The following is a 286,138-nucleotide window of genomic DNA, read 5'->3' as shown; positions in this document are numbered from 1 at the left end:
ATCCAAAACGGGGCACGTGGGGACTCCTGGGAGGGGTGGGTGGGGCAGGGTGGGGCCAGCCAGGAGTGAGATTTGAGGGTTCTCCAAACTGCACCGAATCTTAGCTAGAGGTTCTCCCAAACCCCTGCAAACCCCCAGCAGCCCACCCTGCCTAAATCTCTTCTTAAAATCTCCAGTGATGGAGCACCCACAACTTCTGAAGGGAAGCTGACCAGTGGTAATTGTTCTGTTAGGAAATTTCTCCTTAGTTCTAGGTAGTTTCTCTCCTTGGTTACTTTCCATCCATTGCTTCTTGTCTTGTCCCCAAGTATTTGGAAAATGGGCTGTCCCACTCTTCTTTGTGGCAACCTCTGAAATATTGGAAGACTGCTATTATGTTACACCTAGTTCTTCTTTGCTTTAGATTACGCATACCCAATCCTGCAACCATTCTTCATGTTTCACCTTCCAGCCCCCTGATTATCTTTGTTGCTCTTTTCTGCACTGTTTTCCAGAGTCTCAACATCTTTTTCTGTGTCGTGGTGACCAGAACTGGATACAGTATTCCAAGTGTGGTTCTTATCAAGGCAGTAGATCAGCGCATATTAAATACGTACTATGTGCATATATCCAACTAGAAATTATCCACTGTAATTTTCCAATAGGAGATAAATTATTGTTGAGGAAGGGAAGAGAATGATGTTAAGCTTTTTTTTATTTTCGGTAGCTGCATTACAAGGTCATCGTTGGATTTTGTTCCCAGCCTAGACTGTCTGTTTGCAAAGAGAAACCACAAATTCTTTACATTCAGCACAAACAGAAAGTCTCTCAGGGCTGGGGGTGGGTTGTGTTTTTTGGGGGTGGGGGCGGGGTTCTCTCTTCCCATCTAATCGCTCCTGTGATGGATGTGGGATGCAGGGCAAGATTGGGAAAGGGCAAAAGCAAAGCAGATGTTCTCCAAAGAGTTGAATGTCCTCGCTTTGATTTATAAATCAATCCTGGCTTCCTTTAAATAATCATCTGCCTGCCAGCGTATTGGGAGGGGGCTTTTCTCAGAAGGGCCCCTGATGAAATTCTTTTGCTATGAGTGGCTGATGAGGCTGCTGCTGCTGCTGCTGGTGGGAAGGCCTTGAAGCTCACTGATAAACCTTGGCCTGGCCTCTGATCCGGAACATGGCTGGAAGTCTCTTTAGGCCTCCGGAGGCCACATTTTTGATAAGACGGATTCCAAGATCTGTCTGTGACTTCTCCAACTTGACGGCCGTAGGGCATTTTTCTAGGGAAACAACCTTTTATGGAATATGTTTTATTCTGAGAAGAGTGTGTGCGTGCGTGAGTGTGTGTGTGTCCACGCGCGCCCATGACTATGTGTGTCTGTGTCTCACCTAAATATTTCCTCCCTCAACCTGATGTTCTCGAGGTGCATTGGACCAGTCATTTTGATTTAGAATTTTAGAATTTCTAGTCTTAACTAGATTTTTAGACAGTAGCTATGATCACTCACCTTGCTGAACCAAATTACTTGGAGTCCTGCAGCTATATGTACACACCCTTCTGAAACCACCTAGTTTTAGGCTTGGTTAATGTTCTGTAGTGTATTGTGTTGAAAAAAATCAAGCCCCTGTGATGAGTTCATGATTCATTGAATTATGTTTTAGTATATTGTATTTTCACTCTGAAAATGGGCTAGTTCCTCCTGGATTCACAGTTGTCTCTGGAAGATCATGTGACAACCGTGACCACGGGGGCATTTGCCCAGGTTCGCCTTGTGCGCCAGTTGCGCCCTTACTTGGACCAAGATGCCCTACGCACCGTTACTCATGCGCTGGTCACCTTCCGTCTTGACTACTGCAACGCTCTCTACCTAGGGCTGCCCTTGAAAACCACTCGAAGGCTTCAGCTGGTGCAGAATGTGGCCGCGCGGGTTGTGATGGGAGCGTCCCAACACTCCCATGTTACACCCCTCCTGCGCAACTTGCATTGGTTACTGGTTGCCCTTCGGGTGAGGTTCAAGGTGCTGGTTATCACCTACAAAGCCCTTCATGGCCTAGGGCCGGGATATTTGTCGGACCCCCTGCAGCCAGCGACAATTCCCAATCGCCCGGTGCGTTCCCACAGACAGGGCCTCCTCAGGGTGCCGTCGGCCAGACAGTGTCGGCTGTCGACTCCCAGGGGGAGAGCTTTCTCTGTGGGCGCGCCCACCCTCTGGAACCAGCTCCCTTTGGAGCTCCGGATGGCCCCTGACCTTCACTCGTTCCGCCGCGATTTGAAGACCTGGTTGTTCCATAGCCTGGACTGATGGGGGGTTTCTTAATGAATTTTAAATTGTTTTAAATTGGAATTTTAATTTTATATTGGCTTTTATGAGGAACTATGCATTTTACCATTGTGAGCCGTCCTGAGTCCTTGGAGATAGGGCGGCATATAAATTGCATTAAAAATAAATAAATAAATAAATAAATAAATAAATAAATAAATAAATAAATAAATAAATAAAGGCAATGGTGGGCTGCTGCTGGTTCAGACCGGTTTGGGAGAACCAGTAGTTCCGACCAGCATCTGGCCCTGTCCACCCACCCTGGCGCTATCACATCCTATATAATGCACGCACTCACATTTCCGGTTCCGGGCAAACTGGTTATTACAACCGGCAGCAGCTCACCATTGCCTAAAGGTAATACATTTTGTGCAAACACAGTTTACCACTGAAACACCATTCTTGATCTATTCCAACCTGATTCTAACCTCAGTAAGATAAAGGGCTTTAAAATATAGTACCCAGCCTCTTTTGATCAAAGCTTGCAAATCTGAATCATGGACTGTGGCGGGTGGCCTCAGCAGAAAGGAAGTATTGTCGAGGCAGTCACAAGTGAGTGTATCCAGAATAAACTTTTCAAATTTACATGCTTCCACCCAGTGGTGAATTGTAAAATTTGTTACCACCAGTTCTGTGGGCGTGGCTTGGTGGGTGGTGGTGGTAATGTGACTGGATGGGCGTGGCCAACTTTTTTTTTTTTTTTACTTTTAAAAGTATTTTTTCTACAACCTCTATGGCCGAAGAGGTTGTAAAAAAATGCTTTTAAAAGGCTCTGACGATCCCAGCTGAGCCGCGCGATCATCAGAGGCTTTTTTCTTTACTTTTAAAAGCATTTTTTCAGCCGAAGAGGTTGTAAGCTCTTAACGCATTGTAAGCCGCCCTGAGTCTCCGGAGAAGGGCGGCATATAAATCGAACCAATAAATAAATAAATAAATGATCACGCGGCTCAGGTGGGCATGTGGCAGAAAACAGAGTTTGCCAGTTCATGTTTGTGCTGCATTTAGGGAGATGGAGAAAAAGGTCCAGAGTTTTTTCAATGGCCAATATCACAATTATGGAAGAAGCGATGATTTGAAATGCTGGCCCTTTGTGGGGTGGTTCTTAACTAGCTATTTAGCAGCAGAAGGGGAAAAAATGCACAAGCTGTTCCCTTGTGAAGCTGGCAGCCATGTCCTAGATGGATATTGTTCCATTAATATTTGTGGGCTATTTTTAAGTTCGTGGGAAGATTTACGGCATCTGTGCCAAGTCACCCAATGGACTGTATGTGAATCATTATAATCACAAAATTAGAGAACTTCCAGTATCGTTTACGTCAGGGTGGGCAGCTGGAAAGCCCCAGACCATATGTAGCTCCCTTGTCCCATTTCTGTCATTCTTGATGCCTTCCCCAAATCACACTGCTGAGGATGAATTACAGCCACCCAAATTTCCACTGAAAAGAAGGAAAAATATTATCAAATCATTCATCTTTATAGCGATTCATCACTCCAAAGATTTGAAAATTTGGGTGACAATTGTGTTTCTGCTCCCTTAGATATTAACATTAACCCAACTTGGCCTTCCTCAGGAGAAAATATAGACAGTACATAAAATAATAGAGTTGGAAGGGACCTTGAAGCAGTGGTGGAATTCAATTTTTTTTACTACCGGTTCTGTGGGCGTGGCTTGGTGGACGTGGTGTGGCTTGGTGGGCGTGGCTTGGTGGGCATGGCAGGGAAAGGATACTGCAAAATCCCCATTCCCTCCCCACTCCTGGGGAAAGGATATTGCAAAATCTCCATTCCCACCCCACACTGGGATCAGCCAGAGGTGATATTTGCCGGTTCTCTGAACTACTCAAAATTTCCACTACTGGTTCTCCAGAACCTGTCAGAACCTGCTAAATAGCACCCCTGCCTTGAAGGGTCTTTTAGACTAACATCCCTCCTCCCACATGCTCAAGCAGGAGATCCTATATTCTGTGAGTTGTAGTCCACCTATTTTAAAGTTGCCAAGTTTGAAAAACCCTGCCTTAGAGCATAACATAAAAGAGGTCCATTGCTGTAAATCATCTTAAATTCAACATACATCAAGCAGGGGGGGAATGCTCCTAAAATGCCAATTTTAGGATAAATTAAAAATCCAGATTCTAAAGCTGACTCAGCAGGATGGTGGTTTTTTTTTACCAATTTTGCAATAAGTATGCCTCCTTCCATAACATTTGCCAATAAGTTTGCCTCATTCATATAACCTTTATAGGGTATTCATGATCCAGATGGATTGCCTGCCAATTGTAAACCTCTTGAAGTTTATGTTGCTCTTTTTCTGTGCTTATTGTCACCACCAAATAGAAGGACATAAAGAATTAATAGTATCAGGAGCTGTCCATCTGGACCTATGGAAACCCATATATATCTAGTACTGTATAGCAATTTTTGCAGAATTCTGTGCTTTTTTGCCTTCTTTCAAAGATTAACATCAGTCTCTAAGATATATATAAGATATGTAGTTGCAGATGTAGATGTAGATATAGATATAGATTGTGATGGTTCTTCGGCTTTGAAACGGAGATGAGCACTGCCCCTTAGAGTCAGGAACGACTACCACATACGTGCAAGGGGAACCTTTACATTTATACATTCACTAAAATACAGTAAAATGCACATTCATTAAAATCAGCTGTAAAGATAGCTGTAAAAGCATCACTCAGAGAAATTAGAACTTCTTAAGCAACATAGTGAGATGGGAAGGATCAAGGGCACTTCAGAATGGAAGATAAAAGCTTCCCCTGTGAAGCTTATGAAGTGAACCCATTTGGAAGAGAGTGCATACATTCACGATAAACTAAGAAAATTCCTCCTAGATAATATCATCCGTCCAGCATACTGAGTCACACTGTGGCCAAATATATGTATTTAGGAAGCTCACCAGCCTGAATTAGAAGACAAGACCTCCTTTGACTTTCATTTCCCAGGAACCGGAACATAAGCATGAGAGGTCAACAACTTTAACTTTTGCCAGCCTGACCCTCAATTCCAGAGAATGAGGTAGAACTAAACAGAAATTTCCTGACAGTGAGAACAATTAATCAGTGGAATGGCTTATCTCCAGAAGTTGTGGATGTTCCATCACTGGAGATTTTTCAGATGAAATTGGACAGCCATTTGTCCGAAATTGCCATATGGCCTCCTGATTGAACAGCAGGCTGGATTAGAAGACCTCCAAGGTCCCTTCCAAACCTGTTATTCTGTTGTAACTTCAAATAGTCACTAAATGAACTGTTGTAAGTCGACTACCTGTGCAAAGTGCAGCCAGCTGCAAAGGTTTCTTTTCATCATCGGATAACCAATTGTTTTTTCAGATCCAACTTTTCTTGATATGATGATGCTCTTCAGATGTGTAAAATAACAGCATATCTCCCAGCCCATCCTGAGTACTGTACAATGACTGTGGTTCGTGGCAAATGTAGTCCCAATCTGTTTGGTGCAGTGGTGGGTTGCTACTGGTTCTCCCCGGTTCTTGCGAACCGGTAGTGGATATTTTGAGTAGTTCAGAGAACCGGTAAATACCACCTCTGCCTGGCCTTGCCCCCAATCCATTCGCTGCTTCCCAAGTCCCAGCTGATCGGCTAGAAGGAAAAAATCAGGGCTCACTTGACAAAGAAGAGAAAAAAAAAACCAAGACATCTTAGCTTTAAATTGAGAAGCCAAAAAGCCTCCCAACTGATCGGCTAGAACCGATCTGCTCCTTATAAACCGCTCGGTGGTGGTAGATTGGCAATTGAGGCCAAGCTGCCTGAAAGCGGTTTCCGATGCTCTCGGTGGTGGCAAGAGTGGCAAAAAATTGTTTTTTTTTTTAAATTGAAAAGTTTTATAAGAAATACAAACATTTTCACCCCCCCACCCCTCCTTCCCCCCCACCCCCCTCCTTAGACTTCCCAGAACGAGCACAGGGTATAGCATTCACAAATCAAAAACTAAAATATGCTAACAGATTATTACATTTCATATTCTCCCTAGGTCCTTAACTCCATATAACTCAAAAAAAACCCAGATATAAAGTACTTAAAATTATTTCATTCATAAGCTATATGAATCTTCTTATTCGGATATTTCTTCTGTATATAATCAATCCATCTTCTCCATTCCGATATATATCTCTCATTTGAATGGTCTTTAAGATATGATGAAATTTTTGCCATTTCTGCCAAATGCACAACTTTTAATGTCCATTCCTCAATGGTGGGTGTTTAAACTCTTACCGCGGCGCTTCAAAGGACCACCCTACAGCTGATCAACGGTAAAAGACAGTGTGGTGGTAGACCAGTGCACTCCAAAAACAAATGGGTAGACCGGCTCTGCAAGCAGTTAAAAGCCTGGTAGACCAGTACCTCTGCTAAATCCTAAAGAATTGTTTATCACATGACCATCAAACCATGCTCACAAAATAAGCCACACCCACAGAACCGGTAGTAAAAAAAATTTAGAACCCACCCCTGGTTTGGTGGGATCCATGCTTGCTAAGGCTGAACTAGCCAGTTTTTTTTTTTTTAAAGAACTGTTTACAATCTTGGCTTTTAAATCTGCAGAAAGAAGCATGGTATGAATTCGTTTAGCCCATTTAGTTGCCCAACCATGATTAATCTTAAGAGTTTTGACATGTCTGCTGCTAATTTGTCCTCTGGCTTCTCATTGGTGATTCCTCCTTCCCTTACAATATTTCTAGCCCACAGCCTGCAAATAATTGCGTTGGTATATGTATGTTTGTGTAACTTGTTTGGTGAATCCTTTCCATTCCTTGGTATTTGTAACCTTTCCCATCTGAGAAACATCTGTGGCATTTCAGAAGCTAAAAGGGCAATGTGCTGTTTTCAAGATTTCAAGAACGGAGGGATCTTCAAATCCAAACAACAGCCTTGGTTGAATGGGATAATCCGTTTTCTTAGCTGCAAATCCGTTCTTTCAACACAACTCTTACCCTTTGCATCTGTCTAAAGTCATCCTGACCAAATGTAGAAATCATTATCCCACTCTGGAAATAGCAAAATTTAAAAGTTTGCAACAAGATGAATGCAGTCATGGTTACAACCATTTGTTTGGAGTTATAAGGGCACTGAAAAAGCAACTTATTTTCACACTTTTTTTTCACACTTACAATGGTTGCAGCATCCCTGTGGTCACATGATCAAAATTCAGATGCTTGGCAACTGGCATGTATTTATGAAAGTTGCAGTATCCTGGGGTCATGTGATCACCTTTTGGGACCTTCTTGCGAGCAGTGTCAACGAGGAAGCCAGATTCACTTAACAACTGTGGCAAGTGATGTTGTAACATGGGGGAAAACTCACTTAACAACTGTCTTGCTTAGCAATGGAAATTTTGGGCTCAATTGTGGTCGTAAATCTACTACTTACTTGTAAGAACTTGCAGGGAGAATTGTCTTTAATGTACTCAATTTTAAATGAGAATTGAAAATTGCATTTGCTGTTTCCAAGAGTTTTACTTTCCACCTGGGGCATCTAACTATCACAGGTCTCCCCCCAGCCCCCATTTCCAGAGACGTTGTTAAATATACATTTCTTTTTTTTCTTTTTTTTTTTATTGCAAAAGTTTTACAATTACATTTTCACCCCTTTTTTCGCCCCCCCACCTTCCTCCCCAAACTTCCCGTCCTCCCTAACCCTCCCTAACCCTCCCCCCCCAGACTTCCCTATTATGTACTCATAACTAATAACACTGATATATATACCTGAACCCATCCCTCCCCCTATATAATTTTCCCTCTTTGTCTCTTTACATTAAGATATTTCTAATACATTGTTTTCAAATAAAAGCTATTTGATACTTTCTAGTTTGGTATTTGTTCTGAACATATTCTATCCACCTTTTCCATTCCCATTCATAAGTCTCTTGTGAACAATCTTTTAAATATGCTGAAATCTTCGCCATCTCTGCAAAACTGGCCATCTTCAAAGTCCATTCCTCGATAGTAGGCAAAGCTTCATTCTTCCAATATTTACCTATCAACAATCTTGCTGCTGTTATCATATACAATATTAATTTTATTTCACCCCGTGTAGAACCCTTAACTATACCCAATAAAAACAATTGTGGAGAAAATTGAATTTTTTTCTTCAAAACATTCTGCATGACCCACCATATTTTTATCCAAAAAGCCTTAACTTTCCTACAGGTCCACCAAACATGATAATACGTAGCATCCAAACATTCGCATATACATTTCTGAACAACTGAAACCTTGTCAGATCTCTATTTTAGTGGAGAATCTCCTGATCAGGTGGCAGCACCTTGCCGACTTTGGTTAAACTTGAAAAAGCTAAGAGGAATGAAATGGGGTTTGTTTTTAGATGGGAGACCAAGAGGCTGAAGGCCAGATGAGAAAATTACAAAAGTATTCTAGGTGAAAACTATGGCACACAACTTTCATATTGCCAATAAAACAACATGAATTTGGTGATTGAGTGGAGGCTTGCTTTTTGTTCTTTAGAAATGCAGGTGTTTGTTCCCTGCCTTTCGTGGTTAAGTACATAAGGACTTTTCTTCTGGCACAGGTGTAAAGCTACCATCTATCTTCTATAGTGTTTGATCAAATGCCTTCAACAAGTCAGAAGCCTTGGTAGTACAGTGGTCTAAAGCACCCTGTTATTAAGACCAGCTGCCTGCAATTACTGCAGGTTCGAATCTCGCCAGGCTCAAGGTTGACTCAGCCTTCCATCCTTTCTAAGGTAGGTAAATTGAGGACCCAGTTTGTGGGGGCAATAAGCTGACTTTGTATAAATATACAAAAAGGATGAAGGCTATTGCTTAGCGCATTGTAAGCCGCCCTGAGTCTCCGGAGAAGGGCGGCATATAAATCAAATTTTAAAAAAAGAAGAAGAAGAAGAAGAAGCAGAGCAGGACAGTTACTATAGACTCCCTCAGAATATGGAGGTTCCATTAAGCTGTCAAGATTAATAGCTATCAAAAAAAATCTTTCCTCCTCTGCAATTTTTGACTATTGCTAAGTGCAATAATCAATTAGCCTGACTAGGTGGCTCAGTGGCTAAGACACTGAGCTTGTCGATCAGAAAGGTCGGCAGTGCAGTGTTTCGAATCCCTAGAACAAGTCTCCTGCGTGAGGAGGGGGTTGGACTAGATGACCTCCAAGGTCCATTCCAACTCTGTTACTTTTATTTTGCCTCCCTTTCCCCTTTCAAAGTCATCTCAGTTGGAGGTCCTCAAATATTTATTTTTATTTCATTTTGATTCGTTTTACAGCACTCCAATCCTAAAGGATGCTGGGTGGCATGAAACAGCAGAACAAAAACAAAACAACCTACTGATAAATAATGAAAACAGAGAAACATTAGGAACAATTATTAACCACAGATAAAGATAAAACTACAAGAAAAAGGCAAGAGCCCTCTTGCTGTCTCTGTTGGCACTGAAAGGAAATGCAAATTCAGGGTCCCTGTAGGATGAGCTCAATAAAAAATCAAGATCAGTTTTGATGTGTTTTTGTTTGCTTGTTTTTGTTGTGTGTTATGGTTTTCTTTTTTTTTTTTCTATTTTTTGTACTGTGTATTTTAATGTTTGAAAATTATATATATATATATATATATTTAAATCAAGATCACGGCCAGGGTGATACAATAGAACCTCTCTGTCTGTTTCTTATGAGCATATAAATAAAGTTCTGTCTAGTGATTAAGACACCAGGCTGGAAGCTAGGAGATTATTAGTTCTACTTCTGCCTTAGGTGTGAAAACCACCTGGATGACTTTGAGCCAATCACCAGGAGACTGAGAGTTCTAGTCCCACCCTAACCAATGAAAGCCAGCTGGTGAATGGGCTGGGCCCTCTCTCTCAGACCAACCCACCTTACAAAGTTGTTGTTATGGGGAAAATAGGAGGAAGAAGGAATATTGTGTATGTTTCCTGCCTTGAGCTATTTATAAAAATAATAAAGGTGGAATATCAATTGCAGGAAGTTAGCACCCACTCCTCTCCTAGAAGAATGAAATATTCTAGGAAATATTAAAAAGGCAGAATATTATACCTCCCTGGATGAAAAAAGGAGAAACATGCTCTTGGAAAGCAGCTCCCCCCTTGTTAATACCCTGTTTCCCCTAAAATAAGACATCCCCTGATAATAAGCCCGATTGAGCTTTTGAGCACATGCGTTAAAATAAGCCCTCCCAAAAATAAGCCCTCCCCGAAAATATTTAAACGCATGCGCAGCTAGTCCCCGCCATTTCTTTAGTTAGGATTAGGGAGACAGAGCTGGAAATCAGGTAAGATGGCAAGAGGAGCCCCGTCTTACTCCATGTGCCCCAAAATAATAAGGCCAAGCACTTATTTCAGGGTTCAAAAAAATATAAGACAGGGTCTTATTTTCGGGGAAACACGGTAGCCCCAGAAAGACTGGTGCCAACCTATCTACAAGACAAAAGGCTGGGCCAACCTATCTACAAGACAAAAGACCTTCACCCTCAGGACATGATAGGATTAGCTCAACTCAACTCAGGATCCAAACCAGGACAAAGCCATTAAGCCATAATAGGAATTGCCCAAAGCCCCTTCATTACATCACCCAGCAAGATTCAACCAAGCCTGGGACTCAAGTCAACCTACAAAGTTACCCCTGCATGGCCCCATGGGAATCTGACAACCAATCAGAATACATTTCTTTCACAGGAACAGAAAGCAAGTTCAAAGCCCAAGAGAGGGTATAAATCTCTCTCTCTCACCCATGGGCTCAATTGCCCAGGACCTCAAACCATGTGGTCCTGTCCACCATTAAACCATCTTTCCAATCAGCCTCCATGTTTCCAGTGTCTTTCTCCCCACTTGGAACTGAACCCAGATGGACATTTCTTCCAACACAATAAATACATGTGCAAGTAAAAAGCAGAGCTTTGTTTGCACTGTCACGGCTGCCATTTTGTCTTTTTTGACCACATCCTAGAGGATCCTGAAGAAAAAGCTTTAATTTGTTTCCAGAATACAACTGGGGGTTCCTACAGCCATCTCCAGGGTGGTGGTGAGAAGGGAGCTATGAGGAGAGAGGCCCGCTATCATACCCTTGCAGCCACATCTCACACAAAAGGGAGGAATATTCATCAAACTTTCTTTGGATGACCATATTTTTCTTCTACAAGCAAATCCCCCAAGCATATTCAGCACTGTTCATGAGAAACTTTTGAAAAATATGTTGAGAATCTTTTGTCTTCTATAGATGACCTCAGCTGGAGTTCTTAAGAAAAAGGGAGGCCTTCGGTGTTCTACACAAACTTGCATTCATTTTAACGTGTCGTAAGACATGTTGTTGATCCAGGAAAGAAGTGTTGTTTGAAAGAGTGTGTTGCATTCCCATAAGAGTTGTTTGTGGGCGAGTCCAGCTGCATTCCCAGGGGGAGGATATGGGGGTGGGTGGGTGGGGGAGAGCTGACAAAAGAAGGCTGCGGGGTTGCAGTGCAACTGGGTTGCAAAACTGTTGGGATGATTCTGTGCAACAACAGCCTGTGGATGCCGCTGGATGAGCATGGCCATGAGAATATCTGCCCTTAATTCTGGAGCTCCTTGTGTGATTTGCGCCAGCCTCTTTTTTTCTCAGCCCAGCTTAACTCACAGGTTTGTGAACAGAATAACAGAGTTGGAAAAGACCTTAGAGGTCTTCTAGTCCAACCTCCTGCTCAAGCAGAAAAAAACTATTGGTTGGTTGGTTGGTTGGTTTGCTTCTTTTCAAGACTGCAAACCTTCCAAATGGTCGAAGGCTTTTTCTGGTCTCTCTGGATTGTAGTGTGTTTAAGATGAAAAAGCAATTTATGGGGACAGTGGTAAAGCAGGTTGTAAAAGAGTTTGGTCTTCAAATTAAAAAGCAGGAGGCCGTGAGTTCAAATCCTATCTTAGCCATGAACGTGACTTTGAACAGTTACTTTCTCTCAGCCCTATCTACCTCACAGGGTTGTTGTAGAGAAAATAGGGGGAGGAAGGAGTACTGTATGTGTTTGCTGCCTTGGGTTATTTGTAAAAATAATAAAGATGGGAAATAAATAAAATAAAATAAAATAAAAAACGGGGCCAGAACCAAAAGGGGAAATGCTCATGTCTTAAAAAAAATATATTCTGGCAGTCTCTCTTCTTCATAGTAGTTGGCTAGGGAAGGAGCAAGTTACTCTTTCTTGTATACCATAATTATTTTTCCAAAAGATTTTTAAATGTGTTGTGTGTGTATATGCCAGAAAAGCAGCAGAATGCCCAAACCCATATCGTACGGGGATGTATATTATATTTGGGGGCACTGATAGCAAGAGGGATTTTAAAAATGTATTTATAGGCCTTGAAGGTGTAGATGGTCAGCTACAGCCCCTATTAAGTAAGAGACACAACTGGATTGATAACAATTTTTAAATAGCTGGGTTTGCATAACGCTCCAGTTTAAGATTAAATGGATCTGGGAGGTCTGCGGTAATGAGAAGCCATTCCTTGTCTGAGCATATTGTGTGAACCAGGTTATTGTATTAAATTTGTGCATACCCAGCGCATACTATGGACATTTTGCTTAAATCCAGATTTAAGAATAAGTGCATCGTATAAAATTATCCAACACAGAATTAGCCTAGATGGTCACTAAAAGTTGACACTGATTTTGATGGCACAGAATCAAACAATGAAGTAAAAAAAAAAAAGAATGGGACAATCTGTTCCACTTGAAAAATGAGGCCTAGCAGTTTAATAAAAATTCAAGGAAGTTGCCCTTGAGGAAAGTACAATTTGGACTAGAAGGAACTAAAAAGGAGGTGGGAAAAACATCTGCAGTACTACCCATGTTTTTCCTGTTTCCGTAGGAATTCAGTGTCCTCCACACTCATCTTAGTTCTCCTTTTTGCTCATGGACTTAATTAGTACCCCTAATTAGATGATTAACAAATCCCCTCTGCAGCCCCACAGCTTTTGGGCACTGGCATCATGTCATAAGACTCTATTGCCAGTGCGGTTGCAATTATGACCAGCTTGGATGTTTGGGGAATAAACTTGGCTTCTTTAGAAGAGCTGGACTGTAAGAGAGGACATTAGTTGGGAAATGTCATTTCATTAAACCTTCCAAATCAATTAGATGCCTACATGGTTTGATGTAGCCTTCAACTCCAGATGTTTCCATTTCTCTCAGTCTTTTTGAATGGTGCTTTATCGATGCTCAGAATCAGTGGTACAAATCAATTAAATAGAGAACAAACCAGAACTTTTCCAGACCATCTGCCTTATGATCCCATCAAGACTGTTTTTATTGTCATTTTATTCATACTCAAGGGCATGTTGGATGCAATTTAAGTGAAAATGGTAGCCATTATGTATACAGCAGTGATGGAACCCATCAAACTGAAGAATTCCAGTGATTTGATTTGATTTGATTTGATTTGATTTGATTTGATTTGAATTCTATAGCCGTCCATCTCAGCCAAGTGACTCTGGGCAGTTTACAATTCTCAAACAATAAAAAACTAACAAAGCAATAAAAACACCCGAAGAATAAATATATACAGTAGCTGAGATAGTTAACTAACTAACTAACAGTAAAGCCAAGATACAAAGCCTTTAACACATTCCAGCTTTAGGCCTGGGTACACAGCCAAATTTTTAAAGCCTTACAAAAACCAATAGGGTTGGGACCACCCTAATTGCCAAGGGAAGACTATTCCACAAAGCAAACAAGTCCCATTTTCTAGTCCAGGGGTCCCCAACCTTTCGGACTTCAGGGACCACTAAATTCATAATTTTAAATCTTGTGGACACTAATATGATCTGCCTAATGACTGGTTGGGTGGGCGTGGCTAGGTGGTCATGTGACTGGGTGGGTGTGGCCAACTCAATGTCACTCACATTGAGGGGCACTTTGCCAGCCTCTACTTGTCCCTCCCCTCCCAGCCACTCCTTGCCTCCCCGCCTGGGCTCCTTCGGCCCCCTGCAGGAAGCAGTTGTTAGAGTTAAGCAGCCACCATAAGAAAGAGTTGGCAAAACAGTTGGCTCAGTTCAGATTGAATCTGGCCAAGAAGAAGGCTCAGCAGAAGCACCTCACTGAGGAGTTCGAGCATAGGCTTTCCAAGCAGAGAGAAGACCTGTGGGAGTGCAAGGCCAGGTGCCAGCGCCTGGAGGCTCAGCGGGCTGAGATGGTCAGCCAGTTCCAAGCCATGATGCAATCCCACTGGAACAAGGCCCTCTGGTTCTTTGCCACCAGCGGCGCTTCCCTCCAGCCTTTGCCCAAAGAGCCACACCAGGAGGCCGAAGCAGACCCCGTCAGAATTTCTGCCCCCCTTATCTGACCTACACAAAAAGACCCCAAAGGGGGAGACTCTCTGCAGCAACACAAGCATACAGTCCCAGGGGCTGTAGTTTGAGGATCCCTGATTTAGTGCAATATAAAAAATGCAAATAATTTTTCTGTGGACCACCAAAATTTTCTCGTGGATCACCAGTGGTCCATGGACCACCAGCTGGTGACCGCTGTTCTAGTCCAATGCCAGCCAAAACTCTTTGGCTGATGGGATCTGCAGCACGCCAAATCTGCTGGATTGAATTGGGCAGGTAGAGACTCTTGGAAAAAGAAAGTCCCTCAGGTAACTGGTCCCAAGCCATGAAGAACTTTAAAAGTGACAATCACACTGTAAATTGCACAGGGAAACACACTGTTACCCACTGCATGTAGTAGTGGTGCTACATGTGCCATGTATCCAGCACCTGCCTAGCCATATTCTGCACCAGTTGAAGTTTCTAGATGCTCTTTAAGGGCAATCCTATGTAGAGCGCATTGCAGTGCAGTGCACTGAGGGGTTGCCGCAATGAAGAGGCGATCAACCTCTTTTCCAAAGCACCAGGAGACAAAACAAGAAACAATGGCTGTTTAATAACCAAGGAGAGAACCAACCTAGAACTAAGGAGAAATTTCCTGACAGTGAGAACAATAAATCAGTGGAACGGCTTGCCTTCAAGAGTCGTGAGTGCTCCATCACTGAAGATTTTCTTTCTTTTTAAAAAAATTTTTTTTTATTGAAAATTATTAAAAAATACAGAAAAAAAAGTATAACAATATAGATAGAATTGCAGAGAGTAATATAATGTATAGAGAGTTTTAAAGTATCAGTTTTCACCTAGAGAAAGTACAAACCTCCATTAAGCCAACTCATCAAAAGAAAGAAAAGTTTATCCGGGAGAAAAAATTCTCAACTGTCATGCAATGCTCCTATAAATATTTACCCACGTTCACATTAAGGTTAATATTTTCATTCTTCTTAAGATTTCTTTTTTTGCAGCCAAGCATACCATCTGTCCCAGCTCCTATATAACCCCGATTCTTGTCTATCTCGCAAAAGTCCAGTAAGCTTGTCTGCTTCTGCACAGTCCATGATCTTTGCAATTAATGTAGCCTCGGATGGGATATTTTTGGATTTCCATTCTTGCGCGAACGAGATCCTGGCTGCAATGATGTTGTGGAGAGCGATATACCAATTAGATTTGTTTAAGTTCTCTCATTTCATGCCTAGTAAAAACGTTTCCGGGTTCAAATCTATTCTACATCCTATGATTTCTAAAATCCATTTTTGAATTCTAGCCCAATATTCTTTTGCTCGGGGACAGGTCCACCAACTATGAAAGTAAGTTCCCATAGCGGCGTTGCATTTCCAACAAACCGGAGAGGTTCCCGGGAACATCTTCGATAATCTAGCCGGGGGCAGGTGCCATCTATACAGCATTTTATATATATTTTCCTTATAGGAAACCGACATTGTTAATTTTAAGGTTTTCCCCCAAATTTCTTCCCATTTTTCAAGTTCAATCGAGTATCCCAAATTTCTCCCCCAGGCAATCATTGAGTCCTTGATGACCTCCTCTCCAATCCAATCCATTAAGAGGAATTGACTGAAGATTTTCAAGAAGAGACTAGACAGCCACTTGTCTGGAATGGGTGTGCTGCTTGAGTGGGGGGTTGGGCTAGAAGACCTCCAAGGTCCCTTTCAGCTCTGTTATTCTGTTCTGCAGTAATCTAACCGAGACGTTACAAGAGCATGGGTGACAGGACATCCGTATGGTCAAACTTTGCTACTTTTAGCTGACATTTAAATTTCCAGCATCGTTTTATCTGCAGTTGTTTCAGTTGTATTAAATCAATAACCTTTTGCTACTTGTTTAGATTCCCAACTCTGATTTCCTTCCAGTTGCAAGTTCCCAGACTGGATCTTGCAGCTTCTGTTTCTTTCTCCCAATCTATTCTTGACTCCCATATTATGCCTGTGAGAGATTTATGTCTCTAAGGGTCACATTGATTTAATCCTAAAGAGGATTATTTCTCTAAGGGTGGTTTTTGACTTAGTTCCTGTGCCCTGTTGCATCAATTACTAGAAAGATGGGAATTCTTTCTTTCTTATGAGATGGATCTATATTTCAAGGCAAACAGGATGCAGCTGTTTGTTGAATCTTTTGGGGCAGAGAACCAATTCTCTTAAAATTCATCTTCGTGAAGCTTGACATTTTCTAGACTTTCTAGAACTAAAGCAGGCAAAGGCTTGTATCTTGCAAATGTTTGGGTCAGAATCTGATCCTGGAATGGATAGGCAGTAAAAATCAATTTAGGCATAGCAATTTTTTCAGAATTAATTTTCCTCTAATTTAGATAATCTGCAGTAAATGGCCCAACTCTGGCCCGGTATCCTCAGTTTTTTGTGGGACCCAGAGCCTCCTGAAATAGCACTGCGGGAATATAGTGGCAAAATGGCAATTGGGGGCAGTACAACTTTTCTTTTCTTTTCTTGTAATTTAAACAAAACTGTAAACCAGGAAAGACTGTGAATTCTACGGGTAGTTCTGCTTTAGGCATGAAAGACAGCTGGGCAACTTTAGGCTAGTCGCTCTCTCTCTCAGCCCAATCCTCCACACAGAGTTGTTGTTGTGTGGAAAATAAGGGGAGGAAGGAGTATTGTGTATGTCCACTGCCTTGTGTTATTTGTAAAAGGCAAGATATAAAGAAAAGAAAAAGAAAAACTAGAATTCAAGAGTCCCAAAGGTTCTTTTTCAGGAGGCAACTGGACTTTCTGATTTTCTTTGAAGACGTTTCGCTTCTCATCCAAGAAGTTTCTTCAGCTCTCAAGAAGCTTCTTGGATGAGAAGCGAAACGTCTTCAAAGAAAAACCAGAAAGTCCAGCTGCCTCTTGAAAAAGCACCTTTGGGACAACCATGACTTGGATGACTGAGAATCTCCATAGACATTTAGAATTCAAGAGAAAAAACAGCTCAGCATATTTATTTATTTATTTATTTATTTATTTATTTATTTATTTATTTATTTATTTATTTATTATATTTCTATACCGCCTTTCTCCCGTAGGACTCAAGGCGGTGTACAGTCAAGAAAAAATATAGACACACAAACATCATAAAATTGCTAATTAAAATTGTTACTTAGTTTGGTCAATTAAATAAAACCCAGAATTAGATAACATTTAAAAAATCATTCGTATGTTTGTATGTTTAGCCCTGCCTGTTGGAACATCAGGGTCTTGAGGGCCCGGCGGAAAGCACGGAGATCAGGGATATTCCGTATCTCCGGGGGCAGTTCATTCCAAAGGGTTGGAGCCCCCACAGAGAAGGCCCTCCCCCTGGGAGTTGCCAGTCGACATAATTTGACTGATGGTACCCTGAGTAGTCGCTCCCTGTGAGAACGAACTGGTCGGTGGGAGGCTATTGGTGGCAAAAGACGGTCTCGTAGGTACCCAGGTCCTAAGCCATGGAGCACTTTAAAGGTGATAACTAACACCTTGAATCGCACCCGGAAGACCACCGGGAGCCAGTGCAGCTCGCGTAGGAGAGGTGTTACATGGGCGTAACGAGCTGCGCCCATAATCACCCGCGCGGCTATGTTCTGGACCAGTTGGAGCCTCCGGGTGCTTTTCAAGGGGAGCCCCATGTAGAGAGCATTACAGTAGTCCATACGGGAGGTAACTAGGGCATGAGTGACCGTGCGCAAGGCGTCCCGATCCAGAAAGGGACGCAACTGGGGGATCAGGCGAACCTGATAAAAGGCACCTCTGGCCACGGCCGTCAAATGATCTTCTAAAGATAACCGTGAATCCAGGAGGACACCCAAGTTGCGGGCCCTCTCTGTGGGGAGCAAGATCTCATCCCCTATTGTCAGTGATGGTACCAGCTGACTATACCGGGACGCTGGAAGCCACAGCCACTCGGTCTTGGAGGGGTTGAGTCTGAGCTTGTTTCTCCCCATCCAGATCCGCACGGCCTCCAGGCAACGGGACATCACAGCAAGGGCATCATTGGGGTGGTCTGGGGTGGAGATGTATAGCTGTGTGTCATCAGCATACTGTGTCATCAGCATATGTGAAACTGTTAGCACTATTCAAGCAAGTGATAGTAAAGTGTCTGAGGTTTGGTGTTGAAAATTAACTATTATTAATTTTGAACACGGAAACTCCTGGAAGAAGGCAAGGCAGCTTTTTGTAGCAAAGAAAAGAAAATAAGTTGAAAACGTTCCCATGAATTGACAGCAGCTCAAAGGCAATCATATCCTTTTACCAGTGTCATGATAAAGCACACACACAAATTGAATCTTGATTACTTGGGTGAGCATGTCCATTAAGCATTGTTAATGGAGGAACTGGGAAAAAACCCAAGGAACTTGAGGTTGTAACTAGTCATTTGTGGGACTATACATATAGGATTCAGAATTTTTAAAATAATTCAATAGAAATTTCAAGTACATTGATACTACAGGTAGCCTTCAGATTATCTACAACCACAATTTAGTCCAAAATTTCTGTTGAGGAAGAGCAAACCTAGAGTAGCAAGGGTGTGCACATGAAAGCGACTGAGAGCAGTTGCAAATAATCACAGCCAACACACAGATACACTGAGTTGTGTTTACTTTTAGGAAATAGTAATAAGGCACAGTCCAATAAACAGTCCAGGTCATTCACAGATAAAGCAGTAGATAGTTAAACAATAGTCCAGGGATATTCCAATAACAAAGTCTTCTTACCAGTCGTCGTAGTCATACACAATAAACAGTTGCAAACAGTAGCAAACACAGCAAAGAGCAATAATGATCAGCAAAGAGCAATAATGGTCAGCAAAGAGCAATAATGGTCAGCAAAGAGCAGTAATGGTCAGCAAAGAAAAATAAACCATGTTTCAAACTCCCTCTTAAGGACATTGGCTACAGAGCTAACCAATCAGTACACAGTATGATGCAATACAGCAATGCAGTCTTAAAGCTATATTGAGGTTTATATATTGCCAACCCAACAAGTTAGGTAATTATCATTTCCTAACAATTTCCATTGGTAAGTAAAACACATTTTTGAGTGAATTTTGCCCCATTTTATGACTTTTTTTGGTCACAATTGTTAAATGAATCACTGCAGTTGATTCACTTAACAGCAGTTAGTTGTTAAATGAATTTATTTATTTATTTATTTATTATCAAATTTATAGACCGCTCTTCTCCCAAAGGACTCAGGGCGGTGTACAGCCAAAGTAAAAAACATAGATACAAACATTAAAAACAATTTAAAAAGATATATATAAATTTGGCCCCAAAGTTAAAAAACAGTAACAAAACATATTAAAAACATTAAAAAAAGCATTAAGCCAGCCCGGCTTGCTGAAAAAGGAAAGTCTTCAGGGCATGGCGGAAGGCACCGAGGTCTTGAATTCTTCGTATCTCTGGGGGCAGTTGTGCCCCCACAGAGAAGGCCCTCCCCCTGGGGGCCACCAGTCTACATTGCTTGTCCGATGGCACCCTGAGGAGGCCCTCTCTGTGGGAGCGCACAGGTCGGTGGGAGGTCGGTGGTGGCAGCAGACGGTCTCGAAGGTATCCAGGTCCTATGCCATGGAGCACTTTAAAGGTGATAACCAACACCTTGAAGCGCACCCGGAAGACCACTGGAAGCCAGTGCAGCTCACGCAGGAAAGGTGTTATGTGGGAGCGCCATGCAGTTCCCGTCACTACCCGCGCAGCCGCATTCTGGACCAGTTGAAGTCTCCAGGTGCTCTTCAAGGGGAGCCCCATGTAGAGAGTGTTGCCGTAGTCCAGGCGAGAGTTGATGAGGGCATGAGTGACTGTGCACAAGGAATCCTGAATCTGGCTTCCTCATTGACTTTGCCTGTGAGAAGGGTGCAAAAGGTGATTATAGGACGCCAGGACACTGCAACCATCATAAATACATGCCAGTTGCCAAACATCCAAATTTTGTTCACATTGGCACAAGGATGATGCAACCAGAGCCCTGGTGGCGCAGCAGACTATAGCACTGTTATACATCAGCTGCCTGCAATTATTGCAAGTTCAAATCTCACCAGGCTCAAGGTTGACTCAGCCTTCCATCCTTTCTAAGGTAGGTAAAATGAGGACCCAGATTGTGGGGGCAATAAGCTGACTTTGTATAAAATATACAAAAGTATGAAGGCTATTGCTTAACGCATTGTAAGCCGCCCTGAGTCTCTGGAGAAGGGCGGCATATAAATCAATTTTTAAAAAAAAATGTATTGTTGAAAGAAAAATCAGGTCCGGTTCCAAGCCGTGAATAAAATGGAGGCTGCTTTAAGAAAGAAGGTTTATTGATGAGCAGAACCAACAGCAGCATGTCGTTCTGGAACAGCTGACAAAATGGCTGACTGAGTGGATGGATCTTTATAGGTTTCTGAGATTTTGTGTTTTAGGGGGGTTGTGCAATGTAGTGAGCTTTTTGTCTTTTACTATTTCAATGGTGGTGGCTAAGTCCTATTATGTCATAAAGGACATGTCCTGTCATTCTTAATCCTATCAACTGGAGCTGAAGGTGTTTTGTTTATGAATAGATAGGCCCAATCTTTCTTAATAGGCACAAAATATCTATCTCTAAAGACTTCAGGCATCTGCTGGAGGCCATTAAGAAAGACTGGGGTTGCTGTCTGCCTTTAAGAACATGTTTTCTCTATTTCTCCTTTGGGCAAATATTCTATCTGATATCTTTTAATATTAAGAATAAAGAATATTTTAATCTGGGAAGGAGGGCTTCTTACAGTATGAAAAAATGGTCATAAGTCAGGGTTCCAAGTGACAGACCCCTTTTTTCATTGCCATTGTAACTTTGAATGGTCACTAAACGAATGGTCGTAAGTCAAGGATTACCTGAATTTCAAGAAGGAGACAATGCAAAGCTTCACGTCCAGAAAAAATTCTATCTGGGGAATTCTGGAACCATCATTCTCTGAAAAAAATTGGGAAAAGTATATTTATTTATTTATTTATTACATTTCTATACCGCCCTTCTCCCGAAGGACTCAGGGCGGTGTATAGCCATGGTAAAATAATACCAACACAAAAATTAAAAACAATTTAAAATAATTTAAAGCATTGGCCGTATTTAAAACCCCTAGCTAAAACCCCTTTAAAACCATTAAAACCCACTTAAGTTAATTCATTCGGTCAGGCCGGTTTGCTGAAACAATAAAGTCTTCAGCGCACGACGGAAGATGCAGAGGTCAGGGATCCTCCTTATGTCCGGGGGCAGCTCATTCCATAGGGCAGGAGCCCCCACAGAGAAGGCTCTCCCCCTGGGGGTCACCAGCCAACATTGTTTGGCCGACGGCACCCTGAGGAGGCACTCTCTGTGGGAGCGTATCGGGCGGTGGGAGGCATGTGGTGTCAGAAGGCGGTCCTGTAAATATCCCGGTCCTAAACCATGGAGCGCTTTGAAGATGGTGACTAGTATTTTAAAAAATAGAGAAAATCCTTCACTTATTCTATTCTTGGCAGTTGCTTTTTTCTGTTACGTGATTTATCTTGTATTCCTTAGCTAAAATACCACGGAAAACGTCTCATGTGCCCAAGTCCTCTTAATTGATTCATTTGTACCATCAAATTGGTGTTAACTCTTAGCGAACTCACAGATGGATCTTCTCCAGAACAATCTATCTCTAACTTGGCCCTTTACCTCACTTTCTTCTTCTGCATCAGAAATTGAAGCATAAATTTAGATAACTGTCATATTAAAGGAATGCCCACTAAGTCTAATTTATATTATTTAGTCATTGACCCCAAGTTCTATCTTGACTATATCCCTTCAGTGCCATTTCTTTTTGTGTGTGTAGGTTTTCAATAGCAAATAGCATGATCTAACTGAAAGTATCTGCAGATAGTCCTTGACTTTCAACCAGGGGTGAAATCCAGCAGGTTCTGACAGGTTCTGGAGAACCAGTAGCAGAAATTTTGAATAGTTCAGAGAACCGGCAAATACCACCTTTGGCTGGCCCCAGAGTGGGGTGAGAATGGAGATTTTGTAGTTTCCTTCTCTGGAGTGGGGTGGGAATGGAGATTTTGCAGTATCCTTCCCCTGGAGAGGGGTGGGAATGGAGATTTTGCAGTATCCTTCCCCTGCCACACCCACCAAGCCACCGCCCACAGAACTGGTAGTAAAAAAATTTGGATTTCACCACTGCTTTCAACCAACCAGTTAGCGACCTTCTGAAGTTACAATGGACCCCTCCCCAAAAGCTAATTACAACCTGATTTTGAAATTCCAATGTTGCCCACCCAGGCGGTCATGTGACTATATTTTGGCTGCTTGGCAACCAGCCAGCATACGTAGCCATTTGCAGCATCCCACGGTTTAATAACCGTGAATTATGACAGTTTTGCCAGAAACCAGAAACTGTTTATACAACCATGGAGTTTGCTTAAAGACTGTCATATAAAGGTCATAAAATAAGGTCCAGTCCACAGGGTGATTCGCTTTATGGCCAGCACAATTGTATCAATAATTGCCAGGCTAAATAACACAAGGACTTCCTGCAGCTCCAAATCATTTCAATTTGCTGATGCCAAGGGTAACTTCTCAGTATATAGTTTATCTACCTTTCAGAATAATAACAGAATAACAGACTTGGAAGGGACTTTGGAGGTCTTCTAGTCCAACTCCCTGCTTAGGCAGGAAACCCTATAACCATTTCACAGTTATCCAATCTCTTCCTTAAAATTTCCAGCGTTGGAGCACCCACAACTTCTGGAGGCAAGCTGTTGCACAGATTAATTGTTCTAAAACTGTCAGATAATTTCTTCTTAGTTCTAGGTTAGTTTTCTCCTTGGTTAGTTTCCATCCATTGCTTCTTGTTTTGCCTTCAGGTGCTTTGGAGAATAGGTTGACTCCCTCTTCTTAGATATCGGAGCATTGCTATCATGTCACCCCTAGTTCTTCTTTTCATTAAAGTAGACATACTCAATTCCTGCAGAAGTTATGCTAAGTTTCTTATGTTCCATGTTCATATTATAATTTTATCTTTGCGTCTTTAGATTTTTTTCCCCTACATGGCAAGCTCAGGAACTAGATATCCCAAGGGCTTTGATCTAGTTGCATCAAAAAAACCATTAGTACAGCTAGTCCTCGACTTACGACCACAACAGAGACCAAAATTCTCATTGCTAAGCAAGACAGTTGTTTTAAGTGAGTTCTGCCTCGTTTTACAACTTTTCTTGCCACAGTTGTTAAGTGGATCGCTGCAGTTGTTAAGTTAGCGACACTGTTGTTAAGTGAATCTGGCTCCCCCATTAACTTTGCTTGTCTAAAGGTCACAAACGGGGAGCACATGACCCAGGAACACTGCAACTGTCATAAATATGAATCAGTTGCCAAGCAACTGAATTTTGATCACGTGATCATGGAGATGCTGCAATGGTTATTAAGTGTGAAAAATGATCATGAGTCCAGTGCCATTGTAACTTTGAAATGCCACTAAATGATTTTTTTTTTTAAATTTGATTTATATGCCGCCCTTCTCCGGAGACTCAGGAGAAGAAGACTCAGAATGGGTGTAAGCTGAGGACTATTTATACTACAAAAGATCTCATACTTGGGATGATGGGCCTCGTGGAATCTAGTCCACGAGGCCCATCATCCAGCATTATACTGTCAGTCCAGGGGTGAAATGCTCCCAGTTCGGATCGGATCGCCCGATCCGGTAGCGATAAAGGCAGGTGGTTCAGAGAACCGGTAGCAACCCCCCCCCCAAATTGCCCAGCTGAGCCACACAATCATCAGAGGCTTTTTTTTTTAACTTTTAAAAGCATTTTTTCTACAACCTCTTCTGACGAAAAAATGCTTTTAAAAGTAAAAAAAAAAAAGCCTCTGATGATTGCGTGGCTCAGCTGGGATCGTCAGAGGCTTTTCAAAGCATTTTTTTCTGCAACCTCTTGTTTGGAGAGGTGGTAAAAATAATGCTTTGAAAAGTCTCTGACGATCCCAGCTGAGTTGCCTGATCGGCAGAGGCTTTTCAAAGCATTAGAAAAAATGCTTTGAAAAGTTTTTTTAAAAAAAAGTTGGCCACGCCCACCCAGTCACATTACACCCCCACCAAGCCATGCCCACAGAACTGGTAGTAACAAATTTTACATTTCACCCCTGCATTGGTGATTCTGCTGGGAATACAGGTAGTCTTAGCTTAATGACCAATCACTTTACAAGTGGCTTAAATTATGATAGCCACCAAATGGGTGCTTTATGGTTTGTAAAGCATCCCTGGCTGTTGTAATTGGCTGTGCACAGACACACACATACACCGCCAGTCATGTGACCAATTTTGGGCAGGTCAGCTTTGCTACTGGTTGCAGCATTCTGCAAAAAGCAAACGGGTTCATTTAATGACAGTGGTGTTTGCTTATTAATCATGGTGGTTGTTTAAAGGAAAGGAGTCCCTGCGGATTTTACTCTGCTAGTCATTGTCCCAAAGGTGCTTTTTTCAAGAGGTAACGGGGGCTTTAAGGTTTTTCTTTGAAGATATTTTCGCTTCTCATCCAAGAAGCTTCTTCAGTTCTGGGCACCTTTGGGATAACCATGATCTGGATGACTGAGAATCTCCACAGACTGCTAGTCATTGCTGGCTATGGGGGTGTGTGCTCATCTTCATTTCAAGGTGGTGAGTCAGTGCCGTGTGAAGACATTTCTGCAGTCATGTGGCCATCATGACCTTGTGGAGTGCTGCTTCCTCCCCACTGAAGTGGTACCTATTTACCTATTTGCATTTGCATGCTTTTGAACTGCTAGGTGGGCAGGAGCTAGGTGAAGACGGGTGCTCACTCCATCATGCGATGAATGGATCTCAAACCTGGGCTTTCGGCTTTTCAGCCAACACATCCAGCTTCTTAACTGTTGAGTCATCAGGCCACCCAATGATGTTTGCTGAATGACTACCATGAAAAAAAAGTGGAAAATTACTTCCGGTCACATGGGTGCCTAGACTTATGATTGCAACAATTTATGACCATAGTTCTGAGCTCAATTGCTCTTGGTGGACATTTTCAATGTTCTTTGCTGATCCCTTCACCCCTGGCAGGATGACTCAGCACAGCGGGACTTGAGAGGGCCAAGCCTTCTTGAATCGTAAGAGAGAAAAAGAATAGGATAGAGAAGAGTTTAAATAAATCAAACCACCCATCTCAATCTGTGTGGGATGATTGATGAGAGAAGCTGGAAAGAATTACCTTTTTAAAAGATCTTTAAACAAAGAACAGAAGGAGGATTATTGTCCTGGCCAAATTTTCTCCTAATGTTTGACTGATGTAGCCCAGCTGAAGTCAAGGATGCTGAATATCACTCTTGCGTAAATATTGGGTTTTTTTCTCCCCAAGCAATGCAGCATTATAGATGTCTCTACCAATGTTGTTAATGGAGGGATGCTATAGAAATTCTATATGTATAGATTATCCAAGCATATAGGACATGAAGTAGTAGAGACCAATGGAAGCATCCAATGAAGCTGACTGGTGGAACATTCCCAAGCAGTGTTTCTCAACCTTGGCAACTTTAAGTTGTGTGGACTTCGACTCCCAGAATCCCCTAGCCCTGTGATGGCGAACCTATGGCACGCGTGCCACAGGTGGCATACAGAGCCCTCTCTGCGGACAATGTGAGCCATCACCCCAGCTCAGCTCTACCGCGCATGCGTGTGCGCCTCCCGCCAGCCAGCTTATTTTTGGCTCCCTGCTGCAAATGCGTGGGGGGCGGGGCGCATGCGGAAGATGTGTGCACATGCACAGGGGGAGGGGGGAGTGCAGGGGGTTGCGTGCACATGTGTGGATGTACAGTGGGTGGGGCGCACGGGGGGGTCACCCTCACATTGCATTATGGGTTATAAGTGCATGGAGGCCTACTACGCCCAAAATTTATTTATTTATTATTTATTTATTTATTAATCAAATTTCTATACCGCCCTACTCCCGAAGGACTCAGGGCGGTGAACAGCCAAGATAAAATACAGATAATACAAATATTAAAAAATCCCTTAAAATTATTAAATATTTTGGCCGAAACACAGATTAAAACACCCAATTTGTAAAATCACGAATTAAAAAATTTAAAAATTTAAAAGATGGGAGTTAGGCCAGGCCAGCTTGCTGAAATAGAAAAGTTTTGAGAGCACGGCGAAACGTGCGCAGGTCCGGGATCTGGGGTGGGGTGCTGTGGGGGACGTATGCTGCGCCCCCCCGCCTGTGGCCCATTTTTGCTCCCAGGAGGCTGCAGGGAGGCCTACTAGGCCCAAAATGGGGCACTGGGGGGTGTTTGTGATAAGGCTGGTTTGTCATAAGGCCAAAGGACTGTTTATGAAGGATTTGTTTTGGACTTAATTTGGACTAAGCTGAGAATGAAGTAATTCTCAGCTGTTCTAATAAAATATGTTTGTTTAGGACTGATTGTATCTGGTAATAACTACTTGGGCCTAGGTCACAACATGCTGTAGATAGCATAATTAGAATAAATGGTGCAAAATATTTCAGAATGCGTGCTTTGTGTCATCATTTACAAAGATCAAAAATGTCAAGTCTTTTGCATCTCAGGGTTTGGGTGTGTGGCATTGGGGAATCTTGTTTGGATTTTTTAAGCATGAAATGCTGACTGATCCTCCTCTTTTTCCTTATCTTCCTCTCAAGTGAACACAGCAGGTTCCTTGCTATCCACAAAATGGAAGGGAGAAAACTTTGGTGGGGCACTGTCACACCTTCAGGAGAAGACCTGTCTTGGTGCAACATCGTGGGACTGTGCTGAATGTAGTCGTTGTTGTTCCCTATTGGAAAAATGACAGCGGTGATCTCCCACTTCCCAACTATGGAGTCGGAAAACTCCAGCGCTGCTAGACATCTTGGATCCTGCTTCAGGGGAGTGAATGTCAGCGAGGAATACAAGGAACACCTCGCATCTCCTTGGTTCGCCACAACATTTGGCCTGATCGGCCTCTTCTCTAACCTCTTTGCCTTGTGCGCTCTGGTTAATTCCTCCAGGAAGATGCAGAGCCCATCTGGTTCCTCCTTCTTAGTCTTCCTCTGTGGCTTGGTGGTGACGGACTTCATGGGCCTTCTGCTCACTTTTGTCATCGTGATTCCCTACCACTTCCTCCGCTTTGACTGGACGGATGTAGATCCTGGTTGCCACCTCTGCAACTTCATGGGCTTCGTCATGGTCTTTTTCGGGCAATGTCCTCTCTTGTTAGGTGCCACCATGGCTGGAGAGCGTTTTGTGGGTATCAACCGACCCTTTTCCCGGTCTGCTGGTATTTCCAAACGGAGGGCCTGGACCTTGGTGGGTGTGGTGTGGGCCTTGGGTTTCTTTTTTGGTCTCTTACCCTTCTTTGGCCTGGGGCACTATAGCCTGCAGTACCCCAACTCCTGGTGTTTTCTCACTTTGGTCCACGATGCCCGAAATGTTGTTTTCTGCTTCCTGTTTGCCCTGTTGGGCCTCCTCTCTGTGGGTCTTTCCTTCCTCTTCAATACAGTCAGCGTTGTGACCCTTTGCCGAGTCTATCATGACTCTGAGTCCGTGCAACGCCGGAGAGACAGCGAGGTGGAGATGATGGTCCAGCTTTTGATGATCATGGTTATCGCAAGTGTCTGTTGGCTTCCCTTGTTGGTGAGTCCTCAAGTGTTAGGCTTTTTCCCAGAGAAAGCCTCTCTTTTATGGGTAGTCCTCAACTTACAACCATTTGAGCTGTGGTGGTGCAGTGGTTAAAATGCAGTCCTGCAGGTTAACTCTGCCCACTGCCAGGAGTTCGATTTTCACCAGCTCAAGGTTGACTCAGCCTTCCATCCTTCCGAGGTCGGTAAAATGAGGTCCAGATTGTTGGGGGCAATATGCTGACTCTGTAAACTGCTTAAAAAGGGCTGTAAAGCACTATGAAGTGGTATATAAGTCTAAATGCTATTGATATTTGTTTAGAAACTATTCAAAGTTACAATGGTATTGAGAATAATGAATTATGACTGGTCTTTGCATTTATGACTGTCACAGCATCCCCAAAGTCATGTGATAAAAATTTGGGCCCTTGGCAACCAACCAGTGGTGGGTTCCTCCCGGTTTGGCCCGGTTCTCCCGAGCCGGTAGTGGTGACGATATGATGTCACCAGTTCAAAGGGCCGCCCTACATCTGATCAGTGTTAAAAGGCAGTGGTGGTAGACCGGTGCCTCCAAAAACAAATGAGTAGACCGGTACGGCTCTGCAAGCAGTTAAAAGGAGATGTAGACCAGTACCTCTGCTAAATGCTAAAGAATTGTCACATGGCCATCAAGTCACGTCCACAAAATAAGCCACGCCCACAGAACCGGTAGTAAAAAAATTAGAACCGACCCCTGCTTTGATGTAATAATAGTTGTCCTTAAGATAGAACTCGTGAGGGTTTTGTCCATCACTTTCCCTCTCAGTCTCTCAGTTGCTGCCTTTTGATGAACTGATGGGCATGTTTGCCTGCAGCACCCTCTCATTTTTATTTTCTAAATAAAATAGACATTAAATCTTTTGTGGAAAAAAATAATGCCAGAAACTTTATCATAAAAAAGTAGTTATATTGAAGGCTGACTCTTTGTGTTAGACTGTCCAAGCTTCCAAATTATTTTGATTAAAGCAACTGTCATTCCTTAATTAGGGTGGAATAATTAAAATTTAAAAAAATAGTTTATTCTGTAAAATATTTTTTTAAATAAAGACTTTCTAAGAAAACTTTGCAAACATTTCAAATCTGAAACACCTGTTTCCGTTTGCCAACATCTGATAAACAGATCGATTACAACTCCCTTTCTCCCCTGATCCAGGCAGGGGTCTCCAACCTTGGCAACTTTAAGCCTGGAGGACTTCAACTCCCAGAATTCCCCAGCCAGACCCCTGCCCTAATCCACACACACCCAATTATGGAAGCTGATGGGTTTGTAGTCTAAAATCTCTCAGTGATGTTGAGTAGGAGACAGCTTTATTTATTTCTAGAGACATTGGAAGGAAAACTGACCCTGACTAAACACTCATAATGTCAATGCAATACTTGCCAAAATTTTATTAAATCTTCTCCAAAAAAGGCCAAGTGGAGGACAGAATCAGACTGTGATTTATCTGGAGCAGGGAGTGGAATTTGGGAGTTATCGCCTGTTAATAGAGAGAGTTGGAACACAATGGGTTTCAAGTATATATATTTATAAATAAGGATGTGGACAAGCAGCAGAGATGGATCCTACTAGTCAGTCTTGTAGAAAGTTAGCACCCACCCCTCTCCTAGAAGAATGAAATATTTTGAGAAATATTAAAAAAGGCAGAATATTATATTTCCCTGGATGAGAAATGGAGAAACTTGCTCTTGGAAAGCAGCCCCCACCTTCTAGCCCACAGCAAATGTCAGCACTTAAGAGATAAAGAGATAGATATCTCTGTTCATAAGCAAATACCCTCACCCAAGATCCAACAAAGGTAGGATTAGCCCTCAGCCACACTAGGAATTAGCCAACGCCCCTTCATTGCATCACCCGCAGAAACTTCAACCAAACATAGCTCAGACAAACTGCTAGGATTTGTACATGGCCCCATGGGAGTCTGACAACAGCCAATAGAATACATGTTCTTGCACAGGAACAGGAAGTTCAAGTGCAAAGCCCAAGAGAAGGTATAAATACCCCCCACTCTCAACTCCATGTGGTCAGCTGCACCAGAACCATGTGCTTGGTGGGTCTGCTTCATCATTAAACCATCTTTCCAATCAGCCTCCATGTTTCTAGGGTCTTTCTCCCGGTTTGGAACTGAACCAGAAGGATATTTCTTTCAACAGTCTCAAAAATACTGGCCTGCCTAGATTTGGAACATGAAACCATCATTGGATCTTTTGTTGAATCAAGGATTGCAGTTCCTATGCTTGTAAAACATTTGAGTGGCATTGAGTGGGATGAAGATAGACAGAGTGGCTTCACTCTTACCTTAGCAACAGGTAGGCAATGAGGCTCCTTTGTCAGGATATGACACTGAGAAATGGTATGTAGTTGGGCCCCAAGCAAGGGTGAAATGCTCCCGGTTTGGACCGGATCACCTGATCCAGTAGCGATGGCAGCGGTTGGTTCGGAGAACCGGTAGCAAAAATCCCTGCCCTCTCCCCATGCCCAGCTGAGCCGTGCAATCATCAGAGACTTTTTTTTTTATTTTTAAAAGCATTTTTTCTACAACCTCTTCAGCCGAAAAAATGCTTTTAAAAGTAAAAAAAAAAAAAAAGCCTCTGATGATCGCACAGTTCAGCTGGGATCATCAGAGGCTTTTAAAAGCATTTTTTTTACAACCTCTTCGGCCACGCCCATCCAGTCACATTACCCCCTCCCCCACCAAACCACGCCCATAGAACCAGTAGTAACAAATTTTACATTTCACCACTGGCCCCAAGTATTCTTTTTTTAATACCAAACACATTTCTCAAATGCAAAAGGGCAACAGCAGCAGTAGACATCAAATTCCCCTCTACCCAATTTTATACAACACCCATTACCCTGTTTCCCCTAAAATAAGACATCCCCTGATAATAAGACCAATCGGGCTTTTGAGCGCATATGCTAAAATAAGCCCTCCCCGAAAATAAGCCCTCCTCTAAAATATTTAAACGCATGCACAGCCGGTTCCCGCCATTTCCTCTGGTGAAGGTTAGAGAGACAGAGCTGGAAATCAGGTAAGACAGCAAGAGGAGCCCAGTCTTGCTCCATGCGCTCCAAAATAATAAGACATCCCAGAAAATAAGGCCAAGTGCTTATTTCGGGGTCAAAAATATATAAGACAGGGTCTTATTTTCGGGGACACATGGTAGTAGTTAAGCCTGCTAATCAGTTAAACCTGTGTTTTTCAAATTTAGCCAGTTTTAGATCTGTGGACTTCAAGTCCCAGAAGTCTGTCTGGCTAGGGAATTCTGGTAATTGAAGTCTGTACATCTTAAAATTTCCAAGTTTGAAAAAGACACTTCAACTAATTCATTAGTGAATGGCTAGGTTCACTAATGCTCCAATTTGCCAATTCAGTTACAGTTTTACATTTTCCTGCATTTTGTGCCAAACCTTCTGTAAGAGTGCAAATGGGCCTAAATTTAATTGGTGAATTTATATATTAATTGATTTGCTTCTAAGCTGCTTATTAAACAATCTCTTTTTTTTTTTATGCCAGCATGCCTCCAAGCTTGGATGTTAGGAAGAAATTACTAATGGTAAAAGCAGTTTGACCGTGGAATTATAGCTCTGAGAACTTGCCACCTTTGCTTCACTGGATATCTTTAATAAAGGCTGAAAGCAGCTGTTTGTGTCAGAAACTAGGACAATGCCAAGATAACAACAACAGGCAATTACGATGTATAAATGTCGTAATTATATATTAGTTTTCAGACTCCTTCAGTCTTGATTGGAAGCAAGGAATAAGAATCCGATCTTTATTTGAAGGAAGATAAAAATGATTAACATAAGTTCTCTAAATAAACATTATTTTCAAATGAAAAACAATTTAGAACAACAAAACTCCGTTTCCCCTGGACCTTCCCTACAGCAGATTGACTGGCTCCATCTTTTGAGAAGGAAGGGCATCTTCTATTACTCCATCAATTTAACAGTTGCTAGCTGTTTTAGCAGCATGAAAAATAACCCTCCCACTTGTGTCATGATATCTGATATAAGCAAATATATTGCAACATTGGTGCAGTGACACTATAGGTAGTCCTCAACTTACGGCCACAATTGGGAGCAGAATTTCCGTTGTTAAACAAATGAGTCATGTCTGTTTTTATAACTTTTTGCCGTGGTTGTCAAGTGAATCACTGCAGTTCAATGAATCATGCGGTCATTAAGCAAATCCACCTTCCCCCATTGATTTTACTTGTTGGGTGTCAGCTGGGGAGGTTGCTAATGGCAATTGTATGAGCTTCGGACACTGCAACCCTCATAAATATATGCCAATTGCCAAGCACCAAAATCACTGGTGATATTCAGCCGGTTCGGGTAAACCGGTAGTGCTGACTTGCGGGTCCGCCCACCCGTCTCAGCGCTATGCCATCCTATTTAGCCACGTTCTCTAAGCCGCGCGCAGGCATGCAAGCCACGCGCGTGAGCAAAGCGCATGTGTGGAAGGGCGTGCACATGTGTGGAAGGCGCGCACGCACATTTTCAGTGCGCGGCGAACCGGTGGTAAAATTATGTGAAACCCACCTCTGACCAAAATGTTAATCACACGACTGTGGGGATACCGTGATGTATGATTACCAATTATAAACCATTTTTTTCAGTGTGTTGTAACAACAGTTGCTAAATAAATGGTTGTAAGTCGAGGGCTACCTGTATTACACATGCATTTTGATTTGGGTCCCTGTACTCAGCATGGTTGATTCTAAGGTGGTACAGTGTGTGTACCAGAAAGAGAGAGAGAGGGAGAGGGGGAGAGAGAGGGAGAGGGGGAGAGAGAGAGGGAGAGGGGGAGAGAGAGAGAGAGAGGGAGAAGGGGAGAGAGAGAGAGAGGGGGAGAGGGGGAGAGAGGGAGAGGGGGAGAGAGAGAGGGAGAGGGGGAGAGAGAGAGAGAGAGAGGGAGAAGGGGAGAGAGAGAGAGAGGGAGAGGGGGAGAGAGAGAGAGAGAGAGGGAGAGGGGGAGAGAGAGAGAGAGAGAGGGAGAAGGGAAGAGAGGGAGAGGGGGAGAGAGGGGGGGGAGGGACCTTTCTGACTCTACCCCTTCCCACATCTCTCTTCTCATCGACATATAATTTTTATTGAAATTTTTTTGCACAAATAAAAGTAACATGAAAACATCTAAAGCAGAATGTTAATAAGAAAGATGAAAGAAAAAAATGCAGAAAAGAAAAAACGATATTACCCAAAAGAAGCACCATCCAGTTTTCTTTGCAGCACTTACAAGCAAGCTTATTTTCTCCCTCTCCCTTTAAAGTTTCTATGCATATTTCCCCTCTCCTCATATTCAACCTTTTTTTTTTTAATTAACAAAAATCACCCAGGTCATTTTTAAACCGTTTCAGCAAAAAAAAAAAAAATAATAATAAAAAAAAACCATCAAGGGTTTTCAATCTTTTATGAAAGCACTTATTATTTCACACATGGTTAAACAAATTTATTTTATATTCTTTCCTCCTAGGCAATCTTCCAATACCAAGTTTCCCAACCTTGGCAACTTTAAAACATGTGGACTTCAACTCCCAGAATTCCCCAGCCAGCCATTCCACATGCTGGTTGGGGAATTCTGGGAGTTGACATCTACATGTCTTAAAGTTGCTAAGTTTGGGAAACCCAATTCTAATAAATCAGGGGTGTCAAACTCGCGGCCTGTGGGCCAGATGCGTCACATGCTGGCCACACCCACCCCTGGTTTAGCAAAGGGGGGGAGTCACGATGTGTCACATGATGACAAAGTGACGCCACGAGTTTGACACCCCTGTGATAGATGTTTCTTTGGGCAAAGTTAACTTGGTGTTGCATAGTAGTGGGTTTCACTTACCTTCACTACCGGTTGGAACTGTGAGCATGCGTGCGTGCTTGCTTCGCTCACGCGTGACGCTTCTGCACATGCGCAGTGCGTTCATGATTACGTCCGGATGGAGCCTCCCGCCGCCGCAGCTACCGGTTCGCCCGAACTGGGGTGAACCGGTAGAAACCCACCACTGGTATTGAAATATTGTTGTATCTCTTGTTATCCCATCTTTCTCTTCTCCAGATACTCATTCTCCAGACAGCCCTTCAAGAGCCCCCTTCTAACCTGCCTTCCAATCAGATCCCAGAGGACACCGAGAAGTTGCTGCTCATCTACCTCCGGGTGGCCACTTGGAACCAGATTCTCGATCCCTGGGTCTACATCCTCTTCCGCCGAGCGGTACTGAGACGCATCTACCCCAGCTTCAAGAGCAGGCCTTCTATTGTCTCTCTCTACCCGGTGCTCAATCCATCCCTACGGAGGAAATTTACTCAGGAATCGGTGTTCCAGTAGCAAGATCTTGTGTTGAGCCCGAGGAAGGTCCAGCTCATAGGATTCCCTCTTTAACAGGGCAAGAGAGCTCTTGAGTGCTATGCTTTACCGGTAGTCCTCAACTTACGACCAACAATTAGGCCCGAAATTTCCATTGCTATGCAAGACAGTTGTTAAGTGAGTTTTTTGCCCCATTTTATGATGCTTCTTGCCACAGTTGTTAAGCGAATCACCGTAATTGTTCAATTAGCAACACAGTTGTTAAGTGAACCTGGCTTCCCCACTGAATTTGCTTGTCAGAAAGTCGTAAAAGAAGTCATATGATCCCGGGACACTACAACCGACATAAATACATGCCGGTTGCCAAGTAACCAAATTTTGATCACGTGACCATGGGGATGCTGCAGGGGTCGAATAAGTGTGAAAAATTATCATAAATCACTTTTTTCAGTGCCACTGTAACTTTGAACAGTCACTAAATAAATGGTTGTAAGTCGAGGACTACCTGATCTATACTGCTTGATAGTCTGCATTGGGGTAAAGACCCTGGGAGTGTACTATGATTTATCTCTAAGCTACAGTATAAGTATAAGGGCCGTGGTTAGAATGCAGTACTGCAGGCTACTTCTGCTGACTGCTGACTGCCGGCTGCCTGCAATTTGGCAGTTCAAATCTCACCAGGCTCACCAGATTCACTCAGCCTTCCATCCTTCTGAGGTCGGTAAAATGAGGAGTCAAATTCTTGGGATAAGTATGCTGACTCTGTAAACCGCTTAAAGAGGGCTGTAAAGCACTGTAAAGTGGTATATAAGTCTAAGTGCTATTGCTATTGCTATTGTCGACGTTCCGAGTAATGAACCCAACCAACCCAGCAACTCTTGAGACTTTCAGCTTTCTCAAAGAACTGCTTTATTGAGTACATCATATCAGCACTTTTGAAATGCGAAAACCAGCTCTGGTTATTTCCCGCGCTTTCAGTATAGTTCAAGAATAGACACACACCCTCCCTCCTTGTCACTGGTCATATTGTCCAAATACATGTTCTGGCGTCTGTTTGGTAACCTCTTCCAGTCTCTGGCCGGCACCTGTTGGGATGACCTTTGTTCCAGTGAAATGTAAAATATCTTACTACCGGTTCTGTGGGCATGGCTTGGTCGGGGGTAATGTGATTGGGTGGGCGTGACCAACTTTTTTTTTTTTTTTTTACTTTTAAAAGCATTTTTTCTACAACTTCTTCGGCTGAACAGGTTGTAGAAAAAATGCTTTTAAAAGGCTCTGACCATCCCAGCTGAGCCGCACGATCATCAGAGGCTTTTTTTTGTTACTTTTAAAAGCATTTTTTCAGGCAAAGAGGTTGTAGAAAAAATGCTTTTAAAAGTAACAAAAAAAAAAGCCTCTGATGATTGCGCGGCTCAGCTGGGCATGGGGTGGGGGTGGGGGCAGGGATTTTTGCTACTGGTTCTCCGAACCACCCGCCGCCATCACTACCAGATCAGAGCATTTCACCCCTGCTTGATTCCACGAGATAGTAAGGTGTTGATGTCTGGTCTGACATTCCAGAGCGCCTTCCTCCTCCCCACCCCTGCCCAAAGTCTATCAAGCAGAGAAACGGTGAAAATGGCTGCGACAGGCCCAATCCGTTTCAAAGTTGAGAGCTATTCCATTGGATGTGGCCTTTCAGCTCCAGAAGCTCCCGCCATGGTACAACCCATAGCCCCAAATATAGCATGTAGCTTCACATTGGAATCTTTCCAAGAGTAGGAAGGACAGTTCTTCAGAATAGGAAGATACAAGTAGTCCTCAAATTACGACTGGTAGTTTAGTGACCGCTTGAAGTTCCAGCCCCCACAGCCACCCCAAAAGCTGCTTACAATCCAATTCCAAAGTTCTGCAAATTGCCATAAGGGCGGCCCCCACCTCTTGCAGTCACTTGACTGCATTTGGGACGCAACTGGGCCGCCCTTATGGCAGTTTGCAGTACCCCGCAGTCACTTAGCCGTGATTTGCGATGGTTTTGCCAGATTTCCAGCAAAACTTAGCCCATAGCAAAACAATGGATTCACTTAAAAACCACCATGGAAAAAAGTCCTAAAACTTGGTCTGGTTACCTAGTGACCCGCTTTATGTCCATCATGACTTACAACTGTACGGGTAGTCCTCAACCTACGACCACAATTGAGCCACAATTAATTGAGTTATTAAGTGAGAAATTTGTGAAGTGAATTTTGCCCCATTTTACAACTTCTCTTGCCACATTTGTTAAGTGAATCCCTGCCGTTGTTAAATTAGTAACCCGGTTGTTAAGTGAATCTGGCTTCTCCGTTGACTTTGCTTGTCAGAAGGTTGCAAATGGTGATTATGTGACTCCGGGACACTGCAACCGTCATAAATGTGAGTCAGTTGTCAAGCATCCAAATGTAAATCACATGACCATGGAGATGCTGCAACGGTCACCAGTGTGAAAAATGGTCGTAAGTCACTTTTTTCAGCGCTGTTGTAACTTCGGTCACTAAGCAGAATGTTGTAAGTCAAGGACTGCCTGTAATTTCCAGGCTCAATTATGGTCGTAATTCCAGGATTACCTGTAGTTTGGCAACCTGACGCAGGTGAAGAGAAGGAGCCAGTTTTTAAGCAGAAAGTTGGTCTTACATTCTGTAAACCACCTTGAGTCACCATGGGCGAATAGGTGGCAATATAAATTCAATAAATAAATAAATAAAGTTAATGGGGAAATTGATCCCTAGAGGGATTTCAGAGGAGACGACTAAATGCAGGATGACCAGGGCAATTCAAAATGCATGGATTTATTCAAAAGAAACGATTGTTGCAGTAATAAATCCTGTGGCAGTATACAATATACTTGTGATCGTCGTTTTTGGGATCCTTTCACTATCCTGGCAAGCTGGATTTCGAAGCATTGGAAAATTACTGTGGATATTCCCAGTTTAGTCTGCCCCAAGCAATCCCTATATCCAGACTGAAGCAAAGGAGCACATCACTCAGTTCAGCCAGCAAAAATTTAAAAAGCTTGATGTTTATTTATTTAATAAGCATCAGCTAAATTTAAAAAAAAATTTTTTTAAAGCCTCAGCTAGCTGGCCAAATCTGGATAAAAGGCAACTCAATGCAGTTATTCTCTTCTAAGGACATGACTAATACGTTTATGGAGATTCTCAGTCATTCAGATCATGGTTGTCCCAAAGGTGCTTTTTCAAGAGGCAGTTGGACTTTCTGGTTTTTCTTTGGAGACATTTTACTTCTCATCCAAGAAGCTTCTTCAGCTCTGAGCAATAGGCAAGAATTTACCTGATCTACATAAAAAGGTAAAGGTTCCCCTCACACATATGTGCTAGTTGTTCCTGACTCTAGGGGGCAGCGCTCATCTCCGTTTCAAAGCCGAAGAACCAGCGCTGTCCGGAAATGTCTCTGTGGTCATGTGGCTGGCATGACTAAATGCCAAAGGCGAACGGAACGCTGTTACCTTCCCACCAAAGGTGGTCCCTATTTTTCTACTTGCATTTTTTACATGCTTTCAAACTGGTAGGTTGGCAGAAGCTGGGACAAGTAACAGGAGCTCACCCCGTTACGCGGCACTAGGGATTCGAACCGCTGAACTGCTTACCTTTCGATCGACAGGCTCAACGTCTTAGCCACTGAGCCACCGAGTCCCTTCTGATCTACACACATATCTATATATATTCACATGCATAGAAGTTTCCAAAGGCACTAGATGTAATACTGTAAATCAAGGGTGTCTAACCTTGGCAACTTTAAGACTTGTGGATTTCAACTCCCAGAATTCCCCAGCCAGCCATGTAGGGAGTAAACTTTGGTTACTCCAGTCCTAATCCCTTTATGAACATAATAGAGCAAAACAGAGATGGAAAGGAGGAGAAGAGGCGATCCCTCCTGTATTCTGTACCTTGAAGGAAACATTTTGGTAGATATACTCCAGAAAAAGAAAAACTTTAGAAGCTTCAAGGTAGAGCTGTTTTAGGTGGAGTGTTTCACTTTCATGGAGTGAAGTTTGGGGACAGGAAAGAATAGCTGTCAAAGAAGAGTTGGGAAGTATTGAGAGAGTTATAAATGGCAGATATATTTTGGAATCTGTCATAAATTCCATCCATGATGCAGAGGAACTTAAAAGTGTCCTGAAGTGTCCATAACAAATTGTATATAAAGAGCCAACTGTACAGTGTTCAAACAGTAAATATAAGTGTTAGGTTCTTGTTACTGTGATTTAATTCAAGGTGTTGGTTATTACCTTTAAAGCCCTACATGGCTCAGGGCCAGGTTATCTTCGAGACCGTCTTCTGCCGCATGGCTCCCAGCGACCGGTAAGATCCCACAGAATTGGTCTCCTCCGGGTCCCGTCAGCTAAACAATGTCGGCTGGCGGGCCCGCAGGGGAGGGCCTTCTCTGTGGCTGCCCAGCTCTCTGGAACCAGTTACCTCCTGAGGTCCGGACCATCTCCACCCTATTGGCCTTCCGAAAAGCGGTGAAGACCTGGCTTTTCTGGCAGGCCTGGGGCCGTTGATCTCGCTCTTGTGATCTGGCAAGATCCAGCCATGAATGGTGTGAATGAGTTTTTAATGTTTTTAATTTTTCAATGTCTTTTTATAATGATTTTTTAAATGTATTGTGAGTCGCCCTGAGTCTTCGGAGAGGGGCGGCATATAAATTTAATTAATTAATTAAATTTAAAAACCTAGTTTTCAAAGACTTAATCATCCACATGTCCTATGAACCATGACATGGATGTTACCCAATACCCTGTTTCCCCTAAAATCAGACATCCCCTGATAATAAGACCAATCGGGCTTTTGAGCCCATGCGCTAAAAATAAGCCCCCCAGAAAATAAGCCCTCCCTGAAAATAAGCCCTCCCCGAAAATATTTAAATGCATGCACAGCCGGTCCCCACCATTTCCTCTGGTTAGGGTTAGGGAGAAAGAGCTGGAAATCAGGTAAGATGGCAAGAGGAGCCCCATCTTGCTCAACACGCCCCAAAGTAATAAGACATCCCCAAAAATAAGGCCAAGCACTTATTTCGGGGTTCAAAAAAATATAAGACAGGCTCTTATTTTCGGGGAAACACAGTACTTCCTTTTATCTGCTGTGACTTCATGCTGTTTGCTTAGCTAGCAGATAGCCACAGCTGAGCAATTAACCTTAGTGGCTTCAGTTTTAAAGTAGCGTTTGTCCTTTTCTCCCAATACTGTCAGGTCTTACACAGGCCCCTTATATCCATGGGTTTAATGCTATTATGAAAAAGTGCTAGACTTTATAAACACAATAAAGTAGATTGTGGAGTCCCTTGGTGTTCCCTAAATGTGGTCGTTTGCTTGTAGATGTCTCATTAGGGCACTGATGGTGTTACCTAGTTAGGTAATCAGACGTCTGCAAGCAGAGGAAAATGAAGTGAGGCTCATTCCATGACATATATTAATGAAATACTGCAAAAGAAGCGGTTTTTAAAAATATTTTTAATTATTTCTTTTTTTTATAATTTTTATTTTTGATTGTCTTTAATTAAGCAAAAGCCAAAAGAAGAAACAAGAAAACAATACAAAAAAAAAAAAAGATAGGGCCAACAATAGAAAAAAGATCTATATACATATATCTAGGGATTATATGTTTCCAACCCTGGAGACCAAGACACAGAATCCATTTTTGCTGTCCACCAAATTCAATTATCAGGTATGCTCTTCTACTTGCATCCTAGGGAGTAAGTCAAGGAAGAGAGAGAGAGAATTTCATTTCTCAAAATGGTAAAAGGCCATCGTTTCTCTGTACAAGATACGGGGAGAAATGGTGCACAAGTTTCTCAATGCTCTGGTCACTCAGGAGCACCACAAGTGTCTCAGAGATGAACAACGGATTAAAAAAGTGAGTGTATGCCAAGACAAGGCCAAGGATTAGACAGCAGCCAAACAGCAACATCATCAGCATTTTGGCTGCCACCCATAACCAACGCAGAAACTTCCTTTCCTTTGACCCATCCTGGGCCACTCCCACCAGCCTGGCTTCCACAAGTTCATGCATCAGGATGCCCGTTGGCACCTGGTTCTCCTGGTCCAGCCGCATAAACGTGGCCTGCTGCACGCAGAGATCTTGTTGGTTCTGCAGGTCTTTGATGCGGTTCCTCAGGTGTTCTCTGGCTCTCTGAATAGCCGTGACTTTCTCCTTCAGTTGGCCGGATTGGGTTTTCTCCACGCAGTAGTTGTGCTCCATCTCAGACAGTTTATCCTCCAGGTTACGCAGGTACTTGTGAACCTCCGACGGAAGGTTCTGCATCTCCTTGAGGTCATTCTCGTGGGTAGGTTTGTCATGTTTGTAGACGGCCACTTGGCTGGTGACCTCGTGCATTTCCTGGTTGAGGTCGTTGTTGGCTGTCACCAAAGACTTGTTCTGCAGCGCTAATTCGTGGATCGCCATGTTGACGTGATCCAAACTTTCTCTGATGTCCTCCACAGTTTTCTGCAGGTGTTCCATGGAGGACTTAAGGTGATTCACTGTCTCCCGAAGACACTTATGCTGCTCTTTGATGTATTCCTTGTCTCGGAGAAACTCCTGGTTCTCGGAGTCCAAGCTGGCTATGTTCTCTCTCAGCTCCTCTACCTGGAGACGGAGATTCCTATTGCTTGCCGAGAGATCCTCCAATGACATTGTCTGCTTTTTCTGATCTTGCCCCCTTTTTTAAATAAATACTAAATAAAATAATTTTGGAGTCGCTTTTCTTCCGATCCAGGTATTTTGAACTGGGTCTTGCGGTGCTGCTGTCCAAAAGAATCAACAGTGCTAGAAATGTTGACATTTGCCATGGCAACCTCCAGCCAATGAGGTTAAGAGAAGCCCATGATGTCATTAAGAATGGCTGCTTTGGCTTCGACGTGGAGTTTGGAAAAAAACAACAACAGTCATGCTACACATCAGGGCCTGGCCCTTTAATTCATTAGTAAATTATTAAACAGGTTTTTGCAAGTGAGACATGCATTAACTTCAACCAAATCTAGTCCATCTGAATTGCTTTGTGTAGGCTTTGTTACAAGCCAGCTCTATCATGCTAACTGAGGGATTCTGGGAATTGGAGTCCACAGGTTGTAAAGGGGCCATAGTTGCCCACCTCCGACCCAGACAACCCCCAAAGATGGCCGGCTCAGGAATAGTCCTACACATCCAATACCAACCATCTTTAGGGGTTTCTGCAGATCAGGGGTAAGCAACCATGGTCCCTTTATGACCTGTGGACTTCAACTTCCAGCATTCCTAGACCAGCATGGCAGTTGAATTCAATTCTGGGAGTTGAAGTCCACAGGCTGCAAAGGGGCCACAGCTGCCCACCTCCGACCCAGAAAAACCCCCAAAGATGGCTGGCTCAGGAATAGTCCTACACATCCAATACCAACCATCCTTAGGGGCATATTAACATTAATATTTAATTAAAAATATTTTTAATTATTTCAAAAACAAACTGACAGACATAAACAAAATTGCATATAAAACACAAACACATAATTATCATGTCAGAGTGGGTGAGAGGATTATATATATTGTGCTTAGACATGGAGTATGAAATAGCTTAGAAAAAAAAATAACAGAAGATAAGAAAAAGGAAAGGAAACACAGTGAAAACTTGTTTACACCAATAATTTAATTTACTTTATCAAATTTCTATGCCGCCCAACTCCCAAGGGACTCCTCCATGCCTTCCTATCGTCACAAATCATCTTTGTTCCCAATATCCATAGAGCACTTCATACACCACCATTTTTTCTTTAAATTTTTCTACTCTCTCTTTTTGAGGCTCTCAGCAAGATCAGCCCGCCACCCAAACTCCTTTCTCGGATCCTTCATTTTGATTCATTCTTCCATCTTCATTTCTTCGCCTTCCATAACTAAACCACTTCAATGTAATTCTTCTATTCTGACCACTCCCTTTGGTGTGGTCCCCAGTCATCCTGATCCGGTAGTGATGGCGGCGGGTGGTTCGGAGAACCGGTAGCAAAAATCCCTGCGCCCTCCCCGCCACCATGCCCAGCTGAGCTGCACAATAATCAGAGGCTTTTTAAAAAACTTTTAAATGCATTTTTTCTACAACCTCTTCCGATGAAAAAATGCTTTTGAAAGTAAAAAAAAAAGCCTCTGATGATCGCGTGGCTCAGCTGGGATCGTCAGAGGCTTTTCAAAGCATTTTTTTCTGCAACCTCTTGGCCAAAGAGGTGGTAAAAAAATGCTTTGAAAAGTCTCTGATGATCCCAGCTGAGTTGCCTGATCAGCAGAGGCTTTTCAAAGCATTAGAAAAAATGCTTTGAAAAGTTAAAAAAAGAAAAAAAAAGTTGGCCACGCCCACCCAGTCACATTACCCCACCACCACCACCAAGCCACACCCACACAACGGGTAGTAACAAATTTTACATTTCACCCCTGCGTTGTAACTTTGAACTACATGAATTGTTGTAAGTTGAGGACTGCCTGTAAAATGTTTTGCCTAGTAACAAATTTTTGGCTCAGTTGTGGTCATAAATCAGGGACTACCCATACTCCTTTCAACTTTAGGTGTCTTCTACCACACCCTTCTCACATATAATCAAGTGGAATACGGGTAGCTACAAATATTCTCTTCCATTAATACTAACAATGAATCCTCGGATGATCTCCCTTTTCTTGCATATATTCAGGCAGAAATTAATTAATTATGAGTTGGAACTTGGGCATCTCTGCATAGTGAAAGGAAGTTATCCATTCCAACTCTATGAATGAGTCTATAAAATGATTGGACTTAATAGCCCAGTTATTCTCTTTGAGGCCTCCTGAAACTAATTAGGAACAAATGAAATTGTCTATGCAGGGTGAAGATTGCGTTTGCTCCAAATGGGTCTTCAAAATGACTATACGTTATATGTTGGGCAATTCATTGAAGGGTAGGTGAGGAGCCTTGCTTTCCTCAAGAGCAGAGGTGTCAAATTGGCAGCTGCGTCAGTGGGCCAGATGCGTCACGCACTAGCCACAAGGGTGAAATGCTCCGAAGTCTGCTACTGATTCGCTTTGCTACCGGTTTGCTTTGCGCACGCATGCGCTGTGCGCAGTAAAGCAGGATTTCCTGCTTTCTAGCGAATATAAATCGCACGGCACAGCTGATCATTGGCATTTTTTACTACTGGTTTGGACGAACCAGTCCAAACCTGTAGCATTTCAACCCAGTGGTGAAATCCATTTTTTTTTACTACCGGTTCTGTGGGCATGGCTTGGTGGGCATGGCAGGGGAAGGATACTGCAAAATCTCTATTCTCACCTCACTCTGGGACTAGCCAGAGATGGTATTTGCTGGTTCTCCGAACTGCTCAAAATTTCCGCTACCGGTTCTCCAGAACCTGTCAGAACCTGCTGGATTTCACCCCTGATTTCACCCCTGGTTAGACATGCCCACCCCAGCTCTGCGAAGGGAAAAACTGTTGCATTACATCATATGATGGCAATGTGATGCCATGAGTTTGACACCCGTGCTCAAGAGACTGGTCTTTGGAAGAGATTTTTCTTTTTAAAAACCAACCACCAACTAAAAAAAAAAAATTACGTAAGAAATCAAGGGTATCCTCAGGGAATAGTTAAAAAAAATCAAGAGAGTAGTTGCAACTACGAGATTGAAATTCCAATTTTTAATGGGTGTTGCATGTGTCATATTATCGTGGCTGTCCTCTTGACTTACTTCACTATGCCCTGCAGAAACCACTGTGAAGAATGATGGTTCAAATCCTTTCCGGTTACAGAACTGGACTAAAAATACCCACCTTTAAGAGAAGCTTGAAATTGCAGTGCGGTGGGTTGCCAAGAAGCTGAGAATGTTTCTCCTAGCATTCTCCTATCTATTCTGCAATTATGAGAAGCGTAACTTAAACATCTTAACCAGAGAAGATGCCATCCTGACCTGTTAACGTAGATCTACAGGCAGGGGTGGGCTTCAAAATTTTTAGCAAGGGGTTCTCTGCCCGGTTGCTGGGTGGGCATGGCCATGGTGGGCGTGGCCTAGTCGGCCTCCTATACCACGGCGGGGGGGGAAGTGTTTTTGCCCTCCCCGGGCTCCGGAGGCTTTCCTCGAGTCTCCAGGAGGGTTCCCAGGCTCTGGAGACTGGAAACGGACTTCCTGAACTTCCAGTAGGCCTGTTTTTCGCCCTCTCCAAACCTCCATGTGTGCCCTGCATTTACCTGCATCCAAAACAGGTCACATGGGGACTCCTGGGAGGGGAGGGGTGGGAGGGGCCAGCCAGGAGTGGGATTTGGGAGTTCTTCGAACTGCACAGAATCTTAGCTAGAGGTTCTCCCGAACCCCTGCGAACCCCCAGCAGCCCACCCCTGCCTACAGGATAGCAATTGTATTTTGGAATACTACTGGAAGAAGATCCCATATAGATGCTAACTAGAAGTAACCACCCAAATGGTAGTATCTCTCTGTTCCCTCCATACAGGTAAGTTCCTTCCACCCCGGTAGGAGAGCATGTGGTCATTGGTGCTACTGTCACTTCTGGAAATTTTGCAAAGGTGTCATCCTTGAGCCATGGGTGATAATTCTGGATGGAAATCCCAGATGTGGATGCCAGTGCATGCAAGATATGGAGAATTGCAGAGTGGAGAAAAGAAGAAAAGGGTGAGTGGGGTGGCAAAGAAAAGAAACAGCTTTCATTGCCCAACTCATCTCCTGAAACTACTCAGGGATTTCCCTGCTCTTGCAAACTGCAGTCCAGACCTCTGAGACAAAATCTTCCGGGAAGGCAAATTCACCCAGGAGCGAATCCAGTCCGCGAGCAAAGTCTTCAGGGCTCTGGCATTCTTTGGTGATCTCTACCATGCTTGATGCTGTGGAAAATGGGCCAGAGGTTAGGATTCAGCACAGGGATAAAACATCATTTGGAGCAAAAACATATTTGGATGTATTCTGAGTGCATTCATAAAAAGGCTGCTAGGGAGGGCTTGGCTTGTAGTGGGACACCCAGCTGAAGACAAAGCGTACTCTAGGATGCTGTTCAACATCTCAATGAGAGCCCACGGAGCCTACAGGCACTCCTGCAAATAAATATGAAGGTTTTGGCATGCTCGCTACCCAGTTAATTCAATAATTAGCCAGGATCCTTGTTTGATTATTAATTTAATCAAGAAGCCTTAATGGATACCAATCTGGTGGATGATCCACCAGTTCCATCTCCTTAAATTCAATGGAGGAGATGGGAAGCACACGGATATCCAAGGGTGCCACGTTGTCTACTTCTGGTATCGTTTTTAGACAAAATTAAGAGAAGGTTCATCAAAACCTAAAGATCCCTGTCTAGGACAGTTCTCTTTATCTCTCTTTAATTATTAGCTTCATTTCACACAAAAACATGTACGGATTGTCTTGCTGTAGCAAACTGAAAATCCATCTTCCTCAATAGCCATCCAGATTCAGCACCCTTCTCTACAGCCATGTTTTTCAACCTTGGCAACTTTAAGTTGTGGCAGACTTCAACTCCCAGAATTCCCTAGCCAGCTGGCTAGGGAATTCTGGGAGTTGAAGTCTGCACATCTTAAATTGTCAAGGTTGAGAAACACTATTCTACAATATAATTCCCCAAATTCAGAATCTGAAGGTAGGCTGTCTCCTAATCTGGAGGTCCCACCCAGGCAGTAGTGAGGGCAAGGTGAAAGGAATCACATTTTTTTTCAACCATATCATGCGTCATTCCCTACTCACCCAATTCGAGGTCACGAATGCCCATGTAGCTTTCCAATAACTCATCCATTTTTTCAGCAGCTTCCTCCTCAAACTCACTTGGCTGTGAACAGAAGGAAGGAAGGAAGGAGATCAAATGGAACTGAAATGCCAGTGTTGACAAGAACTTCAACGAGTTGCACTGGTTACCGGTGGTCCTTCGGATCCGCTTCAAGGTGCTGGTACTTACCTATAAAGCCCTGCATGGTATGGGCCTGGGGTACCTGCAAGACCACCTTCTGCCTGCCTCCCACCGCCCTGTGCGCTCACATAGGACAGCCCTCCTCCGGGTGCCATCGGCCAGACATTGTCGGCTGGTGGCACCCAGGATGAGAGTGTTCTCTGTGGGTGCACCGACCCTCAGGAATGGGTTACCCACGGGGCTCCGGATGGCCCCCAACCTCTGCTCTTTCCGCCGTGACCTGAAGACATGGCTTTTCCAACAAATTTGCCGATCTGATGGGTGATTTTTAATTGGGAGATTTTAATTGATTATTTTAGTAGCTATTTTTATTGTTTTCATCGTTTTAATTTCTGTGAACCGCCCCGAGTCCTTTGGGAGAAGGGCGGCATATAAGAAAAATAAATAAAATAAATAAATAAATAAACTTCTTGTAGTGTTTCTCAACCTTGGCGACTTTTAGATGTGTGGACTTCAACTCCCAGAATTCCCCAGATGGTTGAGGAATTTTGGGAGTTGAAGTCCACACATCTTCAAACCGCCAAGGATGAAAAACACTGGGCTGCACAGAAGCTTCAGAAGCAATGAAAATTTGGTGCCTTCTCATGACCCTTCAGAAATCCCTCCTGTTACAATTGTATCTAACAGGCATTTTCCTGAGGTGACCCCTGAGGCAATCAACTCATTTCCAACTAGCCACCAAGTTTCTTATATACAGTACTATGAGAATATGGGCACCTGGTTAATCCAATCCCTGTCCCAGAGCATACTCACTGCCTGCTCTATGGTGGCAGTGCCCGTTGCACGCAGCCGTAGTGTCTCCCTTCCGCTGCCTATTTTCTCCTCACTTGAGCTCTTGCTGCTTCGTGTCCTCTGGCTGATCATATCTACAGAGGGGAGGAGAAAAGAAGATCAAGGACTCAACATCTGGTTCAAAGACAATGGACATAACAGAATATGTCTGAGCACAACAAAACTCTTCAGCAGAATGAAAATGTTACAGAATTCACTTTTTATTTTTGCTAGAATCCCTTGAAGTTCTTGGGGGTGGAATAAAAAAATGGCTTGAAGACTAGAGGCAGTTGATTATTACACCTAGTAAAGCATCTACTAGGAAAGGAATGGCATTCCTTTGGGCCACTGGCCATATTTGGAATTTGGGGAGCATGTTATGGACACACCCACAAAAAGCCAGCTATGGAATGCAGCCATCCACACGTTATTTGCTAAGAAGACTTCTGAGATCAGTGAGGTGATGCTATCATACACATATGTTTTAGGCTAACACTTTCGTAACATGGCTAAAGGTAAAGGTAAAGGTTCGCCTCAGACATATGTGCTAGTCGTTCCCGACTCTAGGGGGCGGTGCTCATCTCCATTTCAAAGCCGAAGAGCCAGCGCTGTCCGAAGACGTTTCTGTGGTCATGTGGCCGGCATGACTAAACACCAAAGGCGCATGGAACACTGTTACCTTCCCACCAAAGGTGGTCATGTGTTAGTTAAAAAAATCTGGCTTCCTTCATTGACTTTGCTTGTTGGAAGCCAATTGGGAAGCTTATAAATGGTGATCACGTGATCCCAGGAGAGTGCAACTGTCATAAATACATGCCAGTTGCCAAATGCTTTTGATCACATGATTACGAGGATGCTGCAATAGTTGTAAGTGTGAAAACCAGTCATAAGTCACTTTACTCAGTGTTGCTGTAACTTCAGTCACTAAAAAAGTCAAGGATTTTCTGTACCAAGGGTGAAATCCAGCAGGTTCTAACAGGTTGTGGAGAGCCGGTAGCAGAAATTTTGAATAGTTCGGAGAACACCTCTGGCTGGCCCCAGAGTGGGGTGGGAATGGAGTTTTTGCAATATCCTTCCCCCGGGAGGGGGGAGGGAATGGGGATTTTGCAGTATCCTTCCCCTGGAGTGGAGTGGGAATGGAGATTTTGTAGTATCCTTCCCCTGCCACGCCCACCAAGCCACACCCACCAAGCCACACCACGCCCAAGCCACGCCTACAGAACCGGTAGTAAAAAAATTGGATTTCACCACTGGTCTGTACACATTTCCCTCACAGAAATGGAGAACTTCTAACCATACAACTCTGAGCATCCTACACTATGGACGATGTTGGCTATGACTCCTGGAAGCGGTTATCTGCCCACATTTGGGAAGCCCAGATTCCCATGCCAACCTCTTTTCATTTTAGCAACCTAAATTAGAAATGAAAACAAGAGGGTTGGTTTTTTTTCTTGCCTTTGTTACAACAGGGAATCAACTTCAATTTTGAATCAGTCTGAGATCCTAAGCCATATTTTTAACCAAAACTGAATTAAATGAAATGCATGGCTGTAAGAATCCTTGTTAAAATTCCCCGGTATGCAGTCTGGGAATTGTTCTCATCTGTGACATTCTTTCAAAATGGCCGATCAAACCATTCTGCTTATTATTATTTCGTAAGGTTACAATATACATCAGCTGCTCCTTAGGAAAGATCAAGCTCCTTGGGGAGGTGATAATATTTAAAATTTCCATCAGACAGCAGCCTGCTTTTCAAACTGCAAGGAGGATGATTTTCTGCCCTTGATCTGACTTCCTCATGTGCTAGATACAAATAAAAGGAAGAGAAAGGAAGAGATGAAGAGATGAAAACCAGGAAAAACAAAGAGGGAAACCAGGAGAGGCTTTAACCGAAACTGGATTTTTATAACATAATTGTTTTTTAAAAAATTTAAAATTTTTAAATTTTAAATTTGTCTTATGAATTTGGGGTGTTTTAAATTTTGTTTTCCGGGCCAATTATTTAATTGTATTTTAATGGTTTTTTAACATTTGTATCATATGTATTTTATTTGGCTGTTCACCGCCCTGAGTCCTTCGGGAGTAGTGCGGTATACAAATTCAATAAATCATCATCATCATCATCATCATCATCATCATTATCATCATCATCATCATCATCTAGAGCAGTTAAACAAGTTTAAGGAAATCCAAAGCTTGAAAGAACACATGAATAAAGAAGAAAATAATCCTGAACAACAAAAATCAAAGCAGCAAATAAAATGAAGACTAAAGCAAAAAATAATAATAAAGTATTTCCTGCCTCAAATAATTAAATAATGCAAGCGTCAACACTTTGGGGTAGCTTTTCATAATCATGGTGCCACTATAGACAAGACCTTGTCCCTTGTTTTCACCAATTTATCCACTGTTGAGGATGGGCTATAGCCGTGATGGCGAACCTATGTGGCACGCGGAGCCATATTGGTGGGCACGCGAGCATTGTCCTAGCTCATCTTCAGCATGCATGTGCACGCAGGCCAGCTGATTTTCTGGGCCGACCGGAAGTCGGGAAACAGGCTGTTTCCGGCCTCCAGAGGGCCTCCGGGGAATCGGGAAGGCCACGTTCACCCTCCCCAGGCTCCTAGGAAGCCTCTGGAGCCTGAGGAGGGCGAAAAACGGGCCTACCGTGCCCACCATGCCATCACGTGCTAAAAGCGGGGGGAGCATAGGGGGTTGCGCATGCATGCGCGGGGGAGCAGGGCGCATTGAATTATGAGTGTGGGCACATGCGGGCACGACTTCCCCCGCCGCTTCCCCCACTTTTGGCACATGACAGCAAAAAAGGTTAGCCATCACTGGGCTCTAGCAAAGGCCCTCTAAAAAAGATCTTAAATTACAGCAAGATTAACATGGGTTCAGGGGATTATTCAGATACTTAAAACAGTTGGGATTCTACAAATAAGAACTAGCATTATGAACTGAGACCAAAAGCAAAATGGCAACCATTACAACTGACATCTTGTTTAAATTTGAGACAGAATTGCTGATGAAGCAAGTAAGATGAGTACAGGTAGTCCTCGATTTACAATCATTCACTTAGTGACTGTTCAAAGTTACAACAGCACTGAAAAAAGTGACTTATGACCATTTTTCACACTTACGGCCATTGCAACATCCCCATGGTCATGTGATCAAAATTCAGATCCTTGGCAACTGGCATGTATTTGTGACAGTTGCCATGTCCTGAGTCACATGATCTCCTTTTGCAACCATCTGACAAGCAAAGTCACTAATTTAACAACTGCAGTGATTCACTTAACAACTGTGGCCAGCAAGGTCATAAAATGGGGCAAATGGCTCACTTAGCAACATAAATGTTGGACTCAATTGTGGGTGTGCGTGAATGACTACCTGCACAACCGGTAGTCTCTCTATCTATAGAGACTGTGGATTCTCCATCTTTGAAGGTTTTTAAGAAAACCTTTCATAGGGGATTTGATTGGTCTTCCTGCATGTTGCAGAGGATTGAACTAGATCAGGGGTGTCAAACTGGGGGCCTGCAGGCCGGATGCATCATGCGCAGGCCACGCCCACCCCAGCTCCGCAAAGGGGGGGAGGTAAATGTTGTGATGCATCACGTGACAGCAATGTGACGCCGTGAGTTTGACACCCATGAATCTGATGATCTTTGTGGTCCTTTCCAAATCTACAGTTTTATTATTCCATAATTCATTCTGTATAACTCTTTCAAACCTGTCAGCCTAGCTAATCAGCAAGAGTGCAAGAACCCCTGATCATGATTATAATCCTTTCTTTATGGCTTGTGACATCCATTGGCCTCTTCCTGAACACGGGCCTAGTGCTCTTTTGAAAGAGTGTTTAACAGGGGTGAAATGCTCCCCCCGTTCTGACCGGATCGCCTGATCCGGTAGCGATGGCGGTGGGTAGTTTGGAGAACCAGTAGCAAAAATCCCTGCCTCCCCCATGCTCAGCTGAGCCGTGCGATCATGAGAGGCTTTTTTTTTTAATTTTAAAAGCATTTTTTCTAAAACCTCTTCAGCCGAAGAGATTATTTAAAAAATGCTTTTAAAAGGCTCTGACGATCCCAGCTAAGTTGCCTGATCGTCAGAGCCTTTTAAAAGCATTTTTTTCTACAACCTCTTGGGCCGAAGAGGTTGTAAAAAAATGCTTTTAAAAGGCTCTGACGATCCCAGCTTAGCCGCACAATCATCAAAGGCTTTTTTTTTCTTTTAAAAGCAAAAAAAAATGCTTTTAAAAGAAAAAAAGCCTCTAATGATCAGGCAACTTAGCTGGGATCGTCAGAGCTTTTAAAAGCATTTTTTTACAACCTCTTTGGCTGAATAGGTTGTAAAAAAAGTGCTTTTAAAAGTAAAAAAAAAAAGTTGGCCACGCCCACCCAGTCACATTAACCCACCACCACCAAGCCACGCCCACAGAACCGGTAGTAACAAATTTTACATTTCACCACTGGTTCTTAACCCGTGTCCAAAAGAACCTGGAGAAAGACTGCAGATATGGAGAAGGGTCTAAGAAGAAGCTGAACATCTCTCTCTGTACCTCACATCTATTGGACAATGTTACAAGTGACTAAACTTGCTGTTCAACGAACCCATCAACATTGGGATCAACCATGCATTACGGAGGATTAGTCATTGTTTTTCTTGCTGGCGGAAATGCTCAGCAGGAAGGAAAAAGCAACCAAGAGAATCCGCAAATCGTTTACTTAGCTTCTTCCATACGAAAATTATAAGAACAATACCACTTGCTCTCTGGTCTCATCAATGAAACAGAAAAGACCTTGACCATCAGGGGAGAAAAACAATATTTTATACATTTATTTTTGCTGGCTCAAAAACTATTGGAGGGCATTTAAAGTGACCGACTGACTGTTCCTCAGTGATGCTGGGCTGTGATGCTATGCCTATGGTGGGACTCTGCGGTCCAGCCCTCTCTTCAGTGCTCAAATATCCACTTACCAAAAGCTCGTTTAGGCTGCACCAAGCGCAAAGTAAATGGCTGTGCCTGGGGCATCTCGCGCAACATCTTGGCAACTTCGTAGTGGCGGCATCCGACAATGGTTTGGTCATTAATGGCTTCAATGCTGTCCCCAACAGAGACCGTTGGAATGCGGTTCATTATACTACCTTCCTTAATACGCTATAAAATGGGGAAGTAGAAAAAAAGGAAGGTTTAGAAAGAGAATAATCCTGTTTATGGCCTAATGACCTTGACTGACCTTGAAAAGTGAGGCAGGAGTAGCAATTTTTCTCAGCTTTAGCAACTTGAAGATGTTTTGACTTCTATTCCCAGAATTCCCCAATGAGCATGCTAGCTGATGAATTCTTGGAGTTGAAGTCCAGATATCTTCAAGTTGCTAAGGTTGAGTAACACTGGTGACAGGGTATGGTAAAAACGTCAAAATTTTTGCAGCAGCACAAACAAAGTTCCACATATTTTTTTAAACCGGCAAAACTTTGATTGCACCATTGTGGCTGCCATTTTGATTTTTTTGACCATGCTTTGTAGACACCTCTGTAAGAAGGGTTGGACCTGCATAGTATTTGAATGAGAAACTATTAAGAAATAATGAGGAAAAGGTACAATTTTCTTTGTTGCTCTTCTCTGCACTCTTTCTAGAGTCTCCACATCTTTTTTACATCATGGCGACCAAAACTGGATCCAGTATTCCATTGCTGCACACTGCTGGCTCATATTTAAATGGTTGTCCACTAGGACTCCAAGATCCCTCTCACAGTTACTACTGTTGAGCAAGGTATCACATATGCTGTACCACATTCTACTGGAGGTAGAAACATGGCTATTGCAAATCAGCATGTCAGTCTTTTACCTTATTCCCAAAGGCCTACCTTGATGAAAGCATAACCAGCCCCATTATCTGTGATGGTGAGTCCCAGAGCATCCTCTGTTTTGGTGACCTCCACCTCCTTGGTATCACCGCGGACATGAGCGAAAATGAAGTCCTCCAAACCAATCTGGCCGCCCAGCAGTTTCTGCATATCTACTTTGTGGGTGTTCAAAGTGCAGAACAGAATCTGGAAGGAGGTGCAAATGCATTTATATTTTATATAGGGGAAAGGTCTCTGTGGAAGAAGTCAAAAGGTCAGGAAATCTGAGGGCAAAGCCCTCTTTTTGCCTGTTGCTTTTAGAAGCAGAAGTGGTACGATTAAAATGGGGAAGAAAATATGGAGTTTATACAGGCATCTTCACACTGGACTGGAAAAGACTCCCCCCACCCCCCGCATAAATGAATCTATATTTAAGATTATTCTTCCCTAGTAATGCTTATTTTTGTCCTTCCTATCACCCATCTTCTCCTGCCATAGACTGTAAACTTTGTGGGAACTGAGCTTTGCAGTTCAAATTACTCCTTAACTCCTTACTCTTCTTTAACCTGCAGGTTATTTACGGGACCGCCTACTACCACAAGCAGCCTTCCACCGGCCGGTACGCTCTCATAGAGAGGGGCTCCTCTGGGTGCCGTCAGCTAAACAATGTCGACTGGCGGCCCCCAGGGGGAGGGCCTTCTCTGTGGGGGCACCCACTATCTGGAACGAGCTCCCCCCGGAGATACGGAGGATCCCGGATCTACGCACTTTCCGCCGTGCTCTTAAGATTCTTCTATTCCAGCAAGCCAGCCTGGCCTAATTTTCTTCCCTGTTTTAAAATTCTTTTACATCGAAATTTTAATTTGTTTTAAATTACTGGGATTTTTTAATTTTAATTTTTTAATTTAATTAAATTATTTAATCTGGTTTTAATTATATCTTTTAACTTTTGTATTTATGTATTTTATTTTGTGCCTGTTCACCGCCCTGAGTCCTTCGGGAGTAGGGCGGTATATAAATCTAATAAAAGACAAAAGACAAAGACAAAGCTGAAGTTTTCATAGGCCTAAACATTGCTGACCCAGCTTTTAGTCTGCTTCCAGACACAGTGAAAGCTCTTCAGTTGCCCCTTCGTGCCTTCTCATTCCCAATCCCTCTTTGGTCCTGGAACCTGATAATTAATCATTTGTATTTTTCTCTGTTCTGTTATCCTGAGCTATTTCATGGTCTTTTTCCCTGGACTCCTTTGTTGTTTCTTATGTGTAATACTTGAAGTATTTTTCAGAATATCTATACAAAAATACCTCTCTTCTGGCAAGATGCTGAGCATTTCATCTTGTTACCATATATTCTTAATGGGATGCTTGCTGCATCAGCACACTGTACCTTCCTTCCTCTCCTCTTTCTTTCCTCCCTTCTGCCCTTCCTTCCTTCCTTCCTTCCTTCCTTCCCTCCTTCCTCCTCCCCTTCCTTCTTTCCTTCCTTCCTCCCCTTCCTTATCTCCTTCCTTCCTCTTCCCATTTTCCTTGCTTCCTTTCTTCCTTCCTTCTTCCCTCCCTCCCAGTAACACAGTAATATACAGAGCCTTGGTAGTACAGTGGTCTAAGGCACCCTGTTATTAAACTGGTTATTAAGACCAGATGCCTGCAATTACTGCAGGTTCGAATCTCGCCAAGGCTCAAGGTTGACTCAGCCTTCCATCCTTTCTAAGGTAGGTAAATTGAGGACCCAGTTTGTGGGGGCAATAAGCTGACTTTGTATAAATATACAAAAGGATGAAAGCTATTGCTTAACGCATTGTAAGCAGCCCTGAGTCTCCAGAGAAGGGCAGCATATAAATCAAATTTTTTTAAAAAAAGAAAAAAAATATAGACTACAGTACAGCCACGCTGAACATCTAACTACCCATCATGGGCATTGGAGCCTGGTCTCCTTGCCTAATGCTTTGGTGAATCTTTTCCAGTGCCAAGGACCAGGCCACCCACTTGGCTGAAAGGCTGAGAGCCAAGCCCTTTCCTTCAATGCTTCCAGCACACTAAGCGGCCCCCTTCCTTACCTCTGTTGAGGAGATGTCAAAGACCTCTGCAATTTTGGCATAGAGCTCCTTAACACTGGTGAACCCTTCAATCTTGGCAGTGGGGCTTCCGTGAGCCAGCTGGGTGTGGAAGATGAGCCGAGGCCGCACCCGGGGTGGCGGCTGGGGTGGTCTTGGAACTGCGCCATTCTGGCCCCGAGCACCTCTTCCCCCTTCTGCAGCAGGCTGAGAGCCTCCAGACTCCTGGGCCACACCGTTTTCCATGGGGGACCCCTTCTGCTGCTTTCTGTTGTCTTTCTTGCACTGCTTTCCAGACTTCCGCAGCATTGAGATGCCAGGTGTTTGAACAAAGGGGACGATGGCCTCGATTAAATTATTGATGTTGCAGGTGGAACAGAAAAGCTGTAAGGTGATCCCCGCTTTGGTTCTGCTACTTGGAAACCCAATCTCCCACCTTCCAGTAGACAGTTCAGTTTGGTGAGCTGCACCTGTTCCACTGCCCAGTCACAGGAGACACACATGCAGGAAACTGCAGGAGAAAAAATGCCCAGTCCTGACGCACACGAGCTTGCAAACTATTTCTGTCTCTGGGCATTTGCAGATGCTATCAGTTTCTCTAGGGAATACAGATGTTTTGCTGGTATACCTGGAGCACATGAGGCCCAGTTGCTCACTTCTTTTATTTATGGAAAAACAATTTGTGCCCGATTTTCTCAGATTCACTGTTGAGATTGTTAAATGTCTGTTGTTTTCCCATTACACGTAGTCCTTGAATTACAACCTATTGCTTAGCGACTATTTAAAATTAGACAGATACCTGCCCCTTATGACCCAGTTCCGAAGTTCTGATGGCCAAACCCCCTCCATATGGTCATGTGATTAATTTTGAGCATTTGATAACTGGCCCTCATTCTCAGCCACCCAGATTAGATGAGAAGAGTTGCCATACAAATCAAATCAATAAGAACAGCAGCAGCCCAGGCATGTAGTATGTTGTGCAAGTACAGGAACTGTGTTTTTGCTAGCCCCAAATTTGAAAATATTCTGAGGGAATCAACAAAGCACACATATTTTCTTGAATTGGTGAGCTGGTTACTGGGCAGAAATCTAAGTAGATATCTCAAATTCACTCCATAGCAGGGATGAAATCCAGCAGGTTCTGACAGGTTCTGGAGAACCGGTAGCGGAAATTTTGAGTAGTTCAGAGAACCGGCAAATGCCACCTCTGGCTCGCCCAAGAGTGGGGTGGGAATGGAGATTTTGCAGTATCCTTTCCCCAGGAGTGGGATGGGAATGGAGATTTTGCAGTATCCTTACCCTGCTACACCCACCAAGCCATGCCACAGAACCGGTAGTAAAAAAAATTTGGATTTCACCACTGCTCCATAGAATTGAGGAAAGTTTCTCCTGGGCATGAGGGCATAAAGTGTTGTTGTTTTTAAATAGAGGACCCAAGGGAAGCTTCTCCTGTTGAATTTCTGCCTGTTTTGTGGGTACTGATTTACTGATTTCTTTGACAATGGCTACAACCTCTGGCCACTATGACCAAAAGCAGTGGTGGGTTTCAAAATATTTTACTACCAGTTCTGTGGGAGTGGCTTGGTGGGTGTGGCATGGCTTGGTGGGCGTGGCAAGGGAAGGATACTGTAAAATCTCCATTCCCTCCAATCCAGGGGAAGGTTACTGCAAAATCCCCATTTCCCCCAATCAAGTGGGACTTGGGAGGCAGAGAATAGATGGGGGCAGGTCCAGTCAGAATTTTTACTACCGGTTCTCCGAACTACTCAAAAATTCCGCTACCGGTTCTCCAGAACTGGTCAGAACGTGCTGAAACCCACCTCTAACCAAAAGAAACCGGTCCAGGACTTTAAAACTTTCGGAAGTCGGGTCCCAGTTCCTTTCTACAGTTGTTGCGGTGGCCAAACAACTTTGTTCTTTGGGAACTAATAGTCCAATGTCGTGCGATTTTATCTCCTTATTTAAAATTCGAAGCATGAGTGGATACACTTAACAAAAGCAACTCATTGATAAATATGGGAAGGGGCGACGAAATACCTCCAAAGGATTTCATTATAAGTCGCCAGTCCATGATGAACACTTGCTGTTTTGAAGAGCCTTTGAAGAGCTCTCATTGGCTCCGGCCTCAATTCCAACCAACCCATGCTCTTGGAAGCCATGACGTATTCCATTACAGGCGCGCGGGGCGGGGTGAAAATAAAGAAGCTGGCCTATCCCGAGAGAGAGGGGAAGCCGCTCTTCTCCAATCAGCGCCTCGAGAGCGAAGCTGGTTTAGCATAATGGTACAGCTGGGCGGGGGAAGGGGAGGAGGCGGAGGCGGCGCTTTCTGCTGGTGAAAGGGACGAGAAAGAGAAAAAAAGAGCAGGAGGACCAGGAAAGTTTTGGGAGTCAATAATTGTAATGGTTGCAATAAGAGGGAGCGGGGAGATCTCAGCCATAGCAAAGAGGGGGGAAGTGGGTGGGATGTGGGGCTGCGCAAGGTGGGAGATCCAGGAAGGATCCATGAACTTATTTTGGGGAGATCCTGGGAGGGAAAGAGGGGGGGGGGCGGTCTAGCTTCCTCTTTTCCATCCTCTTCGCTCTCCATTTATCCGAGAGCATTGATGGTATAATTTAATGGTATCTTCTTCCCCCACATATTGCGATTTTCCCAGGTTCTTTGTCCCTAGCCTAGCTTAGAGCAGCCTCACCTGGCACGCTTTTTCAAACGTCCCGGATTGCAAAACCCATAAAGCTCCAACCAGCATGGCCGTTGGGAGCTCTTCTAACAATTTCGAAGAGTTCAATGGTTTCAGGAAGCCCCCCCCCTTTCCCCAATCCCCCCAAGGGCAACAACTCTCCTATTAACGATGGTGCAATGCCTTTTAAAATGGAGATTCTCTTTTACCCCTCCCACCTAATGGATTTGGTGCGGGCTTTCTCCCTTACTCCTCTCCCCCAAAAAATTAGTTATAATGTTGTTTCTAAAGTTGTGTATTTCAGTAGTCAGCCTTGCCTATTGAACAACTTCTGTATAGTGAGTGTTTTAAGTGAAGTGGGGTTGAGGGGGGAGGCATCTGCTCCATCTTATTTGGTTCTGTAGGGTTTTCTAATAATATAGAATTTCAACAATATGAATGGGAGCGCCAATTAACATTTTTGTTCAAGGTGGAGATTGATTCTCCATATGCCACAATGGCCATGTTTGCGTAATACAGACTGGCCCACACGAATGTGATAGGTAAATTTAAGCCATGTGGTTAATGGTACAGCATGTCATATAAATTCAGAAAACTGCGTTGAGAAAACCGTATTTCTGTTTATTGTAAGCGTATTGTATGAACAAAGCAGAGGTGTTTATTTATCCATCTTGACATAAAATGCATCTTGGTGTATCTTCCAAATTGGAATGACCTTTCCCAGGTCACTAATTATCTCTACAGACAGAGATTGGATACCTGTAACTCTCCAGATGTCATGTAGCAATCTGTACTAGCCACAGGATCAACTTGCATATGGAGGATCATAAATTCCCTATCATTAGTCTAAGATTATGAAGGGACGGTGGCTTCTTACTCCAAAAATATTGAGCTACAGTGTTTCTCAGCCTTGGCAATTTTAAGATGTGTGACTTCAACTCTCATAATTGCCCAGTCAGCAAGCTGACAGAAGAATTCTGGGAGTTGAAGTCCACAGGTCTTAAAGTTCCCAAGGTTGAAACACACTTAAATTACTGTACATAGACTAATCCCAATTCAGTATTTGGCAGCTAATTTACTATATAACTACATTTCCCCTAATTCCCATTGACCATGCTGGCTGGGGATGATGGAAGTAGCAATCCAGCATAGCTGAAGAGCTTCCATCGAGAAAGATGGCCATTATTATATTCCAGAGGAGAATTTCTCTTGTGGTTGCCCCTTCCTGTTCTATTGAAATTTTCAGGTTAGAAACTTTTGGGCATAACATAAATTGATCCTGCCAGGCCTTTATCGCTTAATCCAGGGGTCTCCAACCTTAGCAACTTTAAGCCTGGACGACTTCAACTCCCAGAATTCCCCAGCCAGCTTTGCTTTCTAGGAGTTGAAGTCCACCATGCTTAAAGTTGCCAAGGTTGGAGACCCCTGTCTTAATCTATGCAAATGGAGCTTCTCTTACAGGGTCAGCTTACTTAGGAAAGTAAGCTATTTTGTTTTCTTTGCAAGCCCTGAGGGCTTTTGTTCAGCCATTCTAAGGGTTTAGATGATGCATGATTCATCATTTAGGCATTCAGAAAAAGTGTTCAGAGCCATTTTAACCCCCTGTGTAAATTATTTCCTGTCCAAGCTAATTGTAATTTACAAACTAATAATTTTCACATGTCGTTTTTTTAGGTTCCTTAGTTTAAGTGGACATTTATGGTTTTTTTGAATTCAAGAAAAAGGAATGTCACAGAGCTCCAAGCAGCAATCTACGGGACTCCTGTAAGTGATGAACACTTTTTTATTTTGGAGCAAGGGGATTTTGGATTGTGTGAGAGACAGACAGACAGACTCTATGGTTTGTCTACCTGGGATCTTTCTCAAAAACCTAACTCCGTGATGGCGAACCTATGGTACGGGTGCCACTGGTGGCACACGGAGCCATATCAGTGGGTACGCGAGCATTGCCGTAGCTCAGCTCCAGCACACATGTGTGCGCCAGCCAGCTGATTTTTGGGCCTTTCGGTCCTACCGGAAGTTGGGAAATGGGCTGTTTCCAGCCTCCGGAGGGCCTCCGGGGGAGTGGGGAAGGCCGTTTTCGCCCTCCCCAGGCTCCTAGAAAGCCTCTGGAGTCTGGGGAGGGTGAAAAACGGGCCTACTGGGCCCACTGTGCCATCATGTGCTAAAAGCTGGGGGGCGCACATGCGCAGGGGTGGGGTGCATTGAATTATGGGTGTGGGCACACACATGGGCAACCTCCCGTGCTCCCCCAGCTTTTGGCACGCAACGGCAAAGAGGTTAGTGATCACTGACCTAACTCATATCTAAAACTTTCCCTAAACCTATTTTGAATAGTTACAAATACTGTTAAATGTTTAAATACTCAAATCGTGAAATCCTGCATCTTGAATACATGCAAAATCTCTTTTTCCTGGCCGGCTTCTAAAATCCCTCTTTCATTTTTGAAATTTACCAGCCCTGACTACGTTTTCATGGCACTGTCCCACACATAGGTTTGTTTATCTACATATTTATATTCTATTTCTATTTTCTACAACTCAAGGGGATGTACATCTTTTTCTTACCTTCTTTTTCCCTCTCACAACTATCCTGTGAGGTGACTTAGACAGAGAGAGGAGGACTGGCCTAAAGTGACTCAGCCAGTTTTCATGTTTAAGGGAGAACTAGAAATCGGAGTCTCTTGGTTTTTACACCTGCACTTTACCAATTACACCAAACTGGCTTAATAACCAATCACGTGAGCAAGCTACATCTTAGAGGATGCTTCCTGTTGGTTCTTCTTCTAAGCAAATTAGACATGTAACTTACACTAATGACTGAACCCAAACTTGTATTTTTTGTGTGTGCCCAAATAAGGTAGGATCATTTCTTTATTAAACAAATTTATATAGCGGCCCAACTCACACATAGATGACTCGGGTACCAATTTAAACTTGCATGTGGGTTGCTTATTATCTCAGCTGTTGGTTGAATAAAACATTTTGCATCCTGTCTCTTCACATTCTGAGTGAATGAGTAGAGCAAATGAGCTGTGTGTATTTGCATACTTGTTTCTATAGTGGTTTAATATTCCTGTTACAATTCTTAACTGAAAACAAATTGGACATGCCCAGTGAGTCATTGTATTGAAACAGTCTTTTCAACTAGGAGGATTTGTTTTTCATTTAATGCTTTATGTATTTAAGTTTAAATACAGTGTTTTTTTTAAGATTTCAAAACTAATCAAAAGTCTGATTGTGTTTCATTGGGTTTTTTTTTTAAAACAAATAATCCTACATTTTATTTTTCTCTTCTGTTCTTATTGATTCCTTTAACTCTTTAGCTATGTCCCTAAATCTGTTTTAGTTTTAATGGTAGATTTGGAATGTTTTGAAGTTCTCCATTGCTATTGTGGAAATCTTTGCTTGTAATTTTGGATTATAGGAACGCTGCAAGTAAAGCTCAACATGGGAACTTCCTAGTGGCTATTAAACAGGAGAAAGGCGAGGCCCCTCGGTTAATTGGGGAAAAGCCCCATGGCGAAGAGGAGGTGAGCCCCCTGGTGCGTCCATATAAACATACTTGTCAATTTTGATTTTTTTTTTTTATTTCTATACCGCCCTTCTCCCGAAGGACTCTGATTTATTTTTAAAACCTAGATAACCTGAGAAGGGAAATGTCCTTAGTAAATCAGGATGTAATATCATCTTAGCATTTTCCCCGATTCCCACTGCAAAATTTTGATTAGCTGTCATAGGAAGTGTTACAAAAAAAAAGAGCAGTCAGCAGGAAATCTAGTGATTGGGGCCTATGAGTGATATAATTGGAGTGTATTTATAGCATTTAGAATAGAATAGAATTCTTTATTGGCCAAGTGTGATTGGACACACAAGGACCACCAAGTGGTTTCTGGCGTCCCAATATAGCCAGCTGGTACCATCGCTGGCTATTGGGGGCGAGTCGTTGGCCCCCACGGAGAGGGCTCGCAACTTGGGTGTCCTCCTGGATACATGGCTGTCCTTAGAAGAACATCTGACGGCTGTGGCCAGGGGGACTTTCTATCAGGTTCGCCTGATTCGCCAGTTGCGTTCCTTTCTGGATCGGGACTCCTTATGCACCGTCACCCGTGCATAAGGAGTTTAATTTTAATTCGGATCTGTTCTTAAAAATAGGGGTGTTTTAATTAGTGGGCCAAATCTATTTAATATGTCTTTTAACTTGTTTTTAAATTTTATATTATATTTGTTTTATTTATGGCTGTTCACTGCCCTGAGTCCTTCAGGAGTAGGGCGGTATATAAATTTAAATAAACTGAAACTGAAACTGAAACTGAATTTGTCTTTGGTGCATATGCTCTCAGTGTACATAAAAGAAAAGATACATTTGTCAATAATCATAAGGTACAACACTTAATGATAGTCATAAGATACAAATAAGCAATCAAATCATATTAGGAAACAATCAATATAAATCGTAAGGATACAAGCAACAAGGTTACAGTCATACAGGCATAAGTGGGAAGAGATGGGTGATAGAAATGATGAGAAGATTAATAGCAATGCAGACTTAGTGAATAGTTTGACAGTGTTGAGGGAATTTTTTGTTTAGCAGAGTGAAGGCGTTCGGAATTTTGAAAGTGTCAAAATAACAATGGACAGACTTTGCTTTAAAAAGTTTTAATTGTTGAATTTGGTGATGCATAGATTAGATCACTCAGCCCAGTGACAACGTCAGCCAAAGCTCTATTTGTACTTCATAATACTAAGCATACCTAGTTGTATTTGAATGAGAAGTCATCAAAAACATTGTAGCAGAATTATTGGCTGGACTGGGAGTTTTAAACATTCAGAAAAAAATAGCAAACAGCTTCTACATTGTTGCAAAGAAAGCTACATGGATGAAATTACTAGGAGTCTAGCTCAACTTGCATAAGACTTTAACTTTTTGATAGATTAATTATGCTTTCTTGAGCGGCATGGTAGCCTAGTGATGAAGATGCTTGCCTCCCACTCGGAAGGTTGAGAGTTCAATCCTAGGCATGGCAGATGTTTCATAGGGTGCAAAGAAAAAAAAAAACTGCTGAGAACTCCATATAGGCGTTAGGATGGGCATCCAGCCAGTAAACTCTCAGCTCCATCCAATTGCCCCAGTTCTACTGTGCTCCATCCTTTCAAGGATGTCTCTAGATTTCTGAGGACTAGAAACTTTCAGTTTAGAGTATAGTCGGAGATTCCACGTATATTGATTTCCACAACCAGGATTGCAGTTCAGGATTTTTCCTTTTGCTTGTGTGGGATTGCCACAAATATGTGGTGGCAGCCCTGAACACAGGCTTCCAGAAATGGCAGGAGTGACCAGAGCAAAGTGACCCAAACTTTTTTGTTTCCACTGTGGGCAGCCAGTGAAAAAGCGGGGCTGGCCGAAAGGCAAGAAGAGGAAGAAAATCCTTCCAAATGGACCGAAGGCCCCCGTGACAGGCTACGTCCGCTTTCTGAATGAACGACGGGAGCAAATTCGCATGCAGCGCCCAGATTTGCCCTTCCCTGAGATCACAAAAATGTTGGGAGCAGAGTGGAGTAAACTACAGCCCACAGAAAAGCAGGTGAGAGAACATGGAAATACGTAAGATTTTCTGAAGCCAGCAGAAATACCAAATATGATTGTTAGGCACAAATAAGTGTCAAATCTTATTTCTGGGTTCCCTCAGCTTATAATCGATCCCTTAGCAACCATTCAAATTTACAACAGACCCCCCCACCAAAGGTACAACCTGAATTCAAACTTCTTATGCCCCCCCTCCACTCCAGATCACATGATTGCAATTTTTTAGGTAACCAGCCTGCATTTATGAGCATTTGCAGCGTCCCGTGACTGCAATTTATGTCAGGTTTTTTGCTAGAAACCAGTTTACTTCCAATTTCCAGTAAAAAAACAACAACAATACACTCACTGTGAACAGTAGGTTTGCTTTACAACTGGAATGTTAGCATGATGACTGCCTCAAAATAAAGGTTATAAAATTGGATAGGGTCACATGATAACCTGCTTAACGACCAGCATAACCTTCGCCCTTAATTATATGTTCCATTATGGTCGTAAGTGGAGGACTACCTGCATTTTGTCCTTATCTAATGTTAATCTAGAACAGGGGTGTCAAACTCAAGGCCCGCAGGCCAGATCCAGCCCACGGGGTGGTTAGGTCTGGCCCGCAGGGTTGCCCTGGAAACAGCAAAGGACTGGCCCACGGTGCCTCTGCCAGCAAAAACGGATTTTGGGAGGCCCACACATGGCCCTCCTGAGCTCCATTTTTGCTGGCAGAGGGTTGCAGGAGGCCATCATGGCCGAAAACGGAGCTTGGGAGCCCATTTTTGCTGGTAGAGTGTTTGGGCCACCACAGGCGCCCCTGACACGAGTGACATTGAGCTGGCCATGCCCACCCTGGCAACCCCCCCCCCCAGGTCAAACACAACCCTGATGCATCCCTCAATGAAATCGAGTTTGACATCCCTGATCTAGAAGTTACTATTACAGTTTTGCTTCTACAATTTTGAATTCTGCTGTTATTGAATTCTGTTTTTATTGTAATCAGGTGTCTGATTAGGTGCTATCAGATTGGTTCCTAGTGACCACACAGTTGGATTTTCTTCTGGGTAATTGTCCACAACCTGACCCTTCAGGACTCCCATCAGTGACCCATCATTGCTATAATTGAATTAACCCACTATGCTGCTGGTCGTCTTCTTTATTCACATAATCTATCTGAAATAAAATAATTTGGGCCTGACCATTTGTGCCTTGATTGAGAAGTCTGGGTATTCAGTGATCCATTTGTTTGTTTTCTTGGCTATCTGTGGTATTCATAGAAGTCTTTTCCAACACCAAAGTTCAATAACATCAATCCCTTTTTCTATTCTATTCCTTCAAAATCCGAAGCCAGTTGCCAGTTACAGGCAGGGGTGGGATTCTACCGGTTCAGACCGGTTCAGGCGAACCGGTAGTTCCGACGATCAGCTGGGAGCAAACCCATTCGCTCCAACGATCAGGTTGGCCCGCCCGCCTCTGCGCTTTACTTACCTTTATCTTCTCAGCTGTTTGGCGCGGCAGAGGGGATTGCTGTGCCTCAGCTGTGTTACTTCCAAGTGGTAACACAGAAGGATAGGATAGGATAGGATAGGATAGGATAGGATAGGATAGGATAGGATAGGATAGGACAGAATTCTTTATTGGCCAAGTGTGATTGGACACACAAGGAATTTGTCTTTGGTGCATATGCTCTCAGTGTACATAAAAGAAAAGATAGATTCATCAAGAATCATAAGATACAACATTTAATGATAGTCATAGGGTACAAATAAGCAATCAAATCGTATTAGGAAACAGTCAATATAAATCATAAGAATAGCAGCAACAAGGTTACAGTCATAAGTGGGAGGAGATGGGTGATAGGAACGATGACAAGATTAATAGTAGTGCAGATTTAGTAAAGTCAGTCTTATTGTTTTTAAAATTGTGCCCGCACTCACAGTGTGCGTTAGGCGCATGCTCACAAAGCACACAATCACCGAACCAGTTGTTAAACCGGCAGCATCCCACCACTGGTTACAGGTAGTCCTCGAATTATGCCACAGTTGAGCTCAATATTTCCGTTGCTAAGCAGGACAGTTAAGTGAAGTTTTCCCCATTTTTATGCCCCTTCTTACCATAGTTGTTGAGTGAATTACTGCAATTAGTAACACGGTTGTTAAGTGAATGTGGCTTCCCCATTGACTTTGGTTGTCAGAAGGTAACAAAAGGTGATCACATTCACCCAGGACACTGCCACTGTCATAAATAGAGGCCGGCTGTCAAGCATCTGAATTTTTAATCATGGGACTACTGCAGCGGTGGGTTTCAAAAATTTTTACTAACGGTTCTGTGGGTGTGGCTTGGTGGGCGTGGCATGGCTTGGTGGGCGTGGCATGGGAAGGTTACTGCAAAATCCCCATTTCCTCCTGATCAGCTAGGACTGATCAGTTGGGAGGTAGAGAATAGATGTGGGTGGGGCCAGTCAGAATTTTTACTACCGGTTCTCCGAACTACTCAAAATTTCCGCTACCGGTTCTCCAGAACTGGTCAGAACCTGCTGAAACCCACCTCTGGACTACTGGGATATTGCAGCGGTTGTAAGTGCGAAAAATGTCATAAGTCGCTTTTCTCAGTGCTGTTGTAATTTCAGTCAACTAACAAACAATTGTAAGTCGAGGACTACCCATATTGGCATATTATGAGTTTCTAAGATTATAAGCATGTTTCAATAAGCACGGGATAAAGAGTCTGTAGAGATTCTCAGTCATCTAGGTCATGGTTGTTGCAAATGTGTTTTTTCAGGAGGCAACTAAACTTTCTTGTTTTTTCTTTGACCACGACCTGGATGACAGAGAATTTCTACAGACTTTAACTATAGAATTTGAGATGAACAACCTTTGAATGGTGTGGGAGTAGGAGTGGGGGGGAAATGGCAGACTAAAGGAACCAGGAGCAATACTCAGGTGACCCTGAAGACACAGATAAACCTCCAAGGGCTTCAATGACCCTCTAAAAGGATGCAAATGACCAGCTGTCTGCAAGGAATATAAATCCTTCCATTCCCAACTATCCTGTCACAGAGATGAAGAAGCTTCTCGGATGAGAAGAGAAACATCTTCAAAGAAAAAACAAGGAAGTCCAGTTGTCTCCTGAAAAAAGCCCCTTTGAGACACAGGTTAAAGAGAGAGATGGAGTTTATGGATTGGGTCAGTCATAACTTTTCCTGTGTTTTCAGCGCTATCTGGATGAGGCTGAACGGGAGAAGCAGCAATACATGAAGGAGCTGCGGGAATACCAGCAATCAGAAGCTTACAAGCTGTGTGCGGAGAAGATGCAAGAGAAGAAAATTAAAAAAGGTCAGTTTTGCAGTTGCATTTGATACTTGAAAATCCATCATACAGGAATTGTACAAGTTGTCTCTTAGGGATTCACCATTATTATCTTTCTTCCTCATATTGTTGCTCTCAAGGGACACATTTAGCTTTTCATTCAGTAATGTATGCATGCAACGAAGTAATTAATGGACTCCAAGAAAGGCTTCTTAACTTTGTAATACCATTTCTGTCTACATATTTTTATGTATTTAAATACATTTCTTTGCTGAAAAGAGGTGTGTAGGCTTTACCAGCCTCAATGTCTACGGCAGGGGTACCCAAGTCCCAATCCATGGACTGGCACCGGGCTGCAGCATGTCAGAAACCGGGCTGCGCAAACAAGCGAAGCCCCATCCATGGGATGCAGGCAGGATGCAAAACCATGCTGTTGTGGCCTGCCAGCGGCCAGCGGATCTGGCAGCAGATATGGACAGTGAGGAGGTTGGGGAGGAACATGAGCCAGTCCTGGGGTCTGGGGAAGGCTCTGATGAGGGCTCTGCATCGGAGGCAGAGAGGGGGCCAAGGCCGTATGCCAGTTATTAGCTGCCTTTGGAGTCAGACATCAATGAGGCAGACGAGCAGCTGGAGCCTGTTCCCAGTGTGCACATATGCAGAGCTGCCAGATGAAGAGAACAGCTGGAGAACAAGGGTCGACTTGGGAGTAAGGCCACAGATGGACAATGAATGGCCCCTCCCAGAGGGAATAAAAGAGGAGTGAAAGGGGAGTGGAGTTTGCAGGGGACAATTAGTTCATTACTGCATTCTTGTCTAGGGTGGATTTGATTTAAATCGAGTTGATTTAAATCACAATTTAAATCATGATTTAAATCCCTAGTAAAAAGGCTTGATTTAAATCAACTCGATTTAAATCATAATTTTTAAAGAGCAACTGTCATCTCTGCTACTCCTTTGACCCACTGTTGACTCACCGATAGTCCCAGTGTTGCAGAATATACAGCCTCGTGCTACATAACTAAGCTCCATTTCATGCTGAATAAACTAAATTATTTATGTATCTTAAATAGAAAACTATCTTACAATAGATTTTTACCCCAAAAGTTTTTTATTAAAATAAATTTGATAAAAATAAAAAAAAATCCGATTTAAATCAAAAAAATCCGATTTAAATAAAAAAAATCTGATTTTCTTTATTTTTTTAAAAAAATCATTGATTTTTATCCACCCTGTTCTTGCCAAGTACTGCGGCATCTGAAAGATAATTGGCCTGGCCACTCTCCAAGCCTGATAAAGGTCTGAACTATCTTGAAAGATTGGGAGAAGAAAGACTTTGCTGGAGAGGAATTCACTGTAAATTAAATAAAAGGGGGTTTTGTTGGGACAAGGAGTCTGCTTCATGGTTTGGGGAAGCCTAGGTCAGAACACATGCCCCCTCCAGGCCACAGAAAAACCTCTCTCCACAGAACCGGTCCCTGATGCCCAAAAGGTTGGGGGCCACTGGTCTATGGCACAAAAAAGATTAAGAACCCCCGACTTACAGATTTCCCACTTCCTAGAGGACGCTGGTGCTGTCCCACTTCCCCACCAGCTAATTTCTCAGCCTTCTTTGTAATTGCTCTTTTAAAAAGAACCCACCCGGGAAAATCCCTTGACCTGGTCTGATGACGGGGTTTTAAGGGTTTTAATGGGTTAATTTTAAATTTTTTAGATTTTAGTCTTTATTTTTATTGTGGCTTGTGTTTTATTGTTGTGAGCTGCCCTGAGTCTGTTGTGAGATAGGGCGGCATATAAGCCGAATAAAATAAATAAATAAATAAATAAAATGGAGCAGTGGAAATTTGTCTACAAGAATACCGCCTATTTATGTTTTGATGTAGGATGATGGTTACATAACAGTTAGCCAGCCATTCCTTTGATGTATACATCATACTGAATCCTACTTTCAAATGAGCTTACCTAAGACAAAGTTGCAAGCAATATTGTATGTAGGAATGAGAATTTTCTGCTTTACTTGCAGACTAAGTCGTTTTAGATAAGATCCCATAAAGACTGGCAGAGGTTTCCTTGCAATTTTGATTTGATGCCTCATTGGTGGGGAAAAAGGAGGCTCCAGTAACAATAACCATAATAGCAACAGTAATGCAATATCTTGGAAGTGATCTAGTTGAGTGATTCCCAATCTTTGCAGCTTGGCAGCCTGGCTGGGGTAAAGGAAGAGGAGAACCAGAGCAGTGGGCCAGTGTGCATGTGTGTACTGCTCCACTCGTGTGAATGGTGGCTCTGCGCATGTGTATACCAGCCCACTGCTCGTACAAGTGGAGCTGCGTGCATGTGTGCCAGCCCACTTCTTGTGTGGCCTGGTTCCCAATAGGCCACAGCCCGGTACTGGGCTGGCACCCGCTGATCGGGGACCCTTGATCTGGTCCAACTCCCTGCTCTTACAGGAGACCTATACTATATCTGATAAATGGGTGTCCAGTCTCTTCTTAAAAGCCTCCAGTGATGGGGCACCCACAACTTCCGAAGACAATTTGTTCCTCCTTGGATTTTTTTTTTCCTGATCTCCAAAGGGGTAAACAAATTTTGCCCACAATCAGATACTCCTGATTAGTTAAATTTCCAGCTGTAAAGTCTTATTTATCAGTCTCTTATTTTCCTTGCATATTCCCTTTCCTCCCCTCTGCTTGAAGTTATAAGCCTTAGGAGGGATTCAATTCAGATCATGGCTACATTATCAGCTCCTTGATAGCTGCTTTGATTAACTAATTTTTTTATTTTAAAAAATATTATTTTAGAGGACGCTGGTGCTGGAACTGTGAACACATTGCTGAATGGATACAAGGTAATTTGTCAGGGTGTAAGGCAGGGGTGTGACACTCAAGGCCCATGGGGTGGATCTGGCCCTTGGGGTGCTTAAATCTGTCCTGTGGGGCCGGCCTGGAATTATCAAAGGACCAGCCCGCGGTGACTCTGCCGGACAAAATGGGCCGCATGCGGTCCCCTGCAGCCCATTTTCAATCTGCCCAGCCTCCAGCTAGCCAAAAATGGGCTGCATGGAGGCCTCGTGAGTGTTGCTGGAAGCTGGGGAGGCCGAAAGCGGGACATGCGAACGCCCCATGAGGCCTCGAGGCAGCCCATTTTTGGCTGGCAGAGTGCTGCAGGAGTCCATCGAGGGTGAAATTGAGGTGCAGAGAGGGCGTGTGTGCCCCCCCGCCCCATTGTGGCCAGCAGGGTGCTGCAGGAGGCGTCTGTCCGGTCTCCCTTCCCCGCTCCCTGCCCCCTCCTCTCCCACTGGCCCACGGAGGAGAACTTCAGTGCTGATCCGGCCCTCAAAGAAATCCAGTTTGACACCCTTCAGATTTTGCTTTTAGAAATTTCAAACCTGAAAATGAGAAATTGTGATTATGTTGATTTTCTAGTTACTAGTCATTTAGGTAAGATATTTCACCATCCATTTGCTTTGCCTTTTATCTAGCATATTGAATGTGAAGAGTACACTTTCTCTAGGTACACACATACATACACATACCCGGCAGTAGTTAGTGCAACCGAGCTGCAATTTCAAAACATTTCTATCTGGGGAAAAAAAAAAATGAAAAATCTGAGCCTAAAAACTCCAGATAAACTCCAGGAAAGCAGTTATGTCGATGTAGTTTTTGATCTAGACATTAGATTTAGAATTTGCATGAAAGCGTTCCGTTTGTAGTCTTAACATCCTACTGATTTGAAAATTAGGGGAACAATTAACGATATGTTCACTTCTAAGAAAAAATCCATTTGGCATCGCCTAGATAATACCATTTTAGTTTCTTGAGCATTAAATTAATGGTGGCTGTGTTCTTTTTATTAACTGCTGTGACGTCTCAACTATAAGAAGAATCATAGATATAAGCTTTGTTTTAATCCCTGTTAGCTTTGTCCTGAAGCGTTGATGCCAGACTTATAGCACATTAATGTATAGTGTAGTAGCTCCATTGCAATACCCAACCTTTCATTGCTAATTCTGAAAAAGAAAGGATATTATCTTCTAAGGCTCTGTGGAAACATAGTTCCCACATTTTCAGTGTTTCCATGCCAAGCTGGGAAAAATATATAACCTTTAAGTTATTAATGCTTTTTGGCTAGCTTTCTTACCTATCTTTTCTTGCAGATTGGAGAAGGGGGCAGTGATGGCTTCTCAACATTTGATGTCCCTATTTTTACAGAGGAATTCTTAGACCAGAACAAAGGTACAAAAGAAACTGTTGAAATCTAGTCAGTGTTAAGATAGGGTGGTTTCCCTTATGGAAACTGTGGCATACCAAATAACATTTCTTCCCACTGTGCCACCTTCCAAAAGCCACAAGCAATGGCTGCAACCTGAATCTCAGATCTGATAGGAATGAATTGTTGGACTGAGTGAGTGTATCAGTGGTGACATTCAATTTTTTTTCCTACCGGTTCTGTGGGTGTGGCTTGGGGGTGGGGGTGGGGGTCCTGTGACTGAGTGGGTGTGGCCAACTCAATGTCACTCATGCCCACTCAGTCACATGATCCCACCATCACCAAGCCACGCCCACAGAACCCGGTAGGAAAAAATGTGTGTATGAGCACGAGAAGGGCTCATAGTGAATGCTGTGGCAGAGAGAAGCCAAACTTTTCTCCCTCCATTCACAGCAGAGCTTCTGCTCCCTTTATGGTCCCCACCCTGGCCCTCTCCCTCCCGGGGACTACCTTAAAGGGACAGGCTGCGGCAGCTCCACTGTGAATGGAAGGAGAAAAGTTCGGATTCTCTCTGCTGCATTTAACGTTGAATTCTGTGGAATATCGGCCAGAAGGGCCGAGCAAGTGGCCGGAAGAGGTGAGTAGCGAGCGAGCGACCAGGCGGGTGTGGGCGGGGCCAACCAGGGGTGATTTTTATGGGTTCAGCGAACTGATTCAAATTGTCCCTACTGGTTCATCCGAGCCAGTCTGATCCGGTCGAATTTCACCCCTGGAGTGTATATAAGGGGGATGCTGCCTTTCCTATTTCTTTATATACAACAGAGATATTTTACAATGAAGTTTTGACACACAGTGAAGATAGATTTGAAATTAAAGATGCCCAAATTTTCTAGGAAAGTTGAGGCGCTATTAAAACGTGAATTGACTTGAGGAAGGAGGACCAGCTTGACTTAAAATGGTTAGAAAATCTGGAATTGAGCTTTTTTGCCTTCAGTTGCAATGGAAAAGAGATTGCCGCATTAATCACTGAAAGAGTGGAAATCTTTAATGCTAGAGATGGATATTGGCACAAAAGGCACGTTCTAAGAACTATTCTAAGGTCCTTTTTCAAGAGGCAACAAGACTTCCTGATTTTTCTTGTAAATCCTTCGATTCCTCACCATCCAGTCAGATCTGAAGAAGCTTCTTGGATGAGAAGCAAAACATCTTCAAAGAAAAGAAAAGAAAAGAAAAACCAGAAAGTCCGGTTGCCTCTTGAAACAGCACCTTTGGGACAACCATGACCTGGATGACTGAGAATCTCCAGAGACATTTATTCTAAAGCAAATGCCTAGATTAACAGTCTTTATTCTTCTGTTAATAACCGTTTATTAAATTACAGTTGGTCCAGTTCACAAATTGAGCTAAAACATAAAAGGAACAGTATCTTTATTCCTAGTGCATGCTAAGTCCAAAAATAAACCCCCTTGACTTTATGATGTGTTTGCTTTGTGCAATGTCTGAACCAGCTCACTTTTTGCTTTGACTTTCTTCATAAAACACTTAGGAGATCTTTCCTTGTTGTTCCAGTTGTGATTTCTCCTTAGATACTAAATCTTCCAGAATCATTTATCTAGGGATTATAGGAGAAGACAAACAGTGCACGGTTCAAATTACATAGATAAACCCACCTGGCTACATTCATTCAAGGCCATTAGAGTTGAGTCTACTTTTTGCTAGGACGTTATGGAAGACAAATAGACTGTCCAGAAATCTAACTTCTCTCTGGTGCCCCTAAAAATTCCCAACCAACACAGTCAAAGTCAGGGAATTCTGAGCGCTATAACTAACACATCTGAAAGGTGTCAAATTGGAGAAGGTTATAGCAAGCAGTTGCCTATTTTTATCATGGACTGGAAACAGAGGTTGAAAAAGCAGGATTGTGATCTTTGTTTTTTCCCCTCTTTTTTTAATTCTGGTCCTCCTGTTTTCCCTTTCTCTTTGCTGGAGCAGCCCGGGAAGCAGAGCTGCGGAGACTGCGTAAGATGAACACGGAGTTTGAGGAGCAGAATGCCATCCTGCAGAAGCACACAGAGAGCATGAGCTGCGCCAAGGAGCGCCTAGAGCAGGAGCTTGCACTGGAGGAGAGGCAGACAATGGCATTGCAGCAACAGCTCCAGACGGTGCGCCAAGCTCTGACAGCCAGTTTTGCCAGCCTTCCCATTCCAGGTACTGGAGAGTTTTAGTTTGACAATGCTTCCCCTGCCAATTTAGGAGACACTACACACAAGTGTTGCATGCTTTGCAACACTTGTGTATAGCAGTCAGGTATTGGATATATCTATTTTAATGAAAAGAAGGACTAGGGGTGTCATGATAGCAGTGTTCCAATATCTCAGGGGCTGCCACAAAGAAGAGGGAGTCAAGCAATTCTCCAAAGCACCAAAGAAGGCAGGACAAGAAGCAATGGATGGAAACTAATCAAAGAGAGAAGCAACCTAGAACTAAGGAGAAATTTCCTGACAGAACAATTAATCAGTGGAACAACTTGCCTCCAGAAGTTGCGGATGCTCCAACACTGGAAGTTTTAAAGAAGAGATTGGATAACCATTTGTCTGAAGAGTTTCCTGCCTAAGCAGGGGGTTGGACTAGAAGACCTCCAAGGTCCCTTCCAACTCTGTTATTCTATAAATCTTTTAGCAGTGCATCGATCATGGCAGTGCCACAAGCAAAACACTGTCCCATTCTACAATATCAAGTTTTACTTTCTTACAAATGCAAGAGTGTTGAGGTGGTGATATTTACCAGAAGATTTGGACAAACTCTTCAGGGTCCTTTCAGGAAGTCTGTCTCTGCATAGAAAAACATTTCCATCATAGAACTGTTAAGAGTTGGGAAAGATCTTTGATTTCATCTAGTCCAACCCCTTCTTCATTAGAGGAATTGACAAATGACCATCCAGTCTCCATTTGGAGACTTGCACCAAGATTATTGCTGAAAGAAAAAACACTTTGGATTTAGACAGGCCTGTTATTTATACAGTGGTACCCTGGTACTCAACTGCTTTGAAACTCATTGAGTTTGGTACTTGACGCATTTTGACATGAAAATTTTGTCCTGGGACTCATTGTTTGTTTGGCACAAGCTAGAACATGTTCATGTTGGCTACCTTGTGACTCATACCCTGTTTCCCTGAAAATAAGACCTCCCCGGATAATAAACCCAATCAGGCTTTTGAGCGCATGGGCTAAAATAAGCCCTTCCCTCAAAATAAGCCCTCCCCGAAAATATTTAAACACATACGCAGCCGGTCCCTGCCATTTCCTCTGCTTGCCGCGCAAACAACATGAGGTGAGGAGGCGAGGCCGGAGGGGGAGAAGGGAGGGGGGAACATGCCCCATGCACCCCACACACCCTTACCTAACAGCCGCTCCCACAACCCTAGCCACCGCCCCCCTTCTGTCACGCTAATGGCCGCCGCAAAAGCCATTAGCGATGAACAGAGAGGTGACAGCGGCGACGGGACATCCGGTCGTAGTGGCATGGCCAGGCCGACGGCATGGTGCAGAGTCCTGGGAACCATGGCTGGAAGCATGTGCACGGCCTCAGGGGCGAACAGCCGACAAGCGGCTGTGTCAGCAGCAGACATGAGGTGACCACGCAGGTCACCTCCTGCACCTCAAAAATAATAAGACCTCCCTGAAAATAAGGCCAAGTGCTTATTTCGGGGGGGGTCACAAGAAAATAACTCCCTGTCTTATTTTCAGGGAAACACGGTACATTATTCCTCATGGGAAAAATGTGCTTGGTACTCATCATTTTTTTGTATTCATTGCACCTCCCAGAACCAATTAACGGTGAGTACTGAGGTACCGCTGTACTTAGGTTGTAGACCAAGATAAATGAATGCAGTTGTGCTGTGGATGGAGAAAAAGCAGGAGTGACTTACTAGAGCAGTGGCTCCCAAGGGGGCACCAGGGATTGGTTCTGTGGAGAGAGGTTTTTTCACAGATTGGAGGGAGGCATGGTTTCTTATACTGCCTGCATCCCGCGGATGGGGCTTCATTTGTTGGCGTGGCCCAGTTGCTGGCATGCCAAGGACCAGTGTTGGTTCACAGACCAGGGGTTGGGGACCCCTAGACTAGAGCAACTTGCAACCTTCCCTACTGGCTTCCCAGTCGTGGTTGCTTGTGGGAAGCCGTCAGAGAAAAGTGAAAATCATAATAATGTGACTGATTATGTAACCTCCCTGTGAGGTTATAATTGCAAGCCAGGCACCTAAATGCCCAGATAACAATCATATGGCTGTAGGGTTGCTGTGACAGCTGAAACGTTAATGACCAGTCAGTCATATGTCTGCTTTTTCAGTGCTGCTGAACTTTTAGCAATCATTGAATAAATGGATGAAAGCTGAAGGCTACTGAAAAAAAGGCAATAGGAAATTGGGGAGGGGTTAGGGTTAGGGTGAGGGAAAATAGATGCCAGCAGCAGAAGCAAATCAGATTTCTACGGGTGCTACAAGCATTTCTGGGATATAAGCTTGACTGGAAAACTTCTTGATTTCTTCCAATTAGATACTTGCTAGATTCCAGCTTTACATTTTAGAGCTAAAATGGAAAATGGAGGGGAAGCAAATTTATGCATTGTCATCACTCTGAATCAGGTCAACGTGTTCTGTAACCATACAGTAGGAAAACAAAATACGTCATTGAGAAACCATTCTGAACAGCATGTTTTACTTTGTTAAAAATGCAAGTGTTTAACTCTTGGTTGTTGTAAAGTTATGTCCAGATAAGATTTCCAGATTTGTTTTCTGCTATCTTCAGAGTAGCCTACACAATGTTAATTAAGCAAGGTTACTAATTGGTGCTCAAGCAGTTAATGGGATTCTTTCCAACAGGCACAGGTGAGACCCCCACAATGAACACGCTTGATTTCTACATGGCAAAGCTTCACAGCACCATTGAGAGCAATCCTATACAACATGAAAGGCTGGTGGTCCGAGTCAAGGAGATTTTGTCCCGTGTTGCCAAGTAAGCATGAACATGTACTTCTGTAATAGAGGGACTCCTTGACTTATGTCCTTAATGGAACCTGCCCATTAACGGTCATAATCACGTGACTGATCCAATTTTACCTTTTTGAGAGGGTTGGTGGTAGTTAAACAAGTCAGCATTGTCATTAAGTGAATCTGCAGTCATTAAGCGAACACCATGGTTGTTAACTGAATTTATTGTTCGCTATGGTACATATTTGCCCAAAACTGCAAGTAAACACGAGTTTTCTGCAAAAATGTAAACTGCGGTCACATGACCCCAGGATGTTGCAAACGGCCATTAATGCAGGCCAGTTGCTGAGTACCTGAAATACAGTCACATGACTGCGGGGGGTGGGGTATCCATCAGAACTTTGGAACTGGTTTGTAAGTACCTTTTGGGTAGTCCATCGGAATCTCAAAAGGTCACCATCGATCAGTTATAAGTCAACTGTTAACTACCTGTAAGCAGGGATGGTATAGAACAGGGGTGTCAAACTTAAGGCCCGCAGGCCGGATCCAGCCTGCGGGGTGCTTAAATCTGGCCCGCACGGCTGGCTTGGAAATAGCAAAGGTTTCAGCATTCCAGAAAAAAACCCAACTCCAAGTAAAAACTCTGAAGCAAGCATTTTTCAAAGTTCTATTTACTAGAATAGGTAAACTGGCACATCTGGGAAAACCCAAATCTGAGAGGTCCAGGTTTTCCCTCAGTAAATCAAAACCCCCAAAACCATCCCCTCACTCCTCAGTCGGTCACATGCTCCAATCACCATCCGTCCAGAGGTGGGTTTCAGCAGGTTCTGACCAGTTCTGGAGAACCGGTAGCGGAAATTTTGAGTAGTTCGGAGAACCGGTAAATACCACCTCTGGCTGGCCCTGCCCCCATCTATTCTCTGCCTCCCGAGTCCCAGCTGATCGGGAGCAAATGGAGATTTTGCAATAACCTGCAAAGAGCCTTAGTGGCACAGCAGACTAAAGTGCTGTTAAGTAGCACCAGCTGCCTGCAATTACTGCAAGTTCAAATCTCACCAGGCTCAAGGTTGACTCAGCCTTCCGTCCTTTCGAGGTAGGTAAAATGAGGACCCGAATTGTGGGGGCAATAAGCTGACTTTGTATAAAAAAGAACACCGCTTGGGGGGGCCAAAAGCCCTACTAAGCAGGTATATACAAAGGTATGAAGGCTATTGCTTAACGCATTGTAAGCTGCCCTAAGTCTCCGGAAAAGGGCAGCATATAAATCGAACCAATAAATAAACAAATAAACCTTCCCCTGGATTGGGGAGGGAATGGAGATTTTACAGTATCCTTCCCCTGGAGTAGGATGGGAATGGAGATTTTACAGTATCCTGCCACGCCTGCCAAGCCATGCCCACCAAGCCATGCCACGCCCACAGAACCGGTAGTAAAAAATTTGAACCCCACCACTGCATCCGTCCCATCTCAAGACAGCACTACGACCACTTCTTTTCCAGATGCAGGATTGGCCTGACCTTGACCGGCAGGAAGAATGCTATTATGTGTACAGACAACCCCTCTACTAAATCCCCCCTCCTACTTTCCCATATGTGAGAAGGTGGCAGCATGGAAGCTTCTGGCCTAATATGGCTTCCAAAGCTGACAAAAGGACCAGCCCGCAGTGCCTCTGGCAGCCAAAACAGGGCATATGGGGACAAGTGTGGACACCCCCCCCCCCATTTTGGCCAGCAAAGTGCTGCAGAAGGCCATCCAGGCTGAAAAGGGAGCACAGGTAGAGCACACGTGCCCCCGTGCCCCGTTTTGGCTGGGTGGGTACTGCAGGAGGCATCTGTCCTGTCTCCATCCCATCTGATGCCCAGAGAGGTTTGCCAGGAAGGCCTGCCCACTTCAGATCCAAACACTACACATCTCTGCCTTGAATTATCTGCTTGTCCAGGATTTGGAAAGCACTAGGTCTTTCCCATCATTTCCTCCTGTCTCTTTCTTAAAGGAGCCTGAGATATTTTGCCCACAAAGCAGGTGGGTTATGCTGCAGGTTTCTCTTCAGCCATGCGCTCTTTTATAAGAGAAAGATATGAATCCAGAATGTGGCGTGTTCCTTTGCACACATACTCAAAAGCAGTGTTTCTCAACCTTGGCAACTTGAGGATGGGTGGACTTCAACTCTCAGCATAGCTGACTGGGAAATTCCGGGAGCTGAAGTCCATCCATCATCAGGTTGCCAAGTTTTTGTGTTTTTTTAAATTTGATTTATATGCCGCCCTTCTACGGAGACTCAGGCCGGCTTACAATGCGTTAAGCAATTGCCTTCATACTTTTGTATATTTTATATAAAGTCAGCATATTGCCCCCACAATCTGGGTCCTCATTTTACCTACCTTAGAAAGGATGGAAGGCTGAGTCAACCTTGAACCTGGTGAGATTTGAACTTGCAGTAATTGCAGGCAGCTGGTGTTAATAACACTGTTAATAACAGTGCTTTAGTCTGCTGCGCTACCAGAGCTCTGTTTGTGAAGTTTGAGAAACACTGCTCTAAAAAGCATGGATCTTTTGGCTTGCCTAGGCTGCATTGAGTGAAGAGGAATTGTCTTGGGTTGCATATAAAATATATACTATAGTTAATGTATATAAATAACATTTTAAAAATATTTTTATACGATCCTACGGAGCCGCATTACTAGCTGTCCAGGGCCACATGCGGTCCGCGGGCCATAGGTTAGACATGGCAGCTCTAATGCAAATTTAATTTTAGTCACCGAAGTTCATTTGCTAATTTAGTGTGCAAACTGAAAACAAACTAGCTGCCTATTGAAACTAAAATGAGGGTTGCATTGGATTTAAGAGTTGTTTATTGTTGTCATTTCCAAGGCATCAAATGTCTTGTCGTAAACAATTGAGCATGTTGTGGGTAACTTTTGTTTCTCTCCTCAGCGAGCATTTGTAAGCAACTGGGACACCACTTGAAAATATCTCAACTACAGTCTGCCAGGTTGATGGATTACACTGCTGTACGCTGCTCCTGACGCAGCTGCCTTTATGTAGCAGATCTTCTCCAGTGCCTCTTCTCTTCAAAGAGCCTTAAGTTGCCTTTTCTGCTCCTGAAATGCGTAGGATTTTCCTCTTTTCTTTCTGAGCTTTGTCCTCTCTTGGCTCTTTCAGAAGTTGCTGGCAGGACAGTAGATGGTAGAATGATAGAAAACCAGTGAGACTTGTCCATGATCACTGGGATATATGGCTGACTATTGTGGCTACTAACAGGTCACTATTGTGTCTACTATTAGGTCACACAGGAATATCAAAAGCAGGGAGACCAAGATTTATAGGCAGATATTGGAATGGTTAGAAGATGATCAATAAGGATTTTTGAGTCCCAGTTAATTAACAATAGCAGCTATATGATGCCTCCTCAAACTCTAAATTATACTACTGAGGTTATGAAAGATGGGATTGTGTGAGAGGCCTTTAAACTCAAATGCTGATCCTTGATCCTTCTTTAATTTTCAGCATATACCTGACTTCAATTGGTGGATAGAGAAAAAGCAGAATAGATCCATGTCCAAAAACTGCCCTTCCCTCTGATAAAGAGATACAAATAAGCAGATCATTGAATTCATTCCACTTGTGTTTTTAAAATCAGAGCAAAACATGCTATTTCTTTTTTTTTTTTTTTTAATTTGATTTATATGCCGCCCTTCTCCGAAGACTCAGGGCGGCTTACAATGTGCTCAGCAATAGCCTTCATCCTTTTGTATATTTATACAAAGTCAGCTTATTGCTCCCACAACTGGGTCCTCAATTTACCTATCTTAGAAAGGATGGAAGGCTGAGTCAACCTTGAGCCTTGGCGAGATTCGAACCCTGCAGTAATTGCAGGCAGCTGGTCTTAATAACCAGCTTAATAACAGGGTGCCTTAAACCCCTGTACTACCAAGGATCTTGGTAAACTCTTATAGTTTACATCATCGTTTTAATTATCCTATTGGAGCTTTTTATTGACATGTTTTGGAATGCTTTTTGGAATTGAGAAATGCATTGCAAAATTTGAACAAGTGCAAATCCAAGAGATAGTTATATTTTGATCCAGATGTCCATTAGCAGAACATTTATCTGATTAATTCTCGTCAGAATGTGATTAATCATCTCAAATAGTTGTTTAGCATATATGACTGAATTCATATAAGCTAAACCATGGCTTGCTTAACCATGGTTTGCTGAATAGCTGGGCTCACACAATTGTACATTAAAAAAAATTAAATCCTCCTGGTGACTCAAAAGATGCTTTTTAAAAAGGGACCTGGACTGTTTTTTTTCCTTGAGAAGAAGAAAATGTTTCGCTTTTCATCCCAAAACATTTTCTTCTTCTTCCTCAGGGGGAAAAAAATAATCCATTTGCCTTTGTAAAAGCACCTTTGAGACAACTATGATCTGGATGACCAAGAATCTCTAGACATTTTCCTGGTGAGTTAGAGGGATGTGAGAATATTGACAAAATATTGTGGTTGCATTGCAGATTTACCCATAATTACCCAACCAGTTTATTGAATTTGCCCAAAGTTCTGCATTTGCATGACCTACTTAAACCTACACTAACTGTACAGACTGGATTCACACAACACACTAGGCTGAAACCTGGCTGGCTGCTTTGGGAGTCTGGACAAACAGTCCATGTGTCATTTCAAAGACCTATCTGTCTCAAGAATGGGCAACTTATGGCCTGCAGATCACAAGCATGTTGTGATTTAAATCCCTTTTCATCTTCTAGGGCAGTTTAAGGTGAAGATAGGAATGAATTCCTTTTGGGAGTCTTGAATTTCCACCCCGTGGCCAAAAAAAAAAAAAAATGGGTTTCAGCTCAGGAGACTGATTCTCAAATATCGCCATAAAGTTGACCTAGCTTAAAGCTGGTGCCATTTCTCCGAGCTAGATGGTCATTGCACATATTATTTTAAATCATGCTGAGTAATCTATTTTATACTGGAGATGCCAGGAAAGTTTTATTAGTCTACAGTTAAGTTTCAAGAAGTGGAACTTTTCTTGGACTTGCTGCCTCAATATTTAAATACATATAATGTGACGTAAGATGCAACTAATATTTTTACAGGGTGAATGCCCCCCCCCCCCAACCTCAGTGTGCATTTGTTGACATTTGCACTTTACATAGTGAAAAGTCTTGCAGATGAGACACAGAAGTCATTCCTTCAGGAATGTGGCATGAAGTTTTTGGGCTTTTTTTTTAAAAAAAAGAAAAAAGGTTACAGATCTTGTGTCTTAAATCGAAGATACATATATAGGGCTGGTAGAATCTCTGAAATCAAACTAGGAGCCTGAAGACAAATACCCACCTTGTATGCAAGGAATTTTCAAAGCCATTGTTGCTTCTCCTTGAAAATAATGGGTACAAGATTCTATGAAGAAAACTGCATATGTAGATTAAGTCTGCTTCATCTAAAATAATTATAGTTGCTAGAAGCAATTTAACAATGCAAAACTTAAGTTGCCTTGGCATAAAATAATGGCTTTATTTATTACATAGCATTGCACCCTTCCTCATGACATAAATCCATGCTGATTATTATTGTGAATGAATTCTGACTTAGTTTTGTATTTTCTTAATGCATTAGGATAGGATTTTTTAACATATTTGCATTTAAAATTATATTTTTAACATTTTCCTCCCCCCCCCTTTGCAAAAAAAAAACACACAATAGCAGTATGGAAATAGTTATGCTGCTCTGGTGAGAGCAAGTGTTCTTTGTAAAAAATAAATAAAATACATAAATGTACAAACTTACTTGACTAATCTTTTTATTGCAAATATTATTTGGGATGAAAATGAAGCAAATGCATGTGAATTATCTCTGAGAAAAAAATCTGAGTCATGAATGTGAAATGGGCAGCTATATAAATAACAATCAGTTTTACTGTGCTAATTGTTTGGCAAAAACATATGTATTCAGTGCTATTCAAAAGATAAATTATATCTAGAATGCAGGAGATTGAGAAAGGGTTTCTTAAAGTACAATATTATATAGTTAGAATGGGATATAATTTTATTATGTGAGCGGTAGATATTAAGATGAGATTGTTACATAAAATTAATCCTTATTAATCTAAGGGCTGTCAAACTCCCAGCCCAGGGGCCGGATGCATCATGCGCTAGCTACTCCCGGTTTAGTGAAGGGAAAGTTCTAATGTCACGTGACGCTGCCGTGACGACGTGAGTTTAACACCCCTGATCTAAGTGAATCAAATTTTGAATTAGATTAATTATAAGAACAAGCTATCCATTATAATTTAATGTATTCAGACAGATACTTATACTTGCCAATTCACAGTAAAATTCAAATCCAAAATTAAAACCAAGCTCGCATAAAATTGTCCCTTTACAAATCTCATCAGAAAATATTTCTTGCAATAAACATAACTTGATTCCTCTAGTTCCTTACTTCTCCACATATACATATGGTTGATATTCATTCTACCTGCTCTGTGAGTTAACCATTTAAACATAAGCTATGAGTAAGTGGAATATAAGGAGGAAATACTCTGGTTTGTTGGATGTTGGCCAAGTATGGTGAATTGCAAGGTAGTCTCTAAATTAGAGATCCTAGTTTGCATCAAATAGCATACATATGCTTGAAGCAAAATAGAGCTTTAATTGTGCATACAGTATGCTATACTGATAAAAACATGATAAAAATGACTGGTAGCTCCTTGTCGTTAGCAGTAAATGCTGTAAGTGGCATATGAGCAAGACTTTTAGTAAAGTGTTAGTATTTATAATTTTTTCCTTATAAGAATGTTCTTCACAAATCTTTTTCTTTAGAGGCATTTTAGACTCGAGATTGGATTGCCCTTTTTTCCTCCAATTTTAACACGCTTTTTTTGCAATGTGTAGTGCCCAGTGTTGTCTAAGCGTTGTCTATAGAGCTTCTAGACCTTCGCTACAAAAATCCAGCAAGATGGCAGCAAAAAGAGAAACTCCTTTTTTATGCTGCCATCTTACAATCATCTAGATTTCTGCAGCCCACATAAGACAGGCCCTGTGTGTGCAGGATTCCAAGTATGATGGTTGTTGTCTATAAAGGCATAATGTGTAATGGTAGAGGAGAATGACTTTGGGAGACAGGAAGGAAAGCCGCACACAGGACAACCAGTAGATGTCCCAGCCCACAGAAAGTGTGGGAAATGTTTAAGAAGGGATTTTTCCTAAATTCCTACCTCCTATTCTCCCCACAACAATTATGCTGTAAGATAGGTTGCGCTGAGAGAATGACTGGTGCAAAGTCACTCAGCTAGTTTTTGTGCCTAAAGCAGGACTAGAATTCCTGGTTTGTAGGCCAGCACCTTAACCACTACACAAAACTGGTTCGCTTTATGTTGCTTAGAATGGTCGCTATTTCCCACTTTTAAAACTTTTATTTTCAACAAAGGAAATGACATTTGGAGGGTTTTTTGCATTCCAAATCGCTTATAAATAAGTTGAAAGCACTGATTCCATGGAATGCCACTGTTCATAGCTCTACTAAATTGTCAAAATACTTCCTATTGTCATCTGTTATCCCATGATTACAAAAGTTTCCGCTGGATCCTAGATCGGCTTTTGCTTCTACGTCTTATCAAATCACTTTTGGCCATTCTTGAAAGAATACTGGAAATAAGTGCAACTGGCCTTACATTTCCTGAAACTGAATTCTGTTCAAACCAGACTTGCTCTTCTACATATTTCCTGTGATAACTTGCATATAGATGACAAGAAAACTGGATGTAGAAAAGAGGCGAAAAACGAATTAGTGATTTTATTATTTCTATTTCTAGCCACTGACCTCTACCAACTACTCTGGGCAAAGAATGGTTGATAGGGAAGAATAATCTTAATTCAGATGGTGGATTCACACAGTGTCATAGCCCAGTGCCTGCTGAAACAGTTATGAACCTGGGTGAGGGGGGATTCAAGTTCAAGTTCAAAGCCTTTATTGTCATTGTACATCATGTATACAACAAAATTGGTTTAGCCTCTACTGGTGCAGTCCATACAAGAATACAAGACAGCATGAATAATATAAAGAATAATCCTTATATAAGTAGTTAGGGAAAAAACTAATCATATGTTTCCATATGTACGTCGTATTCTGTGCAACATCTATGTTACTCTGGTGTATGATCTTATATCATGGTATATACATATTACACACTACACTGGCACCAGTGAAATTCATCATATTAATCTGTTTGTGGTGCTATATTGTGTTTAGGAGTCTGACAGCCCATGGGTAGAAGCTATTTTTAAACCTGTTTGTCCAGCTGGCTATATCTCTGTGTTCTACCAGATGGTAAAAGTGAAAAGAGACACTGGCCAGGGTTTGAATCATCCCTAAGTATCTTCCTTACTCTGCTGAAACAGCGATACCTGGCGATGTCATCCAGTGGTGTTAGGGGACAACCAGTTGTTTTTTGTGCCGAATTAATCATTCTGTTCCAAAGCACAGGAATAATGATAGAAAAGGCATGTCTCCTAAGTTCATTAAGACGAATTACCTGAATTGCACCTGGAAGACCATTAGTATAGAACTCACATAGCAGAAGTATTTCAGGGGCATATCAAGGCCATTTACTTTAACAATAGTTAACTGATCCCAGAACAATTATTAATCTAACCAATTTATAATTTATCTAGATAACCTCAATTTCTACTCTCCCCCTCTCCCCTCCCCATCTTTCTCTTCTCGTCTCCTGGCATTATGTGGGTCACTTTCCAGTTCAAACTGAAACAACTAAGATGAAAAATATGCGACCAACTTCAACAAGAATAGTTTTGCCTGTGCCTTCTAGTGGATTTATTCAGAAATAAATATTTTAGTGTTCAGTGGGATTTATTCCCAGATTAATGTTGCAATAGCTTGCAAAATAGTACAATGTACACCAAGAGAGTACACTAAAAAGAAGTATGTAATAAGCAAATATGCCTACTTATACACGATTCAAATAAACATTCTTCTGTTGTTTACTCTGTCTCAACTCTTCCCTTCACTGTTATCTCCTTATTGATTACTTTTGTACAATCAAGTACAGAACGTTTTCAACTCCTAGTGACATCAATAGATTTCCTTCATGATGGGCAGTCCCTAACCCACTCTTTTAGGCCTCCCAACAGTGCTCCCACCACCATTGTAACTAAGCCATTCCCCATGTTGCTGGTCATCCTCTTCACTTTTCTTTCCACTTTTCTCTGCAGCCTTTTCCAGAGAGTGGGATCTGTCCAAAGTAGAATATTTGAGCCTGGCCATTTCTGCCTGAAAATGAGATCTCTAGATTGATTTATTCAATGATCCATCAGATTGTTTCTTGGTTGTACACATTCAGAGTCTCCTGCAACATTAATGATCAAAAGCATCAATATTTTTTATATCCGGCATTTTAAAGTCCAACTTTCCCTTCTATAAAGCGTCACAGGGAATTATAGTTTGCACAATTCTGATTTTTTATAGATATACACACATCCAGCATTTTGTTACCTGGAATTTTAAGCTGATTATCCTTTTCAAGACTTTCATGGCTGTTCTACCCAGTGTTAGCCTGTTTCCTTATGGCAGAATATTATACTGTATTACCATAGATGTTATGTTCTTTATAGCTGGGGTGAAATCCAGCAGGTTCTGACAGGTTCTGGAGAACCGGTAACGGAAATTTTGAGCAGTTCAGAGAACCGGTAGCAGAAATTTTGAGTAGTTTGGAGAACCGGCAAATACCACCTCTGGCTGGCCCCAGAGTGGGGTGGGAATGGAGATTTTGCAATATCCTTCCCCCAGGAGTGGGGAGGGAATGGGGATTTTGCAGTATCCTTCCCCTGCCACGCCCACCATGCCACGCCCACAGAATCGGTAGTAAAACAATTTGAATTTCACCACTGCTTTATAGTAGTTATTGTTTTTAATCTTATCCTTTCTGTAGTGAACTACACGTTTGTAAATCCCATCCATTATACAGGTCATGCCTTATTAATAAACTTGTCAATGGCTGAGCCTGCATCTATCCAGAGGCTGAAAGGTCAACATTAAAAATCTTTTCGCACCTGTACCTCAAAAAGTGTTATTATAAACCCCCGTCATCCTCCCCCAATTTCCTCTTCTCAATTTTCTCCTCCCAGTCTTTGCGGTAAAATTAGACTGAGAAACAGGCAAACACCCAGAGGTTTTACAAAAGGACATTTAAAGCCCTGATATTTACTGCAACATCAGATTCTCTCCAATTTCGTTCTATTTTTATTTGATGATTTTTTTCAGTGCAACATACAAATGAACAAACTGTTCGGTAATCGGACACTTTTTCACAGCCTCTTGTCCCTCCCCATTTCCTTTAAAAACCATCCCAATGTTAGAAACCCCCCTCCTTTCTCCCCTCCATTTTTTTTTTTTTTTTTGGTTATTCCTCGGCTTTCTATATGGAGGAAGAAGGGCAAAAGCCAGTTCCGTGATCCAATTTGCTACTCCCCCCGCCCGTCTTTCCTCCCGTACTTCTGTGCTTCGGTTACCTCACGCAAAGCATGCTCGCTGGGTCTCAGCTAGGCCTCGGGACCGTTGCTAGGGCTACGCTCCCCTCTGCGTTGTATTGATTCGAACGGGACGAATCAGCAAGCGAGGCCGAGAAGGAGGCGGTGGATTGGAGGGTTAGGGGGGGGGGAGAGAGAGGGCTTCTCTTCCCGTGATGCCTTGCGCGCCTGTGATGAGGGAAGAGTGGGCGGGGAAAAGGGGAGGGCAAGAGAGTCGGATCGGCGCCATATTGGATGGCTCTCGCTGAGGGCAGGTGAGAGGGAGGAGGGTTTATATTTTCCTTACCTGAGGGTCCACTTCTTTTCTCTTTTTGCGCCCAGGTGAAAGTGGGCGCGGGGCTTCTGGAGACAGGCTCTGTTGCATCCCCCGTGTGATGTTGGGACGGGGCTGCCTGGGCTTGGATGCGGTGGGAGGACTGTCTTGTTACGGGAGCGTTCAGGCTGACAGGCATTTAAGGCGGAGGGTGAATATGGAGGAGAGGGAGGCAGCTCGGGGGACACTCCCCCCCCCCCACCTTACAGGCCTCTTCTGCAGCCTCTCTTGTTCTCTAATAAAAGCGATTTGCAGCGCGGAGGGTTCCTCATGGGAGGCTGGAGGTGAATTCCCAAATGCTGGTTATCTCCATCCTTAGTCCACTGATAGAGGCTAAGCGCAGCTCCTCCCCCCCAACCTATGTATAGCAGAGACTAGTCAATTATATATATATATATATGTATGTATGTATGTATGTATGTATGTGTATGTGTATATGTATATGTATATGTGTGTATGTCTTTGGTTATTCGGATTTTCTCCCGTGTAAAATTGGAAGTGTCTTGGCGACGTTTCGACGAAGTCTCATTCATCATCTTCAGGCTGGTGTTTTCGGCTTCATGCTTCTAGGAGCAATGTGTGATCGCAGCTGTTTCTTCCTATTCCTATAGACTAGACTATAATAGTCTAGTCTAGACAAAGTCTAGTCTAGACTAGACTATAGTCTAGACTAGTCTAGATATATATATCTAGACTAGACTAGACTAGACTAGACTAGACTAAAGGAAACCTGGGAGAGGAAATTATATTTACCTGTATTTGTTTAAACACTGCCCACTTGTGCATTGCTTTTTGTTTATTTGTTTTTTTAAAAAAAGCATTTTGTGTTAAGATGTGGAAATGTCTTAATTTCATCGGAAATGGGTTTGAACCCGATCAGCTGGCTAAGGGGATGGGGAGGCATTGGGGTCCACTGAAGAAGTTGGGAATCAGGGTGCTGTAAAGGAAGCTTGAGGGCTTTAAGCAAGGGTGCACTTGTTGGATGATAATTAGGGTTGTGATTTTTTATTTATTTATGTATTTATTTATTTATTGGGAGTTTTTGAAGCCGTAGGAGAAAAATACCCATTTTTCCCCTTTTCTTTTTTCATGAGGAAAAATTATAGAGAAGATGCCCAGCGTGCATTTTTTTTTTCGGGGGGTCAGTTCACTGCTGTGGTAATGTAAAATATACTGCTCAAAAAAATAAAGGGAACACAAGCAGAAGACATCCGAGATCTGAATGAATGAAATAGCCTTATTAAATACTTTGTTCTTTACATACAGTAGTTTGTACACTGCTCAAACACCTAAAGGGAACACAAAACTACTGTATGTAAGGAACAAAGTATTTAATAAGGCTATTTAAAATCTAATCTAATAAAATCTAATCTAATAAAAATCTAAAATGTCAGGTAATAGAATAATAATTATTACAGTGCTTGTTGGCAGCACTTACAAAATCTCTGCATTGACAACATTTCCATCTTTCAATCATTTCCATCTTTCAATCACAAAAGGGCACTTTTTTTGGAACTGCACATACACTTTGATAATACATTACATCCTGGGTTCTATTTTGGGAGGAACTGTGTATGAAGGCCAACACCAACTAAAGAACTAGCAACTATGATTTCACACTGTTATGTATATAATATTTTTATCCCACTTTTTAGTCAATTCAGGGTGACAAACATACTTGATACTCCTGCGTCCTATTTTCCCCATAACAAATCTGTGTGGTGGGTTGGTTTGAGAGACAGTGACCCAAAGTCACCCAGGTGGCTTTCATGCCTAAGAAAGGCCCAGAATTGGCACATTTGTGGAATTTAGAGAAAGTCTTGAATAAATTTTCTCAGAAGCCACTTGCTGTTTGATGGAGCTAATAGATAACTTCAAGCTGTGTGTCAGATAAACCAGACAGGAGAGACAGATTGAAATGAAAATTTCATAAAAGTTTATCAGCGTACAAATGATCATAGCTCATTCAGAGGGGCAAGGAAGACCTTGCATTGCAACTCTCTGAGGTGCAGAAATATATTTTAAGGAGTACATATTTTGAATGGAAAATAAAAAGTAAGAGTATTTTCTATGACTTTCACAAATGTTTAGTATTTTAGGTAAGGAAAGAAGAGAATATGACTTTTCACATTTCTACACATAAATGAGATTTATGCTTCATTTTCTTATGCCATAAGTATTGGATTAATGTTTTTGCAAACAAAATGTTGGTTATGCGTTCCTCAGAGTCAAAACTGACTTCGGGTAATGTAAGGTTTCATTGATAGGTATGCACAGGCATTGAAGGATCTTGAGTGTATCTGCCACTGCTTTGTAGAGAAACATTGCAGAATTTGGTAAAAATTTTGTAAACTTTAGTTTTCAAGGTTTTTTAAGAACCAGCTTTCAAATTTAAATAGCAGTAAGGAAATTTTGAATTGTTTGTGTTTCTGTAGTACTGTCACTACCCATAATGCTTTATCACATGTAAACAGGTGAGCACTGAGGAGTTTACTGTCTACAATAGATCATGAGAATGGAGATCTCACAGAAGAAATGTATGATTGTTTAAATTACAAGTTGATAAGTTTAATTGTATGGTGAACAATGAATTCTTAGTCCCAGCCAATCCCCTCAGTTAATAAAAGAATGATGTCAATCATTCTGATTTTAACACATAAGACTTTGTCTACACAACTTTTTTGCTTGTAGGCTGGAGAAAACATTTCTAATTTCTACATAGGATGATCCGGGCTTGATCATATCTATAAATGAGCAATTTGCCCAGTGTGTAAATCCATTGTAATTAAGTGAAAATAGGTGTCATCTAATACTAAAAGAGGAATTAGAACTCACAATTATAACATTTGATGGTTTTAACATTTCAACTGCTTGGAGTTTGATGGTCCTGCCTTTTTCTTTGCAGCCTATTGGTCACTCCCTGGTCTCCATGCACAAAAAAATTGTGTGAGACTATTATAAGACACCTTGGCTCTTTCCCTCCACTGTCCTGCACCTGTCCATCATGGATCAAGACTATGAAAGGCGCCTTCTCCGTCAGATCAACATCCAGAATGAAAACATGATGCCTTCTGTAAATATTATTAAGCATTTAAAATTTTCCTGCATATGGTACAAAAAATAAAATCCTTCTATTGTGGCATACATCTCTAAAAACGATTCATGTTGTGCAAGAGATATTGAGCAAACAGATGCTGGGTTGTTTACATGATTAAGTTACAAATGATTACCTAGTTTTGCATTGTTGTATTTGTAATCATAAAGTGTATCTTAGAGAGGAAGGTACTTCAAAAAGGGAATGGTAGAAAAATGCATTTAATTTAAACTTAATTAAAATTGAAACGACCTTTCAATTTTAATTTAACCCTAACTGTAAAGTAGTAAGTTGGTCACAACTTCTTAAGAGTTAGGAAACTTCAGGATCTCTCAGGGTTGCATCCCTGTTTTGAGAGACTATGTATGGTGCCTAAGGAAAGTGATGAAAGAGGCAACAGAAGCAATTTGAACTCATATTAGAAGAAACTTGTGAATTTTCAAATGTTCAATTTGTCAGATTCAGAACGTTCCTATTGCTTTGGAGAAATATAAAAGATCTCATTAAAATTATATAATGCATATTTATATGTAATGTTAGTAGCCGAATATTGTAATTGCCCATTGATATTCGCAACAGAAGAGTGAAAATGAAATGAATGGGGAAGCATTCCAATTCATATATTTTTAGTGGTTTTTTTCAGTAATTCAGTATTATTATTATTATTATTATTATTATTATTATTATTTTGTTTTAAAAAATTGACTGATAACAGGCAATTGAAATTTAGTGCTCATTTTTTATCTTTCTGCAATATGATGAAAATATAAAAATATAGATACATGCTAAATATAACAAGACAATTTTGCAAGATTATGTATTGTTAGTGTGGTCATAAGTAAACTTGCATTAAACTCTGCACCGAATGCCCTGTCCCAAATAAACTGTTCCAAGCCATTCAGAATACTCTGTAAGTGGTTCTAAATGTCCAGAAAGGATTCAGCCATGATTTACAAAACTCTCAGAATGACAGTTCTGGAAGTGACAGGTTAAATCCTATCTGGAGTATTCAGAGTGGGCCTTCCTAAATTGGAATGGGTGATTATTTAAAGACAGAACATTCTGTACTCCCCTGCTTAATACACTGACTGTACTTATTCATTAATAGATTTTGGCTCTGAAAATTTAAAAAAGCAAAACAGCCCAAACAGATAAAAATAAGGTTTTTGTGCCATTGAAATAGCTTTTAAATGTGAAGATTTTGTTGTCCTTTCCTGCAATTCTGTGGGTAGATTGCATTAGCCTAGCAAATGCTACAAATGAGGTACCCTTATTTCACTCTTATAATGTTAGAATGCTAGAAATGTTAAATGGTTTCTAATGGAAAAAGTAGTATTATATTAAATAGTGATTGGTAGGCACTGAATGATACACAACTAAAATATATATATCAGCAATATTCATACAGTAAAAAATGTTGATAAACACAGGTTAATTAATGGACACAATCAGTATGTCTAGAAATCATATTTAGACTTTTGGTTTGACATGTTGGAGAGTTACTGTTTTATCTCTTCTAATGATGTTCAGATTATAATATATTACTCAAATGTTGCTCAGTTGTACTTGCTGAAATATAATTCCCTCTTGGGTTTGTTTGTTTGTTTATTGATCGATGGTCTTTACTTCTAATTAGGTATATGTAAGGTTATTTCTTTGCCCAGAAAGACTTTGTGTTGGTAGTGGTCCTAAATTAACTTAGTTTGGAATCAAATGTTAAAAAAATATAAACATAACAGTGCAAAATGAGGTAAGCTATACAAAGGTGCCAAGCTCATATAATATACAGGTAGTCCTTGACGTATGACCACAATTGAGCCCAAAATTTCTATTAAATAAGATAAGTGTTGGGTGAATTTTGCCCCATTTTACGACTTTTCTTGCCACAGATGTTAGTGAATCTGGTTTTCCCATTGACTTTGCTTGTAAGAAGTTCGCAAAAGGTGATCACATGACCCCGGGATACTTCAACTGTCATAAATATGAATCAACTGCCAGGCATCCAAATTTTGATCACCTGATCATGGAGATGCTGCAACATTCGTAAATGTAGAAAACGGTCATAAATCACTTTTTTCAGTGTCATCATAACTTTGAACGATCACTAAATGAACTGTTGTAAGTCAAGGACAACCTGCATAAAAATTCTGAAATCTTGTTTTTCTGTAATAGCTGAATTTCATTTTTAATGCAGTTGTATTCTGTTTTGTCACTGGTCTTTGTTGTGGATTTCCAATGGCTGCTTTCCTGACCTTTCCTTCCCTCCCATTCTCGTTCTTTCAAAATTCCAGGTAACAGATATGAGGAGGACCTTGACACCTTCTAATTCACCCGTTTCCTCCCCTAGTAAACATGGTGACCGATTCATTCCTTCCCGAGCTGGAGCAAATTGGAGCATCAGCTTTCATAGAATAAATGTGAGCTTTGCAGAAAGGCCATTTAGTTGGTTGACTGGTTGTGGGTGACCGGATGTTCCCAAATACTTGACATGATGTTTTCTTTCTTCCTGTTGGTCATTCCATTTGTGTGTTTTGTTTTGTTTTGTTTTAAATATATATTTTACAGTCATGGTTTCCCTTAAACATTTGATGGTATCCAAAAGAAAATAACATGTTCAGTGATGGAAATTGTGATCTTAAACCATATGGAGGGTACCATATGTCTTAGGACTATCATGACCAAGATTGTCAGGAATCAGGTCATCCAGCCTACCATGTATAGTTAGGCTAGCAATCCTCTCCAAGTATTTAGAAAGAAATCTGATAATCTGAGCTACTTACCTGGAGTTGGAGGTTTTGGTCAAATTTGGGGATTTTTTTATGTGTGAAGCAGGAGTTTGTCCAGATGTTCTGAGTGTCAGAAGTTGTGATGCAAGACTTTTCGGTCTTAAAAATGCTGAGGAACTTCAAGCGACTGCTTGAAGATGGGTTTAGTTATTTAAAAATATCCAGTTTACACAAGTAAGATTTTTTTTCTTAATAATTGGTTATAAATATATACCAGCAAGACAAACTCTAAAATCAATGGAAAACAATAGATGCAAAGATTGTTTGATAGGTATGGAAAGACTAAATTTAAAAAAAAAACTGGTTTGAATGAAAAAGGGATGGGGGCCAGTTGATCACAGCTTTTAAAATAACTGAATAGTCTCCTCCCTGATGCAGTCTATTTAATCTTTGAAAGCAGAGAGGGGGCTGCTGAAGTGGAGCTGCAAAGCAAATTGTAAAACTCCCAAGCTGAGTGAATGGATAGCAATGTTTATTGAAGAGGTATTTTGAAAACCTTTAGCATTTTAAAAAATATCAGAATTTCTGAGTGAAAAGATCAGCTGTAATAGATAATGTTCCTTGAACTCCATATTCCTCTAAAATGTCTTAAGCACTGAAGAGGAGAAGATAAGATTCTGGAACAGTTTTTAAATTTAGGGAAATAAGGGAGTATAAATAGTGCCAAATTTGGCAAGCAGTCAAAATAGAGCCTCTGATATGTGACTCAGAATCTTCTGCAGTGAGGCTGCTTAGAAAGCTTTACAACAATTATATTGCCTTTTGAAAGCAAAAAAAAAAAAAGATCCACTATGACGTTTGGAAATTCTCAAAATGGGTGCATGCTAATTGTTTTATCTGCATTTTTAGGAAAATGAAAAGTCTCCAAGTCAAAATAGAAAAGCAAAAGATGCCACTTCAGACAATGGCAAAGGTAGAGACCAAATCTTGCCTATTGCTTGCATGCCTTAGGCCCTCTGAAGAGATTGGGGTAGGCTGGTTTGTGCTAGACTGCAGTACCCTGGTTTGCTGTTTGTCTTTGCCATCTTGACCTGGATGACTGAGAGTCCCCATAGACATTGGGGGAGAACAGTACATAATAGCCATGTGGAAGATATTTAGCAGTCTCGTAAGCTTTTGCCAAAATGAATGTAAGTTTTAAGGAAGAATAAGGGATCCTTAACTAATATTAGTAAGATCTCAGCATTACTTATACTCATCTTTCATGTTTGTAATTAAGTATATTAGTGCTTTGTAATAAGCAGATTTAACTAATTTTGAAATGTAATCTCCAACCACCTGGTTACTAATATCTTTTGGAAATAATATTTTTTTAAAATTCTATGTCCTTTTTTCTGTTAGTTAATTAAATATAATAATAGCTATTTGTTAATTTTAGTACATTACCAATAAGACAATTTGGCTGACTTTGAAATTCAGTCTCCAACTTTCTGATTGCTAATTAATATCTTTGGTAACATGTCTCTTATTTTTCAAAAAAATGTTTTGAAAAAATATTTTTTGTATTTTTTTCTTGTAAGTTGCTACATGCTTCCAGTTAACCTATTTTTTAAGAAATGGCCAATCAGTTTGACAAGGTTTTTGTTTGTGCAGATGGCCTTGCCTACTCCGCCTTGCTAAAAAATGAACTCCTTGGAGCCGGGATTGAGAAAGTCCAAGATCCACAGACTGAGGACAGGAGGCTGCAGCCCTCCACGCCTGAGAAGAAGAGCCTTTTCACGGTATTCTTCTCTGAAAATGATATTGCCTTTTTGTAAAATAGTCAGGTGGTGACCTACAATAAAAAGGAGGTAGTATTATTCATTTAGGAGTTAGGAATTAAATTATTCATTTAGGAATCAGTATTCATTTAAACTCAGGGTGTGAATCTATTTAGCTGAGCATCCTGTTTTCTAAAGTGGTCAATTTAATAGCTGAAATTTAGACTGTTTCTGGATTTGGAAGTCCCAGTTAAGACATTGTGGGTAAAAAACCCTTGATCTGTTGTATTTCATTAACTATTTAAAAACAAAGAACTTACAATTGTTAGATCACATGGTGGCATGGTACAGCTATTAATTTAAATGCAAATTCATTAAAAAACCAAAGTTTTGTGTATCAGGCGAAAGTGGAATCTAATTCAGCTTCCTGTTCTCAAATTAATCTGATGGTTATTGGAATACCAATAGTGCAGTAATATTCTCCCACATTTTTAGAAATGCATATTCAGATATCGTGTCTTAAGTATGCAAAACATTTGAAAAGGATACCTCACGAAGCAACAGCCAGAGCAAAACAGCTGTCCTTGAACAGAGTCGTGATACATTCCCCAACATGTTTATAAAGTAGTTATTTTGAATTCTTTGCATATTCTAATATCTGGCCCTTGTTAAAGTTGCTGAGTCGCCTCCCACTAAAATTAAAAAAGAATTTTAAAGTACAACAAAAGAAGCATTGGGATAATGGTAAAAAATATTGAAACAAATTGAAAAGAATTACATCATAAAATAATGTGAAGTTATTTATTGTCTTTCTAATATGTTGCTTGTCTGAAAGCAAGCAAAGATAAGCCATTCTGGGGAGTCTATTTCAGGTTTATTTTTTTTAATTACAGCTGAAAAGGATGTGGTTGGAGCAGACTCTTGAGACACTCTCTGTTTCTTATCTTGTTGGCTGTTGAAGGAAAGCTGTAGACAAAGAAAACTAAACAGGCTGTTTGTAAGCATTTGGCAGATAGGAAGGAAAGGCTGACTTTATACATACATTGCACTAAGCTAGGTTCTTGTTGAATAGTCACAATGACTGGGGTTCAGAGAGCATGTTAAGCCAAAATTAAACAAATATAGCTTAGTGCAATATGTGAAGTCTGAATGGATTGTGAAATCAAGTGCTTGTTCTTTGGCAGAAAACTCAAGTTTGCTAATTTGGGGGTAATTGTTTTTTCCTTGTTAAATGTAGTATTCCCTCACCACAAAACGTTCCAGTCCTGATGATGGCAACGAGGTTTCTCCATACTCCCTCTCCCCTGTCAGCAACAAAAGGTTGGCTACCATTTGAAATGGGATGGTGGTTATCCATGCACAATAATAATCCTGGAACTAATGCCACCTTGTGATTTGGGAACTAGAAGTTGCATTGAAATTCGTTGTGGTTTCTATTATTAAGAGCCATAGTGGCGCAGTGGTCAGAATGAAGTACTGCAGGCTAACTCACTGCTTACTCCAGGAGTTCGATTTTGAGCAGCTCAAGGTTGACTCAGCCTTCCATCCTTCTGAGGTTGGTAAAATGAGGACCCAGATTGTTGGGGGCAGTAGGCTGACTCTGTAAAACCACTTAGAGAGGGCTGTAAAGCACTATGAAGCGGTATTATGTCTTATTGCTATTATGGGTGGAATACAGTGGGGGGGGGAGGGTGTTAGGATAAAGCTCCCTTAAAATAAGCTGCAAATCCCCTTTCCTCATGGTTCAGCTTTTCTCTTGCACTGATTTTAGAAACGGGAAGGGGAAATTCTCTTGAATTGTGTTGGATTTGGGGTGGGTAGGAGTTTCCATATGTCTTGAAATGACACTGAAATGGTATAGGGTTTCCTGCCTGAGCAGGGGCTTGGACTAGAAGACCTCCAAGGTCCCTTCCAACTCTTGTTCTGTTCTGTTCTATTTGATTTGATTCGATTCAATTCTATAGGCATCTGAATCACATAAACTGTGTGTGGTGCATTTGATAGAATAGCTTAATCTGATCTAGCCTTCTCTTCTTTTTAATGTTGCTTCCTGGACCATTAATCAATGAATATATTATTTCTAGGAATTTTACAGGGCAACCCTCTACAGCAGTGTTTCTCAACCATATCAACATAAAAATGTGTGGACTTTAACTCCCAGAATTCCCCAGCCAGCCAGCCATGTAACAATGTCAGTGTGTGAATAAACAAGGAGGAAATGTGGTGTGGAATTTAGAACATTCGGTCTCTGCCATTGCTCAAAACACAACTCTCAGTGAAAGCATCCCCAGCACTTGAATAACCAGCCCCTGCTTGATCCCTAGCTGTTTATAATATAGAGAAAGAATATAAAGAAATATATTTTTCAGAACACAAGAAGAGCAGTGCTGGATTAAACAAAAGTTAATTTGTCTAGCACTCATTTCTCAAAATGTGAAAAGCCTTAAATAGGTGAAGAAGGGCAATGCCATCACCCAACTTGCATGCTGTTTCCAGTTCTGCCAGAAGAATGTAACTCTAATAGCTGCTGATGGTTATTTATATGGCTGTCCAGCTCCCATACAGGTGACCCCAGGCATTAAAAAGTCTACAACATAAAAACCCATACCTTCTCCCCATGATAGCAGCAACATAATCAAATCAACCATTCTCCATTCATGGTCCCCAGGCACACTGACAAAACCACGTCTTCAGGGCCTTTCAGGAAAGCAACACAGTGGAGGGTTAATCATACCTTGGGGGGGAATGACGTTCCAGGTCCCACCACCACTCCCTTTTCATGGTTCCACCAAATATACATCCCTAGCAGACGGGATTTGCAACGTGCCCTGCCTTCCCATCCTGGTAGGCTGGGTGGATGTAATAGGAGAGAGGTTGTCCTTTAAATGGTCTGGAATTCCTGAAATGACTTCATGAAATAATAGAACAGCCAGATTCTTTTGACATTTTAAAAATATTTTATTTTTTGTGTGTATTTGTAGGAGGTAGGTCACCAAACTAGGGTGAATCTGGGGAGAATGGCTATTCCTTCTCTTTGGTACTTTCCGCAACTTTTTTTTTTCTTCCTCCTTCCAATAGTCAAAAATTACTTCGATCACCTCGAAAACCCACAAGGAAGATATCCAAGATTCCATTCAAGGTTTTGGATGCTCCAGAACTTCAGGATGACTTCTACTTGAACCTAGTTGATTGGTCATCCCTCAACGTCCTTAGTGTTGGTCTTGGGACGTGTGTCTACCTTTGGAGTGCTTGCACTAGCCAGGTAAAGCCTGTTGTTTGGGACAAGAGTTTACATCCTGCCCTTGGACATCTCCCCCAATAGAGAGTCAGAATATTATTTGCCCCTTGAAGAAGTCTGTAGAGATTTTCAGTCATCCAGGTCATGGTTGTCCCAAAGGTGCTTTTTCAGGAGACAAGTGGACTTTCTTGTTTTTTTCTTTTGAAGACGTTTTGCTTCTCATCCAAGAAGCTTCTTCAGCTCTGACAGGATGGTGAGGAATGGAAGGATTTATATTCCTTGCAGACAGCTGGTAATCTGCATCCTTTTAGTGGGTTGTTGAAGCACTTAGAGGTTTATCTGTGTCCTCAAGGTCACCTGAGTAGTGCTCCTGGTTCTTGTAGTCTGCAATTTTTTTTCTCTGGAAATCCATTCTTACTCCCACACCATTCAAAGGGTGTTCAATCCAAATTGTATAGCTAAAAGTCTGTAGAGATTCTCAGTCATCCAGGTCATGGTTGTCCCAAAGGTGCTTTTTTATCTAGTTTCCTCCTGAAAAAGCACCTTTGGCGCCCCTTGAAGAAGTGTCTCTTTTGACTAAGTTTGTGGTTTTCTGCTCTGGTAGCCTGCTCTGAACATGCACCACATTTAAATTTGAAAAACAGTATCTTTCAGATGCTGCGAGTTTGAAAATCCCTGGCTTGAAATTTTTGTTGAGGACAGGATTTTCCTACTGCTTGGATTTCTGAAGCCAAAAGTACGAGAGAGGTTTCTGAAACCCAAGTTTATGAATTCCCTTTTTCCCCCATTGCCTTTACAGAGATTTCTGATTCTTGACTTTTTCCCCCTCAAGGTGACGCGGCTGTGTGATCTATCTGTGGAAGGCGATTCTGTTACCTCTGTAGGATGGTCAGAACGGGTCAGTATGTGGTCACTGCAGGTCTGAGACAAAGATTGAGAGCCAGTTTGCTATAGTGGCTAAGGTGCTGGCCTAGAAATCAGAGTGTGGGTTCTAGGCCTCCATTGGGCCTGAAAGCTGGCCGGGTGACTTTGGGTCAGTCACTTTCTCTCAGTCAATCCACCTCAAAGGGTTGTTGTAAGAAAAATAGGAGGAGGCACAAGTATTAAATGTGTTCACCAACTTGAGTTAGTTATATATAAAAAAGGTGGGATAAAATAAAGAGGAGGAGACCAGAAAAATGGATAATGCAGTGAAAGCTTTAGAATTAAAATTCCTTAAACTGAAACTGTATAAAAGGGCTAAAGGGCTAAAAACCAAGACAGGTGCGCTACTGTTTAAACCTTTATACTATGTTGCCACCAGCCGTAGCTCAGCAGTGCTTTGTAAACAGAAGATTCTTGATTATATCTCTGAAATAGCCTGTTAAAGGATGTTAATTGATGGAGAAATTTTGCAGAGATGCCCCTACCATAGAGCATACTGGGCAATTCCAGATCAGGTGATCCAGTAATTGCCTATACTGATACAAAATCATGACTTTCATCTACTTATACATATTACATGTTTGCACAACCACATGTTATCCTACACAACTTTATTTTGCAAAACCAAACAAAGCCCCTTTACCATAAAAAGTGCAATTCAGCGTCCTGCAGAAATGTTGTGCGAGTGAATCTGCATACATATGCCTGCGAAATAAATAACAGCAGATGTTTAGGTGTTCAGTTGCTAACGAGAGAGAGAAAGAATACATTCTTCAACATTGCTCTAAAACTGGGACCGTATTTGGAGCAGGGTTTTCCCTGGAGAGTGATAGTTCCTGCAGCCGTATGTTTGATGTCTTTTTTTTTCCTGCTTAGGGCAATTTGGTGGCAGTTGGGACCCACAAAGGTTTTGTACAGATCTGGGATGCTGCAGCAGGGAAGAAACTCTCAATGTTGGAAGGTCACACGGCCAGAGTGGGTAAGGAAAGCTGACTGATGTTGCCTATAGGGACATCCCATCCCTTCTTGAATGTTAATTTTTCCTTGCTCAGTAATGAATTCGCGTTATACTTAGCATTGTAGACAACTCTTGGTTAATGTGAGAACATTCCAGTGGATGATATAGCCCCATTCTTCCATAATCCTAGGTTAAATTATCTGGGACTTGAATCAGGGGTGGGTTCTACTTACCTTTACTACCGGTTCGCAACAGGATCGTGCGCACGCACTCGCTTCGCTCTCACACGCGCCTTGCTACTGCGCATGTGCAGATCGCTGATGGCGACATCCGGGGTGGTGGGTGGGGTCTCCCACCGGTTTTACTACTGGTTCCTTGCGAACCGGTCCGAACGGGGGGCAACCCACCAGTGACTTGAATGCTTCACAAACCATCTTCTACCTGTCTGTGAACCTATCCATGTGCTGAGATCCTCTTTGATAACCCTACTTCATTTTCTGTTGAAAAGCTAGAATATTGTAACTGACAAGGGACATCGCTGGTTGCTGCAAGTTTTTGGATGTATTTGCCATGTGTTCTCCCTTAATTTTCAAATGCTAAATGAAAATGGTTTTGTTCCAAAGAGGTTAGGATTTGAAAGTCCTTTATATTTAGCTGCTTTCTGTGGAGAGACTCATGCTTTGACTGTGGCTGTTTTTATTGTTAAGATGCTTTTTAATTTGATAAACAGGGTAGATGCTCTTTACTTTTTAGGAGAAATGTTAAAATTTCAAGGACTTAGATAATTTTTAATCTGGATGTTGAGCATGCAGAAGATTGTTTATAATTTTGTGTTATTTTGGTTAGCCATAATTCCTTTTTACAAAAGAGAAATAATATATCGTACTGCATAGCGATCTGGTTTTATTCTCTATGAGCAATTACCTAATGTTGTATCTAATCCAGTGGCTAGAAACACACCTAGTAACTAAATGGAAAAGGGCTCCTCATGCAGCAATTGGGGGAAAAAAACCTTCCTGAGACCTGTAGAGTTGCTGTTGCTAATCAAAACAAGTATTGGAATAGGTGAGCAATAGCTTTCTAGATAACTAGTTATCTAGAAAGCACTAGTTATTGGAAGATGCTTCAGAAGAGGTGACATATACAAAATTTAATCACTTCTTAGCTTTAAACTACAGGGATATTCAGTTTTCTTTCAAGACTGTAATTCCTTCATCATTTCAGGGCAGTTCTGTTTTTTAGCTTTCTTTCATTATTAAAGATGAAATTATGAAATCTGGCATCCTATGCTGGATGTTGCACTGGAAGAGAATTGCTTTAGAAAACCCAAACGTAGTTCTTATCTTAAAAATAGTATTAATTCCAACCATTTCTGACATTATTTTCCTCTGGCAACTGGCTGGTTTTTTCAGTGATTAGAATGGCTCTGAGCATGACATTTCACAGGCGCTCCCCCAACAGGGGCAGGAGTGCTCTAGAAGTGATACACAGAATTTCTTTTCATAAAGGATTTTTTCCCAACTACACCGTTTTTCGTGGTTTTCACAACACTCCTCTGTTCTAGGTGCTCTGGCATGGAATGCAGACCAGCTATCTTCTGGCAGTCGGGACCGGATGATCCTCCAGAGAGACATCCGGACGCCTCCCTTGCAGTCCGAACGGCGCCTTCAAGGCCATAGGCAGGAAGTGTGTGGGCTGAAATGGTCCACAGATCACCAGCTCCTAGCATCTGGTGGGAATGACAACAAGGTGAGGTGACCAGCTTGGTCTTAACCTCTGCTGATCCAGGGTGGCCGAGGTTACACAATCTGTGATTGCTGCAGTTCTGTGATACTCTGTAACAGAGCAGATGATGGACCTTGAATTAAGAAAATGCTAGAAGCACACGAGAGAAGTTGACCTTGACACAGAATATGTCAACTGTTTTTTATTTTGAATTTAAATAGGCCTGAACAGTATGTTCATAATACGGTATCTGAGATGACAAAGAGATTGTCGAGCCCGAATTTGACATATGTCTAGCCATTTTATCTAGCTCTCTATTATACTCATTTATTTCTTTTCTTTCTCTTTACTATGTAAGGTGGGTTTTTGGGCTCTCCACATTCTTAAGGTGGGGGGAAGGAGTGAATAGATAGTGAGGATTGTTTTGGCTAGGTGACTTTCTTTCCCGTGGGAACAGAGGTTGCTCCTGGTGAGAATGGAAGATGGAGTTTGAAGACACCGGGAAAAGGGGATTGAGTGTTTATTGGAGAATGTGACTTTTGAGGGATGTTTCTAACTTACAATATTATGTGGTGTAATTCCGGTTTGTGTCAGATCCGGAATTACAACAGACTTTGCCAATTTGATGCCTACGTAAATAAAAGAAATTTGTTTTGGAAGATAGACTTTGCCTATTTCTTTTTGAATGGGTTTCATCATTTGGAAACCTGACATTATTCCAGATCTAACACAATTCCCTAAAACACCACATAAGATTTTAAATTTCATCTGTTCTCTTACTGAGACTGGGGAGACATTTTAGCCCTCAGCCTCTCACTGGCTGGTACATTAGTAGGAAGATCCATCTGGTTCCATTTTAACTTGATAAAGGTGTGCTTTTCTATATAGGTTGGCATTGATTCTAATTTTATCTTTTCCCATTCCTTTCTGAAAATAATGTGCAGTTTTTAATGTTTATTTCTAGTTTATCTTTATTATTGGATATTGCTTTGATGACCCTTTTGAGGGATGCAATATAACATACACTTAAGCTTAGCTGCCGTTTGAAGTTCTGAGGGACCTTCCCAGAGCCATTTACAACCCATTTTTAAGGTTCTGATGGACACACACCACTTACATGATGGCATTTTGGGTGCTTTGCAAGCGGCTCATACTTACAACTGTTTGTAGTGCCCCATGATCACATGTCCATGATTTTCAGCTTATTTTTGCCAGCTTCTGACAAAAACCTCCCATTGGTGAAAATGGGTTTTCTTAACGACTGCTGTAAAAAAGCTTGTAAAATCAGGCAGAGTGAAGAGGTGACACAATCAAGAGGCAATTAACGACTGTCACGCCCATAATTCCAGGCTCAATTACAATCATAAGACGAGGACTACCTGTACATGGTTTAATTTTTAAAAAATAAAAATAAACAGCTATGGAAAATGTAAAAAACGTGGAAAGGCAAGAATAGAAATGTTCAAATTCAAAACAAAGTCTATAGAAATAGCAAATTTCTCTTAAGCCTGAGGCCTAATTCCAAATATGTCACTGTATTCTAATAGCGAGTAGAACAGTTCAATCCACAAACCAGTTAAATCTGTTTGATTATTGATGGTATTGATTTTTCCATTTAAAAATACAGTCTAGAACTCAGTGGACTGCTATAATCAAAACTGGGCAATGAAAGAAAGTTCTTTTTTCCAGTTGCTATTCCTCCTCCCTCCCATTGTGCAAAACATAGTCTTGGAGGCAAGAATACAAGTGGTAACTCCTTTGAGCCTCTGCCTCAAGTGTTAGCAGAGTCCCTGTGCTCTGAAAGCACGATACTCATGAACTTCTTTCCTTCCTTTCCAGCTCCTTGTCTGGAACCATTCCAGCCTCAGCCCCGTCCAGCAGTATACAGAGCACCTCGCGGCAGTCAAAGCTATTGCTTGGTCCCCTCATCAGCATGGGCTCCTCGCTTCAGGAGGTGGGACTGCTGACCGCTGTATACGTTTCTGGAATACCTTAACTGGACAGCCTTTGCAGTGCATTGACACAGGGTCACAAGTGTGCAACCTGGCTTGGTCCAAGCATGCCAACGAACTGGTAAGGACCACGGGATGGTATGGGAATGGCAAAGTGGCATCCCTTCCTTGGTTGAGGCATAGGAGAAGGATTCCCAGTTTGGCTACTGGTTTTATTTTAACAGAATTCAATGTGACACAGGGAACATCATGTTGAACTTGGAAGCTTTGAGAAATAATTCCCTTCAGGTGGGCTTTATGTCTACTGTGTTTCCCCAAAAATAAGATCCAACTTGAAAATAAGACCTAGCATGATTTTTCAGGATGCTCATAATATAAGCCCTACCCCAAAAATAAGCCCCAGTTAAGATTGTCAGCAAGATGGACGAATTTATTTATTTATTTATTTATTTATTTATTTATTTATTTATTTATTTATTTATTTATTTACTAAATTTTTATACCGCCCTTCTCCTGAAGGACTCAGGGCGGTGTACAGCCATATTAAAACAACATATACCCATTTAGTACCGTACTTCGTACCGTATTTCTCTGAAAATAAGATATAGCCCATGGGTGTCAAACTTGCCATGTCACATTGGCGTCACATGAAGTATCACGATGTTTTTTTGTGGAGCTGGGGTGGGTGTGGCCTGCGCGTGACCCATCTAGCCCGTAGGCCGCCAGTTTGACCCTCTTGATCTAACCAGAAAATAAGCCCTAATGTGTCTTTTGGAGCAAAAATTGGGGGGGAAACACGGTATGAATATTTAACCATGTAGTATGAATGTAGTATCACTATATCCTTATTATTATCTTCTTTACTACCCCCTTTTATTGGGGTGATGATGATGATTCTGTTGCTTTGCACATACACTAAGAGCTTCTACATTGAAGACAAATTCCTTGTGTGTCTAATCACACTTGGCCAAATAACGTATTCCATGTTTTTCTTTAGCTGTCACCAGTGCAGAAGATACTGGATGCTAGAATAGCAATCATTCTGCTAGAGTAGGGCTGTTCCTCTCTTCAAAAGCAGTCAGGGGCCCTTAGCTGCTGTTAGTGGGCTTAGGGCAGAGTGTACGTATTTTAATAAAAGCCTGCCTATGTTCTGCTATGTCCCTTAATAATTTGAACACTGTCCTCTCATTCCAAGCTACCTTGCAGGGCTATTGTGAATAATGCCTCAGTTTATGGGAGAAGTGACATAGTTAGAGGGAATCTGAACTAAAAAAGGAACTGAATGAAAACATCGTTTTTTGCTTTTATTTTGGGTCTTCAAAGTTCCCACTTGTATAAACTTTTCCTTCAGCAGCTTATGAGGAATGTTTTCTATCTCTTGATCTCTTTCCCATCATGAAACAGACCAAATAATTCCTTGGCCTGAAACAATTGAAGGCAAAAGGAGGAGGAGATAGCATAGAATGGAGATAGTTAGATAGGGTCATTGGCATGTTGAACATGGGTTTGGGGAGACAGTGAAGGACGGGGGGTCCATATGGTCACAGAGAGTCGAGCATGACTTGGCAACCGAAGAACAACGAGTCAATTCATACTTCTTAACCACCTTAACTGAAAAGGATTTCTATGGAAAACCTATTTAGAGGCTACCATCAACACCCTCAAAAGTCCGATTATAATTGGGATCCCTTCCTCGGCCTTTGTGCTTGTTTTTTGTTTGTAGCTAAGACCTGAAGATTGTGTTCTTTCTGTAGGTGAGCACCCATGGATACTCACAGAACCAGATCCTAGTTTGGAAATACCCGTCCTTGACTCAGGTTGCAAAGCTAACTGGGCATTCCTACAGAGTCCTTTACTTGGTGAGTATGGGGGTAGTGCAGACATCCTTGCTCTTCCTGACCTTTTGATTGCCTTCAGTATCATCAACCATGATATCTTCTGCTCTGGTTCCAGAAGTTGATGTTGACAGTGTCTTGTGCTGGTACCCCTGGAGGACCACACTGTCTTGTGTTGGTTCTTCTCCTTTCTCTGGGATCAGTTCCAGTCTATGTTGATAAGGAGCATGTGATCCCCCCCACCTCCTCAGTCCCTGCTTTGTGAAGTTCTGAAGGATTTGATATTCTCCCCACTCTCATTTAATATCTACACAAAACTGCTGCATGAGGTCATCTACTGGAGATATCATCACTGTGTTTATGATTCCCAGTGGAGATACCCAGATATCTCTCCACCCTTGGCAAATTAAGTGATGTTGTTGGAGTCCTTTTCTGTTCTCTGAAATCTGGAACAATAAGTCTGAATGGGAACAATAGGCTTTGGCTCCACTAGCAAGACTGAACGGCACTGGATTTTGGGGTCCGCTGGTTCCAAGAACCTACGACCTTTGGGTCTGGATGGGGTTGACCCTGCTCCAAACAGACCTACTGTGCAATCTGAGGCTTCTCCTGGACTCATGGTCCTGCTTGAAGAGCAGGTGATAGCTGTGGCCAACTCCTTGTTATTTGCCAGTTGTGCCCATTCCTGGACCAGGAGGCTCTGCTCACAGTTACTCATGCCCTGGTCATCTCTCGACTGGATTACTATCATGTGCTCTACATGGGGCTGCCCTTGAAGAACATCCAGAAACTGGTACAGAACGTAGCAGCATGTGCAATTAGGTGCACCTCAATCAGCACATCATTATACTCTGCTCCATTGGTTCAGCTGCACTGGTTCCCCATGTGCTTCTGAGTTCAGTTCAGAGTGCTTGTTGTGACATACAAAGTCCTATATAGCATAGGACCAGGTTATTTGAACACCTCTCTCCAGTTACATCTACCCATTCCATCATGAGAGGCATGTTACGGGTCCCGTCTGCAAAAGAATTTCATCTGGTGAGACCCAGAAAGAGAGCCTTTATTTCCATGGCAGCCACCCCATGGAAGATCATCCCCTCTGACTTAGATTGGCCCTCATCTTTCTGCCTTTTAGGAAGGCCCTGAAAACATGGCACTGCCACCATGCCTATGGGTCAGTAATGGTGCTGAGCTCTTACAGTGACAGCATTGAACTGATGTAGGATGAATTCTGCTGCTGATCATGATTTTCTGGGGTTTTTTTTAATTGATTATGGATACTTTTTATATGTGCATCTATTGTTTTTAACCTGTTTTTATTGAATTATTGTTGTGAGCTGCCTGAAGTCACATAAATGAGATGGGTTGCCATATAAATGGAATAAACAGTAACAATCATTTTCCTCAACTCTCTTTTTATAGGCAATGTCACCAGATGGAGAAGCCATTGTGACAGGAGCCGGGGATGAGACACTGAGGTTTTGGAATGTTTTCAGCAAAACTCGCTCTACCAAGGTAAAATCTTTTTCATGTACTTGAGCAATCATCTTGGAAGCTAATGCTGAGTTCCAGTGGTAGATAATGAGATGAGGCTTACAAGCAATGTGCCATCTTAATGAATGAAGACAAAGCCTCAACCTGAGCCTTCAGCCTCAAACTGAGTTGCTGTCTGTCTTTAAAAAATCTTCTATCTTCTGCCATGTAAGTGGCTAGATATGTATCTCTGGGGATTTATGAATTCCATTCCAATGTAGTGTCAGTTCAGAAGTTCGAATAAGTGACTCATCCTCACTGTTGTATTCTGCACATAATTGAAGGCTGTCTTAGAAGAACTCACACATTTTGAAAAGTAGACTGTGAAGAAATCATGCTTCTCTTCCAAGAAGAACAGTGAGTGGATTGTACTGGAGAATTTCCTCCTTAATGTCTGATGCCTCTGTCAGAAGGGTGCTAGAGACTTCTCATAGGCGTATAGCTAGTTCTCAAGGGCAGGTGGGAACCATAGAGTGAGATGTCCCCTATGACCCAGTACAGCTATTTTTCTGTTTTGATTTTAACTGGCAGCCTCTGTGGAGTTAAGACATGAAAGGCAGAGCTGAGCAGTCAGTAACTTGTTCATTTGTTTTAAAGGTTATGTAACTGCCCATCTTATGCAGCATAACCTCGGGTGGCTCACAAGTGACAGTAAAAACAATGATTTTTTTAAAAAAAAACATAAAATCCTACACAGAAATTACCAGTGCCCTGAAACATTCCCACACATCCATAAAGAACTTTATTAGGCTCAAGCCTTTGTTGTTGTTGTTAGTTGCGAAGTCGTGTCTGACCCATCGCAACCCCGTGGACAATGTTCCTCCAGGCCTTCCTGTCCTCTACCATCTTCTGGAGTCCATTTAAGCTCACGCCGACTGCTTCAGTGACTCCATCCAGCCACCTCATTCTCTGTCCTCCCCTTCTTCTTTTGCCCTCAATCTTTCCCAGCATTCGGCTCTTCTCCAGTGAGTCCGTCCTTCTCATTTGGTGGCCAAAGTATTTGAGTTTCATCTTCAGGATTTGGACTTCTAAAGAGCAGTCAGGGTTGATCTCTTCTAGGACTGACCCAATGCTTGTGGGAAAAGCCAGCCCTTCAAGGCCATTCAGAAGGCTATGGGAATAGAGCCCTGGAAGGATATTCCAAAGGGCAGGGGACCACCACTGAGAAGGCATGCTGCCTATCTCCCACTCTATGGCAACATTTAGGGAAGGGACCTGGAGCATGCCCATCCTTTCAGATCTAATGGCACAGTCAGATACCCTGAGAAAGAGGATACTATTACTATTAGTCCTGATGGCTAGGTAGAGGCTTCAGGTTCAAATTCAGGATACCTCTGGATACTAAAATTTGGGACTGGTAGTAGACAAGGGCTGATTTTCCCATCGTTTGCTGTCTGGCTTCTTGGAGACTTCCAGACACCAATGTTAGAAATTCAGTGCTGGATTGTTCTGGATTAGAAGAGAGATTGTTGTTGTGTTACAGCTCTTTGTGCCTGCATGAATCAGCTGATGGGAATACAGGTAGCCCTTGCTTGATGTTGCTAATTGGGACTAGAGACTTGTCATTAAGCGAGGTGGTCGTAAGTTGAAAAACCGCATGAAGTGTGCTGCTGAACGGTAGCAGTTTCAACAGTTCTGGTTGCCATAATTAAGGGGGAACTGTGCAAGTCATTAAGCAAGGACCTCACGTGACTGCGACTTCCTGCCAGCTTCCGCTTTGACTTTGCTTGTGGGAAGCTGGTAAGGAAGGTCACAAATGACTAATGACTGCAGGATGGTTGTGATATCCCATATTCTTTATTTCATTTTATTTTACTGCTTTTCTCAGTGTTAGAATATGTTTACATTTCTAGGTGATATTACATCCCATTTGGAGATCTTCTGTTAAAACACTTCTAAGTAATGCAATGCTAATGGTTCCTTCTCTTTCTCTTCAATCCTAGGAGTCTGTTTCAGTTCTTAACCTCTTCACCAGGATACGGTAAAATCAACCCACGGACTATATTTTGGGGTCAAGACCACTAACCGGCGTGCATGGAGCCAGAAGCCTGGATTTGGGGAGAGGGGGTGGGTGGGAACCGGGGGGCAAGGTGTCAATCTGTTTAGAGGGGACTCAGAGATACTTATTAAATACCTGAGTATGAATGCTATTGAGCATTATTTAGGGGGGAGGGATGGGTGGGAAGGGAAGGGAAGCTGGCAAAAAAAAGAAGAAGAAATATTTTCTTGTCCTCCAGGACAGGGGACAAGTGGGAGAAGGGCTTCAGAGAGAGGAGGATCTTGAAGTGTGTGTCTGTGTGTAGTGTATGTGAGTGAGAGAAAAAGAGAGCAAGTGCCCAAGTGTGCCTGCCTGTTGGATGAATTTAAAAAAAAAAGGAAAAGGAGCAGGGGTCATTTTAGGTCCTGGCCATGAAGATGAATAAAAGAAAACAAATTTTGTGTATCTGTAGAAAGTAAGACAGCTCTGATGGAAGTCTCGCCAATGTGGTAAGTGGCAAAAGAGGAAAGACAAGTTTGCAGAATTTATTTTCCAAGGCGTACAGAGTTTGGCGATGTCCATTCAGTGGCATTTGGATGGACCCCTGAGTGCATGGTGGCTTGGTTTGTGGGAGCGGTACTGAAAAGGGGAAGAGAAGAGTACTTTTATTTAAGCCTTAATCCTTCTGTCCTCTAGTTGTGCTGAGCGCAAACAAGTTGTCAGTCTCAGCACGGCTGGGATAGGGCCTGAAAAACAGGAGGCCAAACTGGCTGCTCAGACAGCAGGGATGAGTGTTATTCTTTGGGTGTATTCAACTTAGGGAAGGCAGTATTTTTGCAGGCCACATACGGCCCCCTGCATCCTTTTTTATTGCCCTCAGAACACCTCTGCAGTGGGCAAAGCCAAATTTTTAGCCCATTATTTGTGCTTTTTTTTTTTTTTAAACAGTTGGAGGAACAATCGTTGAATATACTTAAGGAACAAAATGGAGGTGGGGGAAATTTTGCCATCTTGTTTTCTAAAGCTGGGGTCTCCAACCTTGGCAACTTTACAACATGTGGACTTCAACTCCCAGAATTCCTCAGCCAGCGCATGGGAGTTGACGTCCACAAGTCGTAAAGTTGCCAAGGTTGGAGACCCGTGTCCTAAAGGGCTGCTTTTCCCCTTCTGCTGATGGGAAAACAAGGCTTATAAGAGCCATCCAATGCCTCAACTCCTCCTCCCCTTTCCCGGACAGAAAAAAGGGGCTAAACGTGTTGAGTTCACCTTCTTAGCGATGGCATTTCACCAGCCATAACCCCACAGTCCCTGGACCAAACATCTCTTTTAGAAGAAAGAACAGTCGTTGGCTGAAAAAAAAAATTACTCATCCCTTCCTTAGGTACACCAAAATAAAGCGACTTGTCCCCAAAAAGCACAGCAATGTTTTTATGTTGAACATTTCATAGGCTCAGAATGAAGAGTTGATTTTGAAGAGTTTCCAATGAGCAAATAAGCACAAGTTGCCCGGCGAGAGCCGAGAGAACAGAAGTGTTGGCTTTTAAGCTTGACTTGGGAGCAAATGTAAAGAGATTCCAGAGATTTGAAAGCTGAGGCTCGGCAGCTTCTGTTTTGGTGTGTTGGGGGGGAAAAAACGTTACTTTTCAAAAGGAGAAAAACATACAAGTTGAGTTCATCCTGTACTTAAAAAAGACAATTTGTAATTTCGGCTCTTAGGATTGAATGTTAGACCGATGCACTCCCTTCTTTGTCTCCCAATATTAAAAATCGGATAACTTATGGCTCGTCCAGAATGAAAAATAAGAGACCAAATTGAGAATGCAAGGAGGGAATCAAGAGTTTATATCTAATAAGTCATGATTCACCCTGAAGGAGCCATAGGTTTGATGGATTTATGTTTAGTGTTAGGAAGAAGTAAATAAATGGAACGATTTTGGTTATATGAAGTCCTGTAATTCAGTCCAAAGTGAATTTTTAATTTTAATTTTTAAATTTGGTTGAGTAGGACAGAATGATGTTGTTTATTTGAAGCCCAGTCAGAAATGCCATGAAGGTCTGAGATATGAAGACTACAGCACTTGAGTTCTACGTGTTGCTTTTAAAATCAGTGTATTTTGTATTTTAGCAGCCCTTACTCCTCTTTGTGAAGAACTACCCCAGCTGTACAAACTGTTGCTTGTTTGAGGTGTCTTTGCACTTAATAGAATATTTGCAGAAGTCCAGTTCTCTTTGTGAGCATGTAGGAATCAACCTGTGGCCCTTCATGCATCGTGTGTATGTTCTGGTCTTCCTCCAGCTTTGTGTTCTGTTGATGTGGGAACTCCAGTTGCTATCATCCTTGAGCCCTTTTGACCAAGAGGGTTTAGGATTACACTGATTGTAGTCACATAGCACCAGACTGGGGGAAATACTGGAGTTGAGGCAAAATGTTCTGCTTCTTAGACTATGCAAGAAGTGCTATGTACAAATATCACATAACCAACTGGAGTATTCTTGAAAGGAAGTACTGAATAGAGCTCTCCTGTTTCCACACAGAAGGCAGAGCGTTCTCCTGGGTGGCTAAGAATGCGAATCTTGGAAAGATTCTTTCGGTTCCATCCGAGTCCCTGCCACCTTTTTGATGCCCACCTGCTCTATACGGTGGCACCCCTTTTGTTTTGGTGTTTGAACAACCGGCTTTGCCTCTGTGTAGTATCTAACATGACAAACCCAGCAGTTTTTTTTTTTTCCGAAAAAAAAATGCCCATGGACTGCCAGCATCTGAAGGAGGGTCCCTCTTGTTTACTTCCATTCACAACGTGCCATCTTGAAATCATGTTCCTAGAGAAGAGAATGATTTGAATCTCCCAACTCTTGCTTTCCATCTGGAGCAGATGCTGCAAATGGGGAGTTTGTGGTGGGTTTAGCTGCCTCCAAATAAGTATTTTGTGTGTGTGTGTGTGTTGTCTCAGTTCTCATATGGGTTGCAAGAGTTGATTATACTGATGCATGTTGACTAGTCATGTGTAAGAAAAACAAAAATCCACGCAAGAGGATTAAAAAAAATACAAGTTCCACAATTTGTATTTCTCTATGTATTATTTTTTGGCCAGAAGTATCTGAAAATTCTTTTTGGAATGGGGTGTTTCTGTTTTCTGTTTTGTATGAATGTCTGGCATTCTTATGTATGCAGTGCGTCACATAAGGGGCCATAGGATGTGTGGGGTATGGTACAAAAAAAAAAAAGCGTATAGCTTCATATGTAAAGTTAATGTATCTGGCATTAAAGACTTATGAATGGAACAATTTACTTTGTCAAGTGTCTGGTATTTTTCAAAACCGGGTTACATTTTAAAATGCACTGTCCTTCATTGGGTCGTACATTTATATTAATAATAAGCAAAATGGCATAAAAGTGGGGAAGTTTTTAAATTCTCCAGAATTGATCTGTTATCAGACCTGGAAGCCATCTTTTACATTTGGGCCTTCAGGCTTGCCACATTTTCTACTGTGGGAAAATGGGAGGGGGGATTGCATAGAGTATGGGTGATATATAGTCAAAATAACATTCTTTTCTCAGAAAGTCAAGGCCACCTTGCCCTGCAGCTGTGATGAGGTGACTGGGAGGCATCTCCAGTGTTGGATGGTGCCTGATTAGATCATGTGATGGACATGTGGGTGCTGGGCAGGGACATGAACTTCCTTTTGGGTGGGGAAAACCTGGCAACTTTCAGGTTTTTCCGGATGTGCTAATATGACATGCTAATAAATATGATGTGCTAATAAAATGGAACTTTGAGGAAACTCAAGCCTCAGAGTCTTCCTTTGTTGAGGGTTTTGTTGGAACCCTGATATCTGGCAGATGATACCAAAAATCAGGCATGCTAAAATCCAAGGGCAACTGATACAGGAGTCTCTTCCAGTAGGAAGGAACCATGACAAATGCTGAAAATTTTGAAAAAGCACTTTTGGGACAACCATGACCTACCTGGACGATGACAATAGACACTTGTAAATGGAAGAGTTGCTATACAATAAAAAGAAACAAGGTAGAAAGAAGAAGGCTGGTATTTCATTCCATTCATATCCTGAGATTTGCATGCTTGTCGTTACTTAGAGAAGAGTCACTTTTCTGCCTTTATCATGATGGGTAGTGTTCAACTAGTGTAGTGTTTCTCAACCTTGCCCCTTGGGAAGATCACAAATGGCAATCACATAACCCCCAGGATACTGTAACCATCATAAATATATATGCCAATTGTCAAGTACCTGAATTTTGATCATGTGACTGTGGGGATGCTGCGATGGTTGTAGCTGCAGGGACCCATCATCAGTCACTTTTTTCGGTGCTATTGTAACTTCGAATGGTCACTAAATGAAAGGTAAGTCAAGGGCTGCCTGTATTACAATTTCATTTTCAATTTCACTTCACTGTTTAGATTTCTCGCTGAGTGATATGATTCACAACTGCTGGGACATTTCTAGGGTTTAGCCTTAAGCTGATTAATGAATCGAATACCCCCCCACCCCATTTCTTATTAGGGAACTGGAGACTAAAACACATGCAGAACAGTTTCAGGAATTGGGTATGTCTAGTTTAATGAAGAGAAGGACTAGGGGTGACATGATAGCAGTCTTCCAATATCTCAGGGGCTGCCACAAAGAAGAAAGGATCAACCTATTCTCCAAAGCACCTGAAGGCAGGACAAGAAGCAAAGGATGGAAACTAATCAAGTAGAGACCCAACCTAGAACTAAGGAGAAATTTCCTGATAGTAAGAGCAATTAATCAGTGGAAGGACTTGACTCTAGAAGTTGTGGGTGCTCCATCACGGAAGGTTTCTAAGAAGAGATCTAACAACCATTTGTCTGGAATTGTGTAGGGTTTCCTGCTTGAACAGGGTTGGACTAGAAGGCCTCTAAGGACCTTCCAACAAAATAGTAACATTCTTTTATTCTGTCCTTGGTGCCGAGGAGCATAATCCCAAAGAATTTCCTTTTTTTAAAGATACTGTACAGTTTTAGATTTAGGCCAGGCTTTCTGATCTTTAGTTATGGTGCCTCTGTTCACACAAAACATGTTTAAGCCCAAGCCAAACTCATACAATATATCCTCATACAATATCTGTGCCTTTGAACAGTAGCTTACAATCCATAGTTTAAGGCTTACTGTATTGTGAGTATTCAGCCATTGAGATTTAGCAAATTATAGTTTTAAAAAATAATTTAAAATTGACAAAAACACGGTTGAAAATAATTGATGGAATAATAATTACAGATGATTCTATTAAACTTAATGTGGAAAATGAAAAATTCTTCATCTGTTGTAATCATCTCAAAATGTTAAAGGTACAGCAGATCGCTTTTAGTTGCTATAGGAACCATTTCCAGCTTCCATTAATAGAAGCAAGCAATCTGTCATTGAATCTTTGGCTAGCCTGAGACACTGATTTCACACGTTGCATTCATACCATAATATCATCTGTTTGCTGCTGGTTTTTCATGCTGTATTTGACTTTAGCATTGTTGTTTAATCATAGTTAACTCATTTAGCTCAATGTGTTAACCAGGCTGGATATCAAAACATCCACAAATGCTTAAACCATAAGTTGTTGAACAAACTTTAAAATATCTGGGTTTCTCCTACAATAAATCATAAACCATAGCATGCATGCAGCTATGACCAGGCTTATAACGTATTATGCAAAACTTGTAGATGTATTGCTAATTATCATCAATTGTTGGTTTTCAGCCACCACATAAGATAGATTTCCTCCAGAAACATGTGTCCCCAACCAATGCTTCAATCTTCCAATGATGTATATCCATTGCCACTTAACTATCCCAAAATTAAAACTCTTATTAGAATTTAGGATGATCTGTGTACTAACTTCAAGTATGCATCTCAGTGTTACTTCATGCTCAAACTTCTTTCACCAAGCAATTTTGGTTGTCTGCAGCAAAAGTGCTTAAATCTTTCTTGGTTTGTTTTTGATGCCTTTGAGTCCTGGGAACTTTGAGTTCCTGGGAACTAATCTCTGCAGTTTTCTTGATAGGAACATAGGATTGTATGTTAATTTAAAAACAAGGATTGTTTTTAAATTGTGGAAAATTGCAAAATTTGCAGTATTGCTAAAATAACAAATGGAGTCACAAGGGGAGGATATGCTGTTAATTGCTTACCTGTGGCTTACTGCATAAGCCACAATTATCTATACTCACACAACACAGCAAGCTAGATGCCATGGTTTATAAACTGCATGCTTGGATTCAGAGATCTGTCAAGCCCCAAGGATCTGAGCAACATCAAAGAAGCAAGAACAATACAGATTGCAGTAAGTACTTTTAATGTTTGGGGTAAATGCAAAATCTTGAAAAATGTAAGGCAACTTCAAGCTTTTGGGCAATTTTTTTTAGATGTTTTGTGGACTTGAATCCCGTGCTAAAGAATTCCCTTCTTTAAAAAGTTGGAAAGCTTCAGAATCCACTGGGATTAGATGGCCAATAAATTTAAATAATTTAATGAGGGGTCCTTGGTGCTCTCTGAGCTTGCTTGCTTTCTTGAAGACATTTCGTTACCCTAACTAGGTAACATCATCAGTGCTAGTAAAGAGTGCTGTTTGCTGTCAGTTTATATTCTAGTGTCTTGCCTGTTTGTGTGTGGATGGGAGCGGTCTTAGGCAGGGGTGAACTCTACTTACCTTCCCTACAGGTTCGGAAGTGCGCACGCCGTGCCATCTTCATGTCTGATTTTGGACCCTCTGCGCATGCGCAAAGCCTTCTGGTTAAAACCAGAGAAGTGACGTCTGGGCAGATGGGTGGAGCCTTGTGCTGCCACCGCTACCAGTTCGCCCAAACCGGAGCGAACCGGTAGCATTTCACCCCTGGTCTTAGGGATTCTTTGGTTGGGCTGTTTACTAATGGCTCTTTGGCAGTTTTTTGATTGGGGTGTTGCTTACTTGATTCTTGGTCTGAAGTTGACCTTGGAGTTAATCTATGCTGATCTGAGAGCTGATTACTGGTGGAGGGATGCTGGAGTCTTTAATTTAATTTGATAATTTAATCTTGAGCAACATTTGTTTCATTGGCAGGGAATGGGATTGGAAAGGGATCCTCCCTCCATCTGAACCCCTTGACCAGTGTTTCTCAATCTTGGCAACCTTTTTAAGATATGTAGACCAACTTCCAGAATTGCCCAGCCAGCCTTCTGGCTGGGGAATTCTGGGAGATGAATTCCTTGTGTCTTAAAGTGCCAAAGTTAAAAAAAAACAAACACCGATGTAAGAGGAATTTCCGTCCCATATTGATGGGTGGTTAATTGAGCAGAGTCTCTTAGAATGATTCCATGTTTCTTGGTACCTGTGCTCTCTACCCTTCCTTTCCCAGTTTCCACCATTTCTCAAAATATCACTCCAAGACCCCAAAAGATGTATGAATACAGCCAACCAATTGCAAGTAATGCCAGGAGGGAGAAAGGGAGGGGGGGAAGGACACTGTCCCTTCTTCTCTTCTGTAAAAATTGGGGATTTTTCCTGATCAGGACCTTCTTTTACTCCCCCTTCCGCTCCTTTGGACCTAACACACTCCATCGTTCATTGTCTCCCTGTTGCTGCATTGGTTGCTAAGGGGATGGTTGCCAGGAGGTGTGTAAGTCAAACAATGACTGACTCATCTTGCTCTTCCCCTCCCCAGCCAAAGGAAAACTCTCTTAAGCTGGCCTGGGCTGCAGGAGGGAACATCACAGGCTTGCAATGGATTTCCGTGACCTGTCGTACCGGGATTTGGTACTAAATCGTCCATATGTCCCTCTTAACACCTTAGAAACTAACTTCCCCACTCCGCTCTACAGGTGAGTGCCTTCAAAAGAGTGCAAGCTACTATCACATCCTGGGCTTTATTTGACAGGAAGAAGTGGCTTCCTTACTGTACATGGTTTATGGCAATGTTTTCCAACTTTGGCAACTTGAAGATATGTAGACGTCAATTCCCAGAATCCTTCCTTCCTTCCTTCCTTCCTTCCTTCCTTCCTTCCTTCCTTCCTTCCTTCCTTCCTTCCTTCCTTCCTTCCTTCCTTCCTTCCTTCCTTCCTTCCTTCCTGTCAAAATGGTGGCGGCAAAAGCGATCAAAACTCCACCTCTTTATTATGTGCATCTAGCAAAGATTCGATCCAACTGGGGCAGCCATCATTTCTGACCACACCCTTTAGAGTGACGCTCCTGATTCCTACAGTTTGGTCTTTGGATCTTGCAAATTTTACAAACAATCTACCGTGCCTTTGCCCTCTGCCCAATGCTTTCCCTCCTACTTTCAAAAAGGTGGTTTCGACTTTGGGGTGCAGCTTCCTACAGACATATTCCCCTCCTCCAGAGGTATCTTGGAGTCCTAGTGGACAACCATTTAAATATTAGCCAGCAGTGGGCAGTAGCTGCCAAAAAAGCTAACACAGCTCTAGGCTGCATAAACAGAGGGATAGAATCAAGATCATGTGAAGTGTTAATACCACTTTATAATGCCTTGGTAAGGCCACACTTGGAATACTGCATCCAGTTTTTGGTCGCCACAATGTAAAAAAGATGTGGAGACTCTAGAAAGAGTGCAGAGAACTAAGATGATTAGGGGACTGGAGGCTAAAAGATATGAAGAACTGTTTCAGGAACTGGGTATGAAAAGAAGGACTAGGGGAGACATGATAGCAGTGTTCCAATATCTCAGGGGCTGCCACAAAGAAGAGGGAGTCAAGCTATTCTCCAAAGCACCTGAGGGCAGGACAAGAAGCAATGGGTGAAAACTAATCAAGGAGAGAAGCAACTTAGAACTAAGGAGAAATTTCCTGACAGTTAGAACAATTAATTAGTGGAACAACTTGCCTCCAGAAGTTGTGAATGTTCCAACACTGGAAGTTTTTAAGAAAACATTGGATAACCATTTGTCTGAAGTGGTGTAGGGTTTCCTGCCTAAGCTGGGGGTTGGACTAGAAGACCTCCAAGGTCCCTTCCAACTCTGTTATTCTATTTTAGGGCAGGGGTGTCAAACTCAAAGGCGGGGTCAACTCAAGAGTGTCAAACTCAAGGCGGGGTCAACTCAAGAGTGTCAAACTCAAGGCGGGGTGCTTAGATCTGGCCCATGGGGCTGCCCAGGAAACAGCAAAGGACCAGCCCACGGTGCCTCTGCCAGTGAAAATAGATCTCAGGAGCCCATTTTCGCTGGCAGAGTGCTTGGGCCAACACAGGCACCCCCAACACGAGTGATGTCAAGATGGTCATGCCTCCTGGCCACATCCACCCCGGCCCCTGAGGTCAAACACACCCCTGATGCAGTCCTCAATGAAATCAATGAGACAGCCCTGTTTTAGGGGCTCAGATAGTGTGTCAGATCAGTAAAGTCATGTGCAAATCTCTTACCAGATGCAGAACAACATTTTAATTCCAGATAGTAGATTAAATGAGCTCATTTCCCCTTCCAAAGTCCCATCCTTTGAAATAAGCGGGCCTGGAGACGTGTAGGAGATGAATGGGGATCTATAAATTTATTTCATTTTTGTCACAATTATTGCTCAGAACTGTTGATTTGGCTATTCAGATTTGAAAAGGCCAGATTAATCATTATTTTCAAAGAATAAATAACAGGTGGAACAAAAAGGAAAAAAAGTTGGTTCATTCACTTTTCAGCACAATTTTTTTCTCTTTTATGCAACTCTTTAGAGAATTCTGGATTATAAACCATTCACTCCAGGGGTGAAATCAAGCAGGTTCTGACAGGTTCTGGAGAACCGGTAGTGGAAATTTTGAGTAGTTCGGAGAACCGGCAAATACCATCTCTGGCTGGCCCCAGAATGAGGTGGGAATGGGGATTTTGCAGTATCCTTCCTCTGCCATGCCCACCAAGCCACACCCACCAAGCCACATCATACCCACCAAGCCACGCCCACATAACCGGTAGTAAAAAAATTTGAATTTCACCACTGATTCACTCGTGCTCATGACGGAAGCACCTATCATGCTTTTGGGTTGAAAGTCTTAGCTGGTGACATCCCCATCGCCCTGGGAACATCTGGTTGGGGGCTCCTTTCATGTCCCTGTTAATGTACCCACCAAAGTGGTAACTATTTATCTACTTGTGATCGCTCATTTGTACTACTATGTTAGCAGGAGCTGGAGCAAATGACGGGAACTCACTCTTCCACATAGCAGCACTCGGGTCTCAAACGCCGGCTTGCTAATCATCAACCCAGCGTCCTAAACTTGTGAGCTCACCATGGTCCCATTATAAACCATTAAATTACTCCCACAACAAGCTTGAGGAGAGAAGCTAAGAGAAGCCCTTCTGAGTCAGAGTAGCCCTTTTGGTGCTTGGTGTCCCACAGTGGCCAATTAGATGCCTTTGGGATGCTCACAGGAGATGGAAACCTCTCCCGCTCCTAACATTGTTTTCCTTCAGAGACTGCTGTCCTGCAACCCAGAAGGAAGACTAGCTAACTACTCAAATGCTCTCTACCTAGGGCTGCCTTTGAGAGCCTTGGTAGTACAGTAGTCTAAAGCACCCTGTTATTAAGACCAGCTGCCTGCAATTACTGCAGGTTAGAATCTCGCCAGGCTCAAGGTTGACTCAGCCTTCCATCCTTTCTAAGGTAGGTAAATTGAGGACCCAGTTGTGGGGGCAATAAGCTGACTTTGTATAAATATACAAAAGGATGAAGGCTATTGCTTAGCGCATTGTAAGCCACCCTGAGTCTCCGGAGAAGGGCGGCATATAAATCAAATTTAAAAAACAAACAAACAAACAACCACTCGAAGGCTTCAGCTGGTGCAGAATGCGGCTGCGTGGTTTGTGATGGGAGCGTCCCGACACTCCCATGTTACACCCCTCCTGCGCGACTTGCATTGGTTACCGGTTGCCCTTCGGGTGAGGTTCAAGGTGCTGGTTATCACCTATAAAGCCCTTCATGGCCTAGGCCTGGGATATTTGTCGGACCCCCTGCAGCCAGCGACAATCCCCAATCGCCTGGTGCGTTCCCACGGACAGGGCCTTCTCAGGGTGCCGTCGGCCAGACAGTATCAGCTGGTGACCCCCAGGGAGAGAGCTTTCTCTGTGGGTGCTCCCACTCTCTGGAACCAACTTCTTTGGAGCTCCGAATGGCCCCTGACCTTCTTTCGTTCCACCGCAATTTGAAGACCTGGTTGTTCCGCAGCCTGGACTGATGGGATGGGGGGGGGGTGTTTAATGAATTTTAAATTTTAAATTGTTTTAAATCGGAACTTTAATTTTATATCGCTTTTAATGAGGAATTATGCATTTTTACTGTTGTGAGCTGCCCTGAGTCCTTGGAGATAGGGCAGCATATAAATTGCATTAAATAAATAAATAAATAAATAAATAAATAAATAAATAATTCTCAATAGACCTGTTATTTGTGGATTCATAAATCACTTTAGCTTTTGCCCATCTCAGCATCTTTTGGTGTTGAATTTCATAGATTTCATCGTGGGAAAGGTTTTATTTTGTCTGTTTTACCTCTTGCTGTCACATTCAGGAACTGACCCCTGGTTTTAAAAGAATGAGGAAAACTTCCTATTCAGGGGATCGGGGAAGTCAAAAAAGGCAAGATGGCAACCCCAACCAACTTGTGACCAAAGTCATAAAAAGGGGTGGGTCTTCAATTGCATGGTCGTGGCATCCACCTTGATTTTTGGGGACCTGTTTCCTATGGATAATTCTGTTCCAACCCCCTTTCTTTATGCCATAAATGATTGTGTATGTCTCAATTATGAACCTTTTTTTTAGTTTAAAGCACGTTCAGTGAAAGGAAGCCACTGAAGTGCCCTGATCTTCTTAATTCATGTTAATTTAATTGATTATGCACTTACGCACTTTTCCAATTTAATTTATTTAATTTAATTTAATTTAATTTATTTATTTATTTATATCACACTTGTATGCTGCCCATCTCACTGAAAGTGACTGTAGGCGGCTTTTCTAAATGTTTGTCTAAATTTTTCTAAATGTTTTGATCAGAACAGTTTGCAGTATTCCTGATATCAACATAGTATAGTATAGATTTGTCTAGGTGAGCAGTGTGTTGGCCCAGAGGTGGAGCTCTCACATCACTATCAGGAGGATGTGAGTTCAGTCCTGGGTAGGGCAGATATTTCTCTCTCTGGGCATAATGAGCAATTGTCTGCTGTGAACTTTGTATAGGTGTCAGGAAGGGCATCCAGCCAGTAAACTTTAGCTCTGTTCAGTCACCCTGATTCTATCTCCATGTAAGGGATTATTACCAGGTTGTTAAAAGAAAAAAAAATTATCTAGGTGATGATGATGGTGAACCTATGGCATAAGTTTCAGAGGTGGCACCCAGAGCCCTCTCTGCTGGCACGCGCGTCGTCGCCCCAGGTCAGATCTCTGTGGTGTTTCTTTCATGAGCTTCTGTTTCCCTGCAAACGACGAAACAGAAGCTCATGAAAGAAAAAGATCTTACCTCTTGCTGTGTTGCCGGTGTTGGGATGCCCCGCCTTCCACCGGCCAGCTGGTCTTCGGGTCTCTGCTGCGCATGTGAGCATGTCCACGCATGTGCGTGCACATGTTGCCGCATGCATGCATTCGCACGCATACACATCTTTCTGTTTGGGCATGCGCGCGCCCACAGTTTAGGCACTTGGTGTCTAAAAGGTTCGCCATCACTGTTCTAGCCTTTTCCAATTCAACAAATCCACTCCTTTCTCCACTCTATCTGAATATTTCCTATCTAATTATGTATTGATAGCTCTGACCCCATCAACATGTATGGAAAGTCAAGATCTCTTTATATTTACTTCATCTGAATCACAGTTTGGTTCAACCACTGCTCCAATTTGATTGGCAATTTGATTACAGTGATAATAATTTAATAGAGATCCTTTCTTCTGAGAGCGCATTTAATGTAAGTTTAAACTAAACTGAACTTGATATCTCAGTTTACTCCTGGGCATGCTGGTCACTCCAAATTCATATCCCTCTCTGTGTTTTCTTGGCCAGCCATGATGGCATTTGGGTAATAGAGTTTTTTCCCTTCCCCCTTTGACAGTGATCAATACCTTTCTCTGAGAGGACCCCGGAATGCCCCCGTTATAAAAGAGAGCGTCCGCTGGAAATTCACCCCTATGGGGTGGGATGCCATCCCTCAAACCTGGTATACCGGTCTGACAAACAGCCACAATCGCGATGCCTGGTACACCATCACTGAGCCCCTGGGCCGAGAGACCTACCACCGCTGGCAGAAGTCCAGTGCCAAACAGGAGAAGGCTCTACCGCCTGGTAAGTGTTTGAGGCAGGAGTGGGCAACTATGGCAATTTTAGGAGCTGTTGGACTTCAACTCCCATAAATTCCTGAGTCAGCATGGCCGGCTCTGGAATTCTGGGAATTGAAATCCACAGGTCGTAAAGTTGCCATAGTTACTCACTCCTGCCCCCCCCCCCCCAATCTTTTACTTCACTCTGACCAAATTGTATTATTTTTTTTATTTTATTTTTTTTTTTAAATTTGATTTATATGCCGCCCTTCTCCGGAGACTCAGGGCAGCTTACAATGCGTTAAACAATAGCCTTCATACTTTTGTATATTTATACAAAGTCAGCTTATTGCCCCCACAATCTGGATCCTCATTTCACCTACCTTAGAAAGATGGAAGGCTGAGTCAACCTTGAGCCTGGCGAGATTCGAACTTACAGTAATTGCAGACAGTTGGTATTAATCACAATGCTTTTTTAGTCTGCTGAGCCACCAGGCCCATATTGTTAGAATTGTTATATATTATTTTTATTTTACTACATCTGCAAATAACTCAAGGCGGCAAACATACCCAACATACCTTCCTCCTCCTTTTTTCCCCCACAACAACAACAAGGTGGGTTGTGAGGTGTGTTGAGCTAAGAGAGAGTGATTGGCCCAAAGGCTCCCAGCTGTATTTCATGGCTGAAATGGGACTTGAACTCACGCTCTACTGCTTTCTAACTTTAGCCGTAGCCTTAAGCACTAGACCAAACCGGCTATTACTTAATTAATAATAGTAATTAGTTAAATATTAATTAATATTTTCTGATCATCATAAATTATTATTTAATTAATAGTTGCTTACAGTATATTTAGCAGGAGCCCTGGTGGCACAGTGGTTAGAATGCAATATTCTAAGCAAACTCTGCCCGCAGCTGGGAGTTCGATTCTGACCAGCTCAAAGTTGACTCAGCCTTCCATCCTTCCGAGGACCCAGATTGTTGGGGGCAATATGCTGACTCTGTAAACCACTTAGAGGGGGCTATAAAGCAGAGTTCCCCAACCTTTCTGGGTTGTCGGCCCCGGGGTGGTGGTGGAGGAGCAGGCGCCTTTATGCACAAACGGGACCACACACATGCCATAAATGGGTCCATGAGTGCCCGTGTGACTCGCGCAGTAAAGCCAGCACCCGCGTGATGCTCAAGGTGACACTAGCGCTCATGCGATGCTTGTGCACACGCACACACGCATTCGCACTGGCCAGCCACTCACGCAGCCCGGTGGCCAAAGGCCACAGTCCAGTAGTGGCCCATGGGTTGGGGACCCCTGGTGTAGCTTGAGCAGGGAGTTGGACTAGAACAAAGTTGCCAACATTTCTGGGTTGGTGGCCCGGATGGGGGGGAAGTATGCCTTTACACGCGCATGTGCACATATGAATGGGCCTGTGTGCATGTGCCCCACACAAATGAGGCCACACGCACAAATCGGGCTGTGAGTGCCCGTGCGACACTCGTGGTGATACTAGCAACCGTGTGACGCTCGTGGTGATAGTAGCGCGAGTGGGGGTGCACAGACGCACACATGCACTGGCCAGCCACTCATGCGGCCCGGTGGCCAAGAGGCCACAGCCCAGTAGTGGACCCCAGCCGACAGGTTGGGGACCCATGCTGTAAAGGGCTATGAAGTGGTATATAAGTCTAAGTGCTATTATATCGCTATTTAAGAGTAGAGCAATATCTATTTTTGCCCATAATAACCCCTGGGGACAATTCGCCCAAAAGCTCCCAGGCAGCTTCCTTAGCTGAAGGATTAGAACCAGGGTCTCTCTATCCAGAGAACTCCTGTGGTCAATGACCAGAAGTTGCACCCTCTTCTCCTCCTTCTCCTCCTCCTCCAGCACCTTCACCCTTACACCAAAGGGTCTTTCATCCAGACCATACAAGTTGACCCCACAGTTATTTTGTGCTGCCTGCTAACCAGGGGTGAAATGCTCCCAGTTTGGACCGGATCCCCCGATCCGGTAGCGATGGAGCCGGGTGGTTAGGAGATCCGGTAGCAAAAATTCCTGCCCCCTCCCCTCACATGCCAAGCTGAGCCGCACAATCATCAGAGGCTTTTTTTTTACTTTTAAAAGCATTTTTTCTACAACCTCTTCGGCTGAAAAAATGCTTTTAAAAGTAAAAAAAAAAGCCTCTGATGATCACGCAGCTCAGCTGGGATCATCAAAGGCTTTTAAAAGAAAAAAAACCCTTTTTTCGTTTTAAATGCCTCTGACGATCCAAGCTGAGTTGTCTGACTGGCAGAGACTTTTTTTCTTTTAAATGCCTCTGACGATCAGGCAACTCAGCTTGAATCGTCAGAGGCATTTAAAAGAAAAAAACCCTTTTTTTCTTTTAAATGCCTCTGACAATCCAAGCTGAGTTTTGTAAAAAGCCTCTGCCGATCAGGCAACTCAGCTGGGATCGTCAGAGCCTTTTGAAAGCATTTTTTTACAACCTCTTCGCCAAAGAGATTGTAGAAAAAATGGTTTTAAAAGTTAAAAAAAAAAAAAAAAAGCCACGCCCACCTAGTCACATTACCCACCACCACCACCAAGCCACACCCACAAAACCAGTAGTAACAAATTTTAGATTTCACCACTAAGCTAAACAAACTGACATAACCAATTAAAGTAGGGGTGGGGAACCATGGCCCTTTTTTGAGTTGTGGACTTCAACTCCCAGAATTCCTGAGTCAGCCATGCTATGAGTTTAAGTCCACAAGTCATAAAAGGGCCATGGTTCCCCACCAATGGTGGGATTCAGCTGGTTCAGGCCGGTTCGGGCGAACCAGTAGTTAAATTGCAAGCTGGCTCTGCCCCTTCCCACCCCGCCCCTTCCAGGCGTGCTGGGAGGCCTCCTAGGCCCAAAATGGGGTGCAGGGGGGTGTAGTACGCCCCCCTCCACGGCCTGTTTTCGCTCCCAGGAGGCTTCAGGGAGGCCTCCTAGGCCCAAAATGGGCCACAGGGGGGGGTGGCGCCTTCCCCCCCCACAGCCCGTTTTTGCTCCCAGGGGTGTGTAGGAGGCCAAGTGCTGCCTGTCACACCCCTTGGCCACGCCCACCATGGCCACGCCCACCCAGCCGGTCATTAGGGCAGAGAACCGGTTGTTAAAATTATTTGAATCCCACCACTGTTCCCCACCTCTGAAATAAAATATTTTCAGCTGTAGCAACACAATGCGAGCTCACGTCTGTCCTTCTGCACTCTTTTATCCTCAGGTTACGCCCAGCGTTTGCGAGAGAGCAGCTGGTACGATCCAATCATCCCTCCTCAGTATTCGGATCCTAACACACGATGGGGTGCTTTTCTATGGAAGGATAAGAGTATTCCTGGCAAAGAATATGGTAAGAAGCAGGATGGGGACGAAGGAGTGTGGGGAAAAACTCAGGCAGGTATGGTTTCATCAGAGAACGTGTAATCTAGGTTTTTTTTTGAATTTTTTTTTTATTTCTTATACACATATTGTAAATGTACATTCTCTTATCCATAATTGATCATTCATATATATATATATTTCTAACAAAAGCATAAAAATAAGACATTTTAATCACATTTGGGGTTGCTCTTCTACCCTCTCTTTTCCCTTTTTTCACAACAAACCACTTTCTCCTTCTTACTTTCCCCTCCCTCCCTCCTCTCCTCTTCTACTTTCTTCCTCCTCCTCTCCTCCCCTACTTCTCCTTCCTCTCCCCCACTCCTCCCCTCTTTTCCCCCTTCCTCACCTTCTCTCCTGCTCTTCTCCTCTATCCTTTCTTCCTCTCCTTCCCCTTTCTTCCATTCCTCTCTCTCCCTCTCCTCCTCTATCCCACTAATCCTCTCTCCTTTCTTTCTCCTTTATCATGCAATATTTCCCTTATCTGGTATCCGAGCAACTCCAATTTTCTAATAATATATACTTTCTTTTCAATTTCTTTCCCATTTTACCCAATCTATCATTTCATAATTGTACATTTATATTTATAATCTTTTTTCCCCCGCTCCCCCATCCCCCTTTTCCATTTACTCTGGTGTCATCTGAGTTTCTATTTCTTTTCTATTTTCTTTTCTATTTCTAGTGTAATCTAGTTCTTGTGTGTACAAGGGGAGATCTCAATCGCCCCATCCTACATACCTTTTTCCCAATTCTAGAAAAATGGATCATCCAGTGAAATTGATCTGGATTAAAAAAAAAAATTATCACACTACAGATAGGCCTTGATGTACGACCACAATGGAGTCCAAAACTTCTGTAAGTCGAGGACGACCTAATACCTTCACAGGTTAAGAATGGCCCCTTTTCCTATCACCTGCCATCTTGATGGTTTTTCTTTGAATTGCTGTTCTTGAACCTTGCGTGCAATAGGTGGGCGCCTTCCAGTGGTGAAATCCTCAGCGGAAAACCGTTTGCTGCCTGCACATGCGTGCCAAATGCGCGCTGTGTGTGAACATGTGCAATGCACACCAAAAGCACACTGCGAACACATGTGAAGTACCCATCAAATGCGCGCTTTGTGCCAAAAAAGGACGCTTGGAAAGAACAGCGAGGGAGGGAACAGCTGTGCTGCGCAATTTAACTTTGTTATAAAGCAGGATTTCCTGCTTTCTAGTGAATATAAACTGTGCGCAGGGGTGGGTTCTACTTACCTTTACTACCGGTTCGCAGTGGGGCTGCACATGCGCAGAAGCGTTTTGATGACGTCGGGGTCGGTGGGTGGAGCCTCCTGCTGGTTTTACTACCAGTTCTATAGAACCGGTGCGAACCGGGGGCAACCCACCACTGACCGTGCGGCACAACTGATCATCAGAAGTATGAACCAGTAGCTTTTTTTAACTACCAGTTCACCCGAACCAGTAGCTTTCTTTTCCTATTGGTTCACCCAAACCAGTAGCTTTTTTTTACTACTGGTTCGCCCGAACTGGTAGTTTTTATCACTACCAGTTCACGCGAAGCAGTGTGAATCATAGCATTTCACCCCTGGTGCTTTCTTTGACTCCCCCAAGAGACACTTCCAGGTGTCTCTTGGATGCTTTGAGATAACAGCTCCAATTCACAGGCCTTGAAGAGGTGTATGCAGAATATAGAATAACAGAGTTGGAAGGGACTGTTGGAGGTCTTCTAGCCCAACCCCCTGCTCAAGCAGGAGACCATATACCAGTGAGGCTAACCTTTTTTGGTTGGAGTGCCCAATGTGCGTGCCCAAACCCCCAAAATGCAATGTGGACATCCACCCGCATATGTACCTGGCCCCCCGCGCATGCACGTGCGACCCCTGCATGTGCCCCGAGCCTGCACACACGACCCCCATGCGCCCCACCCCCCTGCACAAGCACGTGGAACACCCCCCATATCCTCCCCGCAAGTGCCCCCCACATGCATGCAGGACCCCACATATATGCCCCGTGCATGCACATACGACCCCCTGCACAATTCCCACCCCGTGCATGCACGCATGGCCCCCCGCACATGCCCTACCCCCATGCATGCGCACGCACCCTGCCTCCCCGTGCATGCGTGTGTAACCCCCACCCCGTATCCTGCGCATGTGTGGCAGAGACCTAAAGACCAGCTGGTCAGCGGGAGGCGCGCACGCATGTGTGGCGGAGCTGAACTGGGGTGACGTCTCACATGCCATCAGAGAGGGCACTGCATGCCACCTCTGGCACGCGTGCCATAGGTTCGCCATCACGGCCATATACCATTCCAGACAAATGGCTGTCCAACTTCTTAAAAACCTCCAGTGATGCACATGAAAACAAGGAAATCCACCTTAATTTTTCCCGGGCTTCTTTTTAATCACAACCTCCCTTATTCTTTTTTTCCCAGTCATCAACCGCAATCGCTGTGCTGAGGAGCTGAAGGGAAAACCAGGCTACGTACCCCGCCTTTCTCTCCACACGCCGGTCTTCACAGCAAAGGACTATCGCACCTGGAGGATGTTCGGCCACCAGCCTTCGACCAACAACCAGTAAAGCTTCTTCAGATGCTTGACGCGATGTGATAATCCTCCTTCGTGGTGCAAGGTGGGGATAGCATCTCCCCTTTGTGCTCAGGGCCCATATGTCCTAGGCCCAGAGCCTTGGAGTGATGTGGCATGGCAGCGTAACCCCGCAGCCTGGAACACGTGGACGTGGCCAATTTGTTGCGACAGTGCTGTAAAAGGAGGGAGCCGAGAATGCTTCGCCCTTTTACCTATGTGTTTTGTTTTCTAATGAAATTGTTGGGCAGACAATTCTTCATGTACTTCTTTATACAGTGCAGAAATAACCGGTGGGACTCCCTGCCATGGAATAGCAATAGCAGTAGCGTTTAGATTTAATATACAGCTTCGCGGTGCTTTACAGCCATCTCTAAAAACAGTTTACAGAGTCAGCTTATTGCCCCCAACAACCTGGGTTCTCATTTTACTGACCTTGGAAGGATGGAAGGCTGAATCAACCTTGAAACGGTGAGAGTCGAACTGCTGGCAGTCAGCAGAATTAGCCTACAATACTGCATTCTAACCACTGTGCCACCATGGCCCTTTAGGATAACCCCCTACTTCAATGTTTTTTTTAAAAAAAGAAAGAACTAAGGAAAGATAGAAGAAATGAAGGCAAATGACACCTGATCATTGTGGTCGAAAAATGCCAAATAGAAGGCCTTTACAACTCCCTTTTGAGAAAATCATGGGAAGTAAGCCTGTGCATAAAATGAATGCAGGTTGGGATAATTAAGACATTTTCAATAACTCACCTTAACTGGTAGTGTTCTTAATGACAGCCTGGGAGCCATCTGTTGGGGAAGCGTTAATTAATATTCTTGTGCGGAGCGTGGGCTGGCAGTTGGACTTTCTAGGACATCAACTCTATGATTCAGTGACTCTTGGCTACATTCCCTTACCTTTTAGAGAAGAGCTCAACATACTGTACAATGCCAAGAGAGATAATTATGCACCTTCCCCCACACTAATAGACATATAAAATAGCTAAAATCTCAGTCAACGCTCATAATGTTTGCATTGGGATCCCCAGAGAATGCCGAACTCTGTGTCCGGTGAAAGCTTAAAATCTAGTAATAGTTTGGTATTAGTAATTGGTATGAAAATAATGCAAAGTTGGTGACCCATTTTAAGGCTGGTTTGGTGTTTTGAATGGATTGAGATGGGTTTTACCAACCTTTCCATCCCATTGTGGTTCTTTTAAGCATCTTAATCTACCCATTTTACCAATCCTAATATTCCCAATGGAACTGATTTTTTTCCACTTTTGGCAGTTTTTAGGAGGAAAATAGTTCGACACCATTTATATTTTTTTGGTTGTTTAAGGGTTCTTTAAAACTTAAGCAAGAATGAGGGCTGAAAATCACTAGCAAGAATCATGGTATTTACAGTTTGCAGTAGATTCGTAAAGGAAGCCGTGGTCTGCTCTAAACCTTTTAATGCTCGCTAATTAATATTACACCTTTCACACATCTGACTCGACTTTCTTCAGCAAGTTTTTTTCAGATCAAGGATTGCAATCCTGATTAAAACTGTACGAAGAGCTATTCTTTGTTAAGTGGATGGAGCCAGATAAAGAAGGACAAAATAAGAAATGGATAATGATCAACACTAAAATGATCACTCCTCTTTTGTCGTGGTCCTTACTACAAGGTTATATGCACACTTCCACTTGATCTATAACAGGGTTTTTCAAATTTGGTAACTTAAGATGTGTGGACTTCAACTCCCAGAATTCTCCAGCCAAGCTGGGGAATTCTGGGAGTTGGAAGTCCACACACCTTAAAGTTACAAAAGTTTTAAAAATACCGATCCATTCGTATTTCATATTTATTATTTTATATGTTAAAATGATTGGCACTTTATCTCTCTGCCTGAAAATGTATGTGTCTTAAGAGTAATTCTAAGCCACATTGAGATTTAAAGGGGGAAAAAAAAAAAGAAATATACCAGTATTGACTTCGGCTGCACAATATAGACATTGATGTAAAATGAAAGAAATAACATGCATTAAGGGTGTCGATCTAGTTTGTTTAACATAATGCTATTCACACAATGTATTCCAGCAAGTTTAATAAAAGAGAAATGCTACTTTGCATTATAAATAACTGGATTTAATTTATGCCCAAACGGCTGATATTTTAAAAATAAGATATATGTCATGAGTCAAAGTCCAATTTGTCCCTGAAAATGCTGGTTCTGGGTGTAGGGGAAGGGCAGACAGAGAAGGGGAGAGGGGATAATCCTTGATATTTTAAAACAATCTTTAACAGATTTTCAACTGAACGTAGAACTCAAGAGGGCCACATCAGGAACACAGCCATTCTTCTCCATCTGAAATGCCAGCGGGTTACCTCAAGCAGGATTTGAAGGGCCAGCCCTTTTCCCGGCTCAGCTCTTAACAGTTTCTACTTTGTGGTAGATCATGTTTGAACATAGAGACTCCACAGTTGCTTTCTTTAAACATTAATAACACCCCAACATTCTGAACTTTGGAGGTAGAGTCAACAGTAAAGGTGTCGGTGAAAGCATAAGCCTCTTAAACCACCCACTTATGCTAGTTACAAAAATATTACGTGGGTGCAAGATGATAAAACATACCTTCCCTGGCCTTTAAAAAAGAGAGGAAGGGGGAAAGGTAGAGTTTTTTTCCACACAGGAAGGTAGAGTTTTTTTCCACTAAAAGAGACGTGCTTCACTTTCCCCATCGTCTTTTACATGGAAATGTTAGGAATAAAAAAGTTACTAAATTTTGGCTTCTCAAGGCACACGATAGATCCATGGCGGGTCAGTCTCCAAATCTTGCATGGTGCACAGAAACCCTTTAAAAGTTATCTTTCTATATTCTCTACTTCTTGGGGGGAACCTCCCCCCTCTATTTCCAGAGAAGCTGGGGGGAAAAATAACCTTGAACAAATTCGACGTTGTAAGATCTTGCGTGGTTGAGCTTGACGATTGAGGACTGAGGAAAATTCTGTTTCTCCTTTAAGTTGTGATCAGCAAAAAAACAACCATCACAGAAATGTCAGTTTCAGCATCACCTAGCATAAATGCCTGGAACAGGATTATTCCTCAGCTTCGCTTATATCTAAATGGAAGAAAAAAATAAAAATATAAAAAAAACAGATACTAAAGGCCAGCTCAAGAGGTGTGATGAGATCTTTTAGACCAAGGGTAACATATTGCGTCAAGTGATAAGACTTTTTAAAAATTCTTATTTTCGTAGGACAGACATCCAGGATAGGACGGCGATATCAAATATTATGCATGGAAAAATATTACATAGGTGGAAGCAGTGATGGGATTCAGCCAGTTCGCACCACTTCGGGAGAACCGGTTGTTAACTTTCTGAGCAGTTTGGTGAACTGGTTGTTGGAAGAAATCATTAGGGCAGAGAACCGGTTGTTAAATTATTTGAATCCCACCACTGGGTGGAAGGTGATAAAAAGAAGTCCCTGGCCTTTAAAAAGAAGTCAAAGGAAGGAGAAAAGCTAGGTGTCCTCCCCACCACAATCTCCTTTCGCTTTTATCCTCTTCTTTTACAGGGAAATGTTGGGAGTAAAAATGCATGGAAAAAAAGAAAAAGCTCATTTTTGGCATACATTTTTAAAAAATGGTTTAAAACATTTCAGACTTAGCATCTTTTTGTCTGGCTGTATATCAGGATGGGATTCAAGCAACGGGAACAGGCAGCTACTCTACAGCCTGCCTGTGTGTGTTTGTGTGTACAGATAATCCTCAATTTACAACAGTTCATTTAATGACCTTTCAAAGTTTCAACGGCACTGAAAAATGTGACTTATGATCGTTTTTCACAGTTACGACCTTTGCAGCGTTCCCATGATCATTTGATCATAATTCAGATGGTTGGCAACTGGTTCATACTTATGACCGTTGCAATGTCCCGGGGTCAAGTGATCCCCTTTTGCAACCTTCGGACAAGCAAAAGTCAACAGGGAAGCCAGATTCACTTAACAACCGGGTTACTGACTTAGTGATTCACTTAACTGTGGCAAGAAAAATTGTAAAATGGGGCAAAACTCACTTAACAAATGTTTCACTGAACAACAGAAATTTTGGGCTCAATTATTGTTGTAAGTTGAGGACCACCTGTATATCTGAAATTTTTGTTTGCTGAGCTCAAATAGTTTAGTCCCAGATATTTGGGTCTAAATGAAGTTATCTCAGACAAGTTGCCAAGGTTAATTAACTGGGTTAGGAGATTTGCGCAATACAATAATCACATTTGACTCATTTAAATATATTGTGTAAATAAATTCAGGTCAGTTCTAACACAGGTGAGCACAGAACGAAATGAACTCTCAGTCATTAAATGCACAATGCAAGCCATTTTTCCCACTGTCCAAAACCAGATTGAAGTTACGCTTTTAGCCCTCCATCGCAAACCATCATCAACGGCACTAAATGAATCTTCACACTTGGTTGTTGTTGTTTTTTATTTTGGGGGTATGTGATTAAGGGAGGAAAAGAAGTAGCCGTATCCTTTGAATATTGCAATTATTGCCCCAAGGAACCAGGAGAGCGTGTCTAGACACACTCGGGCATCGGGCATTAAGGAAAGAAACACAGCTACTGAGTCACTGAGAGATTGAGCCAACAGTTGGCACTGTTCAACTTGAAGCAAGAGCAACAGCATTCAAACAACCAGAAGCAACATGGAGTTTGTAAGCTCTTTGTTTACCAACCCTAATATATATAAATAAATATTTCCCCCCCCCTTCTAAGCCACTATGTGAAATCGACTTCCCCAAGAAGCAGCAAGACATTTCTACATGGAAAGGTTCTTCCTTGTGGTGCCACTCAAAAGTCACCGTTGGATGTATTTGCTACATCTGCTTCGTGAAAGTGCCCATAGATTATTCCATTGGTCCTTTTTCTCACCTCTCTGAAGATTTCATCAACTCCATCCAACCACAAGTTACTCGATGTTCTCCTTTGTCCCTACCCACATTCCTTTTCTTCATGTAATTGGTTTGCAACCTAATTATCATTCATTATCTCTAGATGACCTAACCCTCTCAACATATTTCTTTAATGCTGGTCATTCCCTTTGGTATGTAGTCTATATTAATTGAGCAGCCGCTTATTCTTATCTCGTTTTCATCTCATATGTACTTAACCTCTTTATTTCCACAGCATTCAACTTCCTCCCTGCACCCAAACATAAACAGTACTCAAAAAGTGAATTATGGAGTCCTTAAATGTCTATGGAGATTCTCAGTCATCCAGGTCATGGTTGTCCCAAAGGTGCTTTTTTCAGAAGGCAACTGGACTTTCTGGTTTTTCTTTGAAGACGTTTCACTTCTCATCCAAGAAGCTTCTTCAGCTCTGACTGGATGGTGGGGAATGGAAGGATTTATACTCCTTGCAGACAGCTCTAACGACATGTAACCACTCGCTAAAAGAATACAAATGTCCAGCTGTCTGCAAGGAGTATAAATCCTTCCATTCCCCACCATCCAGTCAGAGTTTAACTAGGTAACTTGATCAATGCCCTGCAAGCAAAACAACCAAGCTCCGAGAGCACCAAGAACTCCACGGTTCAACCTTGAGCTACAAATATTCTCTGCTAAAATGAACTTCAGGTAGTCCTCGACTTACAACCATTGGTTTAGTGACTATTCGAAGTTACAATGCACTGAAAAAAGTCACTCATGACTGCTTTTCACACTTATATCCATTGCAACATCCCCATGGTCACGTGATCAAAATTTGGGCCCTTGACAACTGCATGTATTTATTATGGTGACAGTATCTTGGGGTCACTTGATCACTTTTTGCAACCTTCTGACAAGTAAAGTCAATGGGGGAAACCAGATTCACTTAACAACTGTGTTAGTAACTTAACAACTGCAGTGATACACTTAACAACTGTGGAAAGAAAGTGGGTATGATCAGTGGTGGGATTCAGCCAGTTCGCACCTATTCGGGGGAACCGGTTGTTAACTTTCGAAGCAGTTCGGAGAACTGGTTGTTGGAAGAAATCTTATTTTGTTTTTTTCCACTTTACAGGGCTAATCCTGTAGGGAAGGCAGGAAGGAAACATTCTGGTGGTGTTTCTATCCTAATCTTTATTGCCCTGCTTACAGAAACTGCCTCTCTGGTTTATTTATTTATTTATTGGTTCAATTTATATGCTGCCCTTCTCCGGAGACTCAGGGCGGCTTACAATGCGTTAAGCAATAGCCTTCATACTTTTGTATATACCTGCTTAGTAGGGCTTTCGCCCCACCCACCCCCAAGCGGTGTTCTTTTTTATACAAAGTCAGCTTATTGCCCCCACAAACCGGGTCCTCATTTTACCTACCTCGAAAGGATGGAAGGCTGAGTCAACCTTGAGCCCGGTGAGATTTAAACTTGCAGTAATTGCAGGCAGCTGGTGTTACTTAACAGCACTTTAGTCTGCTGCGCCACCAAGGCTCTTTTGGTTAACCCTTATTACATTGTAACAGCTAAGGCGAAGCACCCATCGACTTGAGTGATGTTGAGTTGGCCACGCCCACACGGTCACATGACCACCGAGCTACACCCACCCAGCTGGTCTTTAGGGCAAAGACCCGGTTGTTAAATTATTTGAATCCCACCAGTGGTATGACCCATACAAATGGGTCAAAACTCACTTAACAACTGTCTTGCTAAACAATGAAAATTGGGGGTTTAATTATGGTCGTAAGCCAAGGACTACCTGTATATAACTGTTCTCCCTCCTCAATCTCAGTACCCATCCCACCCTGCCCCTAGCCCAGTGTTTTGTTATTTCTGCAAGAAAGACTGCGGTAGAAAAGGGAGGCTCTGCTACATTCAGGAGAGAAACCTCTACATTACCAGGTAAGCTCACTTCCCAAGAAGGGTGGATTGGCTGCAGGTTTTGCCAAACATCTTTGGTGCACTCTATTATCTTTTAATCTTTCCACCATCTACCTGTTAATGCTTGTAAAACTGTAGACACTGCCTGAAGGCACCTGACCTACACACAGGCACTCAAGAGTCTTACATGGATTTTGAACTTTCCTATTTAAGTCAAGCCCAACAGCGGGGATTTAAAGAACTGAGATGCTTTAGCAAGCTAGGTGAAGTAGAATAAAACTTGGGCTCATTTCCTGAAACAGCCAAACTCTTGCAGGTTGGATGTTCTTCCCAGATAACTAGTGCGGCTGCCGACTGGGAGAAGGTGGCATGAGTTCAAGCAAAACCAGCAAGTGGTACGGGCGCATTCTTTCTCTCTGATGCAATTCTGCCTTCAGGTAGTTGGTGAAGATGGTATCCTAAGCCTTTGATGTTCCAGATTTTCTCAGATTTTCTATTTTTGCCGTGCAGGTTGAGGAAAGCACCTTTTCAAACCTACCCGTATTGCTGAAAAAAGCCGCAATACAGTGATGGCTGTTGGTATTTGTATTCTGATATTGTAGAGCGGTATTTCTCAGCTTTAATAATTTTAAGATAGGGGTGTCAAACTCAAGGCTAAGGGGCCGGATCTGGCCCGCGGGGCCACCCTGGAAACAGTGAAGGCAAGAGCAGCTAAAGCAAAACAGACGACTCGGGAGTAAGGCCAGGACATGATTGGCCCCTCCCATAAGGCTTAAAAGAGAAACAAAGGCACTTGGGCCTTTTGCAGGAAAGCAAAGTTGCTAACTCTGTTTCCAGTCGGCATCTCTTGTCTGTTTCTGAACTTCATGGGGCTTTACCAAGTAAGGCCTTTGGCAAGGTGTCAAAGAAGAGAAAGGTTGGTGATTATCCCGAAGGACTTCTTCCGAAGGACTTGTTTTGCAACTAACTGGGACTCAGCTGGGAATGAATGTAATTCTCAGCTGTTACAATAAAATAGGTTTTTGGGGGGGACTAATTGTGTATTGTAATGACTCAGTAAGCCAAAGTCACAACAGTAAGGAGGATGACCAGACAGAGATATGCAGGCTCTGTTGCCTAGACAAAAGGGCCCAAAAGAGTCCTGTTGTTATGTTCAGAAGTGGCTCAGATAAACAACACCCAATTCACTGAACTATAAGAGGAACAGATACGGCATCATCAGACTTTCGAGATGCTATTATTATAGCGCTACTCAATAAAAGTAGGCTTATCCATCCTGTGGAGTTGACTTCATGGTCTGGTTTATCTAGTGAGGCCAACAGATAAATATTCTCCTAAACATTTACATGTTAGCTGTCATTTGGGTATAAACTCTTTAAATCACTTGCAAAAACTCCAGCCACATAATCCTGCCACACGCACACATCCGAATTGCTCCCAAGGTTTTAGGCTGATTTAAAGCACAGAAAAGTCCATGGGATAATCCATGGGATCTAATTAACCATTCACTAATTAATGTGACTTCATTTAAGAAACATTTAAATGTACGTAACGTTTTTTGTTAGTCTGGTCCTTGATCACAAAACAGTTGTATACTTCTCGGGCATCCAAGAGAGAGGAGGCTGAAAAAAATTTGAGATAGCGACCGCAACTACACAATCAAAGGCCTCCTCCTTTTTGCATGTATCATACAAAAGCATTAGTCAGGCAGTCACAGCTGCCATCTTAACTTTTTTGAACCCCACCTACTCCCTTATGGATACATCTGATGCCCTTTTTTGACAGAATTAATGTTGTAATAGCATTGCTAAGTATTGGAGTGCAGACCCATTTCTGATGCGGCCAGAGGTGGGTTCTACTTACCTTTACTACCGGTTTGCAACGGGATAGCGCACGTGCCTTGCTTCTGTGCATGCGCAGATTGCTGATGACAACATTCGGGGCAGTGGGTGGGTCCTCCCACCGGTTTTACTACCGGTTCTTGCGAACCCGTCCGAACCGGGGGCAACCCACCAGTGGATGCGGCCCTCTAGATGTTGTTAAAAACCACTTTCCAAGAACTTAAACTGGCATCTTTAGTGCTGAGGAATGTTAAGAGTTGAAGTTTAGAATTACGCCTACATTCAGTACTGGGAAAAAGTTGAGGGCTTCAATGGGACTTACTTCTGTGTATACAAGGTAGTCCTCGACTTACAACTGGAATGGGATAACTTGCCACAGGACAAGTTGCTGTGGCCAACTTGCTATGGGACAATTCAATGAATACAAAAATTAAGTTATCGTATTTTTCGGCGTATAAGACGCACCGGACTATAAGACGCACTTATCTTTTTTGGTGAGGAAAACAAAAGAAATCTGCCTCTGCCTCCCAGCAATTTTGCCTCGTTGCAGCAAAAGCAAACAGCCTGCTTTACTTTCATTTTCGTTTTCAGCATAGCTTGATTAAAAAAAAAACTGCTCCAGCAGTTTACCTCTTTGCAGCAAGCAGCAGAGCCCTGCACAAAACAGCTGAGAGCAAAACAGCTGAGTCGGGAGGCTGATCCAATCAACTTGGGCTAATTAGGCTGTGCTGAAGCTGAAAGGAGCTGTTTCTTCTTGCTGTTTGCTGCAAGGAGGTAATTGCTGGGAGGCAGAGGCCAAAGGGTGAGGGCCAGTGGGTGGGCGGGGATACACTCAGTGTATAAGACACACCTAAATTTTCACCCCCTTTTAGGGGGGAAAAGGTGCGTCTTATACGCCGAAAAATACAGTAATTTTGATGGAACCATAACCATCAATAAAATAAAAACGTCAATCCGGAAATACCAGTTACAATAATTTTGATGAAAACGTGGTCACCAATAATAAAAGTAATTGAATTGTCCCATGGTGAGTTGGCTTGCGGCAACGTGGCCATAATAAATTGGCCATGGCCAGTTGGGTATGGCCAGTTGTCTTAGGCCCCTTACAACCACAATTGAGATCAGAGTTTCCACTGCTAAGCCAGGAGGTTGTTAAGTGAGTCATACCTGATTTTACAACCTTTTTTGTTCATTGTTGTTAATTGAATAACTGCAACTGCTAAGTGAATCTGGCTATTGATAAATCTGGATTCCCCCATTGACTTTACTTGTCAGAAGCCAGCTGGGAGGGTCACAAATGGCGATCAGATGACCCGAGGGATGCTGCCAGCTGTGGTAAATACAGGCTGGGTGCCAAGTGTCTGAAATTTAATCACACGATCCTGGGGATGCTGCCATGGTCGTTAAGTGCAAGGACCGGTCGTAACTATTTTTTTTTTATGTGTAAAAAAAGTTGTAACTTTGAACGGTTGCTAAACAAATGATTTCAAATTTAGGGTTGCCTGTAATTGCTTCAGATTTGAATTTTTGAAGTTTTTTTATTTTTATATTTAAACAAACAATACATCTTAATTGCCTCAGATTTGAAGAAGGAATTGGAGTAGGAACCCAGTGGAGAAGAAACTTTAACAAGATGGATGACTTAAGGATAAAGATTGTTCTTATGTGGCAGATGGAGGTTGTTAGAGAGAGGCATATTTCAAAATGAGAGAGGATAGTTTTGCTCTCCTGTGCCAAGTTTATGAAATACGGAGACTGTCTTCATGCCAGGCTATCTTAATCTCTCGTCACATAAACCAGAGGAGAAAACGCCTCTCTGTCAATAGTTATATAACAAGACAGAGCGAGCTGAAGGTGACAGAAACTAAGTTGAAGGTGGCTAAGAGAAGGTATTACCACCCACACCACTCATGGGGATCCGATTTCTTTAAAGGAAGAATTAAGACAGTGAATTCTTCCTTCAAGGAAATAAGAAAATTTTCCTTGAGGTAACCATTCAACAATTAGAAGAATGGATAGCAAGCAGTAGCAGCGTCTTTCTGTTAACACAAAAGAGCAATTTCAGAACGGCTTCTGGGATCGTAGACAATACAGGTAGTCCTCGACTTACAACCATTGGTTTAGTGACTGTTTGAAATTACAAGTTTTACAAAGTGACTTATGATTGTTTTTTTTTTTTTTTACACTTAGAACTCTTGCAGCATCTCCTGCGGTCATGTGATTAAAATTCAAATGCTCGGCAACTGGCATTTTTTTTATGAAGGCTTCAGTGTCACTGGTCATGTGATCACCTTTTGCGACCTTCTGACAAGCGAAGTCAATGGGGAAGGCAGATTCACCTAACAACCATGCTGCTAACTTAACAACTGCAGGGCTTCACTGAACAACTGTGGCGAGAATGGCTGTAAAATGAGGCAAAACTCACTTAACAACCGTCTCGCTTAGCAACAGGGATGTTGGGCTCAATAGTGACTGTAAGTCAAGGACTACCTGCACACACAAATTCAGACACTCAGAATCATTGAGTATATTGTTCTGTCCCCAACCCCACGCACACACACTAACAGACGTTCAGGAGTTAAAGACCAAACCAGCCGGCAAAATCCTTTTCCTTATGATAACGGAACTTGGCATCAACCTAGTGGCTGCCTGCCAAGAGTTTATTATTTACAAAGAGGAGAGATAACTTCTCCCCACTTCTGATACATCAAAGGAAAGCAGCTCAATAATTACGGAATTAATCAAGTCCAGAGATACTCCAGCAAAGTCTTAAAGCAAAAGTCCGGCAATGCAGAATGGCGTGGACGCTTTCAGCTTTGTTCGTCACAAGGTTTGACTGGCCACCACGCTCCCTTTTATATCCTGTGGGGTGTGATCCAGTGACTCAACCTAATCTTGGGCACGCCCTTTCTTCTGTTGCGCGCGCTTATCTCTGCGACGCTGGCGTGGGTCCAGCCAAGACTCATTACCCTCATCACTGTCCATCTGTGGCTGCATGGACGTGCTTGGCCCTGGCCCTATCTCTTGCCCTTCGGCGGACACCGAAGGCATTGCCAGAGAGGAGGGTCCTGGAGAGGGAGGCCTTGCCAACTCCTCCCCTTCACTCTCGGAGTCCTCTCCTGACGATGACACAGGCTCCGGTAATGGAGCCACAACATATATAAACAAACATTATCTAGGCGGGTCTTGAAGGATCTGTGTGATGACCCAGGGCAAGGCATGAAAGCCACACAGCCAAGTAAGAGTTCAAACTCCCCTTTAATGCTCCAACTTTTCCCAAATGCTCCCACGTTCATGGCAAGTCCCAGAGCAAAACGCTCACACCTACACACAGCAGCCTCTGGCTGCGAGCAGCCCAGCAAAGCAAAGGAACAGGGAAATGAATCCATGAAGCAAGGAACAAGGCACTGAGTCCACGAAGCAGAGAAGAAGCAATGAATCCACGAAGCAAGGAAGAAGGCAAGCAGTCCTGCAAACACCAGACGTCTGCAACGGCACACAAAACTCCACTAATTGAGCGTTGTTCCTGACAAATATCCCTCCCTACAGCGTCTCCTTAAATCTCGGTCCACAGTTGTGCCTTGTGAAGAGGGGCGGGGCGCTCTCCACTCAAGTCCTCAGGTCGGCCTGCGCTGTTCCCGCCTTCTCTCCACTCTCCGTGCTCGGGAAACAGGAGGGAGCGGTCCTTGCTCATCGCAAGGAGCTCCGTAGCTCCTCATTTCCACTGCTTGCCTTCTCTCAGTCATCCTGCCCCCATTTCCTCCCTGCTAACAAGCCATCCCAATTCTGAGGGGCCCTTAGCTGCCTTGTCCTGCTCCTCCCCACATTCCTCCGAAGCCAAGGATGGGAGCATGACAATCTGTTGAAGGTAATCACTGATCTGGCAGCTGTAAATTTACCAGAGGAGCACAAATGTTATTCCTGGCTTGAAACTAGAGACAATCTGGCAAATTATAAACCAGTAGATTGGACATCTACACTAGATGACGTGACATCTAGACACTAGATGTCTACACAGATAAATATCTGTGAACATTTGTAAAGGATGTTCAGCAATTAACAAGGGCCAGCATGGGTTTGTCACAAACAAGTTATGCCAGACTAAATTTATCTCCCTTTTTGAAATAGTATTAGCTTAATAGGGAGAATGCTTGATTTCAGCAAAGCATTTAACAAAGTGTCTCATGATGCTTTGATGAATAAAATGGTAAAATATAGGCTAGAGGCTCCTACTGATTCATAACTGGTTAATGACCACACCCAGAGAGTCGGTACAAATGCTTCCATATCAGATTGGAAACCAGTTAAGAAAGATGCCACAGGACTCTGTCTTAGCTTCCAACATATTTGCTAATGATCTGAATAATGGGATTAAGAGGATGATTATTTAGAGATGACACAAAACTAGGAGTGGCTGCCATTTTAGAAGGCCCAGAAAGATCTAGACGGGATTGAACCGTGGGACAAAATGAACAGGATGAAATTTAATTGGGAGAAATGTTGGAAAGTTATATTTTACGATTTATGATGAATATATTTATGAATATGATCATGATTTGTAATTTGTTGCTTGTATGTACAGTGAGAATTTATGCACCGGAGACAAATCTCTGGTGTGTCCAATCACATTTGATCAATAAAGAATTCTATTCTATTCTAAAAAGTAAAGGTCATGTAAAAGGTCAAGTAAACTAATCAAGGAGAGAAGCAACCGAGCTCTAAGGTGAAATTATCTAATCAAGGAGAGAAGCAACCTAGATGTCAACCCTGGAACCATCTTTGAGCGTCTTCGGGTTGCCACAGTGAGGCTGGATGGAGTTGTGGGAAAGGGAGGGGGGAATAGAGATAGCTGGGGGAATATGTAGCCAAAATAACATTCTTTCTTCTAGGAACCAAGGACACTCTCGCCAGCACCTGGAGGGGCATTGATGGAGGTATCCGGGATGGAGAGAAAGGCCTGATCAGGGTATATGATAGTTGTGTGTGATGGGAGGAAGAATTCTGGATTTTGAACTGGATGGGGAAAACCCGGGGAACTTCAGATTTGGGTTTTCACCAGCTGTGCCAATATGACATGAGGAACCCTGCCTTGGAGTTTTGATTTCATATGGGCTTGATTTCATATTACTTGGAACCCTGACGCTAGATTTAAGGAGATCTAAGGAGAACAGTGAGAACTATTAACCAATGGGACAACTTGCCTCCAGAAGTTGTGGGAGCTCAATCGCTGGAGTTTTTAAAGAGATAGGACAGCCATATGTCTGAAATGGTATAGAACCTATGCCACGTGTGCCACAGGTGGCACTGGAGCCGTATCGGTGGGCACGCAAACTCAACTGATTTTGGGGCCTTTTGGGCCCACTGGAAGTAGGGAAACAGGCTGTTTCCTGCCTCCGTAGGGCCTGGAAGGCCCGTTTTTTTGCTCTCCCCAGGCTCCAGAGCCTCTCTAGGAGCCTGGGGAGGGCAAAAACAGCCTTCCCCAACCCCCTGGAGGCCCTCCGGAGGTCGGAAATGGCCCGTTTGCCGACTTCCAGTCCCTTCTGGAGCCTGGGGAGAGCAAAATACGGGTCTACTGGGCCCAGCGTGCCAAAAGCAGAGGGGGGGGGGTTATGCACTCATGCGCGGGGGCGGGGCGCATAGAACGTGCACGTGCTCCCCCCGCTTTTGGCACGCAATGGCAAAAAGGTTAGCCATCACTGGTATAGGGTCTCCTGCTTGAACAGGAGGCTGGTCTAGAAGACCTCCAAGATTCCTTCCAGCTCTATTCTGATTCTGTCGCCATCATCTCTACTGACGGTCCGTAGACCAGGAAGATTGGGGAGCTGCTGCTGTATACAACATTGTCTAACCCTGTTCAAATTAAGAAACAAAAGACTCACTGATGCTGAAGGTCCAGTTCAGGCCAAGCCCCCATGGAAATCAACTGTTCTTCCAGCTGGATGATACGCAGACCAATGTAGCCCGAAGAACAAAGTAGGAGAACGACCCTACAGGAGATGCAGATAAAGCTTGTTTAAAAGTCAGCATTGAGAAAAGAAGTAACATCTGAGACAATTCCTAGTTTAGCCGTGAAAGCTGTAGTACTTTAAAGAGGTATAAGATCCAGACTTTAAAATAGGTTGAGTAACAGTGACTAAAGCAAATTGGTTTTAGCCTTTTATTTAATTATCTTCATTTTAATCACATATTCCTTTTTTAAGCTTTTTTATTATATTGTTAGCTGTCCACAGTGAGCCACAGTGATGCAGTGGTTAGAGTGCAGTACTGCGGGCTACATCTGCTGACTGCCGGCTGCCTGCAACTTGGCAGTTCAAATCTCACCAGGCTCAAGGTTGACTCAGCCTTCCATCCTTTCAAGGTGGGTAAAATGAAGACCCAAATTGTTGGGGGCAATAGGCTGACTCTGTAAACCGCTTAGAGAGGGCTGTAATGCACTGTGGTATATAAGTAAGTGCTATTGCTATTATCCAGAGTCACTGCAACAGTGAAAAGGGTGGCATAAAACAAATTTTAAAAAACTGAACCATTTTCCTTCATTCCTTTACCCCCAATTCTGATTTAAAAAAATAAAAATCGGATTGTCAGGGAATCTGTTCCTACCGTGTTTCCCCGGAAATAAGACCCTGTCTTATATTTTTTTGAACCCTGAAATAAGCACTTGGCTTTATTGCCATGCGCTCAAAAGCCCGATTGGGCTTATTATCAGGGGATGTCTTATTTTGGGGGAAACAGGGTACTGCATTCCAGAGACCAGTTGTAAACAGCAGAGAAACAGATTCCATCTAAATGTTACAAAGTGCTTCCTAGTTGTATTTATTTATTTATTTATTAAATTTAACAGTATAACAGTTCAACAGTTGAACCAATTAAGCCATAAGGCAGAGAGGAGCCTTTCTTTGCTGGATGTTCAGAAAGAGGTTAGGTAGTTTTCTATCTGAAAATTTGGATTTCTCCACCAAGAAGATGGTTGGACTAGATGGCCCCGATAGTCTTTTCAAACAGCAGGGTTTTAAGGTTGACTCACAAAAAGAGGTAGATGGTTATAACTGTGTTGAAACGGCACAGTGAAGTCCTCCGGTTGGCGACTGACTTCGTTGTCTGCCCTGCCTCTGCCAAAGGAAAGTTCATCACAGTTCATTACAAGATGGTGACAAAGATAACCAGATCCTTGTTTGCTACACAATAGGAGGATTGGGAAATTTTACTTAGTTTTGGAAGACAACAACACCCAGCAAATGGGTTGCAAAGAGCATCTCAAGGAACAGAGCTAAATACCACAAGATGAATTAATTTACCAAAGCACTTAAGTGTCAGCGTGCCAGAAAAAAACCCAACTCTAAGTAAAAACTCTGAAGCAAGCATTTTTTCAAAGTTCTGTTTACTAGAATAGGTAAACTGGCACATCTGGGAAAACCCGAATCTCCGGGTTTTCCCTCAGTAAATCAAACCCCCCAAAACCATCCCCTCACTCCTCAGTCGATCACATGCTCCAATCACCATCCGTCCCATCTCGAGACAGCACTCCGACTACTCCTTCTCCAGATGCAGGATCGGCCTGACCTTGACCAGCAGGAAGAATGCTATTATGTCTAAAGACAATCCCTCTACTAAATCCCCCCTCCTACTTTCCCACACGTGAGAAGGTGGCAGCATGGAAGCTTCCGGCCTAATATGGCTTCCAAAGCTGACAATAGGCAGTCCTCAACTAATAATCATTTGTTTAGCCGCCATTTGAAGTTACAACAGCTCTGAAAAAAGTGACTTATTTATTTATTTATGTATTCAATTTATATGCCGCCCCTCTCCAAAGACCCAGGGCGGCTCACAACACACTCAAAAAAATCACTACAAAAACACTTAAAAATTAAAAACAATTAAAACCCATTCACACCATTCATGGCCGGATAACATCAGATCGCAAAGCGAGATCAACGGCCCCAGGCCTGCCAGAAAATCCAGGTCTTCACCGCTTTTCGGAAGGCCAATAGGGTAGGGATGGTCCGGACCTCAGGAGGTAACTGGTTCCAGAGAGCTGGGGCAGCCACAGAGAAGGCCCTCCCCCGCGGGCCCGCCAGCCGGCATTGTTTAGCTGACGGGACCAAGAGGAGACCAACTCTGTGGGATCTTACCGGTTGCTGGGAGCTATGCGGTAGAAGACGGTCTCGAAGATAACCTGGCCCTGAGCCATGTAGGGCTTTATGACCAGTCCTTGCACTTACAACCATGGTTGTGTTCCCATGGTCATGCGGACAAAATTTGTGTGCTTGGCAACCAGCATGTGTTTTACAATGGTTGCAGCCTCCTGGGCCATGTGATCTTTACTTGCGACTTCCCAGCCAGTTCTGACAAAGTCAACGAGAGAAGCCAGATTCACTTAGTGACCTCATGATTCCCTTAACAATTGCACTGATTCGCGTAACTGTAACAAAAAGGTTGTAAAATCAAGCGTGGCTCCTTTAACAACCACCTTGCTTAGCAACGGAAATTCTGGTCCCAATTCTGGTCATAAGTCAAGGACTACCTGTATCTACAGAATTACTCCAGTTTGCAGATCTTCTGCTATTACTACGGTGATCTAAAGGCAGTCAGTATTTTTCCTCCATTGTTGTTATTGTTCAATTGGGGAGAAACTTGTTCACTTGATGGCAGCTGAGATCCATTTTTTACACCGCTGCATCTGCCAAGATCTGTGTCTGAAATTCTACCTTGTTTCCCCGAAAATAAGACATCCCCTGATAATAAGCCCAATCGGGCTTTTGAGCGGATGCACTAAAATAAGCCTCCCCCGAAAATGACCCCCCCAAAAAAATATTTAAACACAGAGCTCGAAATCAGGTAAGATGGCAAGAGGAACCCCATCTTCCTCCATGTGCCCCAAAATAATAAGACCTCCCCGAAAATAAGGCCAAGTGCTAATTTTGGGGGTTCAAAAAAATATAAGACAGGGTCTTATTTTTGGGGAAACATGGTATAGCAAACCACTGATTTTCAGTGGGCCAATGTTTTTGTTTTAAAATACAATCTAAAATTTGCATCTCCCATCTTTATTAGTTCCATGCAACCTGATTTACTAGAATTTCTTGTAGTAAATTTCTTTTGCCTTTGCCCCCAATTTAGCCCACCCCTATCATTTAGCCATGACTATACCCTGTGCAGCTCTTGAAGGCAGCTTTTTTTTAAAAGGAACATTCTCCCTACTTCCCAAATATTGTCCACTGTACTGAGAAATCCAGACCCGTTTTGCCCACCCACAATTCTCAAAACTGAAAGGATCGGTTACTTACTTTGCTGTTTTGTCACCTGCTGTTGCTGCTCGCAAGACGCTTCATAAGGTATCTGGATCCTGTCTTCCACGTCTGTTAAGTAAGAAACAAACCCAAGTCCCAGTCAGCACACAGCCTGACAATTGGCAATGAAAGTGGTGGGCAATTTGCGTTTTTTTAGAATCACTGATCAGCAGTAAAGGAACCAACTCTCAAGAAATTTGCCGCAGACTAGATTTGGTAGGGTAGCCATGAAAGGCTTGGAAAAGATCAATCAGATGCTATGATATGTCTACAAAGATCGCAATTATGCAGTTTTCCCTGTGATAGTCTATGGAAGCAAAAGTTGGACGCTGAAGAAGCAGAATAGAGAGTGCATTGATGCATTTGAACTTTAGTGTCTATGGCGATTCTCAGTCATCCAGGTCATGGTTATCCCAAAGGTGTTTTTTCAAAAGGCAACTGGACTTTGATTTTCCTTGAAGATGTTTCGCTTCTCATCCAAGAAGCTTCTTCAGTTCTGCCTGAATGGTGAAGGATGAAAGGATTTATATTCCTTGCAGCCATCTGGTCGTTAGCGCTCTTTCTGAGAATCATTGAGGCCACTTTGAGGTTTATCCGGGACCTCAATGTCACCTGAGTAGTGCAAATGGGGGTTCTGACCTATGTGTTCCCAACATTGGTGAAATGTAAAATTTGTTACTACCGGTTCTGTGGGTGTGACTTGTTGGAGGGGGGGTGGAGAATGTGACTGGGTGGGCGTGGCCAACTTTTTTTTTTTTTTACTTTTAAAACCATTTTTTTCTACAACCTCTTCGGCAGCTGAGTTGCCTGATCGTCAGAGGGTTTTTTTCTTTTAAAAGCCTCTGACGATCACAGCTGAGCCGCGTGATCATCAGAGGCTTTTTTTTACTTTTAAAAGCATTTTTTCAGCCGAAGAGGTTGTACAAAAGATGCTTTTAAATTTTTTTTAAAAAAGACTGTGATGATTGCGCAGTTCAGCTGGGCATGGGGGGGGCAGGGATTTTTGCTACTGGTTCTCTGAACCACCCACCGCCATAGCTACCGGATCAGGTGATCCGGTTCGGACCATTTCACCCCAGTTCCCAAACCACGAAACAGACTCCTTATCCCGACCAAAAATCCCTTTTTATTAAGTTACTGTGAATTTCTCTCATTCACACTCAGCAAAGTCTTTCAAGGGAGAATTGAAATTGAGACCTTATCATGCTTGGAGAGCTGCCAGACTGATATCTTCAAAACTTGGCAAGGAGTCTCGGAGAGTCACAAACCAATAAGGCGAACTAATTGCCTCCTGCAAACTCCACTCCCCTTTAGCTCCTCTTTTATCCCCTCTGGGAGGGGCCATTCATCATCCACCTGTGGCCTTATTCCCAAATCGACCCTTGTTCTTTAGCTGTTCCCTTCATCTGGCAACTCTGCGCATGTGCACACTGAGAACAGGCTCCATCTGTTCATCTTCCTCACTGATGTCTGACTTTGAAGGTAGCTGACAACTGTTAGATGGCCCTGGCCCCCTCTCTGCCTCTGGCACAGAGCTCTCAGCAGAGCCTTCCCCAGACTCCAGGACTGGCCTATATTCCTCCCCAACCTCCTCACTGTCCAAATTTGGTGCCAGCTCCTCTGGCCGCTGGCGGGCCACAACAATGGGTATGGAACCTTCTTGGAACTGCTGAAAGCACTGAACTTTAGTGTTGGAGAAGGCTCCTGAACATACTGTGATAACCGGGGAGGGTGGGGTGTGTGTGGAGAAACGAATGGAGCACAGAGAAAATCAATCCAGAGTTCTTGTCCAAGCGACATATGACCAAATTCAAATATCATATTTTGGGCACATTATCCTAAGACCTACTGTAAATATTTTAGCATAATATGAACTCCCAGGAGGCGATAATGCTGGGAAAGGTGGAAAGAAAAAGAAATAGAGGACAACCAGTACTAAAGTGGACGGACTTAGTTGCAGCAGAGATGGGAGCACTGTTGGGTGACCTGAAGATCAGGTTAACCAAAGATCATCACAGAGAAAATCTATATGTGTTGATGACAATTTGATGGCACAGTCAACCAATTGGATGGAGGCAGTCTTGGGTTTTGGCATGTCCAACAAAGCTACTCAGATGAGCTTTGAAAGGTGACCTGGCCTTTAGATGGAAGTACTTTGCCATTCCTTCCCATATATTTATTTATTTTGAAAACCTGGCAAAAAATAAATAAATAAAAAACTCCAAACTCACCTGTTTTCTCTGGAACGTTGTAATTTGCATCTGATTCCTTAGAGTTCTACAAAGAAAGAAGAATGAAGATTGGTTGGGGGAAGACTTTTTAGATCGTTCAGAATAATCCAGCAGCTTTTCGCTTAAAGATTGGACTGTACTAGGAATATCTAATCCTCAATTTACGATGGGTCACTTAGCAACCATTCAAAGTTACAATGAATTTCCTTGGGGATACCCCAAAGGTGCTTTTTCAAGAGGCAACTGGACTTTCTGGTTTTTCTTTGAAGACGTTTTGCTCCTCATCCAAGAAGCTTCTTCAGCTCTTTAGGGGTATTTATAACCTGATAGAGTTAGCGGAGATGGCCAAATTGACTGCTCTGATTAAAGAAAAGAACACAACTAATTTTGTTTCTACTTGGAAACCACTTTTGGACTTTGTGCTTGTGGTAGAAAAAAAATGAAACTTTGACTTTGGGTTCTGTTGATTAGATAGGTTTAATGTTATAGAAATGGCTAGTTTATATTATTATATAAAAGTAAAAAATTGAGATCTTGTTGCTACCATATTCTTTATCTTATTTAAGCATTTACCATATTTTTCGGAGTATAAGACGCTCCGGACTATAAGATGTACCTACCTTTTTTAGTGAGGAAAACAAGAAAAAGAAATCTGCCTCCCAGCAATTTTTCCTCATTGCAGCAAACAGCAAATAGCCTGCTTTACTTTCATTTTCGTTTTCAGCATAGCTTGATTAGCATAAGAAAAAAAAAATGCTCCCAACAATTTACCTCTTTGCAGCATGCAGCAGAGGCCAGCACAGCAATAGGCAATGGCAATCCCTGCAGCCTGAAACAGCTGAGAGTTGGGAGGCCTATCCAATGGACAATCAATTTGTGCTAATTAGACTGTGCTGAAGCTGAAATGGGCTGTTTCTTCTTGCTGCTTGCCGCAAGAAGGTAAGTTGCTGGGAGGCAGAGGCCAAAGGGTGAGGGCCAGTTGGTGGGCAGGGCTATATTCAATGTATAAGATGCACCTAAATTTTCACCCCCTTTTAGGGGAGAAAAAAGGTGCGTCTTATACTCCAAAAAATATGGTACTTAACAACTGCCACAAACAAGGTCATAAAATCAAGTCAGTCACATTTTGTGACCATCACGACTTAAAACCTTGATGGGCAGGCTCCATTACAGTGGTAGGTTGAGGACTACCTGTACTATAATTGAGCCAGTTTGATTGCGGGGTTATATCAAATATGAGCTGCAAGAACTGAGACAACTAGAGGGAAGCAAAGGTGTAGAAAAAAAAATCTCTGAACACTTTGCTGCCACCCCATGGCCACCTAGATTTTTGCAGCCCAGGCAAGCTTTTCAAGATAATTTGGAAGCAATGTGGCGTTTGAAAGAACGATGATTCCCCATCCCTGATTTACACAAAGTATAATGAGTCTAACCATTTATTCCCTAATAATATAAATGTGTGAAAGGGGATGTTTATATTATTTGTGACTTGAACATACATACCAAGGGTACCTTCAGGAGATGGTCTGAGTTGATGGGAGGTGCAGTTGGACTGTTATTCTGACTGCTGTCCTGGAAGCAACACAAAGAGAAAGAGGATTATTTCCTGACAGTTAGAACAATTAACCAGTGGAACAACTTGCCTCCAGAAGTTGTGAATGCTCCAACACTGGAAGTTTTTAAGAAAAGATTGGACAGCCACTTGTCTGAAGTGGCATAGGGTTTCCTGCCTAAGAAGGGGGTTGGACTAGAAGACCTCCAAGGACCCTTCCAACTCGATCCTAACGTTGTTTGTATCTTTATGATTTATATTGTTTTATTTAGTTTCCTAGTATGATTTGATTGCTTATTGAGTATCCTATGAATGTTGTATCTTATGATTCCTGAGGAATGCATTTTTTATGTACACTGAGACAGGGGTGAAATCCAGCAGGTTCGGTAGCGGACATTTTGAGCAGTGGCAGAGAACTGGCAAATAACACCTCTGGCTGGCTCCAGAGTGGGGTGGGAATGGAGATTTTGCAATATCCTTCCCCTGGAGTGGGGTGGGAATGGAGATTTTGCACTATCCTTCTCCTGCCATGCCCACCAAACCACGCCCACCAAGCCACACCACACTCACCAAGCCACACCCACAGAACCGGTAGTAAAAAAAAAATTGCACTCAGAGCTTATGCACCGAAGACAAATTCCTTGTGTGTCCAATCACACTTGGCCAATAAAGAATTCAATTCAATTCAATTCCAGTCTACTTCTGATTTTGATTCTAACATCTTGTGATGTGCAGGAAGTCAATTAAGCCACACTTGACAGCCTTGAGCCTATTGAGATTAGATGGGTGGGGATGGATGGATGGGGGAGGATTGCAAAAATAATCTGGGACAGCTATGCAGCAACATTTCCAGTCTGGAGCTTTAATTACCTCGAGATGTTTACAAACGGAGCGCAGGAGCTGGTAGGCACTTTCCCGTGACCGGATGGAGCTAAACAGAAACTGCAATAGAGAGTAGAGGACAAACAGGACGTTGCAGCACAAAGCAAATTCAGCCAGAGAGAACACACTTTGCTTCCTGAAGGGGAGGGAGGGACTATCTATTTTATGCAGCAGGCCCTGATGGAAATAGTTAGGAGAAAGAGTCCGAACTGGGATAAAACCATTTCTGGGGTCTCAGCAACTTTTAGTCCAAGACTAGACAACATTGAATTTTCTCTTCCAAAGAAGGCCTGGCCCACAACCATTGCTTAGTTTGTCTGGTCTTTAGCTTTACCATTCAGATCAGGGGTCGGTTCCATTTACCTTCGCTACCAGTTCGCAACGGGAGTACGCGTGTTGTGCTTGTTTCGCTCGCGGCGCTTCTGCACATGCACAGAGCGTCCGTGATGACATCCGGGGCGGGTGGACGGAGCTTCCCGCCGCCGTTACTACCGGTTCGCAAGATCCAGACCGAACCAATAGCAACCGACTACTGATTCAGACAAGGTAATCTTGCGACGAAGGGTCTCCTACCTTCTCTCCTTCAGTCGTACGGATGCAAATGGCATTGGGTACCAACAGGGCTGTGTTGGCTTTCTTTAGGACACTGATATTCGGCACCGGAATGATAACCTGCCGGGAGAAAATGGTGGGAAAGAGAGAGTCAGAGGCACAGATCGACTTTTCATTGTTCCTGATGAGACATTGGGGGAAATGACTATGATTGGGTTTACAGATAAACTTATTCAACTCCTCAACTTACCAGGGCAACCATTCATTTAGTGACTGTTCAACATTATAATGGCACTGAAAAAAGTGGCTTATGATCATTTTTCACACTTACGACTTCTTTGCAACATCCCCGTATGGTCATGTGATCAAAATTCAGATGCTTGGCAACTGGTTCGTATTTATGACGGTTGCAGTGTCCCTGCGTCATTTGATCCCCTTTTGCAACCTTCTGACAAGCAAAGTCAACAGGGAAGGTGATTCACTTAACAACCGGGTTACTAATTTAATAACTGTAGTGATTCACTCAACAGCTGTGGCAAGAAAAGTCATAAAACAGGGGAAATCCCATTTAACAACGGTCTTGCTTAACAACAAAAATTTGGGGCTCAGTTATACCCTTTATACGCTGCAGAAAGCCATCGTGACTAAGCAGAGAGCCTGCATAGTGGTGAAATCTAAAATTTGTTACTATTGGTTCTGTGGGTGTGGCTTGGTAGGGGGGTAATGTGGGTGTGGCCATTTTTTTTTAAAAAAATTAAAACCATTTTGTCTACAACCTCTTTGGCGAAGAGGTTGTAAAAAAATGCTTTCAAAAGGCTCTGATGATCCCAGCTGAGTTGCCTGATCAGCAGAGGCTCTTTTTCTTTTAAAAGCCTCTGCCGATCAGGCAACTCAGCTGGGATCGTCAGAGGCTTTTAAAAGTATTTTTTCTACAACCTCTGAAGAGGTTGTAGAAAAAATGTTTTTTAAAGCCTTTGATGATTCCAGCTGAGCCGTGCGATCATCAGAGGCTTTTTTTTTTACTTTTAAAAGCATTTTTTCAGCCGAAGAGGTTGTAGAAAAAATGCTTTTAAAATTTTTTAAAAAAGCCTCTGATGATTGCACACCTCAGCTGGGCATGGGGGGGGGGCAGGGATTTTTGCTACCGGTTCTCCGAACCACCCGCCTCCATCGCTACTGGATCGGGCGATCCAGTCTGAACTGGGAGCATTTCACCCCTGGCCTGCATAGTACAGAAGTGAAAGGGTTGGAGTGGTTGCTAGGATCAAATCTCTCCCTCAAGCCTGTCTGAGGCTGGATAAATCTTTAACAAGATAACTTCGCTTGCCAATAATTGGCTGGGAAGGTTGCAAATGGTAATTGTATGACCTCAGGATGCTGGAACAGTCATAAAGACAGGTAGTCCTCAACTTATGACCCTAATTGAGCCACAAATTTCTGTTGTTATAACGTAAGACGTTTATTTTGCCCCATTTTACGATTTTTCTTGCCACAGTTGTTAACTGAATCACTAAGTCAGTAACCCGGTTGTTAAGTGAATCTGGCTTCCCCGCTGACTTTTGTTAAGTGAGACATTTATTTTGCCCCATTTTACGATCTTTTTTGCCACTGCAGCAAGAATCAATGTGGTCATTAATTTAGTCACACAGTTGTTAAGTGAATCTGGCTTCCCCATTGATTTTGCTTGCCCGAAAGTTTGCAAAAGGGGATCACATGACCTCAGGACACTGCAACCATCATAAATACATGCCAGTTGCCAAGCATCCAGATTTTGATCACTTGCAAACATGGAAATGCTGCAATGGTTGTAAATCACTTTTTTCAGTGCCGTCGTAACTTTGAATGGTCACTAAATGAACTGTTGTAAGTCGAGGATTACTTGTACATGCGGGTTGCCCAGAGCCTGAATTTGGATAATAACGTGGTCAGGAGGATGCTTCGATGGTTGTAAGGGTGAGGTCTGGTTGCAAGTCACTTTTTTCAGTGCCATTGTAAATTCGAATCAAGGACTACTTAAAATTTTGAAGCAGTGCTACTATTGTTACCTTAACTTCCCGTCGAAGCACGCTGCAGTAGAAGCAGATATGATTGTTAGTGACGTAAAGGCGGCCATAATAAGGCATCTCTCGTTGCCAGGAACACGAAAATGCTGTGAAACAAGATGAGGAATTCGGGATTAATGAGGATCGCAGGCGATTCAGGAATTTAAGAAGCTGTTCTGAGCTGAGGAGGGATCTAATAGGACATTATATTCCATCAGTGTGATGACTGCTCCACTCATAAAATCCATGACACAGGCTCCATCCTGTACTCCTAACTCAAATTTCCATTCTCTTCCCTAGCTGCTTTCTTAAAAATAATTGTGTCTTCCCATGTGCTGTAATGTACAACATGTTTTACTTTTGGGACACAAACAATGAGCCAACAGAAGGAAAGGTACCATTTCCTTCAATGGGCTGGTAGCTAGGATTAAAAAAAAGATTGATTTCAAAAATCCCACATCTGGAGCGAAAGAGCAATGAGACACCTTCCATCGTTCTGACGTGAGAAGCCTATGAGAACTATTACGAGAGAATTGGCAGTGTGGTACACCTGCCACATCACTAAATTCAGGAGTGGGCTCCAAAAATTTTAGCAAGGGATTCTCTGCTCAGTTGCTGGGTGGGCGTGGCCATGGTGGGCGTGGCCTAGACGGCCTCCTGCACCACGGTGTGTGGGCAGCGTTTTTGATCTCCCTGGCCTCCGGAGATTTTCCTCGAGCCTCTGGGAGGGCGAAAACAGCCTCCCCAGGCACTGGAGGCCCTCTGGAGGCCGGAACTTCTGGTAGGCCTGTTTCTGGCCTTCCCGAACTTCCGGTAGGCCCGTTTTTCGCCCTCCCCGAGCACTCTGCACTTACCTGCATCCAAAATGGGCTGCGTGGGGGCTCCTGGGAGGGAAGGGGTGCGTGGGACCAGCCAGGAGTGGGATTTGGGGATTCTCCGAACTGCACAGAATCTTAGCTAGAGGTTCTCCCGAACCCCTGCGAACCCCCAGCAGCCCACCCCTGACTAAATTCCATCTGTTTATTTCCAAAGGCAAATACAGCATAGCATTTAGCAATGCCACTTAGACTTACAGTATATACCTCCCCATAGTGTTTACAGCACTCTCTGAGAGGTTTACAGAGTCAGCCTATTGCCCCCAACAATCTGGGCCCTCATTTTACCCACCTCAGAAGGATGGAAGGTTGAGTCAACCTTGAGCCAGTCAGGATCGAATTCCTGGGAGTGGGCAGAATTAGTCTGCAATACTTCATTCTAACCACTGTGCCACCACGGCTCATTTTTTAATCTTTTTTTTAAAAGTGTTATCTCTTTAAAACTTATAAAAGTAAAAAAAAAAACGGCTGAAAACTTATGGGAGAGCTGTGTTCTAAAGTGAGATCTCAAGCGATGCATTTTTTATAAAAAAAAGTAGTTTATACGATTTTTTTTTAGTGCCTACAAAACAGTATCCACTACCTTGTTGCAGGAAAAGATTTAATCTGGATTAATGTAAAAAACAAAACAAAACAGAAAAGACTCACAGTTCCCACTAATAATAAGCAGCCTGATAAAAAACAGCAAATGCAGACTTTATTTATTTATTATTTATTTATTATTTAAATTTGTATACCGCCCTTCTCCCGAAGGACTCAGGGCGGTGAACAGCCAAAATTTGAAACACATACAATATAAAAATTAAAAAGAATTAAAACAGAATTAAATCAGTTTGGCTTCCCTAAATTTTAAAACCCTTTCCCCATAAAATAACCCATTAAAATTTTAAGCCAGCCCGACTTGCTGGAATAAGGTCTTTAACGCTCGGCGGAAAGTACAGAGGTCCGGGATCAGTCGTATTCCTGGGGGTAGCTCGTTCCAGAGGGCGGGTGCCCTCACAGAGAAGGCTCTCCCCCTGGGGTTCGTCAGTTGACATTGCTTGACCGACGGCACCCTGAGGAGACCCTCTCTGTGGGAGCGAATTGGCCGGTGGGAGGTTATCGGTGGCAGAAGGTGGTCTCGTAAGTACCCGGGCCCTAAGCCATGCAGCGCTTTAAAGATGAGAACCAATACCTTGAAGCGCACCCGAAGACCACCGGGAGCCAGTGCAGCTCACGCAGGAGAGGTGTTACATGGGAGCGCCATGTTGCCCCCATAATTACCCGCGCGGCCGCATTCTGGACCAGCTGGAGTCTCCGGGTGCTCCTCAAGGGGAGCCCCATGTAGAGAGCATTGCAGTAGTCCAGGCGAGAAGTGACGAGGGCGTGAGTGACCGTGCATAAGGAGTCCCGATCCAGAAAGGGCCGCAACTGGCGTATCAGGCAAACCTGATAAAAAGCCCCCCTGACCACGGCCGTCATATGCTCTTCTAAAGACAGCCGTGCATCCAGGAGGACGCCCAAGTTACGAGCCCTCTCCGTGGGGGCCAATGACTCGCCCCCAATAGCCAGCGATGGCACCAGCTGGCTATATCGGGACGCCGGCAACCACAGCCACTCGGTCTTGGAGGGGTTGAGTCGGAGCCTGTTCCTCCCCATCCAGACCCGCACGGCCTCCAGGCACCGGGACATCACTTCAAGGGCACTGTTGGGGTGGACTTGGAAAAGAGACCCTCCCATGTCTTCCTTTTAACATCCAGGGGTCTCCAACCTTGGCAATTTTACGACTTGTGGACTTCAACTCCCAGAATTCAGCATGCAGAAGCGCATGCTGGCTGAGGAATTCTGGGAATTGAAGTCCACAAGTCGTAAAATTGCCAAGGTTGGAGACCTCTGTTCTATGAAGATCCCTGAAGAGTGGATGAAACAGTTCTTGGAGAAGTCAGTCCATCATGAGTTACAGGTAGTCCTTCACTTACAATCATTTGTTTAGTGACCATTCAGTGACAATGGCACTGAAAAAAGTGATTTATGACCTGTCATGTACTTATAATAGTCATAGCCTCCCCACAGTCACATGACCAAAATTTGGGCACTTGGCAACCAGAATTTATTGCAGTGTCCAGGAATCATGTGATCACCATTTGCAAGCTTCTCAATCAGCATCCGACGAGCAAAGTCAATGAAGGAAGTCCACAAAACTTCCCTCGCTTAATGACCGTGTGATTCGCTTAACAACATGGCAAAAAAATTGGTCATAAACTCAGACACGATTTCCTTAGCCTGGTTTAGCATTGGGAAACCTGGTCCTAATTGTAGTCATAAGTCAAGGACTACCTGTATAGCATGTAGGAGCCGAGGTGGCGCAGTGGTTAGAGTGCTGTACTGCAGCTCTTCAGCTGATTGCTAGCTCAGCAGATCAGCGGATCAAATCTCACCGGCTCAAGGTTGACTCAGCCTTCCGTCCTTCCAAGGTGGGTAAAATGAGGACCCAGATTGTTGGGGGCAATATGCTATTTAGTATACTGTTGATTGTTGTAAGCCGCACAGAGTCCTCGGAGAGTGGGCAGCATAGAAATATGATAAATAAATAAATAAATAAATGTTTCCTGATGTAAGAGGTTTAAGAGACACAGAGATGGGATGGCAACCTGCAGGAATCACTTACTTCCCAGGAGGTCCCTCTCTTCAGAGAGATCTTTGAAGACACGGTGGAAATTCACGGCATGCTTCACCAGCTTGAGAGGGGAAAACCAATTACATTTTCAGAGTTTAACTTTAAAAAAAAAACAAAAAAAAACAAATGCCATCTGCCAAGCCATTTGTCAATTTTGCAAAATTCAACAGTAGCAAAGGAAGGCTTGGATCAAGCATCGATGTTTTTGCTGATATTTTGGATTCAGCAAATTACCTTAACAATATTGCTAACCCACTTCTGAGTCCCTTCCATTCATTTCAATGTACTCCACACCTCTGCAGAATTGACAAATCTTGCCAATTATTCAATATATGTTCTATTCCTTTAAAAGGAATGTGTCCGTCTGGGGAAAATGTATGAGCAAAACCAACATAATTTTTTATTCTTTAAATTTGGTCTCAGCATGTACAAATGGAAGTATGATTTGAGAATTGGGCATTTCATGGATCACTCAGCCCCAATCAGTTGTCCTCCCTCTAGATGTAACTGGGATTACACAGTCCAAAGCTAATCAAATAATTTTGGTCAAAAGACAGGTTCAATGCTGGGTTTTCACTCTATGGGTTAAGGGTTGTCAAACATTTTCAAACGTTGGAACCTCTACCATAGAACGTAGTTTGAAAAGACTGACTTCCGGTTTGGCATCGCAGTGAAAGAGTCGGGGAAATAGCGGGCTCTGATGAGCGCCACGAAAACCCTGACTGCCGAACCGCTGCCGATGGGTCTTCGGACCGGAACCGTCCTGCAAGGACAGGGAAGAAAGAGAGGTGCCTCGGACAACCAAGAGGAACAGGCAAGTTCCTTGGAGGTCAGAGGGAACTCTCTATGAGTCAGCGGCAGGGGGGGCGGCAGCCACGAAGCTGGGACAACCGGACTAAGTGTAGAACTGAAGGAAGAGAGGAACGGAACAGAGATTTTTTTGAAGCCAGGTGAGTGACAGCCAAGGCAGTGTTTCTTGAACTTGACAACTTTAGACGTATGGACTTCAACTCCCAGAATTCTCCAGCCAACTAGAGAATTCTGGGGGTTGAAGTTCACACATCTTAAAGTTGCCAAGTTTGAGAAACACTGGGTTAAAGCTACTGTAAAACTACACTAAACAATGAGTTTGCAACAGCTTTTGGAAATGTTTTTCACCACAAGCAATCTGCAAAGTACAGTAATTCTACTAAAATAATCACGAGGATGACAAGATTTCATGATAGCCCGCAAAATCTAAAATGCCCACTAAATGGCAGCATAGAGTTGGGTGTATTTTAATAGCCCTCTAGTGGTTATCAGGATTTGTGCGGTCCAGATTTAAATGTATTTCTACCCCCAAGCACCTTCATATAGCAAGAAAGATTTCACTGAAAATTTTAAGGCGCTGACAAAGTTATAAATGTTCAGAAAAAAAGGGGGTTGAAAGAAAAGATTAAAATTCCATGACCATGAAAATCTCCAGCGAAATAAGTTTACTCTAGCACAGATAACAAATCTAAGAATAGTTCCTGCTAGGTTTATGTAGGTTAGTCTTAAGTAGAAGGTAGGTTCTTCCAAATACAGGTAGTCCTCGCTTATTGTCCAATCATTTAATGATCATTCAAAGTTATGATGGACTCAAAAAAAAGTCATTTTTGACGTGTCCTTGAAGTTATGACTGCCACACCCACCCATAATCACATGATCACACTTTGGATACATGACAACTGACCTGCATTTACAACTGGTTGCAGCATCCCGTGGTCACAGTATGACCATGGTTTGCAACATTTATTTTTCTGGTTTCTGGCAGTTTCAGGCAAAAACTTAATGACCACGTGGTTCGGTTAACAATTGTTTGCTTAATGACCATGATGACTCACTTTATGAGTTGTAAAATTGAATCAGGTCACATGGTGACCCACTTAATGACTGCGATAATTTACAACCAAAATTCCAGGCTCAGTTGTGGTTCTTAAGTGAGAACTACGTAAAGGCAAACCAGAAATAATTCAATGGTGAGCCAGGGCTGCCTCCAAATGGCAATAGATAAGGCAGCCCAGGGGTGAAATGCTCCCGGTTCAGACCAGATCGCTCGATCCGGTAGTGATGGTGGCGGGTGGTTCGAAGAACCAGTAGCAAAAATCCCTGCGCGCCCCCCCCTCACCATGCCCAGCTGAGCCGCACAATCATCAGAGGCTTTTTTATTTTTTTTTACTTTTAAAAGCATTTTTTCTACAACCTCTTCCGATGAAAAAATGCTTTTAAAAGTAAAAAAAAAAAAAACCTCTGATGATCGCGCATCTCAGCTGCGATCATCAGAGGCTTTTCAAAGCATTTTTTTCTGAAACCTCTTGGCCAAAGAGGTGGTAAAAAAAAATGCTTTGAAAAGTCTCTGACGATCCCAGCTGAGTTGCCTGATTGGCAGAGAGGCATTTTTTAAAAAGCCTGTCTGACGATCCCAGCTGAGTTGCCTGATCAGCAGAGGCTTTTCAAAGCATTAGAAAAAATGCTTTGAAAAGTTAAAAAAAAAAAAAGTTGGCCACGCCCACCCAGTCACATCCCCCCTCCACCAAGCCACACCCACAGAACCAGTAGCAACAAATTTTACATTTCACTCCTGCTTAAATGTGCACATCTTGAATGCCATCAATCTCAGGATCACCTGAAAAAGCAGCTAGGGAGACAGGACACCTCCAAATCCAGCCTTGATTCTCTATTCCAGATGTGCAAAACTGGCCCTTGTGGATTGGAAAATCTAAGCAGGGAAATCAACGTCTTTAAGCAAAGGTAGAATCAGGACAATTACATCATCATTGGGGTGGCCCTAGGAAACTTCACCTACCCCAAACTTACATCAGAGACAGAAGTCCTTCTCTGGAGAGAAACTGTTTCCTTCTCAACGTCTTTGGAGACAGACGCATCGTATGTTTTGGATCTAAAAGCAGACGTAGAAACCAAATGGATCAATTGATATTTATTTACTTATCAAATCCCTAATTCTTCAGAACAATCTTAAAAGCAGAAAGTTTCAAGCAAATTTCGGCAAACCAGCTTTGTTCACACAATATCTTTCGACAGATCCAGTGGTTACACTCACATAACACACTAAGTGTCATCACTCCAACCTGCATTCACTCCAGTGCTGACATAAGAAGGAGAAGGTGGGGACATCTGGCAAGAGGACGCTTGACTTTTCACCTACTTATTTTCCCTGGAGATACTATCCCGTAGGAGATGGGTTGGGAGGGGGGAAATTCCTTTGAGCTGAAGTAGTAGATAGCGGCAAGAGTGACTTGGAAGATGGCCAATGAGAAGCAGAGCAGTGGGGAAAGGAAAGGGAAGGTTTGGACCAGGAAGTCAGTGTTGGCTGCAACTGAGTCGGAGTTTCGATTGTTGTGCCTAATAAATGAAAGATTTTCATCAAGGACTATTGGTTTGAAATGCAGTTTATTTGAGACGACACCGAATCCTGACACTAAGTGTGGTTGATTTTTTAACAGAATAACAGAGTAGGAAGGGACCTTGGAGGTTTTCTAATCCAACCCCCTGCTCAAGCAGGAGCACCTCTACAATTCTGGACAAATGGATGTCCAATCTCTTCTTTAAAAACTCAAGCGGTGGATATCCCAAAAGTGCTTTTTCAAAGGGCAACTGGACTTTGTTTTTATCTTGAAGACATTTTGCTTCTCATCCAAGAAGCTTCTTCAGTTCTGAAGCTTCTTGGATGAGAAGGAAGCATCTTCAAGGAAAAACAAAGTCCAGTTGGTTTTTGAAAAGCCAACCTTTGGGACAACCATGACTTGGATGACTGAAAATCTCCATAAACCTCCAGTGATGAATTACCCACAACTTCTGAAGGCAAGCCTTCCACTGATAGTTGTTCTGTCAGGAAATTTCTCCCTATTTCTAGGTAAGTTTTCCTGTGGGTTATCTAGATTGCGAACTCTGTCCTTTCGATTAGTATATTTTCTGTATCTTCTGTAAATCCAGCAAGGATTAATCTAATAACTGGATTAAATTATCACTTGGATTTCTTCAAGTTGGACTAGAGCAAGGCTCAAGGCCCGCAGGATTGCATCCGGCCTGCGGGTTGCTTAGATCTGCCCTGCAGGGCCAGCCTGGAAACAGCAAAGGACCCGCCCACAATGCCGCTGCCAACAAAAACAGAGCCCGTGCATGGGGCAGCTGGCAGAGGAGGCCATCACAGCTGAAAACAGGCAGGAGGGGCCGCATGCAGCCCCCCCCCGGGGCCTTGATTTTGCTGGCAAAGGACGATCAAAACAAACTAAAAACAAAACAAAAGAAGAAATGTTTCCCCTTTTGCATTTGAGCATGCAAGAAGGGGAAGGAAGGAAGGAAGGAAGGAAGGAAGGAAGGAAGGAAGGAAGGAAGGAAGGAAGGAAGGAAATATTGAGGGAGGGAGGATCTCAGGGAAGTCCTGCCTTAGTACTTGGCCATCCCAGATGCCCCCGCCACGAGTCTCGTGTCACACCCACCCCCCGCCACCCCCATACCCTCCCTCCAGCCCTCCGAGGTCAAACACAACCCTGATGCGGCCCTCAATGAAATAGAGTTTGACACCCCTGGACTAGAGAGATCATCCACCCTACTCATCCACCCTGGTTATCTACGGGACCGCCTGCTACCACCAATAGCCTCCCACCGGCCAGTAGTCTCCCATAGAGAGGGGCTTCTCTGGGTGGCATCGGCCAAACAATGTCGACTGGCGGCCCCTAGGGGGAGAGCCTTCTCTGTGGGGGCACCTACGATCTGGAACAAGCTCCCCCCGGAGATACGGAGGTTCCCGGATCTGCGCACCTTCCGTCGCGCACTTAAGACTTTTTTATTTCATCAAGCTGGCCTGGCCTAAATCCTCTCCCCTTTTTAATTGTAAATTTTAATTTGTTTTAAATTATGGGGTATTTTAAATTCAGCCAAATTATTTAATTCATTTTTATTTGATTTTAAATTTTTGTATTTATGTGTTTTTATCTTGTGGCTGTTCACCGCCCTGAGTCCTTCGGGAGAAGGGCGGTATAGAAATTTAATAAAATAAATAAATAAATAAATACTCATCCTATCTTTCCTCCCCACAGTGCAATAACCCACTGCTGGACTTCAGTGCCTAGCCAGAATGGAGTAGCTGGCATTAAATGGGTTTTATAATCTGATTCAATCGGCAGGGATCTTCTTTGGAAGGGCTACCCAGACTCACCGAGTCAAAAGTGCATTGTGTTCATTTCGGAACCCCTCGGCAACAAACTCTTCCAGGCTGTAGGACTTTTTCTGCTCTGACATCCTCCTTTTGCTCTTTCGGTTTTTTCCGGACATATCAGGGATGCAGCTGGGAGAAGAACAAGATATGGTCAGTTGTGTCATTCGGTCCTCCCTCACCTCCAGCCACAGGTGGATACCGGCATTCCTCATCCGGAATCATCCTGGTGAGTAACTGCCCGTCACCATCATCCCAAACAGAGCCGCTTCCACTGCGCTCATTACACAGATGATCCCCCTAAGGCTCAGATGTTATTGTGTACAAGAGCCTTCAAGAAAGGGGGAAGGGCCGTAGAAATAGGATAAAACTAGTTAAATAAGGAGAGAGCAGAATTCCTAACCGAGTCTTAAAAGCCCGTCAACTGGATAGCTATAAAAAAAAACAACAACCCCGAATTGAACGGTGCTGCCGAAATAGCGAAGCGAAAAGTTTTACGGCGGTGAAAAAGAGAAGCACCTTCTTTCTGCCCTCGTTCGGTTTTGTTTTGCTTGGCTTTTGATCCTCTGCATCAAGCAGTTTCTCATCGGGCTGTCATTAACCCAAAGCAATTATCTTTCCATCAATTAAGTGAGCATTCATAAGTAGCCCTGCCCCAATACAAGCCCTGAGATCTTGGCTGCCGAGCAGATGACAAGAATGGAAAACTATTGCCGGGTGCAACTTGGCATGGCCTTTAACTCTCAACGAAGTATAAAACAGCAATTAGTTTAGGGAACTTCCATGCTCCGGAATAGTCTACCTCTGAATACTAGTTGTTTGGGATTAAACACAGAAGGAATGACTCTTCCCTTTGGTCTTGCTTTTAATCAAGTTTAGATGAATTTTTCATCTGGCCTGTTGAACACCGCCGGATATGACTGGACAGGGGAAACTTTTACCTTTATTAAATTACATATTCTTATAAAGGCCAAATCTGCTGATATTGTCAAAGTCAACAGACCATACGAAGCAAAAATGTCGCTATTGTTGTTCTATGTTAGCTAAATAACCGTAGTAGCCAAATGGAATCTCGATGCATGGAGCAGTCTACCTTGTAAAAGGCAAGCAACAAAGAAGGACTATAAGGGGAGATTCTGCTCTGCAGGTATAACGTTCACTATGGGTAGTCCTCAGCTTACGACCACAATTGAAATCAGAATTTCTGTTGATAAGCAAGTGGCTGTTAAGTGAGTTGCGGCCGATTTTACAATCTTTTTTGCCATATCTGTTAAGCAAATCACTGCACTTGTTTGAATGAATCACGCATTTTAAACAAATCCAGTTTCCGCCATTGATTTTTGGTTGTCGGAAGCCAGCTGGGAAAATCACAAATGCCAATCAGATGACCCCAGGATGGATGCTGCAACTATTGTAAATACATACCGGTTGCCAACAGCACAATATTTGATGAAGTGACTGTGGGAATGGTCTGGTAGTCATAAGTGCACGGTCTGGTTAACAGAATAACAGAGTTGGAAGGGATCCTTGAAGGTCTTCTAGTCCAACCCCCTGCTCGAGCAGGAAACCAGGGTGGATAAAAATCAATGATTTTTTTTAAAAAATTAAAAAAAATCAGATTTTTTTGATTTAAATCGGATTTTTTGATTTAAATCGAATTTTTTTGATTTTTATCAAATTTATTTTAATAAAAAACTTTTGGGCTAAAAACCTATCGTAAGATAGTTTTCTATTTAAGATACAGAAATAATTTCGTTTATTCAGCATGAAATGGAGCTTAGTTATGTAGCATGAGGCTGTATATTCTGCAACACTGGGACTATCGGTGAGTCAACAGTGGGTCAAAGGAGTAGCAGAGATGACAGTTGCTCTTTAAAAATTATGATTTAAATCGAGTTGATTTAAATCAAGCCTTTTTACTAGTGATTTAAATCATGATTTAAATTGTGATTTAGATCAATTCGATTTAAATCAAATCCACCCTGCAGGAAACCCTACACCACTTCAGACAAATGGTTATCCAACATCTGTACAATAGCAGCAAACCCTGTAAGTTGTTTGTAAGTCACGTTTTCAATGCAGTTGTAACTTTCAACAGTCGCTAAAGGAATGGTTGTTAAGGACAACCTGTGCAGGAACTTCCCAATTAGATATTCATGGTGCAAATATACAACTTAAGAAAGAGCAATATGAAATATTAAAAAGTTGTCTTTCAAAAACCAAAAAGACCGCGTCATGCTTACAGGCATAAATATATCAACAATGCCACACAAATAAAGGGGATAAAAGAAATCCGGCCTCTGAATAATTTGGAAGATGGAATACTTATTAACTGGAAATGGTTAAGTGTTGGATGAGGGCTTGAGATGCTTTGCAAAACAGGATCTGAAACACAAATCTACCCAGTCGGATGGCTTCCACATTCCTGAGATTCTCCGGCAAGCCCCAAGGGATCTGTTCCCGAAGGAAGTTTGGCTGCAGTGTGGAGGTGCAGTTCTGCCAACTGGCTTGCTTGGCAATTAAGAAGCACACTAGTATCCTCCTAGAGTAGTCATGCTGGCTGGGGAATTCTGGGAGTTGAAGTCCACCCATCTTAAAGTTCCCAAGGTTGAGAAACATTGTCCTAAAGCAGGGGTATCAAACTCAAGGTCCGTGGGCCGTATCTGGGTGCTTAGATCTGGCACACAGGGCCGCACTGGAAACAGCAAAGGACCAGCCCGTGGTGCCTCTGCCAGCAAAAATGGAGCTCGAGAGGGCCTCCTGGAGCCCTCCCAGGCTCTGTGTTCGGCCATAATGGCCTCCTGAAGCCCTCTGCCACCAAAAACTGCCCAGAGCTCTGTTTTCACTGGCAGAGGCTGCAGGAGGCTATCGCGGCTGAAAACAGGGCTCAAGGGCTGTACATGGCCTCCCTGAGCTCCCTTTTCACTGGCAGAGGGCTAGTAAAACAAACTACAAGCAAAGCAAAAGGAGAAATGTTTCCCCTTTTTTCATTTGAGCATGCAAGAAAGGACAGGAAAGGAGAAAGGGAAAGAAGAAAGAAAAAGAAGGAAGGATGGGAAGAGAGCAAGGAAGGAAAAATAAGGAAAGAGAGGAAAGAAGAAGATAGGAGAATGAAGAGGGAAGGAAAAAGAAGAAAAGGAAGGAAGGAAGGAAGGAAGGAAGGAAGGAAGGAAGGAAGGAAGGAAGGAAGGAAGGAAGATTATGAGAATGACGGATGGTCTGAGGCAGTGGTAAAATCCTACCGATTCGCACCAGTTCAGGTGAACCCATAGTGATAAAAGCTACCGGTTCGGCGAACTGGTATTAAAAAAAAGCTACCGGTTGGTCCAAACCGGTATTTCCAACGATCAGCTGTGCCGCGTGATTTAAATTGCGTGGCACAGCTGTTCCCCCCTCGCTGTTCTACTTACCTTCCCAAGCCTCTTTTTTCTGTGCGCAGCATGCGTTTGGCACATACCGGGTATGCGCACATGTAGTGTGCATTTGGTGTGCACTGCGTATGCATGCACAGCATGTGTTTGGCATGTACTGTGCATGCGTGTGCATGCAGCGTGCATTTGGCATGCATTGCGCATGCGCAGGCAGAAAACCGGTGGCAAACCGGGGAAGATTTCACCACTGAGGGAAGTCCTGCTTTAGCCCTTGGCCACCACAGGTGCCCCTGACCCGAGTGACATTGTGCTGGCCATGCCCATCCCAGCCCCCCGAGGTCAAACACAGCCCTGATGCGGCCCTCAATGAAATCCAGTTTGACACCCCTGTCCTAGAGTGTAACTATTAACTAACTCCTAATGGGAGTTAAAGTCCAGCTAGTCCAGAGCCGGATTTAAATCAGCCTCAACACTTCCTGGCAATCTTGGTTTAGCTGTGTTTTTCCATCACAGGATCAAAATAAGCAGGAAGAATTAGAACCTTCCATTACTGACAGCAGCCAAAGTGAGTAACTCAAATATAAATAATGCATCTACTTCCTTTCTCCTGAACTTAGGACAACAGTGGTCGTAAGTTGAGGACTATCTGTATTTTAAATCACGTTAAACAAGCTTCTTCTTTCTGTCAGCATGGCATTTCTTTCCCGGTGAGATAGAATTCTGTAAGCTGAATTTCCTGCAGAGCAATTGTGCTGAAGAAGTAATAACTCCTCTGAGTAAAAAGTACTGAAACAACAGAATTATGAGTAATTTTCTTTAGTGAAAGCCGAAACCTCTGGGAGTTGGTATTCAATACCTGCCATCATTTTTATTGTCTGGGGTTGTGTGTGGGGATACAGGCTCTGACTTGTCAGGACTCCTCAATTTTTTGCAAGCTCCAAGCATCCCACACTGGGAAACCAATAAAAAGTTAGATTTTATATGCCGATGCACATTGCCTCTAGGTATCTCTGCAAGCTTGCATGTAAAATCGTAAAACGATTGTGATCTAAAATTAAACCACACCTAGCAAGAAGTGGTTTGTGGTTGAATGGGTTCAAACCTTAATGCAATGTCTCTCACCTTTAAGATACGTGGTGTTCAATTCCCAGAAATCTCTCAGCGAGCATGAAAAAATTCTGGGAATGGAAGTCCATCTATTTTAAAGTTGCAAAGACAGAGAAACACTGTTCTAATGGTTTAAACTAAAATATGATGTAATCCAGTGAGAGTGTGTGAATGTGGTGGGCTAAAAGCAGGTGGAGTGGCTTGGGTTCGAGTCCCCCTCAGCCACAGAAGCATCCTGGGTGACTTTGGGCCAGCTGGTTCCTCTCAGCCCCACAAGCAAGGTGGTCCAGGGATGAAGCTACTGGACAAGGAACGGGGAGACCCATTTGAATCCTCCTTCAACCAGAGGAGCTTCCTGGAGGACTCAGGGACTAGTCCTTCTCATTTAATCCAACCTAGCTCGCAGATTCCTTGTGGGGAGGGAGTGCTATATAGATTGCATTCTCTACAGCAGTTAAAATAAATCAACCACCCCATTTCTAAATGTTGACAACAACATGGCTTCAAGAAGCCCAGAAGGAACGAATTAAGAGCCTTCTCCTGCAGTATATCTCTCAAACAGCATTTCTTAATCTTGGCAACTTTAAGATGTCTGGACTTCAAGCTGGCTGTAGAATTCTGGGAGTTGAAGTCCAATCATGTTAAAGTTGAGAAACGTTGCTCTACAACAGTGGTTCTCAACCTTTTCTTCACCATGGACCCCTTTAGATACCTTTTGTGGCCACGGACCAAGGGCGGGTTTCAAAACCCGTCACTACCAATTTGCTCATGGGCGCTTGCTTGCTCATGTGCGCGCGATGTTTCTGCGCAGAAGCATCCAGGTGGGTGGGTGGAGCCTCCCACCGCTACCGATTTGCCCAATCCGGGGCGAACCGGTAACAACCTACCACTGCCACGGACCCCCAAGACTTAATTCAAGATTTAAAGCACTAGACTGCATCAAATATTTATGGACCCCCTGTGATGACATTGTTTCCCCTCAGGGGTCTATGGACCACAGATTGAAAACCAGTTCTAGAATGTGAGATTCAGAGGAAGATTGCCTCTTCACGTAGAGGATCTATTTAGGTTCCAGATTTCAGCTCAGAAAGAATACAGACAACCAGTAAACGATCAGAGTTTCTAGGGTCAGGTTCTGCCTTCTCCACATCATCTGGTATCTTCCAGCAGGATTGGGCCTCCAATTCTTAGGATTTCCAATCAGAGCAACCAAAGATCTTGTCTTGCAATGACCAAGAGGGTTGACCTAACTCCAATACATTAAAATACTATGTGCTATCCTTGAAATTTTTAACAAAAATTCTAAGTACAATACAAACATACATACATACATACATACATACATACATATATATAAACTTATATTATATATTTAATATACATATATTAAAAATAGTGATGGATTCAACTTGTGAATGGAATAATTTTTTTCATTTTGTTTGCCTTTTCCCTCAGACCATAAGGCCAACCAAGAAACACAATTTAGAAATTATTCTTTAAAATGGAAGAGATATGTTTGGTCTAATGGTTAAGGCAACAGGCTAGAAACCAGGAGACTGTGAGTTCTAGTTCTGCCTTAGGCATGAAAACCGGCTGAGTGACTTTAGACTAGTCACTCTCTCTTAGCCCAGCCCACATCACAGGGTTGTTGTTGTTGTGGGGAAAATAGGAGGAGGAAGGCGTGTTGGATATGTTCACTACCTTGAGTTATTTGTAAAAATAATAAAGGCAGGATACAAACAAACAAACAAACAAACATGAACTTCAAAATTCCACCTGGTTTGTTATTGTCTCATCTCTATTCTTTTTTTGTTGGTTGTTATTTTTATTGTCTTTTTTATGTTTTAAATCATTTGTACACCACTGCTTCCTTCCTACCCCTTTTGTTTCTTGTGGCTTCTATTGTCTTGTTTATATATTTTATGTCATTTATAAACCAACCAGAGTCGCTGAGAGTCAGGAGGCATATACATTTTATATTTATATTCTGCTTATAAATCCAGGAAGCAGCAATTACACAATTTTCCAAGAGAGCTACATGGCTATCTCCACGTAGGCATCAGGCTTCCATCTCCACTAGAGGGAGCTAGATCAGACTACTCCTGAAAGTCATGTTAAAAAAAAAATACAAAACAGAAAACGAAACCATCACTTAGCAAAGTAAAAAGAAACTTACTTATAAGCTCAAAACGTACCCCCCACCCAAAAAAACAAGCATGCTGGGTCAAAAAAAAGAATACTCTTAAAAGGAAATATTGTAATTGTGAGGCCATCTATAATAAGCAGCGGGATGAAACAAACAGGGGATTTTTCCTTTACTACTCATGTCTGAGTGCCAAAAAAAAAAGAAAGAAAGAATGGAATAAATTTGCCGGGATGAGTGGATCGGACCACGGGGGGGGTTCATCTGGAAGTAGAAACAGGGTTTCTTTAGTTGGGGGAGTTTAAATTAGAGGGCGATCCTCCGAAGTCTATAGCGAAAGGGTCGCAAGAGATCCTATTTAGATTGAAACCACAGGGGAGCAAAAATAAACCTGGTTAGCTTGCTGGGGGCATCAGGAGGTCAGGAAATTTAAGCTTGGCTTAATGTCTCAGGGTTGGGTTGGCTTAAAATTGGGGAAGGGGTTGAGGGTTGATCCTTAGCCAGGGCAGCCACGCGGTCTCCGGGGAAGACTGGGAGCGCTGGCTCGCCTCTAAGGGCGCAGACCCGGGATGCGGCGGGTACCTGATTTCGGGTAAGGTCAGGCTGTTGCTGCGCAGGGCCACCCCCAGCTTCTCCATCCTGGATGTTTGGCCAAGCATCCGCGGAACCGGGAGACGGGCAGGTCGGATAGGCAGCCCCTGGCTTTGCTCCGGACCGTGCGATCTTCTCCTCCCCTTTGCTTTCCTCCGCGGTTACCGCCGTGGGAAAACTTCTTGAACTCCGGCAAAATTCAAGAGAGGATCTTGCGCCCCTCGTAGCTGGCGGGAGGAGGACGGATTCCTTCTCTCGGCTGCGTCTCGCCCGAAAAAAATCGAGGTCAGCCTTCGGGAAGCCAGAGAGCGATTCGGAATCTCTAAAAACTCAACCGGAGTGACTCCGGATTGGCCGAAATGAAATTGCTGCTGCTAAGGGCAATGGCGCCCCCTGGTGGTTTAAAAGAACTTTAAAGGAAGGCTAGCTTCGCCCTGAACGCGGATCCCAGTCGGGCATCTGATTTATTACGCGGTTAGATTTATAGTTTATATGTCATATATTTCTTTTGGAGGCTCACAGTGGCGTATATGGCGCTTCCTCTTCCCATTCTCATTCCCCCCTCCCCAAACTAGAACAATAATCCTGCAGGGTAGGCTAGCTAGGCGGAATGAGTGTGACTACCAGCTTCATTAAAGTAGAAGAGGAAGCGGACTATTCCAAAAAAAAAAAAAAAGGAATCTGGTATTTGGTGAAGAGCTTTGCTTCCATAGATCCTGGGAATCAGCGGAGAAAATTATTTTAGGTAGAGACCAAGGACTTTAGCAGCTGGAGTGGGTTCGAGTGATGAGTTTTCTATTGAGCTGTGAAATGTTGGTACTGTGAAAATGAAAGGATGAAGTATTCTTTTTTTATGTATTTATTATTTATTCATTTTATTTAATTTCTATAGGCAGCCATCTTAAGCAAGTGACTCTGCGCAGCGTAAAAGCATTAAAAATGATTTTAAACAATTATAACATAGTAGAAAAATAAATATATATACGACTGCCGAGGAGAAGTATCTTTGTAGGTGTCAATATAACCAGTGTTTCTTACGAGCCTTAAACTGATGGATTTGAATTATCCATTTTGGAATTTCTTTTTGTGTTGATAAACATATTATATTATCTTGAATCACAAGGCAAGAGAATTATGCTGGGGCATGCAGAAGATCGGGTTGTTACCCACTACGATGATGGGAATTAATAATCCTGATGAAACCCACAATTATTACTATATGGAATATAATTATAATGTCACTCGGGTGGTTGTTTTTACTTTTATACATATAAGAAGATATTTACTACTGATGGGGGCAGATATGATTGAAGATCCTGAATAAACTGTTGCACCAGTAAGCTATGTTACCCGATTATGGATGTTGGTTCTACCAATCCAGCGGAAAGACCTCAAAGAAGATACTATATGGATTATAAATTTAAAGTCATTGTCTTTTCTTTTTTTTTATTTAGATATAATGGAAAATATAGACATATATTTTTAAGTAGTGTGGGCAGTGAATCAAAGATGTTAAGAAATGTTGTGTATGGCAATTTTGCATGATAGTGGGTGAATAAGCTATTTAGTAGATTGATTAGTCTAAGAAAAGGGATTTTTAAGTGTTATATTTAGGGGAGTGGAGGAAATGGATAGAGTGGAATAAATGTTAAACTAGATTTTATGGGGAAGGCCGCTTTGGAATGTTATAGTAATATATATAGAAGATTAAATGTTAAAGTAGGACTTATCGTATAGTTTTAAAGTGGAGAAGTTATTTTATAATGTCATAGTATAATGTCTTTTTTTTTTCCTTTCTTTTCTCTTTTTTGATATGTATGGATAAAGGGGGATGTTATAATATTAATAATATTTTTAGTAAGTAAAGGTCAATATCTAGAGGAGGGAGTAAGTAATCTGTTATGAATTAGGTTTTTTTTTTTTTGTTATGAAGAAATCACAGGGGGGGATGGGTGGGGAGGGGGGGTTAGGGAGGGGGAGGGAGAGGGGGAAAAAAAAGGGGGGGAAATTTGTATTTGAAAACTTTTTCAATAATATATATATATATATATATATATATATATATATATATATATATATATATATATATAAAACCAGTGTTTCTTAAACTTTTTTCTTTCAGAACTCTTTCCCACTTTTATATTTATCAATATTATTTATTGTTTGTTTGTTTATTTGGTTCAATTTATATGCCGCCCTTCTCCGGAGACTCAGGGCGGCTTACAATGCATTAAGCATTAATTCATACTTTTGTATATACCTGCTCAGTAGGGCTTTCGGGGGCCCCTAAGCAGTGTTCTTTTTTATACAAAGTCAGCTTATTGCCCCCACAAACTGGGTCCTCATTTTACCTACCTCGAAAGGATGGAAGGCTGAGTCAACCTTGAGGCTGGTGAGATTTGAACTTGCAGTAATTGCAGGCAGCTGGTGCTATTTAACAGCACTTTAGTCTGCTGCACCACCAAGGCTCAATATTTGCTGAATACCTAATTCAAATTAACACATTTGCTGCTACCACGTCTTACAATTGTTTGATGGGATTTTAATATTATTTCTTATTTTTCAACATAGGCTGGCAAATAAATTTGATTTCCTGAACCCCTGAGAGCCCCTTGGAAGGTTCGAAGGATCCTAAAACCACATTTTAAGAAACTCTTGTCTGGGGCAGTGTTTCTCAACCTTGGCAACTTTAAGACATTATGGACTTCAACTCCCATGATTTCCACAATTCCCCAACCAGCTATGTCTCATCTTAAAATTGCCACAGTTGAGAAACTCTGATCTAGAACAATGTTTCTCAACCGTCACAACTTAAAGATGGCTGGCTGAGGAGTTCTGGGAACTGAAGTCCATATATTTTAAAGTTGCCATGGCCAAGAAACACTGGACTAGAGTAAGTAACAGAATAAAGAGCTGAGCTTGCTGTATGTTAATATAGCCCTCACTAGGACTTGTATGAATCTTATTACTTTGAATTGGGATTAGTTTATTTGTTTGTTTGTTTGTATCCCACTTTTATTATTTTTTGCAAAGAACTCAACTGCGATCAACCTATCCAACACATCTTCCTCCTCCTATTTTTCCCCACAACAGGAGCCCCATGAGGTGGATTGGGCTGAAACCCAGCAGGCTTTCATGGCTAAGGCAGGACTAGAACTCACGGTTTTCCGGTTTCTACCTGGTGCCTTAACCACTGGACCAAATAAAACACGTACATATACAAAATTTAAAATTGAATAAAATGAATTAAATAAATTTGACTGAATTGATACCCATAATTTAAAATACCCATATTTTAAAATACAGTAAAAATTTAAAATTTAAAATTTACACTTAAAAGGGAGAAGATTTAGGCAAGGCCAACTTGATGAAATAAAAGAGTCTTCAGCTCGCGGCGGAAGGTGCGCAGATCCGGAATCCTCCATATCTCTGGGGGGAGCTCATTCCAGATTGTCGGTGCCCCCACAGAGAAGGCTCTCCCCCTAGGGGCCGACAGCCGACATTGTTTGGCTGACGGCACCTGGAGGAGCCCTTCTCTGTGGGAGTGTAGAGAATAAAGGATGCCACTCTAGGAGGAGACTCTATGGTGGGAGGAACCAGACTTCCGGTCGGCTCCAGGATTGAACCAGGGGCTTCCGGTTAGGACCTTTGCGGCTCTTTGAGTGTTTAAGGTTGCCGACCTTGTCCTAGACCCGTGATGGCGAACGTGTGGCACGCGTGCCACAAGTGGCACGTGGAGCCATTTCTGTGGGCACATGAGCGTTGCCCTAGCTCAGCTCCAGTGCGCATGCGTGCGCCGGCCAGCTGATTTTCGGGCCTTCTGGGCCCACCGGAAGTCAGGAAATGGGCTGTTTCCGGTCTCCAGAGGGCCTCCGGGAGGGTTGGGGAGGCTGTTTTCACCCTCCCCAGGCTCTAAGAAAGCCTCTGGAGCCTGGGGAGGGCAAAAAAACGGGCCTACTGGGCCCACCGTGCCATCGCGTGCCAAAAGCGGGGGTTGCACGGGGAGGGGGGGTTGCGCGTGCATGCACGGCGGGTAGGGCGCATTGAATTATGGGTGTGGACACACTGGCGTGCAACCCCCCTGCGCTCCCCCCGCTTTTGGCACGCGAGGGCAAAAAGGTTAGCCATCACTGTCCTAGACCAAGCCACGTCCAAAGACGCTAAAGAATTCCTGGAAGGCTGGCACTCTCATAAATCAGAATGGCCTATTCGCAACCAGGCTGTGTGTGTACCAAGCCATTGGTATATAAACATAGAGCAAACCCCACTTCCTCCTAGCTCTGATGATGTTACCTAGTTGGGTAATGAAACATCTGGAAAAAAGCAACCAAGATGAGCACCAGATGAAAATCCAGACCAGCGGTGGGTTGCCCCCGATTCGCACCGGTTCTATAGAACCGGAAGTAAAACCCGCGGGAGGCTCCACCCACCGACCCTGACGTCATCAAAACGCTTCTGCGCATGCTCCGTTGCAAACCAGTAGTAAAGGTAAGTAGAACTCACCCCTGATCCAGACCTCTATAAATGTTTCTGATACTGAGAGTAACTAAGAAGAATCTTGATTTAGCTGGAATTTTGCACCTCTTCTTACTTTTGTTTCAGAAAGCTGCTTTTACAAAGCATGTCAGATTTCTCTGAACTTGAAATCTTTCGGGATTCATATGTTTACTCCAAGGTTTCAAAGACAGAAATTGGTGAATGTGTGGCTCCACCTTATTTTCTAAGCACGCTGGTAGGTGATGTGCACACAGATAAGAGCATCACATAACGTGCAACTGATATTATGACATATTGTAGGACAGATTCATGTAAAGGCAGTCCTCAGTTTATGAATACACTTGGAATCAGAATCCCATTGCTGAGCAAGGCAGTTGTTAAGTGAGCCACCACCAATTTTACGACCTTTATGCACAGTTGTTAAGCAAATCTGACTCCCCCCATTGACTTTGCTTGGTGGAAGCCAGATGGGAAAATGGCAAATGTTAATCACATGATCTCGGATGCTGCAATAAACACATGCTGGTTGCCAAGCACCCAAATTTTGATCACATGGCTGTGGGGATACTCCAATAGTCATAAGTGTGAGGACTGGTCATTTGTCAATTTTTCCCCCCAGTGCTGTTGTAACTTCAAATGATCGCTAGATGAATGGTTGTAAGTCAAGGACTATCTGTATTCTAGTACTCTCGGGACATACCGTATTTTTCAGAGTATAAATTGCTCTGGACTGTAAGACGCACCTACCTTTTTTGGTGAGGAAAACAAGAAAAAGAAATCTGCCTCTGCCTCCCAGCAATTTTGCCTCATTGCAGCAAACAGCAAATAGCCCGCTTTACTTTCATTTTCGTTTTCAGCATAGCTTGATTAGCACAAGAAAAAAAAAATCTGCTGCCAGCAATTTACCTCCTTGCAGCAAGCAGCAGAGGCTTGCGCAAAACAGCTGAGAGTCAGGAGGCCGATCCAAGGGACAATCAGCTTGTGCTAATTAGGTTGTGCTGAAGCTGAAATGGGCTGTTTCTTCTTACTGCTTGCCTCAAGGAGGTAAATTGCTGGGAGGCAGAGGCCAAAGGGTGGGGGCCAGTGGGTGGGCGGGGCTACATTCGGTGTATAAGAAGCATCTAAATTTTCACCCCCTTTTAGGGGGGGAAAAAGGTGCGTCTTATATTCTGAAAAATACGGTAATGCCATCATAGACATAATAATGCCTCTTGCCTGAAATACAAGTTGCAATCCAGGCTGCAGAAGTGTGTCTTGGCTAATCTATTTTTAAGCATACAGCCTCACACATCCTCTTTGCTTTAAAATCAGGGTTGACAACGGATGGGCAGAGCATGGATTTAGCAACCATGTAATGAAGGCATCTCAGATGCCCTTGGCATGGGCTTAATGTTATACTTAAAGGGGAAAAAAATAAGTTAGTTCTTTTTTTTTTTTTTTACATGTTGCCACAATAACTAGGCATCAAAGCTCATTGCAGGAGACGTGGCAGAGAAGCCGATTGTTCCTGAATCACAATTTCCTGCTTGTTGGCAGCTTTTGTGCCTTTTTCTTCACAGTAGCCATTAGTATTTTGGCTCCCAGCCTTTTCTGGCAGAACTTCTATTTTGAGAACTGTAGGGGAGGGTGTGGAAGTGCAGGGCAGGGAATAATTTGAGCTAAACGTCACACAGGGAACGGTGACAATCACCTTGGTGACAGAAACCTCAGAGAACCAGTTTAAAGTAGTGGTTAAGGAAGGAAACCGGGAGACAGCTAGTCCTAGTCCTGCCTTAATGGCACGAAGCCAGTTGCGTGGCCTTGAGCCAATCCTTTCCCTCAGGAGTGGGATTTGGGGGGTTCTCCGAACTGCACAGAATCTTAGCTAGAGGTTCTCCTGAACCCCTGCAAACCCCCTGCTTCAGGGCCTTATGACAGGGTGCCTAAGTAGGGGCCAATCTTACCCCCACAGAGTTGATGTTCCACAGATTAGAATGGAGTATTGCAGACTTAATTCTGCTGCCTGCCAGCAGTTCGATTCTCACGGGCTGAAGGTGGACTCGGCCTTCCATCCTTCCGAGGTTGGTAAAATGAGGACCCTGATTGTTGGGGGCAATACGCTGACTCTGTAAACTGCTTAGAGAGGGCTATAAAGCACTGTGCTGCGGTATATAAATCTAAGTGCTATTGCTATTGCTATCATGCTCAAAAATTGTGATTTTGGGGACTGATAAGGGAACTAGGTGTGTGTCCTATGTCTATATGGGTAACATGATACAATTTGGGGAGTCCACTTTCTTCTTTGCTCTTTAAAACGCTGTATTGGTTTTTATGCCATTTCAGTCTATCTCCTAGTTTCCAAAATTCAGTCTCGTTTTACTTTACAGTAGTGACCAAAATTGTGGAAACCTTTTGGGAAAAGTGTATTTTTGAGGTTTGATGGCTAATAACACCACTTTTTTTTACAGTTTAAAGATAAACATATTCCACTGCTGGAATGGCCTGGGAATAGCTCAGATGTTAACCCAATTGAAAATCTATTAAAGCCGATTAAAGAAACCTGTTAGTCAGAAGCGACCCAGCAATAAAACCAAGTTAATACAAGCAATCATTCAATCTTGGTTTCACATAACAGCTGCAAAACTAAAAGACTTGGTTCACTCCATGGGAAGACGTTGTAAGGCTGTAATTCATACTAAAGGTTACCCAACTAATAATTGACATGGTGATAATTTTTGTATATCTCATTTTTTCTATGGTGATAATTTTTGTATATCTAGTTTTTTCTACGTGTTTCATTTTTCTTCTTTATACTGTAATTGCTATTCTAATAGCAAATCCTTCATAAAAGTTATTGCATTACATTCTTGATTAAAATTATCTTTCCATTGATATATAATTTTATGGTACTACTCCCCCCCCCAAAAAATGGTGTTACTAGCTAGTTTTAGAAAATACACTTTCCCCAAAAGGTTTCCACAATTTTGGCCACTACTGTAAACGTTTTCATACTTTTGCCTTGATCTCTGGACCGTTGGAGCTCAGGATTTGCTTCCAACTGTTATAAAACAGCATTTATAGCTCCAAAGAACCTTGATTCTTGAGACAGTGATAGATTATAACACCTATCCCAAAGTCAACCTGCAAATTCTTTGAGTGAACAGAGAGTAGGATTAATTATTAGCACTACTTCATTTATCTGTTCTGTTGCTATTTCATTTATTCTGCTGTATGGCATTTCTACTAGCAGCTTAGACTCTTACCCTTCTGAGTAGAAGAGTTGTGTCTGTGCATACATAGACCCAAGAATGGTGAGCTCAGCACACTTTTTTGTCTGATTCAGCAACTTGTTCTTACAGCAGATACCAAGAAAATAGATTCTCTCTACCTACTGAGAGGTAGCCCCAAGGCTCATCCCCTCTGTCGGTGCTAGGCTGCATCTCTTCTGCACAATTCTTCAGCCATTCTCATCTTTTTGGGTGGAGAAGAAATCGTTTGCACTTTTTGTCCAAAGGAAAACAAGATTTTTACAAGATGTTCGTGCATTTAGGGTGCCAAGCCCACATCCCCAGGGACAAGATCCTGCCTTTCTTTCCAGAGATGTTCAACTTTCCTGACTTGCAAACACCTGTTCTACTCTAGAGCAAGGCTCCGTAAAAGAATTCCTTCCAAAGGCATTTTCAGAGGCTGCAGATTGTAAGCAAACCAAAGCACACTAATCACACCTTTGTTGAGTACCGTGTTTTCCCGAAAAAAAGACCCGGCCTTATATTCTTTTGAACCCTGAAATAAGCGCTTGGCTTTATTTTCAGGGAGGTCTTATTATTTTGGGGCACGTGGAGGAAACCAGAGGAAATGGCAGGGACCAGCTGCTCATGCGTTTAAATATTTTCGGGGAGGGCTTATTTTCAGGGGAGGCTTATTTTAGTGCATGCGCTCAAAAGCTCTATTGGGCTTATTATCAGGGGATGTCTTATTTTAGGGGAAACAGGATAACTGCAGAGTCATCATGAAATAAAGAAATTTAAAAGCCATCCAGAGAATGAGGTGAACAAATAGAAGCCTCTGAAACTACAGATAGTCCTCTACTTATGACAATCGAGTCCAAAGTTTCTATTGTTAAGTGAGACAGTTAAATGAATTTTGCCCTGTTTTACTATCTTTCTTGTCACAGTTGTTAAGTGAATCACTACAATTGTTAAGTTAGCAAGATGGTTGTTAAGTGAATCTGGCTTTTCCATTGACTTTGCTTGTCAGAAGGTCACAAAAGGTGATCACATGACACACACACACCCCAAGACACTGCAACCGTCCTAAATATGACTCAGTTGTCAAGGGTCTGAATTTTGATCATATGACTATGGAGATGCTGCAACGGTCATAAGTGTGAAAAATAATCATAAGTCATTTTTTTCAGTGTTGTTGTAACCATTTGAATGGTCACTAAATGAACTGTTGTAAGTCAAGGACTACATGTACTCAGATCGGCAGGCCATATCTAGAAACTTTTCAAAGCCTTAACTGTAAATGCACACATCAGACTTGATTTCCCAGCCAGGACGTGAATTCTCCTGTCCTACCAGAACGTAGGACTTTGCTAATTTTGCTTCCAAGAAAGTATAATTTTGTATAAAAACCCTCCACTTTTAATTGTATTAACACCATTATAATATTACATGGATACAGTCATTTCTTGTGTAAGATAATAGCTTGGGGAGGAATCATCTATTGTTATGACTATGCTAGAGGAATTTCTGACATCACCATGGGAAAAATGTTGTTTACCTGAGATGTCAAAGAGCTGCTATGAAAGAGAGTTAAAATCACTCCCCCAAAATTATTGTTTAGAAGCTTTGGTCATTGATCAAATAGGTTCATAAGTCCATAGCAGAGACACCATGCCCAGCATTCTGAAGTTCATGAATGAAGGCAGATACTCTGTTTCTGTGAAAATAAGACATACCCAAAAATAAGCCCTAGCCCAAGTTTCATTGGCTGTGTGCAGACTGATGGTGTCTGGCAGCAGCCACAGCCTGCACAACACAGGTGAGTTGAGTACCTGTGCAAGCAGCTGTTGTGGTCCACCAGCAGCCCATGGAGCTGGCAGCGGAGTCGGACAGCGATGAGGCTGAGGAAGAACATGGGCCAGTCTTGGAGGCTGGGGAAGGCCCGGATGAGGGCTGTGCGTCGGAGGCAGAGATGGGGCCAGGGCCATCGGGGAGTGATGTGCAGACTTCGGAGCCTCCAGAGGCTGACAGCAGACAGACAGAGGAACAGGAGGAGCCTGTTCCTAGTGCATGTATGAGAAGAGCTGCCAGAAGGCAGGAGCAGCTAAAGCAGAGAGGACCACTCAGGAGTAAGGCCAAGAGATGATTGTCCCCTCCCATAAGGTTTAAAAGTCACGTGTGACTCCCCGCACATGCCCTACCTCCCACGCATGCGCACGCACCCTGCTTCCCCGTGCATGCGCGCGTGACCCCCCACCCACCCGGTATCCCGCGCATGTGCATATGCGGCGGAGCTGAACTGGGGTGACAGCTCACTTGCCATCAGAGAGGGCACAGCGTGCCACCTCTGGCACACATGCCATAGATTTGCCATCACGGTCCTATGCTATTCTAAGTACTCTTGTCCTTGGCTTCTCTAATTCTGCTTAATCAATTAGCTCCCCTGTGATTTAGCCATTTCTCACTTTCAATCACACTGAAAACCCGCCCTCCCATCCAGTGTGATATCTGACTCCCTACTCTCCCATACAAAGGAGTACAATAAGAAATCCTGTCCAATTTAATAAAATGTGATTGCAAGAAATCCTGCCCAACAGAGGTGGTATTCAGCAGGGTCTGACCGGTTCTGGAGAACCGGTAGCGGAAATTTTGAGTAGTTTGGAGAACCGGTAAATACCACCTCTGACTGGCCCCGCCCCCATCTATTCTCTGCCTCCCCAGTCCCAGCTGATCAGGAGGAAATGGGGATTTTGCAGTAACTTTCCCCTGGAGTGGGATGGGAATGGAGATTTTACAGTATCCTTCCTCTGCCACGCCCACCAAGCCATGTCCACCAGGCCATGCCAGGCCATGTCATGCCACGCCCACCAAGCCACACCCACAGAACCGGTAGTAAAATGTTTTGAAACCCACCGCTGCTGCCAAATCAAGACACTTACAGCTCCAAGGCTGGATCGTCAGCCAGCTGTCCATCCTTCATTTCTCTCCCTTTTACTTTGGCCTCCTGTATGTACTGGCAGCTGTTTTAAACCACAGGTAGAGAAAAGTCCAAAGCTTATTCCTGGCAGGTTTTTACCTGCTTCAGACACTCCAGGAAGTTGGTGCTGATTGGAGAACAAAGAGGTTGAGGCCTCTCTTGTAACACAAATTGCCAGGAAACATATCCTTCAAAGGGTGTCCTTGCCATGACAGGTGATTTCCCCTAATTTCAAGGAAATTGCACCTCAGTGTTGCCAAAGGTAACCAATGTACTTGGCAACACACCTGGGAATGTGAGCTATAGTGACACGCTTATGTTTTATTCATGGCAGGTAGTAAAAAAAACTCCTGCTTGCTTTTCTGGTAGTTTTCATTTAATTTTATGGAAGAGTCTCTGAAAAGCCTTTCAGTAAAATTCTCAAGAGTGGGTCTATTTGAGGGAGAAATGGAAGGCAAAATCCATCGGTGAATACCCTACTCCATTAATGTGTAATGATCCCTCCATTCTTAAATCTTAACTTAATTTAAATTTAATTTAAAACATTTACATCTCAAGGGGAAATATCTGGAAGAAATTTACCCACAAAACTGTCTCTGCCCTTGAAAAATGTTGCTTAATTTCTCCTCTTCTTGGTGATATTCAGGGTAAAAATTCTACTCGGTTTTTAACCCTCCACTTACAATTTCAGAAAGGCATTTGTAAGTAGTTATTACAGCAATTCTTGCCTTTCTTCAGCGGTAGTTAAACATGATTGTCTGAATGCAAGAAAAATACCCGGTAGGGAATCTATTAAAAGGATTTCTAATTTTATATCAGATTGCTTCATCTGTTTGCAGTTTTCGACAGCCAGGAAAAAAGTGTTGCATAAAGTTTGGTTATATTTGCAAAACACACTGAACCAGCAAATCTGGTGTGTTTCTGCCAACCCATCCCACATGGTGATTTTACAGCTCCATCTGTTATGCAAATACAAAACCTTTAATTCAGGGGTCCCCAAGCCGCAGATCAGAACCGGTCAGAAATTGGACCACGCAAACAAGCAAAGCCCCATCACCTCATGCGCCAGATGCACACTGTGCACGAGACCATGTCACCCCTCCCCAGTCGTGGGATTCAGCCGGTTCGAGCTGGTTTGGGCGAACTGACTGTTAAATTGCTGGCTGGCCCCTCCCCTCCCCTTCTAGGAGTCCCCACGCGCCCTATTTTGGTTCCTGGGGAGGCCTACTAGACCCAAAACGGGGCATGGGGGATGCAGGGCAGCCCCCCTGCAGTCCGTTTTGCTCCCAGGAGGCTATAGGGAGGCCTATTAGGCCCCAAATGGGGCATGGGGGAGGTGGTGCCCCCCCCGCAGCCCGTTTTTGCTCCAGGGGGGTGCAGGAGGCCAAGTGCTGCCTGACACACACCCTGGCCACGCCCACCAAGCCAAACATTAGGGCAGAGAACCGGTTGCTAAATTATTTGAATCCCACCACTGACCCTCCCCCATGGTCCACAGAAAAACTTCTCTCTGCAGAACCCACCCCCGGTGCCCAAAAGGTTGGCGGCAATTGCTTTAATTCATTCAGGAACACAAGATTAAGTGTCACACAAACAAAATGCAGCATTGCCTAAATCTTGATTTTAAAAAGTCAGACAATCTTTTTGAGGTCAGGATGGCATAGCTTTAGCGATAGCACAGATTCAAATGGTGCACAATTAATTTCCTTAAGGAAAACTGGGTTTGTTATAAAAATACACACACATAGAATTTTTCTGTCTGCAGGCGGTGGATCAGCTTATTATTTCACAATGCTATATTCTACATTTTTAACTAACCTTCCAAATGTTAACATACTTTAATAACCACCCTAACAATTCTACAGGCTATTTTTGTCAGGGGCAACTACCAGTGGTGGGTTGTTCGGTCCGGTTCGCGGTAGTAACGGCAGCGGGAGGCTCTGCCCACCCTGCAGGATGTCATCATGGAAGATCTGCACATGCGCAGAAGCGTGCGTGCGCGCTTCCGTTGCGAACTGGTAGCGGAGGTAATATTCTGCCCCAGCTACGGACCTCAAAGAACGCAGCACACACAAAGTCTGTACAAACCTTAGTTTACTAAATTAAATCAGTCTTTTTCAAACAAAGGCTGTTAATTAACTTTCTTAACAGCCTACAAGAATCCAAAGAATAAATAATCGTAATCTTACTATGGTTGGGAGAAAGCCCAGAAGCAATTTGCAGAGAACTAAGATCAGGACGCAAAGGAGAGTGAACGAAGTTGTTCCCTACAAATTGCCTCCGTCCTTCCTTAAATAGGCTAAGGGAGTGGCCAATTAGTCCCAAGCCTTACTCTCGAGGAGACCTCCTCCTGAGGAGCCACTCCTGCCTTTTGGCAGCTCTGCGTGCCCATGCATCGAGAAGAGGCTCCTCCTCTTCTTCCTCTTCACTTATGGGAGCTTCTGGAGGTTCTGAAGGCCCTGGCTGAGTCCCCGCCTCTAGCACCACATCTTCTCCAGCCTCCTCATTGTCTGACTCGAGTGCCAGCTGCACAGGCTGCAGGTGCGCAGCACCACACCAGCCTCCTCGCTGTCAGAATCAGCTACTAGCTGCACAGGCCGCTGACGGCCATAACAGGTAAGTAGAACCCACCCCTGGCAACTACATCTATCATTTCCCACCTTTTTTATTTTTATAAATAACTCAAGGCAGTGAACATGTCTAACCATTCTTCCTCCTCCTCTTGTTTTCTCCACAACAGCAACAACAGCCCTGTGAGATGAGCTGGACTGAGAGTCACTGCCCAAAGTCACCCAGTCAGCTTTCAAAGTGGGACTAGAACTCACGGTCTCCTGGTGGTTGGCCCAAAGTCACCCAGCCGACTTTCATCCTAACGCAGGACTAGAACTCACAGTCACTTGCAATTCAACCACAGAATATCCCCTTGAATCCCTAAAGTGTGAGAGATTGTTGATCAGACACTAATGAGTTTTTTTAAAAATACATATTATTTCCGTGTGCCATGGCACGCACCCTTGATATTTACTGTTTCCGTATATATAGAAAATTTAAAAAGATTAGCTGCGGATGATTTGCAAGACCTACCCTCAGAAACTATGTATTCAAAGCACAGTGAATCATCTGTGAATATTGTACACATTTGCATAGCTGGCATTTTTTAACATCTGATTTCTCATTTTAGAAAACTCAGCCATTGAAATTTGCAGGTTGAATATTTCAAGGCAATGTATGTTTTTAAACAAATTCTTCACAGGAACGTGTACCATTTGTAAAATTTATTTAGATACGCCTTGGAGAAAAAAATGTGTAATAACAACATGCATTGGGTCAAACCGCAAACATAAATGTATTATGACCGGATAAAAAGTTATATGGCGTTTTAAAAAATGCCAGCAAGTTAGTCTTGGCATTTTCAAAAAGAAAAGAAAAAAAAAAAAAAGGAGAGAAACTAACAGGTAGCAATTCACAAAAATCAGAAATTGCAATGGATATATTTGCTCAGATGGATTTTATTTCATCAAGAGATAGCCCAGTTTCATTGCTGGCCTTTTTCATAATCTAAAGATTTGACTTCAGATCAAGGAGCATTTTGCTTAGCTGGGAAAACTGATGGCTCTTAATGACATATTGGAATGACGTGGCTACCAGATCAGACCAAAGGTCTAGTTGTTTCTGGAAAAAATAGGAAGATAATGTGTTACCACACTGCAACTACAAGCAGTCCTCGGCTTATGATCACAATTATTTAAGTGAGACATTTGTTAAGTAAGTTTTGTCTCATTTTTTGACCTTTCTTGCCTCAGTTGTTAAGTGAGTCGTTGCAGTTGATATGTTAGTAACCTGGCTGTTAAGTGAATCTGGCTTTCCCATTGACTTTGCTTGTCAGAAGGCTGCAAAAGGTGATCACATATCCCTAGGACTGTGATGGCTAACCTTTTTGCCATCGTGTGCCAAAAGTGGGGAGAGCGTGGGGGGGGAGTCGCGCACATGCGTGCCCACATGTATAATTCGGTCCATTTCCGGCCTCTGGAGGGCCTCCGGGTGCGGGGGAAGGCGGTTTTTGCCCTCCCCGGGCTCCTAGAAAGGCTCTGGAGCCTGGGGAGAGCAAAAAATGGGCCTTCCGGTCCCACCGGAAGTCAGCAAATGGGACGTTTCCGGCCTCTGGAGGGCCTCTGGGGGGTGGGGGTGGGGAAGACCATGCGAAAAACAGGCATTCCCCACCCCCCAGGCCCTCTGGAGGCAGGAACAGCCTGTTTCCCTACGTCCGGTGGGCCCAGAAGGCCTGAAAATCAGCCAGCTGATCAGCTGAGCTTGCGTGCCCACCAATATGGCTCTGCGTACCACCTGTGGCACGCGTGCCATAGGTTTCCCATCATGCCCCAAGGACATAGCAACAGTCATAAATATGAACCAGTTGCCAAGCATCTGAATTTTGATCACATAATCATGCCGCATGATCATAACTGTGAAAAATGATCATAAGTCACTTTTTTCAGTGCTGTTGTAATGTTGGTCACCAAGTGAACAGTTGTAAATCGAGGATTACCTGTATTGTTCTACAGAGCAGAGGCATCCAAAGGATGAGGGGGTGCCAAGACAGTCAACATGGTAACCACAACCATCAACCTGTCTCCCCTCCCCAGTCCTATGGACATCCTCCTTCAGAACTGATACACTGAAACATCTTTATAGCCTGTGAGAGGACAGGCTGCCTGCAAAATGGCGAGCACCTGGGTTGTTGGTGCCCTGTCCCTTTAAGACAGACCTGGGCGTTTTACGGCTCATGAGTCACATCCAGCCTGCAGGCAGTCCCAGTCTGGTTCACAGTGTCAGGGGCTTGGGCGTCAGCAGCATTGGCATCAGGACAGTGGTTGGTTTCCAAATTTTTTTACTACCAGTTCTGTGGATGTGGCTTTGGTGGGCGTGGCATGGCTTGGTGGGCGTGGCTTGGTGGGCGTGGCAGGGGAAGGATACTGTAAAATCTCCATTCCTACCCCACTCCAGGGGAAGGTTACTGCAAAATCCCCATTTCCTCCTGATCAGCTGGGACTCGGGAGGCAGAGAATAGATGGGGGTGAGGCCAGTCAGAATTTTTACTCCTGGTTCTCCGAATTACTCAAAATTTCCGCTACCGGTTCTCCAGAACTGGTCAGAACCTGCTGAAACCCACCTCTGCATCGGAGCGGAGCACCTGTGCATCATCAGTGCAGGTGGTGTGGTACATTGGTGGTGGACAGGCCCTTGGTGCAGCAGTGGCGTTGGGGGATGGGGAGGCAGGTGGTGGCCGGGTGTTGGGGGCAGGGCTTAAGTGTGATATTGGCGAAGGGGGTGGTGGGGTGTCAAAAAAAGGGCGGGCAACTGTGTAATGGCAGCTGGAGTGGGGCAGCAGTGGCTGAGGGCGGGGCAGCTCCCTCCACCATGGTGCCAATTTTTTATGTGGTCTCTTTGGGAAAATTAATTGCCCATCCCTAGCTAGCCCAGCAACTGGTGGCTATAAAAGCTGAGCAGAGAGACATCTGGGTGGTGGTGGTGTGTTGTAGTGAGAGGGGAGGTGGGTTGTGTGTTTATTTGGGAAACTAAAACAGCCTGTGTTAGACTGCTGCATCACTGCAGGAAGTCAGATCAACCATTCTACTTGGAAACCACTTCTGGACTTCATGCTTGAGGTGGAAAAAAAATGAAACGTTGATTTTGGGTTTTACTGATTAGATAGATGTGTTGTTATAGAAATGGCTAGTTTATACAATCATGTAAAAGTAAAAAAGTTGAGATTTGATGCGGTTATCTTATTCTAGCGCACCAACGGGAGTCAGAAGTCAACACCTTTTTTTCTTTTTCCCCCTTTTCCCTACATTTTTCCATTCCCTTCTCCCTCCCTTATTTCCCCACTATTTTCATTTGCATTTTATATTATAAACTAATTTTAAAAATCAGAAAAAAAGGAAGCCAGATCAAACCAATCAGCATGAAGGATGTGTATCTCTGCACAATGCATAGTTGAGATTTGGAGGGTGTGTGTCTCAGCCCATCTGGAAACTAGGCTTACCCCTCAACCTCTAAGCAGCAGAGGCAGTGGTGGGATTCAGCCAGTTCGGGAGAACCGGTTGTTAACTTTCTGAACAGTTTGGTGAACTGGTTGTTGGAAGAAATCATTAGGGCAGAGAACCGATTGTTAAATTATTTGAATCCCACCACTGAGCAGAGGTATGTGTTAACATCCATTCGCAGTTGTGGACAAATCTAAATCAAGCTTAAGGCAAAAAGAGGAGTTATTGTTCTCACAAAGAGCAGTAGCAGAGGAACGGGAATTATAGTAGAATTGGGGAAGAGTATTACAGTAAACAGTGAGTGCTAGCCTTTGAGTGCTTGTGGGTATGTTGCCTAGAGGCCAGGTGTGCTTGTGTTGGCTTTCTGGAATTTTGGAGCCCACTGAGCTGGGTATACATAAAAGAACCCATCATGGCATAGCCATTGACGTCAGTCCAAGCAAGTTTCAAGCGTATGGCAATGATTGCCCTCTAAGAATATCTGAAGGATTATGTTACTCCAGAAATGCCAATTTCCCGTTATGACTCTTGGTCTAAGCAACTATTTGACAAGAAAGAACAGGCTATCCAAATAAGGCTAACAAATAAGAACACGAAAGGTAGTTAAGGAAACAAATCAAACAAAATCAAAGCTCTACCACCCATCCCACCCTGCCCTCTTCTTATAAATCGTAGTCATGTGATTGTGGGATGCTGCAAAGGGTTGAAAATGTGGGTCTGTTGCCAAACATCAAAAATGCGATCACATGACTGTGGAACTTGGAATTGGTATCGTAAAAATACTTTTTTTGAGGTCTGTCGTAATTTTGAATTACAGGTAGTCCTCGCCTTACAACAATTCATTTAATGACTGTTCGAAGTTATAGCAGCACTCAAAACAGTGACTTATGACCATTTTTCACACTTAGGACCAGGGGTGAAATGCTTCCGGTTCAGACCGGATCGCCCGATCCAGTAGCAATGGAGGCGGGTGGTTCGGAGAACCGGTAGCAAAAATCCCTGCCCCCCCCAATTGCCCAGCTGAGCCACACAATCATCAAAGGCTTCTTTTTTTACTTTTAAAAGCATTTTTTCTACAACTTCTTCGGCCAAAAAATGCTTTTAAAAGTAAAAAAAAAAGCCTCTGAAAAAGAAAAAAAGAAAAGAAAAAACCTTTTTTTTCTTTTAAATGCTTCTGACGATCCAAGCTGAGTTGCCTGATCGGCAGAGGCTTTTTTTTTTTTCAACCTTTTTACAACCAAAGAGGTTGTAGAAAAAAAGGTTTTAATAGTAAAAAAAAAAAAAAATTGGCCACGCCCACCCAGTCACATTACCACCACCACCAAGGCACGCTCACAGAATCAGTAGTAACAAATTTTAGATTTCACCACTGCTTACGACCATTGCAGCATCCCTGTGGTCATGTGATCAAAATTCAGAGGCTTGGCAACTGACTCATATTGATGACAGTTGCAGAGTCCCAGGGTCATGTGATCCCCTTTTGCGACCTGCTGAAAAGCCAAGTCAATGGGGAAGCCAGATTCACTTAACAACCGTGTGACTAACTTAACAACTGCAGAAATTCACTTAAATAACCATGACAAGAAAGGTCGTAAGATGAGACAAAAATCACTTAACAAATGTCTCACTTAGCAACAGAAATTTTGGGCTCAATTATGGTCATAAGTAGAGGATTACCTGTAATTGTAAGGTGATACATTTCTTCCCCAATGCCAGTTCCAGATGAGTTTCAGGTCAAGCAACTTATCCTTTCTACTTTCTCAAAATTACAAATATTTCCTGATTCGCTCTATGCCCTCTGCTAGACTAGGCTGAATTGGAGCTTTGTGATTTGCTTGACTCAGTGTGATATAAAAAACAAGACAGCACCTTAGCATGTTGTGGGGAACTGTAGAAAGCCACAATACACAATGGATTATTGATTGGAGTGTACGGTAGTAAATTATGCAGAATAGTTGTGTATGTTAACCAGATTTTAGATTAAGCTGTTGTTTGATTCCATTTTCTATTTCTTCTCTTCACTTATCAGTGAAATGGAAATTCACCTACCAATTTTAACTTGGGTAGCTTCTGTAGAATGGAAACTACACAGAATCGGAAGGAAGGAAAGGAGGAAAGGAGGGAGGCAGAGGTGGGTTTCAGCAGGTTCTGACCAGTTCTGGAGAACCGGTAGCGGAAATTTTGAGTAGTTTGGAGAACCGGTAGTAAAAATTCTGACTGGCCCCGCTCCCATCTATTCTCTGCCTCCCAAGTCCCAGCTGATTGGGAAGAAATGGAGATTTTACAGTATCCTTCCCCTGCCACGCCCACCAAGCCACACCCACCAAGCCATACCACGCCCACCAAGCCACACCCACCAAGCCATGCCACGCCCACCAAGCCACACCCACAGAACCGGCAGTAAAAAAATTAGAAACCCAACACTGGTTACAACAGTCCCTGCCATTCTGTTCAAATAAGTACAGTATTAAAGAGTCTAGCTAGCATCAAAGAGTCTAGCATCAATATGTCTCAAATCAGAATATGCCTGCTCATTTTACCAACCTTGATTAAAAAGGTAAATGGTCTGCTTTTATACGTTATGGGGGAAAGAAAGCAGAAGCCTTGCATTTCTGATTCTTGCTCTGCTTTAATTCTTGATCCTTTTGGTTCAAATCGTTTCAAATCAATTCAAATGGTTTTGATGTTGAACTGGTGAAATCACAAGTATTACAAGTGGCACAAACTCAGCAGCTTTCTAAAGAACCTAACAGCCCTTGATTTCCACACACATACCACCTTTTATCCCTCTGCGTGCATGGGTTTCGGAATACCACAAATGCACCAATGAATTCCAGACAAATAGAAATCGATTAGAGGCTGTTCTGTGGTTTGGATTATATAGCAATAGCGCTTACACTTATACACCGCTTCACAGTGCTTTACAGCCCCCTCTAAGCAGTTTACAGAGTCAGCCTGTTGCCCCCAACAATCTGGGTCCTCATTTTAATGACTTCAGAAGGATGGAAGGCTGAGTCAGCCTTGAGTCCATCAGGATCAAACGCCAGGCTTCAGGCAGAGTTAGCCTGCAGTACATTCTAACCACTGCGCCAGCTATATACAATTCACTCGGTTATTGAATTTATGAAATGACTGGTTTTGTACAATGTATTAGCTTATGTATTACTGCATTACTGTGCTCTGCATTAGGCTAACAATAAATGGATATCAAGCAGCTACACAATACAGTGGCTTGATGACAGTGCACAACTGGTAGAGCTCCCCTGGTTTCCAGGTGGAATCCACAAGGTTGGTTGTCATTTTTAAAGACCTTCAAGTTTCAGGATCTGTATATCCCAAATTCTCCTAATCCCATTAACAACTATCTTATCCCATAAGCACAGTCTTTTTTTTTTGCTAGGGACTGGAATCTTCAGGGATCACAAAAGCAAGTCTCAGTCACTGCCCTCTCTAATACTGTCGGCCTTGTGAGGTACTCCAGACCAGAAGTACCCCCCAAAATATTAGCTCTAACTTTAATGTATTACGAATGAACGTGAATATATATATGTCCCAGGATAATGTTGCAATCTGGGTCGGTCATTGGGACCAGAGGTTTAGTCTTCCGGGGTTTCAGATTCGTGCTGGAGCCCATCCTGAGGGAACTTCTCTCTAGCAGAGTGTGTGCTTTGGGCTATTCTGTGTGTGGTATTTATATGGTGCCTGCTGTTTGTTGAGATTTTGATGGCTGGCTATTAAATCATTGGCTGTTGATTCCTTGTGTTGCCAAGCCCTCGCCTCCTAAGTACTTAATAAACTGGTGGTAAGTCAACACTCCTATTGACCTACAAGGGGCCCATTTTTCCCAGGCTTCAATCATTTCCCTGGCTGTTTTTGTGCCTGCTCGTCCAACAATCTTAGTAACTGTAAAATTGAAGGTATGTCCTTGTTCACTGCAGTGTGAGTTCACTACCAATAAGTTTGGGTCTCCTCGTCTGGCCACTTACTTATATTCTTGCAATTTATTGTATTACTTTAACAGAATCTTACATGCCTGAAAGTACATCTCTCCCCCCCTTATAGTCCAGGAAACTAGGGAAGGTGTCTCTGTCACCCAAAGTCATGCCACATATTACAAGAACTGAATCTACCTCCCCAAACCCTTACAGTTCCTTCCTTCCTTTTAAGGAAGGCCGTTAAAAATAAATTATTCCTCCACACCTTGGGGGTTGGGAAGCTGCAATATTTCTTCTGTGGATTTTTTCCCCTTTAGCCAGTAATGATTGTTCTTGATTTTAGATTGTTTATTAGATTGTTATTGTATTTAGATTTTCATCCCTTTATTATTCTGTAAGTAACTCAAGGCTAAGTAACTGAAGGGATGCAGTGGCTCAGAGGCTAAGTCGCTGAGCTTGTCGATCAGAAGGTTGGCAATTCAGCGGTTCAAATCCCTAGTGCTGTGTAACGGAGTGAGCTCCCATTACTTGTCCCAGCTTCTGCCAACCTAGCAGTTCGAAAGCACGTAAAAAATGGAAACTGATTGTTAAAGGGCCTTGGGAACCACAAATATGTTTGCTCTAACAAGCTGGCTACAAGATTGTTTGAGAAAGGAGGTAGCCTGAAAAAGCAACTTCAGTTGCATCATGCAGTTACATTAAGATGTAATTGACAAATCAGCTAGACATCAGAACTCTTTTTTCTCCTTGGAGGCTTATGGGTGCCTCTCTGCATGAGTTACCGCAGTGAGTTGGCCTCTTTTAGGAATGTTCAGGTAAGGTCGGCAGTTCAGCAGTTCGAATCCCTAGTGCCACGTAACGGGGTGAACTCCCGTTATTTGTCCCAGCTTCTGCCAACCTAGCAGTTCGAAAGCATGTAAAAAATGCAAGTAGAAAAATAGGAACCACCTTTGGTGGGAAGGTAACAACGTTCCATGCTCCTTTGGCATTTAGTCATGCCGGCCACATGACCACGGAGATGTCTTCGGACAGCGCTGGCTCTTCGGCTTTGATATGGAGATGAGCACTGCTCCCTAGAGCTGGAAACGACTAGCGCGCATGTGTGGGAGAACCTTTACCTTAACTCAAGGCAGTGAACATTCCTAATACTCTTTCCTCTTCCTATCTTCCCAACAACAACACTGTGAGGTGGGTTGAGCTGAGAAAGAGTGATTGGCCCAAAGTCACCCAGTTGGCTTTCATGCCTAAGGCAGAGCTAGAATTCAGTCTCCTGGTTTCTAGCCTCGTGCCTTAGCCGCTAGACCAAACTGGCTCTGATGCATTAGATCCACAGAAAGCAACAGCTGGAGCAAAATCCCAGTGCATCCTGAGCAGTGTTTTTCAATCTCAGTAACTTTAAGAAGGGTGGACTTCAATTCCCAGAATTCCTCAGTCAACATGAAGTCCACCCATCCTAAAGTTGCTGTGGTTTAAAAACACTGATCCAGAGGGCCGTAAGTTGGAGACACAGCATGGCCGGTGGTCTGTGTCTGAAGTCCAAATCTTTGAAAGATGTTTGATTCAATGGTGGGTTTCTCCCGGTTCGGCCGAGCCAGTAGCGGTGACGATGTGATGTCACCAAACCGATTCTCTTTCTCCGGGAGTTGGGCCCTTCTGCCCGCCCCCGCGTTATTCCTATCTTTAATTGTTACTTTTTAGCCCAGCTGATAGGTGCGGCAGAGTGGATTGCCGCACCTCGGCTGGGCAAATACCTAACGTGCTTGCGCAGAGTGCAAGTTTGGCACGCATGCGATCGAAGCGAGCATGCGCGTGGCGATCGCACGCAAAGTGCGTGCACGAAGAGAACCAATAGTAAAACCAGTTGGAACCCACCACTGGTTTGATTGCTTTGCCTTGGTCTTCACATTGCTAATCTGCTATTACAAAGGGTGTCTCTGTTTCCATAGTTGCTGATTGTTCTCTGTGGTTTACTTTCATATGTTATGGAATGTTGTTAAGGGCAGTACAATCCTGCTCGGTTTTGTGCGTGACTCTTTTAAGAGAGGAGGCGATATCTATGTACTATGAAACCTCTTGCACTGGTGAAACAGTGCATCAAAAGCAACCTTTTTGAACCATTTTGAACTATTTGATTCCTCAAATTAGGCTACCTTGCAGAATGCATCCAAAATCCAGGGCCCACGGATTTTGTGCTGTGGGCACGTGATCTGTATTTTCAGCTGTTCTGTGACAGTTTCCAAGCCAGTCTTGCAATCCCTTGCTCCATTCCCACATCGAACAGCAGCCATTTGCCTGCCTGTTGGGAAAGGGAGAGAAGTGATGGGGAGGAATAGGGAATAACAGGGAGGAAGGAAACCCCGCATACCCTTTTTGGTCCAGATTGCCGCTCTGTAATCTCCCAGACCTATGCCATCTCCCACACTCCATCCCTGACACACACACCTGTCACACACTCCCAAGGATGCCTTTCCCAACTCCCATGACATCTCTTGCACGCACCCTTCCTATCCATATGGCATCCACATGGAGCCATGGTGGCACTGTGGTTAGAATGCAGTACTGCAGGCTACTTCTGCTGACTGCCACCAGTTCAACAGTTCGATTCTCAACGGCTGAAAGTTGACTCAGCCTTCCATCCTTCCAAAGTCGGTAAAATGAGGACCCAGATTGTTGGGAGCAATGTGCTAGTGCTGTAAACCACTTAGAAAGGGCTGCAAAGCACTGTGAAGCGGTATATAAGTCTAAGTGCCATTGTTATCTATTGCAGGCTCCTTGACCCCCACATACCCTACCTAACCTGCACTGCACCTGTCATGCACTCTTCTTGACCCACAATACCTCTCACCCTCCCTGGCATATCTTTCCCAACCTGAACCTGCTATACATCCTCTCACTTCATCCCTTACTTGGCAGAGGGAGGGAGATAAGGACAGAATGACAGGGTGGGAGTGTATTGCACAACTCGAGGTAGCATGCATAATGCTATTCCTGTTTTCCTCACTACAATCCAGTGGTGGGTTGCCCCCGGTTTGGACCGGTTCTATAGAACCGGTAGTAAAACCAGTGGGAGGCTCCGCCCACTGACCCTGACATCATCTAGACGCTTCTGCGCATGCGCGGCTCCGTTGCGAACCAGTAGTAAAGGTAAGTAGAACCCACCCCTGCTACAATCCTGTGAGATGGGTTGGGCTGAGAGCAGTGGTGGGTTGCCCCTGGTTCGGACCGGTTCTATAGAACCGGTTGTAAAACCAGTGGGAGGCTCCGCCCACCGACCCCGATTTCATCAAGACATTTCTGTGCATCCGGTTGCAAACCGGTAGTAAAGGTAAGTAGAACCCATCCCTGCTACAATCCTGTGAGGTGGGTTGGGCTGAGAGAGAGCAACTTGTCTCAAATCATCATGCTGGCTTTGATGTCTAAGAGAGGACTAGAACTTGCAATCTTCAGGCTTCTAAGCCAGCACTTCAAACTGGCTCTCCCTTCATTACTCATTAACATTTTTTTTTCTTTTGTACACAGTTGTTAGTTGCGCAAAATAATCCAACCGACATGCCAAGCTATTTCCTTTTGTTCTTGTCAACCGTCATTTCCTTGATCTTAGCTGTTCTGATGAGGAACTGCCATCCTGTGGAGGCATCCTGGGACTCACCCGCATTTCCGTTTGTGTCTCCTGATTTCTTGGAAAAAAAGCACCACGCCCACCAGTAAGTTAACCATCTGTGCCAGAAGTTTAGTTAACCCAACCTTATATTCCTTCCTTCTCTTTTTAAGAATCTTGATCTTTAATCCTTTCAAATAATCATTTAGATGAGATGAGCGGTGTAGAAATTTGATAAATAGAATAAATGTCTTAAAACCTGATTTCATTTTTAATTTGTCCCTCCTCACAAAATTCTTCGAAGGTTTAACAAGTTTCTATTGTAAATCCAATATAGGAAAGTTGTCCACATCACTCTTTTGCTGTTATTTGTATATCCGTTTAATTATTAAGACATCGGTCATTTTCAGTTGTACACCCAGTGTAGCATCTTTTTTCATATCATTCTTGTAGCCTATCTTTTTAAAATCCACTTTCAGATCTGTCTGTGTTGCTTTGTAAAAACTGTTCCTCTTCCATAACATCTTTTAAACACAGTCTATCATGGCAGACACTTTTAAAATTAATTTGGGTCAAAATTGTTCGAAAACATCCCTCAATATGTTCAATATCAAGGTGTTTTGCTTCATTCTATATTAATAAGTAAAATTTGAGTGTTTTTCTCCTTTAATTTCACTGTAATCTTTAGTGCCTCTGGTTCCCTCTAGTGTCCAGTCTTCAAAATTCCATCTTTTTTTTTTTTTTTAAGAATTCAAAACAAAAGCATTTTCCCATAGGAAGAATTCTTGTAATTAATCTCAAAATCTTATTTTAAATCCATCTGGACCGCTAGTCCATTTGTAACTTTTCAAAATCAAAACTCTGGTCACCCTTTTTCTGTTTATTCCAAAATAATATTTTTTTAAAAAAAAATCCTTACATTTGTATTTAAAACTTCTTTTGCTAAGGAGTAAAGAAATTCACCTGGTGTTGTAAAATCTGTTGGTCCACGGTTCCTAATAGCGGAGAAGGAGTTAACAAACTCTTTCAAAAGCGATTAGAAAAGGAAGTATGCAAACCCAGCATCCTTAGAAAAGATGTCAACTTGAAGATGGCTAAGTTGCTTCATGTTTCAGAGCTCTAAAACCACTGGGGAAGAAATCGCAAATTGAGCAAAGCCAAATGGCAGAATAAAGAAGGGACAAGTAGAGGACTTAAAATCTATAGCTAGAAGCTACCGGTATAGATGGGACCACTTTAAAGCCAACAAAGAGTAGACAAATCAAATTGTTAGGAATGGGAGGCAATAGAAAAGAGGAAAAAAAGGGACACCACTGAGTCAGCCTTCCTCAATTTTATACTTTGCAAATGTGTTTGACTTTAAATTCTGTAATTGTTAGCTGGCATTGGTGAAACGAGCCATAAGTAAAAACACCTTGTGCTCCAGATTGTCAGCTTTGGAAGCCATATTAGGCCGGAAGCTTCCATGCTGCCACCTTCTCACGTGTGGGAAAGTAGGAGGGGGGATTTAGTAGAGGGGTTGTCTGTAGACATAATAGCATTCTTCTTGCCAGTCAAGGTCAGGCCGATCCTGCATCTGGAGAAGGAGTGGTCGGAGTGATGTCTCGAGATGGGACGGATGGTGATTGGAGCATGTGATCGACTGAGGGGTGAGGGGATGGTTTTGGGCAGTGGTGAAGTGTAAAATTTATTACCGGTTCTGTGGGTGTGGCTTGGTGGTGGGGAGTAATGTGGCTGGGTGGGCGTGGCCAACTTTTTAAAAAAAAACTTTTAAAAGCATTTTTTCTACAACTTTGGCTGAAGAGGCTTTTAAAAGGCTCTGGCAGTGGATGGTTCGGAGAACCGGTAGCAAAAATCCCTGCCCCCACCCCCCCCCATGACCAACTGAGTCGTACGATCATCAGAGGCTTTTTTTTTTTACTTTTAAAAGCATTTTTTTTCTTCAGCCAAAAAAATGCTTTTAAAGGTAAAAGCCTCTGATGATCGCGCGGCTCAGCTGGTCATGGGGGGGGGCAGGGATTTTTGCTACCGGATCGGGCAATCTGGTCCGAACCGGGAGCATTTCACCCCTGGTTTGGGGGGGGGGTTTGATTTACCAAGGGAAAACCCGGATCTCTCAGATTCGGTTTTTCCAGATGTGCCAGTTTACCTATTCTAGTAAATAGAACTTTGAAAAAATGCTTGCTTCAGGGTTTTTACTTGGAGTTGGGGTTTTTCTGGAACACTGACACAGATACAATTAGCAATTATGACCTCAAGGTCATTCCCATATATATCATTACATGATTTTAAAGGCTATTTACCCATTATAAATCGTCCCAAAGGTGCTTTTTCAAGAGGCAACTGGACTTTGTTTTTTCTTTGAAGACGTTTCACTTCTCATCCAAGAAGCTTCTTCAGCTCTGATTGAATGGTGGGGAATGGAAGGATTTATACTCCTTGCAGACAGCTGGTCATTTGCATTCTTTTATCTAAAGCTCTAAAGTGTGGGCGTTAAAACTCGTGGCGTCACAGTCGTCACATGACGTATCACAACTGTTTTCCCCTTTGCTAAAACGGGGGTGGGGGTGGCCAGTGCGTGACACATCCGGCCTGTGGGCCACGAGTTTGACACCCCTGCTCTAAAGAGATTTTATCTAACTCTCTAAAGACTGCAAATGACCAGCTGTCTGTGAGGAGTATATATCTTTCCATTCCCCACCATTCAGTCAGAGCTGAAGAAGCTTCTTGGATGAGAAGTGAAAGGTCTTCAAAGAAAAAACAGAAAGTCCAGTTGCTTCTTGAAAAAGCACCTTTTGGACAACCATGACCTGGATGACTGAGAATCTCCATAGTCAGATGCTCATTATAAATAACCAAGGATCCTTGGCTTGTGCCTGTAATTTTTTGAAATGAGCAAACCAACCTCTCAGTAAGGGAATTATAGCATTGGGAGGGCCTCAAAGATCATCTTGATCAGGTTTTTGCAATTTGAAGGAAAATTAATTAAGAAGTGGCTGCCCAGCTGTTACGATCATGACAACTTTCCATCAGAAGTTCTGCATAACATCTGGCTGCAGAGCAATAAATCAGTCTCCTAACTGGACACTATTCAGTTGTGTTCACTTTTGGGACAAGAAGAAAAAAATAGAAAAGAGGTGAGATATGCCAGTGTTTGTCCTTCAAAACCGACAAACAAACCACAATATGTTTGTTATTGGTGAAGGTGGCAGTAATAATCAAGATACAGAATTCAGGGTTGTACCATTCTACCCTGACAAATCAGCCTTTTTGAGAGTCATCTACCTCCAAATCAGTATCTATCCACACACACACACACACACACTATATTTTATAGATCAATATTTAGCAAACAAGTAAAAACTTTATTAGAAGTTTTTTTTTGTTTTACTTAAGATAGTTTAATTATTTCTTAAATAAAAAACCTGACATTTATTTTATACTTTTTATATACAAATAGATAGAAAAAGGGAATGGCAGGGTGGATTAGGTGGTGGAAGATATTGCTTCATTGCTAGTTCTTCACTAGCTGCACAAGGGACCAACCAGGGGAAATGAAGTGGTCAGAGGAAAGGATCTTCCCATAACGGGTCAAGGAAGATTTGTGCAAAATATGCTGGGATTGTCCATGTTGGGCCCAGAGAGCAAATAAGGGCAAATTCAAGCCAGATGAAACAGTTCTTTGGATTTCCACGTTGCTGCAATTCCATCCTGTCCTAGCTTTGCTCCTTCAGATGTCTCAGTTCACCACAGCCACTGGTTCTCCTTCCTCAAAATACTTGCAGTCTCTTGAATTCACCCCTGATAGTCCTGAAATCGAAACATCATCTGCAGGAGAAATGCAATTCATTAGCCAGAATTTTTCCACATGTCCCCACTTTTTTTTTAAAAAAAAAGTATAGGTAGTCCTTGACTTACGACCACAACTGAGCCCAAAATTTCTGTTGCCAAGTGAGAGGGTTAAGTGAATTTTGTCCCATTTTACGACCTTGCTTGCCACAGTTGTTAAGTGAATCACTGCAGTTGTTAAGTTAGTCACACGGTTGTTAAGCAAATCTGGCTTCCCCCATTGACTTTGCTTGTCAGAAAGTGATCACATGACCCCGGGACACTGCAACCGTCATAAATATGAGTCAGTTGTCAAGGGTATGAACAACTGCATGGCCATGGTGGCACAATGGTTTGAATGCAGTACTGCAGACTAATTCTGCTGACTGTTGGCTGCCAGCAATTTGGTAGTTTGATTCTCACTGGCTTAAGGTTGACTCAGACTTCTGTCCTTCCGCGGTGAGTAAAATGAGGACCCCGATTGTTGGGGACAAGATGCTGACATTGAAAACCCCTTAGAGAGGGCTGTAAAGCGGTATATAAGTCTAAGTGCTATTGCTATTGATCACATGACCAGTGGTTGTAAGTGTGAAAAATGGTCATAAGTCACTTTTTTCACCACTGTTGTAATTTCGAATGGTCACTAAATGAACTGTTGTAACTCGAGGGCTATCTGTAGACTCTTACCCGTTACATCCTTCGCTTTAATGGGTGTCTGCAGGTTAAATGCACAGCCGGACTTTTGGAATTATTTCCAAATATTTTACAATGGAGGTCTCCAACCTTTCCTGGTTTTGCGGACCAGCGGGAGTGGGGGGGGGGACAGGGATGGGACACACAGAGGATGTTTCCACACGAGCGGTGAGTGAGCACAAATGGAGCTGTGTACGTGCGCTTGGCTGCCTGTTCCATGTACAAGTGCAGCTGTGTCTACTTTCACTTGCTGCTTCCGTGACCCGGTTCTGAACGGGTCACGGGCCGGTAGTGAGCCACGGCCTGGGGGTTGGGGACCCCTGCTTTACAAACAAGGACTGTAAGAGGCATCTGGATTTTCCATTTGTGTGTGTCTGTGGACATTTAAATTTGCATTAAGAGCAGGCTTCATAAGTTACATCAGGGATCATGTGACTGGGAGAAAGACCGGAACAGTTGCGAACATTAGCTCAGCAGCTTTAAGAGCCGTGGTGGCGCAGTGGTTAGAATGCAGTCCTGCAGGCTACTTCTGCTGACTGCTGGCTGCCAGCAATTTGGCAATTCGAATCTCACTAGGCTCAAGGTTGACTCAGCCTTCCATCCTTCCGAGGTCGGTAAAATGAGGATCCAGATTGTTGGGGGCAAGAGGCTGACTCTGTAAACGGCTTAGAGAGGGCTGTAAAAGCACTGTAAAGTGGTATATAAGTCTAAGTGCTATTGCTATTATGAGCCACTGCCCAACAGCATCTCAAGGCATGCCCTGAGGAAACTGGGAGGTATTTCTTTTCTTCTCCATGGACCTGGCCCATTTTTATCTTCCTTTTGCTAACTTCTCCCCCCATGCAGGTGGACTGCTGAATCTAGTCCTGATGGGTTTGTTCTCCTATGTTGTGCCATGCGCTTATGAAGTGGTTGTTTTGTTTCTCCACCATCCAGACAGAGCTGAAGAAGCTTCTTGGATGAGAAGCAAAACGTCTTCAAAGAAAAACCAGAAAGTCCAGTTGCCTCTTGAAAAAGCACCTTTGGGACAACCATGACCTGGATGACTGAGAATCTCCATAGACAATTGTGGTTGTAAGACAAGGGCTATCTGTAGTTACATCTGCACTTCTCTGCTTCCCTCTCTTCTATCTTTCCCACCACCCTATTTTCCCATCAGAGCAAATCCTACTTACGGAAACGGATGCTGATTGGCCAGATCATGATGCTGGCTAGGAACAGGGCAGCCACTATTGCCATGCCTCCAGTAACCGAGACCATTACCCAATGGTAGAAGGTCACACAGCCATTGCAACAGAGCTGAGTCCTGGATTTTGTGAAGGGTGGGGATGGAGATGGGAATAGAGGGGGGAAAATGCAACATGAAGGTAAATATTAGGTTGTGTACACTGCTCTTACACATGGAGGCTCTCTCTTCAGAACCCCTGGTTAAGCAAAGCTGGCAATTTTACTGGAGAACATAAATACCTTGTAGGATCAAAACCAAAAATTGGATGGAGCTACATTTCTCATTAGTGCCATTTCAAGAGTCTTGCTGAGCCTACTACCAATGCCGTTCCTCAATCACTGTTATTGTACACTCTATGGTAGACTGCTTTGTTACATGGAGGATTCCCCTCAGCTATGGTATCTCTAACACTCCCTCTTGAAATTCCCCTCTCCAAAAGGTCTCAATCCAGATATTAAAGATCAAGATATAATATGGTTTGTAAACATAATGTAGGCAGTGATGCAATATGAAAACTGAACTACAGTTTGATCAACCATAGTTTCCACTTCTAATATATTTGTACAGAGTTCATATACCAGTATTTGATTTAAGGTTTGCCTTAATGCATAAACTTAATCATAATGGTTTGCAACCACATTGGACAGCCTAATGGGTACTACAGTCCAGCCAATTATGGTTTATTAAATAAACTATGGTTAAGCAAATCCTGATTTAACACAAGATGTAAAGTATGTAATGGGAAATACATGCTGAGTCCAGCATCATTCAAATGGGCTTAAAAAAACAACTATCCCACCTGGCCTGTTCTGACCAGCAGAAGCATTTCTCCAAAAAGTACCCTCCATTTTCTCTGCCCTTTGGGTCAGTGATGTGCCAAAGCTCACCAACCTTCTTTTCACCAACACTAGCTGTCTCACTGTGGCCCACCCTTCACTTACGGGCATGGATGCAGGTCCTGGATAATCATCACCGACAATCCGTTGGCGACTTTATCAGTGAAGCTCATGGCCCCGTAGACGAATGCGCCGCTGTGCTATCGGAGAAAATGAGCCACAGATGCATCAGGACCACCTGAGTGGCTGCCAGGTCTCACCCTGGACAGAAAGCAAAACTTTGAAACAAAAAGAAGAGGCAAACCTCAAAATAGTTCTACAGTATAGTACAGAGGTGTCAAACTCAATTTAATTGAAGGCCACATCAGGGTTGTGTTTGATCTCGGGGGACTAGGCTGGGCGTGGCCAGCATGACGTCACTCGTGTCGGGGGCACCTGTGGTGGCCCAAGCGGTCTGCCAGTGAAAATGGGCTTCTGGGCCCCGTTTTCGGCTGTGACGGCTTCCTGCAGCCCTCTGCCAGTGAAAACGGAGCTCGGGACTGAAAATGGGGCCTGGGATAGATGCGCGTGGCCCTCCCAAGCTCCATTTTTTCTGGCAGAGGCACCGCGGGATGGTCCTTCACCGTTTCCAGGGTGGCCCCTAGGGCCAGATCAGGATTCAGCCCATGGGCCTTGAGTTTGACACCCATGGTATAGTACCATTCTGAGGCTTGTATTCTTTTTTTTTTTCTTTTATGTTTCTTCCCCCATAGCACTTGAGGAGGGTCTTTGCCTACAGTAATGTTTCTCTTTCTCAGCAGCTTTAAGACGTGAAGACTTCAACTCCCAGAAATCCTTAGCCAGCATTCCTCGGGGAATTCTGGGAGTTGAAGTCCACACGTCTTAAAGTTCCTGAGGATGAGAAACACTGGTGCACTGGATGGCAATAAACCATTTATTTCTAAGCTTCTCTGAAAGTGCCTTTTGTCCTTCATATTCCCCTTCCCATAAAAGAAAATAAACAAGTGGCCTTACGTATTTCTAAAAATAAACGAAGCGTTATATTATGACACCCTAAGACTCGAAATACACTTTGCCTTTTAGTCCCCATAACATTTTTTAGTCAGAGGTGGGGATTGTGAAAAAATACTGCAAACGATATACAGCCCACGAGCCACACCTAATTCAAGACGGTGACCACAATGGTGTGATTAAAGTCCCACCACCTTTTCACGTGCATAAAAAGGGGAGGGGCTTTGATCATGTCATCATGGCTGCCATCTTGAATCTCTCGCCTCTCCGGACTTCTTGAATCTCCCGCCTCTCCAGATAACCTTGGCCACATCTTTGGCATTGTTCCCTTGAAGTTATCTTTGGAGCACCAAATGAATCACTCTTGTTTACGATTCAGAAATCCCACATTGCTTCTTTAAAAAATGTTTTTTTTCTGCTTTTTTAAGGATTAGCATTGATTTTTCACCCGGTTCCTAAAGCAGGGCTGACTCCATCTTTTACACAAGGTGCTTCATACCGTGTGGGGCCCGATGAGATCAGCTGTCATGGAGAGGGATGTTACCAGGATGGTGGCTGACCCGGTCCCAAGCAGAACAGCAGCTCCATATATCTCTACGCCGAGTCGCTCAGCTATGGCCACCCAGGAGGCAAAGGCCAAGATAATCATCAGTCCCAGGAAGTAGGTCAGCTAACATGGAAAAAAAATATTTTCACTTCTAAAACATGGATGCATTAATCACTACTACACAAAATATTCATTCAACACTTATGGAAGTTCTCGGTCATCCAGCTCATGGTTGTCTGATAGGTGCTTTAAAAAAAGACAACAAAATCAAGAAAGACCAGTTGCCTTTCTATAAAAAGCACCTCTGGGTCTACTTATTCAATAGCATCCTTTAAGACAGTGTTTCTGAACCTCGACAACTGGAAGATGTGTGGACGAGTATTCTAGCTGGAGAATTCCACATCTCTTAAATTTGCTGAGGTTGAGAAACAATGTTCTAATAGCTAAGAATTTCTCCAGGTTTTCTATAGTCAAGCGTTTTGTCTTTTGGACAAAAGCCTACCTTTTGCAAAATGCTGGAAAGCATCATAATGAAAAAGGAAGAGAACACAATGCAAACAAGAGCTAGAATGCAAAAAGGAAGCACCATTCTTTTTTAACAGCACAACAATGACAGCACTTGTAAATGAATATAGCTCAGAATACAACTTCTGAAAGCTGCCTGGAATCATTGTAAGTGAGATGGTGGCCATATAAAATTTATAAATAAAGCAGACATGTACAATATAGTATTTACAGTTGTCAAGGCATCTATTACAACTGAAAATTATGATATGTTCTGCAAGAATTAAAGATAACCCTTTTCTAAAAAGCTCAAAATTTAGGAAAGCATATTATTCTTGCAAAATAAAATCAAGGGGAAATTGACATCTCAAGATAATTTGGGAAACATGGTTTTACAAATCCTATTTTTATTGGGGTTAGGGTTGTTGCATAAATTTGGTAACATCGGAAGAGTTGGCTGATTTCTGAAGTCAGCTTTCAGCTGGTATCTAAACACCTGTGTGGAAGTGTAGAAGGAGTGGCAGAACCTAGGGGAGGAGTTAAAAGAGGGATTAGCCTAGAATCCCTATGTAGTCACAAACGAACTAAGTCCAACCTCCCTTGAATTCCATGGACCCTTATCTAACTCCAAGCATGTGCTAACCACTAGCTGCATAGATTCCTTTGCATAGACATTTTTTTTTTCTTTTAACCTGTAATCCCTTGCATTGGGATGGAGTCAGGGTGACTGAATAGAGCTGAGCGTTTACTGACTGGATGCCCTTCCTGATGCCTACGTGGAGTTCGCAGCAGATATTTTCTCTTTGCGCCCAAGGAGATAAATATCTGCTGCTACCTAAGATCGAACTCACAGCCTCCTGATTGTGAGGCGAGAGCTCCATCTCTAGGCTACCAAACTGCTCATTCTGTGCACAGACATGATTAGCAATAAATCAGTTTCATATGACCTTTACGTATGGATCTGGCCCTTTGCACCTGGACAGGAAGAGATCAATTGGATTACCTAGTGTTTTTCCCATAAATTGTTCTGACCTAGGCTTCCTTAGAAATTAAACAGCACAAACTTAGTCCCGACAAACCTCTTTAATTCATATGGCTGTAAATTACTTTCATTTACAGTCCGCAAGGCTTGATAAACAGTCTTTCAGAGGAAGGTTATCAACACCCACCTATCTCATGTGGAACGCTGCCGAAGAGCTAATTTCCAGATACAGGGCAAGACCAAACTTGGCACAGAGTCATAAACAGAAGTTTCAAATCTTGAAACGGCCAGATGAACTAATTGCTTCCTGCAAAAGCTCATGTCCTGTTCGCTTCTCTTTTATGTCTTATGGGAGAGGCCAATCATCTCCAAGCCTTACTCCCAAATTGACCCTATTTCCTTAATTGTTCCTGTCTCCTGGCAGCTCTGCGCATGCGCACACTGAGAACAGGCTCACGCTGATCTTCTGCCTTGCTGATGTCAGACTCCGGACGCAGCAAAGAACTACAAGATGGCCCTGGCCCCCTCTCTGCCTCCAACTCAGAGCCCTTGTCCGAGCCTTCCCCAGACTCCAGGACTGGCCCACGTTCCTCCCCAGCCTCCTCACTATCCAAATCTGCTACCAGCTCTGCTGGACACTGGCGGGCCACAACATAAATTTCCCATAAATTTCAACTTGGATAATGCAATTTCTGCACAGTCAGAGGTGTCTGAGTATGGAAGAGACCTTCCTTGGAGTCAGTGAAGCGGTAGTTGCAAGGACACCTGGCAGGAAAGCCGAATTTTCCTTTAAGGCTGCAAAAAAATTTTTTTTTAAAAAAAGGCTGGGAGTACTCACATTTCTGCCAATCTGTTTGTTCACAGGTTTCATCAAAAAGGAGGAGAGAAATCCACTAATATACATCACCAGGGGGATTGTGGCAATGTATTTCTGTAAAAAGGCAAGAGAAAAGGGAGTAAAACCATTTATGTTCTTCCTTTGGAGAAGCAGATAAGAAAACAAACGCAGCCTACTGTTGATCAAATCCTATCCCAACAGTGGTGGCTTCTGCAGAGGGTAAGGGCCTGGAAGATAGACATAGACCACAGGTAGTCCTCGACTTATGACCATAATTGAGCTCAGAATTAGGGTGGTAATTGATAGCGATCTTTAAACAGGTAAACGTTGTGACTGTGCCCAATTTTATGCCCTTTTATATGGAGGTCATTAAGCAAACACTGTGATCATTAAGCAAATGCAGCCGTTGTTAAATGTTAGCCAGTGGATGTTTTTTTGCCAGAAACTGGAAGTAAATGTCAGTTTCTGACAAAAAAAAAATATGCCAAAAATCGTGGTCATATGGCCACAGGACACAGCAAACAGTCCTAAATGTTGGCCAGTTGCCAAGCAACCAACATGTGATCACATGACCATGGGGGTGTGATCACTGGACCTTTGAAACCTGGTTGTAAGTAGCTCCAGGGAGGTTTGTTGGAACGACAAGCAGTTGCTAAACAACCAATCGTAAGGGGAGGACTACCTATAATTACAACACTCAGATAGAACTGGGATACTACAGGTTCAAATTTCTACTCAGCCCCAAAGCTTTAGAGCAGGGGTCTCCTACCTTGGCAACTTTAAGCCTGGCAGAATTCCAACTCCCAGAATTCCCCAGCCAGCAAAGCTTTCTAGGAGTTGAAGTCCACCAGGCTTAAAGTTGCCAAGGTAGGAGATCCCTGCTTCAGAGCAATGTTTCTCAACCATGGCAACTTTAAGTGTGGATTTGCTGGGGAATTCTGGGAACTAAAGTCCACACATCCTAAAGTTGCCAAGATTGAGAACACTACTTTAGAAGATCCTTTCTGGATCGGGACTCCCTACACACAGTCACTCATGCCCTCGTCACCTCCCACCTGGACTATTGTAACGCTCTCTACATGGGGCTCCCCTTGAGCCCCTCTCCTGCGCGAGCTGCACTGGCTCCTGGTGGTCTTCCGGGTGCGCTTCAAGATTTTGGTTACCACCTTTATGGGGGGGATTCCCCCACTAAGAATTTAAAGGAACAAGTTTTAATTCTTCAGTCCCAGAAACCTGATTTTAATATAATAGAATTTCTCTTAGAGGAGATTGAAAGAAGGGATGAGATTGTGAATCAGCAACTTGAAAAATTTAAGCAGGAAACTAAGGAATTGGTGAAATCCAAGTTTGACTTTTTGCAGCAAAAAATTTTAAAAGTGTCAGAATTCATGATTCGGTTGGATACAAATACTAATTTACTAGAGTCAAAAATGGATGAAATTCAAGATAAATTGGACAATAGAATTCAAAAAATTGAAAATGATTTGTTAAATATTCAGGATTATAGTTCAGAAGAAAAATTTAAAATGGATGCTGACCAAAAGTCTGGTAATGTAGAAAATCTGCAACAGAGGATTGAAAAAGAGGTTCTAAAGATACAATATAATTTCACAGAATATGCAATAAGACTTAGAGGTTTGCAGGAAAATAACAGAGATGACTTAAGGAAAATATCTTCTGAATTTCTAGCTGGGATTTTAAAGATTCAACCTGAGGAAGTGTTTTGTAGGATTGACAGAGCTTATCGAATAAATTCCTGGACTGCCAAGCAAAGGCAATTGCCTAGAGATGTGGTAATCTATTTTTCAGATAAAGAAATTAGGAATAAAATTGTGCAAAATTCCTTCAATTCTAATTTGCAATTGTATGGAAGAAAGATTTGGATTTACAAGGAACTCCCACCTAAGATATTAATGGAAAGGAAGAAATTTGGCTTTCTGGTGTCTGAGTTAAAAAGGAGAAATATTCAATTCCGGTGGGATGTCCCAGTTGGTATTATATTGAGATATCAAGGAGAAAGATACCAGTTAAATACTGTTGAAAGAGCGGAAGAATTTTATCAAAATAGGTTGAAAATGAATTTAACGTCTTCAGATATAATACAGGATAAGCAGAAGGAGCTGGAACTAAAGACAGAGACTGTACCAGATAAATTGCCTTTGGATTTATCGGATACCCCAGCTGGATTATCTACAAATTTGAGAGAAGTGCCATCTGATTTTAATGTGATGACTTATCAAGGCAAGGACAAGCATGGAAACCAATTAGAGGATATACAAGGGATAAAAAAGAAATGCGAGACACAAAAAATTAGGATGGAAGTCAAACCCACAAAAAGAAAACAAAAAAAGAAATAGGTTGTACAAAAATAGAAATTTCTAATCCAAGCAACAGTGAAGCCAGTGATTTTAAAATATGAATGATTATGTGAAAACATAGAGGAGGCGACATATTGGTCAATATCATCCTGAGGATAGTGGCAGATCTCTGCATTGCCGTAATTTTGGGACATGGAAAGAGCCTCAAATTGATGGTTTTGAATTATCTACTTTGAAACTTCTTTTTGTGTTGATAAATATATTATAATTATCTTGAATTATAAGGCAAGAGAATCACATTGGGACATGCAGAAGATCGGGTTGTTACCCAATACGATGATGGAAATTAATAATCCTGATGAAACCCACAATTATTATTATATGGAATATAATTATAATGTCACTCGGGTGGTTGTTTTTACTTTTATATATATAAGAAGATGTTTATTACTGATGGGGGCAGATATGATTGGAGATCTTGAATAAACTGTTGCATCAGCAAGCTATGTTACCCTATTATGGATGTTGGCTTTAACAATCCAGTGGAAAGACTACAAGAAGATATTATATGGACTATAAATTTAAAGTTATTGTCTTTTCTTTTTTTATTTAGATATAATGGAATATATATATATATATATTTTTAAGTAGTGTGGGCAGTGAATTAAAGATATCAAGAATTGTTGTGTATGGTAAATTTGTAAGACAGTGGGTGAATAAGCTAGCTACAGACTGATTAGTTTAAGAAAAGGGATTTTTAAGTGATACATTCAGGGGAGTGGAGGAAATGGATAGAGTGGAATAAATGTTAAATTAGATTTTATGGGGAGTCCGCTTTGAAATGTTACTAAAGTAGGACTTATCGTATAGTCTTAAAGTGGAAGGTGGTTTTGAATTGTTGCAATAATGTATAGATATAAAACACTATTATGCTAAATTAGAAGTTATTTTATAATAGTTATAGTATAATGTGTTTGTTTTTTTTTTGTTTTTTTTCTCTTCTTCTTTTCTGAAATGTATGGATAAAGGGGGATTTATAATACTTTTAGTAAGTAAAGGTCAGTATTTTGAGGAGGGAGTAAGTAATCTGTTATGAATTAGGGTTTTTTTTTGTTACGAAGAAGTCACAGGGGGGGAAGGGTGGGGAGGGGGGGTTAGGGAGGGGGGGAGGGGGGGAAAAAGGGGGGAAAATTTGTATTTGAAAACCTTTTCAATAAAAAAAAAAAAAAAAAAAGATTTTGGTTACCACCTTTAGAGCGCTCCATGGCTTAGGACCTGGCTACTTACAGGACCGCCTACTACCACAAACAGCCTCCCACCGGCCGGTACGCTCCCATAGAGAGGGGCTCCTCCAGGTGCCGTCAGCCAAACAATGTCGACTGGCGGCCCCCAGGGGGAGGGCCTTCTCTGTGGGGGCACTTACTATCTGGAACGAGCTCCCCCCGGAGATACGGAGGATCCCGGATCTGCGCACTTTCCGCCGTGCTTTGAAGACACTCCTATTCCAGCAGGCCGGCCTGGCCTAATTTTCTCCCCTTCTTTTAAATTTTTAAATTGAAATTTTAATTTGTTTTAAATTATTGGGAGTTTTAAATTGTCTCGGGCAAAAATTATTTAATTGGGTTTTAATAATGTTTTAACTTTTGTATTTATGTGTTTTATTTTGTGCCTGTTCACTGCCCTGAGTCCTTCGGGAGTAGGGCGGTATACAAATTTAATAAAATGAAATGAAAAAAAATTTTTTTGGCCAGTTACAATGACCCTGTGAATTAGGATAAGCCTCAAGAGAAGCTGGAGGGGAAAAAGACAGTAGGGTTAAATCTACGTAAAGCTGCAGCCATCTGTTGGCCTTCTAAATATTACTAATACTTTCTGCAAATTAAATTTAAGTTAAATGACACATGGCTTAAAAGTGTGGATGAATGCTGAAATCTCTCATAAGAGCTTTCATATGGAAACATTCAAAATCTCAATGTGAGGCTAGGAAAATATCACCAAATTAAGTACTGCTTGGGAAAGAGGATCCCAGACTACTGGATTGACACTGAATAAATGATGTCCAATACCCTCGCAAAATAGACCCTTGTATACAGTAATTTCTTAATTAGCATAACACTAAGTAATACCAGGCGTTAGCAATTCTGATGTTTGAAATTCACTGGTTTGCATTATTCACTATTTTGTTACTCAGAGCTTCTGAAATCACGGATGAGGTTTAAAAATTGTATGAATCAGAGGTGGGTTTCAGCAGGTTCTGACCAGTTCTGGAGAACCAGTAGTGGAAATTCTGAGCAGTTCGGAGAACCGGTAGTAAAAATTCTGACTGGCCCCGCCCCCATCTATTCTCTGCCTCCCGAGTCCCAGCTGATCGGGAGGAAATGGGGATTTTGCAGTAACCTTCCCCTGGAGTGGGGTGGGAATGGAGATTTTATAGTATCCTTCCCCTGCCACACCCACCAAACTAAGCCACACCCACCAAGCCACACCCACAGAACCGGTAGTAAAAAAATTTGAAACCCACCACTGCTATGAATGCTGGGAGACTCGAGCTGCCTCCCTCAAGAAGCACCTGAAGACTACTGACCACTTCACTTCTCCATCTCTGGAGCATAGCAGATGACAGAAGTTGATCTAAAACTTACTAACTAGACAATATAAACCAAACTTCCCTCTTCCCAAAAATCATACTTACCTTTGGAAGCAATAGTGAATTGGTGAGGTACATTGCAATGTATGTCTGAGATAGGTTGACAATGAGACGGGTGGACATGTACAGCATCGCCACCTGGAGGCAGAAAGTGGTATTATAGATTCACATACCTCAGTGCACTGATGATGTTACCTAATTTGGGTAATGAAATGTTTGCAAGAAAACAACCAAGCTCAGAGAGCACCAAGGACTTCTCACTTAGTATCATAGAATCACAGAGCCAAGTTTGAGAAACACTGCTGGCTGGGGAATTCTGGGAGTTGAAGCCCACCCATTTCAAAGTTGCCAAAATTGAGAAACTTTTTCTAGAATATGTGTAGTTCACAGAGGTCATGATAAAGAACTGCTCTGTAAAGGTGATAGGTAAAGGTAAAGGTTCCCCTCGCACATATGTGCTAGTTGTTCCCGACTCTAGGGGGCGGTGCTCATCTCCATTTCAAAGCCGAAGAGCCAGCGCTGTCTGAAGACGTCTCCATAGTCACGTGGCCAGCATGACTAAACACCAAAGGCGCATGGAACGTTTTTACCTTCCCACCAAAGGTGGTCCCTATTTTTTCTACTTGCATTTTTACGTGCTTTCGAACTGCTAGGTTGGCAGAAGCTGGGAGAAGTAACGGGAGCTCACCCTGTGAGCTAGGGATTTGAACCGCTGAACTGCTGACCTTTCAAACGACAACCTCAGAGTCTTAGCCTCTGAGTCACCACCTCCCTTTAAAGGTGATATGCTTTCCCAGTTTGGAAAAGAAAAGAAATAATGGCAGAAATTTGGACTAACTGAGATAAAGACAATGCAACTATTTCTCTGCCCGCATTGTTTCCATTCTGGGTTTAGAATTACATCTAATGTGTAAGGCTAACCAATTAAGGAAGAGAACATTCTGAGGGATTCCAGATATGTCGTTCCCCTTCAAAACATGCAGACTCTCCTCTGGCCTATGTTGCCCCAGAGGGCAATTCTTGGAATTAAAACCTACACATCAAAAATGGATTGAGCCAAAAACAATTGTTTCAAATAAAAGAAACTTATTTGGGGGCTGGACCAATTCTGGTTTGGATGATGTATTTCTGTTAAAACTGTTAAAATGCCAAATGGAATGGCAGCGTTTGGAAAGGGAACAGAATGTTTTGATTTTTGACTTGGCATTTTATTTATATTTTATCAAAAACTTCAAGCCCATCTTTTCCAATATATGCCTGCCATCAACCCTCTATAGCAGTGGTCTCCATACTTGGCAACTTTAAGACTTGTGGACTTCAAGTCACAGAATTCCTCAGCAAGCCATGCTAGCTTGGAAATTCTGGGAACTAAAGTCCACAAGTCTTAAAACTGTCAAATTTGGAGACCCCTGCTCTATAGCATGGGCCAATAGCTATACTGGCCAGAGATGACAGAGTGTATAGTGTATGTTTTTCAATCTTAGCAACTTTAAGATAGGTGGGCTTTAACTCCCAGAAATCCCCAACCATTCTGGGAGTTGAAGTCCATCCATCTTAAAGTAGCTAAGGTTGAGAAACACCGGTACAATGAATTTATCAAATGTCATTGGGAGGGCACCACCAGGGAAGAATGCTTTGGGCCTTTTAGACATCTGCAGGACAAGCCTTCATCCTGGAAAAAAAGAATGAACTATACTGGTGAGAAAAAGTGTGGTTTTTCTGCCTTCCAGACTCACCTGGTAGAAAGCAGGTTCCAGAAACCAGTGTTTCCAAAGCAGGACGGGTCGAATGGGCTTTTTTTGGTCTAGAGGTAATAGGGGACTATGCTCATCTGGATCAGGAAATCTGGAAACAGTCCGTGTATTTTCTTTGGTCCCGAGATGGAAGAGGAGCGAAAAAATGGAACCACATCCTATCACGATCAGGGACAGGTTCTAGAGTGGGGAACAGAGGCAAAATAAAAGAGAAAGATTAGGACTGCAAAACTAAATCTAGGAAGTGGATCTTTTATGAAGAGGAGAAAAATAGAATAGATTAACAGAGTTGGAAGGGACCTTGGAGGTCAACTAGTCCAACCCCTGCTTAGGCAGGGAACCCTACAGCACTTCAAACAAATGGTTATCCAGTATCTTCTTTAAAACTTCCAGTGTTAGAGCATTCACAACTTCTGGAGACAAGTTGTCCCACTGATTAATTGTACTAACTGTCAGGAAGTTTCTCCTTAGTTCTAAGTTGCTTCTCTCCTTGATTAGTTTCCACCCATTGCTTCTTGTCCTACCCTCTGGGGCTTTGAAAAAGGAACTTGACCATGATTTTCAAAGACTCAAGAATTGAACCAGCAAACAACCGACAGAACAAGGAACAGAAGTCCCGTCTTACACCTCCTCTCCACCATCTTGCCAAACACCCACCCGAAAGACAGGAATGTCATGGCGCCCGAGGTGCTGGGTGAGTTTCTTTGTCTCTGTGGGGTCGACCTGAAAGTGCAGGAGGAACCAGGCAACTCCATACACCGTGATGTTGGCCATGACAGTGAAGGCATACCTGAAAACAGGAAGAAGACCAGGCAGAGTTTATTAAGCATAGACTGCAGCTGGAAAAAGAAGATTGGTTCATAGCAGGCCCCACCCTGGAAATTCAGGTTCTTTTCTCTCTTTTCCCACCACTTGTTGTGGCCCACCAGCGTCGTGGCAGACTCAGACAATGAGGAGGTTGGGGAGGAACATGGGCCAGTCCTGGAGTCTGGGGATGGCTCTGACGAGTGCTCTGCATCGGAGGCAGAGAGGGGGCCAGGGCCGTCCGACAGTTATCAGCTGCCTTCGGAGTCGGATATCAGTAGGGCAGAAGAACAGCTGGAGCCTGTTCCCAATGTGTGCATGCGCAGAGCTGCCAGGAGAAGGGAACAGCTAAGGAACAAGGGCCGACTCGGGAGTAAAGGCACAGGTAGATAGTGAATGGCCCCTCCCATAGGGAATAAAGAGGAGCAAAGGGAAGGGGAGTTTGCAGGAGACAATTAGTTCAATTCATTAGGGTGAAGATCTGTTCCTGACTTCTTGCCAAGTAATTGATGTGGCGTTTGGAAGATATCGGCTAGCTACTCTCCTAGCCTGGAAGTCTGTAGCTGTGAAATCTCATGAAAGACTGTTTGCCGGGACTTTGTTGGAGAGGAATTTCCCTTTAACTTAAATAAAAGAGGTTTTATTGGGACGGGGAGTTCACTTCATGCTCTTGGGAAGCCTAGGTCAGGACACCATCTGGGCATAGAAGCTCAGGGGAAGATCCTCCAAGTTTCTAAGGAAGAAACTGCCACTTGGGTAATTTGCCTTGCAAAAAATGTCATTTGCTGGGTTCCTGCTTTTACCCAGCCAGCTGGATTCACTCCATTTTGACTTTTTCAGTTAAAAACCTTAAAGGAAAAAACTTATTTAGGACATTTTACATCAGCTTCTATAGTCCTCACGTAATGACTACTTGTTTAGCAACTGTCTGAAGTTATGATGGCACTGAAAAATGTGATTTATGACCAGCCCTAGCACTTAAAACCACTGCAGCATCCTTGTGGTCACGTAATCGTGACCCGGGTGCTTTGCAACTAGCTCGCACTTATGACACTTGTAGCGTCCTGCAGTCACTGGGTTGCCATCTGCGATCTCCCAAGCCAGCATCTGACAAGGGAAGTCAATAGAGAAGCTAGCAGGAGGTTGCAAGTCACGTTATTCAATTTTAAATTTAAATTTAATTATTTATTAAAAACGAATTAAATAACTCAGGTGTTAATTTCAGTTTACCTAAATAAATAATGAGTTATGGTGGGTAATGACAGCTGACCTTTAAAGGATATCCTAGAACTGTGATGGCGAACCTATGGCATGCATGCCACAGGTGGCACACACAGCCATATTAGTGGGCACGCGAGCTTAGTTCCGGTGGGATTGGAAGTCGGCAAATGGGTCGTTTCCAGCCTCCAGAGGGCCTCTGGGGGTGTGGGGAAGGCTGTTTTTTCCCTCCTCAGGCTCCTAGAGAGGCTCTGGAGCCTGGGAGGAGCAAAAAATGGGCCTACCGTGCCCACTGTGCCATCATGTGCCAAAAGTGGGGGGAGCACGGGGTCATGGGCGCATGCGTGGGAGGCAGAGAATTATGGGTGTGGGCACACGCATACACACATCCCCCGTGCTCCCCCTGCTTTTGGCACGCAATGGCAAAAAGATTAGCCATCACTGTCCTAGAACCTTGAAGGTCATCCATTGCAATTTAGATCCCTGAAAGCACTTCTTACAACCTGAGAACTGATTCTGCAGTTGTGTGTTCACTAAATCACATTTTGTTTTTACTTTCTAGCTTTTTCTTGTAGGTACGGGATCCATTTGTCAGATGTATTTATTTATCTATTTATCAATCAATCAATCAATCAATCATCAAATGTATTGGCCTCCATAGGGTAACAATGTTGAACCATTGGTGGTGACTGGAATTGACTAACAGCTTGTTGCCTGTGCTGATGTCCTAGAACTCCCCATTAGTGGGATGGATCTGTTGTGGTCCACTGGCAGCCTGCAGAGCTGGCAGCAGAGTCAGACAGTGAGGAGGCTGGGGAGGAACATGGGCCAGTCCTGGAGTCTGAGGAAGTCCCGGACGAGGGCTCTGCATCGGAGGCAGAGATGGGGCCAGGGCCATCTGGGAGTTAGGTTCTGACTCCGGAGCCTCCAGAGTCTGACGTCAGTGAGGCAGAGGATCAGGGGGAGTCTGTTCCCAGTGCGCGCCTGCGCAGAGCTGCCAGAAGGCAAGAACAGTTAAGGCAAAAGGGGGACTCGGGAGCAAGGCTCGGAGATGATTGGCCCCTCCCTTAAGACATAAAGGTGGAGCAAAGGAACATGAGCCTTTGCAGGAAGCAACTTTGTTCGTTCTGGTCGGTTTAAATTCTGAAGCTCCGTTTGACTCTGTGCTCCGTGTGGCCTTGCAAAGCTAACTGGCAATTAGGTCTTTGGCAGCGTGTCAAGGGAGATAAAGGTGGGTGCTTATCAGCCTTATCCCAAAGGACTGTGGCAGACTTCTGTCGGACTCTTTACAAACTCATTACAGGCTGTAAATGAACAGAATTCAGAGCCATTGAAATAAAAAGGGTTTTTGGGACTAATCGTGTGCTTTTTACTGTCTCAGGAAGCCTAGGTCAGGACAAAGCCAGACATGTTGGCCAAATGCTGTCAACAAGGTTTGAGAGGATGATCCACTTTCCTATCAGATCTTACCTGAAAGCTGTGAGCTCCACCTTCTCATGGTCAGTAGTGACCAACTCTGGTATGAGCGAGAGGTGAGATATTTGGGTGGCTGCCCAGCCAAACTGGAAGATGATAATAAATGGGATGAAGTAGATGAGCGCAGCCCACTCAGGTGTGTTCTCCGTGCAGCCGATGCATGGGCTGAAGATGAAGGGGAAGGAGAGCAGAACGCAGATGGTCCCTGTGCAGAGAGATGATCAAAGTACAAACTTGAGTCTATGGAGATTCTCAATCATCCAGGCCATGGTTGTCCCAAAGTGCTTTTTCCAAAATGCAACTGGACTTTCTTGAGGGTTTTTTCCCTTTGAAATTGTTTCACTTCTCCTCCAAGGAGCTTCTTCAGTCCTCTTAGAATTGCTCTTCAGTTAGAACTGAAGAAGAAAAAACCCCAAGGAAAAAAAACAACCCAAGAAAGTCCAATTGCGTTTTGGAAAAAGCATCTTTGGACAAGCTTGAAAGAGGCAATCTAGGGTTGTAATCAGATGAGAGAAACAATGAAGTTTTACCTCATCAAATCACAGCACGAGGCCTGCTGTACTGGAATAATAATAATAATAATAATTGCTGTTGCTGTTGCTGTCTTTAACAAACTATAAGAAAAATATAAAATATGATGGGAAGCATGGAAGATTACAGATGGCAGACAAGAACATCACCTATATCTCACATATAACATTTCATTAGTGAGGCTATTTAAAAGAAATATTAAATCCTTTAAAGCAGGGGTGGGCAAATGTGGCCCTTTTACAACCTATGGACTTCAACTCCCAGAATTCCTGAAACAGCCAAGCTGTCTGAGGAATTCTGGGAGTTGAAGTCCACAGGTTGTAAAAGGGCCACATTTGCCTACCACTGCTTTAAGGAGTCTCTTGTCCAAATGCTGCTGATTTATAGTTATCTGATTCTTGGGAGTTTTCAGTATGATGCATTAGAAAATAGGACCAGAGAAACTGAGGTTCAAATCCACCCACGGAAACTCATTCGGTGATTCAGGGCCAATCATATCTCTCAACCCAGCCTATTTCAGAGAATTTTTATGAGAATCAAAGCTAAGGAGGAACTATTATGTATGCCACTTTGGGTTCCTAGAGGAAAAGTATCATCTAAAACAAACTCATCATAAATGAAATATGCTTTTCCATGACTTGTCTCTAATTTGGGACATCTGCTTTACCTCTCAACAATTTCATTATTGAAATTAATGACAATTTCATTATTCTTCCTTATAACCTCACATCAATTTATGGCCTTGTTGACCACAAGTGTGCTCCTGCCCAGCTGAACTTAAGCAAAGAAATGCAAAACCATTAAACTTTTTTAAAAAAATAATATTTATTAAATTTCCAAAGATTAAAATACACAGTACAAAAAGAAACATAATACACAAAAAAAGCAAGAAAACCCCCCCCCCCCAAAAAAAATATAAACAACCAAAAACAAACATATCAAAATTTCAATACTAATAACAACTTGTCATTAAACTTTTGTTACGATTACAAATATCTGCGATTAAGCACAATGGTATGAAATTAAGGTGACCATAGTTCTGGAAAAACTACGTCAGAGATGCACCTAAATATTAACTGTTCCATTAATTTCTACACCTAACAATGGTTTGTACAGGACAAAGGAACTAAGCGAGCTCCAGGGGAGCAAGTCTTCCAGGAAAAGCATAATAATCACACATGGAATTAGACTGAAGATGTAAAAAGGAACATTTTAATAGAATCTTTGAATTCTAGAACCTCGTGGTTTTTTTTTTTGATTTTGGCAACTTTACAATGTGTAGAGGCTACCAGGTGTGTGATTTCAGCCTTTCGATCAGTGTAGGAAATGAAAACCTCTGAGACAGTTGAGTATCTGATCTAAGTAGTGGCCAAAATTGTGGAAACCTTTTGGGAAAAGTGTATTTTCTAAAACTAGCTAATAACATCACTTTTTTTGGAGAAGTACCATAAACTTATATATCAATGGAAAGATAATTTAATCAAGAATGTAATGCAATAACTTCTATGAAGGATTTGCTATTAGAATAACAGTTACAGTATAAAGAAGAAAAGTGAAACACATAGAAAAAATGAGATATACAAAAATCATCACCATAGAAAAAACGAGATATACAAACATTATCACGTCAGTTAATACTTAGTTGGGTAACCTTTAGCATGAATTACAGCCTTACAACGTCTTCCCATGGAGTGAACCAAGTCTTTTAGTTCTGCAGCTGTTATAATGTGAAACCACGATTCAATGATTGCTTCTATTAACTGGGCTTTATTGCTGGGTCGCTTCTGACTAACAAGTTTCTTTAGTTGGCTCCATAGATTTTCAATTGGGTTAAGGTCTGGGCTATTCCCAGGCCATTCCTGCAGTCGAATATAATTATCTTGAAACTCCAAAAAAGAAAAGTGGTGTTATTAGCCATCAAATCTCAAAAATACACTTTTCCCAAAAGGTTTCCACAATTTTGGCCACTACTGTATGCTTAAACACATCCAATAAGGGGACCTATCACATAAATGATCTGTTTTTATTGTTAAGAGGGGCGTTTCCCCCTAATATTTAATGGAATTATCCATCATATGCCACTCAACAATCTTTTCTCTAAACCTGAAGACCAGACAAGGAATAATGGATGGAAACTGACCAAGGAGAGATTCAACCTAGAAATGAGGAGGAACTTTCTGACAGTGAGAACAATCAACCAATGGAACAGAAGTTGCCTTTGGAAGTTGTGGGAGTTTCATCACTGGAGGCTTTCGAGAAAAGATTGGACTACCATTTGTCAGAAATGGTATAGGATCTCCTGCTTGAGCGGGGGGTTGGACTAGATGACCTATAAGGTCCCTTCCAACTGTTAATCTGTTAAAGCAGCGTTTCTCAACCTCAGCAACTTTAAGATGTATGGATTTCAACTCTCAGGATTCCAGAATTCTCCAGTCCTCTAACTCTAGTTTGTAATCCATATATCTTAAAGTTGCTGAGGCTGAGAAACACTACTCCAAACTTAAAAGAACACATATCTTTTTACTTCTTTGCAGATTCATTCATTCCTCAGTAAAGTCCCCAAACCACCCACTGTGTTTTTGCAGCTACAATGGAGCCAGTTTGGTGCGGTGGTTAAGTTGCTGGCCTAGAAACCAGGAGATTGTGAGTTCTGGTCCCATCCTAGCATGAAAGCCGGCTGGGTAATTTGGGGCCAATCATCAGGAGACTGTGAGTTCTAGTTCCGCCTTAGGCATTAGAGCAGGCTGGGTGAACTTGGGCCAGTCACCCTCTCTCAGGTCAATTCAGCTCACAGGATTTTGTGAGAAAAATAGGGGAAGGAAGGAGAATTAGGTATGTTCGCTGCCTTAAGTTACTTATAAAATAAGCGGGGATAAAAACTGAATACATACACATTCACACTACCCACTTGTCTCTAAAATCCCCCAGCATAAAATCCCTTTATGTTTTTGCTTATACACACATTAAACAACCATGGGGATATTCTGTCCTTGTTAATTCTCTCCTTGCTCAATTCTGACGTATTTGCTGAGCAGCCTATTTATTCTCCTGCAAGCTTTGTTTCCTTTTCTATGGTTTCAAGCAGGATTCTACCCATGTAATCTCAGGCATGCTTAACAAACTAATTCCCTAAAGTGTTTTGCACCCTTTCTTGCTAAATTTTCCTTTGCACCGGAGAACGATCAGAGAATTTTTTTAATTGTCAAGCTCAGATAAAGTTTTCATCTGTACCTTCAAGTTACACAACGACTTCATAAGCAAACCACATCTGTGTTCCACGCTGTTTCTCCTGCTACACCTGTTGCACCCACAACCTTACTGTGGGGTTCAACATTCTCATAGCACTTATGAATTGCTTCCCATCAGTTTTTCATTTTGACACTTATACTGATAGCATGTGGAACGTCATTCCATCTGAGATTAGACTAGCCATGACCCTGCTGGCCTTTCGTGAGGCCCTGACAACGTGGTTTGCGGCCTCAGCTGTGTGATGAAGCCTGCCTCTTGCTGATGGTTGTTTTTATGATGGTCAGCTGCTGTGCCTATTTTAATCTATTTTATTTGAAAAAACACCAGTTGTTTTTTCAAAAAGCATCTCTGGGACAGTGGTGGGTTTCAAATTTTTTTACTACCAGTTCTGTGGGGTGTGGCTTGGTGGGCATGGCAGGGGAAGGATACTGTAAAATCTCATTCCCACCCCACTGCAGGGGAAGGTTACTGCAAAATCCCCATTTCCTCCTGATCAGCTGGGACTCAGGAGGCAGAGAATAGATGGGGATGGAGCCAGTCAGAGGTGGTATTTACCAGTTCTCCGAACTACTCAAAATTTCCGCTACCTGTTCTCCAGAACTGGTCAGAACCTACTGAATACTACCTCTGCTTTGTGACAACCATGACCGGGATGACTGAGAATCTCCATAGACATTTCCAACACTCCCTTCCGGCTTCCGACAAGGAAAGTCAATGGGGAAGCTAATGGGAAGTTGCAAGTTCCAGGCCAGCAGCCAGGTCAAAAGCTGATGCCTGGTGGGGGAAAAGACCTGGAGAGGAAAGCAAGTGGGAGACGCTTACCTGAGCAACTTGCAACCTTCCCTGCCAGCTTCTTCACTGGCTTTCCAGGGAAGCCGGCAGGGAAAAACTGCAGATGATGACCACGTGATTGTGGGGCACTGCAACTGGTTGTAAGTGTGAATTGGTCGCCAGATTGTAATCACATGACTGTGTGGGGGTGTTGACACGGCTGAAACTCAGAGAACAGGTTGTAACCATGACAAAATTCTGGTCATTGCACTGTTGCAATCATGTGATTGTGATTGTTGATGCTCCGGGTAAGCTACCCACAAGCAAAGCCAATGCAAAATCTGGCAGGAAGTTGGAACTCATTCTTGTTGCTTTTGGGCTGCAAGGGTGACCTTTCTCTTGATCTCTTTAGGTAAATAAATATCTCTGAAACAATGACCCAATGTGTCAAGGATTGTCTACTTAAAATATATTAGCCATCAGCAACCAGGAACATTCTTCCAATAGAATACCAACATACTTGATTTAAACTAGCCCAAGCTGTTCCCATTTCAATTCGATTACATATACTGTATTAGACAGTGTACTGCTGCTTCCTGTTTAATCTTAATACACAAAAAGCAGTTTTTTTCCAACCAGGATCGCTCCGGCATCTTGGGATTCCAAGCAGGGGCTTGAAACTGGATACTGGAAACTGCGATCCTAATGTTTGAAGGGCACCAAACAAGAGAAAGCTAACACATGGTGATATGGCACGGTGGTTTGACGAAATGGACTGGGATCTGGGAGGCCCAGTTCAAATCCCCACTCATCACAGTTCTCATTAGTGACTTGGGACCAGTCATTTTCTAAGGGCAACCTACCTCACAGGGTTGTTGTTGGGGGCATACTATAGTAGATAGTCCTCGCCTTATGACTGCAATTGAGCCCAACATTTTTGTTGCTAAGCAACGGTTATTGAGTTTTGCCCCATTTTACGACCTTTCTTGCCACCGTTGTTAAGTGCATCGCAGCAGTTGTTAAGTTAGTAATACATTGTTAAGTGGATCTGGCTTCCACACTGTCTTCGCTTGTCATAAGGTCACAAAAGGTGATCCCATGACCCTGGAACACTACAACCATCATAAATATATGCCAGTTGCCAAGCGTCTGAATTTTGATCATGTGGCCCTGGGGATGCTACAATGGTCGTAAATTTGAAAAAAAGAGTCGTAAATCCCTTTCTTCATTGCTGTTGTAATTGCAAACCGTCACTAAACAAACTGTTGTAAATCGAGGACTAACTATAATCGCCTTGCCTGCCTGGCAGAAAAACAGGATATAAATTGCAGTGGAGAGCCAATATTAGAAACTGGCTGTCTAGCATAATTAGATCCCATGCAAATTTAGCATCCCTAATCTCATTTATTCAACTCTCATAATCTGAATAAATTCACAACTCACAAATAGATCCTTTTAATTTGCAAGCTCCCAGAAGTGGCATTGGGCCTCACCGCTTCTGCATTTGCCTCGGCAGGCGAAGTCAGGCTGCCTGCTGACCCAGCCACAGCCGAAAAAAAATGGCTGCTTCCCCCTTGAGACAGATGTCAAGTCCAACTTCCTCAAAAGTCAGCAGGCCCTGCAGTTTCAGACTGTCATCTGATCAGGAGGACTAAAAAAAAGCTCACCCCAAACATCTGTTTGGCCAACTTCTTCTCCTGATGACGCGGGCTTTCATTAAGAGCCTTTCTCCACAGTCTGATTAGAAAAGAGCAGTCCAAATTATCCAAATGAGATTTTTTTGATTTTTATTGAATTTATTTTAATAAAAAACTTTTGGGGTAAAAATTTATCGTAAGATAGTTTTCTATTTAAGATACATAAATAATTTCGTTTATTCAGCATGAAATGGAGCTTAGTTATGTAGCATGAGGCTGTATATTCTGCAACACTGGGACTATCGGTGAGTCAACAGCGGGTCAAAGGAGTAGCAGAGATGACAGTTGCTCTTTAAAAATTATGATTTAAATTGAGTTGATTTAAATCAAGCCTTTTTACTAGTGATTTAAATCATGATTTAAATTGTGATTTAAATCAACTCGATTTAAATCAAATCCACCCTGGTTGGGACTACAGTTCTCATCGTCCCCAGGCAACCGGTTGAGTATTTTCCTATTTAACAACTCGGTGCATCCGAAGTGTTAGAGAAAAATTATTTCTCTATAGCTGTGCCTATTAATGGCTTTTGGAATGTACAGATACGTGGGCCAATCAGAGGGCAGCTAGTGTGTTTGAATCTCCATGGCCATCCCCTAACTGTCATAGTTAACAGTAAAAAGGAGATTCTTAACAGAAACCTTTGCTCTTCAGTTTGGTATTCAGTTTGCTCTTCACCTTGCTGTTCAGTTTGATATTCTGTCTAGTATTGTATTGTATTCTAGGATCTTCCTTTAGATAACTGTGAGCAGTCTGGAAGTCCGTTAGAAGAGCAGTTCTGTGGTATCTTGTTGTATTTCTTCTGAGGAAGAATATTCATAAATGCATAGCTTAGATAGAAAATATATATATATATATATAATTTTATTTTATTTTATTATTTTATTTTATTTTATTTTATTTATTTTATTTCTATACCGCCCTTCTCCCGAAGGACTCAGGGCGGTGTACAGCCTAATTAAAAACACAAAGATAGACCAAATTTAAAAATAATTAAAATAATTAAATAATAGGCCCAATTTGTAAAACCCCAAATTTAAAATCCCATTTAAAACCAATTAAAAATCTTTACATTGATAGCCCAGCCTGGCGGAACAACATGGTTTTGAGGGCACAGCGAAAAACACATGGAGATCAGAGATTTTACGAATTTCTGGGGGCAGATCATTCCAAAGGGCAGGGGCTCCCACAGAGAAGGCCCTCCCCCTGGGTGTCACCAGCCGACATAATTTGGCCGATGGCACCCTGAGGAGACCCTCTCTGTGGGAGCGAACTGGCCGGTGGGAGGCTACTGGTGGCAGAAGACGGTCTCGAAGGTATCCAGGTCCAATGCCATGGAGATATGTATATAGATAGATAGCTGACAGTATAATTTATAACAGTAACTTAGTGATGTTTATTGATTGTATATATATTATTATGTTTTTATTGTGTAAATAAAAACATTTGCTGTAAACTGCTTCAGAGGCTCATTTGTTTAAGTAGAGTCTCATAGAGATAGAGGTTCACGGTTTATTGATTTAATAACCTCCACAACACGAAAGCTACCAAACCTGGGAAAGAAAGAAAACCTGGGAAAGAAAGAAAGAAAAAAAACAGTGTGGTGCCATCCAGATGTTTCATCTCTAGTTCTTATAACTTCATTAACCGTGTTAGCTGAGGCTTCTTAGGGCAGGTTGTAATCTAAATTTAGTCTGAAAAGAACCAAAGTAGCCTTGATTGGAGATCTGGATGCAACAATGTTCTATTAACCGAGAGCAAAAGGATGGGAGATTTTTTCAATTTCTGAGAATTAAAAGATCCTCAGGTAGAGAGAGAGAGAGAGAGAGAGAGAGAGAGAGAGAGAGAGAGAGAGAGAGAGAGAGAGATAGTCCTCGACGTATGACCACAATTGAGTCCAAAATTTCTATTGCTAAGTGAGACAATTGTTAAGTAAATTTTGCAGTTACAACGGCACTGAAAAAAATGACTTATGATCATTTTTCACACTTATGACCACTGCAGCATCCCGAATGGTCATGTGATCAAAATTCAGATGCTTGGCAACTGACTCATATTTATGACCGTTGCAGTGTCCTGGGGTCATGTGATCCCCTTTTATGACCTGATAAACAAAATCAATGGGGAAACCAGATTCACTTAAAAACCGTTTTGCTAACTCAGCGACTACAGTGGTTCACTTAACAACTATGGCAAGAAAGGTCATAAAATGGGGCAGATTCACTTAACAAATGTTCCACTTAGCAACAGGAATGTTGGGCTCAATTATAGTCATACATCGAGGACTACCCGTACTCACGAGGAAAAAGCCTCTTCTCCCCTCTTGATGGGCTGCACCAGAAGCTGGCTATTTAGCACAGCGGACAGATGGGGGCGATATTGGGAACGGGTTCATTTCCTTGCTGTGGGTTCTTGTCTTGAATTTTGGATTGTGTTTTTTCAATTGTTGCCTTTGACTTGCCTTGCCTTGCCTTTGCCAGAGAATTTGTCTTCGTGTTCTGCCCCAGCTATGGACCCCAAAGAACGCAGCACACACAAAGTCTGTACAAACCTTAGTTTACTAAATTAAATGAGGTTTTTTTTCCCAAAGGCTGTTAATTAACTTTCTTAACAGCCTACAAAAATCCAAAGAATAAATAATCTTAATCTTACTATGATTAGCAGAAGCAATTTGCAAAGAACGAAGATCAAGGCACAAAGGAGAGTGAACAAGTTGTTCCCTGCAAATTGCTTCAGTCGGCATTCCTCCTTAAATAGGCTAAGGGAATGGCCAATTAGCCCCAAGCCTTACTCTCGAGGAGACCTCCTCCTGAGGAACCACTCCTGCCTTCTGGCAGCTCTGCGTGCCCGTGCATCGAGAAGAGGCTCCTCCTCTTCTTCCTCTTCACTTATGGGAGCTTCTGGAGGTTTTGAAGGCCCTGGCTGAATCCCCGCCTCTAGCACCACATCTTCTCCAGCCTCAATGTCTGACACGAATGCCAGCTGCACAGGCTGCTGGCGCAGCACCACACCAGCCTCCTCGCTGTCCGAATCAGCCACCAGTCGCACAGGCCGTGTACAGGCCACAACACTTTGTCTTGGAACTTGCCTTTGTCTAGTGGACTTGAATAGCTTTGCCTTGAGGACTAGTGTTCAGGACTAGGCTTCATTTGAGTATCCTGTGGAACTCATTGGGGTTGAACATCATAATTATGTAGTATAATGGACTTGCAGGGCCGGCGTGTAACATGTTCACACTGGAGCAATAGGACTGGGTGTTTTGTTAATATGATTTATTGGGTTAGGGGTTTTCTGTCTTCACTGTGAGTTGTATTGTGTTGGGGGGTGTGTGTGTGCACCGAGGGAGCTCAACCAATCTCATTGTACATATGTTGTGCACTGACAATAAAGATTTGAAATTGAGCTGGGGCTGGCACTAGGAATTGCTGGAGAATACAATTCAGTCTTGGAAGCCTTATTAGAAACTCCTTACCACTGTGGCGTGTGTATATGCATGAGTGGGACAGCACACACACTCACAGGTTTTGGGAGAGCCCTGACCAGAAGAACAGAGGGCAGGCTGAAGTTTTTGGTCTTGAAAATCAAACTTTGCCCTGTTTACAAATGCTGGTAATAGTGTAATTTCAGATGACATGCAAACAAAACTCTCTAAAACTCAGTGTGACTGGCACAGTAACACCATACCACCCCTTCCCTTCCCTCCCGTGGCCCCTAACTTAGGCTGCTTCAAGGACAAAGGCTGGTGTTTTGCATCTGCTTAAAGGTATCACAGGGCTATGGAGAATTCTCAAAATTATGAGACCGGGGTCCTTGGTGCTCTCTGAGCTTGTTGTTTTCTTGCAGATACTTCGTTACCAAAACTAGGTAACATCTTCAGGGCACTCTAACCAAATATTCTCCTTTATTGGTACTTATGAAACCACCTCCTGCCATGCTGGTTGAAGCCCCAGTTTCCAGAGGGCTAATAAACATGATGCAACCAATAAATTACACTAAGAGTCTCACTGGAATCAGGGTAAATATGTCCTCCAGTCTTCTGGAGTTAAGCTCGGTTTCCCTCCACTCCTCCCACTAGTAGAATCACCCAAATCATTCTGAAGTCGAAATTTTTTGGAAGGGAACAATTCAATTCAATCCTTTATTGTCAGCCTACAACATGTGTACAATGAGACTGGCTGAGCCTCGCTTCATGCACCCCCCACTCCCAACACAATACAACTCACAGTGAAAGACAAAAAGAAAAGCCCTAGCCCAGTGAATCCTACTAACAATCACCCAATCCTATTGCACCATGTGGACTTATTGCACGATGCGCCAGCCCCGTAAATCAATCATACTATGTTGTTGTAGAGTTATTTTTCATTCAGGAGTCTGACAGCCTACGGATAAAAACTGTTCTTCAGCCTGTTTGTGTGGCTGTCTATGCTTCTACATATCTCCTTCCCAGTGGTGGGTTCCTCCCGATTCGGCCAAGCCGGTAGCAGTGACTATATGACACCACCAAACCGGTTCTCTTTGTTTGGGAGCTGGGCCCTCCCGCTCCCCCCCCCGCATTATTCTTACCTTTTATTTGGCCCCATCCCCAATCTATTGCTGCCTCCTGAGTCCCAGCTGATCAGCTAAAAGGGAAAAAATTGTTTAAACTCTTGCCGCAGGGCTTCAAAGGGCCGCCCTACAGCTGATCAGTGTTAAAAGGCAGTGTGATGGTAGACAGGTGCCTCCAAAAACAAATGAGTAGACAGGTGCCTCCAAAAACGAATGGGTAGACCGGTACAGCTCTGCAAGCAGTTAAAAGCCTGGTAGACCAGCTCTGCTAAATCCTAAATAATTGTCACATGACCACCAAGCCACGCCCACAGAACCGGTAGTAAAAAAATTTAGAACCTACCCCTGCTCCTTCCAGATGGCAGGAGAATGAAGAAGTGCTAACCAGGGTGTGAGTCGTCCCTGAGGATTTTACTCATTCTTCTAAGGCAGCGAGCCTTAGACGTTTTGTCCTATGCTCACCCTCTGTAATGTCTTTCTATCTGCGGCTGTCAAGCCAGCATACCACACCGTAATGCAATGAGTGAGGATGCTTTCTATTGTGGACCGGTAAAAAGAGGTCATCAGTTGTTGTTCCACTTTATTTTTTCGCAAGACCCTAAGGAAGTGGAGTCTCTGTTGGGCCTTTGTGGCCACCTGGGTTGCGTTGATTTTCCAGGTGAGATCTTCGCTGAGATAGCATTTAAAGGAGGAAAACTCTCTTCACACAGTCCCCCTCGATGTAAGGTGGGGCAGGTTCAGGGGTGGGTTCTTAATTTTTTTTACTATCGGTTCTGTGGGTGTGGCTTATTTTGTGGGCGTGGTGTGATGGTCATGTAACAATTCTTTAGGATTTAGCAGAGGTACTGGTCTACCAGGCTTTTAGCTGCTTGCAGAGCTGTACCAGTCTACCCATTTGTTCTTGGAGCGTCCTGGTCTACCCATTTGTTTTTGGAGGCACCAGTCTATTTATTTGTTTTTGGAGGCACCGGTCCACTCGTTTGTTTTTGGAGGCACCGGTCTACTGATTTGTTTTTGGTGGCACCAGTCTACTCATTTGTTTTTGGAGGCACCGGTCTACCACCACACTGCCTTTTAACACTAATCAGCTGTAGGGCGGCCCTTTGAAGCCCCTTGGCAAGAGTTTAAACAGCTTTTTTTCCTTCTAGCCGATCACCTGGGACTCGGGAGGCAGTGAATAGATTGGGGGTGGGGCCAAGTAAAAGGTAAGAATAACGCAGGGAGGGGGAGGTGGAAGGGCCCAGCTCCCAAACAAAGAGAACCGGTTCGGTGACGTCATATCGTCACTGCTACTGGCTCGGCCGAACTGGGCCGAACCGGGAGGAACCCACCACTGGGCAGGTTCCTCTCTCTTCTTCCAGAAGTCTAACACCATCTCCTTTGTCTTGCTGATGTTCAGGTGCCGATTGTTTTCTAAGCACAGTGCGGATAGCTTTTGAACCTCCCTCCTGTACACCAGCAACAACCTTAGCATTGTATTTTGTTTAGCTTCCGAGCCTGCCCACATAGTTCTAATTTTTAATTAATTAGAAAAAGGAACTAGCTTCTGAGAGAAAGAGAAAGAATGAAACCCCAAAACCCACACGTTCATTTTCACAGCCATCATCATATTCTTTTGATAGCTTTGCTGGCTGGGGAATTCTGGGAGTTGAAGTCCTCCAGGCTTAAAGTTGCCGAGGTTGGAGACCCCTGGACTAGAAGGCCTTCAAGGTCCTTTCTAACTCTATGAACCTAAGGATTATTGTTTGGCCTTATTTACTTAATGCTTTTAATATATTTATTTATTTATTTATTTATTATTTAAATTTCTATACCGCCCTTCTCCAGAATAGGACTCAGGGCGGTGAACAGCCAGAATAAAAAACAATACATACAAAATTTAAAAACAATTTAAAATAATTAAATATTATTGGCCGTAAATTAAAATAACCCAATTTAAAATCAATTTAAAATTAACTCAAGCCAGCCCCGCTAATTGAAATAAATGGGAAGAGGGATACAAGTTAATAAACAAGGAATGTAGGAATCCAACTGAAGGAGAGTCTTGTGACCTGCCTGGGTCTCCCCTGCCTACACCATGGATGTTTAAAACAAGTTTTCTCATGCTCACAAGGCTGTTGTGAGGATGAAAATAAACCTGACCCCAGCTAGGCCTACAAACCCCATTATTTCTCAATAGCAGCACAAATGCCAGTAACGAAAAGTATTATTCAGTCCACCTGGACAGCATCTGATTGGGGCTAGCTGCTTGTCAAGATGTGTTAGCTATAATTAAAAGCAAAAACTTGTTTTCCATCTCCACAATGTGACTCCTGGAATCTTCCAAGCGCCCCCAGTACAAAATAACAGTAGGATAATATTTTGGCAGGAAAATCTGCATTAAGTTTGGAATAGCATTACAGCCAGCCTTAATATACAGAAACAGCACTGTAAGCTTCCCCCGCCCCACTAATGCAGAATAAACTGTTCTTTGCAATCCCCACCACATGACTTAAGCATTAGACTGAGACACAGACATACAAAAAGACCTGACTTTGCAATGTGACGTCACAATGCATATTTCATCATCTGTTTTGCAACTTCACCATAAGCACTTGATGCCCAGGAAAGGGGTGGGGTGGGAGAAAATAGCCAAGAATGCTGACTCTTACATTTTTCCAGTAACATCAAGCCATCATGGTTGCCTTCAACTCCCAGAATCCATGCTGCCTGGGGAATTCTGGGAGTTGAAGTCCACATGTCTTAAATTTAAGAAATGCAGGCTTAGATAATGATGAAACTGGCTTAGATTTCTCCTGTTTGTTCCCCAAGGTGAACTCTGATCAACATCCTAAGTAAGGATTGATTTTCTCTGCAACCCCCCTCCAACTGAATCAAAAGCCCTCCAATTGAGCAAAATTAGATCTTGAAGTGCTAAGAAGTTGCCCGAGGGATGTAGATGGCAGAGGAATCTCAAAATTTAATCAAGATCAGTGCTTCTCAGTTCCAGCACATTTAAAATGTGTAGACTTCAATTTCCAGAATTCCCCAGCCAGTATACTAGATGTTCAAGATACCTTCAAGTTGTCAAGGTTGCGAAATACAACCTCAACTTACGACCGTAATTGTGCCTGGTTATAATGATCATAAGTCATGACAGTCGTAAAGCGGGTCACTATGTGCAGACCTGTTTTTGTGATCTTTTTTGCAGTGGTTGTTAAGTAAATATGGCTGTTATAAATCGAATCCATTGTTTGCTATGGGCTGATTTTTGCTAGAAACTGGAAGTAAATACCAGTTTCTGGCAAAAACATTGCAAATTGTGGCCACGTGATTACAGATAGATGCAAATTGCAATAAATGCACCAGTTGCTGAGTACCCAAAATGCGCTCATATGATGCGGGGGCGCAATGTCAGAACTTCGAAACATGGTTGTAAGTCCCTTTGGGGTGGATCTTCAAAGCCACTAAATGTCCAGTCTTAAATCAAGGACTACCTGTACTAATCTAGAGAAGCGGTTTACATTTTTTCAGAATGCAGAACCCATTCATTAAAAATATATATATTTCCCAGAATCCGTGAACCACCAATTATATTCAGGCAGGGGTTCTACTTACCTTTACTACTGGTTTGCAGTGGGAGCATACGCGCTTCTGCACGTGTGCAGATCACCCGTGATGATGTTGTGGTGGGGGGGCGGAACCTCCCGCCGGTTTTACTACCGGTTCTATAGAACCGGACTGAACTGGGAGAAACCCATCACTGTATCCAGGACATTAAATTCATGGGAGAACAAGACTACAGGTAGTCCTCAATTTAACAACAGTTCATTTAGTGACTGTTCAAAGTTACAACGGCACCAGAAAAAGTGACTTATGACCGTTCTCACAGTTATGGCCTTTGCAGTGCTTTTATTTATTTATTTATTATTTATTAATTCAATTTATATGCCGCCCCTCTCCGAAGACCCAGGGCGGCTCACAATACTCTCAAAAAATCACTATAAAAACACTTAAAAATTAAAAACATTAAAGACATTAAAACCCATTCACACCATTCATGGCTGGATCTCATCAGATCGCAAAGCGAGATCAACGGCCCAAGGCCTGCCAGAAAAGCCAGGTCTTCACCGCTTTTCGGAAGGCCAATAGGGTGGGGATGGTCCGGACCTCAGGAGGTAACTGGTTCCAGAGAGCTGGGGCAGCCACAGAGAAGGCCCTCCCCCGCGGGCCCGCCAGCTGGCATTGTTTAGCTGATGCGACCTGGAGGAGACCAACTCTGTGGAATCTTACTGGTCGTTTTGCAATTATGACCCATGATCATGTGATCAAAATTCAGATGGTTGGCAACTGGTTCATATTTATGACAGTTGCAGTGTCATGTGATCAGTTTTGTGACCTTCTGACAAGCAAAGTCAATGGGGAAACCAGATTCACTTAACAACCACGCTACTAACTTATCAACTGCATGGATTCACTTAACAACTGTGGTAAGAAAGATCGTAAAATGGGGCAAAACTCACTTAACAGACGTCTCACTGAACAACAGAAATGTTTGGGCTCCATTACAGTCATAAGTCAAGGACTACCTGTATCAAGGATCAAGGATAAGACTATCCTTTCCACTTTAGACACTTTAGACACTGTTTCCTGTGCTTGAGTGGAAATTTTTTTGGGGGGTGGGGGGAGGTTACCCTTAGACTTCCATGGAACCCCAACAGGCTTTTGTAGAACCAAGTTTAGAAAATGGCGGATCTACAAACCTCCTCAGGCCATCAACACAAGTGTGACTTGGCCACAGTGACCCCACGGCCTCAGGGTGGACTTTGGAAGATGATGCTGCATTCGAAAGAAAACAAAGAGGGAGGGAAAAGCTCTCTGAGGGACGGAGGCTAGTCGGTCGATCATTCAGTCCGCTGTGACCTTACTTTTCTATCAGCAGCCAGGCTCAGGAATCCATCCACAATGGAAACAGGCCCCAAAACACAGATACAAAGATCAGTTTAACAGTAACAGAGTTGGAAGGGACCTTTGAGGTAATCTAGACCAACCCCCTGCTCACACAGGAGACCTATACTAAGGATTCGAAGCGCCAAACTACCGACCTTTCTGATTGACAAGCTCAGCGTCCTAGCCACTGAGCCACCCAGATCCTCAAGTCATTTGGAAAAATCAGGACAAGTTATGATTTAGAAAGAACCACAATAGCTGAAGGAAAGGCAGCCAGGGGGGAGGGGGGAGAGTGGAGGGGGTGTCCCGGATTCACCTTCACAAGAACAGTTGTGTGACTTCCACTATCACCAAGTGTGCTTTTGGGGGTTTTTTGCACCAGAAATTTCAATGACATTTTAGCAATTCTACTGAAGGAGAAAGCAGAACTGAATACTGGGGTATATAAGGTCTAATGCTTGCATAAATACTGTAGCTCTGGAGACAGAGGACTGAATTAAGGAAGCTGCGGATAAATAAATGGCAGTTGGGATAAAATTACAGAGGAAATGACGCTGAAATGAAATGAATAATAAGGCTCCATTCCCCAATTGATCTGCCTGAGGGATATTTTCTAATCTTCCTGGAACTCGCACATTTTTAAAGGCCTGCTTCAAATATCTTTCCAAGAAGATCTAATCAGGCTTTTCACTCCAGTCCATGAATAATTCCACATGCCAAACTTCCTTCCCCAAAAGGAAGCCTTCAAATGTGTTGGTCATCAATTCCCAGAAATCTCTACAGTATGTCAAGGGTGTAAAACTCGTGGCCCACAGGCCGGATGCGTCACACGCTGGACATGCCCACTCCCCCAGTTTAGCGAAAGGGGGAAAAGTCGTGACACGTGACGATGCGAGTTTGACACCCCTGCTCTATGTGGATGAGGGTTTGGGGGGGGGTTGTTTGTTTGCAAGGGAAATGTGAATACAGATAGTCCTTGAGTTACAAATGTAATGGGAGACTGCCAATTACATTCGTAACCCGAGAATTCGTTGGAATGAATCACGTAAAACGAATGTGAAAACTCCCTGCTTTTTGCCCATGCATTTGCTAATCAAATGGCGCAGGTTGTTAAGTACACATGAGGTACCTCAGGGTGGGGAAGATTATAGGGGGCTTGGTGATGGAACAGGCCATCTGCTTAAGACCACCCAAGGCCTCCCCTGACCCACTGAGATACCCCATGCTCCCCACAATTGCTTCCCCTCCCCATCCTGCTGCACGGACTCTCCACAGGCACTGGGCCTCTGGAGACTCACCTTGCGAAGATCTAGCAAGCTGTCTCCTGTCCAGCCTCTCTACCACGGTTTCTTTGCCTGCTCCCGGCGCTCCAAAAAACGGAGCGGTGAGAGAAAAGGGAGAGTAGGACGAGCATACTGTGCTCGGCTTCTCTGACTCACTGAAGCTGCCTGCCACTTCTTGGAGCGGCAGGCAGCCTCTGTAAGTCTCCCCCGAGGGCTGCCAGTCTCGGTGTGGAAAAGTGTTTGCACGCCGACGGAGGGCTTTGGTGCAGTGAAATCGCATTGCTTCAAGCCTCAAGGTCATCTAGTCCAAATCCAGGATCCACTAGAACAGGCTGGCTGGGGAATTCTGGGAGTTGAAGTCTACAGATCTTTAAGTTGCCAAAGTGGGACGTCCCCGCAATTGAGTGTCTTTATTTCTCTGACAGAGTAATTATTGATCATGTTATATGTCTATTATATGCTGGGCTTGGGAATTCTGGGAGTTGAAGTCCACACATTTTTAAATTGTTAAGGTTGAGAAACACTGGACTATGGGTAGTCCTCCTTTAACAACTCTTTATAAAGTTTTGACAGTCCCCCTAAAATGGTACTTTTGACCTGATTTTTTTAAGGCACTTAACAACCACTCAACAATTTTTTTGCCAGTTTCTGGTATTTACTTCTAATTTCTGGGTAGGAAAACTCTCATTGGATAAAATAGACTTGTTTAACAAGCATAGCATTTGCTTAACAACCGCTGCAAAAAAGACTGTAAAACCAGGCATAAAGTCACATGGTGACCCGCTTAACAGCTGCCATGACGTACAACCATAATTCTGGACTCGATTACAATTGTAAGTCAAGGATTGCCTGCATACGCTCCATCATCTCTGGACAGAATAGCTATTGACCATGTAGAATTCTGCGAGTTGAAGTCCACAAATTTTAAAGTCACTGAGGTTGAGAAACACAACAAGTTCTTTCTGATGTCTAGAATGGCCCCCTTTGCTTATGGGTTTAAACTCCCTGGTTCTGATTCTGCCCTCTGGGATAACAAAGATTAAACCTACTGTCTTCCGTAAGACAACACTTTAAATATGCGAGTATTGCTATCTACAATCTCTCCTCTGTCACCTTTTCTGTAGGTTAAACATAGATCCTTCATTATGTTTGTATCCTCTGAAAATACTCCCAATTTGTCAAGGTTCTCTTTGAACTGTGGCACTCACAACTGGACACACTATTCCATCTGAATAAAGGAACCAAGTTATAAAAGTGAAAAAAAAGAAGAGAGCAGAAAACTTGTAACTCACACTATATTTGTCTCTTGTTTGTGCAAAGAGGCAAAGACAAAGAAGAACACATAAACACAAAGATAGGGTTTTTTCCCCTAGTTGTTACATTTACATGACTTGTTAACTATTAACTTTGGCTATGGGTTTTGTATGCGTCGCACAAACCCAATCTGTTAACCTTGGTTAAGGGTTTTGTGTGTGTATGTCACACAAACCCAGCTTGTTTGACTAGTTTTTGTCATTTAAAAGTAAACAAAAGCAAATCCAGAAAATGGATTAATTCAATAAGCAGGCTAAGTATATTATTGGATTGCAGCCACACAGGGCTGAATTAAGGTCAACGGAGGATACCCAAAGCATAGCCCAACAATGGCATCCCTTGACAGAAGGGAAATTATTATGCTATGACGCAAACGAGTATTATATCTGACAGTTTCAAACCAAATGTTGAAATTTCATCACTCACCATGCCAATGAAAAAGATTTTTAACAATGCAGATTAAAGCTGAATAGAGCAGATAAGGACAAAAAAATTGAGTACAGTTGAATGTGGCAGTAAAAGAGTTAAGGACATGATAGCTCAGGGGAAATTGCTGTGGTTCCCCCTTCTCACCTCACGTGCTTACTCTGCCTAATAATGGTTAATCCAAGGCTGCAGTCATATATCTGCAGGAGCTGACCAATAAGATATGAATAATGTACTCAGCATTTATATGGCCAAATCCACTTGCACAGAAAAGAGAAGCAGGCAGAGCAAGGTCCCAAGTTTTAAGGAAAAGTCTCACCAGGCCCTCCAAGAATATATTATACTCAACAGGCACAGAAAATGCCAGCCTTTGCTATTCAAAACTTGCCAGCTTGTAAACCTACTGTAAATCTACCGCAGAAAAGGTTCCTATTTTTGCCTTAGGGAATTAAACTGTTTACTCTAAAGTAAGCACAAATCTCTACATAATTTACTCCCCAATTTAAATTCAGATAGAATTTAAGCATATGCCATCCTTTAAGCTATCACTTACACTTCTGCATAAAGGTAAAGGTGCTAGTTGTTCCCGACTCTAGGGTGTGGTGCTCATATCTGTTTCAAAGCTGAAAAGCCAGCGCTGTCCGAAGACGTCTCCGTGGTCATGTGGCCGGCATGACTCAACACCAAAGGCGCACGGAACGCTGTTACCTTCCCACCAAAGATGGTCCCTATTTTTCTACTTGCATTTTTTACGTGCTTTCGAACTGCTAGGTTGGCAGAAGACACCCCGTTACGCGGCACTTGGGATTCGAACCGCTGAACTGCCAACCTTACCTGAACATTCCTAAAAGAGGCCAACTCACTGCGGTAACTCATGCAGAGAGGCACCCATAAGCCTCCAAGGAGAAAAAAGAGAGTTTTGATGTCTAGCTGATTTGTCAATTACATCTTAATGTAACTGCATGATGCAACTGAGGTTGCTTTTTCAGGCTACCTCCTTTCTCAAACAATCTTGTAGCCAGCTTGTTAGAGCAAACATATTTGTGGTTCCCAAGGCCCTTTAACAATCAGTTTCCATTTACTGCGATTAGCCTTAATACTTTACAGCAAAATTGGGGTATGAAGCCGAAATTTCTCTTTCTGAAGCCGGTTCTCTTTCTGAAGCCGAAATTTAAAACATGATTTTTTAAAAAAATTAGCATGTTCTCATGAAGCAATCCTTCAAGGCAGCATCTGCACACCCATCAGTCAGCAGTTACAATGGGCCCTCCAAGAGCCGAGTTCCAATTCTCTATTTGCCTCCAAGAGTACTGAAACAAAGTTCCCCTGATTAGTTGATTTTCATCCCACGTTTATTGATTTATAAGTAATTCAAAGAGCAAACACACACAATACTGCTTCTTCCTCCTATTTTCCCCTACAACAATACTGTGAAGTGAGTTGGACTGAGAAGTGACTGGCCCAAAATCAGCCTTTCCTGCCTAAGGCAGCACTAGAACTCACAGCCTCCTGGTTTCTAGGCCAGGACCTTAACTACTACACCAAACTGGCTGTCTTGGCCTTCCTCACAATGTTGCACTCTTATGTAATGATAGTGGGAGGAAATAATCCACAGGAATGAATATCAGATTCCTTGGCTCACTCTGACGAAACTCTGTTTATGCTGCTTCTAGAGCAGGGGTCTCCAACCTTGGCAACTTTAAGACTTGTGGACTTCAACTCCTAGAATTCCTCAGCCAGCAAAGCTCTGGGAGTTGAAGTCCACAAGTCTTAAAGTTGCTAAGGTTGGAGACCCCTGCGCTGGAGGGGATTTGGGAATGAGCAGAATGGAAATACTCATGTATTTATTTATTCGATTTCTACAGCCAAGCAAAAAGATTCCTTTGCCAAAATTTTGCTTTGCTGACTCATTAGGAAAAAAACTTCAAGATCAAGCTTGTTTTGTGTGAAATACAGGAATCAGGAACAATGCAATTGGGATTTTAGATTCTAGCATGTGACTGAAAGGAAACAGAAATGAGTAACAGGGTGATAAACTCAGTCATGCGTTTACTGAGATCCAGGATCAGATATTCTTCTACTGCATTGTCCAACCTCTCACCTCCCATCTAAGAAAAGAAGAATGGCTCTTCTTTTATAAAGTTACCATGGAATCCTCATATTAACCACCCACATTAAAATAGCAATTTACACTTATTTTAAGCTCAAGCATGCTCCTATACATTCAAAGTGTTTTCTAACGCTGGCTGCAGAAGGCAACGGACAGCATCTGCTTCAGAAGAATGAAACTTTTAGTCTTGCATTTAGTATCCGTCAGCGAGCAAAATAACATTTCTACTAAACTAAATAGGCCATCCTTCCAAGGCAGCTGGCAAAGGATAAGTAACGAAGAAACTACAGTAATAAAGATCAAATTAAGATAAATCATTAAAAAAGCAAGTCAGTTTTGCATGTAAGCATTTTGGCTCCTCTGGGCATGCAATGAGTTTCTTTCCCATCAAGCCAGGAAGCTGTTTAAAAAAAAAAATTGCTTTATTAATTCCAGCGTTTTTGCCTTGCCTGGAAAAATAAAATCCCCATCAAGATTCTATTCAAATTATAATCTTCAAGAATCTCATAAGCGTATGAGCCTATATTCAGTGCAATGCAGGTAGTCCTCAATTTACGACCACAATTGAGCCCAAAATTTCTGTTGCTTAAAGTGAGACACTTGTTAAATGAATCTTGCCCTGTTTTACAACCTTTCTTCCAACAGCTGCTAAGTGAATCATTGCAGTGGATAAATTAGTAACCCGGTTGTTAAGTGAATCTGGCTTCTCCATTGACTTTGCTTGTCAGAAGGTCGCAAAAGCAGATCACGTGATCTTGAGACACAGTAATGGTTGTAAGTATGAACCAGTTGCCAAGCATCTGAATTTTGGTCACATGATCATGGGGATATTTCAAAGGTCAGAACTGTGAAAAATTGTCGTAAGTCACTTTTTTTCAGTGCCGCTGTAGCTTTGAACGGTCATTAAATTAACTATTGTAAGTTGAGGACTATCTTTCGTTGCTAAAACAGAATCTATGTAGTCCCTAGGAATCAATCCCAACTTGATGGCACAAATCATCAGTAACGATCAGAGGTAGAAAAAAGAAGATGCTATTATCTGACTAGGACAGTGTTTCTCAACCTTGGGAGCTTGAAGATGGGTGGACTTCAACTCCCAGAATCCCCCAGCCAGCAGCGCTGGCTGGGGGATTCTGGGAGTTGAAGTCCACCCATCTTCAAGCTCCCAAGGTTGAGAAACACTGGACTAGGGCAAAGGTATAGAACAGGGGTGTCAAACTCACGCCCCATGGGCCAGATACGTCATGCACTGGCCACGCCCACCCCCACTTTAGCGAAGGGGGAAAAGTCACGATACATCACATGACCTGACGCCGCGGATTTGACACCCCTGGTATAGAATGTTAAATCTCTTATTTAGATACCAGTTCCAAATTAACACCTGCTTTAAATTACTTCGGATGTCTTGTGCACTGAGTCTTATTCCAAAGAAGTATGTTAGATACTGTGTTGTTAAGTACTTTGTGCTAGTGTTGCATTTATTAGGCTCTGAGCACATTTTATGGGATTGGTTTGCGGTTCTTGTGTTGATGCTTGCCTTGCTACGAACCACACCTTGATCAAAACGTCTTGCCATCATTATTGGGGATTTCCAATTCTGCAAAAGCAATCGAAGGGGAACATTACCATTTCTAAAATTTGCAAGAATGGAGCCCCTCTACTAAAGCAACCCCGACACATTTGACAAACGCCAGCCTTGTTCCAGACAAAGCACTATTCATTAATGGAAGCTACCACCATAAAACTCATCATCTCTGCTCGCCCCAGCAGTTTTAGCAGGGAGGTCATGCTCTGGTTCCTTCCGTTAACAATGTCATCCCGTTAGAATCAGGCATTGTAATTTACAGTGCTTCCTCTGCGGAGCTCCATCTCTCGAGAGATCTGGATGGCTTCCACCTCGTTAGCCTTTTTTGCAAGGCACTCAAAGCCTGGCTATTCCTCCAAACCAGGGGTCTGCAACCTTAAATACTCAAAGAGCCATTTGGACCCTTTTCCCACAGAAAAGAAAACACCGGGAGCCACAAAACCTGAGTGGGCATGGCCAACTCAATGTCACTCACTTCCACCAGTCACATGACACCCCCCCTAGCCACACCTACCCAGCTGGTCATTAGGACAGAGAACCAGTTGTTAAAAAACACCGGGAACCACAAAATCCTTATGACATCTCTCTCTCTCCCCTCCCTCCCTCTCTCCCCCCTCCCTGTATCTCTCTCTCCCACTCTCTCCGAATCTCTCCGACTCTGCCCTGGCCGCTTCTCCATCCCCCACCATCGCCCTTACCTTCTCAGGCCAGGTGAGGAGTAACTGGGAGGGGAGGGCGAGGGGCGGGGCCAGCTAGTGGTGGGATCACCTGACAGGGAGCCACAGCAGAGGGTCCAAAGAGCCGCATGTGGCTCCGAAGCCACAGGTTGCTGACCCCTGCTCCAAACCTTTGGGCTGGAAGGTTCATGTGAAGTTTTTATTATGAGGCCTAGAACCTTCTGTTGGCAACCTCAGATGTTTATTATTTGGTCTGTTCTAAACGTTGGCTTTAATTATGTAGGCCAGCTAGAGTCACTGCTGTGAGATGGACAGTCATATAAATAATGTAAACACATAAAGAAGAGGATGGGCAATAGTAACCTAAATGCTCAACAGTCCAGAAGGAAACTAAGCTGTTGTTTATCTCTACATTTGGAGAGAGCTCTGCTCTAACAGATAAGCAAGAGATCATTTAGGGCAGTGGTCCCCAACCCCCGGTCCGCGGACCGGTGCCGGGCCGTGGAGTACCTGGCGCCGGGCCGCGCAGCGGCCGGGGGACAGGAACGCTTCAGCGCAAAGGCTCCTGGGCCGTGCGCAATGGGCCTGCGCAAAGGCTCCTGGGCCGTGGCCCCACCCCTGCGCGCGCTCAGCGGGCCGCGGCGATAAAAAGGTTGGGGACCACTGATTTAGGGCATCCATGAATGTAGAAATCAGCTGACACCCTGCAAACACGTGAGCAAAGCATAACAGCAGTAACCAGCTTTCCTCTGCTGGTGCCTTCCCTTAGCAAGTCGCAATCAAGGAGAGACTCTACCTGAATTAAGCTTAGTTGGCATTAGAAGATTGGAAGATAACAGAGTTGGATAGGAACTTGGAGGTCTTCTAGTCCAACCCTCTACTCAAGCAGGAGACCCTATAATATCTTAGATCCCCGACTTTGCCTTTTTAAAATCATTTTAGCCAAATGACAAGACCGCATGGCAGTGAATTGAATTGTGTTACGGGGAAAGGAGGCTTTTGCTCTTACTAATAGTATAATAATGTAGGAATCTATATTAAAGACTAATGGGTGTACTCTCCAAATGGAGCCTCCATGGTAGGGAGCAGTACATTGTCCAGGAAGCCAAGCAACTGGAGTGTCTTGACCATCTGCATGCCACCAGAGTTAAAAGCCCAGCACTCTGATATACCCCCATTTCTCCTCATAAGCCAAAGTTCTCATCTGTAATCAAACAGAACATTCATATTTAGAATTAACTATTACAAGAAAAACAGGCTAGGGATGAACAGTGAGAATTGTTGCAAACCTCACTTGGGCTCAAGCAGCATCCAACAGATCTCTAGTCATGGTGTTGAAATACATGAATCTCCAGTAACGTCAGCATGATGCTCCATTTATTTGGAGAAGATGCAGATCGCTATTAAGGGGTGTTTCCTCAACCCCCGCAATTTGAAGATGTGTGGATTTCGATTCCCAGAATTCCCCAGCCAGCATCTTCAAATTGCCAAAACCGGGACAGGGTTGTTAAACTTTTACGCCCTACTCATTCATTTCACAACGGTTAGCTGGAAAAAACAAGTATCCCTCGATCTGATCCGGCGAAGTTACTTCATCGATCCTAGGCTTCTCTCCTCATTCCTGTTTATCCGCTTCCTCTTTCCAAACAGCTTACTCCAATTTAGCGTCACCTTTTAAAATTCTGGTCATCGCGTCCCTCCTTACGTCTAACTGGGGCAAAGCCCGACCAGTGTTATCTATAACTATTACTATTACTATTATTACTATTACTATTATTATTACTATTATTATTATAATAATATAATAGTAATAGTAGTAATAGTAATATAGTAATAGTATATATTATATATAGTATAATATTATTACTATTACTATTACTATTACTATTACTATTACTATTATTATTATTAGTCCGACTTACCAGCCAGGTGCCAGGATTTCCTCCGCCCGTAGCGCCCACACCCGCCCGCTTGGTCCGCCTCGTAGCCCACCAGGGGCGTGCAGATGCCGTCGGCCACCTGCCCCGCCAGCAGCAGCGCCCCCGCATGTTGGGTGCTATAGCCCAGCACCGAATGGAAGTAAACCAGCAAGTAGGTGAACCACATCGAGGCGCACAAGTCGTTCAGGAAATGGCCCACCGAGTAACTCAGCCGGTCGCGAAGGGGCAGCGGCGGCGGCGGCGACGGGGCGTCCATCCTGCCGGGGAGGCGAAGAGCGAGACGCGGCTCACAGCGCCGGGGCCTGGAACCCGATGGCCCCAGCTGTGCGTAAAAGCGCACCGGTAGGGCGCATCAGCTGGAGCGCGCGGGAGAAGCGCCCAGGTCCGGCCCGGGCGGGAAAAATAAGAAGAATTGTAGCCCCTGAGGGGAACAGCCCAGCCATGCGACCGCAGAGCCGCTTTTATCGCCTCCGGGGAAGCCCCCCCCCCCCGGTTGGTGGCCGGCGACGTAACCACTTAGGTTGCACCGCGGCGCCCCCAATTGGCTCCGCCCCGGGGCAGATAGGCGCGCCTCCTCCAACGGCCTGGCGGATGGAGCCAATGGGGAGGCTGCTTTGCGAAGAAGCCTCGCCTCAAAAGGAGGGCTCGGCGTTAGTCAGAAGCCGGCTTCGTGTCCTTCGCTCCGCCTTTCGGGTTGGCGAATTTCTCCAGTAAAAGCGAAATCGACTCTCGGATTCAAACCCAAGAATACGCTATGGCAGAAGCCTCTTCCAAGCTCAAGGATAAAACACCCAGACGCAAACTGAGCAACGTGGTAGATGCCGTAAAGGTGCAGTGAGCCACGTGCAGATCTGTGGGTTGGGGAAACAAAACAATCACTTCATAAACGCATGGCACAACATAGGAGAACAAACCCATCTGCATTTCAAAGACAAAGGGTGATCTTTTGAAGATAGCAAAGTCCACATTTTGGACAGAGGGGACCGCTTGGGTTGAACAGGGGTAAAAGAGGCCGTCTGTGTCAAAATTGAATAGCCCTCTCTCAAGAGAGAGGGACAGGGTATGACATCCAATCTACAACACAGTCCTTTCACCAGTTCCAAGAAGGCTCAACACCCGTTTGCGCCACTCAGGTGACCCTGAGATAAACCTCCAGGTGGCCTTAATGATTCACTAAAAGAATGCAAATGACCAGCTGTCTGCAGGAAGTATAAATCCTTCCATTTCCTACCATCCAGTCAGAGCTGAAGAAGCTTCTTGGATGAGAAGCAAAACGTCTTCAAAGAAAACCAAGAAAGCCTCTTGAAAAAGCACCTTTGGGACAACCATGACCTGGATGACTGAGAATCTCCATAGACATTTCCTGGATGACTTGCATCAAAGGGGGACTCCGATTTGTCGTCAGCTGTTCAGTCTGTGGCTATGGATCAGCACTCTCCACACTCCCAACTCCACATTCCAGGAGCTGAATTCCAGGGCTCTCATTCTTTGAACCTCAAGTTGCCAGCTTACCCAAAGAAAGCAAAAGTTCGCCTATGCTTTTGCTATCCACAGTTTTGGTCCATTTTATGCCCTATTCATGTGTTTTTAGATTTGCACAGATTCCCCAGATCTTTAGCTTTTTGTTCAGACAGAGACCCCAGGGCTCCCACTCCCAGCATTGACATAGAGATGGATTCTGGAGGTTGTAGTTCCATGACTTCTGGAGTAGCTGAGACCCCCATGGCCTTACAGCTGGAAATATAGGTAGTCCTGAATTTACGATCACAGTCCAGCCCAACATTTCTGTTGCTAAGTGAAACATTTGTAAGGGACTTTTGCCCCACTTTAAGACCTTTCTTGCCAGTTGTTAATTGAATGCAGGTTTGTTTGTTTTTTTGCTTTAATTTATATGCCGCCCTTCTCCAGAGACTCAGGGCGGCTTACAATGCATTAAGCAAGTAACAAGTTGTTAAGTGAGTAACAGCTGTTAAGTGAATCTGGCTTCCCCATTGACTTTGCTTGTCAGAAGTTGCAAAAGGGTATTATATCACATGACCTCAGGACACTGCACGAGTCATAAATATGAGTCAGTTGCTAAGTGTCTGTCTACTGACCTCGTCAAAATTCGTCAAGCATGAGGATGCTGCAATGGTCATAAATATGGGGAAATGGTCATAAGTCACTTTTTTCAATGCCATTGTGACTGAATGGTTACTAAATGAACTGCTGTAAGTCAAGGACTACCTATAGAGTAGACAGGACTTTAGTACTCATAACTCTACTAGAGTCGAGTCCTCACTTGCCCCTTATGCAAATGGATTTGCTGTGAAAGGCACATAAGCGCAGACCCCTTTGAAAAGTTGGTAACATTCTCAAACGGGCTTCTCCTAGATAAAGTCTTTTTAAACCTTTTTTCTCCCGAGGCCCCTTTCTACTTTAAAAATTATTCAGCCTCCCCCCACCAAGAGTTTTTGTTATATTTGTACATATTTACCAGACTATATTAAACATTACCAGACTGGAGGCTGCACAAGAGCACATCCCATTCTCACAGGGCCTCCGCAGCCTCCGAAAATTGTGCAGGAATGCAGTGTGCTTTCAAGAATAGCTGTTGCTGTCCTTTGCCCAACCGCTTTGACATGCGGGTTATAGTTTTGCCATCACTGATCTAGGCAGACCAACTACTATTCTGAACATTCTCAGAAGTGCTATCAGTTGCAACGAACCCAGGGGTGGGTTCTAAAATTTTTTACTACCGGTTCTGTGGGCATGGCTTATATTGTGGGTGTGGTGTGATGGTCAAGTTACAATTCTTTAGGATTTAGCAGAGGTACTGGTCTACCAGGCTTTTAACTGCTTGCAGAGCTGTACCAGTCTACCCATTTGTTCTTGGAGTATTCCGGTCTACCTATTTGTTTTTGGAGATACTGGTCTACCCATTTGTTTTTGGAGACAGCGGTCTACCCATTTGTTTTTGGAGACACCGGTCTACCCATTTGTTTTTGGAGACACCGGTCTACCCATTTGTTTTTGGAGACACCGGTCTACCCATTTGTTTTTGGAGACACCGGTCTACTCATTTGTTTTTGGAGACACCGGTTTACCCATTTGTTTTTCGAGCACACTGGTCTACCACCACACTGCCTTTTAACACTGATCAGCTGTAGGGCGGCTCTTTGAAGCCCCATGGCAAGAGTTTAGACAATTTTTTTTCTTTCTAGCTGATCAGCTGGGACTCGGGAGGCAGTGAATAGATTGGGGGTGAGGCCAAATAAAAGGTAAGAATAACACGGGGGGGGGGAGGAGGGCCCAGCTTCCGAACAAAAAGAACCGGTTCGGTGACGTCATATCATCACCGCTACTGGCTTGGCAGAACCGGGCCGAACCGGGAGGAACCCACCACTGGAAAGTACCCCGCAAAATATTGGAATCTAACTCTGATATCCTTAACAAAGGTTGATTCCGTGCATCATCCTGAAGCTGGCTCTGCTCCACTTTTATGTTCAGCGAAATCTAACACAGGATCATACAGATCTAATTTCCAGAGTGTGGAAATGCATAAAGCCCTTGAAATCAACGCTGTGCATCTCATGATGCTTCAGTGTCAGTGAGTTGTTTCCACAACGCTTCTACTGACGCTTTTAATTGGGCTTGTAACCTTAGCCTTTGTGCATGTTTGCTAGGGAAGAGAGGAATTTAAAAGCCATTGCATCTTGTTCTAAGGTGCCTCTTCTAGGGTTTCCCATCAGCAGGGATATGATAATGTAGAACAGGGGTGTCAAACTCAAGGCCTTGGGGCCAGATCCAGCCTGTGGGGTGCTTAGATCTGGCCCGTGGGGTCACCCTGGAAACAGCAAAAGACCAGCCCGCAGTGCCTCTGCCAGTGAAAACAGAGCTCTGTTTTCGCTGGCAGAGGGTTGCAAGAGGCTGTCGCAGCCAAAAATGTAGCTCAGGAGCCCGTTTTCACTGGCATAGCACTAAGGCCACCACAAGCGTCCCCAACACAAGTGATGTCGAGCTGGCCATGCTCCCCACACCCATGCCCACCTGCCCCCCCCAAGTTCAAACACAACCCTGATGCGGCCCTCAAAGAAATCGAGTTTGACACCCGTGATGCAGAAGGTAGTCCTTTCAAAAACCATTTCAAGTTTCTAGTCCTTAGGAACTTACTAGAAATAAGTTGCATCCAATTCAGTATGAACATGTACACCTGATTTGCACGATGGCTTCCAATGCCAAAAGATGCAGATTGCAGCAAAGAGCGCAGAAAACTCTGGTTTTTGGTTGCCCTTTTTCAGTCCGGATTTTTGCAGCCTGTCCTGTATTAGATAACCTTCATGCATTACAAATAACACAGTAAACCGAAATGTGATTTACTGTGTTTATTTGAAGCCAATTATGTTGTGTGAATGTATTCCGTGTGATGGGTTCTACAGAGCAGTTGAGTTTTATTTAATACATCATGGCTGATCCTACTACCATGGGCATCCAAAAGGAAGGAAGGGAGGGAGGGAGGGAGGAAGGAAGGACAAGTAAAGTTGCACTCACAATATGGTTTCTGCCAGATGCAGGTAGTCCTTGACTTGCAACCATAATTGAGCCCAGAACAGGGGTGAAATCCAGCAGGTTCTGACAGGTTCTGGAGAACCAGTAGCGGAAATTTTGAGTAGTTCGGAGAACCGGCAAATACCACCTCTGGTTGGCCCCAGAGTGGGGTGGGAATGGGGATTTTGCAATATCCTTCCCCCTGGAGTGGGGAGGGAATGGGGATTTTGCAGTATCCTTCCCCTGCCACACCCACCAAGCCACACCACGCCCACTAAGCCACGCCCACAGAACCGGTAGTAAAAAAATTTGGCTTTCACCACTGGCCCAGAATTATGACCATAAGCCATGACAGTCATTAAGCAGAACCGTTAAGCAAGTGTCTGCAATGGGAGTTTACTGCTGGAAACCAGAAGTAAATGCTGGTTTCTGGCGAAAAAAAGTTATAAATTGTCATCACATGACCTTGGGATCTTCTTCATTGAAGCACAATGTGTATTTCAGGTGTTTGTGACACCTCAGCAAAACGGTTGCTTCATTCCCACATCCTTTTGGACATGGGTAGATAGGCAGGTTTTTTTTGTTATTTCACAAAACCAATCTGAAACATTTCTCAACATGGGCCTCTTTTACCACAACGAACTATCTGTAGCTTTCAAAAAGCTCCAGATAACTGTTTAACCATTTCCCACAAAAAAATAATAATAACGAATAATGCAAAAGCTGAGCTAGCTAGAAGAAACAAATAGAAATGGATGACTGCAAGGAAGCAATTTACTTTGGACGGCTTCTGCAGAAGACAGTTTAATACATTTATTTATGTATTCATTCATCCGTTCTTTCTTATGGTAATGTAAATTTAGATAGCTTGCTTTTATCTTAGGCCTGGATCCTGATCACTCAAGCCTGCTAGCCTGAATGGGAAACTCAGCTCAGAAAACATGTGCAACAACCGGAAATAAAGGAAATTGCAAATCAGTTTTTGCATTATTGCCAAGAGAACAACATGGACATATACAGGTAGTCCTTGAATTACTACCACAATTGAGCCTAAAACTGATGTTGCTAAACGAAACATTTGTTAAGTGAGTTTTGCCTCGTTTTACAGCTTTTCTTGCCACCGTTTTTAAGTGAATCACTGCAGTTGTTAAGCTAGTGAAACGGTTGTTAAGCGAATCTGGCTTCTCCATTGACTTTGCTTGTCGGAAGGTCGCAAAAGGTGACAGGACACTGCAACGGTCATAAATATGAGTCAGTTTTCAAGTGTCTGATTTATTTTTTTTTTAATTTGATTTATATGCCGCCCTTCTCCGGAGACTCAGGGCGGCTTACAATGCGTTAAGCAATAGCCTTCATACTTTTGTATATTTATACAAAGTCAGCTTATTGCCCCCACAAACTGGGTCCTCATTTTACCTACCTTAGAAAGGATGGAAGGCTGAGTCAACCTTGAGCCTTGGAGAGATTCGAACTACAGTAATTGCAGACAGCTGGTGTTAATCACAGTGCTATCAGTCTGCTGAGCCACCAGGCCCTTGATCCCCATGATCATGATCCCCATGATCACGTGACCATGGGGATGCTGCAAAGGTCGTAAGTGTGAAAAATGGACATAACAAGTCACTTTTTGCAGTGTTGTTATAACTTTGAAGAGTAACTAAATTATCTGTTGTAAGTCGAGGACTACCTGTATTCACGTAGTCACCACCCTGGCAACGTCCGTTGCTATTGTGAGCTAGCTTTGGTTTCATCTAATTTCGAGGGGTCAGTGATGTGCTGGTGATTAAAAAACAACAACACCTGAATCTGGAAATTCTTGTCCAGGCCTTTCAGATAATTCCGAATTCAGTCATTTTGTAATGGCAGCTGGTCCTCCTTTCCCTTAAAGACCTTTTACATGCTGTTATGATTCTCTATATCTTGGTTTGCAAACTCTCCTCATCTGGGTCCATTGCTTCGTTTTCGTAGACATTTTCCTCAGCGCTGTAGGGAAAAGAGGGAAAAACAAACACTATGGAGCTGAGCAGTGGGGAAATTCAGGTTTTTTTACTACCGATTCTGTGGGCGTGGCTTGGTGGTCGTGGCAGTAAGGCCGTTGTTAAGTGAGTCATGCTCAATTTTATGTTTTTTTGTGTGTGTGTCATGGTTAAGCAAATCACCCCAGTTGTTAAGTGGATCACATAGTTGTTAAGCGAATCCAGCTTCCTGCATTGACTTCGCTTGTTAGAAGCCAGCTGAGAAGGTCGCAATTGACAATCACATGATTCCAGGATGTTGCAACTGTTGTAAATCCATGTGTGTTGCCAAGCACCAACATTTTAATCAAGTGACAATAAGGGATACTGCAACAATCATAAGTGTGAAGACTTGTCATAAGTCACTTTTTTCAATGCCATTGTAATTTCGATCACTAAATGGTTGTAGGTCGGGTGTCAGCAACCTGCAGCTCTGGAGTTGCATGCGGCTCTTTGGGCCCTCTGCTGTGACCTGTCGGGTGATCCCATCATTGGCTGGCCCCACCCCTCGCCCTCCCCTCCCAGTCATTCCTCACCTGGCCTAAGAAGGTAAGGCGGGGGATGGAGAAGCGGCCAGGGCAGAGAGAGAGAGATACAGGGAGGGAGGGAGGGAGGGAAAGAGAGATGTCAAAAGGGTTTTGTGGTTCCTGATGTTTTTTAACAACCGGTTCTCTGCCCTAATGACCGGCTGGGTAGGCATGGCTAGGGGGTCATGTGACTGGGTGGGCATGGCTAGGGGGGTCATGTGACTGGGTGGGCATGGCTAGGGGGTCATGTGACTGGGTAGGCATGGCTAGGGGGTCATGTGACTGGGTGGGCATGGCTAGGGGGTCATGTGACTGGGTGGGCATGGCTAGGGGGTCATGTGACTGGGTGGGCATGGCTAGGGGGTCATGTGACTGGGTGGGCATGGCTAGGGGGTCATGTGACTGGGTGGGCATGGCTAGGGGGTCATGTGACTGGGTGGGCATGGCTAGGGGGGTCATGTGACTGGGTGGGCATGGCTAGGGGGGTCATGTGACTGGGTGGGCATGGCTAGGGGGTCATGTGACTGGGTGGGCATGGCTAGGGGGTCATGTGACTGGGTGGGCATGGCTAGGGGGTCATGTGACTGGGTGGGCATGGCTAGGGGGTCATGTGACTGGGTGGGCATGGCTAGGGGGTCATGTGACTGGGTGGGCATGGCTAGGGGGTCATGTGACTGGTGGAAGCGAGTGATGTCAAGTTGGCCACGCCCACCCAGGCTCCCAGTGTTTTCTGTGGGAAACGGGTCCAAATGGCTCTGAGTGTTTAAGGTTGCAGACCCCTGTTGTAGGTAAAGGATTTACCTGTGCATGCCCATAATTGGGTGGGAGGAGCACGAATAACCACGTTGACTAGCTCCACCACTAGATACCCAAGACATAAAATGCCTTTTAAAAATCTATTGAAGCAGTAATATTTACCTGCCCTTGATCTCTATGTTCTCCAACTCGTCCTTGTCATCCTTTCTGCAAAATGGAACAATATTAATAAAGAATTAGGGAGGGAAGGAAGGATGAAAAAAACAGGGTAGAACCCCCATCCCTTCAAATATAAGACCTTCATTGCTCCACTCCTTAAACACACAAAGAGAGATACAATCACACCATCACACTAATCAGATAGGAACCTGGTGACCTTCATTCGTATAATGCTCTCAACTTGATTAGCTGTAACTTTGATTAGAGATGGATGGGAGCTTTTGGGCAGCTTAGATTTGTTGTGCAAATTTTAGCCCTTTTGATTAGCTTGTTGGTCAATGTTTTGGGCAAATCTGCAAAATGGGTTAATTATGTAACTGAGATTCTGGGAAAGCGATTGTGCTTTATCTTTTCCAAGTGGAGCAGATCAGGAATCTAATCTTAATGTGCTTGTGATGGTTTGTGTTTGTCAGATGAAGCAGGTCAGGCTTCAGTCATACATGCTGAGAGGGAGGACCAAGAAGAGAACTAATCTTGTAATCCAGAAGCAGCCTTTAATTTGGATTGTAGCTCTCTGGGACCAAGATGGGAAATCTAAGCCAAGACTCTGGCTGTGACCCTGCAATTAAAGCCTTGTCTCTTTTTACATGCCTCTCACACACAACACATGTAAACAAGAGGTGGAGTATAATCATGTTGTTGTAACTCCTGTCTTAGCTTTTTTGACACACCCCCAGTGGTGGGTTCCTCCTGGTTCCGCCCGGTTCCGCTGAGCCGGTAGCAGTGACGATATGACGTCACCGAACTGGTTCTGCCCCTCGGCCCCCCGCGTTATTCTTACCTTTTATTTGGCCCCACCCCCAATCTATTGCTGCCTCCTGAGTCCCAGCTGATGGCTAGAGGGGAAAAAAACTGTTTAAACTCTTGCCACGGGGCTTCAAAGGGCCGCCCTACAGCTGTTCAGTGGTAAAAGAAAACAAATGAGTAGACCGGTGCCTGCAAAAATAAATGGGTAGACCAGTGCCTGAAAAAATACATGAGTAGCTTGGTGCCTGCAAAAATAAATGGGTAGACCAGTGCCTGCAAAAATACATGAGTAGATCAGTGCCTGCAAAAATAAATGGGTAGATCGGTACAGCTCTGCAAGCAATTAAAAGCCTGGTAGACCAGTACCTCTGCTAAATCCTAAAGAATTGTCACATGACCATCAAGCCACACCCACAAAATAAGCCACGCCCACAGAACTGGTAGCAAAAAAAAAATTAGAACTCACCCCTGCACACACCCTTTCTCCATGTGTGGAGGGTGGATGGATTCAGCTCAGTTACATCGTTGATGGGCACAACATTATAAGTTCTGAAGGACCTAGTTGGGGAACAGATCTTTCTAGAGAAGGTCTATCAATGTGTTTGCTAAGAGCTGATGCTAATTTGAAGGCACATAATCAGTCAATCAATGGTTCTTCCAGTTCTGTGTTAAATGAGACCTTAAAACCTAAAGAAAGAGGTCTAGAAGAGACATACTTTTGGAAGAAAAATATCCGATTGATGAGGTTTGCCACGAACATCACAAACAAGAAGACCGTAACAGCGGTTAATCCCACCAGCCAGGGTTGCAAAGCAGTGGAGCCATTGGTTGTTTCTTTCACAAGGCCTGCCGGAGTGGATACAATAAAGATTTGAATTACAGTCTGATTATTCCATCACACCAGGGGTGAAATCCAGCAGGTTCTGGAGAACCGGTAGCGGAAATTTTGAGTAGTTCGGAGAACCGGCAAATACCACCTCTGGCTGGCCCCAGAGTGGGGTGGGAATGGAGGTTTTGCAATATCCTTCCCGCAGGAGTGGGGAGGGAATGGGGATTTTACAGTATCCTTCCCCTGGAGTGGGGTGGGAATGGAGATTCTGCAGTATCCTTCCCCTGGAGTTGGGTGGGAATGGAGATTTTGCAGTATTCTTCCCTGCGACGTCCACCAAGCCACACCACGCCCATCAAGCCAAGCCCACAGAACCGGTAGTAAAAAAAAATGGATTTCACCACTGCATCACACCCCCTTTTGTGGGGTGCAAAATCCAGCCTGCAAAGATATGTATGATCAGTAGATGGCAACAAAGAGGGTTTGTATCCTATGGCTGCCATCTAATGGCTCCCTGGAGATTTGCAGCCCAGTTGCGGTAGACCTAAATTTGACCAAGAGCTTAGTGCTGGATGCTGCAACATAACAACAGATTAACCACCGTGGTTCATGTAGAGAGAGCATGTCTCACTTCGAACAGAAGAAAATACTATAGCACAGACTGAATTGCCAATCGCTTTGCTGATTCTCCTGATCTTTCTCAAATTAAGATAATGCAACGGATAAATCTGATTTGAGAAAAAATTAAGGTTTCAAATTCGCAGATACCACACAGAATGAGAATGCTCATTATGGAGGACTCCTGGAAGTTCCCAGCTCCAATTTCTGCCTGCTGAGTTTTCAACAAATATTAGTATTTTTCACTGGACTGTTTATAGCAGGAGTGTCAAACATCAAATTGATGGCCACATCAGGGTTGTGTTTGACCTCAGGGGTGGTGTGGGGCATGGCTGGGATGGGCATGGCCAGGGGGGGCATCGCCAGCTCGACATCGCTCATTGAGGCTCCATTTTTGGCTGCAACGGCCTGCCCGGGCTCTATTTTCGGCTGCGATGAGCTTGTGCAGCCCTCTGCCAGCAAATACAGAACTCGGGGAGGCTGCATGCAGCCCACCCGGGCTCCATTTTTGGCCATGATGGTCTTATGCAATCCTCTGCCTCCGAAAACACACATGGTCCTCCCGAGCTCTGTTTTCACTGGTAGAGGCATCATAGGCTGGTCCTTTGCTGTTTCCAGGGCGACCCCACGGGCCAGTTCTAAGCACCCCACGGGCTGGATCTCGCTCACGGACCTTGAGTTTGATATCCCTGGTTTATAGTATTTTTACCTATGAGACCATCTTTTGCCACCAATAGCCTCCCACTGACCAGTTCGTTCTCACAGGGAGGGACTACTCAGGGTACCGTCAGTCAAATTATGCCGACTGGCGACTCCCAGGGGGAGGGCCTTCTCTGTGGGGGCTCCAACCCTTTGGAATGAACTGCCCCCGGAGATACGAAATATCCCTGATCTCCGTGCTTTCCGCCGTGCCCTCAAAACCCTGATGTTCCAACAGGCGGGGCTAAACATATGAACATGTGAATGTTTTTAAAATGTTATCTAACTTTAGGTTCTATTTAATTGGGCCAAACTATGTTATAATAATAATTTTAATTAGCAATTTTATGATGTTTGTGTATCTATATTTTTCTTGACTGTACACCGCCTTGAGTCCTATGGGAGAAAGGTGGTATAGAAATAATAATAATAATAATAATAATAATAATAATAATAATAATAATAATAACAACAACAACAATAACAATAATAATAATAGTAGTAGTAGTAGTAGTAGTAGTAGTAGTAGTAGTAGTCGTCTTGGGGCAGATATGACTCCTGAGCCCATTGTGGCATCCTGAAAGCTTTGCTGATCAAGACGGGTTAAAAATTGGTTGGCAGTTTTGTGCCACCATGAGGCAAAATGTACATGAAAATAAAGATGTTCACCTTAGAATAAATGTTAAAGAATTCACTACTGAATTCGTGGCAGCTGAATTCCAGCTTTGCTGTTTGCATCATACCCACCCACCTCTCGTGTTCCCTGAACTCTTCTGGAACATTAAAAGTGGACCTCAGAAACTCAGTGGTTGATTACCTCCAATCTGATATGTTATGTTCTCCTATTTGCAGGAAATAGAGCCAGTTTGGTCTAGTGATTAAGGCATCAAGCCAATCACCAAGAGTTTGTGAATTCAAGTTCCATCTTAGACAAGAAAGCTGTCTGGGTGACCTTGGGACAATCACTCTCTCTCAGCCCAACCCACCTCACAGAGTTGTTGTTGTGAGGAAAATAGGAGGAGGAAGCAATATTAGATATGTTCGCCATCTTGAGTTACTTATAAAATCATAAAGGCGGGGATAAAAATCTAATAAATAAATACATTAATAGGACACAATAACAAGAAGCACTGGGTTTCATAAACAGAGGGATAGAATCAAGATCACGTGAAGTGTTAACACCACTTTATAATGCCTTGGTAAAGCCACACTTGGAATACTGCATTCAGTTTTGGTTGCCACGATGTAAAAAAAAAGATGTGGAGACTCTAGAAAGAGTGCAGAGAAGAGCAAGAAAAATGATTAGGGGACTGGAGGCTAAAACATATGAAGAACAGTTGCAGGAACTGGGTATGTCTAGTTTAATGAAAAGAAGGACTAGGGGAGACATGATAGCAGTCTTCCAATATCTCAGGGGCTGCCACAAAGAAGAGGGAGTGAAACTATTCTCCAAAACACCTGAAAGCAGAACAAGAAGCAAAGGATGGAGAGAAGCAATCTAGAACTAAGGGGAAATTACCTGACAGTTAGAACAATTAATCAGTGGAACAACCTCCCTGCAGAAGTTGTGAATGCTCCAACACTGGAAGTTTTTAAGAAGATGTTGGATAACCATGTGTCTGAAATGGTGTAGGGTTTCCTGCCTAAGCAGGAGGTTGGACTAGAAGACCTCCAAGGTTCCTTCCAACTCTGTTATTCTGTTATTCTATTGAAGTGTAACATCTTAAAGGCAGCTTGCACGGAAGTGGGATGGTATGCATTGCCTCCAGGTCTTCAGTGCTTCACAAAAGACCATCAGGGCCAATCTGATCTTAGGGGTGTTCCTCTTTGCTGTTCCAGAGGGAGTTGTTCAACTGGAGTTAATTTAAAAGATGGGATTTTTTCATAAGGAATCCAGTTGGAACACATTCTTTCTATTATCTGTGTGCCTTGATTTCTTTGGGCCCATTGTCCCTTTCTTATCAAACAGGTTATATGGCTGCACCAATCTGATTTGATTGCTAACAAGAGCATGAGTGACCATGGCCCAAATTCCAGAAATGGCCACAAATTGTAATGGCATGGGAGAATGGCCTTGGGAGACAGGAAGAAAAGCTACACACTGGGCAACCTGCATAGAAAGATACCTCAGCCCACTGAAGGAGGGGGATCTGAGAGGCATTTCAAGAAGGATCCCTCCCTGGTTTTCTGGAGAGTAACAGGAAAGGAGGGGGAAAATACTTTCAGTCGTGCAAGATTCTGTTAACGTAACCCTCCAATAAAAATAGAGTTAATTTGACCTGATACATCTATTTACTATACATATAAAAATACTTAACAGGTAAACCAACAACAAAGTTTAACAGTTAGATGTTTCAGGTCAAATTGGTTGCAAACAGACATAGAAGATGAAATATTCTGAGCCTGGTCTGCAAGGGGAAGAAGCAATTATTGTTGTGTGGGAAGCCCACCCACCCCCAGAAGAATGAAATATTTTGAGGAATATTAAAAAAGGCAGATTATTATATTTCCCAAAGGGAGAAATGGAAAACATGTTTTTTTAGAGGCAGAAAGCAACTTCCACTTTCCTTAATAGCTCCAGCAGATACTGGGGCCAGCTTTTAGAAATGCCAATTTGATAATCCATCCAAGACAGGGTATTTTGAAACAAAGGCAGCATGGTAGGATTTGAAGCAGCCATCACTCAAGATCCAACATAGGACAAAACCACTAAGCCACAATAGGAATTATTGCATCACCCTCAGAGCAGTCCAAACTTCAACCAAATCTAGCTCAGACAAACACCTAGGATTTATACTTTGCCTATAGAGCCAGCTATGACCCAACATGGCCCCATGGGAGTCTGACAACAGCCAATAGAATACATGTTCTTGCACAGGAACAGGAAACTCAAGTGCAAAGCCCAAGAGAAGGTATAAAAAAAACCCCCTCTCAATTCCATGTGGTCAACTTCCCAGAACCTATGTGGTTCTGCTTCATCATTAAACCATCTTTCCAATCAGCCTCCATGTTTCCAGGGTCTTTCTCCCAGCTTGGAACTGAACCAGATGGATATTTTTCCCACCGTTGTAACATATTTATCAGTATTCACCTAGGCTAGGGGGAATAATATATGTCTTTGTCTTTGTTTTTCATTTTTTAATGGACATTATTTTTTTTAATGTCTGTCCAATTGGGTTTTGTTTTTGGAAACATTCTTTTTTGTTTTGTTTTGGAGTTTGTTTTAACTTTTTGAATAAAAATAATTTGGCGAAAAAGATAGAGTTAGTATCTTTTAGTATTAATTTATTTATATTTCCTATTTCTAAACTTCCCATCATCTTCATAGTTGTATTCTAATATTCTAGTAAGTTAAAATTCCTTGTTGTACTTCTTGCCTGGACTACTTCAAAGGGCTAACACAAATGGCGCACAAGAAATAATTGTGTACTCCTTTTGACCACAGTCTTCTCTTTTTCTTGTAATCTACCATGTTTCCCCGAAAATAAGACCCTGTCTTATATTTTTTTGAACCCCAAAATAAATACTTGGCCTTATTTTTGTGGAGGTCTTATTATTTTGGGGTGCGTGGAGCAAGACGGGGCTCCTCTTGCCGCCTTACCTAATTTCCAGCTCTTTCTCCCAAACCCTAACCAGAGGAAATGGGACTGGCTGCACATGTGGTTAAATATTTTCAGGGAGAGCTTATTTCCGGGGGGGGGCTTATTTTACCGTATGTGCTCAAAAGCCCAATTAGGCTTATTCTCAGGGGAGGTCTTATTTTAGGGGAAACAGGGTAATGATCACCACAAGGTCAGAGATCTCTTCAAAAGTTGGAAAGCTTAACACCAGCTGTCTCCAAAGGCTGTAATTGATAATCAAATTGCATTTCTTTCTTGCTATGGTCAATTTTCCCTGATTAAACGATTAAAATGGTTTAATCATTTTAAATGTAGCATTTAAAGATATATTCACAAAGTGTGGAAATGGGTCAAACAGCTGACAATTTAAGCTACAAAGTCATGTCACTTTAAAATGTGATATAAGAACCGTATCCTGTTTGAAGGCTCCTGTTCTTTTTAAATTAATTTTTATTTAATTTTATTTACATATCGTGAGTATAAAATCAAACTAATTAAATTATCTAGTAACTCGGATGGGATCGTAGACAATCATTTCATCTTTTGTTGCACATATTTGCTATATTTAATAATGTAATGTTTAATTTAATAATTAAAAAAAATCTACTGGATGAAAGTTATCTTTTGAATTCCTGTAATATTGCCATTTTTTGCAGTTCAACTTTTCTATTGGAATGTCAACTGATTTGACATTCTATGAAAACAATCAAATCCCTTCTGATTTTTCAAGAATTTCCAGCTGTGTAAAAACTGTCAATTTATAAGCTCTAAGGAGTCATTTAGATTTTTTTAAAAAAAAATACTTAAGGCCAGTTTTGAATCTAATATAATAGCTTGAGTTGTACTTTTTCCTGTTTTAATTTTAAAAATCACTCTAAAACAACAGCTCTATTAGACAACCACATACAATAATATCTGGTCATTTCAAGAAGCTGTGAGGGGTTATTATGACTATCCCCTTAGCTGATGAATTGGTTTTCCTTGAATTGGATGGAATTCCCAGTTTGATAACTGCAATTAAATAGATGATCTCTTTTAAAATTTGACTGGATCTCTCTCTTTAATCCAAAATTACATTTTTGAGGAACTGCATGCCACTCAGAGTTAGCTGATTGAAGTGGCTTCTAAGATCTGTATATAAATTAATATAAATATTATACAAGGTTCCCGACACAAATGGGGCCTTACATAGCTGCCCCCAAAATCCTTCCCAGCACGGCTCTCAGATTTTCCCACCTAATGCTGTTCCATACCTTGGCCATGAGAACAGGGAGCGAAGACAATTCCTACAAACACCGCCAAGTAGAAAAACAAGTTCATTCTTGGGTTTTTTTTCAGCCTGGAAGCCTTGTGTCACGATGTGTTCTTTGCCTGGGCACCTTTGTTGCTACTATTTTAGAAGGAAGGGATGGATTATTTTCCTTGCAACCTGGAGTATGGACTTGGAACCGGAGGGCACTTGATAATGACTCCTCATTAACGCTTTATGAAAGTGATACCAAGCTGCTCTGCTTTGATATGAGGAAAATGTATAACCAGTTAGATCAATGGAAAGGCGTGCGACACCCTGGGGACACAGCAGAACAACCGGAGTGGCTGAATCATCAGGGGCCAAATGAGAAAAAGCAACGGGGGTGTCAGAGATAAAAAATATGCTGATTGAGCCATCAAGGGTAATTTTTTATTGAGAGGGAGGGAGGGAAGGAGGGAGGGGAGGGACAGACAATGGAGGGCATTAGAGATAAAAAAATATCCTGATTGAGCCATCAAGAATAATTTGTATTGTAAAGGAAGGGAGGGAGGAGGGTGGAGAGAGAGAGAGAGGAGGGACAAACAACAGGAGTGTCAGAGATAAAAAATATGCTAATTGAGCCATCCAGGGTAATTTTTTTTATTGGGAGAAAGTGAGGAAGGAAGGACAATCAATGGGGATGTAAGAAATAAAAATATGCTGATTGAGCCATCAAGGGAAAAAAATATTGTAAAGGAAGGAAGGAAAGGACGGGAGGGAGGAAGGGACAGGGTAGTAAGGCTCCCCATGCAAAACGAAATCACATCTTCCTTGAGTATATGCAGAGGGCAATTCATTAATATCAAGAGGATAACAAAATTCTTAGAACTTATATAAGCATGTCAAAGGGTAAATCAAAGAAGAATATTATTTTATTAGAGGGAAAGAAGCTGAAATTTCTTTTCTTAATGGTGTGCAGGCTAGTAGCCTTTCCATGGGCACCCAAAATCTGGGCAGGACCAAACCCTGTCATGCTGGTGTGTGTGTGTATATGAGTGTGTAGAGTTTAACAATTCCAAATTGTAGCCTGAGAGGACTGAGAAAGAATCCGCCTTTAAAATGTAACAAGCAATTAATCAAATTTTGCTTTCCTGTATCTATTCACATGTGGTGTGTTTCATGTATATGGCTGCTAGCATAACCTATGGAAAATGCTGCACAACCATCGCTCCATATTTTCCCACATGACTACAGAGGACATTGAAAAAATACTGGGGCTGGGGAATCATGAAATTAAAAAAAATCCTCTGGGAACATTGTTGAAATGAGATGGGAGGGAGACACACAGGACATGGGCTCCATCTAAAAGAACCCTGAGTTTGTATGCACAGCCTTATTCTCCTAGGCAGGATAATCCAAAGCAAGCAGCTTTCTAGGAAGGAAGTAAAGAGGCAATAGAACCAGTTTTCAGAACATGTGTATTATCTTGGAAAGAGATGGAAAAAAATAAGCTTACCACATATCTGTCTGCTCTGTTTGCTGTTCCATCCATCCATCCATCCATCCATCCATCCATCCATCCATCCATCCATCCATCCAATACGATGCCTTGATGATCCAGAAGTAGGGTCATCCATTGGAACTGGTTTTTGGTTTTAGAATAGAATAACAGAGTTGGAAGGGACCTTGGAGGTCTTCTAGTCCAACCTCCTTCTTAGGCAGGAAACCCTACACCACTTCAGACAAACGGTTATCCAACATTTTCTTTAAAACTTCCAGATTTGGAGCATTTACAACCTCTGGAGGCAAGTTGATTAATTGTTCTGTCAGGAAATTTCTCCTTAGTTGTAGGTTGCTTCTCTCCTTGATTAGTTTCCACCCATTGCTTCTTGTCCTGCCCTCAGGTGCTTTGGAGAACAGCTTGACTCCCTCTTCTTTGTGGCAGCCCCTGAGATATTGGAACACTGCTATCATGTCTCCCCTAGTCCTTCTTTTCATTAAACAAGACAGTTCCCGTAACCGTTCTTCATGTTTTAGCCTCCAGTCCCTTAATCCCTCAGTTTTGGCAAACTGAGAACCAGTTTGGTGTAGTTCTTTAAAATCCAACATATTTATGCTATTCCAAGCAACATGAGACAGATTACCTAAACCATATCCTAAACCAGTGTTTCTGTCTCAGTCATTTTAAGATGTATGGATTTCAATTCCCCGAATTCCCCAGCTAGCAAGGTTGCCCATCGCAGATGGTTTTATCTGAGCAATGGCAAACTGAAAGCTAGTTTGATGGAGTGGTTAAAGCATCAGACTAGAACCTGGGAGACGGTGAGTTCTAGTCCCACCTTAGGATCAAAGCAACTGTGTGATCTTGGGCCAATCACTTTCTCTCAGCCCAAGGAAGGAAGCAATAGCAAAGCACTTCTGAAAAACCTTGCCAAGAAAGCTTTCCCCACCATTTTCCTATTTACTTTTGTATTTTGTATCTTATTTTATCTTATAACCCAATAAAAGTAATGTTAAACCAGTTATAAACTGTCCAGGGTTTTGGTTTTAAGATGAGTGGCCATGCATATTTTAGCTATATTAGGTTCTTTTTACATTTAAAAGAACCTGGAGAACAAAGACAATTGAAAAAAAATTCTCTTATAAAACTGAACTTGAAAAACAAGACATTCACAGTGAAAGAAACAAAAGAATGCAAAAACCCAGTTCCTCGTTTCAGTGAAATCTGGTAGCTGCAGGAAAATGTGACAAAATTATAATTTGCATGAAATGCTTGTAGTTCTGAAATTCTGAAAGATAGCAAGGAACTCCAATGAATGCAGAAGATGAACAGGAGAAAAATCCTTCATTTTTCCTTCATTTGGCATCCTTTTTCCCCAGAGGATCAACCAGAGAGAATGCAGTGATTGACAAGTGAATTTGCTACAGTTGTATTTGACCTGTGATGTTTTCAACTCTAGAAGAGACAAGGAAGGAAGTTTCTAATCTAATGGAGAAACTAAGCTAATGGGGTCAAAAGACAGACCAAATGAGCTTGGCAGTTCTTGGTTCTTTAAAATCCAACAGTTGAGCATTTATGCTATTTCAAGCAACATGGGACAGATTACAGTATATCCTAAACCATGTTGTTTAACCCCAGGCAACTTTAAGATGTGTGGACTTCAACACCCAGAATTCCCATTAATCTTGCTTGGGAAACTGTCCTAAACTACTCTATTTTGGCTCCTGCCCAACATTTTAGACCCCACCCCTCAAACTTCCAGTGTTTCATTCCAACTTCCCCTTTATCTCTCAAGCTCCACCCCTTAGACCTCTCAATCTGTTCCAGCCCCACCTTCTCAGTCCCAAACAAAAACAGCAATTTTCTTTAGAACTGTCCATAATTCTATTTTTAGTTTCTTTCCTCAGATACCCTCCTGCTGATGGGGAAGCAAATCCAATTTCCTATCTTTCTCGCCTGTTAGAAAAACAAAATGCAGCAGTCAGGAGCCTTACGTAAATCCAAGAACAGATCAAAGAGTGCAGTTAATTAATTACTTGCATGTAGGCAGGGGTAGGCGTAGTCAGTGACACACTGACATCATTAGATTGGAAAAGAATGAGGTTTTTTTGTGCATTTAGGGTCTTAATTTTGCCACAGTTTTCTGAGAAAATATAAACAGAGCCAGTTTAGTGTAATGGTTAAAGCACCAAGCTAGAATCCAAGAGACTGTAAGTTCTAGTCCTGCCTTATGAGGTGACAATTGGGCCAGTTTCTCTCTCTCTCTCTCTCTCTCAGCCCAACCGACCACACAGAGTTGTTGTTGTTGCTGTGGGGAAAATAGGAGGAAGAAGCATTATGTGTGTTTCATGCCTTGAGTTATTCATAAAAGTAGTAGATGTGGGTGGGATATATAAATCTAGTCCCTCAATACACAGATACAGGGACAATCATATGAAGTTTTAAAAAATCAGCAGTTTTGTCACCCAATCTCAGTAGCACAAGTTCAGACTGTTCAGGGCACCACCAATATGGGAATTGGGTTGTGGCAGGGGCATTAAAAGTCAAGATGATGGCTTTGATCATATGGTTGAAGCAGCCATCTTCAATTTCTGTCTCTCTCTCTCTCACGCACACACAGACATTTAGACACATTGTTTTGTCTTATTTTATTTTCCCCCCCGTGCTCTTCCCTTACTTCAAAATTATCTGGTTGTGATGGCATTGAGCTGCGTCTCACTTTGTTACAAGTGGTCCATGAATCCCTGCATATCTGCACAGTAAGCAAACAGAGGAGTTTGATGCATTTATCAACTAAATTATAGGCTACAAAACAACTGTGGATGGCTTTCCAAATTTAAAACAATAAATACAAAACAACTCTAAAAGAAAAAAAAATCTATTCAAGGAGCAAAATCACCCTTCCAAATTCCCCAAATCTTCTATAGTCCATCTGTCCCACTCAAGCCCAGTGGGAAAGTCATTTAGCTTATCTCCTTCTTTGAAGTGTTTTATCAGCTCACATGTCAGGGAGCTAAAGGCCATATTTTCCATGCCCGGCTAACAGATGAAATCCACTGTGTTCCCATTAGTTTAACTGAAAGCACTGGGTTTCTTCTGCCAATCCAATCTTGACTATATGCAGCAAAATGCACGTTGCCAAAGGTTAGGCAGTCTGAGTGTCAAATTAAGCAGTAAAACCAGTAAAACCAGTGAAATTCAGCTCAAGAATTAGGTGCCTCTGTGTGTGTGTGTGTGTGGAATTAGCCCATTTAAAGAACATAGGATTTTTATCTTTGCTGAGTAAAAATAAATTCAAAGCCCATGATAAATTAACGAACGGCTCCAAATTAATGTCTGAAGAAATAAATCCGATGCAGGAAAACCCATTCCCAGCTTGTAATTGTAAATGGAATTTCCATCCCTGCAGGAACTGAGTTTAAGAAAAATAGTTCAGGCATGCATCTTAATTCCCTGAAGTTTTGCCCAACACCCAAGTAGATCTCAGGAGAAAATATTTTATCTTTTGCAGTGGAACAGAAAAGCCTTGTTCTAAATTTGAAAGTTCGATTTCTAACCTAGTGTCTTATTCTTTGTGATAGGGATAAATCCAGTAAGCATTACTGCAATGCACTCTACATGGGGCTACCCTTGAAGAGCATTTGGAAGCTTCAGCTGGTGCAGAACAAAGCAGTAGAGATAGTAAAGGGTGATGCTTGTTTGGCACATGTAACACCACTCTTGGTGAGCTGCATTAGTCTCCAATGTGTTTCTGGGTGTAATTCGAGGTGCTGGTTGTCAGCTTTAAAGCCCTTCATAGTTTGGGACTATGTTACTTGAGGGACAATCTCTCCCTGGTTGTTTTTACCTGTTTATTTCCGCAATCACTGGATCACCAGAACTAATCAGTGGACCTAAGGAGAAAGTTCCTGGTGAAACAATTAGTCAATGGAACAGCTTGCCTGTTGTTGGTGCTCCATCGCTGGTGGTTTTCAAGAAAAGATTTGACAACCATTCGTCCAGCATGGATTAAGGACTCTGCCTAGGACAGGAGGTTGGACTAGAAGACCTCCAATGTCGTTTCCAATCCTATGATTCTATGATTCACCTGAGACAGAAGTGGGCTTCATTTGTCTTGGTGCTTTACAAGTTGTAAGCTCATATGGTGAGGAAGAGCTCTTTTAAGGGGAGCTAATAAAAATGGCAACTAGTTTTCATCAGAAAAGGGTGTTTTTTTTCCTGCAAAGCATTTCCATTATCAACATAATTCAAAGTCCTTAATAGCAGTTGTGGTTTCCCCCTTCCACCAAGTAGAGCAAAAGAAAAAAATAAATTAATGACGGAGACATGAAGGTTTCGTCCACATGGTCTCCTTCCAGCACTCTTATGGAAACCACAGACAACAAAGGACACTGAAATGGCCAATAAAAGTGTGGGCGGCCAATTGAGAGAAGTCCCGCTTCTTCAGCTGAAGGCCTTCAGCTTGCTCAGACTGTCAGCATACTGGAAGTCAGTGCTGTTCTCATAATTGTACATGTCCAGCGCCACCTCACAGCTCTCCCGGACTACCTGCTCTTCATCCTTGGCAAACGCCTCCAGGGTGGTCAGGCAGGACTCCTTAGCAATGGAGCCCAAAGCCTCGGCGCACTCGTGGCGGACCATGGGATTCTCTGCCACGTTCTCCAAGGACGCCGTCAGCTGTGGAATGCTGGCTTCCTGCTGCATCTGGCCCAGCACATAGGCAATCTCATGGCGGAAGAGGGCACTGCCACACTGAAGGCCTGGGGAAAGAGAGAAGTCACCTGGACTAAGAGGGAAGAAGAGAACCTGCTTGGTAGTGTTAAGTGTGGTGGAATCTGACATTGGAATGCAGGAGGGAGGGGCTGTTTCCAAGGGAGCTAAGAGGCAGATCAGCACGGAGGGCCATTTGATGGTTATGCAGCCTGTGCTTGAGCCTGGCAAGATTAAAGTCAGGTCCAAGGAACCAAGAAGGCTTAATTGCTGAGAGAAGTTTCTTTATTGCTTTATTATTTTTAATGTTATTTTAATTATTTGCAGCCTTTCGTTGAGTGACTGCTTGAAGTTGCAACAGCACTGGAAAAAGCGATTTATGACCGTTTTCCACATGGAGGCCCGTTGCAGCATCCCCAGGGTCACATGATCAAAATTTGTTCATCAGTTGCTTGGCAACTGGATCATATTTATGATGGTTACAGTTTCCCGGGGTCACGTGATCTCTTTTTGTGACAAGCAAAGTCAATGGGGAAGCCAGATTCACTTCACAATCGTGTTACTAACTTAACAACTGCAGTGATTCGCTTAACAACTGTGGGAAGAAAGGTCATAAAATGGGGCAAAACTGAACAACTGTATCACTTAGCAACAGATATTTTAGACTCCTTTGTGGTTGTAAGTCAAGGACTACCTGTATCAGGTATATACTGTGAAAGTTTTAGGCATGATCCCTTCTGGGCCTCTTTCGGCAAACCAAGGACCCAATGCTGAGCTGCCTCTTAGCTCCCTCCTGCATTCCAGCATCGATATCTCAGGATTGGCTGTTCTGATAGCAGCGACTCAGGGATACAGGAAAAGAAAAGTGTTCCAGTGTTTATTTTGAGGCAGGCCCCTGGGTGCAGTGATTTGGGAAATTGGGAAATGTTCTTCCCTTGAAGGAGGAGGTGCTTCCTCCCTCAGAAATCAAATCCACCTCTCTAACTGGGCAGAAGAAGGATCCCCACAGCTTCCATTTCAATACCTGGGGTTGGATCCTCTTCAGTGGAGATACCAAAGACTAAACCCAGGGCCCACTAAATCTAAACATGCTCTGCCAACTAACGATGGTACACTGTTGGTTTTTAATTCCAAAGGTCACACAGGAATAAATATATATCTGAGGAGGAGGCAACTCCTACACATACAACTCTCTTTAGCTATTTCCTAACTCTTCCATAGAAGGGTGATGGGCCAATTACACTGAACTTGAAGACCCATGTCTGAGCCATGAACGGTGTACTGCGGAAGGCTTGGAGTTTGACCAGGTTCAGTCACTGAATCATAGTCTTTTTCCAAGAACCAGAAAGGGTTGGAGGGAGCCAAGTCTGCTGAGTGGGAATACCCCCATGGACTGGAGATAGGGTCAAGATGGATTTTTGAGGCTATTGGACGGAAGTGAGATTCCAAATAAAGAACAAGATGTACACTTCCAAATAGCTAAGCCTCTGTGTGTTTACTTGGAATTAGGACCTATTGAGATCTTACTCCAGATAACAGCAGGAAAGATCACCAGGCTGCCTAAGGTATTTGTTACATAGAACAAACAGAGCTTCTACAGAAGTTGTACCCTGCCACAAAAAGTTAAGAAGAAAAATTCATTTGAGCAGACAAGTATCAGTCTGCACAGCAAATGTGCTTTAAGGGAGGCTGTATTTAGCTGCAAAAATTCCTGAAACTTGTCATAATTTGCAAATTACATTACCACTATACATCAAACTATAATGAATTTTTAGTAGCATGAATTTCTCATTCATTATTTATATTTCAAATAAAGTGGGTGACGGGAAGAGAATAAAAATGGGTTGCCTGCTGTTAGCACAGCCTTATGCCAGAGTTCTCCACCGTTTCCAGCTTTGTGGTCGGGGGGTGGGTGGGTGGGTGATGGTTCGCGCAAGCGGCTGGCTGTGCAGCTCCATTTCCACTGCAACGTGCTTGCGCACCTGCCACTCATACAATAGGAGCGTGCACACATGTGCCAGCTGCTCACGCAAGTGAGGATGTCCATTTCCACAGCCTACTTGCAAACCCCTCACAGCCCACTAGTGGGCTGCAGCCCACAGATTGGGGACCCTGCCTTAGGCCCTTTCCCCTCTTACGATTTAAAGTGTTTTCCTAACATCACCCAGCCATCCTTGGAAAGATACAAAGGCCATTCTCAATACTGTTATTTTGATACTATATTGCGTCATTGAATCTAGAAGTTGATCTTAAGCACTAGTGAAGAAATGCCCCAAGAAAGTGGTTTTTAAATTTTTCCTTCTTTAGCCAAAACCACTTACCAGACAGTCCTTTTTACCCAACACATTTAAAAACACTTTTTTAAGGCAATGGTTCTCAATCTGTGATCTGCAGGACCCTGGGGGCCACCATGTTGTCACACAGGGTCCATGACAGTTTGACAAAATGTTATGATTTAAATCTTGAATTAAGTTTTGGTAGTGTGTGGCCATGGTCTATGGCCACAAAAGATACTTAAAGGGGGTCTATGGTGAAGAAAAGGTTGAGAACCACCACTTTAAAGAAATTTAAATATTCCTGTTGTGATTGGGTAGTTGGTTCATGTGTAAGGTGACCAGACGTCCCGCTTTTGGCGGGACAGTCCCGCTTTTGAGCAATTTGTCCCGCATCCCGCGGCGTTTTAAAAAAGTCCCGATTTTTCATTCTGCCTCCTGAGTCCCCGCTGATGGCTAGAGGGAAAAAAAACTGTTTGAACTCTTGCCGCGGGGCTTCAAAGGGCCGACCTACAGCTGATCAGTGTTAAAAAAAAAAAACCTTGGTATATTTGCGGCGCAAGGCAGCCCTCGTTTCCTGCCGACTCGGAGCGGTAAACAGCGTCTGGTTCAGGGAGCAGCCGGATTTTGCTCTCCATTGCTCTCTCGGCCCCCTGCAAGCTCTCATCTCTCGAGAAGCCCAACCAAAGTTTCCCGCGCCATTTCAGGGAGCGTTCCTCGAGAGACGAGAGCTTGCAGGGGGCCGAGAGAGCAATGGAGAGCAAAATCCGGCTGCTCCCCGAACCAGACGCTGTTTACCGCTCCGAGTCCCAAGCGACAGGAGAGGAGGGCTGCCTTGTGCTGCAAATATACCAAGGTGGAATCCTGATGCCGCCCTTACAGCGGAGAGAAGAAGCCGGATTTTGCTCTCCATTGCAGACACCAGATCGTAATGCACCACCTGCAAAAATGCGAAAATTTCCAAATGTAGCCCTGCCCTCTTACAGCTCTCCTGATGTTCAACTGTTGTCTCTCAAGGAGGATACTTGGCCAGCCTCATGCTTGATGTCTCCCACCTTGGCAGCTTTAAGACTTGTGGACTTCAACTCCCAGAATTCTCCACAATTCCCCAGAATGGGCTCGGCGGGAGTTGAAGTCCAAACGTTGTAAAAGAGCCACAATTGCCCAGCCCTGGGCTAGGGTAGGCTGATGCCGCGCGGATGGGAGGAGGGGCGGGCGACCCAGCAATTAAGTTGTGGTTTGGAGGTATATATGGGGGAAATTATTTGGTTTATTATTATTGATAGATATAATTAATTGATTTGTAAGAAATTGGATTGCATGGAAATAATTGGAATATTCATGTTCATATTGATTAATATACAAAAAAGATAGTTATATAACTAATTGATTTATATTAAAATGTTGAATTTGTATTAAACAACTGTATTACATAATTACATAATTAACCAATGTGAGGATGGATATAAAAATAGATGACAATGGGAAGGGGTATAATATAGAATAGAAGGGAAAAATTGAATTTGATTAAGATTAGAGATGAGGATGAAGGGTAATATTGGTTTTTTTAAAAAATAGATGAGGAATAAATATGGCAAAAAGGAAATATAGAAATTGTAAATTTAATTGAAATGACTAAACGCTGTTTAAATTTGTGAACCAGCCAAATATTCTGTTCAAAGAAAATACATTGTATGTTTCTATGTGTGTTTCTAATTACTGCTATTTATTCATATTTGTTCTCTTTTATTCTTTAAAGTTTAACAATTCATTCTTTATCTTAATATCTTTATATTTGTTTGGGGTTGGCTTTCTTCCCGTTCATCTTTTTTATTGTACAGCAATCTTTCTCCTCAAACCTACCACCTCTCTCTTTTCTTTCCTTCTTACTTTCTCTTCCCCCCACCCTCTTTTTCTCCTCCCTACTTCCTCTTCCTTTCTCCTCCTCCTCCTCTCTTCCTCCCTCTCTTACCCTCACTCCTACTCTAATTTCTCTTCCTTCATCCCTCTCTATTGCTGTATCCTTTAATGCATATGGACTACTCGGAGGGCTGAAAAAGTTATTTTTGACTGGTCTTCGCACTTTTGACCAGTCCTCGAACTTACGACTGTCCTCAAATTTTACGTTTTTGCCCTATCTTGTCACCATGGTGAAGAGAAGCAGTTGTGAAATGAGTGACATGGTTGTTAAGAATGCTGCACGGGCATAAATGTGAGGATGGTCATAAGTGTGAGGACCAGTCAAAAGTGTGAGGACCTGTCAGAAATGACTTTTCAGCCCTCTGAGTAGTCCCTCTACACATAGCCATGGCCACCCAGTCACATGACCAGCTAGCCACGCCCACCCAGTCACATGGCCTCCAAGCCACGCCCACACAATAAGCCACGCCCACAATGGTGTCCTTCTTACCAATGTTAAAATCTGTTCACCTTACCCTATACACATAGCCATGGCCACCCGGTCACATGACCAGCTAGCCACGCCCACCCAGTCACATGACCAGCTAGCCACGCCCACAAAATAAGCCACGCCCACAATGTCCCTCTTTACCAATGTTAAAATCTGGTCACCTTATTCATGTGTCATCACCCAAAGAAAAAGTCACTTTTACCCAATTTTAGGTAATTTACCCAGGTTTGGGATGCACTGCCCTAAGAGCAGCGCATTAGATACATAAAGAATCTCCAACTAAAGTAACAATTTCAGAAATGGCCAAGTGTAAGTGGGTGTATTCAGCATTTGATTCATTTATGATGCATTCCAGAAAATGGATTCTATGCTCCACCCCTTCAAAGAAAATCACAGCTCAGGAAAATATTCTGCCTCAGATTCTTGAGCCAGGCTTAGAAAGTCAGCTGCTTACCATCAGCAAGTGCCAGAACAGCAGCTTCTCCTCCAATGTTCCGTAACGCAAACATAGCTTGATAGCGCTCAAAGAGTGATCGTGACTCATCCAGCAGGGTGAGCCTCAGCTTCCCCACATCCTTCTCCTCAGCAGGAGGTGCTGGATCCACAGAGGAGTAAGGGTTGACGGCAGAGTTTGCCTTGTGCTCCTGAAACCATTCCAGCCTCTTCACAGCCAGCTGACATGTCTCCGCTACCTACACAGGAGAGCAAATGGACATGCGAAGATAGTTTTTGCCAGGGTTCAGAAGTCTTCATGGAAAGACAAGGGCTAGGGTGCTAATGGTAGCGTTGCAAGCTGGTGGTCAATGCTTTCAAATTAATGAAAAAGATCTCCAGTGGGAGGTAATGGCTTTACAACTTTCCCCTAAATGTAGGATTAAAAAGTATTAATAAATAATAGATCTAAAATTAAACAGGAGGATATTCCAAAATAATTTATGTTTTTTAAAAGGCAGAACTCTCTTTCTCATTCTTCTAACAGGTTTAAGAATACCATGAATAGCCAAAGGCAGGGAAAAGGGAGGATCATAGAAACAAATAAATCCAGAGTTCTCACTCAAGGCTCAAATATTCAGATTCAAATTATGAAGACTCGGGTCCTTTGAGATGTCTATATTTCTGGGAAATGTGGAAGAAAAAGAGAAAAAGAGGACAACCAGCAGCAAGGTGGATGGACTCAAGTTCCAATGATGGATAGGTTGGAAAATCTGAAGGACCAGGTTGAAAATCTGAAGGACACATAATCCTGGAGATGATCCAAAGGTGCTTTTTCAAGAGGCAACTGGAGTTTCTGGTTTTTCTTTGAAGAAATTTAATTTCTCATCCAAGAAGTTTCTTCAGCTCCAACTCCAGCTTCTTGGATGAGAAGCAAAACATCTTGAAAGAAAAACCAAAAAGTCCAGTTGCCTCTTAAAAAGAAACACTTTTGGGACAACCATGACTTGGATGACTGATAATCTCCACAGACAATCCTGGACAAGGTGGTTATTATGAGTCAACACCAACATAATAAATTAAAAACAATTGTTTCAAAATGTTTTATTATTCTGTTTTGGAACCATGTATCACATTTTTCAATTCAGCAATTTTGAAGGAGTTATTGGGGTGACGCAATGGCTCAGCGGTTAAAGATATTGGGTTTGTTGGCTGGAAAGCCAACAGCCCAAGTTCAAGACTCGAGAGTTTGTACAACGGGCTGAGCAATTGTCCTCGCCCTAGCTTCTGCCAACCTAACAAATGTAAAGTATGCAAATGCAAGTAGATAAATAGGTATCGGTTCGGTGGGAAAATAATAGCACCCTGTGATGTCATGCTGGCTACATGACTACGGAAATATCTTTGAACAGCGCTGGCTCAATGGCCCTTGAAATGGAGATGAACACTGCCCCTTATAGTCAGCAACGACTAATGGAGTAAAATGTACAGGGACTCTTTTATTAATTTATTTATTAATGGAACTTGTATGCCGCCCTATCTCCAATGGACTCAGGGCGGCTCACAACAATTGAAACAAAGCAAACAAACCATTAAAACAAAAATCCAGGTTAAAATTCACAAAAATTCAATAAAAACCAGTTAAAATTCTATTAAAACCCCCATCAGTCCAAGGCGGCCAGGTGCAATAGCCACGTTTTCAGGCCACGGCGGAAAGAGCAAAGGTGGGGGGCCACCCTGAGCTCCAGAGGGAGTTGATTCCAAAGGGTGGGTGCGCCCACAGAGAAAGCTCTCTCCCTAGGGGTAGATAGCCGACACTGTCTGGCCGACGGCACCCTGAGTAGGCCCTCCCTGTGGGAACGCACAGCTGTTGCTGGCTGCAGATGGTCCGCCAAATATCCCAGGCCTAAGCCATGTAGGGCTTTATAGGTAATCACCAGCACCTTGAATCTCACCCGGAGGACAACCGGCAACCAATGCAAGTCACGCAGGAGAGGTGTAACGTGGGAGTGTCGGGACACTCCCACCACAACTCGCGCGGCCGCATTCTGCACCAGCTGAAGCCTCCGAGTGGTCTTCAAGGGCAGCCCCACGTAGAGAGCATTGCAGTAATCAATACGGGAGATGACCAGCGCATGAGTGACTGTGCGTAGGGCATCTCGGTCCAAGTAGGGGTGTAACAGGCGCACCAGGCGAACCTGGGCAAATGCCCCCCTGGTCATGGTCATTACATGATCTTCCAGATTTAACCGTGAATCCAGGAGGATGCCCAGGTTGCGCGCCCTATCTACAGGGGGCAATACCTCACCCCCTATAACCAAAGATGGAATATCTTGTTCGAGCCGAGATGCCGGTACCCACAGCCACTCGGTCTTGGCAGGGTTACGCCGAAGCCTGTTTCTCCCCATCCAGGTCCGCACTGCATCCAGGCACCGGGACATCACGTCGAGGGCATCACTGGGCTGGTTCGGGGTGGATATAAAAAGCTGAGTATCATCAGCATATTGATGATACCTCACCTCGAAATCACGGATGATCTCCCCCAGCGGCTTCATATAGATGTTGAACAGAAGAGGAGAGAGGACCGACCCCTGGGGCACCCCACAAGTGAGGGGCCTCGGAGCCGACCTCTGCCCCCCGCCAACACCGCCTGTGAACGTCCCGAGAGGTAGGAGGAGAACCACCATAGAACAGTGCCCCCCACCCCCAACCCCTCGAGGCGTCGCAGCAAGATACCATGGTCAATGGTATTGAAGGCCGCCGAGAGATCCAATAGGACCAAGACAGAGGAGTATCCCTTGTCCCAGGCCCTCCAGAGATCATCCACCAGCGCGACCAATGCCGTCTCTGTGCTGCACCCAGGCCTGAACTATAGGAACTATTGATTTTCCTCATTCCCATATTTACCTCAACAACAGGATCTTCAGAATATTGTTTCAATATATCAAGTACTTTTGGATTTCCAATGGCACCCAAAGCTTCACCTATGGAAAAAAAGAAAAAAGTAGGAGAATGAACACAGGTCAGTGATGCAAGAATTCTTTGACATGTACAATCAATACAAAGATAACAACAGCAATAACTCTCTTGAATCCTTCAATCAACTGGTAGCCAAAGGTTGCTAAATTAAAAAAAACCACAAAATATAATCAGAATAATTATAGATATTCAAACCAAGGACAGCATAATGTACAGATACAATCCATCAAGACTGGTCATTGAAACAAATTTATTTCAACTACTGAAGGAAAGGAACACAATGCAGATGTGCGGAAAAAGCATTTACCCATATTAGCCAACAGGAATTATTGTGTGCCTTTTTTCCTAAGAAGAGAGATATTGTATTATTGTATTAAAATATTGTATTTAAAATCTTCCCCATCAACACTAAAATACTAGTTAAAACAACAGGTATTTAAAAGTATTTTGATCTTAAGGCAATGTAGCAACTATTTAAATGGTTGTATTTTGAGTTCCCATAGAAAACTGGGTAACATTGGGACATGCCATGTTCCATTTGAGAGGATTGGATGCTCCCTTCAGGTGGTTCTAACTGCAGGCCCCTTAAAATTGACCTTAGCTAACAGGAGGTCACCATGAAAGGGAGCAAACATCAATGCTCTAGGGCAGGGGTTTCCAACTTGGCAATTTTAAGACTTGTGGACTTCAACTCCAAGATTTCCTCAGCCAGCATTGGGCCCACAGGTCTTAAAATTGCCATGACTGGAGACCCATGCTCTAGGGCAGTGTTTCTCAACACACATCTTAAAGTTGCCAAGGTTGAGAAACACTGCTGCTGATGATCTTAACTATTTTCCTCTTTGAAAACTGCAATCATTATCAGGGACAAGGACAAAAAGTAAGCCAGTGACAATAACTTAAGATTCAAAATCATAGTTTGTTAGGAGGGTCTTAGGACTGTCTAAAATGTGTCATTTAAGTTGATACCGTTCTTGACAAACAATTGCTTTTATAAAGTTTTTTTTTTTTTGTTAGTTACATCTGTTCTGAAGTGATCCAGTCTTTGGGACCGAATGATGAGAAGAAACCCAAACCTGCAGAGGATTTCCTTCACTGGCTTCATGTAGACCAGCTTTCCTAACCAGGTGCCATCCTGAATATCAAGTCCCCTAACCATCTTCAACTTGACAGCAAACAGTTCCCCGCTTCTCACCTGCTTCATGGCGCACCATGGGTTCCTGACATGTGTTCTGGAGCACATCAATGAGGACTGGGATGGCCCTCTCATCCTGCATCTGGCCAAGGCAGTACGCCAGCTCATGCTTCAGGAGAGCCGAGTCATCTTCAAAGGCTCGACTGATCCACTCAATGGCAGCTGGACCCCCTAAATTACGTAAGGTGAAAAGTGCGCGGAAGCGTGCCTTCAAGGATTGTTTGGGGTTCACCAGAATCTGGCCAATCAATTCAACTTCTTTCTCTTTCACCATCATTTACTGCTTTGCTGGTCTGAAGATCCAGGGGTGTTGACTTTAAAAATCTGGAGGACCTAAACAGACAAAAAAATAATAAAAATGAAAATGTCTAAGCAAATGTCATCTTGGAAGCAAATCGGACCTTGTGTGTTTTTTTAGAATGGAAAAGAACAGCATTGCCATTTTTTAAATTCATATACTGCTCAATAAAACAAAATAGCAGCATAAGAAATCCACTACAAATCAGGACAATGTGCATATGTACATGATCAATCTGGAGCAATAATTGTACACAGATCTTAAATATAGAAAAATGCATGCACAAACCCATTTTCCTCATGCCATCTGTCAATCTTTCTTAGCTTCTCCCAGTAATTCTCTTTTCAAAATTAAAAATACAGATATTACATGCAAATTCATACAGGCTGCTTAATCTTTTCTCTTGCAACTAAGAAATTTGCCCTCTGGCTTCTCAGTAATGCCATGTTGTAGCTGAGAACCGCCACAAAAATTTTCTGCCAATGTTGGTGTCAGCGTTCCAGAAAACCCCCCACTCCAAGTAAAGACGTGGAAGCAAGCATTTTCCAAAGTCCTCTTTACTAAAATAGGCAAATTGGCACATCTGGGGAAAACCCGAATCTGAAAAGCCCGGGTTTTCCTTCAGTAAGTCAAAGCTCCCAAAACCATCCCCTTTTCCACCCAGTCGGTCACATGCTCCAATCAACGTCCGTTCCATCCCGATCCAGCCCCGACCACTCCTTCTCCAGATGTGGGATCGCCCTGACCTTGACCGACAGGAAGAATGCTATTATGTCTACTAACCTCCTCTCCTACTTTCCCACACATGAGAAGGTGGCAGCATTGGAGCTTCTGGCCTAATATGGCTTCCAAAGCTGACAGTTGGACTGTGTAATGCAATAAAAAGCACACATTGGAACATTACTGTAATTTGCCAAAATGATTATATTTGAGAAAAATGGAGTGACCAATGTCAGAAATAGAGACTGAAAAACAAGAAAAAACAGATCAATTTGTATACCTTGGTAGAATATTTACCAAAGATGGGAAAATGGATTTAGACATTTTAAGACACGTGAATGTCGACAGAAAAGTTGTTAGGTTGTATGTGGACCATTCCAAGGAATGAATGCCGGAAGAAAAACAAAAGCTGTTATGTAAAAGAGTGTGTTTGTGGCCAATGTGGTATATGAATGTGAGAACTGAGTAGGCCAGATGAAACAAGTAAATATAAGAGCCGGATATCTGTAGAGATTCTCAGTCATCCAAGTCATGGTTGTCCCAAAGGTGCTTTTTCAGGTGGCAATTGGACTTTCTTAGTTTTTCTTTGAAGACATTTTGCCTCCCATCCAAGAAGCTTCTTCAGCTCTGACAGGATAGTGGGGAATGGAAGGATTTATATTCCTTGCAGAAGCTTCTTCTGAAAAAGCACTTTTGGGACAACCGTGACCTGAATGACTGAGAATCTCTACAGACTTTTAGCTATACAATTTTGGATGAACACCCCTTTGAATGGTGTGGGAGTAGGAATGGATTTCCATTGGGGGGGGGGGGGATAGCAGACTACAGGAACCAGGAGCACCACTCAGGTGGCCCTGAGGACACAGATAAACCTCCAAGTGCTTCACCGACCCTCTAAAGCAGGGCTCTCCAAACTTGGCAACTTAAAGACTTGTGGACTTCAACTCCCAGAATTCCTCAGCCAGCTTGCTGTGTACAGCTTTGCTGGCTGAGGAATTCTGGGAGTTGAAGTCCACAAGTCTTCAAATTGCCAAATTTGGAGAGCCCTGTTCTAGGAATATAAATCCTTCCATTTCCCCACCATCCAGTCAGAGCTGAAGAAGCTTCTTGGATGGGAAGCAAAATGTCTTCAAAGAAAAACCAGAAAGTCCAGTCGCCTCTTGAAAAAAGCACCTTTGGGATAAGAGCCGGATGTAGTAAAAATCCAATTAAATGAATGTAAACTGAAAACAAATAAGAGTAAGATACAGAAAAGAATTGCGACAGATGGCCTGGTCAACCAAACGCCGTGTAAAATTGGGCAGAGAGGAAGGGGAAAACTGAGAAAGTTGAAGTTTGGATAAACTGTAGAAAGAAGATTCCAGAACAGGTAATATTCGGCTCTTCCATTAGTCCCTCAGGGCATGAAGCTCACCTGCCCCCTCCCGTTCTGTTTCCATAGCAACACGGAACCGCGAGGTCTACCCTACTCACCCGACCCTCACACGCGTTCTTCAGCGGCGCATGCGCACTCACCTTCGAGGAAGGGCTAAGGGGCGGACGGAACCAAAAGGCAAAAAGGAAGAGGGGACGCGAAGAAAAGCTGCTCCTTTCCTCCGGGCTGTGTATACTCTCGTTCTTGTTAAATATAGTGGAGGAAAAGAGGATAGAATGGTTTTTTTTTTCAGAAGCAGCTGCTTCAAATGAAACACAATATTATTATTTTTTCTTAAACCCTCCCCCCGAAGTCAACGACTCCGATGTGAGTGGAGCAAATAAAGCGCCATGCGCATTGGGACCAAAAAAAAAAAAAAAAAAGACGACTCCTCTGCCAGCTCATAGGCTGATTCGAAGGACGATAGATCTATACCTTTACAAACTCACCCTCGGCTTTTGGATTTGAGGGTTGACTTTGGAATTTTTTTCCCCATTTAACTCTACCTTCTTACTTCCTAGCCAGCATGCTTGGGCCACTCGTTTTAAAGTTGCCAAGGTTGAGAGAAGCAACCTGGAATGAAGGGGAAACATCCTAACAGTGAGGACAATTAACCAGTGGAACATCTTGCCTTCAGAAGTTGTGGGTGCTCCAACACTGGAGCTTTTTAAGAAGAGACTGGACAGTCACTTGTCTGAAATGGTAAAGGATCTCCTGCTTGAGCAGGGGGCTGGACTAGAAGACCTCCAAGGTCCCTTCCAGCTCTATTCTGATTGAGAAACACTGCCATGGAGTTGACATTTGCTCCCTTTTCTGTATTCATTCACTCCTAGCGACCATATAAATCAGGGAGTGTCCAATCTTGGCAAATTTAAGACTTGTGGATTTCAATTTCCAGAATTTTTTTTGAAAAAAGTTTTTTTATTTTATTTCTTATAAATATATTGTAAATGTACATTCTCTTATCCATAATTAATCCCACATATACATATATTTTCTAAAGAAAAAGAAATTAAAACTATATTCGGGGTTGCTCTTCTACCCTTTCTTCTCCCTTATTTTACAACAATCCTCCTTCTCCTTTTCTCTCTTTCCAAAATTGAAGTCCCCTCCATGCTGGGGAATTCTGGGAGTTGAAGTCCACAAGTCTTTAAATTTGCCAAGATCCATGATTTATATGGTTGCTTGGACACTATGATTTATATGGTTGCTTGGAGTGTAGGCCTACACAAAAGAGAGCAAATATCAATGCCCCGTGGCAGTGTTTCTCAACCGTGGCAACTTTAAAATGAACATCTCTGATATAGATTTCTTCATGAGAGTCTGTCCCCAGCCTGGTCCCTCAGATCTTCCAACGGTATCTCTATCATCTGTAGGAAGTTAGCACCCACCCCTCTCCTAGAAGAATGAAATATTCTAGGAAATATTAAAAAGGCAGAATATTATACCTCCCTGGATGAGAAAAGGAGAAACATGCTCTTGGAAAGCAACCCCCATCTTGGTTAATAGCCCCAGAAAGACTGGGCCATCCTATCTACAGGACAAAAGGCTTGGCCAGCTTATCTACAACACAAAAGACCTTCACCCTCAGGACATAATAGGATTAGCCCTCTACCCATCTCACCACATGGCACCTGGGAAAATTACATCACCCAGCAAGATTCAACCAAGCCTGGGACTCAAGACAACCTACAAAGTTACCCCTGCATGGCCCCATGGGAGTCTGACAATCAATCAGAATACATTTCTTTCACAGGAACAGGAAGCAAGTTCAAGGCCCAAGAGAGGGTATAAATATATCTCACTCTCCACTCCATGTGGTCAGCTACCCAGGACTTCAAACCATGTGGTCCTGTCCACCATTAAAACCATCCTTCCAAGCAGTTTCCATGTTTCCAGTGTCTTTCTCCCCACTTGGAATTGAACCCAGATGGACTTTTCTTCCAACACACCATTGTAACGGGGTCCATCTTTCTTGCTGTTGGTTATTCTCTTCTTTTTCCTTGCACCTTTCCAGCATTAGAACCCTCTGCAAGAGTCGAGTCTTTTGCACAATGTGTCTGAAGTAAAATAATTTCAGCTTGGTTGCTTTGCTTTCTTGACCATCCATGGTATTCTCAGGAGTTCTGAGTTCAAAGGCATCAATAACATTTTCAAGAACACCCCCCCACACACACCAAAGAAAGTCCAGCTGTCTTTTGGAAAATCACCTTTGGGACAACCATGACCTGGATGATTGAGAATCTCCATAGATATGATTATGCACACCACCTTAACTATAGAAGATCAAGGCATTCAGTGCAGGGATATAGGTAACTCTTGACTTATGACCATAATTGAGCCCAGAATTACATTGTAAAAAGCAATGTTGGGTTATGTTTTTATGAGAGTAGTTGATCTTGATAACTTCCTAATCTAGTCTAATGTCTACAGGGTATTGCATGTAGAGAGGGTGGAGTTCACTTAAACAACTAGTTACTAGTATGTCAGGAGATTAACCCACTCTCTGCACTCAAGTCGTAGTAGCTGTTCTTTGTCAGGAATCGCAGTACCTACATTATGCAGGTTTTGGAAAGTATTGATTGAACTTTACTGCAAAGGGAGAGAACTGGTTATAAGCAGAAATAATGAAAACCATGAGATTTGTTTTTGATTTTTTAATGTCAGTTAATAAAATATTTGTATAGAGCCCCAAAATTTCAAAATAGTGCAAAACATCTCACTATCATGCATCCATTGTTGGTAAAACCATTGCTCAATCCACTTCAGGTATGTATGTACAGAACAGACAACATGAAAACATATTCCAACATGTGTGCTACACAAATAGAATTAACTTCATTTTATTGTTTGGGGTTTTAAAGTTTATTCTGATCCATTTTGTTGTTCGTTTCAACCACATGCCAAAGAAGAACAATTGAAGGAGGAACCAGTTTGGGGGGAAGATGGAGGGAGATGCCTACCCTTGGCTTCTTGTCATCTCACTGTGCAGGATAGGGACAGTGTCAGATTGGTTTGTGCCGAAGTGTGCTGGAGACAGAAATGGAAATTTTTGCTTTACCTCCCCTGCAGTCTTAAGAGGATTTCAAGACAAGGCTTTTATTGTGCGATTGTCCTGCCTTGTTCACAGAATTTTGCAGAAGATCCAGACAACTTTCATTTGTAACCTACACATTTTCCTGCTGTTGGTGCCATCTTGCCCCAGAAAAAACTCTGTTAAGGAGGGAAGAGATGAAATCACCTTGCCACACGTTTTGATTTGCTAGCCACAATAGCTGTTTGCCTGGATGCAACTGTTGCCTAAGCTTTTTCCCCCCTTTTATTTTTTTTCAAATGCAATTTATAGAAGTCTGGTGGATTGTGCATATGTCTGTGTGTGTAAACATTCAACTCAAAATCCTGATACTTTGGTCCCAAGCAATTCATAAAAAATTAAACATTTTTTGAAAAAGAGGAGGGACAAATGGGGGAGGAAAAAGAGAGTTCTGACTAATAGAGGGAGGAGTTAAGCTTGGAAGTAGGTTTGTGCAGTGTTTGGAAGAGGTGACTGTGGTTTCCAGAGAGGGGATGTATCTTTCCTCTAGGTTTAGGTAGACATCACTGTCTTTATTTCAGGGCATTCTTGAATGTTCTCTAATGTAGCAATGACAGCCCACTACACATCCAAAGATGCCTTGGAAATCTTTCAATTTCCAGATGTCGGGGAGACCAAGATCATAGGTGGAATACCTGTGCTATATGCAGAAGATCCCAGTTGCCATTCTGAATGCCTGCTTTTAACAGGATCCTATTGTGTGTGTGGGGGGGGGATGAGCTGCCAATCAGGTGCAAATAATTAAGATCAGAATGAAAAAATAATCTGCCTGATGTAAGGCACCTTTCTAGGAAGCCAAGATAGTTATCAGGTTGATCTAACTGGTTTAGAGCTGCCCAACCAGTGAGAGTTGATTCCATGTCAGGTATCAAACAAGGAAGGAGAATAACGAGCTGTATTTCAGTGGCAGAGGAGCAAACTGGAAGTGTGGGGGAGGCCAGTTAAGCAAGGAACTGGCAAATGACATTAGCTGATGGGCTGGTTGATCAATTCAATCCATGTATCTGTAGAGCCAAGGAAGCATATGGACAGAATTGGCCAAGCTGTTAGAATTGATGCAGCTTTCAGAAGGGGAGTCCTCTGCAGATGTGACATCAATCAGGAGATTTAGGACAGTCATGATGATCAGTTAACTTTTCCAAAAGTTGGGCCATCCTCAGCAATTCCATAAACAACTGCTCTCTTACGGAACGTTGTTCCTTTGGACCTCATGCTTTCCCCCCCAAATATCTCCTCCCTTTAATGTTCTGCCTTTGTCCCTCTCCTGGAATCTCTCGAACCTTGAATTCTTTCCAAAACTACATACAGTGTAATCCCACATCTACAAGGCCCTACTTGAGTATTATCTTCTTACTGGTAGTGAAATAAATACTGCACAGACACTCCACATTCACATATCTCTCCCTCATTCCCTCTACATTCACAAGAAGAAACCAGATTAGATTAGGTGTGTTATGTGAATAGAGCCAGTAATTACGACACAGTGGAAAAGGAGCCAGGGCCAATCCCATTGATCGAATGCTCCTTTCCTTGAGTAAAATAAGATTGCTTGAGTCAGCACACATGCACCAAGCTGTTGTTACCAAGTTTGCAGAAAAGTTGCCTACAAATTCTCCTTGGCTGAATTTTTCCACGTACCCTACCATTCTGAAATACCTGGTTTTATTTCCATATGGAAATAAACTTAGGCATTTATAACTGTCCACTTTTGTATTTCTATGATTCTTAACATTCTTATCACAATTTTCAGACTTTTAACTGTCCACTGTTCTCCCGTGCATTACTTTTGTATGTTCATGTGTAAACAAACACCACAAAAAGAAGTCAATCATGAAATAATCATGATGGTAGCAAGAGTGCAGTGTGGTGTTTGACCAATGCTCAGAGACGATGTTCATGAACATCGATAAAACCTCACCCAGTATTTGTGATGCAGTCAAGATTTGAGGGTGGAGTAGAGTTTCAATGCATATACATTGCATATACAAACAGTAACTCAAGTTTTTGTATTTGTGCGTGAGACAAGAAAAAATGACGCAATGGAACTGTAAGACTGTAGCAAAATGCATGCTTCACTTCTGGAATTAAATCTAGAACTTCGTAATGGAAAGGAACTTCTTAAAGGAAAATAAAATGAGAAAAAAATGTCCTAAAATAATAGAACAGAAAAAAGGAAGCCATAGCCCTTCAGTTGATGGACTACATTCCTAACATTATCTGATTGCTGGGCTTCCATGAAGGCCACAGCAATAAAAGAGTTTCATGCTGATCCCAAGATCCCTAGCTGCCATTCTCTAGCCTTGCCTCGGTGAGCTGATAATTGTGAATAGTTTGGGTGAACTTCAGATCAGCCTTTGGGGCACTGCTAATCTTGATGCAACTTGGTGCTAGAATTGCAGGGAAGATTCTGTTGATATTTCTTTAGCCCTGTTGAAAAAGAGTGAAGACAAAGAAAGCTACCTTTCCCAGTATTATATATTTTGTAACTTATCCTTATTTCCACTTGGCACAGGGATTTTGATTTTATTTACAGTTGGCTGCTAGTTCAATCCCCAGGATTTTCAGTTCACAAATTAGGCAGCATATAGTGGGAAATACTCTTCTATGATGAAGACCTCAGAGCAATGTTTCTCAACCTTGGCAACTTATGAGGGGTCAACTTCAACTCCCAGAATTCCCCAGCCAAGCATGCTGGCTGGGGAATTCTGGGAGTTGAAGTCCAGTCATCTTACTGTTACTAAGGTTGAAAAACATCTGCCTTAGAGAGCAGCTGCCAATTCATGCTGGAAATACTGGGTTGGTTGACAAATACCCTGATTAAATGGAAGGCAGCTTCTGATGCTTCTCGGGCAAAAATGTGCCAGGAAAGAGGGGATGGTGGGAGCTTACGATGAAATGCAGTCAGCAGCATCTTTGATTTTTTTTTAGGATCCTTTCCAGGAACAAACTCTTTGCTCTCTCACCTCTCTCTGCTTAATGGGGGAATTTGGCAATGCACATGTATTTGAGAAGGTATGCGTGACTTGTGATCCTTGGCAGCGGAAGCAAACCTCCCAAATAAAAGAGTGAGGAGCAGGAAGGGCCAGGGTGAGGGGCAGAAAGGACAGCTCTGAAAACTCTATGGCTTTGACATGGCTGTATAAAAGAGGGAAGGGACCAGGAAGAGAAGAGAAGGGAAGGCAATTCTAGCAGACTGTGGAAGGGAACAAGGGGGAGGGGGAAGTCAGGGGGAGGCAGATTGGTCTTAGCTGCTGCTGCCCTCCTCAGCTGAGCGCGTATCCGACTTCAATTTGACAAACTCCTTGGCCACCTCGTCATTGTTTCTCTGCGAGAGGATGCGCAGCACCGTTAGGCCCGTGTCATCCATGTGAATGCGCCGGCCCAGCGGCAGCCAGCAAGCACAGCTGCCCCGCTGCACGATGTCCTTCAGCTGCAGGATGGCGATGCCCACTGTCCGGTCTTCCCGTGCAAAGCAGTAGTCTTTGACGCAGACTTGCAGCTCGTAGCACTCTGGGCCTGTCTCAGTGCCGAGGGTGCTGGAGGAGGAGGAGGAGGAGAAGGAAAGCAGGAAAAGATAAGGTCATTTGCAACTGAAAATCCTTGCCTGCATCTTATGAAAAGGACATGGGTTGAAGTCTGGAGGCCACATTAGCTCAGGGCTCTCCTTGGCCCACTATGCTGACCCATGTTTTGCTCTCATTTTCACAGCTAGTTTCCAAACTGTTACCCATAAACTATTACTAGAGAAAACTGTCTCTACCTTGGTGGGTTTCAAAAATTTTAGCAAGAGGTTCTCTGCCCAGTTGCTGGGTGGGCGTGGCCATGGTGGGTGTGGCCTAGTTGGTCTCCTGCACCACAGCACGGGGGGGGGGCGTTTTTGCCCTCCCTGGGCTCCAGAGGCTTTTTTTGAGCCTCTGGGAGGGCGAAAACGGTCTCCCCAGGCCCCGGAGGCCCTCTGGAGACCAGAAACGGGCCCATTTCTGGCCTTCCCGAACTTCCAGTAGGCCTGTTTTTTGCCCTCCCTGAGCCTCTGCGCGCGCCCTGCACTTACCTGCATCCAGGTATGCTGTGTGGGGACTCCTAGGAGGGGTGGGGTGAAGCCAGGAATGGGATTTGGGGGTTCTCCGAACTGCACAGAATCTTAGCTAGAGGTTCTCCCAAACCCTTGCAAACCCCCAGCAGCCTATCCCTGCTCTACCTGCCTCTCTATGTCCTTCTCCCTTGCCAGGGTTTATATTTTGCTCATGCTTTTCGAAATTGACACTTTTGATTCTTACAGGTATTGACTCAGTGATCCTGTTGATGCAGATTGTTAACTGATTAATGCCTCAGATTGGCTGCGCTGTGATACATCACTAGGTAATGTATCAAGGTACTTGATTCTCAATCTGTGCTGGATTTACAACCAGCACTTGCTATGCAACTTTCAACAGTATGGATGCAAGCAGCAATGTTGCCTCTTGCAATTTCATTTCCTTATACCACGGCTGCAAAGGCATCTTCCTCACAAAGCGTAGAATTGTGTTTTTCCCCCCCACTTTCCTTTAGTGTACAGGTGCGTCTTTGCTGCTCAAAATGATGCATTTTCGTTTTACAACTGCACGTTCTGGATAACCAAGTTTCTATGGTAGTTTCACATTAGCAGCTTGTAATTGCAATGAACCTGCCATATAGAGATTGGCCCATACATAGCACATATAGGTGGTCCTCGTGTTACATTTAGTGACCGTTCAAAGTTACAAGGGCACTTTAAAAAATGACTTACAACCAGTCCTCACGCTTATTGTCATCTCAGCGTCCCCACGGTCACATGATCAAAATTCAGGCACTTTGCAAGACAACGGCATTTCCCAGGGTCATGCAATAGCCATCTCTGTTATTCCCAGCCAGCTTCCAACATGCAAAGTCAATGGGGGAAGTTGGATTCGCTGAACCACTGCATGATTCACTTAGTAATTACAGTAATTTGTTAACAAATGTGGCAAAAGTAATAAAATCAGGCATGTCTCACTTAACAACCATGTTGCTTAACAATGGAAATTATGATCCCAGTTGTGACTGTAAGTCGAGGAATATCTGTTCTTTTACAGTACATCTTTAGTAGCAGTAGCACTTAGACTTATATACCGTTTCACAGTGCTTTTACAGCCCTCTCTAAGCGGTTTACAGAGTCAGCCTATTGCCCCCAACATTCTGGGTCCCCATTTTACTGACCTCGGAGGAATGAAAGGCTGAGTCAACCTTGAGCCTGGTGAAATCCGAACTGCCAAATTGTTGGCAGCCGGCAGTCAGCAGAAGTAGCCTGCAGTACTGCATTCTAACCACTGCGCCACCACAACACAATACTCTGCATGACTGTGTAATGCTTCAATTTGAAGTAGAAGCCTTCCTAGTATATATGTGATCTTGGGAAATGATGCAAGTGCTTTAATGAGACAATGACAAAGCACCTCTTCAAATCCAATTCAAGGCATCACATTGTCCTAATTGTCCACTTTGCTCTTTCCTAGCACCAGAATTATAGTCATTAATTGCAGGAGAATGCAATTGCTTTACTGGATAATTCTCCATTTTCTTTACCATCTCCCTTCCTTGCCAATAGAATTCTCAGGCCAGGCCAAATTTTGCAGAGAAAAAAACCAGTGTTGCCTCTATTCAAGACAGGGAAATCAGAAACACTCACAACTGGATGCTCTCATTGTATTTGGGGGACCAGCTGTTGTTCTTGGACTTGGTAGCAAATTTCCTTTTTTTGTCACTGAGATGTGGCCCAATGATGTTGACTTCAATGAAAGGCCGGAAGATTCCCGATGTTTGCCACTTGAGATCATTGGCAGCTACCACTAAGGCAGAAAGGAGACAGAGGAGAAATGAATATGGTTGTTGACCTTACCTTAAAGCAAATAATGTGGCATTTATTAGAGCAGAAGAAGTATGGAACTGGCAATCTGTAATAGTCTGGATTTTCTAAATTACAATTGGCTATGCATCTAATACCTTGACATTTGTTAGTTCAACTGTTTTGAGACAGATATATATATTTGTTTTTCTTTCTTTTTCGTAGGTTTTATGTGTATGTCTCTTTAGCCAGGTTCTACCTACGTAAACCAAGATATTATGCAGCCCTAGTTCAGTGAAATCACAATTCACTAGTTTCTGGGCTTTTTTTTCTTTTTCTGGCAGCCAGCAGACCCTTAAGGGTCCCCCTAAGGGTCTGCTGGCTGCCAGAAAAAGAAAAAAAAAACTAGTGAATTGTGATTTCACTGAACTAGAGCTGCATAATATCTTGGTTTACCTAGGTAGAACCTGGCTTCACCCCCCTCCCCCAAGTAGAAATGAGCCCTCCAGTATAAACCAATTGAATAATCCAGATTGTTAATGAATCAATGTAGGACAGTAACGTGCTGCCCTCCCTAATAACCAATAACAAATGCATAGAGCCTTGACAAACTGAGGTTCTATGTATTTCTATTGTAGCTAAAAAGTTATAGCTTATGTCAGCTTTTCTGACTTGCCACCATCTATATGTGAACATTTCAATATTTTCCATTTTTTAAGCCACCCCAGCCTGAAGACTCTGGGCAGTGTGGATAAAAGTAAAATGTCAGAATAATAATAAGGCAGCAGATGTGACTCCCAAAAATGAAAAGAAAGGTAGAATAAGATTTAGTGGCTTCCCAGAATGCATTGGTTCTAGAAACCCCAGGCAGTGTGGTTTTTAGCCACGCTGGTCTCCTGGTGATCATCACTGACCTTTGACTGTTACTTTGTGTTCGCTGGTTCCAGGATGGGTGAAAAACTCAACATGGACAGAGACTTCTCCCACAGGGTCATCTACTCCAGAGCCTGCGTGGCAAAAGGAGGCGGGCAAGAGGTCCCAGAGTAGCCAGACAAGAAGAGAGCAGAGGAGATGACCATTAGTCTTTGCCAGATCAGGTGCCCTGTCCATCAATAATATGCAGGGATTCTGGGCTGCTGATTTCCTTGGAGTGGTTCCTCTTTAGAGGCACCTCTGGCTTTGAGTCTCTTAACAATAAGCTCTTCCCTCTATTAGATTGATCAGGTTAAGGCTTCCCCTCTCACAATTTTTTTAAAAATGCCATAATAATATGGCAGAAATTGACCACCTGACTTATCACCCAGGCCTGATTTTGTGGGCTGAGAGAGCGTGAGTAGCTCAGTGTCATGACTGCTGCTTTCCTGACTAAAGCAATCTCCTGGTTTCCATCCATCCATCCATCCATCCATCCATCCATCCATCCATCCATCCATCCTCCTGCTAGCCTGCCAACCAACCAACCAAACAAACAAACAACCAAACAAACAAACAACCAGTCAACCAACCAACCCTGAGCATTAAGGACCCCATAGTTCAACTCTGAGCTACAAATATTCTCTTCTCTGTCTGTCTATGTCTGCCTGCCTGCCTGAGTATCTATCTATCTATTTGTCTGTCTGTCTGTCTGTCTGTCTATCCCTCTCTCTCTCTCTCATCTCTCTATACATCTCTCTATACATCTATCTATCTATCTATCTATCTATCTATCTATCTATCTATCTATCTATCTATCTAATTTATTTCTCTCCCTCTCTTCTCTCTCTCCCCTTCTGTCTCTCTGCCCCCCCTCTCCCTCCCCCTCTCTCCATCATTATATACTGTATATCGCCCCAAATCTTAGAAGACTCTAAGAAGTTTGCTTCTGGGCCATGAACCAAACAACAGCATCAACCTTACTTTTCCATCACAGTCTGCAGGACCTTCCCCTTTGCAGTTGTTCTACCCCCACCCCACCCCACCCCACCACTCCAGCCCCAGACCCAAGAAGCAGGAGATCAGATCCTTATTCAAACAGGCTTCCTCCACAAAGGAGCTTCACATGCAGCAAAGGCCAAAAGGAAAGGCAGGAAGGGCAGGTGGAAAGAGTCAGTCTGCAGAGGTGCACAGGGCCAGCGGTCTGGTTAGATAGCATGGACAAGGTTTCAATCCAAGATGGGAGCAGCAGTGTCAGAGGGGAAGGGAAAAGGAGAGCTGGTGGCAGCAGGGCAGCCACAGAGTTGGGAAAAGGGAGCCTTCCCAGGGGTCAGACCCTCAGGAAAGGGGGCTAAGGCTGCGGATCTCAGAGTGAGGGAGAAACATGATATTTTCATCTCCCCTTCCATCAGGAAGTTCCTAACCATAACCAAAATGATTTGCTGTGTTTGTTGTGTGAACGTGAACACGCAATCTGATTTTAAGTCAGTCCTGGGCTCAAGAGTCAGAAAATTCTATCCTATAAAGCTCATTGAGAACTGCAAGATAGGGGGCAGGACAATAATCTGTGTGCTATGATTTGTCCTTAAAGTTCTCAGATATGTAGAGATAAAAAGCTTCTGTGCATGGAAATTCCCTTTGATAATGAATACAGCTAATGTAGGGCTTAGCTCACATGCTAGGCACAGCTCTCACTCCTCTTAAGTCTTCACATATTTCAAGACTGCTGGCAGCTCCCGCCTTCGTCTTTTGTTCTCTGACTAAATACTTCTAAGTGTTGGGAGTTGATTGTAGTAGGATCACTATCCTTTTGTTCATTTGTAATCTTCTTTTTCGTTTGTAATGTTCCTTTTTCATTGGCAACGTTCTTTTTGCATTTGTAATTTTAGTTTGCATTGTGTTTCTTTTATTGGACTTGACTACAGATGTTGGCAGAATAGGGAGATTACTTTAACCCTGGTCCTTAAAGTTGGTCTAAATACACTTTGAACAACGATAGAAATCATGAAATGAAGACGAGGGGCAAACAATAGACAGTCTTTGGTAATTGCCTAGATCCGCAGCTTTTGCCCCCTGCATGCTTAAGATCTTTAAAAACCCATGCCTTTTGTTGCCAATAAAAGATTTTAAAAAATGACATACATACAACCCCCCACTATCCCAATTCCTATATCACATGCTCAGAATCACTGGATCCACAAGGCTTAAAACCAACAGGTCATTTCCATGTGCTAAAGGCAAGCAGGGGATGGGCAAACTGGTGGAGCAAACCCCCATGGCATCAAATCAATGTCCCCTTCCTTGCCCCACCCTCCTCCTCCTCCCCCACCCCCCACGATGTGCTTGCAGACAGGTATCATTCTGATGCATTCGGTGCACTTGCAAAAAGAGGCTCAGCCTGAGGGTACCAACACTTGGAACAGGGCTAGTTCAGAACATCCCTTGCTGGAAGAGAAAAGGAACATGGTCTTGGATTTGGCTGCAAAGCTGCCCCCCTCCATTTCTTTTCCAGACCTCCACAGGGATGGCATCCTGTGCTTCTGACTAGCCTTGACCAGTGTGGTGGAATGAGGGGTGCATTTGAGGATGGGAAGGAGTGTCAGGACAATGGTATGACACGTACCCTTCTCAGGATAGGTTTCTTCACTAAGAGTAAATCTAATCCCTTTTCCACCATGGACTAGTAATGAGAAAAGGAAGGAAGGAAGGAAATGATACAATATTGGAAGGAAAAGGAGAAGGAAGGAGAAGATGGTGGTTGGAAGAACAAGGACAAAAATGCGCAGGAGGACAAGAGAAGGTTGGAAGGGAGAAATGAAAATGGGCAGACGGTGGAGAGAAAAAGAAAAGAAAGATCAGCCCGCACATCTGCTTTAGAAGGCAGCTGGAGAAGCAAAAGGTAGGTTAGGGCAAATGCCAACTTGAATGCTAGAGAAGAAGGCAGAAAAAGGCTAAACCAGAGTTATTAAGTTATTGTACTAAATTCATTGGCCACTTCAATTTCCAAAGCAACTTTAGGCTAAACCAAATTTTCTGAACTTTGGCAATTTTAAGACTCCCCGTGCTGGCTGGAGAATTGTGGGAGTTGAAGTCCACATGTCTTAAAGTTGCCAAGGTTCAAAAATATTGGGATGAACTAATGTCCAAGATGCTGAATCCTGTGACAGCCCTATTAAAAAAAAAATCATCTTTCTGGATGAGCCAAAGATTTCCATTTCTCCCCTGAAGCAGCAGTCAGCAATCTTCTTCTGCATAGGCCAGAGGCCATGCTGTCACCACTGCCACTATTATGGGGGGATGTGTCGCTGCACCAAGGCAGCTAGTGAAACCATCACCAAAATGTTGGTCTGAGAGGTAATGAGAGTTTTCTCCTTGTCTCTCATGGGCAGGGTGAATATATTTCTTTTTAGGACCATGAGCTGGATGATTTTGGGGTGGCAGGTCACATCCAGCCCAACGACCGTAGGCAGGTAACCTCTGCCCTGAATGGATGTTTGCATTTCCTGCAGAAGCAAATCAGGTGCCACCTAGCAGCACATGGAGCATGAGGCCAGCAGTCCACTCATCTTGGCTGTCCAAAAGATTTAGGAATAGCTGCTGGAATATCCTAATAAGTGGATATCAATAGGCTTGCGTTCTCCATTAGAATAAACGGTGTAGAGTCTGCTTCAAAAAGATAGCAGAAGCCTTAATGGGAAGCCCCAAA

At 43.0% G+C, this 286,138-nt stretch overlaps 12 protein-coding genes and 1 long non-coding RNA gene across 22 annotated transcripts in view; 4 read left to right on the top strand and 9 right to left on the bottom strand.

Annotated features, from left to right (window-relative positions):
• The window catches only part of TBXA2R (thromboxane A2 receptor), a 53,641-nt gene extending 16,246 nt beyond the window's left edge, over positions 1 to 37,395 (top strand). For both annotated transcript variants that reach the window (XM_034437768.3, XM_060694459.2), the window contains 2 exons: positions 27,246 to 28,218; positions 34,292 to 37,395. In XM_034437768.3, the coding sequence (XP_034293659.1) occupies positions 27,391 to 28,218; positions 34,292 to 34,561 (1,098 nt within the window). In that variant the 5' untranslated portion in view covers positions 27,246 to 27,390 and the 3' untranslated portion in view covers positions 34,562 to 37,395. The remainder of the gene's footprint in view (positions 1 to 27,245; positions 28,219 to 34,291) is intronic.
• Positions 37,396 to 40,005: 2,610 nt separating this feature from the next.
• LOC148116345 (uncharacterized) lies at positions 40,006 to 41,705 on the bottom strand. The gene has a single exon (XM_087894178.1). The coding sequence runs from the start codon at positions 41,206 to 41,208 to the stop codon at positions 40,303 to 40,305; it is 906 nt and encodes a 301-aa protein (XP_087750304.1). The 5' UTR covers positions 41,209 to 41,705; the 3' UTR covers positions 40,006 to 40,302.
• Positions 41,706 to 44,183: 2,478 nt separating this feature from the next.
• Positions 44,184 to 55,557, bottom strand: GIPC3 (GIPC PDZ domain containing family member 3). The gene is made up of 6 exons (XM_034437769.3): positions 55,161 to 55,557; positions 53,126 to 53,311; positions 52,235 to 52,415; positions 47,238 to 47,350; positions 46,265 to 46,346; positions 44,184 to 45,393 (listed from the first exon to the last, which is right to left on the bottom strand). Exons 1-6 carry the CDS (start codon positions 55,464 to 55,466, stop codon positions 45,242 to 45,244), a joined length of 1,020 nt encoding a protein of 339 aa, XP_034293660.1. The 5' UTR covers positions 55,467 to 55,557; the 3' UTR covers positions 44,184 to 45,241.
• Positions 55,558 to 57,460: 1,903 nt separating this feature from the next.
• On the top strand, positions 57,461 to 81,698 carry HMG20B (high mobility group 20B). 4 transcript variants are annotated; one of them, XM_087894136.1, is made up of 10 exons: positions 57,461 to 57,532; positions 59,511 to 59,599; positions 61,262 to 61,379; positions 63,216 to 63,419; positions 66,618 to 66,738; positions 69,510 to 69,556; positions 70,865 to 70,943; positions 72,910 to 73,125; positions 75,797 to 75,929; positions 78,839 to 81,698. In XM_087894136.1, exons 2-10 carry the CDS (start codon positions 59,562 to 59,564, stop codon positions 78,849 to 78,851), a joined length of 969 nt encoding a protein of 322 aa, XP_087750262.1. In that variant the 5' UTR covers positions 57,461 to 57,532; positions 59,511 to 59,561; the 3' UTR covers positions 78,852 to 81,698. The 4 variants fall into 4 exon arrangements, with proteins under 4 accessions (XP_087750262.1, XP_060550463.1, XP_087750265.1 ...); XM_060694480.2 differs by lacking the exon at positions 57,461 to 57,532 and having other exon boundaries at positions 59,433 to 59,599; XM_034437675.3 differs by lacking the exon at positions 57,461 to 57,532 and having other exon boundaries at positions 59,434 to 59,599; positions 61,262 to 61,367.
• Positions 81,699 to 83,858: 2,160 nt separating this feature from the next.
• On the bottom strand, positions 83,859 to 86,926 carry LOC117677474 (uncharacterized). The gene is made up of 3 exons (XR_004594794.3): positions 86,743 to 86,926; positions 86,439 to 86,624; positions 83,859 to 85,276 (listed from the first exon to the last, which is right to left on the bottom strand). It is a non-coding gene; the product is annotated as an uncharacterized LOC117677474 (long non-coding RNA).
• FZR1 (fizzy and cell division cycle 20 related 1) lies at positions 86,619 to 111,777 on the top strand. The gene is made up of 14 exons (XM_034437673.3): positions 86,619 to 86,710; positions 89,675 to 89,842; positions 92,155 to 92,280; positions 93,499 to 93,562; positions 94,243 to 94,370; positions 95,587 to 95,669; positions 97,428 to 97,611; positions 98,420 to 98,485; positions 99,388 to 99,490; positions 101,034 to 101,218; positions 103,034 to 103,267; positions 104,901 to 105,005; positions 106,404 to 106,496; positions 108,458 to 111,777. The coding sequence occupies exons 2-14, from the start codon at positions 89,774 to 89,776 to the stop codon at positions 108,497 to 108,499; spliced, it is 1,482 nt and encodes a 493-aa protein (XP_034293564.1). The 5' UTR covers positions 86,619 to 86,710; positions 89,675 to 89,773; the 3' UTR covers positions 108,500 to 111,777.
• A 4,354-nt stretch (positions 111,778 to 116,131) lies between these two features.
• TEKTIP1 (tektin bundle interacting protein 1) lies at positions 116,132 to 129,810 on the top strand. Its single transcript, XM_034437770.3, has 4 exons — positions 116,132 to 116,319; positions 121,531 to 121,760; positions 124,975 to 125,100; positions 127,560 to 129,810. Exons 1-4 carry the CDS (start codon positions 116,222 to 116,224, stop codon positions 127,703 to 127,705), a joined length of 600 nt encoding a protein of 199 aa, XP_034293661.1. The 5' UTR covers positions 116,132 to 116,221; the 3' UTR covers positions 127,706 to 129,810.
• LOC117677475 (uncharacterized) lies at positions 129,772 to 179,632 on the bottom strand. 2 transcript variants are annotated; one of them, XM_034437679.3, is made up of 13 exons: positions 179,511 to 179,632; positions 161,660 to 161,788; positions 159,298 to 159,379; positions 156,451 to 156,520; positions 152,932 to 153,035; positions 150,908 to 151,006; positions 150,323 to 150,394; positions 149,404 to 149,472; positions 147,901 to 147,946; positions 145,667 to 145,738; positions 143,407 to 143,491; positions 142,262 to 142,369; positions 129,772 to 130,801 (listed from the first exon to the last, which is right to left on the bottom strand). In XM_034437679.3, exons 1-13 carry the CDS (start codon positions 179,549 to 179,551, stop codon positions 130,786 to 130,788), a joined length of 993 nt encoding a protein of 330 aa, XP_034293570.1. In that variant the 5' UTR covers positions 179,552 to 179,632; the 3' UTR covers positions 129,772 to 130,785. The 2 variants fall into 2 exon arrangements, with proteins under 2 accessions (XP_034293570.1, XP_034293567.1); XM_034437676.3 differs by lacking the exon at positions 179,511 to 179,632 and adding an exon at positions 168,860 to 169,230.
• Positions 179,633 to 196,472: 16,840 nt separating this feature from the next.
• Positions 196,473 to 239,460, bottom strand: MFSD12 (major facilitator superfamily domain containing 12). Of its 2 annotated transcripts, XM_034437680.3 has the most exons (10): positions 238,850 to 239,460; positions 213,807 to 214,017; positions 210,972 to 211,104; positions 210,297 to 210,494; positions 208,606 to 208,698; positions 203,596 to 203,688; positions 201,224 to 201,394; positions 199,819 to 199,913; positions 198,825 to 198,955; positions 196,473 to 196,956 (listed from the first exon to the last, which is right to left on the bottom strand). In XM_034437680.3, exons 1-10 carry the CDS (start codon positions 239,121 to 239,123, stop codon positions 196,868 to 196,870), a joined length of 1,488 nt encoding a protein of 495 aa, XP_034293571.2. In that variant the 5' UTR covers positions 239,124 to 239,460; the 3' UTR covers positions 196,473 to 196,867. The 2 variants fall into 2 exon arrangements, with proteins under 2 accessions (XP_034293571.2, XP_034293572.2); XM_034437681.3 differs by lacking the exons at positions 196,473 to 196,956; positions 198,825 to 198,955 and having other exon boundaries at positions 199,874 to 199,991; positions 238,850 to 239,421.
• Positions 239,461 to 245,221: 5,761 nt separating this feature from the next.
• On the bottom strand, positions 245,222 to 254,795 carry SMIM24 (small integral membrane protein 24). Its single transcript, XM_087894032.1, has 4 exons — positions 254,678 to 254,795; positions 248,375 to 248,504; positions 246,855 to 246,899; positions 245,222 to 245,377 (listed from the first exon to the last, which is right to left on the bottom strand). The coding sequence occupies exons 1-4, from the start codon at positions 254,742 to 254,744 to the stop codon at positions 245,308 to 245,310; spliced, it is 312 nt and encodes a 103-aa protein (XP_087750158.1). The 5' UTR covers positions 254,745 to 254,795; the 3' UTR covers positions 245,222 to 245,307.
• Positions 254,796 to 258,789: 3,994 nt separating this feature from the next.
• On the bottom strand, positions 258,790 to 272,984 carry DOHH (deoxyhypusine hydroxylase). 4 transcript variants are annotated; one of them, XM_034437685.3, is made up of 5 exons: positions 272,689 to 272,984; positions 270,156 to 270,488; positions 268,889 to 268,965; positions 266,004 to 266,241; positions 258,790 to 260,916 (listed from the first exon to the last, which is right to left on the bottom strand). In XM_034437685.3, the coding sequence occupies exons 2-5, from the start codon at positions 270,430 to 270,432 to the stop codon at positions 260,600 to 260,602; spliced, it is 909 nt and encodes a 302-aa protein (XP_034293576.1). In that variant the 5' UTR covers positions 270,433 to 270,488; positions 272,689 to 272,984; the 3' UTR covers positions 258,790 to 260,599. The 4 variants fall into 4 exon arrangements, with proteins under 4 accessions (XP_034293576.1, XP_034293575.1, XP_034293574.1 ...); XM_034437684.3 differs by having other exon boundaries at positions 272,647 to 272,934; XM_034437683.3 differs by lacking the exon at positions 272,689 to 272,984 and adding an exon at positions 272,588 to 272,678.
• Positions 266,572 to 268,571, bottom strand: LOC148116344 (uncharacterized). Its single transcript, XM_087894031.1, has one exon. It carries the CDS (start codon positions 268,534 to 268,536, stop codon positions 267,646 to 267,648), a length of 891 nt encoding a protein of 296 aa, XP_087750157.1. The 5' UTR covers positions 268,537 to 268,571; the 3' UTR covers positions 266,572 to 267,645.
• A 2,430-nt stretch (positions 272,985 to 275,414) lies between the features above and the next one.
• The window catches only part of UNC13A (unc-13 homolog A), a 136,883-nt gene continuing 126,159 nt past the window's right edge, over positions 275,415 to 286,138 (bottom strand). The window contains exons 42-44 of the mRNA XM_087894016.1: positions 282,435 to 282,527; positions 281,365 to 281,524; positions 275,415 to 279,217 (exon numbers count right to left, since the gene is read on the bottom strand). Of these exons, the coding sequence (XP_087750142.1) occupies positions 278,926 to 279,217; positions 281,365 to 281,524; positions 282,435 to 282,527 (545 nt within the window). The 3' untranslated portion in view covers positions 275,415 to 278,925. The remainder of the gene's footprint in view (positions 279,218 to 281,364; positions 281,525 to 282,434; positions 282,528 to 286,138) is intronic.

This window comes from Pantherophis guttatus, chromosome 1 (assembly GCF_059756535.1).
Source record: "Pantherophis guttatus breed Tessera chromosome 1, ASM5975653v1, whole genome shotgun sequence".
Classification (NCBI taxonomy): domain Eukaryota; kingdom Metazoa; phylum Chordata; class Lepidosauria; order Squamata; family Colubridae; genus Pantherophis; species Pantherophis guttatus.
The sequence above is the reverse complement of the archived record's forward strand: the minus strand, read 5'-3'. Positions and strand labels throughout refer to the sequence as shown.

What these genes read in the sequence shown, in the direction of transcription:
- LOC117677475 (XM_034437676.3), bottom strand. Translation starts at nt 168,936, where the DNA reads ATGCTTGGCCAAACATCCAGGATGGAGAAGCTGGGGGTGGCCCTGCGC. An exon ending in CCGTTTGTAAACATCTCGAG is followed by an intron (nt 149,473 to 150,322) that starts GTAATTAAAGCT and finishes TGTTGCTTCCAG; the next exon opens with GACAGCAGTCAGAATAACAG. An exon ending in ATAACCATCTACCTCTTTTT is followed by an intron (nt 142,370 to 143,406) that starts GTGAGTCAACCT and finishes CATCTCCTGTAG; the next exon opens with GGTCGTTCTCCTACTTTGTT.
- HMG20B (XM_087894136.1), top strand. Translation starts at nt 59,562, where the DNA reads ATGTCACAGAGCTCCAAGCAGCAATCTACGGGACTCCT. An exon ending in AAGAGGAGGTGAGCCCCCTG is followed by an intron (nt 61,380 to 63,215) that starts GTGCGTCCATAT and finishes CACTGTGGGCAG; the next exon opens with CCAGTGAAAAAGCGGGGCTG. An exon ending in TACAGCCCACAGAAAAGCAG is followed by an intron (nt 63,420 to 66,617) that starts GTGAGAGAACAT and finishes CTGTGTTTTCAG; the next exon opens with CGCTATCTGGATGAGGCTGA.
- TEKTIP1 (XM_034437770.3), top strand. Translation starts at nt 116,222, where the DNA reads ATGGATTTCCGTGACCTGTCGTACCGGGATTTGGTACTAAATCGTCCA. An exon ending in TTCCCCACTCCGCTCTACAG is followed by an intron (nt 116,320 to 121,530) that starts GTGAGTGCCTTC and finishes CCCCTTTGACAG; the next exon opens with TGATCAATACCTTTCTCTGA. An exon ending in TATTCCTGGCAAAGAATATG is followed by an intron (nt 125,101 to 127,559) that starts GTAAGAAGCAGG and finishes TTTTTTTCCCAG; the next exon opens with TCATCAACCGCAATCGCTGT.
- LOC148116344 (XM_087894031.1), bottom strand. Translation starts at nt 268,536, where the DNA reads ATGAAGCCGCTGGGGGAGATCATCCGTGATTTCGAGGTGAGGTATCAT.
- MFSD12 (XM_034437680.3), bottom strand. Translation starts at nt 239,123, where the DNA reads ATGGACGCCCCGTCGCCGCCGCCGCCGCTGCCCCTTCGCGACCGGCTG. An exon ending in ATGACATTCCTGTCTTTCGG is followed by an intron (nt 210,495 to 210,971) that starts GTGGGTGTTTGG and finishes TCCCCACTCTAG; the next exon opens with AACCTGTCCCTGATCGTGAT. An exon ending in ATCTCATCGGGCCCCACACG is followed by an intron (nt 199,914 to 201,223) that starts GTATGAAGCACC and finishes TTTCTCCGATAG; the next exon opens with CACAGCGGCGCATTCGTCTA.
- DOHH (XM_034437685.3), bottom strand. Translation starts at nt 270,432, where the DNA reads ATGATGGTGAAAGAGAAAGAAGTTGAATTGATTGGCCAGATTCTGGTG. An exon ending in CATGGTGCGCCATGAAGCAG is followed by an intron (nt 268,966 to 270,155) that starts GTGAGAAGCGGG and finishes TTTTTTCCATAG; the next exon opens with GTGAAGCTTTGGGTGCCATT. An exon ending in CTGAAGATCCTGTTGTTGAG is followed by an intron (nt 266,242 to 268,888) that starts GTAAATATGGGA and finishes TCTCCTGTGTAG; the next exon opens with GTAGCGGAGACATGTCAGCT.
- LOC148116345 (XM_087894178.1), bottom strand. Translation starts at nt 41,208, where the DNA reads ATGTCATTGGAGGATCTCTCGGCAAGCAATAGGAATCTCCGTCTCCAG.
- FZR1 (XM_034437673.3), top strand. Translation starts at nt 89,774, where the DNA reads ATGGATCAAGACTATGAAAGGCGCCTTCTCCGTCAGATCAACATCCAG. An exon ending in TCAGCTTTCATAGAATAAAT is followed by an intron (nt 92,281 to 93,498) that starts GTGAGCTTTGCA and finishes CTGCATTTTTAG; the next exon opens with GAAAATGAAAAGTCTCCAAG. An exon ending in CTGTAGGATGGTCAGAACGG is followed by an intron (nt 98,486 to 99,387) that starts GTCAGTATGTGG and finishes TTTCCTGCTTAG; the next exon opens with GGCAATTTGGTGGCAGTTGG.
- GIPC3 (XM_034437769.3), bottom strand. Translation starts at nt 55,466, where the DNA reads ATGCTGCGGAAGTCTGGAAAGCAGTGCAAGAAAGACAACAGAAAGCAG. An exon ending in GCAGCCTAAACGAGCTTTTG is followed by an intron (nt 47,351 to 52,234) that starts GTAAGTGGATAT and finishes TCCCCTCTGTAG; the next exon opens with ATATGATCAGCCAGAGGACA. An exon ending in CATTCGTGACCTCGAATTGG is followed by an intron (nt 45,394 to 46,264) that starts GTGAGTAGGGAA and finishes CATTTTCCACAG; the next exon opens with CATCAAGCATGGTAGAGATC.
- SMIM24 (XM_087894032.1), bottom strand. Translation starts at nt 254,744, where the DNA reads ATGAACTTGTTTTTCTACTTGGCGGTGTTTGTAGGAATTGTCTTCGCT. An exon ending in TCCCTGTTCTCATGGCCAAG is followed by an intron (nt 248,505 to 254,677) that starts GTATGGAACAGC and finishes CCACTCCGGCAG; the next exon opens with GCCTTGTGAAAGAAACAACC. An exon ending in CGGATATTTTTCTTCCAAAA is followed by an intron (nt 246,900 to 248,374) that starts GTATGTCTCTTC and finishes TCCATTTTGCAG; the next exon opens with AAAGGATGACAAGGACGAGT.